This window comes from Cupressus sempervirens, chromosome 7 (genome assembly GCF_028749045.1).
Source record: "Cupressus sempervirens isolate cs-2001-9-10 chromosome 7, ASM2874904v1, whole genome shotgun sequence".
NCBI classification, from domain to species: domain Eukaryota; kingdom Viridiplantae; phylum Streptophyta; class Pinopsida; order Cupressales; family Cupressaceae; genus Cupressus; species Cupressus sempervirens.
This window is the reverse complement of record NC_143124.1, coordinates 39,639,833-39,928,190: the sequence shown is the minus strand read 5'-3', so window position 1 is coordinate 39,928,190 and position 288,358 is coordinate 39,639,833. Positions and strand designations below refer to the sequence as shown.

Here is a 288,358-nt window from a genome sequence, read left to right as displayed (position 1 = left end):
CAAGTGAATAGTATACACATAACTATGGACACTAAGGAGAACCCATTTGCTGGGTATGGAGCAAATATTATTGGCAATATCAAAAATATCACTAATTATTCCAGTTCTAATGATGAGGAAGAAGAGGAAAAGAAGAAGAGAGAACAAGAGGTAAAGAAGATAAAAGAAGAAGAGGAAAAGAGGAAGAAAGTAGAAGAAGAAAGGAAGAAGAAAGAAGAAGATGTGAAGAGAGAGGCTGAAGAAAATAAGAGAGTAGAGGAATAGAAGGTAAAGGATATTGTACTTTCAATAGTATCATTAGTTGGAACATTTGCAACAAAAACTATTCCATCTAATGATGAAGATCAAAAAGAATTAATGGGCACATTGAGCAAGTTATTTGACAAGGAAAAAATTGTTAATTCTATGGAGAAGAGTCTTGTTGAAGTCTTGGAGTGCATATAGAAGATAGTTTTCTCAATTATATAAAATCTAGGCTTGCAAGCCAAGGCAAACAAGTTGGTGAAGACCTCTGATGGGGAGTTCATAACTTTGACTGAAGTAGCAGCAATGCAAGAATAGACAAATCATGAAACAACCCTATTTATCACAATGTGCACCAATGTAAACAATGATTTGAAGGCACTTGATGGAAACATTAAGGAATTCATAAAATGTATTGCTAAAGGTAAGAATTTGTAAGGATAGAGTGCAATTTCTTACACTTAACTATCATATTTTTATGCAAAGATCAAAGGCCATTTGTGTGAGGTTCAGACACTCACTACAAGATCGCAAAAACCTAAGATAAGAATTGAAGATTTTGGGAATGACATTGAGAAGATCAACACTACTATTAGAAGCACTGAATGTGAAAGGGAGAAGGTAATAAGAATATTCTCCATCATTGAAGAATATCTAGTACCTAAAGTTGTAATTTTGCAGAGGCAATTGGAGAAATGCTTTTCAGCAAAGAATTCTTATGACAAATTTGCCTATATTGACCTGAGTGTAGTTGAAGTGGCATCTTATGTACTTTGCACACTCATCAGTATATTAGATACAATCAAAGGAAATTGGAAGAAAAACTTTGATAGACTAAAGATTTATTTTGCAGGTTGCATATCAAGAATGATGAGTTGAGCTTTAGTAGGCAACAACTTTTTGTGATATAGTTTTGGCACCTTTGCCATTGATGTTAAAGGGGGAGTATTATGTAAATGAATTTTTTTATAGATGTAAATGTATATGTAAGGGGGAGCTTATGAATGTATCCATGTATAGGAGTGATAAGGAATGTAATGATCCATCAAAACATGAACAAAATTGTTATGAGTTGTAGGCAATTTTTGTGTAGTTACTATTATTTTGTTTTTTTTATGTATGACATCATTTTGGGACTGAGCCATTTTTCCCAAAATATTACCATAAATGAAAAATGGGGAGATTTTTGGAAATATGGTCAGTTATATGCCTTTGATGATTTTTATTTATGGCAACATACATTCAGCATTTCATTTATGCATTTAGTGATAGGAAATTGTCTAAGTATTAAACAGTTTGAAGCAGCACAGAGTATAGATATCAAGAGTATGGATGATATGCAGAGAGTTAGATTATGCATAGTTGAGTGAAGTTTTGTAAAATTTTCATGATGATGTCTACAATGTGCATATGTGTATGGATAGTATGACACTAGTTATACTAAGATTAACAGTGCAGACATTCAATAGTGCAAAATAGAGCATGTCAGTTAATAGAGTTGTAAAGCTTTAGGAATTATTTTGGTTACAAAATAATTACTAAGTTATGTTGAGAAAACTATGTGGATATTATTCCATAAGTTATTTTATATTATGTCAAGCATGTGAAGACATGAAGACCGATAATGCAGAGTTTTATGAGTGTACAAGGTATATTTAAAGATCTTATATTGTGCAGATAATGTGGAAGTTACATGATTAGATGTGACATGCGAACTATTGTGAGAACTATCCATGAGTCTTATCTGATGTGAAATCTGATGTAAGATCAGAGCAAGTGTGAGTTATAGTAGTAAAGAAAGTATTGTATGTATACCTATCTTGTGAATGATTTGAATTGTATAATTGCATGTTAGGGCAATGTGCTCTTCTCACATGTACATTGTAATTGTTCTACCAACTCCTAATAGGGTTTTAGAAAATCCTAACAAGGTTGAGGCTTCTAAAAAATCCTATTCCTCTAACAAGGACTCGAGACACTATATGTACTTCATAGACTCTTAACAGGGTCAATATCCTTAACATGATCCTATAGTTTAGTGAATAATATAGTGGGTATCATCCCCACCAGGGTTTTTCCTTGGTTAGGGTTTCCCTAGTTCACATATAATGGTGTTATGAGTTCTCTATGCGTGTGGTTATGTAAATACTATTCAACATTGTTGGTTTACTTTCATATGTAAGGTATAAAGTAATTAACAATATTTAGTTGTTGGCAAAATACTAACAGGTAGCGCCCCTTGTAGGGTCCTGGTGTATTATATTGAGAAGGTGTTATATTTTTTCTCTATGGAGAATGCCAAATATGTTAGCACACCTTTTCCTATTCATTTAAAATATACCAAGGAGATCTGTCCAAACACACCAATAGAGGAGGTTAAGCTATCCAAGGTATCTTATGTTTTTATTGTAGGGAGCTTAATCTGTGTTATGGTATGTACTAGGTTAGATATTGCACATCCACTGGAAATTGTTAGCAAGTATATGAGTCATCCTAGAATTGAGTATTACTATGCAGTTAAATAGATTCTCATATATTTGAGAGGAATAACTAGAAAGTGTTTCCATTTTTGGGGCTCTACTACTTATTTACAAGGCTATGTTGACTAAAATTTGGCAGGGGATCTTGATACCAGGTGGAGTACTATAGGTTATGTATTTTTTATTGGTGGGTCATAAGTGAGTTAGGTTTATTGGTTGCAGAAGGTAAATGATTTATCCACTATAGAGGCAGAGTATGTTATTGCTACAGAGGCAACCCAAGAGATGATATGCCTTCACTTCTTCATGAAATAATTGGGACATCCATAGAGGCATATTTATTTTTTTATAGATAGCTAGAGTGCCATTCATATTGCAAATAATTCTTCTCTGCATTCAAAGATTGAAAACATACAATTATAGTACCATTTCAATCTATTGGTTTTTGGATGAGGGACAGTCAAAGTTGTAGAAGATACAGACAAATGATAATCCAATAGATATGTTTACCAAGATTGTGACAAGGGAGAATTTGAACTCCTCTTTAGCTTTAGTTAGCTATGTTGACTCAAATTTGGTAGGGTCTCTTGATACTAGGTGGAGTACTATAGGTTATGTATTCATTATCGATGGGTCAATGCTGAGTTGGATTTATCAGTTGTAGAAGGTAAATGTTGTTTCAAATGATAGCTCCTTATTTTTCCTATGAAGAGTCTATGTTACTTATGAGTAAGATATAAGTTTGAAGTTATTGTAATAGAATGCATTATTGAACAACACATAATTTCTCTCAGCTTTGGGTGAGTTACACATTTGGATGTTATGGTTTTATAATCTCAAATAGATTTTAGTATCTTTTCAATGATGGAAACTAGGGGTACAATATAGAGGAGCCATTTTAGCTAGAGTAATAAACATAGACAATTCTTATTTTCCCTTTTGTGCTAGGGTATTGATTAAACAAAGACAAATGGGATTGCTGAATTTGATCACTATAAATGTCATGGACCTTCAAAGATTGACGATGCGACACTTACTATTCTTGCATAATTATGCAAGATGAGCTCACATAAAAGAATATTAGACTATGCCTTCCCCAACTCATGCTTATGTAAATGCTTAAAATACAGATTTGGGTATACATATTGAATGATGTCTTACGTTATCAACATAGACCAATATACGGGTGGGGCAATCTCACCAATATGCGTAATTTATAAGTAGCTAGTATACAAAGAAATCAAGTGGTTAGGATCCAGTGTCTAAAGACATAGATTGCCACCAAGTATTGAATGTGCCAAATCCTCTTAATAGTCCTTATTACAAAGAGAGATCCTTGCTCATAAATACAAAATGAACATTAGTTCAGTATATAGCCAAGTAGACTAGTGTTCAAGACAATTGAGCGACAGAGTCATCACCTCTTGCACTTTGTTTCTCATTCGTTGCTCTGAACTTCCTTGCTCGAATTTAAATGCCTTTTCATCCTACCAAATGGATGCCCTATGCCTTCCTTTTATAGTGGTTTTCCCTAGGTGAATCCAAGCTAGCCATTATGGAAATAGTTTTATCCCTATTTTAGTTCCCAATGTAAGTCCACATGTTACATTAATGCTAGGCCCTAAATGGTCTCCAAGTTCAACCTCCGAGAACTATCTCCAAGGGAAAATGAGCTCGCCTACAAAGGTTTATAAAATTGCACTTAGACCCAAGTTGCACTTGTCACATCATTTATCCTCAACAGTATCACAATTACACACCATGCCCAATATGAGGTCCTAAATTACCTCAGCTAGATAACATGTTACCAAGTTGGCTGGCCCAACATGGTTAACTGAGCCTCCAAGTCAGTACATAACACAGACCCCTTACATCCTCTCCCACTAAACTAGTAGCAACGTCCCCTACACCCCTATGTCTTGCAATGTACCGAGATGTCCAAAACATGAAGGTTTGGTTCTTCTAGTTGAAGTCCCTTCGCCGAGGGAATCCAACATCTCCATCCAAACTGATCTTGGACATCACTTCATCCAATATTAATAATGATTATTCCATTTGAACTGCTCATTCTCCAAGTGTTTTTCGCTAAAGGTAGATTGAAATCCTAGATTTATACCACCTAATTGCATCGATTTAAGATTCTCAAATCTCTTTTGTACCTCTCTCAATTTGAGCTACCAGTTTCCTTTTCACTGGATACCATATTTCCTGAACTATTTAAAGTACAACTATCCCAGATAGTCACAATTTGATCCTTGTGCCAATTTTCATAGAGTTCAATAAAATTTAGATTAGAGTCACCCAAATTGATCTTAAAGTCTATCGCATCTAATTCATTTTGTGCTAGATCACACTGAAGTATGTCGATACTTAGTGGTGTATGATTTAGAACCATGCTAGGAGACATTTCCTTTGTCTCATCCATCACTACATCTTCAACAATGTTCATCTCTTACAAGGGTGTAGTATTTTGGCTTGCATAACTGGGTACATCCTCTAACATTTCCCTTGTCACATTTTCTAGGATCACTGCCATAGAGAGTCGATCTCTATATCTAACATACTAATAATCCACTCCATGGATAGCTCCTACTAGACAAATTGGTATATCTTTCTAGTCCTCCCATGCCCAGTTGTTCAATGAAAGTGAGCACTGACTAAAAATTTCTAAAGTCTCTAATGTTTCTCTAGAGTAGACTATCTCCAAGCTATCTCTAACATAAAATAAGTCACCAAAGTGAATCATTTCATCACTATCCCAAGTGCCCATAATTTTTGTCCATGTGTAACTATTTGCATAACTCTAGAAATTCTGAAGTAATGTTGATGTCTTCAAAACTAATCTAGGTGGTGTCATCCTCTCGATGTCAGAAGGTAATCAGAATTGTCTATGGATCTAGGAGAACACCTCTCTAGGATGCGCCATGAGCTAAATTTATCATCATAGATTCAATAGGTGTCTCCACTATATTAATTCCACCATTCCTATCTTTACATCCCAAAAGACTTATGAACTTCAACCTCATTTCTGGTTCACACTGCAACTAAATTGGTTTGAAGGCCTCCTCCTCCATCATAATACTATCATCATCTGAGTTGGTATCATCCTGAGACAACTCATCCAATCATGCGAACTTGTCACCCAATAACTTTGATCTAATTGGAATCCTCTGTCTTGACTAAGTGGAAACCATGTGCTTTCTTCCTGCAATGATCTCAATATCATTTAGGCATAACATCTCATATTCCTCCACCAAGTCTAACCAACCATGCATGAACTAAAAAGAATGTAGCTCAACCAGCTTTGAGAGTTTGTCTCCCCATAGATCCAAAATTGTTTGGCCATCCCAACACCATCGATCAAATGCCTTAGTACAATTTCTCAAAAGTATCAAGGCTCTATCACATTTCTCAATCTGCACATCTATGTCATTTCCTAGTATCATCAAGTTACTTAAAAAAATTGTAGCATGCCACTCCCAACAATCTAAAATGGCATTGTCTAAGTAGATGTTAGTTGAATCGAATAGATGGTGTTTGATTATGAAATCGATATACAAACAGACTGAACCTCCTTTCTTTCATGTAAAAGTGATGCAAGTAGTGTGGATATCAAACTCATATTTGCCAAATTGTTCTCCATCAAAACTACTCACACTTGATTAGGTAGCATCACTTCTCAAATCTTCCCATGGACTATTTATTCAGATTTATTTTGCTAACTTTGTAGTTTCACCAAGATTCATATCGTTCCTCTCCTCAAATGATCTACCAAGTCTCAACATTAATGAAATTGCTTCCTCAATCAAATTTTCCTTCAAGGTATCAAATGCAATCTATTGTCAGTCACCCCATTTCCAACCTCTATCCTTCTTTAGTAAATTAGGTAATGGGCCCATGATCCTAGAGTAGCCTTCCATGAACTTTTGATAGTCATTGGCCAAACCGAGAAACTACCTCATCTCGTGAACATTGTGCAAGGGCTCCCAAAATCAAATAATTATTAACTTCTTTGAATCTAGATTAATCTCCCCACATCCCACAATGTGTCTCAAAAATGGTACCTCCTCTTCTACAAACATGCATTTCTCCTTCTTCACATAGAGATCATGCATCTTAAGAAACTTAAACACCTCCCATAGATGGTCCTTGTGCTCAATCATGTCTTTGTTGTAGCTAAGGATGTCATCCAAGTAAATGACCACACACTTATCAAACAAAGGCCTAAAAAAATCATCCATCAATGTGTTAAATGCCATAGGGGGGTTGGTTAGAAAGAAGGGCATCACCAGTAACTCATAACTCCCATACCTAGTTGTTATGGTTGTCTTCTTCTCGCCACCAAGCCTGATCTTGATATGATAATAACTTTGCCTCAAGTCCAACGTGCTAAACACCCTTGCATCCACCAAGTGGTTGAAACTATTCATTATCAAGGGGAGTGGATACTTATTCTTTATCATTAGCTTGTTCAATGCTTTTTAGTATAAAAACTAAAAACTTGGTATTAGAGGAATGGATAAAAACTCCATCTTGTCTTCATTCTTCCTTCCTCATACCTCTTTGGATGTAATTAGAGGTTTTATGAAGTTTTATGCAAGGTTTGAATAAATATGAGCCCATTTGTGTAGGCACTTCATCTTATTTGGTGACCTTATAAACCAAGGATGTAAGTAGCCTATAGGGTATATATGTTTTAGGTGTTTAGGAGGGTTTCATATGGCCTAAATAGCCATGATGCTCAATAATATCAAGTTTAGAATGTGTTTTGAAGTCTTCATATGAAAAATTGCTCATATCGGCAGTTTTGAAAAAAAAAGTTGCTGACAACTTTTGCAAGAAAATTGTGCAACTTTTGCAAATTAGTTACATTCGACCTCTAACTGCCTTGGAGGTCGGTTTCTAGGTGTCATTAGGCTATAAATATATTGATCCTCTTCCCAAAAGAACAGAGGAACTTCATTGTACGGATTTCTCATTGGATGAATAAAGAACTCCCTATTTTTCTGTTCAACTCGCTATTTTCAGAGGTTGCACGTGTGGTATGGACGTGAGACTAGAATTTTAATGGTGGATTTGCAGATTTTTATGTCCCACTGACTCATTGCATTTTATTTGGAGTTATTTGAAGGAGTTTGGACAAAGTTAGAGCAAGTTGAGTGAAACCAGTCCCAAACCCTCCATAAAATCAGGGTTTTGTGCAAATGAGCCATTAGAGTGCACCTAATTGGCCTCAGGGGTACAAAACCCAATAATCTGAGAGAAGACATGTACCATTTGTTGATTCTAGAAGTAGGAGTAGTTTCCATGGTGGGAGTCCAAGTTTCAATGATGCCCTAGTTCAAGTTAGGCATAGAATTTGAACTCGGAATTCAGATTTGAAAGTAGAATTGTGAAGTTCGGTGGATTGGAGTGCAACCAACGGTTGAATTGGAAGTCTTAGACCTTCCCTAACACCATCCAAGTCATTATCTTTTTCTGTGTACCCATTTCCTTGCACTTGCTTAACAAACCAAGCCTAATTAAGCCTATTAGGACTGCGTGTTTTGCATAGGTTGGGATATGCTGGAGTGGAGTGAAATTTTAAGATTTGGAGGTCTTTAAGGGGAGTCAAAAGGGTATCTGAAACTCTAATTTATTTGCCAAGTCATTTGGGGAAATCCAAAGATATTGCTGAAACTCAGGTTTTGCTGACCTACTAGGATTTACTAGGTAGGTATTGGCTGGGTGTATTACAAAAGTGTGGGAATCTGAAAAGTTGTTGATTCAGAGTACATTGGGATAGGTGAAGGTGTGTTGACCATCAAAGAAGTGGTTGAGAGGCCTAAAGCATAGATCCTTGTTTTGGCCTAGTTGAGGGATGCCATTTCTAAAGACAAATTGGGAGCAGACTTTGCTTACCTGTTCCTTGCATTGAGAAGGTTGTCAAACCTTGTGAGAAGGTTATTTGCCAAGAGTGTAAGGTCCTTTAAGGATCTCCTAAGGCTAGAAGCAAGTTTGGCTTGTTTGAAGGGTCTAAGTGCAATCTAGACCAAGAGTACACTTCCGGTGTGTAACTCTGCATCAAGGTGGTATCAGAGCAGGTTAAGACCTGTTTTCATCATGTCTGAAGGAGAAGATGGACTAGAGAGGGCTCTCCCTCTGAGGGTCACAAATGCAGAACTAGCCAAGATAGTACAAGAACAAATGGCTGAAAGTAGGGCCTTTAGAGAAGAGAACAGAGCAGTCAAGAGAGAGTTGGAGAGACTCAAGGGCAAGTTGAAGAGAGGAGAAAACTATGAATCAGAAAATGAAGAGGTGGAGCAAGATGACAATGCAGCAGCAGTACCACCTGATCAAAGGCCTCTCTTACAAGCACTAGAAAGGATGGGAGTCAAGGGTGGAGAGATCCCTACATTTCAAGGAAAACTCAATCCTGATGAATGCATTGATTGGCTTGAAGCCATGGACAATCACTTTGAATGTGACCACATTCCACCAAGCCAAAAAGTAAAGATTGCCAAGACTAAGTTGAAGGGTGTAGCACTAAGCTGGTGGAATTTTATTCAGAATGAGAGGGCTGAGGATGGCAAGGAGCCCATAACTACTTGGAAAAGAATGAGAGCAGAGATCAAGAGGCAGTTTGTGCCCGAGGATTATGAAATCCTTGTGAACCAAAGGTTGCATAACCTTAAACAAAGGGATCTTGATGTGAGCACATACACACAAGAGTTCCATAACTTGACATTCAGAGCCAAGGTCAATGAGACAAATAAACAAAAACTAGCCAGATATGTAAGTGGCTTGAAGTATTCTATTCAAGATGAATTGACATTGGTGAATTTGGAGTCTGTACACCAGTGTTTTAATCTTGCATTGAAGATTGAAGAGAAGCATAAGAGGAGAGGTGATTCAAACACCAACAAAAGAGGAGGTAGCAATAATTTCAGAGGAAGAGGGGGCAGATTTCAAGGCAGAGGCTCTGGTTTCAGAGATGAAAATCAGAATCAGAATATTGATACCAGTCAAAGAGGATCTTTTAGAGGCAGAGGCAATAATGGCAATAGAGGAAGGAATGGCAACAGGAGTAGAGGAGGCCAGGTCTTCACTGGCAGGTGTTTTATTTGCAATCAGATAGGGCATCAACCCTTTAGATGTCCCCAAAAAGGAGGAGACAGTAGCAGACCCGGAGATAGGAGAATTAATCTATTGCAAGAAGAAGAAAAGGATGGGCAAAGCATCTCATCCTATCACACCACAACCTCCAGACTTGCTAATCCTAAAACTGGAGAGTGCCTAATGATGCAAAGGACACTTTTGAAGGTGCCACAACCTGCAGAACCACCTACGAGAAAAACATTGTTCAGGACACATTGCATGGTGAAAGGAAAGGTATGTAAGTTAATTGTGGATTCAGGATCAACTGACAATATAGCATCTAAAGAAATGGTGGATAAATTAAAGTTGCCTAGGATACCACACCCATACCCTTATAAAGCTTCTTGGTTAACAAAAGACAAACAAACATTGGTAAATGAACAAGTTTGGGTGGAGTTCACATTAGGAGAGTATTCTGATAAAGTTTTGTGTGATGTCACTGAGATGGATGCATGTCACCTCTTATTAGGAAGGCCATGGCAGTTTGATGTAAAATCAAGGCATGATGGAGAAACCAACATTTATACAATAACTAAGGGAGGTGTTAAGTATACAATGAGGCCATTGCCTGATGATAGCAAATCAGACCATATAGTTAGTAGTGTGGCTTTAGTAGGGGAGAAGGAATTCCTCAAAACTATAAAATAAAAGGACACACCCTGCTTTGCAATAGTGGTAAGACCAAAACAAGAATCAAGGAACCTAGTCAAGCCTAGAGAAGATTTGAAAAAAGATGATGTAGGACCCAAGGAGGTTAGGGATTTGCTAAACAAGTATCATGGGATTGTGGCAGGGAGTGTACCATCTACTTTACCACCAGAGAGAGAGGTGAGTCATTGTATAGACCTCATACCAGGGGCCACTTTACCAAATAAGGCTGCATACAAGTTGACTCCAGAACAGAATGAGGAGATAGCAAAACAAATAGAAGAGTTGTTGTCTAAGGGTCTGATTAGGAAGAGTGTGAGTCCATGTGCAGTACCTACAGTACTTGCACCAAAAAAGGAAGGAACATGGAGGCTATGTACGGACTCAAGGGCTATAAACAAGATAACCATCCGGTATAGGTTTCCCATGCCAAGAATGGAAGATTTGTTGGATTGTTTAGGAGGGGCTAAAATTTACTCCAAGGTAGACTTAAAAAGTGGATACCATCAGATAAGGATCAGAAAAGGGGATGAGTGGAAAACAGCATTTAAAACAACTGAGGGTCTTTATGAGTGGCTTGTGATGCCATTTGGGCTATCAAATGCCCCAAGTACCTTCATGAGATTGATGAATGAGATACTTAAGCCTTTCCTTAACAAGTTTGTTGTGGTATACCTAGATGACATACTAGTGTTTAGCAAGGATGAAGAGGAACACTTCAAACATCTAGATTTGGTCCTAAAAAGATTGCATGAGGAAGATCTCAAGATCAATTTGGAAAAGTGTATATTTGTGAAGGATGAACTGATATTTCTTGGTTTCGTTATTTCTAAGGACTCTTTGAAAATGGATCCATCCAAAGTAGAAGCTATAATAAATTGGCCATCTCCTACCACTGCTAGTGAGGTTAAAAGTTTCCATGGTTTATGTAATTTTTATAGAAAATTCATAAGGAATTTTAGTGGGATATCTGCTCCAATGGTGGATACCATTAAGGGGGGCAAGAAATGTCATTTTGTATGGACTAATGCTGCAGAAGAATCTTTCCAAATGCTGAAGCAGAAGATAGCACAAGAACCAGTCCTAAAGTTCCCTGATTTCAACAAAGTGTTTGTCATAGAATGTGATGCAAGCACTAAAGCTATTGGTGGTGTATTGAGTCAAGAGGGCAGACCAATAGCCTTCTTTAGTGAGAAGTTAAATGAAGCAAAGCAAAAATATTCAGTATATGATCTAGAGTTGTATGCTATGGTCCAATCCTTAAAAAGATGGAGGCATTATTTACTTTCCAAGGAGTTTATTGTTTTTACTGATAATCAGGCTTTGAGCTTTCTTAACAGGCAGGAAAAATTGAATCAAAGGCACATGAAGTGGATGGAGTTCATCCAAGCATATACTTTCTCAATCAAGCACAAGAAAGGGATCACAAACAAAGTTGCTGATGCCCTAAGTAGAAGAAACCTCCTAGTTCAATCAATTGAACTTGAAACCGTTGGCATAGAAGGTATGAAGGATCTATACAGCCAAGATGAGGATTTCAAAGAGATTTATAAAGTTTGCCAAAGCATGGAAGGCAGGTATCACACAGAGCTCTCTGATTTTTTAATTCAAGATGGTTTATTGTTTAAGGGGGGACAATTATGTGTTCCTAGGGGATCATATAGAGAGAATATAATAAAAGAAAAACATAGTGGGGGCATGTCTGGTCATTTTGGATTAGACAAAACACTTGAGCAAGTTAGGAGGTTCTACCATTGGCCAAAAATGCAGACCGATGTAAGAAAGTTTGTGGAATCTTGTATAATTTGTCAAAAGGCTAAAGGGCACTCATCAAATGCAGGGCTTTATACTCCTCTACCTATCCCTGACAGACCATGGGATTCAATAAGCATGGATTTTGTATTGGGATTACCAAAAACTAAGGCAGGAAATGATAGTGTGTTTGTGGTTGTTGACAGATTTTCCAAAATGTCTCACTTTATCCCTTGCAAAACTACACATGATGCTTCAAACATTGCAGGTCTATTCTTCAAAGAAGTGGTAAGACTCCATGGTTTACCAAGGTCTATTGTTTTAGACAGAGACTCCAAGTTCCTAGGACATTTTTGGAGGACTCTTTGGAAAAGACTTGGAACAAACCTTAATTTTTCTTCTGCCTATCACCCTTAATCAGATGGGCAAACTGAGGTAACAAATAGGTCACTAGGGAACCTACTAAGATGCTTGGCACAACAATATGGTGGATCATGGGATAACATATTACCACAAGCTGAATATGCATACAATGATTCCGTAAACAGAAGTACTGGTTTGACACCATTCCAAATTGTTTATGGTGAACACCCAAGGGGAGTACTAGAGTTAAGGGATGTCAGTCAGATGGAGAGGAGAAGTGCCCAAGCTCAAGACTTTGCACAAGTGATGAAGGAGGTACAACACCAAGTGAAAGACAGACTGTCTAAATCTGCAGACAAGTACATAGAACATGCCAACAAGAAAAGAAGGGATTTGCAGTTCAAAGTTGGAGACCTTGTCATGGTCCATTTGAAGAAGGAGAGGATGCCAAAGGGACAACATACCAAGTTGATGGCAAAGAAAATTGGTCCATTTAAGATCCTACAAAAATGTGGGAACAATGCATACAAAATTGAATTGCCACCGGATGTTGGATTGTCACCAATCTTTAATATCTCTGATTTGTTTGCTTTCAAAGAACCTACTAATATTGTGGATGCAGGTACAGGTCTGGAAGAGCAGGTTACTGATGTTGCATTGCCAAAGACACATAAACTCCAAATTGAGTGCATATTGGACAAGAGAGTTTCTATGGAGACACGAAGAGGCACATACTATACCTACTTGGTCAAATGGGCTGGGTTACCTGAGGAGGATGCAACATGGATGACTCAAGCAGAGATAGAGAAAGCAGGCTATCAATTTAACACCATTCCCAACTCAAGGGACTTGAGTTCTTTTGGAGAGGGGTAGTATGGTGCAGAGCACAAAGCTTGGTATTAGAGGAATGGATAAAAACTCCATCTTGTCTTCATTCTTCCTTCCTCATACCTCTTTGGATGTAATTAGAGGTTTTATGCAGTTTTATGCAAGGTTTGAATAAATATGAGCCCATTTGTGTAGGCACTTCATCTTATTTGGTGACCCTATAAACCAAGGATGTAAGTAGCCTATAGGGTATATATGTTTTAGGTGTTTAGGAGGGTTTCATATGGCCTAAATAGCCATGATGCTCAATAATATCAAGTTTAGAATGTGTTTTGAAGTCTTCATATGAAAAATTGCTCATATCGGCAGTTTTGAAAAAAAAAGTTGCTGACAACTTTTGCAAGAAAACTATGCAACTTTTGCAAATTAGTTACATTCGACCTCTAACTGCCTTGGAGGTCAGTTTTTAGGTGTCATTAGGCTATAAATATATTGATCCTCTTCCCAAAAGAACAGAGGAACTTCATTGTACGGATTTCTCATTGGATGAATAAAGAACTCCCTATTTTTCTGTTCAACTCGCTGTTTTCAGAGGTTGCACGTGTGGTACGGACGTGAGACTAGAAGTTTAATGGTGGATTTGCAGAGTTTTATGTCCCACTGACTCATTGCATTTTATTTGGAGTGATTTGAAGGAGTTTGGACAAAGTTAGAGCAAGTTGAGTGAAACCAGTCCCAAACCCTCCATAAAATCAGGGTTTTGTGCAAATGAGCCATTAGAGTGCACCTAATTGGCCTCAGGGGTACAAAACCCAATAATCTGAGAGAAGACATGTACCATTTTTTGATTCTAGAAGTAGGAGTAGTTTCCATGGTGGGAGTCCAAGTTTCAATGATGCCCTAGTTCAAGTTAGGCATAGAATTTGAACTCGGAATTCAGATTTGAAAGTAGAATTGTGAAGTTCGGTGGATTGGAGTGCAACCAACGGTTGAATTGGAAGTCTTAGACCTTCCCTAACACCATCCAAGTCAGTATCTTTTTCTGTGTACCCATTTCCTTGCACTTGCTTAACAAACCAAGCCTAATTAGGCCTATTAGGACTGCGTGTTTTGCATAGGTTGGGATATGCTGGAGTGGAGTGAAATTTTAAGATTTGGAGGTCTTTAAGGGGAGTCAAAAGGGTATCTGAAACTCTAATTTATTTGCCAAGTCATTTGGGGAAATCCAAAGATATTGCTGAAACTCAGGTTTTGCTGACCTACTAGGATTTACTAGGTAGGTATTGGCTGGGTGTATTACAAAAGTGTGGGAATCTGAAAAGTTGTTGATTCAGAGTACATTGGGATAGGTGAAGGTGTGTTGACCATCAAAGAAGTGGTTGAGAGGCCTAAAGCATAGATCCTTGTTTTGGCCTAGTTGAGGGATGCCATTTCTAAAGACAAATTGGGAGCAGATTTTGCTTACCTGTTCCTTGCATTGAGAAGGTTGTCAAACCTTGTGAGAAGGTTATTTTCCAAGAGTGTAAGGTGCTTTAAGGATCTCCTAAGGCTAGAAGCAAGTTTGGCTTGTTTGAAGGGTCTAAGTGCAATCTAGACCAAGAGTACACTTCCGGTGTGTAACTCTGCATCAGTTCTCCACCACAACTTAGCACTTCTTGTCAAATGTGTCATCACCTCTTTGAGTTGAGATCCATTTCTTAAGTTTTTTTATCTTACTAGAAACTCCTCCACATCCTAAAAGAAGTTATCTAGGATGGTGTCATCTGAATCCCCATCATATTCATTGATCTTGGAAGACTTATTAACATGTCCTTCTCCTTGTATCAACAAATGATAGATCTATTGACTATCTCTCAAAGAATGAACTTCTTCCCTCAAGGAATTAATCTTCTCATTTAGACTAGCCATTTCAACATTCATCTTTTCTTCTAATCTTGTAATTGAAAGCCTCTAATGCATCTAGCCTTGCATCATGGGACAACAACCAATCCCGGTGCTTGAGGGTCTTACTCCTCGCATCTAGATGTAGGGTCTAGATCTGGTCAAAATCAGCTTGACTATTAGCACCAACCATGTTTCCACCTAATTACTAGATCTATGTCAAACAATCTTGTGTCCGAGTTCTACCACGATATGCCTATCTATCTTCAGACCAATTCTTCAAGATCAAACTTGCTCTTCTCCTCATGCTCAAATCAAACTGCTTAGACTCTATCCAAGATAAGACTTTCTCTAATAACACCTATCATGGACCTTGGGAGAATGACTATATGACATTGACCATTCTTGGAGAATTATGCAAGCCAAGCTTACATAAAAGAATATCAAACTACGCATTCCCTAACTCACACTTATGCAGATGTTTAAAATATAGATCTGGGTACTCCCAAATTAAATCATGTGAATCCAAACATACATGTAGAATGATGTCATACATTATCAATATAGACTAATATATGGGTGAGGCGATCTCCCTAATATGCTCAATTTATAAGTAATTAGTATACAAAGAAATCAAGCAGTTAGGATCCAATGTCTAAAGACACAAATCACCACCAAGTATTGAATGTGACAAATCCTCTTGACATTCCTTATTAAAAAAAGAGCTCCTTGCTCATAAAGACAAAAAGATCATCAATTCAATATACAACCAAGCAAACTAGTGTTCAAGACAACTCGACCACATCATCAACTCTTGTTGTTTGTTGCTCCTCCGCTACTCTACTACTCTGATTCTCCAAACTTCCTTGCTCAAATATGAATGCCTTTTCATCCTACTAAATGGATGCATCATGCCTTCCTTTTATAGTGGTTTTCCTTGGGTGAATCCAAGTTAGCCTTTATGGAAATAGGTCCGGCCCTATTTCAATGCCCAATGTTAGTCCACATGTTACATTAATGCTAGTCCTTAAATGGTCTCCAAGGTCAGCCTCCAAGAACTATCTCCAAGGGAAAATGAGCTTAACCACCAGGGTTTACAAAACCCCACTTGGACCTAAGTTGCACTTGTCACATCATTTAGTCTTAGTGGTATCACAATTAAGCACCATGCCTAATGTGAGGTCCCCAATTGCCTCGGCTAGATAACATGTTACCAAGTCAGCTGGCCCAACATAGTGAACTGAGTCTCTAACTCGGCCCATAATGCGAACCCTTTACAATAATTGTGACCACACATTATTCCTTTTTAGAAAAAGATAATCATTCAGTAAATAAAAGTAAATAAAATTTGAATTCTACCATTTCTATTTGATCAACTTCATAAGAATTCCAATTGAACAACATTCAAATATTTTCTACCTTTTGAACATGAAATTCTTAATTGGCAATACATATAAATGCCTAGTGCCATGCAAGAGTTTTTTAAATTCCTATGCAATATACAAGAACAATTTTAGTGAAGACGCTGGAAGTGTAAGTATTCAACAAGATTGTAAGGCAGGTATATTCATTTATTATGCTCTCTTTTTCTTTAATTTCTTTTGCATCTTGCATCAAAATGAATTGTTTGGTTGCATCAATTATGTACATGCTGACTAAGCAAAAAATTACTTTATTACCAAAATAAAAATATATTGAGGATTGCTCCTTTATCTCAAAACTAAAGACTATTAAAAATGGCAATTTATTAATTCTGAATTGTTCACTTCGAAGTATGCGATTGAAGATAGTATAAGTTTTGGTTGTTTTATCGATAGCATTATCGGCTTTGCCAATAAGTAACATTTGTGGATAAATTCTGATTTTAGGTATCAAGCATTGTAGGATTAGAATGTAAGGTCTTTTTGAAGTTATTATTTGATATCTTGGCTTGATACCTTTATGATTCCTTTGACTACATCAACTAGACAAAATAGCATTAGAACAATAGTTTGTGAGAATATGGCAATGAGAAAATAAGGTTAAAAATTTGTACATATAAACATGTTCATTACTTGGTACAATGACTATTCATAAATAGATCGCATTGTACATAACAAATATGTCAATAGGATGTTGCAGATTGCCCTCTATGTTGGTATGTGTAATTTCCCCTCAAATGAAATGTAAAGGCATAATAGAGGATTCTGGAAATTGTTGGATTCACGAATAGAGTTAGGCAAAATTAATATTTAATTCTATAAAATTCTAGAAGTCATTTGCGTAGATAGCTCTAGAAAAGTCTATTTTTTCTATGTCAGCGAATTTAGATGTTTTTGGAAACAATCAAAGACCTCTATAAAAGAGGCACAATGCAATGGTTTATCGATCAGGAAATGAAATGAGTTTATAATTTCTATAAGTGCCTATACTATGTATTTTGTGTTTAATTATTATTGTGGATCCAATCCATCCACCCCATCACTCTAATCCTGTATGGCACAAAGTGACAAAAGTCGACCAAATAGAAACATGAGTAAGAATAATTAGGGAATGCATTAACCAGCATCTTTTGTTTTTTTATTCATATTTGTAAACAAAAATTACAGGATCTAATAGACCCATAATCTTAACAGTCTTAATCTTTTCATTTAGTAACCCCAGTCTCTCTTTCTCTAAGCTTTTGCGTAGACTTCTATCCCCTTAAAATTTCTCAACTAGAAGATTCTTCGCTTAATTTCCTCCTACCTGATTGGAAATCGACACTTGACTAACTAGAGAGTTATCTCCTTATTTATGTCCTATGCGAATTAAAATTAACACCTGATTTAACTCCTACATGACTCCCTTAACTAACAACTAAAACTCATCAAAACATGAATCAGCAATTACTAAGGATGAAAAATTGAACAATTGGACAAGTGGGCATTTAACCATCAATTACGTTCAAAATGACTGAACAGTCATTCACAAATAATCACACCTCAACTTAGATAGCTGTTAAACTGAATGCTCCACATCATTCACCCCTTTCTAAAATTTTGTACCTCTTGGTTCAAAGCTTGTTTACATGAAAGTAAGCTTCAATAAATAATTGGGAAAAAAAAATCACAAATCCACAGATTGGGGAACTAAGACTTTTATGTCTTCAAGAACACAACATTTAACATGATCTTGCAAATGCTAACTTAGAAGAAAATTGTCCAGTGGAATTATATTGGACATCATTCATTTTCTTTTAGAAATGAAAAAAGAGTATCTTAGGACCAAGTTTTTTTTTATCTTACATATCAAAATATTGCCCACACTAGACACTGATAAATTCTTTCAGTTAATTCAAGTGCGGGATGTCATGGTTCAGGACTCCCCTAACTTTTCAAGTTTGAGACAATTAGAAGTAACATTTTTAAGGTTCAGGACTCCCCTAAATTTTTAGGTTTGAGACAATTCAAAGTAATGTGTTTTCAATGTAAGAATTCATTCCTCATCTGAGATCAATGATCTAAACTTTTTTATTTTTCAGTTAACCTATTGCCCTTAATGTTGTAATTGGTGACCAAACTCTCTACTATTGTGGTATCAGTTAATTCAAAGACTCCTCTATAGAGGCAATCCTAATAAGCTTGAGTTCATAATTTTGGCCCCATTTCTGGTCCATTACTTATCTTGGGTATTCTGATTCAAAGACTAGACTCTTTCTTTCCCTAGAGTTTGAGGGGTCTGAGTGGCAATCAATTGCTGATTCAGAATAGAATAGATTAAAATCATTGTTAAAGATCAAATAACCCTATTTAGATTTGAAAGTTTCTCCTTTGTCATGGGAGGAATCACCCTAGCCTTAAGTAAGACTAGGATAGAGAAGATGATGTTTCAAAGCGATAGAAGTGAACCATTACTTATCTTAATAAGAATTTATTGGCACCTCCTTCTCTACTTAGTCATCCTTCAACTTTATAATGCTATCTTGCATGCAACTATTGATTCATCTGCAAAGTTTCTGATTTGTCTTGTATTATAGATTAGTTGCTAAATATAGAGAGCTACAACTACTTATGATAACCTTGAGTAACAACAAAAAGAAAAATACAAGAAACTCAACTAATTTAGTCACCCACTGTAAAACCCCTCACTACTTCTGATACCAAAATCGCATTACAAATAATCATTTATATTGTATAGACAAAACACTTGGATGAAGTTAATGTTTACTAGTGACCTTCTTAGAAAAGAAATAATCTGATCAAATTGCTTTTTGATGAACAAATGAATAATTCTCTGCAAAATAAATGATTGATACAATCATTCCAAGTAGGAAATTATCTCTCAAAGTTTGAAACTACTGTGCTTGTCACTTTGCAAAAAATGCATGATGAATATAAGGTTGAATCAAATTCTTAAATATATTCATAAATGTTACAACAGGTAACTCCTCTTCAACATATTCCAACCTTTTTGTCTCTTTCCCCAACTTTGTTTCATTCTTCACATACTTGTAACTTTTGCAATTCAATTTTTTAGTCACATCAATATTTTAAATTTCTAAAGGAAATAAAGTCAATTCACCACATGTTTCACATAATCTTATGATTCAATTTATTTGACTAGTTGGATCTTCTATTTTGTCACATAGAATGGATGATATAAACTCACTTCTCCTACTAGGAGGAGCAACATGAAAATCATATGTGTCTTCTACAAACTTTCAAAATACCTGATAGTGGAGATCAACCTCAATATGATGATGACAACATGTTTCAAACACTTTTCTTGACCTTACAAAGTATGGCTTCAATTTTTCAAACAACATTTGCCCAATTTTTACATTAGGATGTTCACTACAAAACAACACATATAACTCATGTTGTGTTTTGTCCAACCAATGCTTTGTATGATGTTCATATTGACTAGATGCAATCCTATGCCTAATAACATCTCTACTATTTGATGAAGGATGAATGTTATCAATCCAAAACGATATGACTAAATTTTTTAATCCCTCATCAATCCTATCAGAACGAGGTGCTCTACACATGATTGCCCAATTGCCTTCCATAGTACTATCATCTAAAATTAATCTTCTCTTAAACATATTATCTCATTGTTTTCCTACTAAAACCCATTTCAGATGAAATTGAAGATATTTGTCTATTTTGGGTCATATTCTTATTTACAACAGACATCAACATCACTTTTCTTGCCATGGACTTATCTTTAGTTCGAGACTATTTTCCTATGTTTCTCAAACCTTATTTAACATTTTCAATCACATAAATTTGCATGTTAGAAAATCATCTCTTCTTTGATGTTGTGTCTACACCTAACAATTTCAATGCCTCTTGCAACTTTTTTTGTGTAAGAAAAAATGAAAGCAACTGAGCTTGTTCAAGTGTTTCAATATTATCAAATTTAGTCATTATTTCTTTGATCTTCTTATTCATTGACCTTTTCCTAGACAAACTTAAGGGTCCAATAGTAGCTACAAGTGTTCTCAATTTATCCACATCCATTTTAAGTAAATGATCTAATTTTTTATGAAATTTTTCATTCTTTACAGATTGGGCAATATTTATAAATTAAACCAGTTCCTGCTCTTGATCCTAACCCTTCTTTGACTTCTATTACTAGAATTTATATAGGGAGTCATCTTGAGCCTTCTCCAACATTCATTGTTTCAGATTCTACATGGAAAGATTATGACCCTTCTCTGACTTTTTTTATTTGAACCTTTGTAGCGAGTGATCTTGAGCCTTCTTTAACATTCATTGTTTGAGATTTCATAGAAAATGTTCCTAACCCTTCTCTCATCTGCACTTCTACTTCTGTTGAGCCTCCTTGAACATTTCCTTCACCTTGTTGATTGTCTACAACAAATTTATAAATAAATCAAATAAGATAAAAAATAAGATTGATACATAATTAAATTTAAGACCATAAAAATAAATTATATATATATCTTTGTGTGTGTGTGTTTGTGTGTGTGTGTGTGTGTGTGTGTGTGTGTGTGTGTGTGTGTGTGTGTGTGTGTGTGTGTGTGTGTGTGTGTGTGTGTGTGTGTGTGTGTGTGTGTGTAATTATAGACCTTGTTTAATTCGATGATAATGTGCCACAGTCTTCTGAAGATTTCTTTCTTCTGCTTCATTAGATCTCTTCCTTGCATGTTTCTTTTTCCTTCCTTTCTTGTTTCCCATCAAAAAATTATAAAAATAAAAGAAATTTCCTTGACTTAATAAATTCATAGTAACTTTATAAAAAAATTGGAGTAACTTTAAAACATTCGGCTTCACTATCAATTTTTTGTCCTCATTTTAGGTGATGTCATGCTTTTTTCTTTTTTTGTCATCATTGTAGGTGATGCCATGGTTTTTTTTCCTTTTTTTTATGTTCGTGCGAACACAAATTCTTTTACATGTTCACGCAAACATGTCAAATCACAATTCTGATCACCAGATTATTTTTGCTTGTATGTTCGCGTGAACATGTGTTCATGTGAACATGTGTAATATGTTCGTGTGAACATAGTGTTCACACGAACATTCCAATTTACAAATCTTTAGTGTTGTTTTTTGAAAAAAAAATGAAATTAGCTATTTTGACCCCCAAAATTGAGATTGAATGATCTCCTACTATAAAATAAAAAATAGCAATTTGTGCTACTCGGAGAAAAGTTTCCAATGACTATAATTGTAATACATATTATATTCATTAAGACTTTCAAATATGAGTTTAACTCATTATAGGTTCATTAATAGTTGAACATCAACTAACTTCAACACTTTAGGAAAAATTTTAAATTAGGTTGAATTCTTTTTGAAAAATATCTAGGAAATAGGTTGCTAAGATAGCTTTCTATTAAAAAAAAAAATAGATATATGATAAATTGAGTTCAAGTTATCTGTGTCAAAACAAACATATGTCTGAATTATAATTGATGTCACTTCAAAACTTCATAAACTATACAATATTCAACCAAATTGAATCAAACCAAATGCATCCTCTAGATATTGATTTTACAAATCCAACGCCAAAAGAATTACCTCATTATCATTTCTATAAAATATTATATGTGTGTCAAATGGACTGTCACTCTTTAAAAATATTGATTTTTCATATGTACCACTTTTTGGAGAAGAAAAAATTGATTGAAATAATTTGTTTCTTTAAATTAAAAAATATGGTTACAAAATAGGAATAGAGTACTAAAAATCACTAGTTTACGTCATCTTGAAATTATTCATAGTTTTAGAGATATAGTTACTCGAATGTGATGTTTGTTTCAAAAATATTGATTTCAGTGTCAAAATTGGTCATAAAGTGGAACCCGTTATTATGGGATCACCCAGACATAGATCTTAGTTGTACAGACAATGTTTTCATTGTTTGGTGATGCACATTCATGGACATGTTCTATACAGTGTCTTGATGTTAAGGTTCAATGTGCAACAAGAAACTCAAAGATGTATGAAAGTTATACCTGATTTACAAAGAGCAGTATAGAGACAGAATACCTGAGAAGCAGTTTCTAATGTTTTTATTATATCTTCTAATAGTGATATAATCTAATGATGCATGGTCAACCATTGACATATGATGGTCTAATGATGATGTCAGCAGATGCACAAGCCCTAGTGTCACACGTGTGAGAAGTTGTATAGACTGTGAGCCAACAGCGCTATTGTAATTATGAATTAATTAATTATCTTGTTGAAATTAATTGGGAAAGCCTCAAGTCCAACTCAAGAAATTATTTTGAGATAACGTTATAAAGGAAAGATGCTTTCCTTGTTCGTAAGAAGTATTGAATGTGTTGAACAAGTGTCAAGTGTGAAAAGGAGTAGAGTGTTTAGTGAAAGCAAGTAAATAATCCAAGGGATCATTGGATGCAAGATTTGTAATCTGGTTACAATATCAAAAGGAACAAAATTTCTATTGATAGGATAGAGAAAGAGAAAGGAAAAACACTATTTATTTCTATTATTCTACAAGGAATAATACAAAGATCATTTTGACAGTGGGTTCATTGGTCTTGCCCCTGAAGCTATTTGGAAAGTGGGTCCATTTATCTTCTACAACTCCTAATAGGGTTGGAATTTCCTAACAGGGATTCAAAGTTTCCTAACATGGACTGATATGTACTGAATCTTGTTATAGACTCCTAACAAGGGCCATCCTCTAACAAGGAATATTTATATAAGCACATCATCTATCTTTTTCCCTCTGATCAAGGGTTTTACCTCTGATCATTTATATTTATATTTATATGGTAGCATCCTCACTGGGGTTTTCCCTCTAATCAAGGATTTCTCTAGTTAACATATCAGGTGTTATTGTGTTTGAGTACCTTTTTGTGGTTTCTAATTATATTTCTCATATGGTTAAAGTTTAATAAGGTTGGTAATTGTGATATTAGTAGGATAACGGATTCACCCCCCCACCCCTTCCCTCTTAATTATATTGGTGGACTATATATTCTTAAAAAAGAATCCTATATGATGATATTATTTCCCCTTGTGTCTTATGTGTGAGCTTATAATGATATTAATTTGGAATAGTTATATATTAAAAAGTTTTAAAAGATGTTTTGGTATTTCTTCATAGATTTAGAATTTACTTGAAGAGATATTGGCAAAATTATGAAATGGCATATGTTTGGATAAATCAATAATGATTACATTTCATAATATTCACAGAGGGCACATATGAATCATAATGAGTTATGCATTGTGAATCTTTATGATACATTTCTATGTACAAAATGGAATACAAAAAAAGTTATGCTTTTGAAAACTCTGTCATGTTTTATTGATTATAGAATGTGAGTGTATCATGTAGCATATACTCCATTACTATCCTCCTAGTTTTACTTGTTTAGGATTCCGCATTGTTGGGTTGGGTATCTTTCATGTAAAGAAAGATTTTGGGGAAGCTTAAAGACTTTTTGGTAGAGTGATAAAGGACTCCTAGAATATTCTCTCCCTTGTGTTCTTAGACAAGTTCTAGAGCTCATTTCAACTTGGTTGTTATGTTTAGACAATCTCAGTACTTTGGTATTTGGTATCTAGTATCTTGTATATTTATTTCCTCTAAATTTAATCATAATTAATTAATGTTGACTAGTCAATATTCAAATTACCTTGACTATCTTTGACCTTCTATGTTTTATGAAAATTGTTGCTGTGGCATTGTTTTTATAGGGGTAGTCTTTACAAAATCTTAAAGTTAGATCTCTGTTGGTCAAAAGAATAATCTTAACAACTAAGTGTCAATACACTTAACCATTTTTCACTATACATGCCGACCACATAATAGGTGTTGACACAGAATTTTAGTAGGTGCCGAATCATAGTTAGTGTCGAGTGATCCAGAATTGTTCATGTGCAGAGTAACATAATTATTCATGTGCCAAGTGATCCAGAATTATTCATGTGTTGAGTAATAGAATTGTTCAAGTGCTGAGCAATCTAGAAATAGTATGTGTCAAGCATCAGTAATACTTCTAGTGTCGAGTAACTTAGGATCAGCATAAGAATTTGTACTTGCACAAACTATAATGTAAACCATTTTTGGAGGCGACTTAGAGAAACTTTCAAAGGAGAAAAAGATAAGGACGAATCATTCACATTCTCTATGCAATTTGCATTCAGCTAATAAGGAAAATGGAGAAGGAATGCAACCAATAAAGATAATCCAAGTATTTGAGCAATAATTTGAGATTCAATATGGATCGTAGATCCATACCTAACCCTAATTCTTTGTATTATTTAAAAGGAGATCGAGAACCCATTACATGCATGGAGTAAGAGCAATGTATGGAAGATATAGCAAAATCTAAGTGTGAAGGAAGAAAGACTTAGAGGAATAGTGCAACAATTACAAATCAAGTTGATCAGAACAAAGCAAGGGATACGAACAGATATCAGATCTCAGAGGATCAAGATCAGAGAGAATAGATCAAGTGCCTAAATTCAAAAATCAAGGGTTGTAAGCTATCAGGTTTATTATACCTAATACTCTCTAGCAATTGTATTAGAAAGAAAATCCTATGTTGATAGGTTAGCTTAACAGCTATGTTGTAGATCCTTTGAATAGGTGACTAAATCCTTTAACAGGGTGACACTTGATGAAAAGTGTTTGTAAATCCTCTAACTAGGTCACTATTGACATAGTGTAAAGCCTTTAACAGGGCTGGCCTTTCACATGGAAAACCATCAAAAGTTGTTAAACATTATTGTTGGAGTGATTTTGTGGTTGTCATTCCTACCCTAGTTTTACCTTCTTATTCCTGGAGGGTTTCTAGGTTACCAAAGTCCAGTGTTATGTGTTGTTTGATGCATGTGTTTACTTTATGTTTATTTCATATATTTACATGCATGCAATTTACTTTTAGTTAAAAATTTTAATATTAAAAGTGTAATACTTATGATTAACCCCCACCCACCTCTCAAAAGCATTCTTCCCATTTGAGCAATCCAAAAATTGGTATCAGAGCCATAGGTTCTCACAAGGAGAAGCCTAACAACTTGGAGGAAAAGGTCAAAAGATGGAAGTCTTCAAACTTGGGAAAATTATTGACAATCGGGTGATTGATGTGCAACTAACTCTACACAAAGTAGAGGAAGCCAGGGAGGAACTAAGAAAATCCTTGAAAAGAAGGAAGGAGATAGCCATAGCTGAAAATGATATAAACTACAAGGAGATTAACACCACAAAATTGTTTGCCAATGGAGACACTAAAGAGTTTGATGCAACAATAGACGAACTGATGGAAATGAATAGATCCCAAGCAGAAGAAATCAGAACTTTGAAGATTGAACAAGAATCACAAGCCATAATACTTTGTGAAGTGACTGAACAAAAGAAAAGAGCCATTGAAGAAAAAGCCATGATAGAAGATGACAAGAGAAATCTTATCAAAAGATTGGAGGAAAAGACAATTGAATTTGAAAAAATCTCAAACATGCAATTGGACACCTTAAGCCAGATGATGAATGCTCATCATGAGTTAAACATGAAGGACATTGAGATCTCCACCTTGAAGATGTAGAATGAAAAATTGCAGAATGAATTGAAAAGAGAAAAGGAAATTTTAGAAAGCTTTAACAAACCTAACGAAGCCATCAAGTACTCTAAGCAGTTACTAAAATCCCCAAGGTCCAACAATGACACTCAAGGATTAGGATATACTAGTAATGAAAAAGGAGAATCATCCAAGACTATAGAAGAAAGGGGTAACAAAGGTAGGAATATCAAACCTACCTATCATTTCTGTGGTAACAAAGGACATAATTCTAATGTATGTAGGAGCAATAATGCCCATCAGCATGATAAGCCTAAAAGTGCAAGCTATTGTCATAAGTGCAAGAAGCAAGGACATCAAGCATATGAATGCAGAACTAGGACTATCAAGACACCAAGATTTGAAGATCACTGCTACAATTGCAAGAAGTATGGACATAGAGCCTTTGAATGCAGATCAAAACCCATGTGGATATCAAATCAACTAGCAAAATCAAAAGGACATGGAAATCATTACTATTGGGGCTACAATACAAAGTATAGCTATCATTATTGTTAGGAATATGGACATATCCCTAAAAAAATTATTACGACACACTTCAGAGGGAATTACAGCAGGTGGCTAAGTCAAACCACTTGTTTTAGTTGCTTGAAGACCGGTCCTATCAGTCATCAACAAGGTCCAAGGCACCAAGTTCTAAGTTTAACAAAGGGAAGGCATATGTAGGAGTTGAAAACATTAGAGGAGAGATGAATAAGACATGGAAAAAGAAAGATGAGTGTAGCACATAAAGTGAATGGATCACTTCACCCAATGGGTCAAGTGATCACACCTCATCAAACTAAGTATGAATAGGTGTATGGAATTGATACACAAAGTTATATCATACATAAATCCCAAGAAAAAGAAGTACTACAAAGAGGAAATTAGCATAAGTAAAGATGCCAAGTCAAAATTTGAGGTTCCTAAAAAAACTATCCAGTCATCTTCAGATGCCAAGTAAAGCTCCAATGCATGTTGAGTTGCTAATAGCGACCAAGTTGATGGTTGATGCCAAGTTGAGAAATGTCAATGGAAGCTAAGTAAAGTGAAAATTCTAGTGGAAGCCAAGTCATGTTGAAACCTTCAAGTGCCGAGTTTACAACTGTATATGCACTAAGCATTTAATGCTATGTTTTGAAAGGTATAAGGTCAATTTTTTATCATTTCTCGCCATTCAAACATAGAGAAAAGATGAGAAGAGTGCAGTAGAGATCAAAGAACTATATTCAAGCCATTTGCATGGATTTCAACAGTGATTTAGCATAGAAATTATTGATCAAAGGTATTTATCAAGTGCCGAGCTATGTAGAATTTGAAAGCTTTTTTAAATTTTAAAACCCTAGTTTGGCAAATAGTGGCATCTGGGTGAAGAACCACTAAAGGGAAGGAAAGTGATGAAGTACAACTAGTCAGTAATGAAGTCAAACAACTAGAGTTTAAGCCCATTCCTAAAGTCACTTATAAGAATGATCCCGCTGGTGCTCTATCTATAATATCTAACAAAGTTGTTATGGTTCAAGATGTTCGAAGGTGCTACAACTGTAAAGTTGGAACCATAAGAGATTTGGACATTTTCAATGCATTTGACAAACTATGTGATAATGGAAAACTGAAAGATGAATTCTCCATAGTTGAGAGAAAGGGACTGACCAAAACCCTAGTTTTTCCCAATGTTTTTAAAACAAAATGGATACACATAGTATTGAGCAGAATCCATGATGGAGCATTTTGGCTAGAGGAAAGACCAGTAAAATTTACAAAGAAAACTATTCATAGGGTTATTGGTATTCCAACCCTAGATCAGCCAAAGACCTTGAGAAGTGACAAAAAGGAAGTCATAGAGAATAATACAGGTGAAAAATGGAATAATAGGGGAATGACAATAGACACCATCACAGAACCCCTACTAGATTTTTCTATGAGAATCATTTCACACAAATTCTACCAGTCAAGTAGATTAAACAGTATACCATGTATAGCAATAGATGTTTCTTACAAATTGGTCAAGAAGGATCATATATATGACCTTGTAGAGCTCATGTTTCAGAAAATTAATGAGAATCTAGGAGCCATAAGGAAAACTAAGGGAGCTCAATGAAAATTTTCTTCAGTATTGGTTTGTATGTTTTTCTATATTATGAAAGAATTCCCTTCTATAGGCAAGGTGAAATGGGATCAAGATAAATCCATTATTGAGCAAATAAATGATTACATCGAGCAGATGGATGAGAATTTTGATGCCCAAATGACTAGTTATTTTGAGTACTTCAAGAAGTCCATGAAACAGAGAATGAGGATTCCAGTTTCACTAATTGATCAGTATGAAAAAGACATTTGTTTTCTTGTAGACATAGACTACACCTATATTTAGGTAGTCATACCTAGGGTAAGATGGCTTAGGCTACTAGGTTATGAACTTGATGTTGATCAAGCCTCAGCAACAATAATAGCTCTTCTTGCAGAAGAGATTGACAAGAATGCAAAACATTTTTGGAACCTATGACATTTTTAAATCAAGAGTGGTGACAAATCTCAAGACAGCCACAGTAGTGAAAAAGGAGGACAAACTGATCAGAAAGATCAAGAAAAGATTTGGAGTTGAGGGAGCAAACACATCAAATGAAGAAGAAGAAGAAGTTGAAGAAGATGAGCCTCTACAGCTAACTCAAGGTCTAGGTGAAGATGTAGAAGAAAGTGGTGAGGAAGAGGAAGCTGAGGGAGCACAAATTAGAACCAAAGTTACCAAGAGGAAGGCTAAAGCTCCACCTACTCCTCAACGCAAGGCAAAGAAAGTGGTAGATCCTGCACCAAAGAAACTCACTACCAGAGCCACTACAAAAGCTACAACACAAAAGGCCAAAGAAGAGGCAGAAGAGAAGAAGAGAGATACCAAGAAGACTACTGTAGAGCCAAGAAAGAGAAGGAAATATGTAGCACAACCTGAATTAGACAAAGAGAAGACCGAGTCAGAAGATAATAGTTAGTTTAAAGTGGTAAGTCATGCACCTTAGTCTGCCATAGATAAATTATGTATAAAAATTAGAAGTGATGACTTGAAAGATTTAAAGAATTTAAATTTTACCAAGCTCACAAAGGAAGAGAAAAATAGAAAAATAGGAATCTGTGTATACTATGATGGCTGAATATAAACACAAACCTCTAGAGCTAGATGGCTCAATGCCCAAAGAATTGTATAAAATAATAGAAGACAAATGGCATTTTTGTTTGCAAATGGAAAAGGAAATAAGGGAATCTACTATAGTTATATTGTTTCCCGATTTAACCAAGGATCAAATAACTAATGCAGTCAAGAGGCACAATAGTAGATTCACTCCTAAATATAGAGAATTTTGCATTTTGCAAAATAAAATAGAAGATGTAGTCAAAAAATCCACAAGATTGTCGAAGATTATTTACAAGAAAATTGATGATGTATTTAATGAAGAATACAAGTGTTGGATACAATTATTTAATTATGTATTGTCTTTGGTGTTACACAAATGTCATCTTAGTTATCAGACATAGTCTACCAAGCTCATATGGTAAGAAAAGTAGTTTATAGAGTCTACATAGCATTCCTGAATGTTACACTATAAAGTTAGTTCTTACCGAGCTAACTCGAGCGTCAAAGGATTCTGAGATGAAAGTTAGTGTTAACCAAGCTCCCAAGGTTAACAAAGGAATTTTAGTCTCTACCGAGCTCACTCGATCATTAAAGGGAAATGTGGCAAAAAGGTAGTTTCTATTGAGCTTACAACGTTAGCAAAGGAACATCAGTTCTTACTGAGTTCACTCGATCTCCAAAGGATTTTGTAGAGTCTACAGTGTTTACTGAGCTTCACTTGGTTAACCCTGAAAATCATTTCTGGAGCAGTGGTTACTGAGTTGGGTCGTCCAGTGAAGGATTTTAATGTTTAAGGAATAAATTCTAATTGTTTCATGTAATGAATGTAGCCAACTAATGTAATAATTATTGGTAATTGTAACCTCTAATTGAGCCGACTTGAAAATTTGTAAGGTATAAATAAAAGAGTCAAGTTGTGAACCAAAAAGTACATGAGAGAGTACATGGATGGGGATGTAATGAGTGAACCTGCAAATGTATTAATTGTGAAGAAGGTGTGAGCAAATTTTGTGAAAGGATCAGATATCCTTGAGGAGCTGCAAAGCTGTATTCTATCAGAGAGGATCTAGTAAAGCAGAACAGAAATCTATATCAGTAAAGATGAGTTGCATCTCATTTAGATCACTTCATTATTTCTTTCAAACTATTGTAGCAGTGATTTCAAAATATCTTAACAGAGTTGGTTTAATAGCCATTTTGTAAATCCTCTAACAAGGTGACAATTCAGTTGGATTGGTCTAAAGTCCTCTGACAAGGCCACTCATAGCTGGGTGATTAGATCCTCTAATAGGGTCACACCTAATAGTGCTTTGTAACCTTTAACAGGGTTGGCTCCTAATAGGGCTCACTTCATAAGAGTGAAAAATAGTAACTAGTTACATTGGTGGTTTTTCCAAATTTGGTTTCCAAGTTAAATCTGGTGTCTCTTGTGTTCATGTTATTTCTTTTATGCATACATAATAATCATTATAAATGCTTAATAAGTTACCATCACATTTACAAAGTTTTAGCATTTATTTGTATGGTTACCAAGTAATAGTAGTAACTAAATTTTTTAAGACATCCAAGGGGTCTGTGGTAATGTTTTTGTGGTAACTAATTCACCCCTCCCCTCTTAGTTACTTCATCTACATTTCCAACAATTGGTATCAGAGATTTTGGTGCTTATAGGAAAGATTTCAAGGATCTAAGCTAAAGGTCAAGATATCTTACAAGAGGGAAATTCCAAGGCTTAACAAAAATAACTTTTCAGCATGGCAAGGTCTCTTGAGACTCCATTTGGCTTCCATTTGAGATGTAGGACTGACACATCTTGATATAGAATATGTGACACATTTTGGTACACTATCTGGTGGTGATATTGCTGAGAAAAAGACTCATAACACCATGATGATAGATATTGCATCTGCTCTAAGCTATGAAGAATTTGATGATGTCGAGGATTGCAAACTACCTTTGAAATGTGGAACAAGCTGAAAGATATCTATGGAGGTGATGAGAATGTGAGGAGAGCCAAAGCAGAAAGTTTAAGAGGACAATTTGATCAAATGAGAATGAGAGAAGATGAAAACATTGCCAAGTATGTTGAAAGAGTCAAATAAAATGCTAGTGCAATTGAAGCTTTTGGAGGAGATATCAGTGAAGAAATGGTCATAAGTAAAGTTCTCAGAACATTGCTACCCATTTATGTAATTAGATTTATTACAATTCAAGAAAGAAGATGCAAAGCAAATCACAAGATAAATTTAGAGGCCATAGTTGGAAGATTGACTACATTCGAACTAGATAACTTTGACAACTATGTTCCAGCTTCCAAGAACATTGAATCAGCATTTGAAGCCAAGCTTTCACTCAAAGAGAAAGGTAAAAAAATGAAAAAATCTCAGTCAAAAAGTGAAGATGAATCACAAAAAAGTGTTGACAGTGATCTTGAGGTGATTGAAACTCTACTAGCAAGGAAATATTCTAGAGGTAGAGGGAAATATAAAGGTAAAGTTCCTTTAATCTATTTTTCATGTGAAGAAGTTGGTCATATTGCTACTAGATACCCAAACAAGTAGAACAAAGATGAGAAGAAAGATCACAAATGGAATGGCAAGAAAGATTTCAAATTATTCAAGAAAAAAGGTAAGAAAACATGTTTTATGGCTAAAGATTCTAAGGATTCTGACAATAGTGAAGATGAAATTGTTTATATTGCTATGAAAGATGATTTTGATAATGATGAGGAAAATAAGATGGCACTTATTTCTCATGTAAAAAAAAATGATACATGGATTATAGATAGTGGTTTCTCTCATTATATGACTGGTGATAAAATTAAATTTGAACAGTTTGAAGACTATGATGGTGGTAGTGTGAGGTTTGGAAATAATGAACCTCGTTACATAAAAGGAAGAGGAAGAATATCTCTAACCAAAGAACTTGTATGTGATAATGCCTATTAGGTTGAAGGTCTAAAACACAATTTTCTGAGTGTGGCTCAGCTACTCAATATTGGATTCAAGGTGGAATTCATGTATGGAAAAGCGAGACTATTGAATAACCAAGGAAAGCTAATTGGATCAGGCATACAAATGAAAGGTAACTTGTTCTATCTTGAACTTGGTGAATGTTCATGTTTTATTGCTCAATTTCATGAAAGTTGGTTATGGCATAGAAGGTTGTGTCATGTGAATTTTGATAATTTGGTAAAGATAAGAAAATTCAAGAAAGTAAGAGACATTCACAATATAAAGAAACCTAAGGTTGGTCTATGCAAGAATTGTTAGATTGGAAAGATGGGAAAGACTAGTTTCAAAACCAAAAACTATGAGTCTGAAGATATATTAGAAATTGTGCATACTGATTTGTGTGGATACATTGGAATTGAAAGTTACGCTAGAGAAAAATATTCATTCTTTTTGTTGATGATTACTCAAGAATGATGACTGTCATGTATCTAAGGAACAAATTAGAAGCATTTGAAAAGTTCAAATGGTATTTGGCTAGAGTAGAAAAGGAAACAAGTAAAAGATTTAAATGCTTGAGGTTAGACAGAGGTGGTGAATTCATCTCCCATGAATATAGTAAATTTTGCATCGAAAGAGGAATCAAAAGATAGGTATCAGCCCTTGGAACTCTCGAGAAAAATGGAATAGCTGAAAGAAGGAACAAATCTATCATGGATTTTACAAGAACTTTAATGATTGAAAAGAACATTTCTATCAAATACTGGAAGGAAGCTATCAACAATGCAGGTCATACCTTGAACCAAGTACAGCTAAAGAAGGACTCATTCAAAAACCCCTATGAGTTATGGTATGGCTATAAACCCAATGTGCATTACCAAAAAGTATTTGGAAGTAAATGTTACATTTTTAAAGAATCTAGAAAAGGAAAATTTGATGTGAGTGGTGATGAAGATATATTCTTTGGATATTCTTGCAAGAGTAAGGCATATAGATGTTTGAACTTGTCTACTCACAAAGTCATAGAAAGTGCACAAGTGAAAGTTGATGAGTTTGTAGAAAGGACTGAAGAAGAAACAAAAGGGAACCAGAGGATTATAGAAGGTTTGTTTTTATTGAACCTGATACATTACCAGTTACATCTGTAAATCATGAATATTCTACTATTGAGTCCTCAGTGACTGAGTTATTGGAAGTTCAAACTAAGCTACTAGAACTCGAGTTACATTCTGATGCTACCGAGCAAGTGTCTACCTCCTCTGAAGGACCCGAGCTAATGTGAACCAGATCAGCCAGAACCTAAAGTTGAAATGCAAGAGGATAACAATGCAATTCATTCAAAAGGCAAGGAGCCTGTATTAGCCAAGTATTTCAGGAGACATCATTTAGCAGATCAGATCATTGGAGACAAATCTGAAGGAACCATGACAAGAAGTAAGTTAAAAGGTACTTGTTTAATTGCTAATTTTGAACCTAGAAATGTCAAAGATGCATTGGGAAATGATAGTTGGATTGAGGCTATGAATGAAGAAATAGAGAAGATAGAGAAAAAAAAGACATGGACTCTTGTACCCAGGCCTAAAAATAAAAATGTAATTGGAACTAAGTGGGCATCTAGAAATAAGTTGAATGAAGATGGTAATGTATCAAAAACAAAGCTAGAATAGTATGCAAAGGATATGCTCAAGAAGAAAGAATAGACTATGGAGAGACCTTTTCTCCTATTGCAAGATTGGAAGGAGTCAAAACCTTACTTGCATATGCTGCTCACAAAGGGTTAAAAATTTATCAAATGGATGTCAAGTCAGCATTCCTCAATGGTATACTAGATGAAAAGGTTTATATTGAACAACTTGAAAGTTTTGTTGATACAGAGAAGAAGGACATGGTTTGCAAATTACACAAAGCATTGTATGGTCTAAAACAAGCCCCTAGAGCATGGTATGAAAGATTGCATAAGTATCTTATTCAGATTGGTTTTCAAAGAACTAATGATAACAGTAGCTTGTATATCAAGAAAGGATGAGATAATAAAATTGTCTTGGCAGAAATATTTGTAGGTGATACTATTTTCACAAGAAATGATGATCTTTGCAAAGAATTTTCAGAGAAAATGAACAAGGAATTTGAAATGTCTATGTTTGGTGAGATCAAATTCTTTGTTGGTCTTCAGATTCAGTAGAATAAAAATGGTATCTACATTACTCAATCAGAATACATGAAAGAGATACTGAAAAAGTTTGGTATGGAAGATTGTAAACCAGTTGGGACTCCCATGTGTACTGGATTGAAGCTCACCAAGGAAGATGAATCAAAGGAAGTAGATCAAACATTGTATAGATCTATGATTGGAAAGATGTAGTATGTAGTTCATACTAGGCCAGATATTGCCCTTGCAGTTGGTATTGTAGAAAGATTTTCAGCTAAACCAAGAGAAAATCACATAGTGGAAATCAAAAGAATCAAGAGATATTTGAAAGGAATAGAAGATTATGGATTATGGTATAAATTTGGAGGTAATCTGGATTTGAATGTGTTTACTGATGCTGATTGGGCAAGAAACCTTGATGACAGGAAAAGTACAAGTGGAGGAGCAATCTTTCTTGGAAAAGGGTTGGTTTCTTAGACAAGTAAAAAGCAAAATTGTACATCCCAATCAACAGCAGAACCAGACTATGTTGTTGCAGCAGTAAATTGTTCTAATATTGTTTGGTTTAAATAGTTTTTGGAAGGCATGAAGGTGGAAATCAAAGAACATGTTGTTATGTTTTGTGACACTACAAGTGCAATCAACATATCTAAGAACCCAGTGATGCATTCCAAGACAAGGCACATTACAATAAAATATCATTTTGTTAGAGAATTGGTGCAAGATAAGGAGATTAGATTGGAATATGTCCATACAAATGAACAAATTGCTGACATATTCACAAAGCCACTACCTAAGGATGCATTCTTGTATCTAAGAGGTAAATTAGGGGTCACTCCCCTATCTGAAGTTCACTAAAATAAAGTTTTAGTGATGCATCAACATATACCAAGTTGAAGATCTATCAGTTGATGTAGCAAAGTATTTAAGTCATTGCATATTCATTTTTAGTTTTTTTGTCTTTGGCATGTGTTGACAAACAGGGAGAGTTTTACTGTGTCATAATTCTAAAATTTGAATGCATATGAGGAAGTGTTTGTTATGTAATCTCCTTCTATGTAATTCCTTCATAGAAGGAGATTACTGAAAGAGGGAGAGCTTACTATCTAAGAGAGAGAGAATTGTTCTGTTAGACTTGTTTTCAAATTTCATTATGCTATGACATGTTGTGTTGCCATCAATGCCAAAGAGAGAGATTGTTAGATATAATTTTTTAATTGTGTATTGTCTTTGATGTTACACAAATGTCATATCAGTTATTAAAGAGAGTCTACCAAGCTTAGATGGTAAGAAAAGTAGTTTACAAAGTCTACCAAGCATTCCAGAATATTACACTATAAAGTTAGTTCTTATCGAGCTAACTCGAGCATCAAAGGATTCTGAGATGAAAGTTTGTGTTAACTAAGCTTCCAAGGTTAACAAAGGAATTTTAGTCTCTACCGAGCTCACTCGATCATCAAAGGGAAATGTGGCAGAAAGGTAGTTTCTACCGAGCTCATAAGGTTAGCAAAGGAAGATCAATTCTTACCGAGTTCACTCAGTCTCCAAATGATTTTGCAAAGTCTACAGTGCTTATCGAGCTTCACTTGGTTAACACTAAAAATCATTTATGGAGCAGTGGTTACCTAGCTAGTTCATCCAGCGAAGGATTTTAATATTTAAGGAATAAAGTCTAATTGTTTGATGTAATGAATGTAGCCGACTGATGTTATAATTATTTGTAATTGTAACATGTAATAGCCGACTGATGTTATAATTATTTGTAATTGTAACATGTAATTGAGCTGACTTGACAATTTTTAAGGTATAAATAAAACGGTCAAGTCGTGAACCAAAAAGTACATGAGAGAGTACATGAATGAGAATGTAATGAGTGAACTTGCAAATGTATTAATTTTGAAGAAGGTGTGAGCAAATTTTGTGAAAGGATCAGATATCCTTAAGGAGCTACAATATTGTATTTGATCAGAGAGGATCTAATGAAGTAGAACAGAGATCTATTTCAGCAAAGATAAGTTGCATCTCATTCAAATCACTTTATTGTTCCTTTCTAACCATTGTAGCAATGATTCCAAAATCTCTTAACAAAGTTGGTTTAACAGCCATTTTGTAAATCCTCTAACAAGGTGACAGTTTAGTTGAATTGTTCTAAAGTCCTCTGACAAGGCCACTCCTAGAAGGGTGATTAAATCCTCTAACATGGTCACACCTAATAGTGTGTTTTGTAACCTTTAACAAGGTTGGCTCCTAGCAGGGCTCACTTCAGAAGAGTGAAAAATAGTAACTAGTTATATTGGTAGTTTTGCCAAATTGGGTTTCCACATTAAATATGGTGTCTCTTGTGTTCATGTTATTTCTTTTATGCATACATGTTAATCATTATAAATGCTTAATAATTTAATATCACATCTACCAAGTTTCAACATTTATTTGTATGGTTGCCAAGTAACAAAAATAATTATATTTTTTAAAGATATCTAAGGGATCTGTGGTAATGTTTTTGTGGTAACGGATTCACCCCTCCCCTCTCAGTTACTTCATCTACATTTCCAACAACAAGGCAGAAGCAAGTGCCAAGGAAAAGGAAATGAAATAAATAAGGAATAAGGAGGAAGAAAAGAAAGAAGAGGAGAAGAAGGTTGTAGAGAAAAAGAAAAATGAAGAGGTGAATAAAGAGGAGAAAGAGGAAGATAAGAATACGGATGAGTACCAAGAAGAAAGTGTGCAAGAAACACAACTATCACCTCCTATCTCTCCTCATGCCACCATCACACCTGTAGAGATTATAAAAAATAAAGGATGTTGTTGACACTTCTTGTCCAAACATCAATCCATTAACTGTAAGGAACTAGCAAAAATCCTTGATCAATCAACACTAGCAGCTAGATTATGTTTAAATCCAATACTAGTCAGTGTTGATGAATTGCAAAATGCAGTAGCTAAAATAGAAGAAGTCAAGGTGCAAACACAAGAACCACCTTTGACCATACAAACTACTAAAATTCTATTCCTCCCTCCATCACCTCCACCAAGCATGATCGCTGATTCACTTCAAATGCTAAGTGCAGCAGCAAGGGAAGACAAAGAGGAACAAGAACAGCGAGTGAGAACATCCCCAACTATTGATAATGAAAGGGAGAAACAAGCTAAAGAGAAGGAAGAAAAAAGAGATAAGGAGGAGTTTTCAATACAAACTTTGGTTAAATTACCAAAATTAGGTACTCCCACTTAGACTCTTCAGAAGCCGACCACTGACAGGCTAGCATTACAAATTAGGACACTAGGCTCGAGCTCAACAAAAGTAGTTAGGAAACTTCATTATGGGATTCCTAAAATTGATGAAGAAATAAAGATACCCTATTATGAATCTAGTAATCTCACTGAGGAGAAGATAAATGAAATTTAGAGTGCATCGGATAGAAGATGGAGACATGAAGCACATAGAAAAGAATACAAAATAGGCAAACATTGAACGAAATAAAAGACATATTCATGGATGCTTTTAGTCTACAGCCTCCAAATGAATCAAGACCAATAATAGAAAAACTATCTAATATAGTTGATCAGATGACAAGTGAAGACCATGATACATATGCAAATTTAATTGAATTGTCAGAAAGGAAGTTCCAAGGAAAAGTAAATGAGAAAATATCTGGTGATATAGCACTATCACAAGTTGAGTTGGCTAAGAAAGTAGAGAAAGTAAAAATTGTACATATTTACATATTCTCCCTATTCAACAAGTTGTGTTATTTTTCTTACTTCACACAGGACATCAGCCAAAAAATAATGAGTTTGTAGAGAAATTTAAAGATTTCCAACATGCAACTCCCTACCAATCCAACTCAGAGTGAGAAGCATTTTACCCAATCACTTCACATACAAAGAGAATTAGTTTTAATAATAGCAGAGGAAGAAACCATAAAAGCTAAGTTGATGCAAATTCAATCCTCTATAACTCCTCATTTGGAGGTACTTCATAAGGAGTAGATGTATGCAGAGACAGCCCCCAAGAAAGAATCTAATCTTTCTACCTTAGATGGACTTGTACAGCTAGCAGCAAAGGTTGCCAACCAGTATAAGTCCTTGTATTCTTTAAAACGAGATCGAGAACCCATTACATGTATGGAGTAAGAGTAGTGTATGGAAGATATAGCAAAATCTAAGTGTGAAGGAAGAAAGACTTAGAGGAACAGTGCATCAATTACAAATCAAGTTGATCAATACAAAGCAAACGATACAAATAGATATCAGATCTCAGAGGATCAAGATTAGAGAGAACAGATCAAGTGCCTGAATCTAGAAATCAAGGATTGTAAGCTATCAGGTTTTTATACCTAATACTCTCTAGCAATTGTATTAGAAAGAAAATCCTATGTTGATAGGTTAGCTTAACAGCTATGTTGTAGATCATTTGAATAGGTGACTAAATCCTTTAACAACATGACAATTGATGAAAAGTGTTTGTAAATCTTCTAACTAGGTCACTATTGACATAGTGTAAAGCCTTTAATAGGGTAGGCCTTTCATAAGAAAAACCATCAAAAGTGGTTAAACATTAGGTATCATTCCCACCCCATTTTTACCTTCTTATTCCTGAAGGGTTTCTGGGTTACCAAAGTCCAGTGTTATGTGTTGTTGATGCATTTGTTTACTTTATGTTTATTTCATATATTTAGATGCATGTAATTTACTTTCAGTTAAAATTTTTAATAGTAAAAGTGTAATACTTTTGATTCACCACCCCCCCCCCCCTTCTCAGAAGCATTCTTCCCATTTGAGCATTCCAATAGATCTCATGTTTAAATTTTAATATTTAAGGTCCAGAAGAACAACAATGTCATTCAAATCTTTAAATTTACATGTATTAGAAATTGAAATATTTACACTTAGCTAATGAAATCTTCATAGTGGCTTTTGGATTATGTAAATTTACACATCCATAGCACAATGATGCCATTCAACCCCAAGTTGTCACCATGGCAGATGATACTTTTTAAGAGTTGGGTGGATGAGCCAACATGGAAAAAGGTTATTTTAATCATCCATTTATCTAATTCTCTGGTATGAGGTTCTAGATTTATAAAATATTTGATAGAGAGGTAAGTGTTGGATTGGGGTTAAACCCATTTGGCTTTATGTAGGACAAATATGATTTAGTGTTAAGATGCCCCAATGAATAAAGCTCTTGAATCTATTTTTTAGTAGTTGAATATCTAATACCCTTGAGTTATTCTTCTTAAGAATTAGAATTATTTTCATTTATCATACTTGTGGATGTTGTAGAAGTTTTCTTATCTCCATGATTATTAAGATAATGTTTCCAGATAATCCCTAGATCAAAGAACCCTAAGATGAAATCTTCAGATTGTATCGTCAAAGAACCTTAAGATCATGTTCTCAAATAAGACTCTGGATCATTTTAGGTCTAATGAATGAATTTTAGAGAGTTTGCAATAATGAGGGAACTCTATTTTCAAGGGTATCTTTCCTTGAGTTTAACTGACATGCCCTCCTCTAGTTGAATGTTGGAGTTGGGCATTATGGTACTCTAAATTTGATAGTGAGAATCTTTAATATTATCATAAGTCATAGAGCACATGTTTAAGAGTGATGACATCAAGAATGGGAGACCATCATCCAACACAAACCCACATGAGTAATGATGGAAAATAATAAATCCCATCATTCATTTTCAGAATAAAATAGTGACAAACATTAAAACTAGGACATTTCCAAATACAAAAGACAAACATCAATTTGAAGGCCCCATGCTCTGCACTAACCCAATGTCTCTTACAAGAAATAGGATATGAATGCATAAAAACAATGTTCAACAACAAAGACCAAATGCTTTTAAAAAGAGAATATGCCAAAAACAAATACAGAAATCAGAAAAATATGAAGCCTTATAATTAAATTAGTAGTGATGGATGTATCATGTAAAGATACACAGACAAATATATTCTAAATTCCCTACAAGGAAAAATAATGAAGAACCATTGAATATTTATAGCCATCAAATTGGGATTATTTAAACTTATTATCATAGGTTCCATTATGCATTTACAATGAAGTCCAAGATAGGAGCCAAAGAATGAGTTCTCTGTAAAAGAATTAGTAATATTTTTTTTCCTCAAGGTATAAAATAGAAGTTGCATGCTTTTGTGCATGAAAATATGTGTTGATAGAAAATATAAAATATTTATTAGTAGTTGCATGCTTTTGTATAGTTAAGTGTGTCAAGAAGGAGTAGTATTGGTATGGGTGATCTCCCAGAAAGTCTTAGTGCTCCACCTATGAGAGAATCACCTAGATCCAATGTGTGCTTGGTGTTCCATTTATTTTCATGAGAGATGGATTCATGTTGAATCACTACTAGTGAAATATGGGTCAATGAATTTGACTCAAAAAATACACATATAAATCTTGATAGTAATATCATGATTTTATTTATTGTGAAAATTATCTCCTAATTATAAATTGATGAGCTTAAGGGGATTTCTAATGATTGGTTCAAAAAATACAACACTTGGTTAAGGTTTTTCAAATGATGTTGAAAGTAGAGTGGGTTTAACCATGGAGGAAACTGTGTATTCAAGTGTGCTCAAGATGGAGTAGTACTGAGATGGGTGACCTTCCGGGAAGTCTCAATGCTTCATGTTTGTGAGCATCACCTAGATCCAATGAGTGCTAAGTGTTCCATTTATTCTCATGAGAGATGGATTCATGTTGAATCACTACTCATGAAATATGGGTCAATGAGTTCGATTCATAAACTACATAGTTACATCTTGATAGCAATATCACTTTTTCATTTTTGTTTATTTAAAAGGCACATAGATTTAAATTGTAGTTGATTTTTCCTTTATTATCATCTTTAAATTTCCATAAACAATTTATATGTTAGATAAGTGGACAAGGTAATTTGTGGTATTTTAAACTCGATCATTATAGATACAAGTGAAATATTGAATTGTTTCCTTGTCTATATCCATTTTTTGTCTGACCACCTTAATAAAAATTAAAATCAAAATCTTAATTAGAATTAAATGATAATTTTTTTAATATAATTATAGATATAAAGATTAGACTCATGCCCGAATGTGATGCATATTTTTTATTATTTTTATTCAAAATAAATAATTAAATATGAATTTTCTACTATAACTCTTTCAAAATTAAAAAACACTCATGTTTGACCACCTTAACTAATTGAAAAATTTACAAATTAATTTATTTATTTTTTCTTATACTAGGTGAAGCATAGAATGTGATGAATCTTTTAGATTTCAAAAATGTTATACCATTGGAAAATTATAGATATTTTTCAATTAGTATGTCAATCAATAGTTTACTGACATCTTCATTAAAAATTAGCTAATAAATACTTATTGAACTCACAATTTGACAACAATTATATTGATGGAATCTTGAGAGCCTTATCAAAAAAATATTTTCATTTCATTAAATTTCAGTGAAAACATATTTTCAAATGGTTACTCGAAGTCTGGATGTCATTGAAACATGTCTCAAACACATCTTTTGAGTTGGCTAAAGATGTTTGGTAAATGCCAAGCCTAATCAGTTACTTGATCCTAGATTGGTTACTCGATTTCAAAGCGGGTACCCAAAATTTGGCGACAATTTTTTTTTCAAAAATTTATCGCCCAGATTTTAGAGGGAAATCAATTTGGCAAGTGTGGGAAATCAACAACTATTGTATATTATTATATATCAACTTATATTAGTATATATTAGTATATAATAGTATATTATTATTATTATTAAATATAATATAGTAAAATATAGGATTATTATTATTATTATTAAATAATGTATAGTAATATATATAATAATTTTTTATTATTATTATAGTAATGGGGTTGTAGGCTAGGGTAATCAATGCAATGGGTCCAATAGGGTTGTGGGTTAGCCCACGACCCCATTCAACCCATTGCATCAATTACTCTATGTTCCTAGGACCCCTAGGGACACATGACGTGATGCAATGGATCCAATTGGGTTGTGGGCTAGTCCATGATCCCATTTGACCCATTGCATCGATTGCCCTATGTCCCTAGGGGTCCTAGGACCCCTAGGACCTGTTTCATTTGTTTGAATGGGTCCAAAGGTGTCATAAGATAACTGTTGAAGTTGATGAAAGGTCAAGCCCATAGCTTCCAAGAATCACCTACATGCAAACACCTGTTATAGAAAGAGAGAAGAAAACGCTACAGAGGCAAGAATTGTCAAATCCATAGATGAGACATTCTTGATGAGTGAAAAAGAAATATTGCTATTATCAAAAGTGAATGAATAAATTACAAAGAGATCAATCCTTATAAAAGGAGATCAAAACCCAAAAAGGGTTACCTAAAGGAGAATGCTATTTAATAATTATTAAATAGAGAAAGAAAAAAATGCATAAAGTGAAATCTTAAGAAGGGAGAAAAGGTAATTTAATAAATGAAATGAAATTAACCTTTTTCTCTAACACCCCCCCTTAAGATGAGTAACAATACAGTTACAAACAATGCAGAAAGAGAAAGGAAACTACAATGCAATGTTGAAAGAAAACTTGGGTCCCGACAACAAGACCTGATGAGGTACCCAATCACAACAAAATCTCTATGAAACAGAGAAATAAAGAAAACCTAGTGGGAAAAACTCTACTCCAAAAAGAGATAGTAGAAAACCTAGTGAAGGATTGTGGAAGCCTCCAACTAGAGGAATGTTCCAAAAAATAGGACCAAAGAGTGATCATGAAGAAAACCACTGAAGCATGAAGAAATCACAAAATCTATCAAAAGAAAATTGCTGATTTGTGGAACCTCCTCTGAAAAGAAGAGTGTCTATATGGTAAATGATCCATCTCACCAAAATGCATAGGTATCCAACCACTACAATTGCCTAGTACATAGGATCAAATACTAAATACATAGCTCAATCCAATGAACCAAGGAAGCATTAGAAACAACAGAAGAACCCCCCCTTAATGTAGACAAGGGTGAGGTGACAGGAAGCTGAGAAAGTGGGCAAAAAATCTCCTACAAAACATAAAGAATCTGGCACATCAAGAGTGAGGAAGAGGTATAGACACCTATAAAGGCACATTTCACCAACACATCATGGGGCTAATGTTGTGTAAGGGACACTCACTTGATGAAAAGGATCCTGAAAAGTAAGGAGTGACACTTTATCTTAGTGTGTTTGCAAAAAAATGCTTACAAATGATATCAAAAAAGATCAAAAGAGACATCAGACTGATACAAGAGATAGTACAACCCATAAAAAATCATCTAAAATAATAAAATTGATCCTTGAACCTCAAACAACCAAGATATCCATCAAAATACAGAAAAGCAATAAAACTAAATGGGATGTGCCTAGAGTAGAATTTAGAAAATAAAATGTCTCAAAAAAATGTCTCTTGGAATGCAAAATAGAACTTCTAACTTTGAAAGTCAAAAAAATCAACCAAATAGAATCAAAAATCCAAATAAATTGCACCATCATGAAGAGCTCAGAATTAGCTTTCCGACACTTCTTTTGGATCAAAAAAAGGAGTCCGGATGAGCAAGTTATGGCCAAAAAACCACATGTAGGTCAAAAAAACTTGGGAAAACAAAAAGAATAAAGGTTGTAATGCATCAGGATCCGTGCCAAAACATCTCAGAAAGTATAGTCAAACAGTACAAAAATTGTCTCAAGAAATGTGCTAAAAATCATGTTTTTTTTAAAAAAATTGACTTGCGTGCCCCAAAATCACAATTTTTGTGCAAAAAAATCTCATTTTTTGTTCCAAAAATTACAAAATTGCCACCTCGAGAAATGTGTCCAAAATCTTGATTTTCAAAAAATCTTGATTTGTGTTCCCCAAAATCTTGATTTTTGTGCAAAAAAATTGATTTGTGTGTCAAAAATCACAAAATTGCCTCCTCGAGAAATATGCCCAATCTAGGAGAAAAATTTGTAGCCTCAAATTCTAATTGTGTCCAAATTGGACAAATTTTATTTGAAAATAGGGGTTTCTGGGTGCTCTGAGCTCAACGGTGATGTCTGTTTGGGTTCAAAGTGCACTGAAAAATGGTGACCCCCTAGATTCAATACAAAAAAAAAATTGAAAAATGAAACCCTCTGAACAAAAAGCATAGATCTAAAAGCCAAGACAAAGTTCTCATAAACAGAATAGGGGCATGAAGATCTGGAGCTCTGATACCATGTTGAAGTTGATGAAACATCAACCCCATAGCTCCTGAGAATCACCTGCATGTAAATACCTGTAATAGAAAGAGAGAAGAAAAATCTATGGTGGCAAGAATTGCCAGATCCATAGATGAGACATTCTTGATGAGCAAAAAAGAAATATTGCTATTATCAAAAGTGAATGAATAAATTACAAAGAGATCAATCCTTATAAAAGGAGAAGAAAAAAATGCGTAAAGAGAAATCTTAAGAAGGGAGAAAAGGTAATTTAATAAATGAAATGAAAATAACCTTTTTCTCTAACAATAATCTATGACCCCTTTTGACGCATTTCATGACAACATATGTCCTTAGGGGTCGTAGGACCCCTAGGGACCTATTTCATTTATTCGAATGGGTCAAAAGCAGTAATAGGATAACCTATGACCCCTTTCAATGCATTTCATGACAACATATGTCCTTAGGGGTCCTAGGACCCCTAAGAACCTATTTTATTTGTTTGAATGGGTCGAAAGGCGTGATAAGATAACCTATGACCCCTTTCAACGCATTTCATGACAACATATGTCCTTAGGGGTCTTAAGACTCCTAAGGACCTATTTCATTTGTTTGAATGGGTTGAAAGGGGTCATAAGATAGGATATGTTGTCATGAAATGCATTGAAAGGGGTCATAGGTTATCTTATGACCCCTTTCAACCCATTTGAACAAATGACAACATATGTCTCTAGGGGTCTAGGGGTACCCATTTCAACCCATTTGAACAAATGACAACATATGTCTCTAGGGGTCTAGGGGTACCCCTTTCAACCCATTTGAACAAATGATATCATATTCTTTTTAATGCATGTGTACCCATTTCGATGCATTTCATGACAACATATGTCTCTAGGGGTCTAGGACCCTTGGGGACCTATTTCATTTGTTTGAATGGGTTGAAATGGGTCATAAGATAACCTATGACCACTTTCGACGCATTTCATGACAACATATGTTCTTAGAGGTCCTAAGACCCCTAGGGACCTATTTCATTTGTTTGAATGGGTCGAAAGGGGTCATAGGATAAACTATGACCCCTTTTGACACATTTCATGACAACATATGTCCTTAGGGGTCCTAGGATCCTAGGAACCTATTTTATTTGTTTGAATGGGTCGAAAGGGGTGATAAGATAACCTATGACCCCTTTCAACGCATTTCATGACAACATATGTCCTTAGGGGTCCTATGACTCCTAAGGACCTATTTCATTTTTTTGAATGGGTCGAAAGGCATTATAGGATAAGATACGCTATCATGAAATTCATTGAAAGACATCATATGTTATCCTATGACCCCTTTCAACCCATTTGAACAAATGAAACAGGTCCCTAGGGGTCCTAGGACCCCTAGGGACATAGGGTAATCGATGCAATGGGTCAAATTGGGTTGTGGGCTAGCCCACAACCCAATTGGACCCATTACATCATGACATGTGTCCCTAGGGGTCCTAGCGACATAGAGTAATTGAGGTAATGGGCCCAATGGGGCATGGGTTAGCGCACGACCCTGTTGGGACTCAAAATTGAAGCCCTAATTTTTAGTACCATTGAAAAAATCAACCCCTATAAGCACTTTTTAATGCATGTGTACCCAGCTATCTTTTTGAAGCATAAGAGGAGTTTAATGTTTCTAACACCTTTCATCCACTATGTCCATATTTCCCATGAAGCTAAATTTCCATTCTGAGTCATTTCGTGAAGTTCCATTTTGAGCAATGTCTGATTCTGCATTTTTGCCCAAATGTCAAACAGTGCCAGGAGGCCTTATTTGTAATTGAATATCTTGCATCTATTAATGTTTCATGACTCACCACTTTGGGAGTAATTAGTATCCATACCAAAGAACCTTCATATTTTGAGTCATTTCAATATGTTTTGACTAGCTTTTGAATCCCTCAAAGTCAGTCATTTATTATTGTCATGCTGATGCAAATTGTTCAAAATTCTAGGAGGCCCTGTCTGACTTGTTATAACTTCAACCCAATTGACTGAAATGAGAAAATTTATTTTGTATTGTATTCTAGAGGTCAGAGACTTTCTATGTTTCAATTTTGAGCTTATGACAAATCTGGTTTATTAGTTTTCAAATGTGATTCCAAATGCAATTTGTGAAGTTTTACTGGTGTCAAGAAGTGTAGATTGGTTAGTACCCCTATTCAAGATGTCATAACTTTAAATCTTTAATAGGTGAGATCGAATGGATGACACCATTGTGTTCTACTCTAAAAATTCTTTAAGTGTGCCAATTTACAAATCTTGAAGAATATATATGCACACTTTCCTTGGTCCATTCCGTTTGCAAAAATCACTTTTCTACTAGTGTTTCCAATCCTACAAATTTGATTAGCCCACTTTGACCATTCACCAAATGCATCTAGTTATTCATCATGAGCCCTAATCATGTATTTATATGATCCTCATGATAATGAACAAATGCCCCAATTTTCATTCCCCCAAGTATCTGTTTACTTAGTTTTTGAAGGCAAAACAGAATGCAATTTATTATTTTCTAACATGTTTGCTTGTAGGAAGTTCTGAGAGGGCAACTTTGACAGTCAATATCTTTTGACTGAGGATTCATCATGAGATGAGATTCAACATGGTAAAATTATGTGGAACAGAGAAATAATATGTTTGATTTTAGAGCCTGGTCAAGTTTTTTTGTCAATTTCTAAAGCTGGTCAAAGGACCTCCTGGCACAAAGTTGACAAGTTGAAGAAAAGAGGTGAATTGAGTTTTAAAAGTTGAATCTGTACACTCAAAAGTGTCCCACTCTAAACCATTCTATCCAAACAATTCCATGAGTTTGGAATGCTTGGATGCCGGCTTAGAGCTCCCTATCCACGGAGTGCAAGAGAGTGTATTTCAAGTTCAAGGGCTCTTAGATGAGCCTTAGAGATACTCTTCTTGCTAGTAAACCATGCAATGGGAGGTTCCAAAGACAAGATGCAAGAATGCAAATGTCCCAAGGAGTTCCTCAAGAATGCAATGCAAATGAAAATTAAACTAGGATGATAATGCAAAATGCAGCTATGCTAAAACATGTATGAGAGTGTTACAATCCAAATGTTAAGCTATGTGAGATAGATTATTGCAAAATAGAAGCTAAACTAACATGCAACATGAATCTAAGTTAAAATGCCATAGTATGAGAGAATGTAGACAAGAAAGAGAAGTTCTCCACAAAGCTCCAAAGAAACCTGTTAGAAAACCTACAGCATAACAATATTCAAAATATGGATTGAGGGGGAAAGCTCTCTCCCTTTTAAAGTCGTATGGATGGTAGAGATCAAGATAAAGATGGTGGATGATCAACGATGGAATTCAAAAAGAGGAGTGATCCATGTGCACACACAAGTCAACCAATAGAATATAAGTTGACTTGTCATATAAGACAAAAGTCACAAAGCCTTTTCTTTTAATTGCAAAATAGAAAAAGGACTTTATGTGTGCACTTTAAGTGGGTTAGAAGAATGGAGTCTTTTATTTAATTAAAAGGGGACATGTTCTTTTAATCAAATAATGAACTTAGGATAGCATAGTCAAACTATAGGTTATAATCAAATAAATTGATTATTAGCAATTTGGTCTAGATAAATGATTAAATTAATTTAGCCAAAATGTTGAGAAGGGGGCTAATAGTCTAGATGACCATTTTTAGGTGATTACATTTGCCCCTCTTTGACTAATGTGTGATCGATTTGGGAACACATTATGTCAAAGAAAATCGAAGCCAAGTAGGCGATGATAGATATAGATGTCTACTTTCGAAGAGTGAAATGCAGAAATAGATTGCAAGTCCTGAATGCACAGCCTGATAGCAGTAGTACTGAACACTAGGAAGAGATGATGTCAGAATTCAAGAAGAATACTAACACTTAGAAAAGCAGATAGAGTGAGAGCAAGTGAAAAGATCAAACAAATGCTCCTAAGCAGTGATAGAGTATTTCTGCCCCCTCGGGATCGAAATTGAAATGAGGTAAGGGGATGCAAAAACTGGCTAGAAATGAGAAAATTAGAATATAGCAATGTCCAAGATGACAGATAGATGATTAGAACCCAAGAATGACTATATTAAAAAATTGATAAAATGCCCCAGTTTGACTAGAGTTGACCTTGAAGGATATAGCATAAAAATAAGGTTGAAATGAGTAGAAAGGTGATTTTAGACATGAAATAGTGAATTTAAGTAGATATCAAGTATGGAAATGATGAAGACATGGAGAAATGAAGATGCCCCAGTGATGATTCAGAGATTAAACCTCAAAAGGTCAGCTAACTGCTCAGAAGAAAGTAGAATTTTAAAAGACAATTTTGACCATCAAGATGAACTCGAATTTGGATTTTGATCCTGAAAATGAATCTAGGACGTCAAAATTATTTAAGAGGTCAAAACTTTATATAATGTGATGACAAGATAGAAAAGAGATGAAGTGAAAGATTAAGAAGGTGAAAAGACATGAACAAGAAGAAAGTAAAGAAATATATGAAAGGAGTTAGCCGATATGTCCACAAAAAGATGAAGAAAGAGAGCTCACCCCATATGCAAGAATGCAAGATTAAGCTAGAAAATGAACCTAAAATGCAAGCTAATATGCAAAGTGGTTTACCAGCAAGAAGCGCATAACATTTAGACTCTTAATTTTATCATTGAGCATTTATTAGGGACATCATGAGATCATACAACCATCACTAGTATAACTATGAAGATATGAATATGATCGATATTAGATAGGTATGTGGAAATCTAATCTAAGCATCAAAGACATGTAAGTGAAGATAACTACATGATTAGATTCCCTAAGTTTAATTTAGCAAGATTACACTTTTATCAAGGCATAAGCGCCAGGATAAACCCTGAGTGCAGTCTTGCAAAATAGTCAAGGATGATACATTTGTAAGTCAACGTGTTGAATAGGACCAGCATAAATGCTTACAACACTATAGAAAAACAAAAGTATACCCACAAGTAGAAATCAAGAAAATATGTCCCATGCCCCCAGTCTTCTAGTCAATGACATCCTTGAAAGACTATTAGGGATGGAACACATGGCAAAGAAATAATCATAGACAGCACACAAAGTAGATAAAGATCAGCATAGCTTAGTCATTTAAGTGTTTAAAGTGTGTGTGTGTAATTCACTTGGCCATTTCTTCAAGACTTGATTCTGAAGTGAGAAATATTGCGACATCAGAGACCATAGGTAAACTATCTGAAAAGTGTTGAAAAACACTTGATGTCAAGGTGGGGGAAGTGTTAAGAAACACTATTTTGTGAGTTGTCAAAGAAACCCTAATGCACAAGACTACCTCAATAGGCTAAGCAGTTGTGCCCCCAAGACGAGGACAAGAAACAATTCCAAGCTAGGAAATGTGTAGCAAAATAGGTGATTGAGACTGATAGACATAGGTGCGAGGGTTTCAAGTAGCGCCTGTTTCCAGGTTTTCACCACTTGACAGATTTTTTTCAGGACTTTTTTTCAATTTTTTTTATTTTTTTTATTTTTTTTTATGATACACCAAAGTGCCTATTGCTAGGTTTTCACTAAGATGATCATTTTTTCAGGACATTTTTTCATTTTTAGGATTTTTTCAGCATCATATATGATTTTTTGAATTTTTTAGAATGTTTAGAGATCACTAGTTCTCAAGCAAGATCACATCATTTTCTCCCAATGTCTAGCAAGGTATAGGACACGATGGAGAAACAAGCCGATAGATAAGAAAAGATGTATAAGAAAGGAATGTGAAGCAAGTGAAAGTGATCCTCAAGGACTGACTCCTCAAGAGTACCCAAGCTAGGGAAAGAGGTGAAATAGTCATATGAAGCATGTTTTGGATAAGCAATGGAAGTAATGAGCAAGATAGCATGTAGGATAAGCGGTGAAGCCAACAAGTGATATAGCATATAAGATAAGCAATGGAAGCCAATGAGAGAGATAGCATGAAAGCGTGCAATCCAAGAGAGTAGCCATGTCAAGAGACCTATGAGAACCATGTTTCATTTATTATGATCAAGACCAAGGGGTCAACTAGATAGGATAGCAATGGGATAGAGCAATAAAAATAAAGCTCAAGATGGAGGCTATGAGTGAATGGGAGAGCACAATAGAAAATCTGTTGGATAAGATAGCCAATATGCAAAGATAGCTCAACATTGTCAAGATCAAAGAGAGAAGAGGGGATAGATGGATGATGGAAGAATTACGCATGATGCCTGTTTGCCAGGTTTTCATCATGGTACTTATCCAAGGTGCCACAAGAAGTAGTTTTTACCATAGGATAAATTTATTTCTCTTTAATTTTGCTACCAAGGTGCCACAAGATGTGGTTTTCACTAAGGCACATTTTCATTTTTATTTTTATTTTTTTTATTTATTTTTTTTGAATTTTTTTTATTTATTTTTTTTTTTTTTGAATTTTTAGAAAGAGCTGAAGCTGTTTGAATGTAGATAATGCTCCAGTAGAAAAGATAAGTCATGATAAGCCAAGACCATAGAAAGGTATGCTCAAAGATGTTGATAGGGTGATGAAAGAGAAATGGTAGTAGGAAGAGTATATTGAGGATAAGAGTTCATGTATAGAAAGGAGGTGTAAGATTTAGAGGATTTCATGTGGGTAGCTAAAATATTGGACAAGATCAACATTGACACACACCTTGAAGGGTATTGGAACAATGGAGGAATCACGGATGAAATAGCTTGAGATTTAGATGTATGAGGTGGTAGAAAAAAATTGGAAAAAAGTGGAGTGGAAGGCTTTGGAATATTTTTAGGAAGATTTTTGGAAGAAGATGGAATAGAAGCCTTTGGAAGCTTGAATGTCAACTTTGAAGTATTTTCAATATTCAAGTCTTTTAAAAGAGACTTGGGAATCCACATAGCTTTAGATTTTCCTCGTTCTTTGGGTGCTTGAGAGTGAATTTGTATAATGATGGATTTAGGAACCCATATTTTCTTTGGTTTAGCTCTTTGAGTAGTGGACCTTTGTGGTCTCTTTTGTGCATTCTCCTTCTTAGAATTCACATGTCGATTAGATGGGATATAGTGATATTTCTTTTTCAATGGATTCTTATGTTTATTCTCACTTCCAAAGGAATTGGGATTTGTGGATGAATAAGGATGATATGACTGGTTTAGATGTATAGATGGGTGAAAAGTCATCAAGGATGAGTGTCTTTGTTGATCTTGAGGTATTATAGCAGAGCTACGAGTGGAAAATGTAGGATATGATGGAACATAAGGTCCCAATATAGATGGAAGGTTTGAAGGCTTTAGCTTTGATGGATAAGGACCAAGGATAGACTCAGGAGATGCAAATGGATAGTGAAAAGGAACATCAACATCTTTAGAGTGAGCAACATGGTCAAAGCCATCAATAGGCTTATGAGTAGCTTTGACAGGAGCAACAATTTTAATAGGAGCACTTGAAGCTTGAGTAAAATTTTGAAGTGGATATGGAGAAGTAGAACATGAGGGGATGCTTTGATCTTTACAATTAGCCTTGGATAGCATATGAAGAGAACTTTTCTCATTATTTTCAGTAAGCTCAAGGGAGATAATGGAAGTGTTATCTTCATCATACTTAGGAGGTGGACAAGTTATAGGATATGGAGGGGAAAAATCTTGAAAGAGATGAAAGGGTGCTTGATCTTGATCTATCTTGACATTTATAGCTTTTTCTTTTTGAGAGTCCTCTTGACATGGAGCCACCTTTAAGGACAAGGGAGAATGAAGAGTGAATGGAGTAGTGCTTGGATTAGGTATAGTAGTGCATAAAGGTTGAGGATGTTTAGGATTAGTAGCACGTAAAAGGTTTGCAGCCAAGTGAAGGTTATCTTGAGTTTCTTTTAAAGATGGCCCTTGAGGATACACGTAGTCAATGTGGAAAGCATTAGATTCTTTATTTGATGGAGGCATGTTGGAAAGCTTTGAAGTGTTGGGAGATGCACGAGTGTTGGAAGAAGTGGAAGATGTAATGGAGCCACTACTAGACATAGGTTCATCAATGTAATCTTGCTCAAGAGAAGTATCCTCATCGCATGAATCATTAGAGGTTCCAATATCAACAATCTCATCATCAATGAGATCTTTTATTTTATGTTTCAGCTCTATACAATTAGAAGTAGCATGGTCATTAGATTGATGATAGGCACAATAGGTATCCAAGAATGGATTTCCATAGGTGCTAGACTTAGGCAACATGATAAGCTTGGTTCCAAGAAGTGTTCTCAAAATGTCATCATAAGAATTCCCCAAGGGAGTAAAATTTCTCTCAAAAGTATGTCTAGAGTCCTTTGGTTGCTTCCCAAGTGAACAGCATGCGTTCATGTCTTCATCATTATCTTCGTCAAAGATAGGTCCATCATGAAATTTTGGCATAGGCTCAAGTGCTTGTTCTCTACAAAGGTCTTTAGATCTAGAAGATGAAGACATTTGATGTCTTGAAGTAGAGCATGTAGACCTAGAAGAAGAGTATGACCTCAAAGAAGGTGACTCACATGCATGTAAAGACCTTAAGGAAGATTCATGTAATGATGCAATCTTCTCCTCTAACCTTTTCTCAAGTTTAGACTTCATTTCTATCATGCGCTTAGAGAGATGAAGGTAAGAAAGATCATTTGTCTCTTCTAGTTCTTTGTATTGTGCATATAAATCTTGAAACTCTTTAGTGACATGGATGATATCATGATCATCTAGATTTGGTTGAGGTTTGGTAGCACAAGGTTTAGATCCCATAGTTTTAGATGCAAAGCCAAGCATAAAAGAGCCTAGAAGATAACTTGATGTTGAAACTATAGAAGGTAGAGTGTTCACTTGCCAAGATAGTAGAGAGAGATTAAAGTGACTTGTCAAACAATATGTCCAAGAAACTTATGACATGAATGACTCAAGTCAATAGCAAGGCAAGATGCCCAAATAGCCAAATAGATAGAGCAAGCAGGGTGACAAGTGAACAACTTTCCCAACCCAAGAGTGTAGTCAAGAAATCAAGGTAACCATTTTAGTAAAAGGATAACTAGCAAGCATGCATAGACCATGAAGATAGAAAGACCAAGAGAACTAAGACCAAAGAGTCACTTTAAGCATGTTCAAGAACTAGAGACATAGCAAATCAAAGTCAAATGATGAGACTCCCCTTAGCAAGCAACACAAGAAAAATATTTGCATTTGATGTTTTGACTTGGTTGACAAAGTTTGACAATAGTTGATAGCATAGCAAGTTTGATGTTCAAAAGCAATTTCTTTCCAAGCAAGATAGTGACACATAGAGTAGTCTTCAAACAATCAAGCAAGGGACAAAGCAACCTTGCATGATACAAACATATGTGACGTCTTAAAATAAATCCCTAGAACTATCATCATGTGTATGTTCAAAAAAATTTCACAGGTCTAGCACATTCGAGAACACATCAAGCAATATCTACCTAAAGGACATGGTTCATTACTCAACAACTTGGCCCACGCTTGATGCTCCTTTGCCTCACACCAAGTGGTTTCCCACAAGAGATATTGGCTTTGTCATGGAAATTCCATAAGCATAACCAAGAGAACACAGATGGTGAGTGTAAAATCTTGGGGTGATCTGGGTAATCCACTAGGATCGATCCTTGCACCAAGAAGTTGAGCAGCTAAAAAGGGTAGTTACTAACTTAAGGTGTTTAGATAGGGCATCCATTCATAGTGTTCCTTTTGCTCCCAATTACGGGACACCTCACCTTGCGATGAGTAACCGATCTCGCGATCACAAGAGTACCTTAAGCATTCTTGCCTAGTGATCTCCCTATGGTCAAAATCCCATAAGCAATCACACTAGGCAAAGACAAACACTACGTCTATCAAAGTTTTGTGTCCTTGGTAGCCTTGAGTTTATAGTGGGTTGGAAGAGCCAGGTAATCAGCTTGTCCCCACTAGGGTCGTTCCTCTCAGGTTGTCCGAGAGCAGGCCCTCTAAAGGATTCTAACCACACAAAGTGGATCAACTTTTGGAAGTCAAGATTTCTGGTTCAGCACAAGGGTGAAGAGCATACTCTCCTATTCCAATCATTTTCTCCCAAACACGCCAAGAAGATTTAGTTACCCCTTGCTTTTGAACCAAATGGCAAGTCAAGATTTCTAATTCACCACAAGGGTGAAGAGCATACTCTCCTATTACCAAAAGACTCCAATCACAAGTTTTATGTGCCTATGAAAAATGAACAATTAGTCAACGCCACACATGAAAACAAAAAAGAAATTTTTTTTGGGTTTTTATGCTTTGGGCAGCCCTACAAACAATGTTAGTAGCCCTTGCGCATTTGAAGCTTTGACATGCGTTCTTTTTATGCAATGTTTCAATTTTTTTCTTTCACAAGGATGGAAACCTGTAATCACAACTTGTTAGCACCAAAAGTTAGTATGAAATAACATAAAAATCTGCAATAAAAAGTGGTGAGTTTCTTCAAAAATCCAATTTATCTTCCAACCAAGTGCATGCAAAGAAAGTGCAAGTTAATCACAAATGCTCTCATTTTTACTCTTTGATTTTGACCTAGTCAACAAGATTGGACTTTTTTACTATGGTTTTGTATCCAAAAATGAAAATGAAAAGAAGATACCCCTATTAAAAATTAGAGAGCTTTCCAAAAATGCAAGAAATTTTAAAAAATCTCTTCATTTGGGCTCTAGAGATCAATTTTGTCAAAACAGACCAAATTTATCAAATTGAGTTTTTAATCTTTAATACGATTTCAAAATTCAAAACACAAAGAAATAACCCCTATTAGAATTGAAAAATCTTTTTGAAAATGTAAGTGTTTAAAAAAAATTCGCTGATTTGCGATCAAAAATGGCTTTTTATGAAAAAAAAAAAAAACTCATAACTCCTGAAAATCACGTCAAAATGCCCTGCAAATCGGATTGAGACATTTTGAGCATATACCCAACTTGCAAAAAAACTTTCAAAACCAAAATCCAAGCGGTTTAAAAGATATGATCAAATCTTTAAACCAACTAAGTTTTTGGCCTTCAAACCAATCTACTTATGGGTTGGCCTTAAAACCAAAGTGATAATTCTACAAAAGCATTTGATTAGATCCAATATGCTGCTGTAAAAAATCAGAGATGAAAAATAAAAGCAAATGGAGCTAAAAACTTGATTCAAGCCCCACGGTGGGCGCCAAAAATGCACACTCAAAAGTGTCCCACTCTAAACCATTCTATCCAAATGATTCCATGAGTTTGGAATGCTTGGATGCTGGCTTAGAGCTCCCTATCCACGGAGTGCAAGAGAGTGTATTTCAAGTTCAAGGGCTCTCAGATGAGCCTTAGAGATACTCTTCTTGCTAGTAAACCATGCAATGGGAGGTTCCAAAGACAAGATGCAAGAATGCAAATGTCCCAAGGAGTTCCTCAAGAATGCAATGCAAATGAAAATTAAACTAGGATGATAATGCAAAATGCAGCTATGCTAAAACATGTATGAGAGTGTTATAATCCAAATATTATGCTATGTGAGATAGATTATTGCAAAATAGAAGCTAAACTAACATGCAACATGAATCTAAGTTAAAATGCCATAGTATGAGAGAATGTAGACAAGAAAGAGAAGTTCTCCACAAAGCTCCAAAGAAACCTGTTAGAAAACCTGCAGCATAACAATATTCAAAATATGGATTGAGGGGGAAAGCTCTCTCCCTTTTAAAGTCGTATGGACGGTAGAGATCAAGATAAAGATGGTGGATGATCAACAGTGGAATTCAAAAAGAGGAGTGATCCATGTGCACACACAAGTCAACCAACAGAATATAAGTTGACTTGTCATATAAGACAAAAGTCACAAAGCCTTTTCTTTTAATTGCAAAATAGAAAAAAGACTTTATGTGTGCACTTTAAGTGGGCTAGAAGAATGGGGTCTTTTATTTAATTAAAAGGGGACATGTTCTTTTAATCAAATAATGAACTTAGGATAGCATAGTCAAACTATAGGTTATAATCAAATAAATTGATTATTAGCAATTTGGTCTAGATAAATGATTAAATTAATTTAGCCAAAATGTTGAGTTTGGGGCTAATTGTCTAGATGAACATTTTTAGGTGATTACAGAATCAACAATGATCGAATGGTTTTTAGTCAATGTTAGGTGTTCACCAGATCAATTTGGGATGTCAGGTGTTTGAATTTGAATTTTTTTTAAACCAGGCCCACTTTGGGGCTTGGCTAAATTCATCAAATGAACAAGTCACCAGGGATCAAAAATGTTCAACATAGGTGATTAGGATAATTTGAACAATTATAATGCTCCAGAATGGACATCTCGTCATTGGGAGATCAAAGGAGACTATAATTGTTTTAGTCAAATAAGGTTTCAGTATATGTGTACATTGTCTTTCGAGATCAAATGGATGTGTGGGGGGATATGCATGGTGGACAATATTAATGGAGAGATAAATTAAATCTTTGTAGCACCATTTGACTTAGAAGGTCATTATGTCAAGCATGCATATTCATAGGCATACATTGAGGAGCAATTCATTCATAATAACTCACATCTTCAATGCAAAGGCCCTCGTTTAGTTTTAGACATGGACCCTTAAGAGATTTGAAATGCATGCAACCTTTTTTTTTATAGTGCCAACTGCTTGGTACATATGATGAGCTTGGCAAACACAAATTAAAAACCATCTTCCACTTTCTTTTATGGACCATCACCAAAAATTCAGAACCAAATGCCCACATTTGTCCATGCACAAAGGAAAACAAGGTGTGAGATAAAGGTGTGAACTATTGCAGCCCATGATAGACGTGAAGGTGATTTCATACAAAAGAGGAGAGACCTAGTGGTGCTACACCTATTCACAATGCATTAGATATACTATCATTATTTCCAAAGAATGAAATCAATATGACTCTGATTACTCCCATTGAAGATAAAGTATGAGTGGATGAACCCCCAAATAGTCCTTTGAGATATATTTTTCCTCTCAAAAATATGTGCAAAGTACTACCAATGATTGATGGGTCATCCTTGGAGAATGTTGAGAAGGTAATGACAACTATGTTGTGATGTCTAGCCTAATCAGACTTAGAGGTTTATTTGGCATGTTTTTCTCCCCATATTATTTCTACAAGGTCAAGGGGCGGCACCCTTATGTAGTCCTAGAGAAGCACGTCAGCTACATTTTTTCTATTATTCTAGCCCTAATTTTGTAAGTAGAAAAATCTTGTATAAAAAGGCCTAGGGTTAGGGATTTTTCATTATGTGTGATGCAAAAATTGGTTCTTGTGGAGGTATTGAGCTATAAGGGATTATAGATTGTAATCAAGTTGTAATCACTAGATAATAATAATATTGTGCTTGTTGTTGGTGGACATAGCCTAGGGATTGGGTGAACCATGTTAAATCTTGGTGTCTTGTGCTCTCTTTTATGTGATCTACTATTTTCTAGTATTGGTTATATTTGCATGTGACTGTTATTTTTATCTGAGGTTAATCCTAGCAAGTGGTATTAGAGCTAGACGGTTGTCATTTTTTTTTTTTGGCCAGACCATCGTCATTTTTTTTAGTGATCCTCTGTAGAAAGGTCTCATGATTAAGTGGGAGCAATGGTTGACGAGGGTAAGCTAAAGGTGGAGAAGTTTAATGGGCAGAACTTTTAGTTATGGAAGATGCAAATGGAGGACTATCTTTGTTAGAAGGATTTATGGAAGTTGTTGGAAGGAAAATCTAAGAGACAAGGAACTATGTTAGATGAGGACCGAGAGATTTTAGATAGAAAGGAAATTGGAAGCATTTGATTATGCTTGGCACCATCAGTGACATTTAACATTACAAAAGCAAAGATGATAGAAGAGTTGATGAAAACCCTAGAAAAACTGTATGAGAAGCCCTCTGCTTCAAACAAGGTATTTCTTATGATGCATTTATTTAATATGAAAATGATATAAGGTAGATCTATTGCAAATAATTTAAATGAGTTTAATACTATTACTAGTTAGTTATCTTTTGTGGGTATTAATTTTGATGAAAAAATTAGGACTCTCTTGATTTTGTGTTCTTTGCTTGAAAGCTGGAATGGCTTGGTAATGGCTATGAGTAATTCTATTTTTGGATCTAGTACCCTAAAATATGATGATGTGATTGGTGTTATTTTGAGTGAGAAAACTTGTAGGAAAACTTCAGCTGAATCTACATCAAGAAGTGCTTTGAACACACAAAGCAGAGGCATAACAACTAAAAGAGGAAATAATTCTGGAAATCATGGGAAATCAAGAGGAAAGTCAAAGGGGAAGAGGTCTCAATCTAGAGGACCGAGAGATTGTTGGAACTGTGGTAAAACAAGACATAAGAAGAAATATTGTTGGACTCGAAAGAATAGTGAGGACTTAAACTAGAAGGGAACAAGGAGGCAAATTTGGTAAGTAACAAATCTGAAGAGGATTTTTTGCTTCTGTCTTTAGAAAGTGTTGATGCTTCATGGGTTTTAGATTCTGGTACTTCATTTTATGCTACACCTCATAGAGGTTATTTCATTAATTATGTCCAAGGGGATTTTCAACTTGTTTATTTGGGGGATAATGAACCCTGTTAGATTGTTAATAAAGGAAATCTTAAGATTAAGTTGCAGAATAGGAATCATTGGCTATTACATGAGGTAAGACATGTTCCAAGGCTAAGTAGGAATTTAATTTCAGTAGGGCAACTTGGTGATGAGGGTTATGCAGTTACTTTTAATGATAAAAATTGGAAGGTTTCAAAATGTTCCCTTGTAGTAGCAAAAGGTGTGAAAGTAGGCATCTTATATATTTGTATAGGTTATATTGTTCATTTTACTTTGATTGTGTCAAAGAAAAATGAATGTTCAAGAATAGTTGTTGTACTTGAGTAGGGAGAACAAATAGATGTTGTAGATTTTGATACAACATTGTGGCACAATAGACTTGGACACATGAGAGAAAGGTATGAAAGCAATTCATTCAAAGAAAGTTTTACTAGGTCAAAAATGTGTTAAAATGGATTTCTATGAAAGTTGTGTGTATGGAAAACAAAAGAGAGTGAGTTTTATGAAGACTGGGAAGGAAAATAAAAAGAAAAAATTGGAGCTTGTGCATACTGATGTATGAGGACTAGCTTAGGTATCTTCCCTTGGTGGCTCTCATTATTATGTTACATTTATTGATGATGTAACTAGGAAAATATGGGTTTATTTCCTTAGACAGAAATTTGATATATTTCAAACTTTTAAGAAATGGAAATGCTTGATTGAAAATGAGACTAGAAAGAAATTAAAATATCTCAGATCTGATAATGGTGGTGAGTATTGCAATCATGAATTTGAAGATTATTTCTCTGCTAATGGTATTCATAGACAAAAAATTCTTCCAAGGACTCCACAAGAAAATAGAGTGGCTAAGTGCATGAACAGTACTATAATGGAGCATGCAAGAAGCATGAGGTTGCATGTTGGGTCTCCCTTAAACATGTGGGAAGAGGCTGTTAATAATGTTGTATATTTTATTAATAGAGGTCCCTCTACTCCTTTGGGTTGTCGTATTCTAGAGGAAGCATGATCTATTAATAAGGTGAGTTATTCTTTTCTCAAAACCTTTGGTTGTGAAGAGTTCTCTCATATAGATTCTAAAAATAGAACTAAGCTGGAAGCTAAGTCAAAGAAATGTGTATTTTTTGGATATGGCATTAATGAATTTGGTTATAAGCTTTGTGATTTTGAAAAAGGTAAAATTATAAGAAGTAGGGATGTCATATTCAATGAGAAAGTGTTGTACAAAGATATGTTGTAGCAACATGAGAACAAAGAAAATGATTATGTAGTGTGAAATGATGATCCAAAAGTTAATGCTCTAGCAATTCCTCATGGTGTGCAACAATTGAAACAAAAAATACCACACACGCCAGGGAATGTTAGATGGTCAACAAGGATGAGTAGACCTCCAGAAAGATTTTCTCCTTCTTTGTATTCCATTTTATTTACTGATACTGGTGAACCTAAATGTTATGATGAAGCTGTGTAGGTGGATACTAAGATTCAGTGGGAGTTTTTAATGAAAGAAGAAATGGACTCTTTGCTGAAAAATAAGACATGGGATTTATGCAAGTTATCTATAGGTAAAGGGGTTTTACAGAAGAAGTGGGTTTATAGGTTAAAAAAAGAGGATGGAGGTAAGAAAAGATTTAAAGCCAGATTAGTGGTAAAAGGATTTGCACAAAAAAATGGCATTGATTTTGATAAGATATTTTCTCCTATTGTTAATTGACTTCTATTCACACTATTTTAAGTATTGTGACTACTGAAGATTTTCATTTGGAGCAGCTTGATGTTAAAAAAACCTTCCTTCATGGTGATTTGGATAAAGAGATATATATGGCGTAGCCACAAGGATTTGAGGTCAAAGGTAAGGAGAACTTAGTGTTCATATTGAAGAAAAGTTTATATGGCTTGAAGCAAGCACCTCGGCAATGGTATCTAAAATTTTACAGGTTTATGCATGAGCATGGATATACTAAGTGTCATTCAAATCATTGTATTTATTTTAAGATGTTGGATAATGACAACTACATTATTTTATGTTTATATATTGATGATATGTTTGTATTTGGGTCTAACATGGATCACACTAAGGAGTTAAAGGAACAGTTAGCGCATTCATTTTCTATGAAGGATTTGGGGTCAGCAAAGAAAATCCTTGGTATGAAGATTTGAAAAGATAGGAATAACAAAAAATTGACATTATCTTAGGCTAATTATCTTGAGAAGGTGTTGCAACATTTCTCTATGGAGAATGGTAAAGCTGTCAGCACACCTTTTCTTGGTCATTTGAAGTTGGCTAAGGAGATGTGTCCCAAGTCACAAGAAGAGGAGGATAAGATGTCCAAGGTTCCTTATGCTTTAGCTATAAGAAGTTTGATGTATGCTATGGTATGTTCTAGGTCAGATATTGCACATGTAATGGGATTTGTTAGCAGGTATATGAGTCATCTAGGAACTAAGCATTGAAATGTAGTTAAATGGATTCTTAGATATTTGAGAGGAACATACAATAAGTGTTTACACTTTGAGGGCTCTATTAATTATTTACAAGGGTATGCTAACTCAGATTTGGCAGGGGATATTGATACCAGGAAGAGTACTACAAGTTATGTATTTACTATTGGTGGGGTAGCTGTGAGCTAGGTTTCTAGGTTACAAAAGGTTAATGCTTTATCCACTACAAAGGTAGAGTATGTTTTTGCTACAAAGGCCACCAAGGAGATGATATGGCTTTAGTTCTTCTTGGAATAATTGGGACACCCTCAGAAGGCTAATTATTTGTTTATAGATAGTCAGAGTATCATTCATCTTGCAAAGAATTCAGCTCTGCATTCAAACACAAAACACATACAGTTGCGGTACCATTTCATTCAGTTAGTTTTGGATGATGGATAGTTAAAGCTAGAGAAGATACATACAAATAACAATCCAGAAAACATGTTTACAAAGGTAGTGACAAGGGAGAATCTAAATTCCTCTTTATCTTTGGTTGGTCTTCTTGACTAAACAAAATAAAAGAACATTAGAGTCCAAGGTGTTTTGATATATTCAAGTGGGAGCTACTAGTTTAGTAGTGTTATGATTAGTCTCCAAGTGGGAGGTTATTGTTGTGGAGTCTAATTAGTCTCCAAGTGGGAGATTGTTGTGATGTGGAGCCTAATAAGACTCAGAGGTTTATTCGACATGTTTTTCTCCCCATATTATTTCTACAAGGGTTTGGGGGCAGTGCCCCCAAGATGGGGTTAAGGGGCAGCATTCTTGTGGGGTCCTAGGATAGCGCCCCAAGTGTGCTTCCAATCACAGTACAGGGTGGGGTTGAGGGGCAATGCCCCTGCAATAGTTTTCAGGGTTAGTGTCCTCGAAGCCAAAAATAACCTTATATTGTAAAAAGTGTCAGCTACTTTTCTTCTATTATTCTAGCCCTAATTTTGTAAGTGACAAAAGCTTGTATAAAAAGGCCTAGGGTTAGGGATTTTTCATTATGTGTGATGCAAAAATTGGTTCTTGCGGTAGTATTGAATTGTAAGGGATTATAGATTGTAATCAAGTTTTAATCATTGGATAATAATAATATTGGACTTGTTGTTGGTGGACGTAGCCCAAGGATTGGGTGAACCACATCAAATTTTGGTATATTGTGTTCTCTTTTATGCAATCTACTATTTTCTGGTATTGGTTATATTTGCATGTAACTGTTATTATTGTCTGTGGTTAATCCTAACAAGCTATTATGAAACTAATAGTTCATGAGGAAAGAGATGCCATAAAGAAGATTCCAAGGGCAAAGGAAGCCTCCATTGTATTTCAAACATAAGCCAATGGTGTCTTTACCTATTTCCAAAATGGGGGTGTACATTTTTTGACTTAAAAAATAGGAGGCCATTTAGATCTGATTTCCAATGAAATGATGAACTAAATGAACATAAATGTCAGTAAAAATGTAGTTATGGCTGATTTTTGTCACCTCCAAGTTAGTTAAATCAAGGTATCATCAACATTTTATGATGCATTTTAGATATTTTAGTAGCAGAAGGGTTTTCATCATTGAGGAAGAGATATTTTGGGTTTGTTACAAAATAATGATCAAAACCAAATCAAATCTCATGGGTAGAAAGATGAGAGAGGTTTTTACAACAATAGGGAATGAGGATTGAAATGGACACATGTCACTTAGAGATCATATCTAGGATTATATTCTTCTACTATATCTTTCTCTTTCTCATCTATTGAAGGGTTCTAGTTTTGGAGAAAATTTCTCACTGTTGTGATACCATGTTGGTTCTAGTTTTTCTATGAGACCACATTGTTAGACCTAGAGATGTGATTCCACCATTTTTCTTCAGCAATTTCTGTTGTAATGAACAACACAAAATAAGCATACAAATAGTTCTAATCTATTAGGCAATTTTACATTTCATTTTCATGCATCTTATTGTATTTGTTTCAAAGAAATGAATAAAAATGCAGCAGTAAGTTAGTCTTCATTCTGATATCTTGTCTCTGATTCATGTTGTTTATGATCTTTTGTGTTTTGGAAACAAAGGGTATGAAACTTAGTTGCAATCTGTTGGTTGTATATGTTGATTTATTTTTCTTATGACTCAAGAAGTTGTGTAAATGCTTGATTCATCATCATAGGATTGTAGATCTCATGAAGGGATAGGTCGAGTATGAGATTCAGAAGGATGTAGATGTTTGATTCACAAGGTGAATAGATAGATTAGCAAGTCTTGATATATGAGATATGTCAATGACTTTCAGAGATGTGTGTTAGGGGTTTGTAAGATTGCCCTATAGATAAGGCACTGATGAGCTACAGGATTAGAGTGTTAAGTTGTTCATATTATGTTTTTTTGAAATCAACATCATTAATCAAATAATTTTCCCTTTAAATGTTGAAGAACTGAAAAGGATGCCCTCACGTAGCTTAACAATTTCTTTGGCCATGTTATTAGCTATTCCATGTCTGAGATCTTTGCATAAGTGTTAGAAGATTAATGGTTTTATCTTCTTTTTCAAGATTCAAGAATATGTCTTAACACTTGTACCATGTGAAGAATCTATAGGTCCATCCACCTAGGTTTTGCAGAGCCTGAAGTAGAAGAAGGGTCTAGCCTTATAGTTGGCTTGGTGCTTGAAAGGGTATGTTGAAGATGGGAATTAGCTACCCCTAGATGTATCTTTTTCTCATCAAGGTAATTTGAAATCAAGATGTTTCAAAACACCAACACACCCCATTTAACCCATTGCATTGATTACCCTAGCCTATGACCCCATTACTATAATTATAATAATAATAATACATTTCTATATTATATAATACTAATATATGACTATATATTAAATTATAATAATAATATATTACTAGATTATATTATTATTATAATAATCATATATATTACTATATAATATTTAATAATAATACCTTACTATATTAGATAATAATAATATTATTATTACTAGATTATTTAATAATAATCCTATATACTACTATATTATATTTAATAATAATAATAATCATATTTTACTATATTATATTTATTTTTAATAATAATATATTAATATATACTAATATATAATAATATAGTATAGTTGTTGATTTCCCACACTTTCCAAATTGACTTCCCTCCAAAATTTGGGGGATTCTTTCGGGTCCTCGATAATCAGATACTCGATATGGGATCGGGTACCCGAATTGTTTTACTAGTAGACTTTGCCCAAAATATTCTTTGTCATTGCAAATGCGACAATCACATTTTTTGGGGTCATTTTCATGGGTTTGGAGAAAAAATATTATTTGGGGCCCATACAATTGAAAAGGTTGCTACAAGATTTGATTAGGTGCATGGTATTGTTGTCTAAATGGGGAGTTGTAGTCATCAAAAGGCTAAACGCAAAAGAAATGTATCAAATGAAGACATTGCAACATATAGGGAAAGGGACAAGGTAAATCACTGATGGAAGAGATAATATATGTTAAATGTGAATCAAGTCGACAATGTATTGATTGAAGGTGAAATCATAGAGTCAAAAAATAAATATGGTTAGTTGGGGAATGAAAATGTACCAATTGATAATGATAATGTTGGGATTGAAAATTTGGAGATTGAAAATTTACCAGTTCATAATGTAAATGCCATGATTGACCATGTTGAAAATAAAAATACATAGGAACGTTACATATCTCCTAATTATATTCGACATGAAGATCCTAAAAATCCAAAATGGATAATTGAAATTGATGAAACAATTATTACCAATTTGGAAGGGAAAAAATCAGAAAGAACCATTCGGTTATGGGCTTCAGGACTATATAAGATATTTTTGGGCAACAAGACAATGGTGGAGCAATGTCAACTTTTTATGCACTTATTAAAGATGCAAAAAATGAGACATATGCTTTCCGAATTGAAGATTTGTGTCAATAAGAAAATTGAAAGAAATGTCATTTTTGTGAAGAATCTTTTGAGTGTTCTCAATAGCATTGGAAAAAATAGTAGGGAGAAGGTTAAGAGAGTTGTTCAAAGGGTTATTACAACTTCTTTGGTAAGTCATCATTTGAGAAAGGGTAGATATATGAGACAAAATTTTATTGACTTGAACCTAAATCATACTACTTTGAGAAGAACACTTACTAGATGAGAGAGAATTGATGATCCTCTTCAAAATCAAACATGGGCTTTTCGTGGGAGACTTCCACATTTTGATAAGAAACTATCCAATGATGTGAAGCAAGAAATTAGATAGTTTTGGCACTCTAGCTCAACACCCAATGCTAAAGACATGTTGAAGTTAAAAATTGGTAGCAGTGCCCACACGCCATATCCTAAACATTATTTGGAGGTAAGTCAAACTATGTTGTTCAAAGAATTTAGAGAGTTATCCAAGATTGCATATATCACAAAGGGATTTTGAATCCTTGAAGCCATTTTATTGTGTGCCATTTAAAATTTGGAATACATGTTGTTGCAAATATTGTGTGGAGTTCTCTATCCACAATGAGCTATTACGCTCGATCTGTTCTAATTTAGATAGTAAAGAAATGTTGGATTATTGTGGTGTTAGTGGGCTTCCAAAATCATCAAGAGACTTGATAGATCAATTTTTATGTCCTAGAGTTGATGGTTGTTTCTTTTATAGAAATTCTTGCTTAAATGAGAAGTGTTCAGAATGTGGTGGCTTATCCAAGTTTGACACATGTTTCCATGAGGGGTGGAAACAAGATCTTGGGAGGAAAATAGTAAAAGAAATGGTATATGAAATGGTGAAATACACATTGATGAGTGGAGGTGAGGGCTCTAGATTTGAATTGGCTACAAAAGAAATTAGTGTGGTTAGTTTTATTTCAGATTTTAAGATAAATTGTATGCAAGGCACAGTCACAAGTCTCAGTGGTTGGATCAACAATTTAGAATGTGTAAGGAGACTTTTCCCATTCACACTATTATATCAAATGTTGTCTTTACAGAGAACTACACATTGTAGCCACAAAATGAGACACAATCTCAATATTGCAACTCCATTTAGATTATTATTTTTGTCCACATAACATATAGACATGTCCCTAATAGTGCAAAAGATAATCGAAATATTATTAGAGAGTACCATTTTTACATGAGTGATGATAGATCTCACTCTCACGAGTTTTTGCAATATTGTTTCAACAATTATTTTGATTTCTTATAAGGGCATGACATTACTATGGATAGACATATCATTTGGTTAGATAATTGCATAGTTCAATTCAAGAATGCTCACATTTTTTGTTGGTTGTGTAGGATGCACTTAGAGAGGGGTGCCTCATATTTGGATTTCTTTTGAGTCTAGCCATAAGAAAGGGGAACATGATGGAGTAGGGGCATGTGTGAAGAGAGCTCCAGTTAAAGAGAAATTGAATATTTTAGGAGCAGAGCTTCTTGATGCTCATAGCATTGTTAGTTGGTGTTGTTTAACATTATCACAGGGGGGACTCTTGATTAAATAGTACATAGGTTCTTTTGGTTGGTTGAGGAAGGGTCCATAGGTGATAAATTAGATTGTGCTACTATTAGAGACTCATAAAAATGCATTCATTCTAGAGCTCTGATTCTATACATGGACCATTTGGACATGACAACTAGCTTTCTTTTGTCCTAATTATTTTCAGTGTTAGTAGGATCACTGTGATTCGAGTGAGTGGGTGGACACATGGTCTCCACATTATCTTACTCCATTGTCTATCATACCCCCTATCATAAATGATGACATAGAAAGTTCACTTGAGCATAACCATCTATCAGATCTTCTTCAGCCAAGACATGGTCTTTGCAATGGTTACACCATAGGGGAATGATGAGAAATCGGACGATTGATTAGCACGTTGTGTAAGAGGTAAAAAATTTCTTGCACAACCAATAAAAGATGATGATGGATTCACATATCCTACTGGTTTAGTTTTTATTGCTGGAACATGGCTGTGGACATGTATGCTTAGAAGGAAAGGAATTCTTGCATTCAAAGACTATCAAAAGCACAAAACAATTCTCATATATTCACATCTTACTATAGCAACATATGTGAAGTTGTTGAAGCATCAAGGAAGACCAAAAGTAAAATAACTTTTTACTATTACTAATGTTGATCATGAAGCCCTATTAGAGACCCTAAAATAAAGAGAGGACCCTACAAGAACACTCAACTTGATATATTTAATGCTTTTATTCTTTTGTTCATAATTATTTAGTCAAATAATGATTATCTTGTTTAATATGATTATTTACTAATATTTTTTATGATATTGGAATGTAGGTAGATCATTAAGAGTAGCCATGCATGAAGATAAAAACTAAATTAGGAGCAGAATGAAGGAAAATATATTCCATTTTTGACACTACGATTTTTGACAATACGATTTTTGACACTATGATTTTTGGTATTTGTGTATTGATGTAATTATGATAAAACACTTAGATATTGTAAATGTAAACTTTTTGATTTAATGTAAGAAAAAAATATGTTTCCACTTAATGTAATTTATGTGGAGGGAACTAAAAATGATGATTTTAATTAATACTAATACCAAACTTGCACTGTGCCCAATGCAAAAAACTAGAGGGAGATAAAAAATCATGTTTTTACTTAATATTAACCCTAGTGACACCCTTATTCTAGCTATAGAGAGCCTCCAACATTCATGGCCACCCCATACTAAAGAGTCTCCAAGGTGCTCTAAGTGTGTTTGGAGGTTAATTTTTTGACATTCATAACTTGGAGCTTGTGGGAGCTATCAGTGAAATGTAAAATGATAAAGGACATTCAAGTTGAGGCCTATAATAACCTATCTCATTTCAAAGAGATCACATTCCATTTGGATTTGGCATTGCAATCTCACTCGATGCCAAAACTTATAGTGTGCCTATGTTCATTGGTGCATCACTAGGCAACATTGAAACTGTTGATCTTGGCATTGAATTTTCAACACTGTTAGCTCTGAATGGGTGGTTGAACCCTAGTAACACCCCTTTTCCAGCCAAGGAGAGCCTCCAACATTCATGGCCAGCCCATATCGAAGAGTCTCCAAGGTGTTCTAAGTGCCTTTAGGAGATGATCTTTTGAGGGTTGTAACTTGAAGCTTGTAAGGGCTATTGGTGAAATTTCAAATGCCATAGGATGGTCATACTGAGGCCTATAATAACCTATCTCATTTTAGAGAGACCGCATTCTATTTGGATTTGGCACAGTGATCTCGCTTGATGCCAAAACTAGCAATGTGCCTCAGTTCATAGGTGCATCATAGTCTAACTTTAAAACCAATGATCTTGCCATCAAGGGTGAAAGAAAAAACATATGTCACCCTTTTGTAAAGGAAAAAAGCTAACAAAAGTATAATTGTTCACCTTCAATGACATAAATTGGTATTATTCTTTTGAATTTGAAAATGAAGTAAACTAATGAAATGTGTAGAAATTGATAAAGTTTATGATTATAATTTTTAATAATTATTTGGAATAAGAATTGACATATTTTCCAAATTTTTAAAGATAATTTTTAGCTATTGAAAAATGCTAAAAAGTGGGGTTCTAGTTCCCACCACAAAACTATAGGGAAATAAATGTATTTCCTTTTGATCTTAGACTATGTTATAGATAACATATATAGATAGAACAATCAAAAATAAAAATCAACTTTAGACCTATATTTTCTCTTTTATAATGATTCAAATCTCAACACACCTAAATCGATAGTTTTCATCTCCCATGATATTTTTCAAAACAAATCTATTCTAATCAAGAAAAAAATTATACACTCTAGAAGAGGACTCTCTCCTCTAGAATGTCATATAATTTTTAGATTTTTTTGATATGGTTTAATTTTTATTTTTTCTCAAAACTAACATATTTCTTAGTGTTAAAATACATATGCAATCAAAACAATGTTACTTGGCCATAACTAAGTTCTAGCACTCGATCATCACTAAATTTATTCGATCGTTGTAAACTTTGGTGCCAACTATCACTTGGTCAATACTGATGCTCAATCACCACTGAATTTTCTTGTCACTTACTATGACTCAGTTGACACTAGCATCATTCAAAAATCCTTGGTCTTTCACTCTATTTCTCAGTCAGGCTTATGATATATCTTGATTTATACTATAAATACTTGAACATCAACATGATATAAACAATCACTTTGGTTTGTCAAAGTCTAACTAATCAAATGTCTATTGTAACTTCCTTTTCATAAGTCAACCTTTCTTCTAGGTTCTTTTGTTATGAGAAATATCTCAAATCATCTTCATCAATCAAAATATATATGACATTTAGATCACATAGAGACATGTCTCATCAGTAGATTTGACATCAATGACAAAACAACAATTGTTCTAAATGTAGTTTCCAACATCACCATGCAAGGATGAAATACACAAAGATTTTGTAAGTACTAACCCATTAAGAAAATCTAACACCTTGACCTTATTATTGCTGTCAAGAGGAATAGGAGAATATTTAGTTGTAATAACCATCCCATAATGGTCTTTGATAACAATTCCAAAACTAGATTTTCCAAGATTTCCTTGAGAAGCTCCATCAAAATTGAGCTTATATTGATCTACATAAGGAGGAATCCATATAGTTTTCACTCTAACCAATGAGACCCTAGATGGACATAAAGGGGTAGGAATTGAAGGGAAAAAAAGTCTCATCTAATGTTGAATAATAAAATTATCCTATGGTGTGAAAACATGATGTCCTTTAAAATTGATTATTATTATTATGTGGTAACTTGAACCCAAAACCTCTCAAATGATAGACACCCAATTTACTATTGTGTTGTAGACTCTTACCATGAATAAATAATATTTATTAACTTAATTATATTTAATTATGATATTGTAAAAATACACAAGTAAAAACAAACCATTTTTGTATATAAAAAATGGCTCTCACTATCACGTGAAATGCAGAAAAGGCATAATGTGAAATAACAATCCAAATAAAGTTTGTAAAAATTAGGAAAAGGATAATACAAGCCCTGTCTATTCTTCATTATTTGAAAGGGAGAAATTACTCAAACAAAATATATGCAATCAAAACTCAAAATAATTTTGATGACCTAGAAAATATTAGCCCAATCACTCATCTGAAAAAGAAGGAGAATTAAAATAGAAATAACTAGATCAAATAAACTTTCGACAATCATAGAACACAAGAAAAAAATCTAAGAAAGGACCAAATATGCCCTAACAATAAGCATATTTCTAAATTACAGAAGTATAATATCATAAACTATGATTATGCATCTAAAATTCATAAGACAAGGACTAATGATCTCTAATCATCCTGGAACAATAAAGGAATAAAGCCTCCTCATAATTCCTTAAGATAAAAAAAAAAATTGAAAGTAACAATTCCTATCATCCAAAAGAAGGATTGTGGAGAAAAGACAATAAAAAATTGATCCAAAAGTGAAAAATGAAAGGAGCTTACAACACTGATAGAAACCTCAGAATTGGGGCAAGGAAGAGCTAGTAGCCATTCAAAAAATTAATCAATTTATCCTAGGAGATTGCATTCTAGTAATAAGTGAGTTCTATACAGAGGAAAATTGGCATAGGTGTTGCAATTTAGGTCTCTATGCTCTTTTGGAGGGACCATCAACAAACTCTACAAATTTACCAGAACAAATTTAAAAGGTGATGGATTCATAGGTAAGTATCACATCTTTATTTGCAAATGTATTATATTTGGAATGTGAAAGAAAAAAAATGTGGAATGCTATCTTAGAAAAATCCTTGATTTTTATTGAAGGATATCCCATACAAAAATTTTAATGGACACTAGAATTTAACTTGAAAACATATTTAGATAATCTAAATCTGACTTGGATATCCTTCCCTAATTACCCAATAGATTTCATTCACAATATGATCTTGAAAACAGGTCAGTGATTTTCTAGGAGAAACTTTATGGTTTGAAGGAGGCTTTACAACCACTAATAATGTTAAATTGTTGATAAAACTTAAATCAGAATTTCATTCTCTCAAACCCATAAAAATATACATGAATCACACACAATATGATCTATTTCCTAAGATATATAAAGGAGATATACATGGTATCAGAATAATTAACAAGGATTTGAACTAGATAGATGGAGAAGAGCCTTATTATATTACCTAAAACTTTCAATCTTAATACTTTTTATCATCAATCTAATATATATATATATATATATAGAAAAGACTAAGCATGTATGGGAAAAGGAAAAAGGAAAAAATGAAATAAAGAACAGTGACATTGAGGAAGGGGAGATTATAGAAGAAGAAGAGAATAAGGCCTCCCAAATTCCTTAAAAAGAATTCATATCCAAGGAGGAAGGTCCTAAATGTAGAACATTGGAGGTATCAGATGGAAAATCATCACCAAAATCAAAGAATAAAATATATAATAATCAAAAAATGCTTCCAAAAGAGGAAAGAAAATCAAGCAATAGTATTAAAAATCTACAAGATGGAGCTAACTTCATTAAAAAGAGTTGACTTAATATGTCAGCCCTTAGTGACATGATGGAAGATATTATCCATTAACCAAGAAGTGTGTATACAAATCCAACTATGGCACAAATACCAACCAATTGCTAATAGCTCATATGCAAAAACCTTACCAAAAGTAAATATGTTATCCAAGGAACACAAGGATTAGAACCCAAGAAATATTTGGGATAAAATAAAAATATTATCAAGTCAACAAATTGAGAAATATCATTATACTTTAAAATGTGAAATACTAAACAAACAAAGATGCCAATCAAAAATATCAAAATATCTAGTAAGAATTCAATATCTAGGTAAGTCAGATGAATAATTCCCTATGACATCTAATTCATGATGAGGAAGACTATCAATAGAGGATGGTATTAGAACATAGCTATGGACTTAGAAAAATACTTTCATGAACTTTTTAAAAAATCATTTAACAGTAAGGAAATTGAACAAGAAATATCAAATTGCAACAAAAGTACCAAAAAAATTTTAACATAAGGGAAACTTGGTATAATAGCTAATATCAAAGGCCTAGGTATTCCAAGTGTGGTTGCAACATAAAATTTAAAAAGAGGGAGGAAACCACTAGCTGAACTAAGGATATGTTGGTTTAGGGAAAATTAAAAGAAAAAATATTATTGTTTCCACATAACCCATAATAAATTTGAAATGAATAAGCACTTAAAATCTAGATGTAGGAGAATAAACAACATGCCCATGAAAATGTGACACAAGATATACCCTGGGAAACCCTCATTGAGGGAAATGAAACCCAACCTCCAAAAGCATCTATCACCATGTAATTTTCAACAAAACACTATTGCAATACAACCATGGAAATCTTCAAAGCCATAGCCACAAATAAGAAATCCATGTGAATGAGCATGATTCCACAAATCCCATGACATGCTTCTAACCTTCACAAATGCTCCATTGGCTAATCCATTTATTGCTTGTCTTTTTTCAATCTTATCTCTACAACTACATTTGTGGTTTCTTTTATAGTAGCAAGCTCCCACAAAACCAACAAGTGGTATTACATAAACCATGTACTGCCAAACCTCCATTGACCCACATTTAATATTGGAAATTTAATTATTTTCCCCACTACTAAATAATTTCATTTAAAAAATCACAATGTGTCAATACAACTCATCAAGAATATTCAATGGGAATATCTACATGTTGCACTGCCATCTAGGTATTTCTAGATAATAAAATAATATATAAATATATAAAAAATATTATGCAATCTATACAACACACAAAATCTCAACAATCTCTCACTTATTGTATACATCATAAAAGGTCAATCCATAGTCATATAAATAATAAGGGAATAATCTCTCCAAGCACATCCATAATCATTGATCAAAGTACACCATGTGGTCCATCCTAGTACCCACAACAAAAGTAAAGTAAATTATTCATCATCTCAAACATGAGTAATCCCACCTTTTATTGTTTCATTGCCACAAAACATACATAGAAGCCATCCAAAGAGAAAGCCACCCAATCTATCACATAAGAATCATAAAATCTTATACCAACAGAAATACCAAGCACAAACATCTAACCCAAAGGTAATCACATATATCTATAGCTGTCAACATCCATAGATGAAATTGTAGACACAACAAGTGCTAACCCATACAACTATCCATACATCCAAAGGTATACCAAAGAAGGTATAATTTAGTGGCTAATATTCACAAATTCGCTAATAATTTAAGATTTGATATAATCTAAATCACCATAGTTTTATAAAATTCAGTTCTAGAATATTTAAAATCACTCAATAATTTATTTTATTGAAAATTTTAAATTCAAATATTCACCACAATATTTGTTACATGAATAGATATGAGTCACCTAAATATAATATATTATTGGAGAAATTGAATTGAACTGACCAATAATTATCATAATTATTAGTTACTTTAGGGATATAACACCAATATTTAGTTTTCACTATTGATTTAAAGTATATGTAATGATCCTCATAATATTCCATAAGGTAAAAAAATGTTCAATTTTGATTTGTAATATTCCATGGCGATTAATGAACTTCCTATTATTATTGAGATTCGTCAATATTTTATACAAAAAAAATTATGATTCGAAAATAATCGCCAATGCCTATCATATTTAGAATTAAAAAATGAGAGATTCGCCAATATTTTTTTATTTTTTTTCAAAATAATGAAAGATTTTCCAATATTTTATATCTTTTTTACCTTGATACCAAATGAATCTCACATCATCAACATATCTAAGCTGTAATCTACAATCACAAGCTTTAAGTGCAATTCCTACCACATACACACCAAGAAGCTACCACTATAAAAGATAATGTCAAATCTGTAACCAATTCACTCATAATATTTCATAGTAGTGAATCCATGTAGTATCAAGGATATCCACAACACATAAATCAATAACTTACAAGAAAAACTCTCATAACAAGTCTCAAACACTCTCCCAAGTTCTCTAGAACCAAAAAAGGAAGCAGATAAAGGAATAGCCATGTCATCTCTCACATGGCATACATGAGAAAAAACTAGTGATCACATTCTCTAACCAATCTCAAATCTACTGTAATTGAAAGCAAACATCTAGGAAGATAACCAAGACCAAAGAGAAACCATGCAAATCATAACTTGTATCGTGTCATTCGACACACACTTCTAGATTTAAATTGTGCCAAGTCAGATCTTCTCCATAAATCCTCAACCAAGAAGCTATAATAACACCCAAAATAATACCATATAATTAATCATGGATGTAATCCTCTCACAAGAAGATCAAACTCATAAACCATTGCTAACCAAATAAATAAACATTCCTAATCCAAGGAATATGCCCAATATAAAACCATCTCCCAAACTCAATCAATATAAAAACAACATATATACAAGGAGATAACTAATGATAAATCATCTCTCAAATAAACTATCTAGAACTAACTCATGTATGATAGCCTTCTCTAATGTAAAGATCTAAAATCTTCTATAAGTCATTTTGGCAAGTATAAGTAGTGAGTCTTGGGTTAGGTTTAGCATCATCATTAGGGGAGAAGAATTTTATAAGTTAGCAAGTTGGATTCTGGATATTTGATCGCTAATCTAGCATGGTGAATACATTTTGATATATTTATGATCATTGTATTGGCTATAACCCGAAAGGCCTTACAATTGGGAATGTTTGTTGATAATTTGATGAATCAATAAAGATATTGTTGGGCATCCCTCTCTCCTTGGTGTTGTTCTCTATGTTTTCTTCCATTGTGTTTACCCCACATGGTGGTTTGATAGTTAGGTGTGCACTTGGCCCTAATTTTCATCCCTCCCTATGTCACTCTCTCCTTGCAATATTACTCAAAACTCCTCTTTTATAATTTCACAACCACAAGCTAGTCTGTTGCAAATAGAATCGTCAAAAACCAAATAAACATAATATGCCTTAGTCAGCTTAAAAAAATCATTATATTTGCATAGGAGAAAGAACCAAGACCCTAAATAGGTCCTAACACATCCCAAGATTAATCCACATCATGATTACATGCAATACAAATTAAAGGCACTAGTCAACCAATTAAATCTCCCAACAACACCCAGTTGGTGAAACAAACCACCAAAAAATAACACCCTAAGCATTCAAAGTATACATCAAACCAGCTATGAGGGTAATTACACCAAGTTGTGGTGCCAAAAGGGGGGTATAGGTGGACACCTTTTTTCTGAAATCAACAATTTCTAAACTTTGACAAGAATTTGAAGATAGTTACGCTCAAAATTTTAAGATATGACAAAAACAAAAGTAGTAGGCCTTTGATTATAGTTTCTAAACTACTAATTGTTTTTCAAAATGGTTTAGTTTTAGGTCCTCAAAAAAGGGTGCCATAGAAAGTGGTACCGTTTATTCAAAAAAATATAACATAGTACAAAGTGTGGTCCCCCTAAAATTTTAACTTTTTTTTAAAATTTGTTAATTTTGGTCAAAAGTTACCTAATACTATGTAGTTTATCCCAGATTTTTTGGGTAATTTTATAATGTATATTTTTTTTTAATGAATTTTTTAATTGGACACATCCTGATAGGCCAACGCTAGGGCAAATAATAACAAAATAATTAACAACTTTATGATGAAGTTTGGCTGGCCTATTCATGTCAATCTGAGAGCATAAGCTTACGAAAGGCATCTGAGCAATATGCTATCAAGGGATGATAGTTGTGAGATGAGGGTTTATGAATGCAGGTAAAACACACAAAAATGAACCTATGGAAAACTAAAATAAGACAATAAAAATATTAGAAACGAAAAATGTATTTCTATTAGCAATAACCATATAATTATTTATATTCACAAAAACTATGATAAAACATTAGTAATTCAAATTATAAGGAAACAATAATCATATTATACCAATGCAAATCTTATTACAAATTGCTATAGGAACATCAAGCATATTATATCAATGCAAATCTTATTACAAACTGCTACAGGAACAACAAGCATATTATATCAATGCAAATAAGATTACCAACTAATATAGAAACAACAATCAAATTAGTTACTAATTCAAACTAAGCTTTATGTTAATGAAATACAAACATACCACACTGATATAAAAACCAAAAAATACACCAGATGTTCCAAGAAGTGGGCCCCCTCCTCAGTCCATCAGGTGGTGAGATAGAAAACATTTCTTCCTTAAGAAATTTTGATCATGCTAGGTCTATATCATTGTTCAGAATGTTTTTCATATTACATATTCTCTGCTTGAGCTAATATATATAGCTTCAAGATCATAACAAATGCCATTTAATATTGCATTAAAATAGCATGGTTTAGTTCTAACTAATGACTAATAAACCCACGTAATTATAGACCATACATCATAAGATGGATTTTTTTTTCTATTATAATAGTATTTAAATGTGAGGAAAATATTAGCTCATAGGTTTCTCCTTTGGTGGATAAAAGAAGTTTGTTATTGAGGAGATGGTAACTTACGCCTATGCCATAATATACAACATTTTGTAGTAATAATATTGTCTTCAGCCAAAAAGATTTAGAATAATAGGGATTAATATTCAACCTGGTTTGTTTTTCTATTCACTCATACACTATCCTCCTTGATATCTTCTTGTTGTATAGAATTTTTTAGCACAAATCTGCAGTGGAGAGAACCATAGTTTTTTTAGTTAATAAATATGCAACACGGGTTTCTTAACATCTTCACTTAAATATCTTTGTTGTCATCTCCATGTATTCATACAAAAAATGTGTCTATTTCATAGTTGATAGAGCTTTGTAGTGATGAAAGAGCTATAGAAAGATGCATAGAAAGTGACAGGAAGAACCATAACACATTATTAGCATGTTAGATAAAGATAGATCAACTTATAATTCACATACTTTATCTAATAACTAAATTAAATATTACTTACATATATTAGATCATATGCAACATAGAAAGAGAAATGGAATATTAAAATAGATATTGAAATGAACTTGAAGGCTTATATGAAGGGTAAAATATGGCATAATCTAGGACATAAATTGCTCTCATGACATCCCACAAATGTGAAATAAATGTGTGCTCCCCCTAGAAACGATTGAAAACTAATCTAAAATCTAAAATTCTTTTTTTCAAAGTGTGTAGAATGGAGTCTAGTTTATAAAAAACTAAGTTGTTGTGAAATTAGATGAATGAGCTAAAATCTATAGCCCAATTAGTACAAGTTGGTTTTTGATAGAAAATGGGCATACATTCAAAAAAAATTATAGTTGAAAGGCTTGAAATAGTTCAAATAAAAAATTAATTATATGGTTATATAGCTAAGACAGAGACCTACAATGCCATGTAACCTAATTTTATCGATGCTCAACCATGATGAAACTTGAAGGAGAGTACACAAGAAAAATTAATCATTTTTTATATGTTTTCAACAAAACACATCTCAGACTAGTTTAGAGGCTCCAAACCTTTGGGTTGGATCCCCAAGGAAAAACCAAGCCTTAGGCTTGGTACAATCCAAAGCTTTAAATAGCTCATGCGCACTATAGCATGTATGTGCTATAGCACCCACATGCTATTTAAAGCTTTTTAAAATTTAGGCCTTAATAGCGTTTATGCACTCTTGAATTCTAAATTTCAATAAAGAAGGAAGGAGAGAGGCAGAGAGGGTAGAGAATGAGAGAGATTAGAAGATGGGGAGAGAGTAGGAGGTGGAATAGGGAGAGAGAGGAGAGAGAGAGAGAGAGAGAGAGAGAGAGAGTAGGGGATTGGAGAAGGTGGGATAGGGAGAGAGGGATAGAGAGAGAGAGAGAGAGAGAGAGAGAGAGAGAGAGAGAGAGAGAGAGAGAGAGAGAGAGAGAGAGAGAGAGAGAGGGATGGGAGAGTGTGTGTGTGTGTGTGTGTGTGTGTGTGTGTGTGTGTGTGTGTGAGAGAGAGAGAGAGAGAGAGATGGTTGTGTGTGAGAGAGAGATAGTAGGGGATGGGAGAGAAAGAGAGAGTAGGGGATGGGAGAGAAGAGAGAGAGAGTAGGGAGAGAGGGAGAGAGAGAGATGGGAGTGTGTGTGTGAGAGAGAGTAGGAGATGAGAGAGAGAGAGAGAGTCTATGTGTGTGAGAGAGAGAGAGAGTATGGGGTAGTAGAGAGAGAGAGTAGGGGATGGGAGAGAGAGATTGTGTGAGAGAGTAGGGGGTCGTAGAGAGAGAGTAGGGAATGGGGGAGAGAGTGAGAGTAGGGGATGGGAGAGAGAGAGAGAGAGGGAGAGAGTGAGAGAGAGAGAGAGTAGGGGTGGGATGGAGAGAGAGATAGAGAGCAGGGGATGGAAGAGAGAGAGTAAGATAGAGAGTAGGGGATGTGAGAGAGAGAGTAGGCAGTGGGAGAGGGAGAGGGAGAGGGAGAGCAAGAGAGAGGGGATGGGAGAGAGAGAGTAGGGGGTGGGAGAGAGAGAGAGTAAGGGGTGGGAGAGAGAGACACTAGGGGATGGGAGAGAGAGTAGGGGGTGGGAGATTAAGAGAGAGTAGGGGTGGGATTGGGAGTGGGAGAGAGAGAGAGAGAGTGAGAGAGAGAGAGAGAGAGAGAGAGAGAGAGAGAGTAGGTGGTGGGAGAGGGAGAGAGAGAGGGAGATAGAGAGAGAGGGGGGGATGGGAGTGTGTGTGTGTGTGTGAGAGAGAGAGAAAGAAAGAGAGGGAGTGGCTTGAGAGAGAGAGAAAGAGAGTAGGGGATGGGACAAAGAGTGAGACAGAGAGTAGGTGGTGAGAGAGAGAGATATTGGGATGAGACTATGTGTAAGAGAGAAAGAGTAGGGGATGGGTGAGGAGAGAGAGAGAGAGAGAGAAGGGGATGGGAGAGAGAGTAGGGGGTGGGAGAATGAGAGAGATAGAGTAGGGGATGGGAGAGAGAGAGAGAGAGAGAGTAGGTGGTGGGAGAGGGAGTGGGAGTGGCGGAGAGAGAGAGGTGGGATGGGAGTGTGTGTTAGAGGGAGAGAGTAGAGGATGGGAGAGGAGAGAGGGGGGGGGATGGGAGTGTGTGTGTGAGAGAGAGAGAGAGTAGGTAGTGGGAGAGGCTGTGGAGAGGGAGAGAGGGAGAGAGAGAGAGAGGTGGGATGGGAGTGTGTGTAAGAGAGAGTGTAGGGGATGGGAGAGGAGAGAGAGAGTAGGGGATGGGAGAAAGAGTGAGAGAGAGTGTAGGGGGTTGGAGAAAGAGAGAGAGAGAGAGAGAGAGCATGAGAGAGAGTAGGTGGTGGGATAGGGAGTGGGAGAGGGAGAGTGAGTGAGAGAGAGAGGGGGGGGAATGGGAGTTTGTGTGTGTGTGTGTGTGTGAGAGAGAGAGAGAGAGAGAGAGTAGGTGGTGGGAGAGGGAGTGGGAGATGGAGATAGAGAGAGGAGGGGGATAGGAGTGTGTGTGAGAGAGATAATAGGGGATGGGAGAAGAGAGAGAAAGAAAGAGAGGGAGTAGCCTGAGAGAGAGAGAGTAGGTGGTGAGCGAGAGACATGGTATAGGAGTGTGTGTAAGAGAGAAAGCGTATGAGATGGGGGAGGAGAGAGTAGGGGATGGGAGAGAGATTGAAAGAGAGAGAGAGTATGGGGTGGGAGAATGAGAGAGAGATAGAGCAAGGGATGGGAGAGATAGAGTGAGAGAGAGAGTAGGTGGTGGGAGAGGGAGAGAGAGAGGGAGAGGGGGGATGGGAGTATGTTTGTGTGTGTGTAAGAGAGAGAGAGAGTAGGGGATGGGAGAGAGAGAGAGAGAGAGAGAGAGAGAGAGGAGAGAGAGAGAGAGGGAGAGAGAGAGTAGGAGATGGGAGAGACAGAGTGAGAGAGATAGAGAGTAGGCAGTGGGAGAGGGAGTGGGAGAGGGAGATAGATAGAGAGAGAGAGAGAGATAAAGTATTACATGATAGAGGAGAGGGAGGGAGAGAGAGAGGGAGAGAGAGAGAGGGAGAGAGAGAGAGAGAGAGGTGAGAGAGAGAGGGAAGGAGAGAAAGAGGGAGGGACACATGGTAGGGGATGTGAGAAGGTGGGATTGGGATAGAGAGAGAGAGAGAGAGAGAGGTGAGAGAGAGAGGAATGGTAGTTTAAAGCATACATGGAATAGGATGTATATATATATAAAGAGAGAGGGAGAGAGGGAGGGAGAGGGAGGGAGAGGGAGAGGGAGAGAGCAAGTAGCAGATAGGAGAGAGAGAGAGATTGATATGGAGTAGAGGATGGGGGTGCAAAGAGTACATGTGATAGGATTCATAAAAAGAGCGAAAGGGATATAGATTAAGGGCTGGGAGAGAGAGAGGGGGGGGGGATGAGGGAAATAGTATGAGATAGGATGCAGAGAGAGAGAGAGGATGAAGTAGGGAGAGAGGGAAGAAAAAATGGAGAGAGAGGGAGGGAGAAATGAAGAGAGGGGAATGGAGAGGGAGGGAGGGAGGGAGGGAGCAAAGCAGAGGCAAAGAGGAGAGCAAGGGAGGGAGGGAGAGAGAGAGGAATGGGGGTTCAAAGAGTATGTGGGATAGGGTGTATATAAAGAGATAGAGAGGGGGGGCATAGATTAGTGGATAATAGAGGGAGGGAGAGAGGGAGGGAGGGTGGGAGAGAGAGAGAGGGGGGGAGGGGAGAGGGAGGAGGGAAAGAGTACAAGATAGGATGTAGAGAGAGAGAGAGGATGGGTTAGGGACAGAGGGAGGGATAAATTGAGAGAGAGGGTGGAGGGAGAGAAAGAGAATAAGGGTTTCTATTGTTGTATGTGATTTCTAAAAGTGCGTACGTGTTATAGCACAAATGCACTATTGAGAATTGCATTTCTCTATAGCACATATGCCCTTTAGTGTGCACATGCTATTGAGAAATCCATTTTTCCATAGTGCATATGCACTATAGCGGGCATGCACTATGGCCTAGGCTCAACAAGCCTATTCCCAACCCATAGTGCATGCGCGCTATAGCATGTACATGCTATAGTGCATGTGCGCTATTGGAAATTTTGAAGAAAAAAAAAGTGTCATCTTTTTGGCACCACAACTTGTTGCATTCACCTATGAGTTTTATGGAGAAGATAATCAATCAAGCACCATGAGCATACCAAAGTTCCTTTAGTCAATATGTCCTTAGGTGAAACTGCAACCAAGAACTTGTTAGAATATATAGTCCACCAATATAACTGAGAGGGGGGAGAGGTTGAATCAGTTATCCAACTAATATCACAATTATCAACCTTATTAAATCTTAACAATATGATTAATATAATCAAAAGCCACAACATGATACTCATGCACAATAACACTAGATATGTTAACCAAGGAAACCCTTGATTAGAGGAAAAACTATGGTGGGGATGATACCCACAAGATGATGTACTAATATAAATATTCCTTGTTAGAGGATGGACCCTGTTAGGAGTCTATGAAAACATTTAGTACATATCATTCCCTATTAGGAGACTTTGAATCCTTGTTAGGAGATCCCAACCCTGTTAGGAGTTGTGCCAACCATGTTAGGAGTTGTAGAATGTAGATGGACCCACTGTCCAAATAGCTTCAAGGGAAAGATCAATGAGCCCACTGTCCAAATGATCTATGTATTATTCCTTACAGAGTAGTAGAGTTGATTTGTATTGGTCCTTCATCTTTCTTTTTCCTATCAACCAATCTTTTTCTCCTTCTAATCTTGATACCAGATCAAAAACTTCACATCCAATAATCCCTTGGATCGCTTACACACATATACCAAATACTATTCTCTTGTTCACACTTACTTTAATACTTCACACTTCACAATCTCATTAAAACACTTACAAACAAGGAAAAATATTTCCTTTATTCCCTATCTTCAAAATAATTCCTTCAGTCAACCTTGGGGCTTTCCCAATTAATTATAATAAGATAATTAATAATTTCATTATTACAATAACACTTTTGGCTCACAATCTATACAACTTATCACACATGTGATACTAGGGCTTGTGCACTTACTGACATCACCATTAGACTATCTTCTCACTATCTAAGTGTGCATCTCAAGATTATATCTCTATTAGAAGAAATAATACAATCATTAGAAATAGTGTAATAGTTACTCTATCTTTGTACTACTCTCTATAAATCACTTACAACTTCTGCATGGCTTCAAATAATATTATGCGCACTGAACCTTATCATCAAGACATAGTGAGGAACACCTCCTTTACCACACATCACTGTAACATGAAATCTATGTCCATACAACCTTGATCTCTATCTGCTACTTAGCCATTCTTCACAAGCTTACTGCTATGTTGATATCAATGATAAAAATAGTCATGAATGCAACATATCAATATTTCCACATGCTTAACAATGCTTAAGATACTCCCCCAAAGGAATACCATCAATGTTCATGCTAATAAAACTACCCCAGTATTGATTGAGAATGGCCTCCTTTCAACCAAATTCACCAACTCCAAGGTCAAAAGCCACACTAACATACATAATTTCCAACTAACCTAAGATGCTCCTACATTAGACACTTGAGGTGCCAAAAAATGTTCTCAATAGCTAGAAGAACATCTTTCAAAATTCAACACATAAAACCCAAAATGGTTATTCACATACATGTCCTCCAAGTCATCAACTTTTACACTCTCTCCTCTATTACTCTTTTGCAAATCCTTTATCACAGCATACAAATTTTTAATATGCTTCTTCATATCCTTCCTCAATGTACCATAGGTATATTTTCCACACTGATCTCTAACCCCTTGAGAATCCTTCATCTCAATTTATCTACCAAAATTCAAGTTCCTCCTATCGATTTCTTCATTCTACAAAGGAATTGGGGAAAATTCATGCCATCCTTCTCAAAATTAAATACATTATTGACACAATCACATAATTCCCTCCAATTATACTGCCAAGGTCAACCAAATAATATTTGACAACTAGTAATGTCCATAATATTACACAACACTTGATCCACATACTATCCAATCTAAAAATCAACAAGGCATTGCTCCCTCACTTCGAAAGCATGTTCATCTTGCAACCAAAAAATCCTATAAGGACAAGATGTCTCACTCTCTTCAAACCATTATTCTAAAACATCTCCTCAAAAACTAGGTTATCTTTACCGCCATTGTCCATAATCACACTACAACATTACTTGCATCAAAATCTGAAATAAATACTCCTTTGACAAAGTTCAAATGCATTTTTACCAAACAATACTCGTCAAACTAGAAAAAAATCTCCCACCTTAGTTCATCAACCTAGTCCTCATTCTCATTCACCACATTAGCTCTCCTATCACCAACCTTCTTATCAACATTGGGACATTCAAATTACCTATTTAATTCTTCACCTAATCTATATCATGTTCCTTTAAATCCACCTTTTCCTACTCTTTTCCTTGGTTCAACAGGTTTTGGTTCATCCTCAGTAATTGGTTTATCCTTCACCAAGTGTATCCTTCACCAAGTGATCCATCTTTTCCTTCCCCCAACGATTACCTTGATGTCTTCTCTTCAACTTATCATCTACCTTTAGAGCATACTGATAAACATCTTCAACCAAATTAATCTTAAGCATACCAATCTCATCCTGAATATTGAATCTCAAGCCATTAATATACCTAGTTGCATTTTCCTTAGAAATTTCTCTATGTCTAAGCCGAATAGTTAACATGTAAACTCCTCGGTATAATCCTTCATAGAGATTGTTAGAAATAGGGAATACTTAGAGGACAGGGTGAATTAGTATTCTACAAACTTTAGCCCAAAACTTGATATTATTAATTGCCTTATAATAAACTTGCATATGAAAGAAAACTAATTACATTGAACATTAAACATAACCATGCAATAAGAGAAATCATAATACCATATTTTTTTAACTAGGGAAACCTTGGCCAAGAAAAATCCCCTATGAGTATAATACCCACAAAATAATCCAATAATAAAAAGTATCTTGTTAAACATATTGACCCTATTAGGAGTATATTACATGCATATAGTGTCTTAGACATTTTTAGAGGACTTAGGCCTTGTTAGAAGCCTCAACCCTATTAGGAGTTGTTATATAAAAATAAATAATGTATGAAAGAAGAGCCCATTGCCCTAGCATGCAATATATAATGTAATTACTTGATACAAAAAGATAGATACAAAAACCTCTTTGCTTGTTGATATCTTCAATATCTTATATAACACTTATTGCTCTTCACAAAAATCATAATTCTGTGATCATACATCCAAATTCACATTACATAAATTTTTTATAGTGTTCCTTAGAAGTTGATGGGGACACAAGCCAACAACAGAATAGACACAATAGAAAGGGGAATTATATTAACTGAGAAAATATGCCAATACAGACAGTGCAGAGAAAATAAACTTCAAAACATGCCCTGCGGGCTTACAATAGCATAAATCTGGAGAATATTTCTCCTTTTAGCACCTCCTCTCAGGCTCCAATCCGAACTGCCTTTTACAATGCCAGAAATCTCCTTAAATAGACCCCGGAGGGTTAAGGACTAGGAGTACATTCTAGAAAGTGCTAGTAGGCATCCACCGACAAAATAGAAGGTTCCGGAAGCTACGTTAGAAGTCGGTGCAATTCTAGAAGAATCCAGAAACGGTAGCCGAACTTCCGAGAGGCATAACTTTTGAACCGTAACTCCGATTGACGAACCGTTTACATTTTTGGAAAGCTCTCGAAGCGCTCTATAGCCCTATGGACAAGATTCACTCGTCCCCCATTTTTTGACCCTTTTTGAGGTCATTTAATGCCCCAAACCTGACTTTGAAGCATTCTTAGGGGGTCTCCAAAACCTGAAAAACTACAATAACTTTCAAACCGTGGGGCCTTTTGACCTAATTCTTTTTCTGGAATGCTCTAAATCTTGATTACATTCATCTGGCCAAGTCACACCTTCTAGGTCACCAAAATGATGGTCAAATTGCATGCTCCTATTATTTTGGGATTTTCAAATGCACTGATAGTTGAACTATGAGAGTTCGAACCTTTATTTGAGCCAAATGGGTATCCAAAAATGTAAAGACATAAAATAGAAACTAAGTCTAAGTACATTTTTTTGGGTGACACAGGATTACCCTTATACCTCTGGATGCTCCTGCATCAGACACCCAGGGTAGATTGAAAAGTGACCCTGTCACTTTATGGATGGTAGAGGAAATCCCAAATGGGAAACCTCAACTGCTGAAATCCAAGTTGAGTCTTCGATCGGTCGTCCTTTCCATTTGACCAAATACTCTTCATACTGCCTGTTTCTGGTACTCCTACCCACACGATGATCTAGAATGTCTTCTATCTCCTCCTTTTTAAAAGCAGGAATTGGGCATGGCTCTAAAACCAGCTCCTCATCTGCACCATCATCATGATACTCTGTTAAATCTGCAATGTTGAAAATGGGAGAAATGTGAATACCATCTGGCAGCTCCACCTCATATGCATTTCCTGAGTTATGTTTCTTCAAAATTTTGCAGGGGCCAAATTTCTTCATTTTCAGCTTGTTGTAGGTACCAACTGGAAATCTTTCTTTTTGTAAGTGCACCATGACAAGATCCCCTACTTGGAATTCCTTATGTCTTCTCCTTTGATCAGCCCTAGCTTTATACTCTTGATTCATCTTGATAATGTGTGCTTGAACCTCCTCATGTAGACGCTTGATTTGTTCAGCAAATTCTTCAGCTTCAGCACTTGTTCTCTCCCCTTGTTATATCTTCCTCAATTCTGGTGCAGTCCTTGGGCTATTTCCATATACAATTTGAAATGGTGATTTTCCAGTACTCCTATTTACAGAGTTATTATAAGCAAACTCTGCCTGTGGTAGAATCAAATCCCATCCCTTGGGCTTATCTCCAACTAAACATCTCAGCAAATTGCCCAAACTTCTATTTACCACTTCTGTTTGGCCATCAGTCTGTGGGTGAACCGTGGAACTAAATTTCAAGTCTGTTCTCAACTTTTTCCACAATGTCCTCCAGAAATACCCCACAAACTTAGTGTCTCGGTCAGAAACTATACTCCTTGGAAGACCATGTAGTCTTACCACCTCTTTGAAAAACAAGTCTGCAATATGGACAACATCATGAGTTTTGTGGCATGGAATGAAATGTGCCATTTTGGAGAACCTATCAACCACTACGAATACTGAGTCATTACCCCTTTGTGTCCTTGGCAATCCAAGAACAAAATCCATACTTATGTCCTCCCATGGCCTTGATGGAACAGGCAATGGCTGATATAGGCCAGTATTTTGACTAAACCCCTTGGCAACTTGACAAACCTGGCAACTCTATACAAACTTCTTCACATCCTGTGTAATTTGAGGCCAAAAATAATGTTCTCTAAGAATGGCAATGGTCTTATCCTGACCAAAATGTCCTGCCATCCCTCCACTGTGTTTCTCCTTAATCAGATTTTCCCTCATGGAACTCCTTGGAATGCACAATTGACTACCTTTGAACAACATGCCATCCTGAATCAAATAGTCTAACCACTTGGTTCTATCTACAGCCATAGGTTCTTTACAAGCTTTCCATGCTTCAGCAAAAGCAGGATCCTCGGGGTACAAATTCTTGAGTTCATCAAACCCAACTACTTCAACCTGCATTGTTGTAAGCAACAACTGTCTCCTACTTAATGCATCTGCAACCCTGTTAGATTTTCCACTTCTATGCTTCAACAAAAATGTATAACTCTGCAAGAATTCTACCCACTTCATATGCCTCTGATTCAATTTACCTTGGCTATTTAGGTACTGTAATGCCTGATGATCAGTATACAAAACAAATTCCTTTGGAAATAAATAATGCCTCCATTTCTTTAAGGCCTGAACTATTGCATAGAACTCTTGATCATAAACAGAATACTTCTTCTTTGCATCATTCAATTTTTCACTAAAATATGCAATAGGCTTACCTTCTTGGCTTAATACAGCCCCAATAGCGCTACCACTAGCATCACAATCCACCTGGAATACTTTTCTAAAATCTGGAAGTGCCAACATAGGCTGTTCAGTCACCTTCTTCTTCAGCAATTCAAAACTTCTCGCAGCTGCTGCAGTCCATTTGAACTCTTTTCTATCCCCTCTTATTGTATCAGTTAGAGGTGCACATATGCCACTGAAATTCTTAATAAACTTCCTGTAAAAACTAACCAGACCATGAAATGATCTTACCTCAGTAGCAGACCTCGGAGTAGGCCATTCCAAGATGGCTTTTACCTTCTCTGGATCCATTTTGAGACCTTCAGGTGATATAACAAATCCCAAATAGACTAACTCCCTTTTTGCAAAGACACACTTCTTTAGATTAATTAACAGTTTCTCTTCCCTTAGCCTTTCAAGGACACTACGAATATGCAGTAAATGTTCTTCCAAAGTCTTGCTGAAAATTAAAATATCATCCAAATAGACAATAACAAATTTTCCCAAGAACTTCTTAAGTACCTCATTCATGAGCCGCATGAAGGTGCTTGGGGCATTCGTCAATCCAAAGGGCATGACTAACCACTCATAAAGACCCTCCTTGGTCTTGAAGGCTGTTTTCCACTCATCTTCTTCTTGAATCCATATCTGATGATAGCCACTCTTCAAATCTATCTTTGTGAAGTACTTAGCTCCACTCAAGCAGTCCATAAGATCATCCATCCTTGGCAAAGGAAATCCGTACTTGATGGTTATCCTATTTATAGCTCGAGAATTTGTACACATCCTCCACTCTCCATCCTTTTTTGGTGTGAGTACTACAGGCACTGCACATGGACTCAAGCTCTCTCGAATCAAGCCCTTCCTCAACAGCTCCTGAACCTATCTATTTAGCTCCTCTGTTTCAGTAGGAGTCATCCTGTGAGCAGCCTTGTTAGGCAAACTAGCTCCTGGAATCAGATCTATCTGATGACTGATTTTCCTTATTGGTGGCAATCCATCTGGAATGTTATTAGAGATAATATCTCCAAATTCCCCTAGTAAATCTGAAACTTCAAATGGTATGTCACTACTACCTTCTTTATCTTTCCTAGGAATCAAAGCATAGCACATACGCTGATGTTTCGTGCCATCTAAAAACTTCCTTCCATCAACAAGACAAATCCTAGCACTGCTACATACCTTTTCACCTTCCTTTTTCATGGGCTTCAATTTGTGGCGAACTCCATCCTTTGTCAGAGAGTATGTGTTTGCATGCCCATCATGTATTGCATGTCTATCAAACTGCCATGGTCTACCCAACAATAGATGGCAAACATCCATCGAAATAACATCACAGAGAACTTCATCATGGTAACTCCCAATTTTGAATTTTACTAAACATTGTTCACTTACCAGGACCTTATGATCATCTTTTACCCAAGAAATCCGATAAGGCTGGGGATGTTTCTCCCTCTTGAGCTTCAGCTTAGAGACCATCTCTTCGGATACCAAGTTATCAGTGCTACCACCATCAATGATCACATCACAACATTTATCCTCACACTTGCATCTGGTACGGAACAAACTCCTCCATTGTCCTGGTTCATTTTCACCACTTAGTAGGACTCTTTCATTTACCAAGGTCTCTCCTCTTTTTGCATCCTCTGAATGTGATGATTGTGCATCCTCATCCACATGAGCAACCCTAGCTTGGCCCTCAACTCTCCTATCTATCCTTCCTTGTCTTTGAGGGCATTCAAAGGCACGATGACCTTCTTCATTGCAATGGAAATAGGTACCACAGAAGCCTCCTCTTCCTTGCCCACGTCCTCTACCTCTTCCTCTTTGATTTCCAAAATCTTGATCACGGGAGCGGTTGAAACCCTCATTCCTCTGGTTCCTGCTAGTACCCTCATCTTCATTTTTCTTTTGAGTTTCATTGCGGCCTCCAGATGATCTATTGCTTCCCCTTCCTCCTTGACTGCGCCCTCTTTGTCTTCCTTCAAACCTTTTACTCAGCTTCTCTTCAACTCGTAGGGCAAACTGGTATGCTGCTTCAACGCTGGTCATTCTTACCAGACTTAGTTCCTCCTGGATGCTAGGTCGTAACCCACTGATATAATGAGCAACCTTCTCCTTATTTGCTTCTGCATGCCCTGCTCTAATCAGGAGTCTGTAAAACTCCTCTGTATATTCCTGGACTGACCTTCCTGCTTGCTTTAACCCATGCATCTTTTTAAACAGATCAAGCTCGTAGTCCACAGGAATGAACTGCTTCTTCAATTTGTCCACCATGCGATCCCATCTTGTGATCTTCTCCTTTCCTCTTCTAAGTCTTTCCAATTGAATCTCTTGCCACCATATTTTGGCATGGCCTTTTAGTTTGGCCTTTGCAAACTTAACCCTATCTGGGTCCCTTATATCCTCATACTCAAAGTATTCGTCCAGTTCATTGATCCAATCGATCAACTCATCTGGTTTCAAATTTCCCAAAAATATACCCACTTCAATTGTAGGTCTTTTCCCAAACCTAGAAATGGCACTAAAAAGCCTTTCCTCTACAGGATTCAAAACTTCCCCGTCAACTTCCATTACTTCCTCTTCATTGTCATCCTCACTATTGTCATCTGCGGCAATATTTGCTCCTCTACGAAGCTCCTCTTGCAATGCTTGTACCTGTCTCTGGAGGGCTCTAACCTCCTCAGGATCAATAGCTCTGGCCCTTCCACCACACTCTCTTCGTGGAGGCATCTTCTAACTCGAACCCACAACCAAACAGTCCTGGTGCAAACTGCCTCACAGTCGGCGCTCTGTCTACACACTCAGGAAAATCGGCTCTGATACCACTTGATGGGGACACAAGCCAACAAAAGAATAGACACAATAGAAAGGGGAATTATATTAACTGAGAAAATATGCCAATACAGATAGTGCAGAGAAAATAAACTTCAAAACATGCCCTGCGGGCTTACAATAGCATAAATCTGGAGAATATTTCTCCTTTTAGCACCTCCTCTCAGGCTCCAATCCGAACTGCCTTTTACAATGCCAGAAATCTCTTTAAATAGACCCCGGAGGGTTAAGGACTAGGAGTACATTCTAGAAAGTGCTAGTAGGCATCCACCGAAAAAATAGAAGGTTCCAGAAGCTGCGTTAGAAGTCGGTGCAATTCTAGAAGAATCCAGAAACGGTAGCCGAACTTCCGAGAGGCATAACTTTTGAACCGTAACTTCAATTGACGAACTGTTTACATTTTTGGAAAGCTCTCGAAGCGCTCTATAGCCCTATGGACAAGCTTTTCTCATCCCCCATTTTTCGACCCTTTTCGAGGTCATTTAATGCCCCAAACCTGACTTTGAAGCATTCTTAGGGGGTCTCCAAAACCCAAAAAACTGCAATAACTTTCAAACCGTGGGGCCTTTTGACCTGATTCTTTTTCTGGAATGCTCTAAATCTTGATTACATTCATCTGGCCAAGTCACACCTTCTAGGTCACCAAAATGATGGTCAAATTGCATGCTCCTATTTTTTCGGGATTTTCAAATGCACTGATAGTTGAACTATGAGAGTTGGAACCTTTATTTGAGCCAAATGGGTATCCAAAAATGTAAAGACATAAAATAGAAACTAAGTCTAAGTACATTTTTTTGGGTGACACAGGATTGCCCTTATACCTCTGGATGCTCCTGCATCAGAAGTACACTTAACTTTGCATTTACAATCTTTGCTTTATACCTTTGTAATTCCCAAAATAATGTCCAATCGACCTTCAAGATTTCACACGCTTGACAAAATATATTATTAACTCTTGACCTCTTAGGGTTAACATATAAGATGTCTTCCCTAATTAATTAAGTAATTATTTTGTAAACAAAATAATTCCTTTCTCCGTAACTACCCATTTTTTGTTATTCTCTATTCCTATTTGTATACTGTTGCAACTGATAAAATTGTTATATCTTCTTTTGTACTGATCGTGCTAACTCATGCACTTGAATATGTCATCCTAACATCCTATCCTATCCATATCTAACTATGCACATGCCAATAATGCCTCTATCTACTGTGCATATCAAAATTATATCTTCTATGCTAGATAAACTAACTGATATTTAAACAATTTTCTAAGTATGAATGCTATTACTTGTGGATCATTGTACTTAACCATCTTTCCTTATATCTCTTAATTATATTTTATAACCCCCACCCTTTGTTTATAGTTTTATTTGATATATTACTCCCCTATCTTATATCACACATATATACCTATATACAATTTTCCTTATATCTCCCCCTTTGACATCAATGAAAAAGGTGTCAAAAACATATATACAATTTAAAGTTTGGATCTATACCTATGCATTAGGTGGATAGCCATGCCATACAATCATGAAAACTTGTCTTTAGACTCTTGAAGTTGTTGTCCCTTGAATCTCTAATTCCCTCTGATATACTATGAAGAGCACAAAGTCCATAGGATGCAATTTCAAATGCATTCAAGTCTAAATAGACAAACTTCTCAAAGATGTATTTTCCTTAAGACATTCGTCAACTTCACTTTCTAGAGTTTTTATTTTTAGAGGTAGATTTTCTCTGAGAATTGAAAATATTTTGTTAATTATCTCTTTATTCATTTCAATAAGACTTATCTCATCATAAGCCTTTCCCATCTTTGTCTTAATTTATTCAATTTTATAATTGGGTCTTTAATTTTCTAATTGAGTTGTTGAAGTTTATTTACTAGTACTTCAAGTTCTTCATGCTTCTTCTTCAACTCTTCATCTTTATCTCTAGTGAGATTAAATGTTAATACACATTTTTCATATAATAGTTTTCCTTCCTATTCACATATTCTCAGCTCCCTTATATTGTAGGAATAATTGATTAATTGTGTATTGTCTTTGATGTTAAATAAAATGTCATATCATTACCAGTCAGTGCATGTCGATCTCACTTAGGCATTGAAGACAATTTTCTATGTCTACCAAGTGATCCAGAGTTTTCCTATTTCAGAAGGCAGTCTCTACTGAGTTCACCCAGGTGCCAAAGAAAAATCTACAAAATATGAGTGTTAATGGAGCTCACTCAGTTAATAAAGGAAATGTTGGATGGAACCAGTGCTAACCAAGATCACACATTAAAAAAGGAACTTAGAAAGTATGCAGATTTAACCAAGTTCACTTGGTTAACATAGGAAAATTATTTCTAAGTTAGTGTCTACCACGAAGGATCGGCTAACGAAGGATTTTCTTCTTTTTGCATATTGAGTTCAATTGATTTATCTGGTGGTTCTAGCCGACTAAGAAGTTGAATATTAATTATTCTAAGTTGTATTTGAGCCTACTTGACAAAATGAAAGATATAAATAAAATAACAAGTTGAGGGTTAGAAAGTGTGAAGGATATGTGAATGCATGGAAGATTTTTGAAGATCTAATGATGCTGGGAGGAAGAAAATCAAAAGGATAAGAAGAATATCCTTGAGAAGTTGAAAAGATATATTCAATCAAGAAGGATCAAGTACAAGACAGAATTGAGATTTGTAATTAGTAATTTAATTGCATCAAAAATTAGGTCATGTCATTGTTACTCTCTAACCATTGTAGCAGTGATCTAAATCTCTTAACAGAATTGGCTTAACAACTATTTGTAAATCCTCTAACAAGGTGGCAATTCTATTGAATTGTCTAAAGACCTCTAACAATGCCACTCCTAATAGGGTGATTGAATCCTCTAACAGGGTCACACCTAATAGTGTGTTTTGTAACCTTTAATAGGGTTGGCTCCTAAAAGGGCTCCCTTCAAAAGAGTGAAAATCAGTAACTAGTTGCAATTGGTGGTTTTTCCCAGATTGGGTTTCCACATTAAATCTTGGTGTCAAATGTGTTCATGGTATTTCTTTTATGTGTTTTCAACTAAGATAAAGTAATAAGTAATCACAGATAACATCTTAATACTTTCATGATAAGTGTCTACTAAGCATTTTTAGTATTTATCGAGTTACAACATTTCTTTGTTTGCCAAGCATCAACAGAATTTAGCTTTCACAAAAAAAATTAATTCTGATGTCTAAGGGATCTGGGATTTATTTTTGTAGTAACTAATTCACCCCTCCCCTCTCAATTACTCCTTATATTTCCAACCATTGGTATTAGAGCTTTTGGTGCTCGCAAAGAAGATTTCAAGGACCTAAGCTAAAGATCAGGATGTCTTATAGAAGAGAGATTCCCAAGTTGAACAGAGACAATTTTGCAGCATGGCAAGGACTTATGAGATTACATTTGGTGACTATCAATGATTCAGGTTGTAAGTATCTTGATGCTGAATGCAAGACTCCCACTGGAAAATTATTAGTTGAAGACATTTCTAAAAAGAAGAATCATAACATCATGATGATTGATATTGCATTTGCTCTTAGTTATGCTGAATTTGATGAAAAATAGCTCATGTAATGTGGACCAAACTAAAACACATCTATGGAGGAGATGACAATGTAAGAAGAGCCAAAGTAAAAAGTCTCAAAGGTCAATTTGATAAGATGAAACTGAGACAAGATGAAAACATTGCAAAATATGTGGAAAGAATCAAAGCAAGTGTGAGCACAATCAAAGCAGCTGGAGGAGACATTGATGTTCCTATTTATAAAATTAGAGTATCTTCTATTCAAGAAATGAGATGTGATCCAAATAGCAATATAACTTTGGAGATTGACAGCTTTTGAGTTGGATAACTATGACAAATATGTTCCTAGTTCCAAAGGTATTGAGTCAACATTTGAAGCCAAACTCTCAATCAACAAAAAGAGTAAAAAATTAAAGGCCAATCAATTAGGAAGTGAAGATGAAATAGAAGAAAGTTTTGATGGTGATCTTGAAGTTTTTGAAGCCCTACTTGCAAAGAAATACTCCAAAGGCAGAGGAAAGTACAAAGGCAAGATTCCTCTAATCTATTTTTCTTGTGAAGAAATTGGTCACATTGCTTCTAGGTGCCCAAATAGAGAAAACAAGGATGAGAAGAAAATAAACAAGTACAAAGCAAGAAGGAATTCAAGAACTAAAAGGACCATAAGAAAAAAGGTAAGAAATATTGTTTTATGGCTAAAGATTCTAACACAGTGATTGTTATAAAAGATGAATCTGATGATGAAAGAGATGAGATGGCACTTATCTCTCATGTTAGAAAAAAGGATACTTGGATTATTGAGAGTGGATTCTCACATCATATGACTAGAGATAAAACAAAATTTGAGAACTTGAAATACTATGACGGTGGTAGTGTAAGATTTGGAAATAATGAACCTTGTTGCATAAAAGTAAAAGGATGTATCTCTTTGACCAATGAACTTATCTGTAATGCTTATTGAGTTGAAGGACTAAAGCATAATCTACTAAGTGTGGCACATTTGAATAACATTGGATTCAAGGTAGAATTTATGAATGGAAAGGCCAAATTGCTAGACAAACAAGGAAATCTAGTTGGATCTAGTAAACAAACAAAAGGTAATCTATTTTATCTTGACCTTAGTGAAATTTCATGTTTTATTGCTCAAGTAGAAGAAAGTTGGTTATGGCACAAAATATTATGTCATATAAACTTTGCTAATTTGGTTAAGATAAGAAAACAGAAAAGGGTAAGAGGTATTCCTAGCTTAAAGAAACCTAGTATGGGTCTACGTAAAAATTGCCAAATTGGTAAGATGGGAAAGATTAATTTCAAAAGAAAAAACTATCATTCAGAAGAAGTCTTAGAACTTGTGCATATAGACTTATGTGGACCTATTGGAATAGAGAGTTATAGTGGAGAAATTTTTTTCATTCTCTATGTTGATGATTATTCTAGAATGATGATTGTAATGTATCTAAAACAAAAATCATAAGCTTTTCAAAAATTCAAATGGTATTTCACAAGAGTAGAAAAAGAAATTGGAAAAAAGTTAAAATGTTTGAGATTAGACAATGAATTCATCTCCAATGAATTCAATGAATTCTACATTGAAAAAAGAATTAAAAGACAAGTATCAACCCTTGGTACACTAGAGCAGAATGGTATAGCTGAAAGAAGGAACAGATCCATCAAGGATTGTGCAAGAACTTTAATGATAGAAAAGAATATTGCAATCAAATATTGGAAGGAAGCTATCAGGACTGCAGTTCATACCTTAAATAGGGTACAGCTGAAGAAAGACTCAAATCATACTCCTTATGAACTATGGTATGGCTACAAACCTAATGTAAGTTACTTTAAAGTATTTGGTAGCAAATGTTATATCTTGAAAGAATCTAGAAAAGACAAATTTGATGTCAAAGGTGATGAAGACATATTTAAAGGATTCTCCTGTAGAAGTAAAGCATACAAATGTTTGAATTTTTCTACTCATAAAATCATAGAAAGTGCACATGTTAGAATTGATGAGTTTGTAGAAAAGTGTGAAGAAGAAGGCAAAAAAGGGCTTGGGGATTACAAAAGATTTGTCGACTATGAACCTGATACCCTATCAAATCTATCTAAAAGAAAAGAGGCTTCACCTCTTGAGTCCCCAAAATCCCCAATAGCTATCGAGTTTTAGATAGTGCAACCTAATTTAGAATATGAAGGACCCGAGTCACAATCAGAGGCTATGGAGTTACAAAAAAATGAGTTTGATGGGCCTAAGTCATAGGCAATGGGACTCAAGCTTGATACTAAAGTTCATGATGAAATCAGTGAAACTCATTCCAAATCCAAAGAAGCTATGTTAGCAAGATATGTCAGAAGGCATCATGCACCTAATCAGATCATTGGAGACAAATCAGATGGAATAATGACAAGAAGGAAATTAAAAGGTACATGTTTACTTGCTGAATTTGAACCTAGAAATGTTAAAGATGCTTTGGAAAATGAAAGTTGGATTGAATAAATTAATGAAGAAATAGAACAAATAGAGAAGAAAAAAACTTGGACTCTTGTTCCTAGACCCAAGGATAAAAATGTAATTGGCACAAAGTGGGTATTCAGAAACAAGCTCAATGAAGATGGAAAAGTTTCCATAACAAAGAAAGGTTGGTATGTAAAGGCTATTCTCAAGAAGAAATTATTGATTATGGTGAAACTTTTGCTCCTATTGCAAGATTGGAAGGTGTTGGAACTTTACTAGCATATGTATCTCATAGAGGATTTAAAGTTTATCAAATAGATGTAAAATTTGCATTCCTAAATGGAATCCTTGATGAGGAAGTCTACATTGAACAGCGAGAAGGTTTTGTAGATCCTAGATAAAAAGATATGGTCTACAAATTACATAAGGCATTATATGTTCTCAAGAAAGCTCGTAGGGCTTGGTATGAAAGATTTCATAACTACTTGATACAAATTGGTTTTCAAAGAACAAATGATAACAGTAGTTTGTATATCAAAGAAGGACCAGATGAGAAGATTGTGTTGGCTGAAATATTTGTTGATTATACTTTAGTAATAGGAAATGATGAATTGTGCAAGGAATTTTTAGAAGAAATAAGTAAAGACTTTGACATGTCTATGTTTGGAGAAATAAAATTCTTTTTGGATTGCAGATTCAACAGAAGAAAGATGGTATCTATATTGTAACTCAATCTAGATATATCAAGGAGAGATTAAAGAAATTTGGAATGGAGGATTCAAGACCAGTTGGAACCCCTATGTCTACTAGACATAAGCTTTCCAAAAATGATGATTCCAAAGAAGTAGATCAAACCACATATAGATCAATGATTGGAAAATTGTAGTATGTAGTACATACAAGGCCTGATATTGCATTAGCAGTTGGTGTGTGGCAAGATTCTCAGAAAATCTCTTGATGGGAGTCAAAAGAATCATGAGATATCTGAAAGATACCGAAGAATATGGTCTTTGGTACAAAATAGGAGGCATTTTGGACTTAAAAGTATTTATAGATGTTGATTGGGAAGGAAGTATTGATGATAGGAAAAATACTAGTGGTGGAGGATTCTTTCTTGGTAAAAGACTAGTGTCTTGGACAAGCAAGAAACATAATTGTATCTCTCAATCCCCAACAGAGGAAAAATATGTGGCAGCAATAGTTAATTTTTCTAACATTGTTTGGTTCGAACAACTAGTGGCAGGTATGAAGATAGAAATCAAGGACCCAATAGTTATATACTGTGGTAACACTAGTACAAGATCAATATATCAAAGACTCTAGTGATACATACCAAAACAAAGCATATTGCCATAAAATATCATTTCTTGAGAGAATTGGTGCAAGATAAAGAAGTTAGATTGGAATATGTAAATACTAAAGAAGAAATTGTAGAAATATTCACCAAGCCATTACCTTAGGATGCATTTTTGTATCTAAAAGGTAAGCTAGGGGTCATTCCCCTATCTAAGGCTCAATAAATAAATTTTAGCGATGCATCAACCAGAGCATGTTGAAGATCATTCAATTGGTGCAATATTAAAAAGGGTATATTGCAAATGAATCAGTACTCAAGAGGTACATTGATATTCACTAATTATTGTCTTTGGCATGAGATGTCAAAGAGGGAGAAGTTTTCCTATCATATCTCATAGAAATTTTTGTTTAGAAATTTGTGGTCATATCTCATAGAGAAAATTGTCAAAGAGGAAGAATGAACTTGGCAGAAGTTCTAGCAGATAGAAACTTTCTAATCGAGGGAGAAACTGAAACCAAAAAGAGTTCACACTAATAGAGGGAGTTCTCATGGATGAGAATTAGAATGAAACTAAGGATATGCTCCTTACTTTATTCTTGTTCAAAAATTTTATTATGTTATGACATACATTATGTTGTTATCAATGGCAAATAGGGAGATTGTTGGAACAATTGATTAATTATGTATTGTCTTTGATGTTACATAAAATTTCTTATCATTACTAGTTAGTGCATGTCAAGTTCACTTGGGCATTGAAGATAGTTTTCTATGTCTACCAAGCGATCTAGAGTTTGCTTAGTTCAAAAGGTAGTATCTACCGAGTTCACTCAGGTACCAAAGGAAAGTCTGTGGAAGGTGATTGTTAACCGAGCTCACTCAATTAATAAAGGAAATGTTGGATGGAACTAGTGCTAACTGAGCTCACTCAATTACCAAAGAAACTTAGTAAGTATGTAGTGTTAACTGAGTTCTCTTGGTTAACACAGGAAAATCATTTATGAGTTAGTGTCTACCGAGTAGGGTCAGCCAACAAAGGATTTTCTTGTTTTGGCATATTGAGTTCAATTGACTTATCTGGTGGTTCTAGCCAACTAAGAAGTTGAATATTAATTATTCTAAGTTGTATTTGAGCTAACTTGACAAAATGAAAGATATAAATAAAAAGGTCAAGTTGAGGGTTGGAAAGTATGAATTATATGTGAATGCATGGAAGATTTTTGAAGATCTAATGATGTTGAGAGGAAGCAAATCAAAAGGATAAGAAGAGTATCCTTGAGAAGCTAAAAATATATATTCAATCAAGAAGGATCAAGTACAAGCTAGAATTGAGACCTATAATCAAAAATTTAGTTGCATCAGAAATTCAGTCATGTCATTTTTAATCTCTAACCATTGTAGTAGTGATCTAAAACTCTTAACAAAGTTGGCTTAACAACTATTTGTAAATCCTCTAACAAGGTGGCAGTTCTATTGAATTGTCTAAAGACCTTGAACAAGGCCACTCCTAAAAAGGTGATTAAATTGTTTCATAGGGTCACACCTAACAGTGTGTTTTGTATCCTTTAATAGGGTTGGCTCCTAATAGGGCTCACTTGAGAAGAGTGAAAATCAGTAACTAGTTACAATTGGTTGTTTTTCCCAAATTGGGTTTCCATGTTAAATCTTGGTGTCAAATGTGTTCATGTTATTTATTTTATGTGTTTTCAACTAAGATAAAGTAATAAGTGATCACAAATAACATCTTAAGACTTTCATGTTAAGTGTATGTCGAGCATTTTTAGTATTTACTAAGTTACATCATTTCTTTGTTTGTCAAGCATAAAAAAAAATTAGCTTTCATAGAATTATTTTGTTCTAACATCTAAGGGATTTGGGATTTATTTTTGTAGTAACTGATTCACCCCTTCCCTCTCAATTACTCCTCTTATATTTCCAATAGATACATGCATCAAGAACTCCCAAATCATTTCTGATATTCTAATAGAGAATGTTAAACATTTGTGCATCATATTTGGCTTGCACTTGAATAGTTGTAATATCAGATATGTTGGTGAATTCTGCATCAAAATATTGTACTACAACTTTTTCTTTCTCCTAGGGATCTGACTCAATAATCTTTATAGTCAAGGTTTTCTGCAGTCTCTCTGTTACCTCCATCAAAGAGCATTGTAGACTCTTAACCTTTCTATTTCTTGGTGATCTTGTTGAGTGATGAGATCATATCAGTCTAGTCATCATCATATAATTATGTCAATGTTGCTAAGGTAAGGAGTGTCCCAGAAGAGCTAGGTACACTAGCCTTTTTCTCATCTTCCTCCTCTTTCTTCTCCTCCTATTTTTTTCTTTTATTCTCGTCTTCTTCCTTTTCCTTCTTCTCTTCTTCCTATTTCTTTCTTTCCTCCTCAATTTTATTATGTTCTTCCACCTTCTTCTTTCTCTCTTCCTCTTCTTTCTCAAGTTTCCTTTTCTTTTATTATTCTTCCTTTTATTTTCTTATTCTTCTTTCTTCTTCTTTTGTTCCTCTTCTTTTTTCCTCTTTTATTCCTCTTCTTTTATCTTTCCTTCTTCCTCTTTCTTTTTGTCTTCTAATTTTCTTGATCTTTTCTTTTCTTCCTCTTATTTTCTATTTTCTTCTCCTTCTAGCTTCTTCTTTTCATAATCCTCTTCTTCTAAGCTAGTATAGTTGGTCAGATTGCCAACATTAGTGTCATAATCCTTCCATGGATCTTCTACTATATCAATTGTGATATTTGTGTTGTTAGTCTACATTGCGTTAGTGCCAATGATGATCTAAGTTTCTACTACTACTTCCTGTTTAGATCTGCCATCATCTGTATTATAGATTTTACTATTTCTTCATTGACTTCTTGATAATTACCTCCCATAAGAAGTATACTTCTAGTCTTGTTCTTAAGATAGGATTCAAAACTCTCTAGTAAACTTGCTAGGTGTTCCTTACTATGTAGGTGTTCCTTACTATCAATCTTACATAATTTTCTAAGCTAGTTTTCTTGAATAACTTTATCTTCATGTGCTACCCTCTTTCTTGTATTTATTAACCTCTCATAGACATCTTTAGGACATCCTTAATGTCTTCAAATATTTTATTAGACAATATCAACTATTTAATAATTGCATTCTCAAGTTCCAATCTATCAATTCCAGTGTAGAGATGGTAAAACGTGTTTAATTGCACAAAATTACCTTCATCAATGATTGCATTATTTAACTTCTCAATAGGCTTTTGTGCCTTTCTTACTATGCTTTCTACTTCAGGTTGCTTCTCTACTAGCTTTTTAGGCTATATTTTTCCTCTCATCTTTTTCTTGGGTATGTTGGGCATTATCTACTTGTGTCTCTTCCCAGGTCCTGTAGCCATAGCTTTCATTCTTTTGTTCCTAGGGGAATCAGGAGATTCATGTTTTACTTTAGCCAATCTAAATGATTTTCTTTTCACCTCAACTACCTCCACTTCTTCTTCTGATGGCTTAGATAGTGGAATAGCAAGTGTAATAGGTTGTTGATCCTGTGAAACTACTACATTAGGTACTATAGATGTAGCTAAAAAAGGAACTATAATGGTAACACCTTTAGATGGCCCTGCTAATGCCAAGGTGGCACATACATCATCCCTTGTTTACAAATCTGCTTCAACCCTATTATGGTTTGCTTCACAACACTTATTTCTTCTTCAGTCATGCCTTCTTCTAGCATTGACTTATTTAACACCAAATCAACTTTCTTTTGAATTGATTTCTATAATGATCCCTATGTTGGAAATATAAGAGGAGTAACTGAGAGGGGAGGGGTGAATCAGTTACCACTAAAATAAATTCCAGATCCCTTAGATGTAAGTAAAAAAGTAAGCTAAAAACTAAATAATGTTGAAGCTCGGTAAACATTAACAAACAAATATTTGGATATTATATGTGATTACTGTTACTTTAACTTAGTTGCAAACACATAAAAGTAAATAGCATGAACACATTTGACATGAATATTTAACGTGGAAACCCAATTTGGGAAAACCACCAATTGTAACTAGTTACTATTTTCACTCTTCTAAAGTGAGCTTTGTTAGGATCCAACCTTGTTAAAGGTTAAAAAACACACTATTAGGTGTGACCCTATTAGAGGTTTTAATCACCCTATTAAAGGTTACAAAACACACTATTAGGTGTGACCTTGTTAGAGGATTTAATCACCCTGTTAGGAGTGGCCTTGTTAGAGGTCTTGAGAGAGTTCAATAGAATTGCCACCTTGTTAGAGGATTTACAAATATCTATTAAGCTAACTCTGTTAGGAGATTTAGATCACTACTACAATGTTTAGAAAGTACCAATGAGATGACCTAATTTGAACGCAACTAATTTTCTGATTATACATCTATGTTCAGGCTTATACTTGATCATTCTTGATTGAATATGACTTTGTTGCTCCACAAGGATATTCTTCTTATCCATCAAATTCACTTCCTGTTCTCATGTCTTAGTTCTTCAATTATATCATCTTGAAATTACACTTTGAAATCACAACTTGACCTTATACTTATATCATCCACTTTTTCAAGTTATCATAAATACAACTTAGAATAATGAACATTCATCACCTTAGTCCACTAGAATACAAGTTTACAAAATTATAAAGTTATCCAAATTGTAGAAACTCGAGTTCTAAAGACTCACTCTGTGAGGTTTTGATACTTAGCATCCACTTTCAATACTCGGCATCATCATACACTCCGTAGATGTAGAGGCTCAATCCATACTAATCACTTTCAAGTAGTCTTGAACTTGATTTGCACCGGTGACTCAACGAATACTTTGAAACTTGATTCTCACTACATAGCTCGATCAACACTATCACTACGAGCTCAGATAATACTAGAGATCCTTTGGTAACTAAGTGAGCTCGGTTAGCATTGGTTCCATCCAACTTTATTTCATTAACCGAATGATCTCAATTAACACTCATCATCAATAGACTTTCCTTTAATGCTAGAGTGAACTGGGTAAATACTGCCTTCTGAACTTGGAAAACACAAGAATGCTCAGTAGACACAGAAAATTGTCTTCACTATCTAAGTGAGCTCAGCAAGCACTGACTAAAACTAATATGAAATTTTTGTAACATCAAAGACAACACACAATTAATCAATTGTATCCAACAATCTCCCTCTTTGGCATTGATAGAAACACAACATGTCATAGCACAATGAAATTTTTGAACAATAATAAAGTAAGGAACATATCCTTAGTTTCATTTTGATTTTCATCCATGAGAACTCCCTCTGTCAGAAAACTACTATAAACTTCTCCCTCTTACTATAAAATTCTCCCTCTTAGAGAAATTTTATTTTGAGATATGATAGTAAACTTCTTCCTCTTTGACAACACGTGCCAAAGACAACAATCTGTTATTATCAATGTACCTCAAGTACTGATTCATTTGCAATATGCCCTTACCAATTTTGCATCAACTGATTGATCTTCAATATGCACTTGTTGATGCATCACTAAAATTCATTTAGTGAGCTTTAGATAGGGGAATGACCCCTAGCTTACCTCTCAAATACAGGAATGCATCCATAGATAATGGCTTGGTGAATATGTCTGCAATTTTTTCTTTTGTATTAACATATTCCAATCTAACTTCTTTATCCCGCACCAATTCTCTTAAGAAGTGATATTTTATAGCAATGTGCTTTTTTTTGAAATGCATCACTAGGTTCTTTGATATATTTATTGCACTAGTGTTATCACAGTATATAACAACTAGATCATTGATTTCTATTTTCATACCTGCCAACAATTATTTGCACCAAAAAATGTTTGAACAATTAACTATTGTAGCCACATATTCTACCTCTATTGTGAATTGAGATGTACAATTTTTCTTCTTTCTTGTCCAAGACACTAGTCTTTTACCAAGAAAGAAAGCTCCACCACTATTTCTCTTTCTATCATCAATACTACTTGCCCAATTAGCATCACTAAACACCTTCAAGTCCAAATTGCCACCAAGTTTGTACCATAAGCCATAGTCTTCAGTACCTTTCAAATATCTCACAATTCTCTTGATTTCCATCATGTGATTTTCTTTGGGATTTTCTGAGAATCTTGCCACCATACCAACTGCTAATGCAATATCAGGCCTTGTATGCACTACATACTACAATTTTTCAATCATTGATCTATATGTGGTCTAATCTACTACCTTGGAATCATCATTTTTGGAAAGGTTATGTCCAGTAGACATAAGAGTTCCAATAAGTTTTGAGTCTTCCATTCCAAATTTGATGTAGGAGCATCTTGCAAAAAAAACAAATTGGAAAAAAAAAATCTGGAGGAGAGAGAAAGTGACAAAAATTAGAGGAGAAATAATAAATAAATAAAAAGGGAAAAAGGAGAAAAAGAAAAAATGAGAAATTTCTATTTTTGAGGTACATAGGTGGCATAAAATAAAAAAATGAGAAATTAGTTGTCGTTCTATTAATCAAGGTGTCTAGGTGGCATCTTAGAAGCTTGTGGAAAGTTTCTTAAATCTTGCATTTAATATTTGTTGTGATCCATAAAGGAAATGTAATTTTCTAATTGGGCCACATGGTGGTGCTTAGTTGTTATTCTAGAAGGTTATGGAAGTTTTAGAAGGTTGTGGAGGAATTCTAGAAGGTTGTGGATAAGTCATGCATGGGGTGGTAAGTGCCTATTTAAGCAAGGCATATGAGCATTTCTAATCAAGCTTGAGGAGTAGAAGCTCAAAGAGTAGAAGCTCAAGGAGAAGCTTGAGAAGTGAAAGCTTGAGGAGTAGAAGCTCAAGAAGGAGAAGCTTAGGAAGTAGAGGTTGTGGAAGGTGAAGCTTGGAAAGCTTGGAAGGCTTCAAGGTGTTAAAGAGGAGGAAGTGAAGAGTGAGTTTTCCTGAGTCTGTGGATAGAGCGCCGGATTTTGATGGACTTGTGAGTGTGTAGACAAAGCGCCAAAAGTGAGGTAGTTTACACTTGGATTTTGGATAAAGTTGGAGAAGAGCTAGTGACTACGATTTAGAAACAAGGAGATTGCTTGGTGGCTTGTGAGCACAAAGTTGAGATCTCGGAGGTTTCTGCTAGAGTGTGGATTTGGATCTGGACTAGAGTGTTGCATTCTTGGTTATGAGTTGGTAAGGGTGGTGTGGCCCTTCATCAGTGGTATCAGAGATGTATCTTCATCAGTGGTATCAGAGTAGGTTTTCCTAAGTGTACAAGTAGATTGCTGAAGTGTGAGGCAGTTTGTACCAGGACCTTGGTTGGGTGAAGTTTATCAGAGCAGGAGTTCCTGAGTGTACAAGTAGATCACCAAAGTGTGAGGTAGTTCATACCAAGACCTTGGTTGGGTGAAGTTTATCAGAGAAGGCGTTCCTCAGTGTACAAGCAGATCGTCAAAGTGTGAGGCAGTTTGTACCAGGACCTTGGTTGGGTGAAGTTTATTAGAGTGGGAGTTCCTGAGTGTGTAAAGAGATCGCCGAAGCTAAGGTAGTTTGCACCAGGACCTTGGGAGGACATGCAGATTGATTAATGGATGGGAAGATGGAAGTTTGATCTTGTTGATGCATGATTGTGGCGAGCTTGTTGATTGAAAATCCATTGTCCTAGACTTGTGATGTGGTTCCTAATTGTTCATGCGAGGTGGCAAGTTGTGATCTGACTTGCAAATAATTTGAGGTTGTCACAAGGAGCGTGGGAAGGATTTGTTGCAGAGGGTTTATGAAGATCTTGGGAGATGGCTCCAAGAGGATTGGACCCTAAGATGATTGCAAAAATCCATGATATAGCGGAGAGGAATTTTTCTAAGATGATTTCTCGGTTGGATGCTAGATTGGCTGATCAAGCTAAGAAGGTCAAGGTGGAAGAGGATGGTTTTGCTGATCAGTTTTTGGAGCCTGATGCAGAACCTGCAGAGTAACTAGAGGTTGTTGTTGAAGATATTCCTAATGTTTTTGATGTTGGTATAGAAGTTGGTTTTCATGATCAATTGGTTGAGTTTGACATGGAGATTATGGAGCACTTGGTTGTGGATGATCTAGTTGTTGTTGGTGGTGACTTGTATCTTGCAGAGCATCTTGTTGTGAGCAATGAGGTTGCTAGTGTTGAGAGTTTGGCATGTGTTGATGGAGATCTACATGTGGCTGCTGATGTAGAGTTTGTTATTGCTAGTATGGACACACTATTTGTTGATGTGAATGGAAGTTTGCTAATGCAACATTATGTTCAGTTTGTTCTTGGGAGTGAGCATACTAATTGGATGGTTGAGATTCTGGTGTTTGATAGAGTAATGCAGATGTGGAAGATTTGCATGGTGGTTTTCTTGTCCCCATTGAGGTGGAAACCTTTGGTGAAGATGAAGATGGTGGTAGATCTTTCTTTTGTGGAGTCAAAGTGTGGGACACACTTTTCTATCTACCAGGGGAGTCTGATGCAAGAGCATCTTGCAAAAAAAAATTGGAAAAATAAAATAAAATTGGAGGAGAGAGAAAGTGACAAAAATTAGAGGAGAAATAATAAATAAATAAAAAAGGGAAAAAGGAGAAAAATAAAAAAGGAGAAATTTCTATTTTCGAGGTGCATAGGTGGCATAAAATAAAAAAATGAGAAATTAGTTGTCATTCCATTAATCAAGGTGTGTAGGTGGCATCTTAGAAGATTGTGGAAAGTTTCTTAAATCTTGCATTTAATATTTGTTGTGATATATAAAGGAAATGTAATTTTCTAATTGGGCCACATGGTGGTGCTTAGTTGTAATTCTAGAAGGTTATGGAAGTTGTAGAAGGTTGTGGAGGAATTCTAGAAGGTTGTGGATAAGTCATGCATGGGGTGGTAAGTGCCTATTTAAGCAAGGCATATGAGCATTTCTAATCAAGCTCGAGGAGTAGAAGCTCGAGGAGTAGAAGCTCAAGGAGAAGCTTGAGAAGTGAAAGCTTGAGGAGTAGAAGCTCAAGAAGGAGAAGCTCAGGAAGTAGAAGTTGTGGAAGGTGAAGCTTGGAAAGCTTGGAAGGCTTCAAGGTGTTAAAGAGAAGGAGGAAGTGAAGAATGAGTTTTCCTGAGTCTGTGGACAGAGTGTTGAATGTAAGGAAATTTACAGTAGGATTGTGATGGACTTGTGAGTGTGTAGACAGAGCGTCGAAAGTGAGGCAGTTTACACTTGGATTTTGGATAAAGTTGGAGAAGAGCTAGTGACTGCAATTTAGAAACAAGGAGATTGCTTGGTGTCTTGTGAGCACAAAGTTGAGATCTCGGAGGTTTCTGCTAGAGTGTGGATTTGGATCCAAACTAGAGTGTTGCATTCTTGGTTATGAGTTGGTAAGGGTGGTGTGGCCCTTCGTCAGTGGTATCAGAGCATCCCTCTATCAAAATTTCTTCAGTATCTCCTTGATGTATTTTGATTGAGTGATGTAGATACCATTTTTGTTCTATTGTATTTTTAATCCAACAAATAATTTTATCTCACCAAACAAAAACATTTCAAATTCTTTACTCATTTCTTCTAAAAATGTCTTGCATAAGTCATCTTGTCCTATGAATAAGGTATCATCAACAGATATTTATGTCAATATAATCTTTTTGTCTGGTCCTTCTTTGATATATAGGCTGCTGTTATCATTTGTTCTTTAAAAACCAATTTGTACCAAATAATTATGTAGTCTTTCATACCAAGCTCTAGGAGCTTACTTGAGACCATATAATATTTTGTGTAATTTGCAAACCATGTCTCTTTTTCTAGGATCTACAAAACTTTTGGTTGTTCAATGTAGACTTCCTCATCAAGAATTCTATTCAAGAATGCAGATTTAACATCCATTTGATACAATTTAAATCCTTTTTGTGTTGCATATGAAAGTAAAGTTCTAACACCTTCCAATCTTGCAATAGGAGAAAAAGTCTCACCATAATCAATACCTTCTTCTTGGGAATAGCCTTTACATACCAACCTTGCTTTATTTCTGGAAACTTCTTCATCTTTATTCAACTTATATCTAAATACCCATTTTGTGCAAATTACATTTTTATCCTTGGGTCTAGGAACAAGAGTCCAAGTTTTATTCTTCTCAATCTACTATATTTCTTCGTTAATTGCCTTAACCCAGATTTCATTATCCAATGCATCTTTAACATTTCTAGGTTCAAATTTAGAAATTAAATATGTACCTTTCAATTTACTTCTTGTCATTGTTCCATCAGATTTGTCTCCAATGATTTGATCAAGTGCATGATGTCTTCTAACATATCTTGATAACATAGGCACTTTGGATAAAAAATGAGTTCCATTGATTTCATCATCAACTTCAGTGTCAAGCTTGGGTCCCACTATCTATGACTCGGGTCCATCAGACTCAGTTTGAATTAGCTCAGTAGCCTCTCACTATGACTTGGGTCCTTTAGACTATGCCTCAAGTTGCATAGTATGAAACTTGATAACTATTGGAGATTTTGGGGACTCAGGAGGTGAAGCCTTATTTCCTTCTGATGTGGTTGGAAAAGTATTAGGTTCATAGTAAAAAAAACTTCTATAATCCTCTAGCTCTGTGCAGCTTTCTTCTTCACTCCTTTCTACAAACTCATCAATTTTCACATGTGCACTTTCTATGATTTTACAAGTAGATAGTTTCAAACATCTATATGCTTTGCTTCTATTGGAGTATCCTAGAAATATGTCTTCATCACCTTTTACATAAAATTTTCCTTTTCTAAATTCTTTCAAGATATAACATTTGCTACCAAATTCTTTCAAGTAACTTACATTAGGTTTGTCACCATACCATAGCTGATAAGGTGTTTGGTTTGAGTCTTTCTTCAACTATACTATGTTCAAGGTATGAAGTGTAGTTCTGATAGCTTCTTTCTCATATTTGAGAGAAACATTCTTTTCAATCATCAGGGTTCTTGCACAATCCATAATAGATTTATTTCTTCTTTTAGATATACCATTTCACTATGGTGTACCAGGATCTGATACTTGTCTTTTAATTCCACTTTTAATGAAAAATTTATTGAATTTATTGGAGATGAATTCACCACCTCTATCTGATCTTAAACATTTTAAACTTTTTCCAGTTTCTTTTTCTACTCTTATCAGATACAACTTGAACTTTTGAAAAGATTTAAATTTTTCTTTCAAGTACATTACAATCATCATTCTAGAATAATCATCAACAAAAAGAATGAAAAATGTTTCTCCACTATAACTCTCTATTCCAAAAGGACCACATAAGTCATTATGAACAATCTCTAAGACTTCTTCAGACTGATATTTTTTTCTTTTGAAACTAGTCTTTCCCATCTTACCAATTTGGCAATTCTTACATAGACCTATGTCAAGTTTCTTCAAACTAGGAAGACCTCTTACTCTCTTATGTTTGCTAATCTTAACTAGATTATCAAAGTTTACATGACATAGTCTTTTGTGCCATAACCAACTTTCTTCTACTTGAGCAACAAAACATCAACTTTTACTGAGATCAAGATAAAATAGATTACCTTTTATTTTCTTGCCAGATCCAACCAGATTTCCTTTTCCATCCAGTAGTTTGGCCTTGCCTCTTACAAATTCTACCTTGAATCCAATGTTGTTCAACTATGCCACACTCAATAGATTATTCTTTAATCCTTCAACTAAATAAGTATTGTCACATACAAGTTTATTGGTCAGTGAGATATGCCCTTTACCTTTTATGCAACAAGGTTCATTGTTTCCAAATATTACACTACCTCCATCATAAGGTTACATATTTTCAAATTTTGTTTTATCTCTAGTCATATGATGTGAGCAGCCACTTTCAATAATCCATGTATCATTTTTGCTAACATGAGAGATAAGTGCCATTTTATCTCCATCATCATCAGATTCATCTTTCACAATGATATATACCATTTCATCTTCACTATTATCATAATTAGCCATGAAACAAGATTTATTACCTTTTTCCTTGTGGTTCTTGTGATTCTTGAAATTCTTCTTGCCTTTGTACTTATGACTTTAGTTTTCATCTTTGTTTTCTCTGTTTGGACACCTAGTAGCAATGTGACCAAATTCTTCACAAGAAAAATAGATCAGAGGAACTTTACCTTTGTACTTTCCTCTACCTTTTAATTATTTCCTTGCAAGTAGGGATTCAACAACTTCAAGATCACTCTCTAAACTTTCTTCTGATGTTCCATCTTCTTCACTTCCTAATTGACTAGATAACTTTTTTCCCTTTTTCTTGAGTGAAAGTTTAGCTTCAAATGTAGACTCAATATTCTTTGAAGTAGGAACATAGCTATCAAAATTATCTAACTCAAAATTTGTCAATCATCCAACTAGAGCATCCAAAGACGTTTTACAATTTGGATCACATCTCATCTCTTGAATAGCAGATACTCTAATTGCATAAATAGGAAGAAGAGTTCTAAGCACTTTACTTACAACAGTTTCCTCCTTGATGTCTCCTCTAGATGCTTTGATTGCACTTACACTAGCCTTGATTCTTTCCACATATTTTGCAATATCTTCATCTGATCAAATTGTCCTCTAAGGCTTTCTACTTTGGCTCTTTTTACATGAGCAGTTTTGTGATCCTTTACCTAATCAAATTTAGCATAACTGAGAGTAGGTGCAATATCAATCATCATGATGTTATGATTCTTCTTTTTAGAAATATCTTCAATAGAAAAAGTTGCAGTGGGAGTCTTGTATTCAATATCAAGATATTTGCAACCTGAATCACTAATACTACCCAGATGTAGTCTCATTAGTCCTTGCCATGCTACAAAATTGTCTCTATTTAGCTTGGGAATCTCTCTTCTATAAGACATCCTGATCTTCAGCTTAGGTCCTTGAAACCTTCTCTGCAAGTGCCAAGGCTCTGATACCAATTGTTGGAAATATAAGAGAAGTAACTGAGAGGGGAGGGGTGAATCAGTTACCACTAAAATAAATCCTAGATCCCTTAGATGTCAATACAAAAGAAAGCTAAAAATTTAATACTGTTGAAGCTTGGTAAACATTTACAAACAAATCTTTGGATATTATTTATGATTACTATTACTTTAACTTATTTTCAAATACATAAAAGTAAATAGCGTGAACACATTTGACAACAAGATTTAATGTGGAAACCCAATTTGGGAAAACCACCAATTGCAACTAGTTATTGTTTTCACTCTTCTGAAGTGAGCTCTGTTAGGAGCCAACCCTATTAAAGGTTACAAAATACACTGTTAGGTGTGACCCTATTAGAGGATTTAATCACCATGTTAGGAGTGGCCTTGTCAAAGGTCTTGAGACAATTCGATAGAACTTCCACCTTGTTAGAGGATTTACAAATAGTTGTTAAGCTAACTCTATTAAGAGATTTAGATCATTGTTACAATGGTTAGAAAATAACAATGAGATGACATGATTTGAATGCAACTGATTTTCTCATTACATATCTCTATTCAGGCTTGTACTTGATCCTTCTTGATCAAATAAGACTTTGCTACTCCACAAGGATATTCTACTTATCCTTCAAATTTGCTTCCTCCTCTCATGTCTTAGTTCTTCAATTATATCATCATGAAATTACACTTCAAAATCACAACTTGACCTTATACTTATATCATCCACTTTGTCAAGTTGGCTCAAATACAACTTCGAATAATCAGCATTCATCACCTTAGTCCACTAGAATGCAAGTTTAAAAAATTACAAAGTTGGCCAAAGTGTAGAAACTCAGGTTCTAAAGACTTACTTGGTGAGGTTCAAATACTCGGCATCCACTATCAATACTTAGCATCATCATGCACTTGGAAGACATAGAGGCTCAGTCATACTAATCACATTCAAGTAGTCTTGAACTCGGTTTGCACTGGTGACTCGACGAATACTATGAAACATGTTTCTCACTACATAGCTCAGTCAACACTATCACTGTGAGCTTGAATAATACTAGAGATCCTTTGGTAACTAAGTGAGCTCAGTTAGCACTGGTTCCATCCAACTTTCCTTCATTAACCGAGTGAGCTCAATTAACACTCATCATGAGCAAAGTTTCCTTCAACTCCCGAGTGAACTCAATAGATACTACCTTTTGAACTCGACAAGAATAGGAACACTCGGTAGACAGAAAATTGTCTTCACTGCTTGAGTGAGCTCAGCAAGCACTGATGGAAACTGATATGACATTTTTGTAACATCAAAGACAACAAATAATTAATCGATTTGATCCAATAGCCTAACTTTTTTATTTTATTAATTCATAATAGGTCCCAAGCTTGTTAAACTCTTTATCCTTATCAAATTTAAGGATTATTTATGCATGTCCCTTAATTTCTTCTTTTGTAACCTCATAGCCAAGTGGCTCAACTACATCAATATATGTCAAATCAGTATCAAAAATTAAAAAAATATCATTGCTGAACTTCTCTACCATAGATGGTGGTACTCTATATCATCCCTTCATTTCATACTAAAAGGTCTTCATGATAAGGTTTGCATTATCATTGAACTTATCAATAGGATGCTTATTATGCATATCTAATATCTTCTCCATGGTACACCTACAAATGCTAAGTAATTCAACTACTCACATAAAAGGAAATCTTTTGATCGAATGGAAAAATATATGTGTTATCAAGGATTGGAATCTGAACTGGCTATTCTTAACCTTCTTGATCCTTTCAAGGTTCTCAACCAACTATGCACTTATAATTTCACTCAAATTAAATTTTTCATTCTCAATGCAAACTATGTAGGCTACTTGTATGAATCCAACTTGTTGACCCTATGTCAAGATATATTGTCAATTAGTGCCAAAACACTTAGTGGTTATTTAGGAAGGTTAGCTAATACTACAACTATGCTTTCTTTGACACGTCATGTTTCAGTGTAGCCTGAACAGATTGAGAAGATCGTGTGTAAACCCAGTATCTAGTATGAACTGATTAAATGGTGTTAACTAAGCATGAGCATATGGAACAAGAATCACAGTGTTAATCGAGAAAGAAGTATCACCTAAGTGAATAATTTTACCTGAGCATCAACATCAACCAACTTGGAGATATAATTTGATTATTAAAAAGGTACCTTCTCATTTGAAACCAACTTGGAATGAAAATATTGATTGGATGGCTATATAAGAAAGATGTAACATTTTGTCAAATGATGGAAGAGTGGAACAAAAATAAGATGGAATGAAATGGGAAAAAAGAAAGTGTGAATAATAGTAGATTGATTTTCAATTAAGTTTTGTGGCTACCAAGTAGTATAAAAGGGAAGAGTAGAGACACATCTATTATAGTCAAGTGACTACAAACTTCAATAGAGAAGATCTATATCAGAAAATAAAGTTGCAAGCATGGGATCATCTTGTTGATTGCATCCTACCCGGTGCATCAGGTAAATCCTCTAACAATGTGGACCTTATAGTCCTTTGTAAAATCTCCTAACAAAGTACATACTTAATTGTTTTATAAAATCCTTTCACAAGGTGGACCTAGTAGTCCTTTTACTCCTAATAGATTAGATCACCAAAAGTGATTAATTGTAAGCTATAACAGGCCAACTTTATTACTACAGTAATGAAGCATTGTGGGTGTCATCCCCACCCCAGTTTTACCTTCACCTTGGAGGGTTTTTGGGTTACCAAATATTGTGTCAAAGTGTTATGGTGTTGATTTCTTTATTGCTTTATGTTTCATGCATGACACTAGATTAGACAATCTAATAAAGAAAGACAAAAAGCAATCAAAGTGAAAAGTTTTAAGTGGTTCCTAATTCAACCCCCTCTCAAACACCTATCTATAATTACATTTCCAACAATTGGTATTAGAGAAAGGTTCTCCTATTAGAGGCTTAGTATCTTGAGAGTAAAGATATAAGGGAATGGAAGTGTATAAGTTAGAAAAAACCAATGAGAATGAAAAACTAGATCTACATATGGCTATGGAGCAAGTCAAGAAGCTCAAAGAGCAACTCACTCACTCTCTAAAAAGAAGAAAAGAGTTAGCAGTGCAGATGAATGAAAATCTCTACATAGAAGAAAGAATGGAAGACTTCTACAAAGAAAGAAGTGTAGAAGAAGTAGGTGTAGCCATAGAAGATCTACTAAGGAGGAATACCATTCTACAAGAAGAAGTAAGAAAACTGAAAAGAGAACAGGAAAGTCACTCATTTAGGCTAGGTAGAAGCAAGAAGTTGGGTATCAAATCTGTGGAAGTCCATAGATTGAGATCATGCTCTTTAAGAAATGGTTACCCATTTTTTTTAAATCAGGTACCCATTTTTTTATTTTCAAAAAGAGGGTACTCGTTTTTTAAAACATAAAAAATTTGTATTTTTTAGAAACGGGTACCCATTTTTTTCAGAAATGGGTACCTATTTTTTACTTTTAAAAAATGGGTACCCATTTCTAAAAATTTGAAAAAAAAATTGTCGGGGATTTTATGGGCTGATTTGACTTTTTCAAAATGGGTACCCGTTTCTTACAACATGTGGTGGGATTTTTTCTTCCTACCTTAGATTTTGGTTTGGGATAGGCTTGGTGAGACCAAGCTTATGCCTTGACCTATCAAGATTTGGATAAGGCATTGAACTAACAAATTCATGTCTTGCCATAATTTTTAGAGGGTCTTCCTAATCAAATTTTTTTATGAAAAAAAAAACCAATTAGAGCTCTCACCATCTTGATTTCAGCAATATAAATTTTATAGTGCTATGATTTTATTTACTATTTTTGCATTATTTTTTAATGAAAGGTGGTACCTAAATGTAAAATAGTGAAGTTACTAAAGTTGTAATAATTTTTTTATTTTATAATTTTTCTTAAATTAATTTATTTCATCAATCTACATACAATTATTTTGAGGTTAAAAAAATGAGTTTTTGAAAAAAATGAAAATTTGATCAAATTATGATGTTTGTACATGAGACATTTTAAACATTACCTTTATAGCCAATTAATAATTAATAAAAAAAAAATTATTCAATATAAAATTAAGGAAAAATATTGTCATCAATCTTAGGTGTATTAGGTAACTCCCTTTAAAAGGATTTACAAAAATTCATTTATTTGTGTCAAATTATGGTGTCCATACACGCGCATGGTATGCTCCTAAAATAGGAATTTTGAAAAAGTGGTTTTTAAAGATCCATACCAAAAACAAAATCTATCATATGGGTACAAAAAAAAAATTACATATTCAAAAAGTAGATTCCGAACACTAAAATTTTTATTTTTGAAGTTTTTTATATTTAATCTCTAAATGCCTCAAACTTTGACATCAATTGACTAGAAACTTCAAAAATAGGAAAAATACTTCCACTTTTTGTCCAAAAGTGAGACCCAACTTCTTACACTTACCCAACTATGTGAAGTCATGGAACAAAAGAACAAAGTAGAAAATGCCAAAGAAATGATAGAAGAAGAAAAACAATTTCTTGCAACAAGATTATAAGAAAATACTAATGAAATTCAACAACTATCACAACATTAGGCATATATGGCAAATCGGCTAAATTATGAAACCATCAATCTAAGAGTAGAGAATGAAAGACTCGAGAATGATCTAAGAGCTCAAAAGTAACTCAATGAAAGAATGTTGAGGTTACAAGAAAGCATGAATCAATTGTATAAACAAACTTAGAAAAGGCACAAAGACACTATTGGCTTAGGGTTTACTCCACCTTCAGTAACTGAACAAGGAGAATCGTCAAAATAAGAAGCACAAAAGAACAATAAGCCTACATGTAACAATTATGGAAAAATAGGACATACATCAAACATTTGATAGAGTAATACTATGAACCCCAAGTTCAATGGATATTGTTATAATTTTAATAAGTATGGACACAAGGTGAATGAATGTAGAACTAGACCAAAGTTTGAAGGAAACTACCACACATGTCAGAAGTATGGTCGCAAATCTTTTGAGTGCAGATCCAAATAGTGCAAACCAAATAATTAGTACAATACAACTAGACAAGGAGAAATTATTGGTTGGGACTACAATGCGTGGGGAAGATGCTATCTATGTGGAGAGTATGACCACATTGGAGAAAATTGTGTAAGAACTCACTTCAGAAAAAGACATACTAATATGAGATGTTATGCATGCAAAAAGATTGGTCATTTGGGAAGAAGTTGTATGAACCGAGCTATAGTAAATTCTAGTGAAGAATAAAGGGAAAACAAAGGTTGATGAGATCAAAACTTAGATGTATCAAATATGGGTAAGGAAATAAGAGGAAGACATAAGGAAAGGTGATGAAGTTATTGTCACCTAAACCAATTAGTTGGGTGAAGCAACCACATCCAACTAATCATACAAGTAGATGGTTGGAATTGTAAATCTAAAGAAGATACTACATCAGTTCCAGATATAGAGATCAATTTGAGTAGAGTAATTTCAAGCACCTAGATAATTAAGAGCAAAAATTTTTGTTTTGCTAAGGGAATTGGAAGGAAAATAGTTTGGCAAGGTGATATGTCATTGAAATTCTTCATTAACAAAGCAAAATGACATCCACCTCTAGTGTGAAGGAGAAGAAGGGTTCTAAAATATTAGTAAAGAATTTGGTTTGTGAAGCACCCAAATTCAAGTTATATGATGTGGTAGTTGAGGAGAAAGGCCCCATGAGGGCTCACTCAAACATTCCTCCAAAGGTATTGTTAATTCATGACATTAGGTCATTTTTGTAAGGAAACTTGCAAAAAAGAATATAATTGTTTCCACATAACCCATAATAAATTTGAAATATGAATTTGCAATTTAAATCCACGTGCAAGAGAATAGACAACATACCCACAAAAATGTGACACAAGATATACCCTGCGAAACCCTCATTGAGGGAAAAACCTTGCCTCCAAAAGCATCCATCACCATGTATTATTCAGCAAAAACACAATTGCAATATAGCCATAGAAGCTGTCAATGCCATATCCACAACCAAGCAATCCATGTGAACAAGCATGAATCCACACATCCCATGCCATGCTTCCAACCTTCACAAATGCTCCTTTGGCTAGCCTATCAAGCCTTGTCTCACTCGACTCTACTCTTTTTTGCCTTCTATTGTGTCACACCAACAACTACCCTTGTGGATTCTTATATAGTAGCAAGTCTCACAAAACCACCAAGTGGTATTACATAAACCATGTGCTACCTAACCCATTGACCCCACATTTAATATAACAATTTTAATTCTTTTCCCCACTATTAAATAATCACATCAAATATTATCACAATAGTATAATACAACTCATCAAGTATATCCCATGGGAATATTTCCACGTTGCACATCCATCTACATGAAACATTACATAACGAAATAAAATAATACAATATAACAATATTATACAATGTGTGTAATGCCCATTATCTCAACAATCTCTCACTTATTGTATACATTGCATAGGATCAATTTCTAGCCACATAAATGAACAAGGGAACAATCACTCCTAACATATCCACCATCATGGATCAAAGTACATAAGTGCTTCATCCTAGTACCACAACAAAATCAAAGTATTTAGCATCTCAAACATGATCTCACCTCCTATTATGTCACTATCACAAGACATACGGGTATGTGCAAGATCATGGTGTGCCAAAAAGTGGCAATCTAAAAAATATGTAGTTCTGAAATGCCTGAAAGAATTTCAAAATCTATTCCAACATTTTTCCCACCCATCCTGATACTAAATAAAAATAATTAATACCTTTATAAGTCCTACTATATCTTTTGATACCAACCTGATATGTTCAACTTTAAAACATCCCGAAAATGTGTTTTTGGCATGTTCTTATGTGTTTTTTACTTCAAGCATGTTGCTAATGACTTTTTTTTCACCAAAATTTGATGTAATGAAAATAGTTTCTTAATAATTTTCTTAGCTTTTCATAAATGTAAGGTTTGTCAAATTATGAGTTCAGTAAGTAATTATTACTTATTTTCTAATGTAGTTAGCTACAAAGTGTTGATTGACATACTGGTTGAAAAATAGCTATAACTTTCAAACCGTATAAGATTTGTGAAATCGAAAAGATGTGTCACATTCTATGCTTCGACTAGTATAAGAAAAGCTTAATTTTTTTTTTTTTTGAACTAGTTAAGGTGGTTAGACACAGGAATTTTTAATTTCTAAAAATAGTATAGTAGAAAATTCATAATTAATTATTTATTTGGAATAAAAATTCCCAAAAATATGCATCACATCTGGGCATGAGTCTAATTTTTATATCTATAATTATATTAAAAAATATTATCATTTGATTTTGATTAAGGTGGTCAGGCATACACCTACTTTTTATTTTTGCCCTAAAATTTTTGTAGTACTGCATTAAAATCCAAACTTTTGACCAATCAAATAATTTTTTCTCTAGCTAAGACCTTGTAGTTTAGAAACTAGATTCAATTTCCTACAAATTATTTTACAACAAATTTTTGATATAAAGTCTAGAACCACTTTAAAATTATGTGTCAAGTTGACATAACCCTAATTTGCTAGTTTTTCACTGTCACTTAAAGCCATAGTTTGGTACACCATGATCCTGCACATACCCATACATAAAAGCCATCCAAAGAGAAAGCCACCCAACCTGTCACATTAGAAGGTCATAAAATGTTATACCAACTAAAATTTCAAGTACAAACACCCGATCCAAAGGTGATCACATGTATCTATAGTTGTCAAAATATCCATAGCTGAAATAACACTCGCAGCAAGTGCCAAACCCATCCAACTATCCATACCTCCAAAGGTATACAAAGTGAATCTCACATAATTAACATATCCAATTTGTAACCTGAAATCACAATCCTCAAGATCAATACCTAGCACATATATACCAAGAAGCTCCCACTGCAAAAGATAATGTCAAATAAATAACCAATCCACTCACAACATCTCATAGAAGTGAATCCATCGAGTCTCAAAGATATCCACAACACATAAACCAATAACTTGCAAGAACAACCCTCATAAAAAAAAATTCAATAGTCTCTCAAGCTCTCCACAACCAACAGAGGAAAGTGATAAAGGAATAACCATGTCATCTCTCACATGACATACATAAGCACAAACTAGTGATCAAATCTCTAACCAATCTCAAATCCAATGTAGGCAAAACTAAACATCTAGGAAGATAACCAAGACCAAAGAGAAACTATGCAAATCATAACCTGTATCATGTCCTTCTACACATACCTCTAGATGTAAACTATGCAAGTAAGATCTCCTCCATAAAACCCCAACAAGAAGCCACAACAACTCCCAAACCATAACATATAACTAATCATGTATGTAAGCCCCTCACAAGAAGATCAAACTCATAAATCATTCCTTATCCAAGGAATATGCCCAATATAAAATCATCTCCCAAAATCAACTAGCATAACAACATATGAAAATGGAGATAAGAAATGTTAAACCATCTCTCAAATGAACCCTCCAGAACTAACTCATGTACCATAGCTCAAGATCCATCTCCATGAAAGACAAGCATAAACATAATGCACCTAAGAGAAACAATGGGCTATACCTCTCAAGTAGAAAATCGCCAAGTAGACCAAGAGTGGGGAATGAGAATGCTTATCAAGATATCCAAATCTCCAATAAAGACTCATCTAAGAACAATCTCCTCTCAAGTCCATATCAAGTGAATTCCTCTCGAACGTCCTATTGAAACCATCAACTGTCCCAACAAATACTTCTCTAATCCAAGAGAAATTAGCATCACCACCATCTCTAAGTATCCATGAGCACCTATAAATAATCAATCCATGCCAACTCCAAATGCAATATAGCAATATCATGAACTATCCAGCTTATGATCAATGTACTCAATACCAAGAAACTAAACCAAGATCAATGTCAAAGTTCCAATCATGGCCTCAGGAACATAAATATGACAACATAATTCAACCATCTCAACCAAAAAGATAACATGCTCCATATGAACATACTATAACATGTCAAAACTCTAAATGTGTATCAAGAGTATATCATGATATAAAATATGAAACCATCCTCACACCCAAGGATAACATGTCAAATGAAAGAATAAACCACACCTTTACCAAGAACCCCATTAGTCCTCAAGATGCAACCATCTCCACACACCATGAAGATAACCATCTCGACATACCATGAAGAACCATCTCCACACACCATGAAGATAACAAATCAAACTAGGAAATAATCCTACACTATCATCCCATCACTGTCACAAGCTCCCACTAAACTATGTATCCAAGCTATCCATGACATCATGAGGGAGAAAAAGTCATCCTCTAACCATAAGAATAAACCAAAGCATCAAACTATCAAAGAACTCAAAGTACACATCATGGGCTCCTTAAAAGAAATCAAATAACCATGATCCTTAACCAAGAAGATATACCACCATAGCCAAATTAGAAATCCAAACCAATGAACATCAAGGATATACCTGTATATCCAATCATGTCATGCCAAACTCCATGGCACCATGATCACATCCATGAACCGAGTAACTAACTCTCAAAGTGTCCAACCTGTCAGCATAAAATAGTCAACCACAATCCTCCATTATGATTGTGCCTGGTAACAACATCTCATCCCTTCTACATGAATAAAAATCATCAAATCATGTGACTTAGGGCATAGACAACCCAAATCCAAGCCACCAATCTTAATATCCAACAATAATGAAAGATCAATGGGCAAAGACAACTCATATCCAAGCCATAAATGCAACCTATAAGTATAGACCACTTACAACACTACACAACTTGTAGACCCAACAAGTCATCATACATATCTAAACCAAACATTGATAACCATATCATCATGAGACCAATTTAAAAATGGAAATGAGTATACAATGACATTAAATCTTAAATCTCCAAACAGACAATGTCATAAACTCACAATGCTACCATAGTCAATATGTGCCATAAATTGTTTAGATCAATATATTAATTACTAAATAAATCATGTCAAACCTGTACCAAATCTAAATCAATGTGTAGAGCTCTCCAAGAGCTTTATGTTGACTGCTCGAAGTCCAAAATTTGACTCTATATGCCCAAGTTCTGTCCTAATTTGTGCTCAAAATAAAAAACATCTAACTTTCAAAATCTTAAAACCTAACAAAATATCAAAGTCATAGAACCAAACCTACACCAAGTTGTAGTGCTCTGAATTAGCTTTCCAACACCTATAAGAAGTTTTAAATTTGATTTTCTGATAGAAAGTTATGGTCATTTTACTAAAATGGACTTTTGACCATTTTCATTGCGATTTTTTTTGTGACAAAAATTTTGACGGGATTAAATTTGACGGCCATCACAAGCTGAAACTAAAAAAATCTTTCATTTCCTTTGAACATGGCCGAACTAGGGCATATTATATATCAAAACTTATGGAAACATCGACCTGGATCTAATAGTGAGGTTTGCTTTTACGTAGGAGGTCATTTTTGCAAACTGCCCCTAAAATCCTCATTTAAATGAAATATCCAAAAAACCCTTTTGTCCAACAATTTCACATACCCAATATCTACCAATATCTCATCATAATAAAAAACTCAAAAACCTCAAATCTACAATAGATAACTCATATATCTTTCCATTTCTTTTATCCTCTCATGCATTCCCATGGATTCAATCTAGGGTTACAGTAATAAAACCATAGCTCTGATACTACTTGTAAGACTACCTACAATAAAGAATATAACCATTTTCACATAACCCATAATAGATGTGAAATATGAATTTTCAATTTAAATCCACATGCAAGAGAATAGACAACATAACCACAAAAATGTGACACAAGATATGTTAAAAATAGATCAAAGAAGCTAATCAAAGAGGGAGATTGTTGAGAGAGATTGTTGAAGAAGACTATGTGTTTCAATCATTGTTTTGTCATTGATGTCAAACTTTCTATTTGTTGGTAAGACAACTATTTATAATATTTAAGTACTATCACTTATTTGATTAATGAAGAGGATTTGATCAATAAGAGGTGACAATAGCACCTAGAGGATAGGTTGAGTTATGATTATGTAATGAAGTACAAGAATTAGTTAAGATAGTGATAACATGATGTATTGATAATATACTTAAGGTTAAAAATGTTGGCTACACTAAGAAACGTTAGAAGACTAAGTTAAACAAAGTATGTCTGCTAAGCTTGACTGAGTGGATAGTAGGTGTCGAGAAAAGTTAGTGCAAGCCGAGAAAAAAGTCAATTGTAGACAAGTAAAAGCAAATTCTAGTGGATATCGAGCAAGATAGTTGATGTTGAGTAAAGTTTAGTTGATGCTGAGCACCAGTAAACTTTAGTTGATGCCCAATGATTTTATAGAGGATGTTGAGTAACATAGTGTGTGTCGAGCATCGGAAGGTTGATAATCCTAAGTTGTTGCATTATTTTAAAGATCATAGATTCGATGAATCTAAGCCGACAAGTTTGTTTTCTTGGATTGTTTGAACCGGGTGGAAGATAAAGTTGATGAGCTAGTGGCATAGAATTCAAGATAAATCATTTCGAGGTGAATTCAAAGTGGATTCTAGGAGAAGCTTCTAGAAGAGATATGGAATATGGGGTAGATACATTGTATCTTACCTAATCCATCGAAACCCTAAATTGGATGATGGAGAATAAGTGACAAAAGATCTTAATTTCCTATTTATAGGAATGGTTGGTCATGAAGCAAGGTTATCATGTGCGAGAACCTAAGGAAGACAAGGAGTCAAAGGGTTATGTTTCATCAAGTGACCTAAGAGAAGAGTCTGCAATGGCATGTTAAGAAAGAAGGCTTAAGGAGATGAATGCTTGAAGGATGAACGAGCTATCAAAGCTACAAAGTATAAAGGCCAAGCAAAATTGAGGACTAAATAGAGATCTATAATTTGCAATTAAAGTTGTAAGTTGTATCAGATCAAATCTCTATTGTTACTCTCTAACAATTGTATCAATCTAGGGTAAATCCTTTGGATTAAGGTTGACCTAATAGTCATTTGTAAACCCTTTAACTGGGTGGCATTCCAAGTGAATGGCCTAAAGTCCTCTAACAAGACTTGCTCCTAACAAGGTGATTGAAATCCTTTAACAAGGTCACATTTAACAATGTCTATTGTGACCTTCAACAGGGTTGGCCTTTTGCAGGGCATCACTTCAGAAGAGTGAAAAGAGTAGCATGTTACTGATAGTTTTTTCCAAATTGGATTTCCATGTAAATCATTGTTTCATGTGTGTTGATGGTTCTGTTATGTTTCATGTTTACATTTTCATCAATTGATTTGACAGTAGCCTACAAGTTTTAAGTGATTTCATAATCTTATGGATGCATACATAACTATAAATGTTTTATGGGTTCACTAAGTTGTGAAAAGTTTTATTTATACATCTAGACCTTGGATAAGTAATTCACCCCCCTCTTAGTTATTCTAAAGAATTCTAACAATTGGTATCAAATCCATCTGCTTAAGAGGACTAGTTTTAAGGTACTAGAAGCACAAAGATCATGATGTCAAAAAGAGATGTACCCAAGCTTAATAGAGATAACTTTCTTGCATGGAAAATTTTGATGAACCTACACCTTGGAGGGTTTGGAGATCATGCACAATCTACCATTTTAGTAGAACATGTTGATCCGACTGGAGCCCTAACTATTGAAGATATGAAGAAGAAGAAAGAACACAATGAGGTGATGTTGAAGATTTCCTCTACCCTAAGCTATGCTGAATTTGATGATATCAAAGGCTATGACACTGCAAAAAAAATGCGGGATACCCTATACACTATCTATGGAAGAGACAAAAGTGTTCAAAGAGTCAAATCTGAGAGTCTTAGAGATAAATTTGATGATATGAGAATGGAAAAAGGTGAGAATATTTTTCAATATGTTGCTAGGATAAAAGATGTTGTTAGTGCAATAAAAGGAGCAACTAGTTAGATTGATGATGATATCGTGCTAAGAAAAGTCTTGAGAACACTACTACCTATTTATGCTATTAGAGTTTCTATAATTCAAGAACTGAGATGTATTCTAGAAAATAACTAACCCTTGAAGGTATGGTAGGTAGACTCGCTACTTTTGAGCTATCTAACTTTGACAATTACAAACCTGAGAGTCTTGAATCTACTTTCAAAGCTAAGTTGTTATTGAAAGATTCTGATGAGGTGAAGTAGAAAAAGAAGAGAAAGATAAAATATGTATCTAGTGATAGTGATACAAATGAGGAAGATGTTGAACAACTAGAAGCACTACTGGCAAGAAGATTCCATAGAGGTAAAGGCAAGTTCAAAGGTAAGTTACCTATCATTTATTTGAATTGCAATAAGGTTGGTCATATTACTACAAGATGTACATAGAAGAACAAATACAAAGGGGGTGACAAGTACAAAAAAAAAAAAAAAAGATGACAGCAAATATTATAAAGATAAAGACAAGAAGTCATGCTACATTACTGAAGAGGAAACAAAGGATGAATCTGATGAACATGATGATAAAGTGGTGTATGTTGCAATGAAGGATGAATCTAATGAAGATGAGGCAATTGTAATTGTGACTTGTGTGAACAAAAATGATAAATGGATCATTAATAGTGGATGCTCACATCATATGACCTAAGAAAAAAGTAAGTTCATTACCTTAAATTTTTATGAAGGAAATAATGTATGATTTGGTAATGATGCACCATGTTTGATAAAAGGAAAAGGTTCTATCAAGCTCACATATAAGATTCTATGTGACAATGCTTACTATGTTGAAGGACTTAACTACAATCTATTGAGTGTGTCATGATTGAATAATTTAGAATGTAAGGTTGAGTTTGAAAACAAGATTGCTAAGATATATGATACTGATGGAAAATTGATTGGGAAGGGTGATCAAACTTGAAGTTATCTATTCTATCTTGATATAGAGGATGCTACTTGTCTTGTTGTAAGATTTCATGATGTGTGGCTATGGCACAAGATGTTATGTCATGTTAACTTTGATAACTTGGTTAGTATCAATAACATGAAGAAAGTTAGAGGTTTTCCTAAGTTGAAGAAACTTAACAATACAATGTGCAAACAATGTCAGTTAGGCAAAATGACAAATTCAAGTTTTAAGAGTAAAACTTATACTTCTAAAGAAATACTAGAGATTGGACCAATTGATGTGCAAAGCTACAAAGGAGATAAGTACATTATGTTATTTATTAATGATTATTCTAGAATGATGGCAGTCATGTTTCTAAAACAAAAATCTGATGTTTTTCAAATGTTTAAGTGATACTTAGCAAGAGTTGAGAAGGAAACATGTAAGAGCCTAAAATGTTTGAGATTAGATAGAGGAGAATTCACATCAAATGAATTTGAGATATTATTTAATGACAGAAGAATCAAAAGATAGACATCTACCCCTATAACCCCTCCGCAAAATGGGATTATTGAAAGGAGAAATAGGTCTATAATGGACTATGGTAGAACACTTATGATGGAGAAGAATGTTTCTTTGAAATACTAGAGAAAATCTATAAGTACAACTATCTATACTTTGAATCATGTGCAAGTCAAGAAAAGGTTATCATTCAGCACCTTTTGAACTATGGTATGGACACTCACCCAATGTAAAATATTTTAAGGTATTTGGAAGCAAATATTAAATTCTTAAAGATTTCAAGAATGGTAAACTTGATGCAAAATGTGAAGAAGGTCTATTCCTTGGATATTCCACAAGAAGTAAATCTTATAAGTGTTTGAATACTAACACTAACAAAGTTGTGGAATGTGTAAATGTGAAATTTGATGAATATATAGAAGTACATGAGGTTGAACCTATGAAAGAAATAGAAAAATAAAAATTATTTGTATACTTTTATGAAGGTATGCCTATTGAAGAAGATGCTACAAATCAAGCTACAAACCAATAGCAAGTTTTAGTGATTGCCAAGTCACATTCTATGAATGTTGAGTTGCATTTAGGAACTTAGATACATTTAGATGTCGAGTTATAAAATGAAGTAGGTACACATTTTGATTCTAAAGTTAGTATACGTGAAACAGATTCTAAGATACCTGACAGAGATGCACACAATGATTCTGAAGCTAAAAGACAAAATGAAGAAATAAGAGCTAAGCCAAGATTGTCTAAATATTTTAAAAGGCATCATCCTGTTGCTCAAATCATTAGAGATAAAGATGCTAGGCCAATGACAAGAAATAGATTGAGAAGTGATACATGCTTGGTAAGCATGAAGGAACCCAAATTAGTAAGAGATGCATTAGAAGGTCTGGACTGGAGTAAATCCATGGAAGAAGAAATTGAACAAATTGGGAAGAATAAAACATGGAGTCTAGTTCCTAGACTAGAAGACAAAAATGTGATTGGCACCAAGTGGGTATTCAGAAACAAGCTAGATGAAAATGGTGAAGTCACAAGGAACAAAGCAAGATTAGTTTGCAAGGGATATGAATAAGAAGAAGGAATTGAATATGGAGAGACATTTGCCCCTATTGCAAGATTGGAAGGAGTAAGAACTCTACTTTCTTATTCTAGTTATAAAGGTTTCAAAGTGTATTAGATGGATGTTAAATCTGCATTTCTGAATGACATATTAGAGGAAGAGGTTTACATAGAAAAATTAGAAGGATTTGTTGATGTTAATAATAGGAACATGGTATGTAGACTACACAAAGCTTTATATGGTTTAAAGCAAGCATCAAGAGCATGGTATGAGAGACTTCATAATTATCTTGTGAAGATTGGATTTGAAAGGACTGATGATCTATACATGAAGAAAGAGAAAGGAAAATGTATTTTGTTACTTGAAATGTTTATTGATGATATCATATTTAGAGGTCAAGATGCTTTATGTAAGGATTTTGCAAATCAGATAAAGAAATTATTTGAGATGTCTATGTTTGGAGAGATCAATTTTTTTGTGGGTTTGCAAGTATATTAGATGAAGTATGGTATATACATCACTTAGTCAAATTTTATCAAGGAAATATTGAAAACTTTTGGATTGGAGGATTCCAAACTAGTAACTACACTTATGGTGATAGGACACAAGTTGTCAAAGAATAATGATTCAGCTGAGGTCAATCAAACATTATACAGGTCTATAATTGGAAATTTGTAATATGTTGTACATAGAAAAACTGATATTACATTATCTATAGGGATAGTTGTAAGGTTCTCTGCCAATCTCAGGGAGAATCATTTAATGGTTATGAAGAGAATAATGAGATATCTGAAAGGAATAGAAGAGTTTGGTCTATACTACAAGAAGAATGAAAATTTTGAATTGATAGCCTACACAAATTTTGATTGGTCTAGAAATATTGATGATAGAAAGAGCACTAGTGGAGGAGCATTTTTCTTAGGCAAAAGGTTGGTTACATGGAATAGCAAGAAATAAAACTGCACCTCACAATCTACTAATGAAGCTTAATATGTTGTTTTTGTTGTAAATTGTACAAGCATTGTATGGATCAAACAGTTACCCAAAGGAATGAAGGAAGAAATCATAGAACTAGTGACACTTTATTGTGATAACACAAGTGTTATCAATATATCAAAAAATCCAGTGATGCACACAAAGACTAAGTACATTGCAATCAAGTATCATTACTTGAGAGAATTAGTTCAAGATAAAGAGGTGAAGATGGAATATGGAATATGTCAACACAAAGGAGAAAATTGTTCATATCGTCACAAAAGCATTACCTAAGGATGCTCATGAGTATCTAAGAGGTAAACTTGGGGTGATACCCCTATCAAAGGCTATCTAAGTAACAATAGGAGTGCCTTGCATCAAACAAGTTGATTGTTATATGTTACATATTGGTGTAGAGGATCTTACTTTAGGAGTTGTTTAAACTAAAGAGCTAAAACTTCAAATCAGTCACAAGCAAGGTGACAAAGGAAGAAATTGAAGAAACTAAAAGTGCTTATATCTGCATGAGAAGATGACATGTCTTTGGCATTGTCATCAAAGAGGAAGATATTCTACTTATCAAGCCAGTATGTATAGTTATAGAGGGACAAAGTATAACAGAGGGAGATATCAAGAGATTGTGATCTTAGAGGGAGATAATTGTTGATATTGCTGATCAGAGGAGAACACAACTATGATGAGGGAGATAGAGAAGAATATAAGTGAGAGGGAGAAATTCTAATCTACCTAGTAAGAGGTAGTTATAAGAAAGAGTTTTTTTTTGTAACCTAATCAGAAGATCGAAGTTGCTGATACAGGGAGAAATTTTGATGCAAGTTTTCTTTTTGGTATTGTCTTACTATTTTAACCTAGTCAGTTTGATTGAACACAATGTTCATCATTTGATTGACTTAGTTGATCAGTTTGGTTTTCCATAAATGCCAAAGAGGGAGATTGTTAAAAATAGATTGAAAAAGCTAATCAAAGAGGGAGATTGTTGAGAGAGATTGTTGAAGAAGACTATGTGTTTCAATCATTTTCTTTTCATTGATTTCAAACTTGCTATTTGTTGGTAAGACAACTGCTTATATGATTTAAGTACTATTACTTATTTGATTAATGAAGAGGATTTGAGTAATAAGAGGTAACAATAGCACCTAGAGGGAAGGTTGAGTTATGATTATTTAATGAAGTACAAGAATTAGTTAAGATAGTGATAACATGATGTATTGATAATATACTTAAGGTTAGAGATGTTGGCTACACTAAGAAAGATTAGAAGAACAAGTCAAACAAAGTGTTTCTGCTAAGCTTGAATGAGTGGATAGTAAGTGTCGAGAAAAGTTAGTGCAAGTCAAGCATGAAGTCAGTTAGAGTTGAGCAAAAGCAAATTCTAGTGGATACTGAGCAAGACAGTTGATGCCAAGTAAATTTTAGTTGATGTTGAGCACTAGTAAACTTTAGTTGATGTCAAGTGATTTTATAGAGGATGTCGAGTAACACAGTATGTGTCAAGCATTAGAAGGTTGATAATGCTGAGCTACTACATTATTTTAAAGATCATGGATTCAATGAATCTGAGCTGACAAGTTTTTTTTCTTGGATTGTGTGAACCAAGTAGAAGATAAGGTTGATGAGCTAGTGGCACAGAATTTAAGGTAAACCATTTTGAGGTGAATTCAAAGTGCATTTTGGAGAAGCTTCTAGAAGAGATGTGGAATATGGAGTAGATACATTGTATCCTACCTAATCCATCTAAACCCTAAATTGGATGATGGAGAATGAGCGACAAAAGATCTTAATTTTCTATTTATAGGAATGGCTAGTCATCAAGCAAGGTTGTCATGTGCAAGAACCTAAGGAAGACAAGGAGTTAAAGGGTTATGTTTCATCAAGTAACCTAAGAGAAGAGTCTACAATGGCATGTTAAGCAAGAAGGCTTAAGGAGATGAATGCTTGAAGGGTGAACAAGCTATTAGAGCTGCAAAGTATGAAGGCCAAGCAAAATTGAGGACTGAATAGAGATCTTTAATCTACAAATGAAGTTGTAAGTTGTATCAGATCAAAGCTTTACTATTACTCTCTAACAATTGTATCAGTCTATGTTAAATCCTTTGGATTAAGGTTGACCTAAGAGTCATTTATAAATCCTTTAACTAGGTGGCATTTCAACTGAATGGCCTAAAGTCCTCTAACAAGGCTCACTCCTAATAGGGTGATTGAAATCCTTTAATGGGGTCACATTTAACAGTGTGTATTGTAACCTTTAACAATGTTGGCCTTTCATAGAGCATCACTTCAGAAGAGTAAAAAGAGAAGGTTCTAGGTGATATTGTGACCTACTTGAATCCACTCAATTGAAGATAAATCTATTTTTTCATGAGGAGGCATTTGTTGGTTCCAAACAAGTCAGATAAGATGACCAATCTATTTTCTATTTCAAAATTAACCACAACAAAATTTGTGCACCTAGTACAAATTTGTGTCCCTAAAAATCAACAAATTTGTGCTGGTGCACCTTTTTTTTTTGCAAAATAGCTCTTCATCATCCAAAACTCTAATTTTTGGTACCTAGATTTCCCAGTTGGGACCCACACTTGACCTAAAAAGATGTAGACCCCATACTAGGGATCCAAAAAGCCAAAAAATAAAGTAGGGGGTCCCCATTAATAGCTAAAATGGGGCATGCATTGTGGAACCACAACAATTAGCTCTAACAAAAGGAAGAAATGATAAAGGAATTTCTCCATCAGCAAACATTCCCCTGATATGTGTCAAACACCAAATGAATCCTAAACATTCCAAGCGTATTTTGAGTCGCTTTTGCAGTCAGAACTTAAGAATCTTGAATCTCCAACTTTAGTGTGTGTTCAGTGTATTTGTTTCCTTCATCTTCTCATAATGCAATCTATCAAAATTTTTTGGCAACTTGGAAACAATATTCCACCCCATCTGGCTCATTCGTCAGGAATCTTCACAAAAGTTGTTTATCAATCCTTTGTCTGACCAGATGAGAGAATCAATTTCGAGGGATCTTGGTGCAATGCCACTTTTATTTGAAGTCCTAGGTAATCGCTTATATATTTGTTCCATGTAGCTCATAATGTTATCATTTGATTCTTCAATGAAGCAATGCTTTGGTACTGCATTACCTTTCTCAGGCTTTGCAAAATCCTTCATTCTTAACACCTTTCTTTTTCCTTTTTATTTTCTTTTTGTATCTTGACCACATTTAGAATGTATGGCTAAGACATTGGTGTTGTTTCTTAGATTCAATCTTTTGTGAACATCCCTTGCATTCCTCTTTTAATAACTTTTTAGAAACTCTCATGCCAAACAATGATCTTAGCAATTCCTTCGAGAAGATCCTTCCATTTGAACCAGTGGAGTTTGGACTATCCCTTTCTACCTTCAACCTTGGTTCAAAAACACCTAAGATAATCGATATTTAAATTTGCAAAGTGTTGAGAACATATCAATCTACAACTCTGAATTCAAGATTTAAAGTCCCCTATTACTGCAAGTAACATCCATTCCTCGGTTGGTGTCAAAAACAAAATCATTAAAATGTTTTGACAAAGAAGTACCTCTTCCCAAAAGTCAAAACCATAAGGAGTGGTTTATGAAATACGTCAAGAATGAGTCTTGATTGCACCTAACCTCTGAATTGACATGACTTAAAAAAAGAAAAAGAAGCAAAGAGAAACATAAATACAAACAAAAGGACTTGACTTAAAGAAAACAAATACCTAACTAGAAAAACTTTAAAAGACAAAGAAAAACAAAAACAAAAAATTATATACAAAGAATCTTGAATAATAAGAATGTAGGGTAGTTGTTAGTAGATTTCTCATTATGTGTAATAATAATGAACCACCTCAAGTAGTCCTTAAAAATGCTAACTTGTCTTTGTACTCAGAAAATTAAAATTTGGACAATCTTGGTTCAAATTTTGAAATCACACAAAATCAGAAGTTTTCATAACTCTCCATGATGATATTCAAATTGAAAATCATATTCAAATTGAAAGGGATAATGGGAAAATATCACCTGATCTAGTGAGTCCCCCATTGTAGGGGTATACTCACACATTGTAATCTCTCCTTCTGGTGGTCTTATCTCATCATACACAACTCCACGTGCACATTGACACACTTTAGGTTTTGCTTAAGGCTCCTTCAGACTAGAAAACTCAATCACCAGCCTTCCTTTCAAATTACAAGATTCATTGATATCATCAACCAAGATGTTTTCTGCCTCATATCCCAAAGAAGCCTGTTCAAAATCATTATTTCCCTCCATTGCGATCTCCCACACTAACAAGAAATCGAGATAGCTTTCTTCTTAATGGAACCCAAAGGGATGGATTCAACATGACTCAGTCATTGCATGGTTTGATATATGTGTAGAATATGCACAAATAGACATTTCCTCAATCAAGGCTATGTGCAGGATCATGGTGTACCAAAATATGGCCTTAAGTGGTAGTGAAAAACTAGCAAATTAGAGTTATGTAAACTTGACACATAATTTTAAAGTGGTTCCAAACTTTATAACAAAAAATTGTAAGAAAATAATCTGTAGCAAATTGAATCTAGTTTCTAAACTACAAGGCCTTATCTAGAGAAAAAATTATTTGATTGGTCAAAAGTTTGGATTTTAATGCAATACTACAAAAATTTTAGGGCAACAATAAAAAGTAGGTGTATGTCAGACCACCTTAATCAAAATCAAATCATAATTTATTTTTATATAATTATAGATATAAAAAGTAGACTCATGCTCTGATGTGACACATATTTTTGGGAATTTTTATTCCAAATAAATAATTAATTATGAATTTTCTACTATACTATTTTCATAACTAAAAAACTCCCTTGTCTGACCACCCTAACTAGTTCAAAAAAATCAAAATTAAATTTGTCTTTTTCTTTTTAATACTAGTTGAAGAATAGAATGTGACACATCTTTAGGATTTCACAAATCTTATACGGTTTGAAAGTTATAGTTATTTTTCAACTAGTATGTCAATTAGCATTTTGTAGCTAACTCCATTCGAAAATAAGTAATAAGTACTTACTGAACTCGTAATTTGACAAACCTTACATTTATGAAAAGCTAAGAACATTCTTAAGAAACCCTTTTCTTTACATCAAATTTTGGTGAAAAAAAAGTCGTTAGCTACATGCTTGAAGTAAAAAAACACATAAGAACATGCGAAAAACACATTTTCAAGATGTTTTAAAGTTGACCATATAAGGTTGGTATCGAAAGATATAGTAGGAATTAAAAAGGCATTAATTGTTTTCATTTAGTATTAGGATGGGTGGGGAAAAAGTTGGAATAGATTTTCAAATTCTTTGAGGCATTTCAGAACTATATATTTTTCAGATCGCCACTTTTTGGCACACCATGATCCTGCACATACCCTCAAGCTTGAGACCAAATTGAGCACTCTATCCATCTCTTCTAATGAAAAATATTGTTTTGATGGAGGTATCTTATCATTATCCAATGGGGAATCAATATCAAAGTAGGAAGAATTGGTATCTTCATCTTGACGACTTTCTAATTCAAAAATCTCACCAAACTCAGGATCTTCTACATTTCCATCACTTTTTGCAACTTCATGGAGTTTTGGAACTTCAAAATTTTCTATGTCCTCCAAATTTATTGGCATATCCATGCTCATTGAAACATCAATACTTGGAATAATTTCTTCATTGAATGGGAACACAAACTCCTCTTGATCATCTTCATCATTTTGTCTTCGTGCAGATTTATCATATGTTTCAAACATCATTGCACTAAACTGTAAAGGTTGTTCCTCCATGATTTGGGGAGGCTGATCTATAACATCATTGTGCCCATATCCATTTTCACTTGGTCTCATACCTGCAATACCATTATTCTCATTGTTGATGTTATCATAAAGGCCAAAATTTTTGCTCTGATTTTGAGAATAATTGTTCTGGGTAGAAAGATGTCTTGGGTGATTGTCTTTGTTTCTTGAGGAATTCAACTTTATTCTCACAAGTTCACTGGATAAAAGAGATATCGTCTCCTTCATGTCCTTAAACTCTCTAACCATATTACTTTATGCTTTAGCAGATGCAGATGCCTTTTGGGACTCATACCCTGAATATGTAATTGTTGACATTGGAGCAATAGTAACCTGATTTGTGAATGTAATAGCCTCTTTGAAGACCTTTTCAATGGTATCAATGTATCTGAATGGGAGCCTTCTTAGAAAAATAGAAGTTAGTGAATCCATTTTTCCAAAATAGATCTAGATGACAACCTCTTGTGGTATAATGTAAGGAAACTCCATTCTTTGATACATCCTATAGAAGTGATGATTAAACTATGAAATAGTCTCGTGAGGATCCCTCTTAATTGAGATGAACTGATGTTGTAGGATAGCTGGATCAATATAGATATTGAATTATTCCAAAAACTTGATCTTAAAAGAGTTCCAATCCCTTATTGATGCTGGTGGAAAATTGAGGTACCAATTGAACACCATTTCCCCCAAAGTGTAAGGAAAAAGGTGGCACACAATGTCCATATGCTGAATTTCATTTCGATTAAAAATTTCTTCAAAAATTTTAAGATGATTTAACTATGGGCAAAAATTTTTGAATTTTTTGGCAAGTCTTGTACAGGACCAGTTAGATTCAAAGGTGAACATTGGACATTGAAGAAAGACATGGTACATAATGATGGGAATGTGTAAAGTAGAATGCAGAGTGAACGATGATGATGGAATGTGTAATGTGAATGGGTGGAGTTCTTGGTATCACTTTACCACTATGATACTTGTGAAAGTGACTAAGTTCTAGGACCTTGTGTTTATTCAAGAAAAGTGCACCTCCGAAGAAGAAAACTTTCTCAAAATAGTACACCAATGCAGCTCTTGAAAACTCTTGGACTTAGAATTTTTTATTTTATTGTTTTCAAAATTGTAAAATTTTCAAACAACAACTTGAGTTTTTTGAGCCGAATGTTTTTGAGGCCCTCCTTCTAGTGCCACTTCTATTGAGTTGTCATTTTGCATGATGCTTAATGGCAGAAATCCTTTCAAACTGCTCTCTTGAAAAGTCAATTTTTGGAAATCAACTCCAAGGTTCCAAGTGATCTTGCAACCTTCTAGAATTAGCTCAGTTGAAGATAAATGTATTTGTTCATGAGGAGGTCTTTTCTAGCTCTAAAAAATTTGGCTAAGATGACCAATCTGGTTGCTGTTTCAAAATTAACCACAAAAGAGAATTTTTTTTTGGTATTTTCTATATTTTGAATTAATGAAATCTAACAATTCAACTATATGAATTCCTAAATTAACCAAGGGGTTAGCAAAGAAAATAACAAAGATAGGGTAACAAGAAGTTTTAGAAAATAACATGAAAGAGAAATTCCTAACAGACATAAGTTACAGAAACAACATGTCTATGAGTTAAGCCTTCGAAAAAATTAGTAGGTAACCAATGAAAGTAGGAGAAGTGCTTCCTTAATTCCACTGATGCAATCATCTATGAGGAATTCAATATCCATTTGATATTTCACTTTTCATCATATCGCAAGGACATGAAAAGTGCACTCATGCGAGACAAAAAGCTATGAAAGAACAATGGTGATCTCTTCTCGAACAAGATACGTCAACAAAAATTTTAGACCCATAGCAAACACTAGAATTAAAAGATTGCACAACCAGAAACAAAGCAATAAACTTTTGGCTCAATCACACTTCATGAACATACATTCACAAAAAATATGACACACTTAGGCAAGAATCACTACACTCCAAATGTGAGCACCAAAAGCATATATTATTGTAAAATAACAGCAGCCCCAATTACATATTACAATGGATTATTTATAAGAAATCGTCTCCTCAATTTTTGTTGAGAGTGAGAGATATCTTCATGCAATAATATGTTGTTAAATTAATAAAACAAACTAATTATATACAAACTAACAATATAATTGGTTCTTAGTTGGAATCCATCCATTTTATATTCATTAATTGGATGCATGAGCCTTTGCATGTCATGAACAAAGAACTTATGAGAGGAAAAGAATAAGAAATCCTTCAATCGAAGGAGTGTTTGGAAGTGTCAAAAATAGAAGTTGATCCTTCATTGCGTGTCTGTCAGAGTTAAACTACTGCCAGAATATGTTTTTGATGCATGGAAAGCTCTATTTTTGGAACTAGTAGTTAACTATTGGCACACCTCTGGAAAAGTGCACCAGCTCATCTGTGCACCTATGCACCTGCATAACTACACACCTACATACCTGCACACTTACGTACCTGCGCACCTAAAAAGGAGTATATTTTCTCAAAAAATCACACTTGCACAGCCGCGCATGTCTAAAGAAGCACATTTTCTCAAAATTGCACACCTACGCACTTGTGCAACTACACACCTCATGAAATTTGTGCAAGGTGCTCAAGTCACCAAAAAACCAAAGTTCTCAGTTTTGAAAATGGTTTCTGGGTTTTGCTCAAATGGGGTTTTAGATCACTTTTGTGTACTCACTTTGATCCTTTTGATGATTTATACCCTCTTTATAGTCAAAAACTTTCATAGACCTAAACTCTTTATGCTTCTAAAATCTCAAGGCATGTGTGTGGAATCTTGTCATTAATAGTTGCATAAGATGAAGAACTTTTTTTGGTTCATGTATCTGACCTCTGTATCTTTGATCTTTAGTGTAAATAGCTTGATTCTTTCTTCTCTCTGACTGCCTGATCCTTTTGGGTCAGATACCAAGTGATCCAAATTGTCCAAAATGATCAAATGTTTGGAAATTTTCATATTTTTTCACAAGTTTTCTCTAGATCCTTTTCATTGGCTTTTTTGGAGGTCTTCTGCTCATAATTTGAAGTTGAAACTTTCGTTGGTTCCTAAAACTAGTAAGCCAAAGGCTCACTGTTTTAGGGATTGAAATTAGATTTTTAGTTCTTCTTTCCAATGTTGTAAACGGTTTTGAATTCCAAGCTGTAGGTCAAAAGTTATGACCCCAACAAGTTAAGGATGCTTTTTCATCTGCACAAAAATGATGTTCATTATTACAAAGTTAAAGAAAACTTAATTAATTCATGCCCTAATAATAGTATTAACAAGACCCAAAACCCTAATAGTCTAAAAACATTAGAAATCCTCATTTTTAAATCTAGAATGCAAAAATATGGTGCATCTAGCGCACTTGATAGGTGCACTTGGTGCGCATTTACCATAGCATAGTTTAAATATTGTGGTGCACAGTAGTGCACCTTATGCGGTGCACTGATGTACACCACACATTTAACTTATGTACCTAAATTTTGCAATTTATGTGTTTTAACTTCGTTTGTGTTTTGTACAGGGGGAAAGTGGAGGAGGCACACCTAGGAAGGTGCAGGGGTGCGCTCTAGAGTTTTGGAAAAGGTGAATTAGAAGATAAGTTTGGAAGAGAAGGGGAGTGTGAGGTTAAATGGACCCAAGTACCTTTGGGTGATGCGTAGCTATGCAGCTATGTAGGTATGCTGTTGCACATCTATGCATCATCAAAGTTGAAAATGTCTTTCTCTTTGTGATTCGGTGAACTAGCGCACTTGATGACGTGTGCTAGTGCACCTTGTTTTTTGAAAAATAGGTTTTCATCATCCAAAACTCTGATTTTTGGTACCTATATTTTTAGTTGGGACACGCACTAGACATAAAAAGATGTAGACCCCAGACTAAGGATCCAAAAAGCCAAAAAATAAAGTAGGGGGTCCTCATTTCTAGCCGAAATGGGTCGTGCATTGTGGAACCACAACAAATAGCCCTGACAAAAGGAAGAAATTACAAAGGCATTTATTCATCAGAAAACATTCCCCTAATATGTGTCAAACACCAAATGAATCTTGAACATTCCAAGCATATTTCGAGTTGCTTTTATAGTTAGAACCTTAGAATCTTGAATCTCCAAGTTTAGTGTGTGTTTAGTGTATTTTTTTCCTTCGACTTCTTAGAATGCAATGTATCAAAAGTTTTTGACAACTTGGAAACAATCTTCCACCACATCCGGCTCATTCATCAGGAATCTTCACAAAAGTTGTTTATCAATCCTTTGTTTGACCAGATGAGAGAATTAGTTCTGAGGGCTTTTGGTGGGTTATAACTTTTATTTGAAGTCCTAGGTAATCACTTGAATATTTCTCCATGTAGCTCATAATGTTATCATTTGATTCTTTGATGAAGCAATGCTTTGGTACTGGGTTACCTTTCTCAGACTTTGCAGAATCCTTCATTCTTAACACCTTTCTTTTTCTTTTTTATTTTCTTTCTTTATCTTGACCACGTTTAGATTGTGTGGCCAAGACATTGGTGTCATTTCTCAGATTCAATCTTTTGTGAACATCCCTTACATTCCTCTTTTAAGAACTTTTTAGAAACTCTCACACCAAACAACTATCTTAGCAATTCCTTTGAGAAGATCCTTATGTTTGAACTAGTGGGGTTTGGACTATCCCTTGCTGCCTTCAACCTTGGTTCAAAAACACCTAAGATAATTGATCTTTAAATTTGCAAAGTGTTGAGAACTTGTTGATCTGCAACACTGAATTCAAGACTAAAAGTCCCCTATTACTGCAAGTAACATTCGTTCCTCAATTGCTGTCAAAAAAAAAATCATTAAAATGTTTTGACAAAGAAATACCTCTTCCTAAAAGTCAAAACCACAAGGAGTGGTTTATGAAATACGTCAAGAATGAGTCTTGATTGCACCTAACCCTCGAACTGAATAACCTCAAAAAAGAAAACGAAGCAAAGAGAAAAAAACAAACAAATAAAAGGACTCAACTTAAAGAAAACAAACACCTAACTAGAAAGACTAAGAAAGACTAAGAAAAACAAAAATAAAAACTTATACAGAGAATCTTGAATAATAAGAATGTGGGGTAGTTGTTAGTAGATTTCTCATTATGTGCAATAGTAATGAACCACCCCAAATATTCCTAAAAAATGATGACTTGTCTTTGTACTCAGAAAAATAAAATTTGGAGGATCTTGGTTCAAATTTTAGGCACAAATCACACAAAATCAGAAGTTGTGGTAACTCTCCATGACCATGATTAATCCACAAATGAGTTCTCTTACCTTTAGCATCATATTCAAATTGAAAATCATCAAATTGAGAGGGATAATGGGAAAATATCACTTGATCTAGCGAGTCCCCCACCATAGGGGTATACTCACACATTGTAATCTCTCCTTCTAGTGGTCTTATCTCATGGTACACAACTCCACGTGCACATGGAAACCTTCGGACTAGAAAACTCAATCACCAGCCTTCCTTTCAAATTACAAGATTCATTACTATCATCAACCAAGATGTTTTCTGCCTCATATCCCAAAGAAGCCTATTCAAAATCATTCTTTCCCTCCATTGCGATCACCCATGCTAAAAAGAAATCAAGATAGCTTCCTTCTGAATGGAACCCAAATGGATGGATTCTACCATTGGAAATAATCAAGACTAGCTAGGTTACTGAGAGGGGAGGGGTGAATTAGTAACTTCAAAACTTTAAATCAGTTTAGCATTATAATCATTCACCATTCATTCATCTAATCTAATGTATGCAATGAAAGATAAACATTCATAACATATGAACACAATGTTTGGTGACCCAGAAACCTTCCAATTAGAAAGTAAAATTGGGGATGGGGATGATGCCCACAAAACTTCAATACTACAACATAAAGTTGGCCTATTAAGGCTTACAATGATCACTTCTGGTGATCTGCCCTGTTAGGAGCAAATAGGACTACTAGGTCCACCTTGTTAGAGGATTTACAAACATACAATGAATTATGCACTTTGTTAGGAGATTTATACAAAGACTATTAAGTCTACCCTATTAAAGGATTTACAAAACCAATTCACCTATTAGGATGAAGTAGTGGATCTACTTACAACTGATTGCTGATAAGATCCTTTATATACTGATCACCTTATGTGATAGATATGACTTTTCTGCTCCTATGTTGACCTTGCTACATTTCTTTACTCTACTATTGATTTGCATTCACTCTTCTCAAAATATTACATATTCATCTCTTCATACATTAATATATCCATCCATCTCAAACATACATGTTGCAAATGATATAATACATTACATATATATCATTCCAATATTTACAATTGCAAGGTTGGCCAAAAATAAGTGAACAAAATATTACTAAGTCAGCAAAATAGTAGAAAACTTAGGTTCCTCAAGCTAACTTGGTGACCTTCTGATACTTGGTATCCACTACATTACTTGGCATCATAATGCACTCGGTAGAAGTAGAGGCTCGGTCCATACTAGCCACACAGTGTAGCTTGGAACTCGATAACCATTGGAGACTCGGTAGATATAATGTCACTCGGTAGAAACTAAATCCTTTGTTTACCTTGTTTTCACTCAATAAACACTAAACATTCATCACTTGGTAGACACTAGCTTCAATCACATGAGCTGATGACTCGATAGATACTACAAAGCTCGGTAGACACTATTAGTCTTCACATTGCCTGTATTCACTTGGTAGCCACTGTTCTACTTGGTAACCACTACTTTACTACACATTCACTCGGTAGCTTCAGGAATGCTTGGTTTGAACTACATAACTTCTGAGCTTACAAGGTAACCATTGAATGCTTGGTATACACTGTGGACTGAGTGATGAGCTCGGTAGACATTCATAATCGAATAAGTGTTGTCACTAATGGAAATAATATCTTAATGCCAACATCTACATGACTTAGTTATTGCATGGTTTGATATATGTGTAGAATACCCACAAATAAACATTTCCTTAGTCAAGCTTGAGACCAAATTGAGCACTCTATCCATCTCTTCTAATGAAAAATCTTATTTTGAGGGAGTTATCTTATCATTATCCAATTTGGGAATCAATATCACAGTAGGAAGAATTGGTATCTTCATCTTGACAACTTTCTGATTAAAAAATCTCACCAACCTCGGGATCTTCTACATTTCCATCATTTTTTGCAACTTTATGGAGTTTTGGAACTTCAAAATTTTCTACATCCTCTAAATTTCTTGGCATATCCACACTTGTTACAACATCAATACTTAGAAGAATTTCTTCCTTGAATGGGAACACAAACTCCTCTTGATCATCTTCATCATTTTGTCTTCCTATAGATTTATCATATGATTCAAACATCATTGCACTAAATTGTAAAGGTTGTTCCTCCATGATTTGGGGAGGCTAATCTATAACATCATTGTGCCCATATCCATTTTCACTTGGTCTCATACCTAGAATACCATTATTCTCATTGTTGATGTTATCGTAAAGGCCAAAATTTCCACTTTGATTTTGAGAATAATTGTTCTGGGTAGAAAGTTGTCTTGGATGATTGCCTTGGTTTCTTGAGGAATTCTTCTTTATTCTCATAAGTTCACTAGATAAAAGAGACATCATCTCCTTCATGGTATAAAACTCTCTAACCATATTACTTTCTACTTCAATAGATGCAACTGCCTTTTAGGACTCATACGCTGAATATGTAATTGTTGACACTGGAGTAGCAGTAACCTCATTTGTGAATGTAACAGCCTCTTTAAAGACCTTTTCAATGGTATCAATGTCTCTAGGCGGGAGCCTTCTTAGAAAAATAGAAGTTAATGAATCCATTTTTGCAAAATAGGTCTGGATGACAGCCTCTTGTGCTATAATGTAAGGAAACTCCATTCTTTGATACATCCTATAGAAGTGATGATTAAACTATGAAATAGTCTCTTGAGGATCCCTCTTAATTGAGATGAACCAATGATGTAGGATAGTTGGATCAATATAGATCTTGAATTGATCTAGAAACTTGATCTCAAAAGAGCTCCAATCCCTTATTGATGCTGGCAAAAAATTGAGGTACCAATTCAATTCCATTTCCTCCAAAGTGTAAGGAAAAAGGTAGCACACAACATCCATATGCTGAATTTGGTTTCGATTACGGATTTCTTTCAAAATTTTAAGATGATCTTCTACTATTCGTGATTCTCCATAGATGAACCATGGGCAATACTTTTCAAAAATTTTGGCAAGTCATGTAATGGAAAAGTTAGATTCAAAGGTGAGCTTTGGATATTGAAGAAAGACATGGTGCATAATGATGGGAATGTGTGAAGTAGAATGTAGAGCGAACGATGATGATGGAATGTGTAATGTTAATGGGTGGAGTTCTTGGTATCCCTTTACCATTGTGATATTTTTTTAAGTGACTAAGTTCTAGGAACTTGTGTTTATTTAGGAAAAGTGCACCTCTGAAGAAGAATACTTTCTTAAAATAGCACACCAACGCACCAGTGCATCAGAGCATTAGTGCACCAGCACACCAACACACATCTTGAAAGTTTATAGACTTAGAATTTTATTTTATTTTTTCAAAATTGTAGATTTTTCAAACAGCAACTTGCATTTTTCAATACAACTGGTTTTGAGGCCCTCCTTCTAGCACCACTTATGTTGACTTGTCATTTTGCACGATGCTTAACGACATGAATCCTGTTGAACTCCTCTCTTGAAAAGTCAATTTTAGCAAATCAACTCCAAGGTTTTGGGAGATCTTGAGACCTACTAGAATATGCTCAGTTGAAGATAAATATATTTATTCATGAGGAGGCCTTTGCTAGTTCCAAACAATTCAGATAAGATGACTAATTTGCTTGTTGTTCCAAAATTAACCACAAAAGAGATATGTTTTTTAGTATTTTCTTTTTTTTGAATGAATGCAATCGAACAATGCAACTATATGAATTCCGAAATTAACCAGGGGGTTAGCAAAAAATAACAAAGATAGGGTAACAAGAAGTTTAAGAAAATAACATGAAAGAGAAATTCCTAATGGACATAAGCTATGGAAACATCGTGTCTATGAGTTATGTCTTCGAATAAATTCGTAGGTAACCACTTAAAGTAGGAGTAGCACTTCCTTAATTCCATTGATGCAATCATCTATGAGGAATTCAATAACCATATGATATTTCACTTTTCATCAGATCCCAAGGCCACAAAAAGTGTGCTCATGTGAGGCAAAAAGCTATGAAGGAACAATGGTGATCTCTTCTCGAACAAGATACGTCAGCAAAATTTGTAGACCTGTACTAAACACCAAAATTAAAAGATCACACAACCAAAAACAAATAAATAAACCTTTGGCTCAATCACACTTAATGAACATACATTGACAAAAATCTGACACAATTAGGAAAGAATCACTACACTCCAAATGCGAGCACCAAAAGCATATATTATTGCAAAATAACGGCAGCCCCAATTACATATGATAGTGGATTATTTATAAGGATTCATATCATTAATTTGTGTTGAGAGTGAGAGATATATTCATGTAAAAATATCCTTTTAAATTAATAAAAAAAACTAATTATATACAAACTAATAATCTAACTGGTGCTTAGTAAGAATCCATCCATTTTATATTCATTAATTGGATGCATGAGCCTTTACGTGTCAAGAACAAAGAACTTATGAGAGGAAAAGAATAAGAAAACCTTCAGTAAAAGTAGGAGTTTCTAGAAGTGTCAAAAATAGAAGTTGATCCTTTATTGGGCGTCTATTGGAGTTAAACTGCTACCAAAATGTGTTTCTGATGCATGGAAATATCTATTTTTGGAACTAGTAGTTAACTATCAGTGCACCTCTGGAAAAGTGCACCAACTCATTTGTGTACCTACACACCTCAAAAAGAGCACATTTTCTCAAAACTGCACACCTACACACCTTTGAAGAAGCACATTTTCTCAAAACTACGCACCTGCGCACTTCATGAAATTTGTCCAAAGGTGCTCAAATCGCAAAAAAATCAAAGTTTTCAGTTTTGAAAACAGTTTCTGGGTTTTTCTCAAATGGGGTTTTAGATAACTTTTGTGTACTCACTTTGATCCTTTTGATGATTTATACCCTCTTTATAACCAAAAAATTTCATAGACCTAAACTCCTTCTACTTCTAAAATCCCAAGACATGTGTTTTGACTCTTGTCATTAATAGTTGCATAAGATGAAAAACCTATTTTGGTTCATGTATCTGACCTCCGTATCTTTGATCTTCAGTGTAAATTACTTGATTCTTTCTTCTCTCTGACTACTTGGTCCTTCTAAGTCAGAGACCAAGTGATCAAAATTTGTCCAAAGTGATCAAATGTTTGGAGCTTCTTCATATTTTTTCACAAGTTTTTTCTAGGTCCTTTTAACTGGCATTTTCGGAGGTGTTCTGCTCAAAATTTCAAGTTGAAACTTTCGTCAGTCCCTGAAATTGGGTAGCTAAATGCTCACTATTTTAGGGACTAAAATTAGATTTTCAGTTCTTCTTTCCAATAGTGTAAATAGTTTTGAGTTCCAAGCTCTAGGTCAAAAGTTATGACCCCAACAAGTTAAGGATGCCTTTTCATCTACACAAAAATGATACTCATTATTTCAAAGTTAAAGAAAACTTAATTAATTCAGACCCTAATGATGGTATTAACAAAAACCAAAACCCTAATAGTCTTAAAACATTAGAAAACCTCATGTTTTTAATCTAGAATGCACAAATATGGTGCACCTAGCACACTTGATAGGTGCGCTTGGTACACCTTTACCATAGCACAGTTTCAATGTTGTGGTGCGTAGCAGCACACCTTATGCGGTGTGTTGATGTGCACCACACATTTAACTTATGTGCAAGGGAGTGTTGAGTTTTAAGGTGCACATCAGTGCACCTAAATTTTGCAATTTATGTATTTTAACTTGGTTTATGTTTTGCGCAAGAGGGAAGCAGAGGAGGCACACCTACACGGGTACAGGGTTGTGCTCTAGAATTTTGGCAGAGGTGAATTAGAAGACAAGTGTGGAAGAGAAGGGGAGTGGGGGGTTAAATAGACCCAAGCACCTTTGGGTGATGCACAGGTGCACTACTGCGTATCTGTGCATCATCAAAGTTGAAAATGTCTTTCTCTTTGTGATTTGACACACTAGCACACCTAATGAGGTGCACTGGTGCACCTTGTTTTTTCCAAAATAGGTCTTCCTCATCTAAAACTCTAATTTTTGGTGTCTAGATTTTTCATTTGGGACCCGCAGTTGACCTAAAAAGATGCGGACCTCGGACTAGGGATCCAAAAAGCCAAAAAATAAAGCAGGGTGTCCCTATTTCTAGCTAAAATGGGGCATGTTTTGTGGAACCAAAACACTTAGAAGCACACTTAACTTTGCATTTACAATCTTTCTTTTATATCTTTGTAATTCTAAAAATATTGTCAAGTCAACCTTCAAGCTTTCACACACTTGACAAAATATATTATTAACTTTTTCCCTCTTAGGGTTAGCATCTAGGATGTCATTCCTAATTAATTAACTAATTTTTTTGTAAAAAAAATAATTCCTTAATCTGTAATTATCCATTTTTTGTTATGTTTTGTTCATGTTTGTATATTGCCACAACTGATAAAACTATCATGTCCACACCTAACTATGCACATGCCAATAATACCTCTATCAACTATACATATCAAAGTTGTATTTTTTCTGCTAGATAAATTAACCGATATTTAGAAAAAAAATTAAGTATGAATGCTATAACATCATCTTCAAGGTTTGCCTTCTTCATACTAAAGATATATTTCCATAAATGACAACATTCAATATATGCCTTAGCCAAAATTCCAATAGACATGTCCTTTCTCTTCATATTATACTACCTCTTAAATAACTCAAGTCCATAATCAATAAGAATTAACTTAGCAATCAACTTTGTCACCAAATACAGCCACCTAGTAATTTTCATTGCACCTTCCTCTTCTCTATCTCTCTATAATTCTTTCCACCATAAAGCAACATGTCCTTTTAACTTAGTTTGTGTCCACCTAACTCTAAGCATATCTCCAATTTCCTCTAACTCAAAGTTGTTTTTTAATTCACCAATCCAACTAATTAGGTCTTTAGGATTGAAAGTACCCGAGAAATTAGAAACATCCATCTTATGTTTTAGTTCCAACAGAGCTTCAGATCTATATAACTGACCAGTTATATCTTCCACAACTCTCTCCATCTTATCGAGTTCTATCTTCACCACTAGATCCAACTATTGAGACTCAAAATTGAATCCCTGATTTGGAATACCATTCTAAAAGTTGAGTCAAATTGAGCCCCTATAAGCACTTTTCATGCATGTGTACTTGGACGTCACTTTGAGGCCTATGAATTATTTCATGTTTCTAACACCTTTCATTGGGTATATGCACATGTTCCATAATGATAAATTGTCATTCTAAATCATTTCGTGAAGTTTCATTTTGAGCATTGTTCAAATCTGCATTTTTGTTGTGCCAAACAAAGACAAGAAGCCTAGTTTGCAATTGAATATCTTGCACCCAATAAAGTTTCATGATTCACCACTTTGGGAGTGTTTATTATTCATATCAAAGATCTTATGGTTTATATTTAAAGTCATTTTGATATGTTTTGACTAGGTTTTGAATACTTCAAAGTTGGTTGTTTACTGTTGTCATGTTGATGCATTTTTCTCAAAATTTTAGGAAGCCATATTTGACCAATTATAAATTTGACCTAGTTGACTAAAATGAGAAAAATATTTTTGCACTACATTCTAGGGACCAAATAAATGCTACATACCAGATTTGAGCCTATGACGAATCTGTTTGACTATTTTTCAAACATTATTCCAAATGCAATTTCTGATATTTTACTGGTGTCTAAAAGTGTAGATTGATCGGTAACCCAGTTTGGGAGGTCATAAATCTAAACCCATGATAGATAAGAAAAAATGGATTATACCACTATGTTCTACATTGAAAATTATTTAAGTGTGCTAACTTTCAAGTCTTGACAAATCCATCTGCACACGTTCCCAAGTCCATTCCATTTGATAAAATCATAGTTCTACTAGTGTTCCTAGTTCTGCAATTCTGACAATAAATTGGTGAGCAATTTTGTGTGCTTGCAAGTGTCCATTTGACATATTTTCAAAGCCAAAACTGAACACACTTAATTTTTTTCTAACATGTTTGTTTGCAGGAAGTTTCGAGTGAGAAACTTTGACGTTCAATATCTTTTCACCTTGTTGTTATCATGACACAAAATATGACAAGGTATAAGATTGTGGGCCAGATAATAGGTATGTCAAATCTCAAGGTATGGTTTTTATTTCAGTTAGTTTTTAAAGTAGGCTCAAAGGCATCCCTAGTAGGAAGTCACAGTTTGCAAGAAGGGGTCAAATGAGTTTTAAATGATGTAGCACTGATTGAATTTGAACCTAATTAGGGTCGGGTGATTTAGTGGACTAGTTTAAAGGATCAAGAATTTCAAAACAAAAATAAAATTTAGCCAGACCCACTTTAGGGCCCAACTGAATTCGTCGAGACTCGTAGAATTTGAAGCAATTGAAGATATTTTAAGGAAATGATTACAATGGTTCTCATCATTGTAAGTCATAAGCATGTCGTTGTCATCTTTTGAGATCAAATAGTTGTGGGAATATACACCCATTAAACATAAGGATGATGTCTATCCAAGTGAATCTTGGGGTCCCCTCCACCAATATTTTCTCTTAAGATACTCTTTTAAAATATATTCAATTTAGTCCTATGTTTTAAGACTCTCTTTCACATGATGAAGCCTAGTTTGAAGTGGCAGTTATGTGCTCTTCATAAAGTGAAACAAAGTTATAGTCAGGGTTAAAATTCTCTATAATTGGAATATTTTCCATGTCTATAAAATGAATTGATTGTTTTAGTTATCCTCTGGCATGTCATTAGTTCTTTGTAATATTAGTGGATTGCATGGGAATGTTATGTTGGTTTTTTAAAATACACAAGCATGAGCCATGATGCACATCTTAGTTGCTAAGGAGGAGCAAATATTTGTGGAACTCAAAGAATAAATGGTTGTGAAAAGCATAGATCAAATCAACATTATGATTGATTCTCTTATGAACGTGTTGTCCCAAGGTTTTCCTCATGAAATGAGGTATTACTAGTTCTCCAAATAGCTTCATATCGACATAAGCAATACCATTCAGGTTGTTACAAATACTGTGTTGAACTCCTATGTATGCAAGGAGCATTAAGAGATATATTGGTGTGATTTGGGGCCATTACCTAGAAGTACAAGGCATCCAAATTAGAAAAGCCTCTCATATCAGCTCACAAAATGTAATGAATGCAATGACCTCCATTAAATCACTAATATAGAGGTCATCCCTACAAGAGGAGACCCGCAACTAAAGAAGCTGAAACATGTGATCAAAGAATTGTAACTAAAGAAGTCATTTGAAGATGTGATTTCCTATGGTGGATGTTGCATTGATTTGACAGAATTGGCATGTGAATTGAATGTGTAAGCATATGAAGTGTTGTATTTTTGAGAAGAAAAGCTACACATAAGAGACACAAAGGTAGAGTAAACTATCCCAGCTCACTAGAAGGTGAATCTATACAGAGAACTGAAACTATGAAGTTTCAGGGGTCCCTTATTTATGCAAATGTAGACATTTTCTTCAATAGGCATCATGTCCTCTAGTAGTCTGAAGCTAATCTTAGTAGCATGGTTTAATCGTGCATCTCAAGGGGGAAGATAAAAATCATAGGAAAGAGAATGCATTTCTCCCTTGCATACAGAAATGAATCTATTGATTTAAACTTTCCCCACAAAAGATTATCCAATGCTTGGAGCACCTATGATTCTTATGTTGGAGATTATTCCTATGAAGCCAAAGTCTATAATGGATGTTGGACATTAGAGAGCAAGGGAATTAATCAACCTACCAGGCATTTTAGTTGAGAATGTGACATACTTTATCCCACATTCATCCCATAGGGGGTTTTTTAATAGTTTTTATTTTCAAAGGCATGCTAAGAAAGTGTCTTAAAGACACACCCTTTTGGGGAGAAGGAGGCTCACGTGGTAGGACTAGGAGCTAGCTCTGGTAGATAGAGATGTAATTTTGACAAATCTTGTGGGTGATGTGGACATGTACATGTACAATAGTGACCAACCAAGATTCTCCATATGGCATGCTTCGGAGGAAAGTGTATGGTCGAAAAGAGGAAAATTCAAAGTTATGAGGATATGCTCTCTCATTAGATTTGGAGTTTGATAATTCAAAGTTACGAAGCTATGGCAAGCGCATGGTCAGCAGACCCAAAAATGAGGAGTTGCAATATTATGAGATTTGTGAGATTGGGAGGAAAAAATTAAAATATTCCAAAGTTATGCTCAAGGTGTGTGGGTCCCACTCAGGTTAGTTGGCAAATGAAAATGTGTCACATGGTGCCCAGGTGGCAAGTGGTCCCGCACAGAGTTGGAGGAATAAGGTAAAATATAAAATTCTAAGATATTTAAATCAAATATTTCCCAAGCTAAGCACTCACCTTGACAGGTTGAAAATTTTAAATAAACTTGGGATATATTGTATAGTTTAGACTATATGAAATTTTAAATTTTTCAAAATTAAAATGCTCTATTCATGGCCAAGGGCCAGAATTTCCAAATGCACACCAAGGGTGTTATTGTTTTCCAAAATATAGAGGGTAATATACCATTGAAAAGGGGGGAAGATAAAGTTTTCAAATCTATAGTCAAAATAAGTGCAGGCCATTAGTGGTGAAAGATATGGGAAGATTTATGAAAATAGGGCCATTCTCAGCAGAACGAGTGTTTTCATGATGGAGCTTCAGATTTAGTTAAAAGGAAAATAGAGAAGTTTGTTGGCTCCAAATTTGGGAGAAATGTTATTTTTCCTTTAAAACCATTTGAAATTGAGTTTTACAAGTAGTTTTCTGTCTTCTCGCAAATCGATTATGTTTTCCATCATTTTGAAGATATTTTGATTACATTGTAGAGGCAAAATGATGAGATCTAATTTTTAGTTGAGGGAAGAGAGAAGAGAGAAGTTCTACAACAAGAGGTGGAAGTTTTTCAAGTGGAAAAATGGCAGCATCATAGTAGATATAGGATTACTTTCATTCTATTTATTCTCTTTTCTTCTCATTCTCTAGAGTTGATGGTTGGTTTTTGTTCTAGTCTATTGAACAGAGCTCTAGCTATGATCCCACAATTTATCCTCAGTATATTTCTCTTGTATGAATAGTAGTGATGAAGTTATAGAGATAGTTCTAGTTTATTCAGTTGTTTCATGACATATCTTCATGCATCTTTTATGTATTTGTTTCAAACAAATAAATAAAAAGCATCAATGAGTTAGCTTTAGTCTAATTCTTGTCTCCTATTTATGTTGTTTGTAACCTTTTGTGGTTTGTGAACAAAGAGCCACAAATCCAGTTGCAACCTTTTTTAGGTTGTATGTTTTGGTATATTTTGCTTGTGATTCAAGGAGTCATGTAAATGCTTGATTTATCATCATAGGGTTACAGATTTTGATGAAGGGATTGGTCTAGTAGGAGATTTAGTCTTGATACAAATTTTTTATTTATAAAATTATAGGATAGATCCAGAGTCCTGATATATGAGATATATCACTAATATCCAAGGGTGTATGTTTGTGGTTTGTGGAATTGCCCAATAGAGAAGGCATTGATCAGCTATAGGATCTATATGTTTTGTTGCTCATATCTTGGTTATGCTAAAATCAACATATTAATCCAAGTATTTTCCCTTTTATGTTGAAGAGCTCAAAAGGTTAACCCTCACTTAGCTTATCAAGTTCATAGGTCATGTTATTGGTTATTTCATGTCTGTGTTATTTGCATAAGCATAGAAGATTCAAGAGTTTTATCTACTTTATATAGATTGAGATTTATGGTTTTAGCAACTGGTCACATAATGGAATCTATAGCTTCACCCACCTAGGTCTTGCAGAGCCTGAAGAAGAAGGAGCACAACCTTATAGTTGGTCCCGATGTCTATATAGGTATGTTGAATATGGGAATTAGCTACCCCTAGATTTATTCAAAGTTGTTAATTCAAGAGCCAATAAAATGGTGACTCTATTAGGGATCAGATTGCAATAAGCCTTATTAAAAGGACAAGAATCTTTGGTATAATCTGTGCATTTTCTATCATGTATTATAGCCAAACCTTGAGAATCTAGAAAAAGATTCAATATAGGAGGAAGAATTTGCTACAATAGCAAGGTTGTGAAGTGTTTTCTATTTCTTTGCTAAAGATTCATGTCTTTCATTGGTTACCTTATTCAAGACAACAATACTTTGAAAGTTGAATGTAAATTGCATTGTTACTAGTCAATTCATCATTAATCAAATCATCTAGGTAACATTTTGAAGTGATGTTGTAAAATTCAGAGTCAAGAATAATCAAATGTGTTTGTTCTCTTTTCCAAGTTTGTGAATCTCCAAAAGTGGTTTGATGGTCTACAAGTGCCTACTGTAATACCCCAAAATTGGCTCATTGCCATAACAACCAATTCTGGTCTATTTCTAATCAACCCTAAAGTCTTATTTCACTAGGAAATTCTTGTTTTGATCCTCACTACTTGACTTAATTGTCAAAAGTAGAAAACCCTAATCTGCATTAATCATGTTATTTATTTAATTCCTAAAGTATTGACTCAAATTAGCTATATTAAACCTATTGATTAGATTTAATTTAAAGTTCTTACACTTTAATTAAATTAAATTATCTCCTTAGGCTAATGTGCTAAGGAATTAAATTTAATTAATTTAATAATGCTCTCATTTTAGGGTATGTGCAGGATCATGGTGTGCCAAAAAGTGGCGATCTGAAAAATATGTAGTTCTAAAATGCTTTGAAGAATTTCAAAATCTATTCCAACTATTTTCCCACCCATCCTGATACTAAATGAAAATAATTAATACCTTTATAATTCCTACTATATCTTTCGATACCAACCTTATATGGTCAACTTTAAAACATCTCAAAAATGTGTTTTTCGCATGTTCTTATGTGTTTTTTACTTCAAGCATGTTGCTGATGACTTTTTTTTCACCAAAATTTGATGTAATGAAAAGGGTTTCTTAAGAATGTTCTTAGCTTTTCATAAATGTAAGTTTTGTTAAATTAAGAGTTTAGTAAGTAATTATTACTTATTTTCTAATGCAGTTAGCTACAAAGTGTTGATTGACATATTTGTTGAAAACTAGCTATAACTTTCAAACCATATAAGATTTGCGAAATCCAAAAGATGTGTCGCATTCTATGCTTTGACTAGTATAAGAAAAAAAAAAACTTAATTTTGATTTTTTTTGAACTAGTTAAGGTGGTCAAACACAAGAGTTTTTTAGTTCTGAAAATAGTATAGTAGAAAATTCATAATTAATTATTTACTTGGAATAAAAAATTTCAAAAATATGTGTCACATCCCGGCATGAGTCTACATTTTATATCTATAATTATATAATATTATCATTTGATTTTGATTAAGGTGGTCAAGCATACACCTACTTTTTTCTTCACCCTGAAATTTTTGTAGTACTGCATTAAAATCAAAACTTTTGACCAATCAAATAATTTTTCTCCAGATAAGGCCTTATAGTTTAAAAATTAGATTCAATTTCTGACAGATTATTTTATTACAACTTTTTGATATAAATTCTAGAACCACTTTAAAATTATGTGTCAAGTTGACATAACCCTAATTTGCTAGTTTTTCACTTCCACTTAAGGTCATAGTTTGGTACACTATGATCCTACACATACCCTTTAGTTATTGAATATAATTATTCAATTAATTGAAATATGCATTTATGAGGTCATATCTCATTTTTATTAAATTAAATAACCTTCCAATTTCATCTCTTCAGTTCAGGAATGGAAATTCCAAGCTATCTATCTCTCAAATTGGAATTGGCTTAATCCACTTGTTCTCACACTTGGGTGAATTTTAGTTAACTTTTCATTATGCTTAGGATCTGAGTTAGTTAACCTCACCTACATAGGGGATTTTCCATCTTGGTTGGATCTCAGCTTCAATCCTGACCATTGATCTGAGTTGATCTCAACTGTTAATTGATTTTAGGAATTCTATTTAATGAGCTCTCAATTCCTCATTAAAAAGGTTGGGAATTGAATGATGTTGAATTGTTGTCAAACTAAACACTCATTTGCTTTATAGCCTTCATATTGCTTAAAGTACTTTAGATCATCATTTAGATTAATAATGCATCCATTTAGTTTAATTTCCCTTATTTCTTATTAGAATAAATCGCATAGCATCTAGATTAACTTCATAATCATCATATTTCCATAAAAATCCGTCATTCTAGAGAGCTTCGATTTCTTGCTTCTTGGTTTGAGAGCATATAGGCATAATTCTTCTAGTTAGAAGGCAACAGGTTGTGCTGTCAGATAACTTGGATAAATGACTCCATGTTTATTCCAGGATGATTCTACAGGTAAGGACCATGTTGAAGTGTATGTGAGGATCAGAGGCCCACATTTCACATATACATTTCTGGTGCCCACCATGTGGTAGAGAAAAATAATTTTTTTGGCCTCATTCACTTTATTTTCTTATATTTTAATGATTATGTCGTACCTGCATGTGCAAATTTCTAGATTTTCACAGGAAAAATCTCACTTTCGCATGAAGATTTGAGGGTTTCACCTATTTCTCTGCACTTTCTCACACGAAAAAGTGCCTCGTTGCACGGTTTCTCACAGAGCACCACATTTTCTCGCCCGGGTCAATTTAAGAGTTCACATGGATCTGTGTAAAAGCTCATGTTGAGTCCTATAACAGCATAGATAAAATGAAGATTTTTCATAATGTTGTTTATCATTTCGTTTCACTAATGTGTTTTCTCTGAAGCATCTTTATTTCAACTTTCTAATTTTTCTGTAGCATAATAGTGGTCTGTAGGACAATTGACAAGGATTCGTTTTATACAAACTTTCCAAACATGAACTGAATGTGTGTTTGTAGGATGTTTTCAAAGATACAATTATCAAAGATCAATTTTAAAACCCACATAAAACATTGTGTGTTTTTCTTGCTTTCAAAATATAGCCTAATTAGGGCTTGTGAACTTCGTAGGGTGCAAGACAGGGGAATAGGGAAGTATGCTCTTTACCACTTGGAGGTCATGACCAAGGGTAAATCAAAAACCTAGAAGCCTCTGAAAGCTAGCATCTGAGGGAGGCAAGCAACTTAGTGGTTCTCTAGTGCAAATCCTCTTCTATGAAGGAATGATGGTTTCCTTTTTGGGAATCAGAATATTGAGAAAGGATAAGTCTAGATTGATTAAGCTAAGTTAGTGATTAATGTGGTTTGTGTGTTTGGGTGAGGTAATAAGGTAGAGAAGTATGCTCTTTCCCCTTGAGGGAAATCAAAAACTTAGACCCTTAGATCCGAACCACCAGTCTGAGTCAACCCTTAGAGGGCCTGTCAGAGTGATCCAACCTCTGAGAATGACCCAAGTGAACACACTCCTTTTGCCAAAGATTCCAACTCACTATAATAAAGAAGCTTTGTAGAGAAAAAGACTCCAAAGCTATATTAATTTCCTCTCCTTCATTCTCGATATCGCATATCAAGGGGAGGCTCTATAAACTACACTGGTTGGTGTCGATCCCAATCTTGCTAAGCAAGTGTGCACAATTACAGATGCTAGTGTGGGTTGCTGGTCTCAACTCTTCTTGTGGAGCCACCAGGGATTAATACAAATGGAAGCCAAGTAAAAAACCTTTACTTAGTGGCCACCTAGTTCACCATTGAAAGGGAGCATAATCTTTGTGCAAGGAGGGGGTAGAATCTCTCCTGTAGAACTCACCATATGCATGCTACTTGGTGTTGGAAGGTCGTATGCACAGTTGACCACTGCCACAAGGGTTTTCATTTAGTGTATATGTTATTGAGCCCTTTGAGTACACCAAAAACATAGGTGTCCTATAGGGGCTGACATGGTTGTCTGAGGTTCACACATGCGCATAAGTTGTGGGACAAAGGTTTTTCCTTCTCTACCATTTTTGGTTTCAAGGATAAAGCATGTTTGTTATCAAGTCTTAAACATGTCCAAACCTATCTAAACAAACCAAAGGTCAAGGCTCCCTTGTCCCTCCAAGTTTCTTTGTCCTCAATTTGATTGTATTCGACTATTGCTTGCATCCTGTGTCTCTTTGAAAACACATGTCTTGTTCAAAACCAAATGCTATTTAACAACTTGAAAGTTAACCTTGCTATCTATCTAAAATTTTCCAAACAAACCAACAATCCATCCAGAATAGTTTGAAATCTTCAAAGTCTCTTCAAAATCTAGTTATAGGTGTCCATTTGGTCTCTATTTTTGTGTACAATTTTGCAAATATTCATGCAAGTACCTTTTTATTCATTATTTCTTCACGCGGCCCTGACCAGGTTCTCGTGCAAGTCTGTATGAATCTCCATACAAGATCTTGCAAATTGTCTTGTTTTCTGAATTCTATTTCACTGGTCAAATCCTAGCACTTCTTTGCATGGCCCAGTGAATATCTTCACGTGAGCTTGAATTGTTGTTCTAAGTCTTTGCCTAGTTTTGTGTGTTTTCTCGTGTGGCTCCTAGAGAATCTTCATGTAGAATCTTGAGTTAAAACTTATAATCTAGTCTATTATAGCTATCTGTGCTCTTAGTCTAGTCTATTTCCTACAATAGTTTACCTCTTTTATTTTTGCAAATAGTCTAAAACAACGACATCCTGCTTAGCTAATGACTTGTGATCCACATTTCAACTAGTCTTGTCTCCCAATTATCTTGTTCTTTTCCTTTAGCGCTTTTTGTACTCCATGTCATGATAGTCATAATCTTTGGTTGTTCTAGCCCTTACTTAGAATACTCGTACCTTAGTATACTACACTCTTATCCTATTTTCTTGAGACTACGTTCTAGTGTGATCCTTGTCTGGGTTTTCGCTTCTTGTCCTTATCTATGACTATGGCAACAAGAAGTGGAAACGTGTTTTATCCCATTTGACTTTGACAAGGTAGAGCTAGGTGTCATAATTGCGGTAGAGGTCACATTCTAGTTTTTACATGGTCTATGTCTAGTTCGTCCAGTGAGGAGTCTTCATGATCTCCTTCACCTATCAAATCACCTCGTGTCTAGAGAACATTCTCTATCAACTTACAACAAACCAGGAACCCCTTGTATCAAGAGGATCCTAAAGCTAGCAAATATCCTACATTCCCAAACAAAATAGCTGAATTCTTATTTAGAGGACCTTTCCAAATCGAAACATACTAAAACCATTCACATTCCTACAATGGCTAATCATGAACCCAAACATGGTGAACATACTAGAGACCAAGAACAACCTAGGACTGACAAACAAAAAGATCCCTTCACTTATGAGACTGACAAAGAGCTAGAAAACTTCCCTGAACACATCAAAAAATGTCATAAGTACAAAAACTTCCAAACGGTCATGGAGATCCTACTTAATGAAGAGAAAGATAAATACTTTCTCAAACTTGCCCAGGAGGGAGATAAGCTACCTCATCACTTCAATGTTGCGACTATCATCACACCTGAAGAGGAAACTAAAAATTCCAAACTCCAAAAAAACTGAAAATCATGCAAGACCAACTAGCTTAGATGATTTATGATAAAGAAAAACCTATGAAAACATACACCTTAGACACTCTTTGTCCATTCCCATGTGACAAGAGTATAGACCTGCCTCCTTTTTCGAGAGGAGTAGAGCTACCTAAATATGAAAAATACTTTGAAACTACCAAACCCCAAGATCATTTGTGGGAATTTTGTGCCTTTTTTATGGAATTTATGCATAATCAAACATATCTCATGTGTCTATTCCCAAGGAATCTAGGTGGTCAGGCTATGGAGTGGTTTTCACACTTGTCTCCTGGTATCAAGATGTTTGATGGAATTTCCAAATTGTTTGTTCAATAGTACTCTTACAATATTCAACACCCAGTTAACATTTGGGATTTGTGTAATCTTAAACAGAGAGTCGGCAAATCTTTCCTCACATTCCTTCAGAGATGTAGACAACTCTATACTAAATACTCATGCAAGAATCCTAAAGCAGAAAAGCTTGACATCTTCACTAATAATCTCCTACCTTATTTTGGGTATAGAGTCCAACTTCAAGGTCCACACATGTTTGAAGATATGGTCACACAAGCTATCCACATAGAAGAATTCATGGTCAAAAAGGGTGAGCTCACCCTTCAAAAAGACACAAAGTAAGGATCCACCTCTAACAAGGACAAATCTAAGTACGTGAACAAAAAGTGAGAGATTGTACATGATGGAGTTGTTGACAACATCACTCCCAAACCTGTTAAGGCAGGATTCAATGTCATAGACAACCTTAAAGCGTCCAAGACTACTGAGAAGTCTCCTCCTAATAACAAAACATTTAGAAACAAACCGAGAAGCTCATCCTAGGTCTCATGTCCAAAATGAGAATACACACCTCTGGGTGAGCCCTTAGATGTGGTTTACAAGACCTTATTTCAAAGCAAACTCATATCTCCATTGGATAACTATCATCCTTATGATCCACAATCGTGACCATCATGGTGGAGTGAAACTGCATTCTACGAATACCACCAAAACAAAGGACACAAAACTAGCAATTTTATTAACCTACGTCACAAAGTCCAAGACTTAATTGATGATGTTGACATTGTCATGGACGAACATAACAAGAACTTAGATTACAAGGTTTTCAAGGAGCCATTCCCACCTTATGAAAAAGGAGAGAGCTCAAAACCAAAACCTAGCAACAAGGTCAACTATACATACTCTAATGATGACAATGTGATCAACATGGTTGAACCTGTGGATTTTGAGTACTGTGACATGATTACCATCAAGGGAAAACAAGATAACACTAAACCTAAGACACCATTTTTCTTAAGGGGGCCTACTTCCAACACATCTGACTGTGAACCATCACAACCTTGTGCTAATGTTGTTACACGCACTCATGCTAAGTTGGTTCTCAAAGGCCCTGTACCTTCTACTCCCAAACTTGAACAACACAAAGATAAACCCCTTGCTGGTCCATTTGGAAAAGGTGTGAAATTTGCGATGAATTCTATGGCTACTAGCTACAATATTCTTGATCAGTTACATTGAACTAATTCTCAAATCACTATCTTCAAGATGCTCAAAATCTCACCTGCTCATAGGTAGATTCTCGATAAAGCCCTCATTGAGGAAAATGTCCCTCAAGATCTTGATCTTGAGCAATTTCAATCTATGGTAGGTCATCTGACCTCATCTTACTATATGTCCTTCTCTAAGGAGGATGACAATTCACTGAGTCACCTGCATAATCAACCTCTACACATGGAGGTTATGATACATCAGACATGTGTCCGTCGGGTACTCATCAATAATGGAGCTAGGTTGAACATTATCTATATTTCTCTTCTTAGACAATTAGACTATTCTGAGGAGTCTATTGATCCTCATCACAAGATCACTACCAAAGCATATGATAAAGTTGAGCAAAAGTCTCTAGGTCTTGTGGTGTTACCTCTCCACATTGGACCTGTAGAAAGAGATGTCACTTGTCAGGTCCTTGGCATTCCCTTGTCTTACAATATTCTACTAGGAAGGCAATGGATACATGAGATGCATGCGGTTTCATCTACATATCATCAATGTGTAAAATTCCCATTTCATGGCTCTGAAGTCACTATCCCTGCAAGCACTAGTTATACCTACAATATGCTGAAATCTATTTAGAACTTTATACCCACTAATAGAGAATCTATTGATTATCATGATAACAAGCTAAAGCAAGTTGACTAGCACTCAAGCTGAAAGAAACTAGCATGGGTGAATATCACATAGAACCAGTGTTGTCATTGACATCTATTCCTAAGTCTCCCCATCATTATGGGAAACCATCTATAGCGAAGAGGCTATTTTTGTTGACACCTCGAATGTAGTATAATGGTACTTTTGTCAAGGCTACAATCCCCCTAGAGGATGAAAGTGAAAATAGAGCCATTGCTACATGGCTCTACAAAGAGGAAACACTAGTTGATCTTACAGAATAGGCTCGTGAGATTACTCCTGACAAGTACGGTCTCGATCTTAGACTCATGAAATGCTTTGGCTATAAGGGAATTGGTCCCATTAGATGTAATAACAATGGTCTAATTGATTCTATCAAAGTAATAGCTCAAAGGAATAGAGACACATCTGGTCTAGGCTTCAAGAAGATTCCCTTCCATCTAGGGATTAATAAATTCATACTAGAACTTGAGAGTTCATCTAAACATGAGTCGTGACCTGAGTCTAATGATCATGAAGATAATGCTAATGATGAGGATCCTTATCCTTATCCAATCCTTGATGATCTGGCCAAATTCTTTGTAGAACTTGATGACTTTGTACCATGTGTCAGCACCATGGATGGTGATAGTGATTCTTCTGACAATACTATTGGTTCACATCATACTTAGCTAGAACAAGAAGAGTCTACTCATGCTTTACGCATTGAATACCATTGCAAATATCTAGATGATGGAGGGTTTGTTCCCATCACTGTCAGGGAATTCTATATTTTGTCTCTATGTAGTATAGATTCTCAAGAATATGAATTTGAATCTCTCTGAAGAAACTATAGAAAAAGACATCAACCAAGTTCATGTCTATGGAAACCTCCTCAAAGTAGTTGAATCATCTAGGGTCAGGTCGGGCAAGTCTTATCTAACTAGGTCCTCGAGTCTTTGATTGATGACATTAGTACTTAGAGGTATTCGAACACACTTATGGATGAAGCCACTCTAGGTCTCAAATTTCTTGTCCAAGCATTTAATGATTATACCGTGAACATAATCAAACCCACCACTTCTCTTTCACTAACCTATCTTGAGCTCATAGACTAAAATTCTAATGCATCTAGTGAAGTCCTCACATTCCAAAATGACTATGCTCTTTCCTACTACTTAAACGCTATCAAACCTATAACGTCTTCCACTAGGGAACAAAGTGTCAACATGACTAAAGCTGACATCAAATATCTTAGTCATACAATCAAAAAGAAAAAAAGAAGGCCCAATGGTGAAAACCACATTGTGGCAGTATCGGAACATAAAAAAGTAAAAACAAAAGAGGTATCCAAGAGTGAAAACCTCTCTAAGGCACCTGCGAATGATATATTTGATGCACTTCCTAGTCACTTTTAGGAAAGATCATTAATATTGATAGAACCTACATAGGAAATCAACTTGGGAAAAAAGGAACAACCTTAGATGATACATCTCGCATAGTCACTGTCTCCTGAAGAAATAGAGGAATTCATTACTTTCTTTCAAAAGAAAAAGATAAACTTTGTGTGGACATACTTAGACATGCCAGGACTGGATCCTAATCTCATTATGCATCACTTGTCCATCACACTAGGCATTAAACTAGTTAAACAGAAACTTAGAAAAATGCATCCTTGTGTTGCATTACTCTGAAAAATCTATTAAAGTTTGTATAGAATTCTAAGATCTAAACTTAGCATGTCCTAAGGATGATTTTCAACTCCCTAACATTGATGTGATAGTGGACATGATGGCAGGATATGAGATGTACTCACTCATGGATGGATTTTCTCGCTATAATTAGATCAAAATTGCACCAAAAGATCAAGAAAAGACTGTTTTCACCTGTGCATGGGGAACTTTCTATTGGAATGTGATGCCATTTAGCTTGAAAAATGCTGGTGCTACATATTAGAGGGTAGTCACTACAATTTTCCATGACATGATGCATAAGACCATGGAGGAGTGTTTGGATGATACCTTGGTCAGGAGTGCAAAAAGTAACACTCACCTTCAAGATTTGGGACCTATCTTAGATCGCATGGAGAAATTCAGTCTAAGACTCAATCCCAAGAAATGCACATTTGGCATAACATCAAGGAAATTACTAGGATACATTGTGTCTACAAAAGGAATTGAGGTTGATCTAGAGAAAGTTTGAGCAATCATGGATATGCCTCTGCCCCATAATATCAATTAGATGAGAGGCTTATAGGGACAACTTCAATCTATTCATAGATTCATCTCACAGCTAGCTTATAGATCACAACTTTTACGAAGACTTTACATAAAGGTGTGAAATATAACTGGAGTTGGTATTGCAATCAAAGCTTAACACAGATAAAACAATACTTGGCTTATCCACCGATCTCAATGCCTCCTATCTATGGGAAGCCTCTAATTTTGTACATCTCAGCAATGGAGATGTCTTTGGGTATCTTACTAGCTTAAGAAGACAATGATAAAAAGGAAAAGGCTATTTACTATCTGAGTTACATGATGATCTCCTATGAAAAGAATTATAGTATCATTGAGAAAGCCTGCTTGGCAGTCATCTTTGCTACCCAAAAGTTGAGACACTACATGCTTTCTCACACTACATGATTGGTCGCTAAAATTGATCCACTGAAGTACTTACTTAGAAAGGAAACTCTAATAGGGAGGTTGGCTAAGTGGGTCATGATACTAGATGAATTTGACATCCAGTATGTTGAATGAAAGGATATCAAGGGACAAGCAATTGCTGATCAGCTAGCAAATGCACCACTGCAGAGTCTTCTCCCACTGGACATTGATTTCCCTAATGAATCAATTCTAACACTCACACACAAAACTTAGGTAATGTTCTTTCATGGTTCCTTCACACAATAGGGATCTAGTGCTAGGTTACTTTTCATAACACCGTAGAGATATTTACTACCTAAGGCATACAAGATTATGTTCCCTTGTACCAACAACATCACAAAATATGAGGCTCTGATTAATGGCATGAAGATTGTAGCTGAATGGAGAGTAGATCAATTGAACATCTTTGGGGATTCTCAGCTCATAATCAACCAGGTCAATGATGTCTATCAAACAAAGGATGATAAATTGATCCCCTACAAATGCATGGTTGATGACATGAAGAAATACTTTGCTCATATCACTTTCCAGCAAATTCCTCAAGCAGACAACAAAGCGGCTCATGCCATGGCTACTATGGCTTCCTTGCTACAAATGCAAGAAAATGATCTTTGACACGAGTTCTAGGTGGAACCGTTACTCTACCCTGCCTATGATACCCTTGAATCTTGGATGATCTATTCTTTTGTAGGAAAAGATTCATCCTGCTACCACCATATATACTCCTATCTATGTAACCAAACCATTCCAGATGGTCTAACCCAAAATAAAAAACATCACCTTATTCGTAAAGCTTCACAGTATGTCATTATTGTTGACAAATTTTTTAGGAGAGGTCTCAATGGAACACTCCTTATGTGTCTAGAGTCTGACAAGTCCAAACGCACTTTAATCGATGTCCACGAGGGTATTTGTAGATCCCACTCAAACAGCTTGACACTAGCTCGTAAGCTAATTAGAGCTGGTTACTATTGGCTGAATATGGGTAAGAGGCAATCAAATATGCTAAGTCCTACAAAAAAATTTAGCTCCATGGGAATCTGATTCATGCTCTAGCTAGGGAGCTAATTCCATCAATCACACTTTGGCCATTACAACAATGGGCCTTTCATCTCGTGGGTCAAATTTACCCAACTTCTTCTAATGGACATAAGTTCATTATAATAGCTATAGACTACTTCACTAAGTGGGTAGAGGTAGTACCTTTATCAATAGAAAATGCAAAAACTAAAGCTCTATTTATCACAAATTACATCAAATGTAAGTATGGTGTACCTTGCTCCATTATTACTGACAATGGGGGATAGTTTAAAAATAGGGATCTTAAGGAGTTGTGAAAAAAGTTTAGAATCACGCAACATTGGTCTTCTATCTATTACCCCCAATGTAATGGTCAAGAAGAGGCATCCAACAAGGTGATACTCAAGATCTTGCATCACACAGTTAGCAAATCTAGGAGGGACTGGCACCTCCAGATTATAAATACAGCTTTATGGGCATATAGAACAAGTATTAGAACTCCTATAGGTACAATGCCCTTTTCTTTGGTCTATGGAGTAGATGTTGTGCTTCCAATTAAGGTTGAGATTCCTACTCTGAGAATCTCCATGAAATGACTTATCACTAATGATGACTACAGAATATCTTAGCTCCAAGAGCTAGTGTTGATAGATGAATGTTGGCAAGTGTCATGCGATCATCTTCGAGCTTATCAGCATCATATTTCTAGAAGTTACAATAAGAAAATTAGGCCACATGACTTCCAACTGGGTGATCTTGTTCTAAGAGAAAACCCTAAGAATCAGCAACTATGGGTAAAAAAGGCAAGTTCAAACCAAATTGGCTTGGTCCTTACATAGTCACTGCAGTGTTTGGATCTATTGCTTACCAGCTTTCTATGGCTAAGGGAGATGTGCTCAAGGAGTCCATCAACACTCTCCACCTAAAGTGGTTATATAGCTGATTTTTTTTTGAAAGCTCTCTATATATATCTAAGTTTCTTGAAAAAAAATCTAAAAATTGCAAAAAGTCCTGAAGAAAAAAGAAGAGAAAAATACAAAAAATTGAAAAACAAAAAAGTGTCATTGATGAAAACTTGACAAACAAGCATCATGGTAGCAAAAAAAAGAATTTTTGCCAAGAAGGTGAAAACCTAGTAAACAAGTGCCTCTTGTTCCCAATGCTATATCTTGCAGCGCATCTCCTGGCTTCTTGTATAGTTGCTTTCCTACTTTCATTTCCTACTTTTTGTCATGTATCCATGGATTGATTTTGTCATAGCTTAGGGGCACCACCCTACAATGTCATAGAATCTCTTTCAGGATATTCGCCATTCATCCTTACTACATCTGCCTACTGTCTCTAGTATCACTCTTCGAGATTCTCCTCATAGAATCTCTTTTATGATAGTCACCAATGGTTTTCACCGTGTCTACCTACTATCGCTTGTGTCCCTCTTTTCGAGATTCCTCTCATGGAAGATCTCTCTCACATCAATCACTAGTCATCCTGACTACGTTTGTCTATTGTCACTTAGTCCTTCTCAGGTTCTTCTTACTAAAGATTCATCTTTGACTTCAATCACCAGTCATTCTGACTGTGTCTTTCTATTATCGTCACCCTACTGAAGAGACTTCTTTCAAACATGTTCTAAACATTGACACTCAATATCAATCCCATAACATAGAATCTTGTACTCAAAATAATGAAATTTTTTGGATATATTGAGCTTTTCTTTTTGTTTTTTTTCTCTATCATGTCACCTCGAGAAACTTGATGATGTCATTCTTGACTAGAGAAGCAAGGAGTAGGGGCATGATCTTTTCTTTGTTTTCTATTTGTGGTTTAGTTCCAAATAATTTGAAACATCCATATACAGGGGTGTCCACTATAAGAGCCTCCATCTCATATTAGATGGCCATGTGTACCTTAACTCCTTTTATATGTATAAATTAGTGAGGTTGGTTCTTCGCCTTGCTTGTTGGAGTGAACTCTTCATGCTATAGTAAATATTGATACTCATCTTGCTAAATGAATGTATGGGTCACTGCGAGTATATCTAGCACACTTTTGTCTTAGGTTACGAATGCAAGGGTTGTTGCAGATAGAATATTTAATGATTGCTTAGCATAAGAGGGATCTCACAAGTGTCTAGTGTGTCTCCAGATTCACCCAACTTCTTCTAATGGACATAAGTTCATTATTATAGCTATAGACTACTTCACTAAGTTGGTAGAGGCAATACCTTTCTCAATAGAAAATGGAAAAACTATAGCTTTGCTTATCACAAATTACATCATATATAGGTATGGTATACCTTCCTCCATCATTATTGACAATGGGGGACAATTTAAAAATAGGGATATTAAGGAGTTGTGCAAAAAATTCAGAATCACACAACATTGGTCTTCTATATATTACCCCCAAGGTAATGGTCAAGCAAAGGCATCCAACAATATGATTAATCTAGCTTTATGGGCATATAGAACAAGTATTAGAACTCCTACAGGTACAATGCCCTTTTCTTTGGTCTATAGAGTAGAAGTTGTGCTTCCAATTGAGGTTGAGATTCTTACTCTGAGAATCTCCATGAAAGGCCTCATCAATGATGATGACTACAGAATATCTTAGCTCAAAGAGCTAGTGTTGTTAGATGAATGTCGGCAAGTGTCATGTGATCATCTTCGAGCTTATCAGTAGCATATGTCTAGAAGTTACAATAAGAAAGTTAAGCCACATGACTTCCAACTAGGTGATCTTGTTCTAAGAGAAAACCCTAAGAATCGACAACTATAGGTACAAAAAGGGAAGTTCGAACCAAACTAGCTTGGTCCGTACATTGTCGCTATAGTTTTTTGATTTGTTGCCTATTAGCTTTCTATGACCAAGGGAGAGGTGCTCAACGAGCCCATCAACACTCTCCATCTAAAGTGGTTCTATAGCTGATTTGATTTTAGAAGCTCTCTGTATATATCTAAGTGTCCTGGAAAAAAATCTAAAAAATTGCAAAAAGTCTTCTAAAAATTTTTGTTTAAAAAAAAGAGAGAGAAAAATACAAAAAAATTGAAAAACAAAAAAGTGTCATTGATGAAAACCTGGCAAAAAAGCATCATGGTAGGAAAAAAAAAAGAATTTTTACCAAGAAGGTGAAAACCTGGTAAACAGGTGCCTCTTCTTCCAATGTTATATCTTGCAGTACATCTCTTGGCTTCCTATATAGTTGCTTTCTTACTTTCATTTCCTACTTTCCCTCATGTATCCATGGATTGACTTTGTCACAACTTGGGGCCAACACCCTACAGTGTCATAAAATCTCTTTTGCGATAGTCACCAGTCATCTTGACTACATCTTCCTACTATCTCTAGTGTCACTCTTTGAGATTCTCCTCATAGAATCTCTTTCATGACAGTCGCCAATGGTTTCCACTATGTCTACCTACTATCACTCATTTCCCTCTTCAAGATTCCTCTCATGGAACATCTATCTCATGTCGGTCACTAGTCATCCTGACTATGTCTATCTACTGTCACTTAGTCCTTCTCAGGTTCTTCTTACTGAAGATTCCTCTTTGAATTCAATCACCAAGCATTTTGACTATGTCTGTCTACTATTGTCACCCTACTGAAGAGAATTCTTTCAAACATGTTCTGAACATTGACACTCAATATCAATCCTATAACACAAAATCTTGTACTCAAAATGAGGAAATTGTTTGGATATATTAAGCTTTTCTTTTCTTTTCTTTGCTTTATCATGTCACCTCAATCAACTCGATGATGTCATTCTTGACTAGAGAAGCAAGGACTGGGGGCATGATCTTTTCTTTGTCTTCTATTTGTGGTTTAGTTCCAAATAATCTAAAACATCCATATAGGGGGTGTCCACTATAAGAGCCTCCATCTCGTATTGGATGGTCGTGTGTACCTCGACTCCTTTTATATTGATAAATTAGTGAGGTTGGTTCTTCTCCTTTCTTGTTGCAGTGAACTCTTCATGCTATAGTAAATACTGATACTCATCCTACTAAGTGAATGTATGGGTGACTGTGAGTATATCTAGCACACTTTTCTCTTAGGTTATGAATGCAAGGGTTGTTGCAGATAGAATATTTAATGATTACTTAGAATAAGAGGGATCTCCCATGTCTTTGGCATGTCTACACACAAGAAACATTCTGGTCATCCTAGTGTTTGTGCTTTGATGCTTATGTTAACTTGCTACATTAAAAGGGACAAATGTTCTTATCATTCTAGCTTCTTGTGCCTTGAATGCTCACATTTAATCCTGAAAAAACTAGAATAGATCTCCTATTCATATTCCTATGATTGCAATGTCGGTGGGGATTGTATGAAATCTAGGATTCGCTACATGCTCAATGATGATACTTCTTGAAGCTTGGTAACCAGACCTAGGGTTTGCATCAAGCCTAGGGTTTGCATGTAGCATAGGCTTGCATGGAAATGGTGCATGTTTCGATGACTAATTCACTTACATCCTTTGTGATGAGGGATTGTTGGCTTTTGGAAATTATCATGCTCCCTCAGGGTTGCACAAGTGTTCAGTTCTTTAGTTTTTCCTCTTGCACCTCAAGGAATACTTGTGATTGTCAACAAAAACATGGAACACTACATGAGATTTCAGTCCATTCACATTTGCATTTCATACATAATTTCATCATCTATCTCATCTATACAACATTTACAAATTAAATTAAATATGCATTCATGCATCGCATCAATGTTTGCATCTCATAATCATAGCATAAATATCTCATGCACATCAAGTTAAAAGACAAACAATGACACATGCACAGGATACTCAACTCAAAATATCATATATATATATAGATCAGTATCAAAAGAATATGTCAATACAAAAAATGAGCGCTAATCAAGCACTATCGATCAAAAATGATACAAAATGGTGTTGGCACACCAATTGATACATAGCCAGATCAAAAAATCTAGGAAAATTAGTCTAACTCTCCCCTGCATCATCACCTCCTGGCAGAGGAGGAAGAGGAAGTGGAGGCATATCTAGCCTAGTAGATAGTTATGCACCTCCTAACTCCTGAGTGTACTGTAAGTATCAAGGCACCTGTTGAGCCTCATCTGGCACAACTGTGGAGTAGCCTACAAAATAATAGGTTGATCAGGCTTCCTATAATTGGACCTCATCCTGCAGCTACTCTTCTCTCCCTAGAGCTATCTCTAACTACTCTCGCAGCCCAAGGATCTCACGATCCTACTCAATTATCTAGGTATCCCGCACAGCTATCTAGATTTGCAACTCTCCTAATAGTCAAGAGGCTTGTTGTATCGGCTCTCTAGCTCTCCTAAAGGCATCCTAAGACCTGGCACTAGGTTGATGCTACATCTCCTCATCTAACTGCTCGGCTTGCTGCTCTTCTAGCTATTGCTCCTCAGTGCAGGGTCTCTGCCGCCGACTTTGATCTGTCTCACTACCACCTACACCTAGATCTAACCCCATCTATCGAGGGGGGATCTGCACCTATTGGACCCAGTGTCTCAATTGCTATGGTCCCTATTGTGGTCCCTATGGTGGATGTTGTGATGCATGTTGTACTAGTCCCTGTGGTCTAGGAGCTACCATCCCTAATGGATTTATAAAATGTAGAAAGGGATGGTTGGAAAAGTATGCCTGATAGATTAGCGTCATATCAGCATCTACTACTACTAGCAAATAGTCCCACTATGCTGCAACTAAGTTGCGCACATTGATTATGGACCTCCCAAGATCTAACCTCTGTGACCATCTGTACTCTAGATCTCTCACCAAGCATGCATAGGACCATTACTCCTCTGATAGATCCTATGGTTGCCCATACTGATGCCACATGTGTGTGATAGGGAATCTCTCAATGATCTGTGTGGAGTGGCCTATCAGTGGCCATGATGCAAACATATGACTTAGCTCCTAACGTACATCATCCCAATCCTTAGTCTCTCTCTAGGGCCACCATATGACAGATACTAGGTCATTGAGATGTGCCCTCCACTACTCAGTCTTCCCTAGAGCTGTCTAGGTAAGTTGGCCCCTGTATCTATCAATATATGAATCTATGGGTTGTTGCTCATGCTCAAAAATGGGCCTTGTAACTGGTAGGTGCTCCCATGCCTAGATCTGTAGCACATATATACTAGTGGCCATACTCTTCCACTCATGGTATATGATCTTGTGCATCTCGTGGAACATGTGCGCGAGCATGCACTGACCCCACCTAAATCTCTTTCGATGTCCAGCACATCTAGAGCATCTGACCCCAACTGCAATCCAATCCATGTTGCCCTCTGTCCAGCACCAAGAAATAGCTGATAAAGATCACCAAAACTAAAGCTAATCTATGTGTGGGGCCATAAGTGTGGACAAGCTCATCCCATGTGATGGCCTGACACATGATCAAATCCTAACGAAAGATGTCCCGTAGTGCCTCTGTACCTTCTCTCAGTACTGTATCGTATACTACCCTCAGCCCATGGAAGAATATGTGCAGGATCCTATATATATCCTCAGGAGTCACAGTCATCTCTCCCAGGGGCAGGTGGAAGGTGTTCATTTCCAAATGGAAACCCTCCACCAATGCAGTCAATAAGTTGTGATTCACTAGCACTGCTAGGATCTGGCATAAATGAGATAGCCCAAGTCTACCTATGTGAGCCATGTCAGCATCATCGAGACTCTGCAACAGAGCTCTGTATGGTAGGTAGTGGGACCTCAATCCAACATCATCAAAGATAACTTGCACACATGACCAATGACAATAGGAAAATGATCAGTTCTCGCTTGAAAAGTAAGATGAAACAACAAAAATTGAACTTAAACATTACAAAGGACACCATTTTTTCACATAAGCACACATTTCCTTGCACGAGATTTCACATCTTTGTGTGAAGAATGAGGTCTTCACATGAGAAGTGACAAAGCACTGCACAAAATGTGCCCAATATTATGCGCATCTCACATGAGAGGTGGGCATCTCCCAAGCAAGAAACCTCACTAGGGCACTCAAAGAAACATCGGACTGGTGGATCCTTGCACAAGGAAAGATCAAACCGACATGAAGAATGAGATCCTCGCATGAGGATTAGGAGAGAAAAACTTAAAACACCCTAAAAATTTGTAATAAATGCCTTGAAATGCATGAAAGACTAAATATAGGGCAAGATTATCAACTACTCACCAGAGGTCCATAGTCTGTTGGTTGGCAATGTCATCAAGAGCGCTCGAATTGATGCATACGCACAAGGACTGCCATTTTTGCCTCAGAGCTCTATTGCTTCTCATGCAAAGACCTTGTTAAGAGACAAATAATGACACATGCATCGGATACTCAACTCAAAATCTTGTATATATATATATATATATATCAGTATCAAAATAATATGTTAGTACAAAAAATGAGTGCTACTCAAGCAATGCCGATCAAAAATGATACAAAATGGTGCTGGCACACTAATCGATACATAGCCAGATCAAAAACTCAAGGTAAATCAGTCTAACTCTCCCCTACACCCTCACCTCCTAGAGGAGGAGGAGGAGGAGGCGGACGAATATCTGGCCTAGTAGGTGGTTGCGTACCTCCTGACTCTCGAGTGTACCATTCAAGTATCAAGACACCTATTGAGCCTCATTTGGCACAACTATGGAGTAGGATTAAAAATAATATGTCACTTGGGCTTCCTGTAATCAGACCTCATCCTACAGTTGCTCTGCTCTCCCTAGAGTTATCTCTAACTTCTCTCATAGCCTAAGGATATCATGATCCCACTCAGCTATCCGAGTATCCCACACAACTATCTGGATCTACAAATATCCTAACTACCATGAGGCCTATCATATTCACTCTCTGGCTCTCCTTGAGGCATCCTAAGACCCAGTAGTAGGCTGATCCTTCATCTCCTCATCTAACTACTCGGCCTGTTGCTCGGCTGGTTGTTGCTCCCCAATGCAGGGTCTCTACCATTGACTCTGATCTGTCCCACTACCACCTACACTTGGATCTAACCCCATCTATTGAAGGGGGATCTGCACCTATCGGACCTGATGTCTCAACTTTTTTGGTCCCTGTTATGGTCCCTGTGGTGGCTGTTATGATGGCTGCTATAGTGTTCCTTGTGGTCCAAGAGCTGTCATCCCTAATGGATCTGTAAAATGTGGAAATGGATAGCTACTAAAGTACGCCTGATAGGCTGGCATCATCCTAACATCTACTATTGTTAGTAGATTGTCCCACTATGGTACAACTAAGTTGCACACATCGATCACGAACCTCCCAGGATCTAACCTCTATGACCATCCTCACTCCAGATCTCTCACCAAGCATGTGTAGGAGCAGTACTCCTATGATAGATCTTGTGGCCACTCGTACTGATGCAACATGCATGTGATAGGGAACCTCTCAGTGATCTATGTGGAGCAGCCTATCAATGGCCATGACGTAAACATATGACTCAGCTCCTGAGGTGCATCATCCCAATCCTTAGTCTCTCTCCACATTCGCCATACGATGGATACCTAGTCATCGAGATGTTCACTCCACTACTCAGTCTTCCCTAGAGCTATCTAGGTAAGTTGGCCCTAGTATTTGTAGATATACAGCTTTGTGGGCTATCGCTCATCCTCAAAAATGGGCCTCATAACTAGTAGGTGCTCTCATGCCTAGATCTATAGCACATATACATCAATGGCCATACTCTTTCACTCGTGTTATACGATCTCATGCATCTCATGGAACATGTGCACAAGCATGCACTGACCCCACCCAAATCTCTTTGGACCATTTAACATCCTCTGGAAAATCTAACCCCATCTACACTCAAGTCCATGCTGCCCTCTATCAGGCACCAAGAAATAGCTAATAAAGATTGTCAAAATTGAAGGTAATCTCTGTGTGGGGCCATAAGTGTGAACAAGCTTGTCCCATGTGATGGCCCGGCCCATGATCAAATCCTGATGAAAGATGCCCCATAGTGCCTCTGTACTTTCTCTCGATATTGTATCGTATACTACCCTTGACTCATGGAAGGGTATGCGCAGGATCCTGTATATATCCTTGGGAGTCACAATCATCTCTCCTTGGGGTAGGTGGAAGGTGTTTTTTTTCTAATGGAAATGCTCCACCACTGTAGTTAATAAGCTTTGATTCACTAGCACTTCTGGGATTCAATATAAATGAGATAGCCTGATTCTACCCATATGAGCCATGTTGGCATCATTGAGACTCCACAACAGAGCTTTTTATGGCAGCTCGTGGGACCTGAATCCAATATCATCGAAGATAACCTGCACACATGACCAATGACAACAAGCAAATGATCAGTTCTCACTCAAAAAGTAAGACAAAAAAACAAAAAATTGAACTTAAACATTGCAAAGGACACCAATTTTTCATGCAAGCACACATTTCCTTGCACGAGATTTCACATCATTGTGCAAAGAATGAGGTCTTCATGTGAGAAGCAACAAAGCACTGAGAAAAATGTCCCCAATATTCTGCGCATCTCGTGCAAGAGTTGGGTATCTCTCGAGTGAGAAACCTCACCAGGGCGCATTAAGAAACACCAAACTGGTGGATCCTCATGCGAGGAAAGATTACACCCATGCGAAGAACGAGATCCTCGTGCGAGGACCGATAGAGCAAAACTTAAAACACCCTAAAACATTGTAATAAATGCCTCAAAATGAATGAAAGACAAAATATGAAGCAAGATTATTGACTACTCACCATTAGTCCATAGTCTGTTGGCTAGCTATGTCATTGGGAGTGCTCAAATCAATGCATATGCACGAGGACCACCATTTTCACCTCAGAGCTCTCTTCTCCACTAAAGACAAAAGCACAAATGATTTGAAAATAACCCTTTGGGACCTTATATCAATTCTGACCTAATTTTTCAAAGTGCTTTGATTTCTGCAAACCCCCCCCTCCCCGGCTAAGTTGACTACTCTATATACATTTTTGGGATCGAATTCAAAACCTGACACACTCAAGCAGCTCAAAATCTCATTTTAAAATTTTGAGACCGACGCGATCCAATGCTTGTGCAATCCAATTTTCTGATACTTTGTGAATCTTGGAATCTTTTCAACTCAAAATTTCTTCAAATTTCATCACAAATTCTTTAAAAAGTCAACTAGGGTCAAATTTGGTCAATTTTTGGTCAAACTTGGTCTTTTGGACCTCAAAATCATGTTGAATGGACTCCAAATTTTCTTCTAATCTCTTCTATATTCTTCTCAATCTTGGATTTCTTCTATATTTATCAGCATACTCACTACATCATATTTCTAGTGTGTCACCTTTCGATCTCGCTCCCAAGGGGCCAGGATGATTACATCATTGAACTTGAATCTCAAATCAATATGAATCTTCATCACTCAGGGCATCTTGTTCCCATCTTACATCCTCATCATGAGGGAAATCTCATCATTTGGGGCATCATGTTCCCCCCTATCTACCATCTTTGTCATCTATCTCATCTCTTCATCAGTTGATCACATCTCATAATAGTCTTTATCAGAGTTTGATGGATAGGTATTAGGATAGTCTAAACCATGACCCCTAAGGATCAAGCCTTGTTCTAGGGATAACTCGATGACTCATGATTGGATCTTTTTATTTGTCAATTTTGCTATCTAGGTGTTCTATCTTGATCCCTTAAGGTTCAGCTCCATTCTGGAGATAATCTTTAAAAGCTCATCAATTTAGGTATCTAGGTGTTCTATCTAGATCCCTTAATGTTAAGCTCCACTCTAGAGATAATCTTTAAAAGCCTTTCAATCTAGGTATCTAGATGTTCTATTTGGATCCCTTAAGGTTAAGCTTTGCTTTGGAGATAATCTTTAAAAGCTTGTTAATCTAGGTATCTAGGTGTTCTATATGGATCCCTCAGGGTTAAGCTTTGTGCTACAGATAATCTTTAAAACCTTATCAATTGGTCTTTGTACCATCAAATTCGGAACCAATCTTATCTCTTGATCTATGCATCATGCTTTCTGATTTTCTTTGAATTAAATATGTTGCTTGCACATTCATTCAAAGAGGGGCAAAATGTAATACCCCAAAATTGGTTCATTGCCATAACAACCAATTCTGGTCTATTCCTAATCAACCCTAAAGTCCTATTTCACTAGGGAATTTTCATTATGATCCTCACTACTTGACTTAATTGTCAAATGCAGAAAACCCTAATCTGCATTAATCATGGTATTTATTTAATTCCTACATTATTGACTCGAATTAGCTATATTAAACCTATTGATTAGATTTAATTTAAAGTTCTTACACTTTAATTAAATTAAATTATCTCCTAAGGCTAATGTGCTAAGGAATTAAATTTATTTAATTTAATAATGCTCTCATTTTAGTTATTGAATGTAATTATTAAATTAATTTAAATATGCATTTATGAGGTCATATCTCATTTTTATTAAATTAAATAACCTTCCAATTTCATCTCTTCAATTCAGGAATGAGAATTCCAAGTGATCTATCTCTCAAATTGGAATTGGCTTAATCCACTTATTCTCACACTTGGGTGAATTTCAGTTAACTTTTCATTACACTCAGGATTTGAGTCAGTTAACATCACCTACATAGGGAATTTTCCATCTTGACTGAATCTCGGCTTCAATCCTAACCATCAATCTGAGTTGATCTCAACCGTTGATTGATTTCGGGAATTCTATTTAAGGAGATCTTAATTCCTCATTAAAAAGATTGTGATTTGAATGATGTCAAATTGTTGTCGAACTAAACGCTCATTTTCTTTCTAGCCTTCATATTGTTTAAAGTACTTTAGATCATCATTTAGATTAATAATGCATCCATTTAGTTTAATTTCCTTTATTTCTTATTAGAATAAATTGCATAGCATCTAGATTAACTTCATAATCATCATATTTGCATAAAAATCCTTCATTCTAGATAGGTTTGGTTGCCTGCTTCTCAGTTTGAGAGCATATAGGCATAATCCTTCTAGTTAGAAGGCAACATGTTGCACTATTAGACCTCTTGGATAAATGACTCCATGTTTATTCCAGGATAATTCCGCAAGTAAGGACCATGTTGAAGAGTATGTGAGGGGATCAAAGGCCAGCATTTCACATATACACCTACAAGTTGAAGGCCTAGTTTAGATTTGTCAATTGACAAATTAGGTTTCAAATCTTTCTCACAAGTGTGAGTGGCAACTCTAAAATCTTTGTAACAGTTCCTAGTTGATTTTATATTTAATATTTTAAGGGTTTTTTGGCTTGTGTGGGTAGATCTAAAGCTTTTGATAATAGTTCTTGGAAAAGAAAGTTATAAATTTTTTATTTAGAGAGTTTTAAGTGTTGTATGCATTTATTATTTTTATGGAATTTGAATGTTAAAAATAAAATCAAAGTAGTGATTTCTTTTTCCTCTTCAAGGAGGTGGTGGCTCTATATAGTTTTATGAATCGTGTAAAGAAGCTTATGTTTACACCCATGCTAAATCAACAGATCACATTGCAAAATCAACACTTGAAGGTGTATCATCTTAAAATGGAAGCACTTCCATGTTAAGAGAAGTTATCCCTCCAAGTAAATGGTTTGGGGTCATGTCAAGTTCCTTGAATAGGTCTTTGCATGGATCTTGTTGTTTCCCCCTTGTTTTTCTTTTCTCCCCCTATTTCCAGCCTCTTTCTGACAAGTTTCTCTGAGAAATTGAAGACTTTGACCAACTAGGTCAATGAAAACCTAAAAGGTCAAGGTCTACCTCAACCTTGGCCTAGGTCAAGGATGACCTCAACCTTGACCTAGGATAGAGTCGACCTCGACCTTGACCCTAGGTCTAAATTTCAAGTTCTAGAGGTTTTAGGATGTTGGGTTTTAGAAAGTTTCATTTTCCCACTTTCGGGTCGACTGTTACAAGTTTTAGAATGGTACACTCTTAAATTGCATTTATTATAGGTCCATTTCTAGGGGTTAAGATTAATTGAGATTTAATTCTCCAATGTCAGCCTCTCTAGAAGTTTGTGCCCTAGATGACTATATAAGGAAGCCTTCTTCTCTCATTTTGACATCTACTAAATGAAGTTTACATCCACAATCTATGAGAAAAGTTATTATCTACTTTTCAAGAGGATACATTATATTGGATGATTAATTATCAAGCATTTAAGCATCCAATTCATCAAGCAGATCCATTGTTAGACATTGAAGGATTCAATCTCTATGGAGCCCTTTTGTTGAAGATTTCTCCATCAACTTTCATTCATGCCTCTTCCTATGCTAAGATCTATTCAAGATTATTTTTGAAGACCTAATGTAATTTATTTGAGACATCCTACACAATTCTACATTGATTTGGAGCATCCATACTTGTGGATTCAACGATTGGAATCCCAGAAGGATTTCAACATAAGCAAGGTGAATAGTTTCGTTTATGTTGTTTACTCATATTGCAATTTCAATTACATTTCAAAGTTGATTCCAAACTAGGGTTTGACCAAGGAAAACCACCCCATCTAAACAAATAAACTATTTTGTTGTAGGTACAGGTGTGGAATAATGAATATCAATGCAAATTTGGATACCCTTTTTGGCGAACTTCTAAGATCTACGAACAAAAATTATGTCAGAGTAGTACAGGTCAAGGTCAAATTTTTGGGGTTAGGGATGACCTTAAGTGAGGTGTACAATTGTGCCCCGAGGTAAGATTGTGCCCCGCTATCTAGGTCAACTTCAACCTACTTTCAAAAAGATAAAAATTTTATGGGTTTTCTCTATCTCGACATTTCCAATCCAGAGAAGGTTGCAAAATATCCTAAAACTCTATACAAACACCATAAATCATCATTTTCTAGATTTTCCCTACCTCAAGGTTATTATTTCACCTCTCCAAATTTTCTTTCTATTCATTTTGGTGAACCTAACATGAACTCGAGAATTCATGTCCTTCTCGACCTAATCATCTTTTTCGCTCATATCAATCCTATAAGCATCATAAGATTCTTGAGTTAAGCTTACCTCCTATGTATTGTAATTATGGTTTTTTCCTACACCTTCCATACCTCCTTTATCTATGGCTTCTACATTTTTTACTTAAGCTCCTCCTATTGCTTGTTTGTCTGCTGATAATCCTATTACTCCTCCTATAGAACTTATGAAGGATCCAATAATTGCTCCTCCTAGTTGTCAACATATTTCAAACAAGACAAAATGTAATCAATCTACTAATGAACCTCATAAGAAGCATCATGCTCAAGCTAAAGATCGTAATTCTATTTTTCAAAAATCTTTACCTTGTGTGGAAATAACTATACATGATGTGTTAGAAGAAGTTGTTGCTAATAATGATGTTACAATGCATGATTCTGATCATTCCATTTGTATCTTAGATCCTATTTTGATTAATTTATAGTCCTAAGAAAATACTCTTGATTATACTAATGACGTTAATGATGGATATGAAACTACTGACATTGACATTGATTTACCTGATATGCTTTCATCACAACTGACACTTACACCTAGTCTCGAACATTGTGATTCTCAAGAAGATCCTTGTTTGGAACTGACTATCATTAATACTATGATGGATATAGTCCCTCTTACAAGTTACCCACCTTCCCTAAATGATATAGAATAACATGGGGAGAGTAGGTGGCATGTTTTATTGGCGTGTCCTTTATGGTAGCTCTTTTGTGTGTTTTTCTGTTGTATTGTTCTTCTCTCATGATGTGTTTTCTAACCATTGTCAGATTTTTTTTATGCTTGTTTCTTTGTTGGTGCAAGGTGATAAAAGAATCGAACCTATCATACTATTCCTCTATATATATCTTTATTCTTCCATTTTTTTTTATGTTATGTTGTACTTGTGTTATTGTTCGTGCATGTTTCCTTGTGTAATCTGCTTGGATCCGCGACTTGGTAGTGCTAATTCTTTTTGGTCTCTAGGTGATGGTCTGAAAAGATTCTTCTGCATATTTCTTATGTGATCTTTCCTCCTTTGTGATTTTAGTTCTACTTTCTTTGGGAATGATGCCAATTCATTTGCAATAATATCATATATATATATATATATATATATATATATATATATATATATATATATATATATATAATCTTATGATCACACTGACCCCATAGTAGGTAGATCCCTTCTGTGTTTTCTATATGTTTATCTAGTATTTCCCTTTATTTGTCTTCATCTGGGGGCATCTCGTAGTGGAAACATAATTAGTGGAGTTGTTTATGTTTTCATTAAAGCCATTGCTCCTGTTAAAGTGTTAGCAAAGACTTTACCCTGGGGGCATACACTCTACTCACCTATTGCACACATGCACTTTTTGATATACATATATTGTTTTTCAAAATACCTTTTCTCCCTTTTGGATTAGTGACTAATTCTTAAAGCATGACTTTATATTTTAGGATCTCTTTATTCCTTAAGGTTGAAGGTGTCCTTAAGACTAGATCTCTCATTTTTATTTTTATTTGTTTTACTCTTATGGAATAGAATATTCTTGCGGGTGAATCCTTGATGGGTTGACTAGTGAGTAGCCACATTCACTAGGTAGATCAATTCCATCTTTCTAGTTGTGTTGTTTCCTTGTGTGGTTCACAATGGGACATAAGTTCTCATTGGGAGAGATAATCGCACTCTTTCTCTCTTTCTCTTTTTTCTAGAGATGTCTCTCTTATTTTGATCATGGAGTTGACGAAGACTCGAGTCCTTAGGGGCTTGAGGATCTCTTTGTCCCTTTTAGTTTAATAAGATTATATTTTCATTATGATCTACTTTACCAAGAGTTTGCATTGAGTCCATACTCTTGCTAAAGTGGGGGCTTAATGTATCATCTTAAAATGGAAGAAATTCCATGTGAAGAGCTTTTAGCCCTCCAAGGAAGTGGTTTGGGGTCATGAAAAGCACCTTGAATAGGTCTTTGCATGGATATGGTTGTTTCTCCTTCTTTTCCTTTTCTCCCCCTATTTCCAACCTCTTTCTGATAACTTTCTCTAAGAAATTGAAGACTTTGACTTTCTAGGTCAATGATGACCTGAAGGGTCAAGGTTGACCTTGACCTTAACCTACGTCAAGGACAACCTCAACCCTGACCTAGGGTAGAGTCAACCTCAACTTTGACCCTAAGTACAAATTTCAAGTTCTGGAGGTTTCAAGATGTTGGGTTTTAGAAATTTTTATTTTCCTACTTCTAGGTCAGCTATTTTGGGTTTCAAAATGGTACGCTCTTAAATTGCATTAAATCTAGGTCTATTTCTAGGGTTTAAGGTTAATTGGGATATAATTCTCCAATGTTAGACTCTCTAGAAGTTTGTGCCCTAGATCACTATATAAGGAAGCCTTCCTTTCTTATTTTGGTGTCTACTATCTATGAAGTTTATATCCATGATCTATGAGCAAAGTTATTATCTACTTTTCAAGAGGATACATTATATTGGATTATCCATTATCAAAAATTCAAGTATTCAATCATTCAAGCATTCAAGCATACAATTCATCAAGAAGATCCATTGTTAGCCATTAAAGGATTCAATCTCTATGGAGCCCTCTTGTTGAAGATTTCTCCATCCACTTTCATTCACGCATCTTCCTATGCTAAGAACTATTCAAGATTGGTATTAAAGATCTAATGTCATTGATTTGAGACATCCTACATAATTCTACATTCATCTGGAGCATCCATACTTGTGGATTCAAGGATTTGAATCCTCCACAAGGATTTCAACATATGCAAGGTGAATAGTTCCACTTGCTTTGTTTATTGATATTGAAATTTCAATTACATTTCAAGGTTGATTCCAAACTGAGGTTTGACCAAGGAAATACCACCCACCCCCCCACCCACCAACCCCCCCGGCCCATCCAAACAAAAAAAACCATTTTTCTTGCAGGTATAGGTGTGGAATAGTGAATATCAATACAGATTTGGATACCCTTTTTGGTGAACTTCTGAGATCTGTGAACATAATTTTTGTCAAAGCAATTCAGGTCAAGGTTGACTTTTTGGGGTCATGGATGACCTTTAGTGAGGGGTAAAATTGTGCCCTGGGGTAAGATTGTGCCCTACTATCTAGGTCAAGGTCAACCTGCTTTCAGAAAGATAAAAATTTTCTAGGTTTTCTCCATCTCGGCATTTCCAGTCCAGAGCAGGTTGCAGAATCTCCCAAAATTCTACATAGACATCATAAATCATCATTTTCCATATTTTCCCTACATTAAGGTTAGTATTTCTCCTCTCGACATTTTCTTTCTATTCAGAACATATTTTTCTTTTCATGAGTTTTGCTTTCATGAAAGTCAAGTTTTAGAAATGGTTGCCTCTATTCAGTGTCTTTAGCACTAGGGAAATAGGTAGATAGAAGATTTTATTTTAAAATGGATTTAGATTTCAGATCTAAAGTTAGTTTACCAAGTCATGAAAGTGTGCTTGAAGATATTGTATAAATAAAAAAGGAACTCCGCAATCAGATTGTCAATTTTATAAGAAATACAGTAGGAAATATTCAAGGTCTAAGAGATGATCAAGTTTATATGAAGTTCAAATTATCACTCACAGAGCTGCATTTTTCTTTAAGAGCTAAGGAATCTTTTTTACCCATTTTTTTCCTAGAAGTCTTTGTGCCTGATTTAGTTGATTAGACAACACATTTTAGATTACAATAGATTTTTCAAATCAAATAATACATCAAGAAGATGGAAAATGATTTGTATAAAATAGAGCTTATGTTGAATCTTCTAATGATGAATGTGAATGTGTTGAAAGTCAGAATGAATGTCATGAACCCATAGATGCTAATAATGTGTCTTGTGATTATGAAGAGACGAATTCTAGATCTAGTGAATCAGATGATTGCAGTCAGCAAGAGAAAGATGGATACATGATTGAAAATGAATCAAGTGGCAGTATGTGTGAGAGTGAAGAAAACTCTAGCACCAGTAGTGATAATGCTTCTTGTGATGAGAATGATTCTAGAGATGTACCTAGTGGTGAGGTATTTTGCAAGGAAGAGGGAACATGTTGTGATAAGGACTCTATTTTTTCATATTGTTCTAATGATGTTACTATTGTTATAAGTTTTTTAGATTAGTAGAATTATGATCAAAGCCAAGAAGAATGGACTTGTGATGAAGTCTTGCTAAATGCTGATGAAATTTTAGAATTATTGGCTCATGATCTTGAAAGGTATGCAAACATTTCTCAAGATGATTTGGTTTTCCCTTGTTATGTTTCTTCTCAAGATGAAGTCCTTTCCCCAAAGTTTGATGCTGAAAGTGATATGAAATCAGAATACTATGTGTCAAGTCTTGGAGGTGTATATGACAATAGTTCAAATGTTAGTACACGTGACAACTTATCTAATGTGGAGAATACTATTTGGGAGTAATTTGGTATTGTTTCAGATTCTTTTCATGCTAATGATACTGAAATTGGTTTTGATTATTCCTATGATGAAAAGGAAAGGGTTGGGAGTTGTGATTCTATGCTTGAGTTTTCCTTATGTGTTGATGAATCCTGTGATGATAATTTTGATGAGTTCAAAGTTCACTCTAACAAGTTGTTTGATGAAGACTATGATTATGATCAACATATTATATGTGAGTACTTTCATGATAGTTTTTTAAAATTGGTAACTAATCCATTGTTTGAGTGTGAAGAAGTTTCAACAGGTAAAAAATTTGATTAGATGAGTATCAGGATTACAAATGATGAGAAATTAGATTTTATGTATTCTCCACACCCAGTTACACAAGGTGAGTTGCAAACTCTTGACACATGCAACTTTTTTAATAATGTAGAATATGAAACCTTTGTGCTTCTTGTTGATAGCATGCATCAATCACGTGTGGATAAATATTTTTTAGTTGGATTCTAGTTTCTATGAGCATGTTGATCCACCCTTTCATAGTGAGCATGATGTTGAAGTCAATTCCGATTGGTATATGAACTATGAGACTCAAGAGAGTAATTTTGTTTTGCCAAGTGAGATAATGGAGATTGTTGATTTTGTTGGTGAAATTAATGAGAATGATGTTTTTATCTTGCCTCATGAAGGAAGAAATGAAAATTGGGTATTTGATAGAGGTAAGAAGCTTTTTTGAAGTTCGTTGGCCTAGGGCCATAGTTTGTATAGCTTAGGAGTAGTTTTTCTTGATTTCAATTAAGTCATTCGGGAGAAAGCTTTTGAGTGGTCTGCTTCTTCCAGAGATCTGAATCCTTTCCATGCCCACAAGGGACATGCATCCCCAAACAAATCCACTATTGGGAGTCAAAATTGAAGCCCTGATTTTTAGTACCATTCTAAAATTTGAGTCAAATTGAGCCCCTATAAGCACTTTTCATGCATGTGTACCTGGCCGTCACTTTGAGGCCTATGAAGTATTTCATGTTTCTAACATCTTTCATTTAGTATATGCATGCATCCCATAATGATAAATTTCCATTCTAAATAATCCCGCAAAGATTCATTTTGAGCATTGTTCAAATCTACATTTTTACTTAAGTGTCAAACAAAGACAGGAAGCCTAGTTTGCAATTGAATATCTTGCACCCGATAAATTTTTATGACTCACCACTTTGGGAGAGTTTATTATGCATATCAGAGAACCTATGTTTTAGATTTTGGGTTGTCTTGATATGTTTTGACTAGGTTTTGAATCCCTCAAAGTTGGTTGTTTACTATTGTCATGTTGATGATTATTTCTCAAAATTCTGGGAAGCCCTATTTGACCAGTTATAACTTTGACCCAATTGACTAAAATGAGAAAAATCTTTTTGAAATAAATTCTAAGGATTAGAGACATGCTATGTACAAAATTTGAGCCTATGAAGAATCTGGTTGACTAGTTTTCAAATGAGATTCCAAATGCATTTTTTGATGTTTTACTGGTGTCTAAAAGTGCAGATTGATTGGTAGCCCAGTTTGGGATGTCATAACTTTGAATCTATGAAAGATGAGATCAAATATATTATACCATTGTGTTCTACTCTGAAAATTCTTTTAAGTGTGCCAATTTTCAAGTCTTGACAAATCTGTCTACACACTTTCCCAGGTCCATTCTATTTGAGAAAATCACAATTCTGCTAGTGTTCCCAGTTCTGCAATTCTGAGAAACCAACTTTGTGCATTTTCTAAATTTTCCCAATTATTATTCATGACCCCAAATCATAGACATATACTCTCCATGTGATAATAAAATGGTGCCCCAGTTTTTGTTCCTCCAAGTGTCCATTTGACCTATTTTCAAAGCCAAAACCGAACACACTTTATTGTTTTCAGACATGTTTGTTTGTCGGCAGTTTCGAGTGAGCAACTTTGACGATCAATATATTTTCACCCATGTTTCATCATGATATGAAATCTGACAAGGTATAAGATTGTGGGCCAAAGAATAGGTATGTCAAATCTTAGGGTCTAAATGTTTGTTTTAGTTAGTTTTTAAAGCCAGCTGAGAGGCCTCCCTGGTAGGAAGTCATAGTTTGCAAGAAGGGGTAAAATGAGTTTTAAATGATACAGAAATGATTGAAATTGAATCTAATTAGGTTCAAGTAATTTAGTGAACCATTTTGAAGGATCAAGAGTTTCAAAATGAAAAAAATTAGCCGGACCCACTTTGGGGCCCGAATGAATTCATCGAGACTGGTCAAACTCGATGCAATTGTAGATATTTTAAGGAAAGGATTACAATGGTTATAGTCATTACAAGTATAAGCATGCATTTGTTATCTTTTGAGATCAAATAGTTGTGTGAATATGCACCCAGTAAACATAAGGATGACGTCTATCCAAGTGAGTCTTGGGGTCCCCTCCACCAATATATTCTCTTAAGATACTCTTTTAAAAGATATCAGATTTAGTCATGTGTTTTAAGATTCTCTTCCACATGATGGAGCCTAGTTTGAAGTGGAAGTCATGCTCTCTTCATAAAGTGAAACAAATTTATAGGTAGGGTTAAAAGTCTCCACAATTGGAATCTTTTCCATGTCTATAAAATGAATTGACTTTTTTAACTATCCTCCAGAATGTCGTTAGTTCTATGTAAGATTGGTGGATTGTATGGGAATGTTATGTTGGTTTCTTAAAATACACAAGCATGAGCCATAATGCATGTCTCAGTTGCTGAGGAAGAGCAAATATTGGTGCAACTGAGAGAATGAATGGTAATGAAAAGCATGGATCAAATCAACATTACAAATGATTCTCTTATGATGTGTTGTCCCAAGGGTTTCCTCATAAAATGAGGTATTACTAGTTATCCAAATAGCTTCACATCAACATGAGAAATCAAATTCAGGTTGTTACAAATAGTGTGTTGAACTCCTATGTACGCAAGGAGCATTAAGAGATATATTGGTGCGATTTGGGGGCATTACCTGGAAGTACAATGCCTCCAAATCAGAAAAGCCTCTCATATCAGCTCACAAAATGTTATGAATGTAATAACTTCCATTAAATCACTAATACATAGGTCATCCTTGCAAGAGGAGACCGGAAATTGAAGAAGGTAGAACATGTGATCAAAGAATTGTAATTGAAGAAGCCATTTGAAGATTTCATTTGAAATGGTGGATGTTGCATTGATTTGACAAAATTGGCTTGTGAATTGAATGTGCAAGCATATGAAGTGTTGTATTTGTGAGAAGAAAAGACACACATAAGAGACACAAAGGTAGAGAAAACTATCCCAGCTCACTTGAAGGTGAATCTGTGTAGAGAAATAAAACTATGAAGTTTTAGGGACCCCTTATTTGTGAAAATGTAGGAATTGTCCTCAATAGGCATCATGTCCTCAAGTAGTTTGAAGTTAATCTTAGTAGCATGGTTTAATCATGCAACTCAAGGGGGAAGATACAAGTCGTAGGAAAGAGAATGCATTGCTCCCTTGCATATGTAAATGAATCTATTGATTTGAACTTTCCCCACAAAAGATTCCCCAAGGCTTGGAGTGCCTATGCATCTTATGTTGGAGATCATTCCTATGAAGCCAAAGTTTGTAATGGTTGTTGGATGTTGGAGATTAGGGGAAATTAATCAACCTACAAGGCATTTTAGTTGAGAATGTGAAACACTTGATCCCACATTCATCCCATGGGGGGGGGGGGGGGGGGGGGGGGGTTTAATAATTTTTATTTCAAAAGGCATAGTAAGAAAATGTCTTAAAGACATGCCCTTTTTGGGAGAAGGAGGCTCACATGGTGGGATCCAGAGCCAGCTCGACTAGATAGAGATGTAATTTTGACCAATCTCGTGGGTGATGTGGAGATGTATGTGTACCCTAGCAACCAACCAAGACACTCCATGTGGCATGTTCTAGAGGCAAGAGTATGGTTAGTAAGAGGAAAATTTAGAGTTACGAGGATACACTTGCTCATAAGATCGGGAGTTTCATAATTTGGAGTTACGAAGCTATGGAAAACGTATGGTCGGGAAACCCAAAAATGAAAAAATGAGAAGTTGTGAAGTTACAAAACTTGTGAGATTGTGAGGCAAAAATTCCAATGTTCTAAAGTTACACAGAAGATGTGGGAGTCCCACTCACGTGAGTTGGCAAATGAAAATGCACCACATGGCACCCAAGTGGTAGGTGGTCCCACGCGGAGTTGGAGGAATAAGGTAAAGTATAAAATTCTAAGATATTAAAATCAAATATTTCCTACGCTGTGTCCTCACCTTGAGAGGTTGAAAATTTTAAATAAACTTGGGATATATTGTATAGTTTAGACTATATGAAATTATAAATTTTTCAACATTAAAATGCTTTATTTATGGCCAACGACCAGAATTTTCAAACACACACCAAGGGCCTTATTTTTTGCCAAAATATAACATGTAATATACCATTGGAAAGGGGAGAAGATGAAGTTTTCAAATTTGTAGTCAGAATATGTGTAGGTCATCAGTGGTGAAGATATGGGCAAATTTGTGAAAATAAGGGCATTCTCAACAGAACATGTGTTTTTCATGATGGAGCTTCAGATTCAGTTAAACGAAAAATAGAGAAGTTTGTTGGCTCTAGATTTGGGAGAAATATTCTAAGGAATGTTATTTTTTGTTTAAAACTATTTGGCATGTGTTTTGGCATGATTTTTACTGGCAGTTTTGTGTCTTCTTGCAAATTAGTTGTGTTTTGCATCATTTTGAAGATATTTTGATCACATTGTAGAGGAAAAATGATGAGATTTGATTTTCAGTTGAGGGAAGAGAGAAGAGAGAAGTTCTACAATAGCAAGTGGAAGTTTTTCAAGTGGACAAATGGCAACATCATAGCATATCTAGGATAACTTTCATTCTATTTATTCTCTTTTCTTCTCATTCTCTAAGGTTGATGGTTGATTTTTTTCCAAACTATTGAGCAGAGCTCTAGCTATTATCCCACCATTTATCCTTAGTATATTTCTCTTGTTTGAACAACAATGATGAAGTTATAGAGATAATTCTAGTCTATTCAGTTTTTTCATGAGTTATCTTCATGCATCTTTTATATGTTTGTTTTAAAGAAATAAACAAAAAGTAGCAATGAGTTTATCTTCGTTTTGATTCTTGTCTCCTGTTTATGTTGTTTGTAATCTTCTGTGGTTTGTGAACAAAGAGCACAAATCCAGTTGCAACCTATTTTAGGTTGTATGTTTTGGTGTATTTTGCTTGTGATTCAAGGAGTCATGTAAATGCTTGATTTATCATCACAGGGTTACAAATTTCATGAAGGGATTGGTCGAGTATGAGATTTAGCCTTGTTGCAGATGTTCGATTCACAAAGTGAGAGGATAGATCCAAAGTCTTGATATATGAGATGTATCACTAATATCTGAGAGTGTATGTTTGTGGTTTCTGGAATTTCTCTATAGATAAGGCATTGATCAACTATAGGATCTATATGTTTTGTTGCTCATATCTTTGTTATGTTGAAATCAAAATATTAATCAAAGTCTTTTCCCTTTTATGTTGAAGAGCTCAAAAGGTTAGCCCTCACTTGTCTTATAAAGTTCATACGTCATGTTATTGGCTATTTCATGTCTTTTTTATTTGCATAAGCATAGAAGATTCAGGGGTTTTATCTACTTTATATAGATTGAGATTTATGGTTTTAGCAACTAGTCACATAATAGAATCTATAGGTTCACCTACCTAGGTCTTGTAGAGTGAAAAGAAGAAGAAGTCATATACCCTTATAGTTGGCCCCAGTGTATGAATAGGTATGTTGAATATGGGAATTAGGTACCCTTGGATGTATTTATTCCTATCATTGGGTTATTCAAAAGTTGTTAATTTAGGAGCCAATACCAACAACCTCAAAGTCTTTAGCAACTTCCTCATAACCATCTTCCATACCTACATTCCTTGGTACACTATCTATAGCTCTCATGATCTTAGCGACCATATTATTCTTCATCAATTCCATCTTAGATCTAAAATCTGATCTAACCTTCTCTAAAATCTTAGTTTCCACTGCATCACAAAGATCTGCAATCACCCTACCATCCAATCTTCTTGGAGGTATATTTTAAGATCTTTGACAACCCTCTACAAAAAATCCTACCTGAGCACCTTGTGACAAACCCAAGTTGTTTGCAAGTTAGACCATAACCTTCCACCTCACACAAACAACAAGAAAGGGTTTAAACAAGTCCACGATCATGATTTTGTAATAACAACCATATAAAATCTTTTCAATCACCAACCCAATCAAACTTTTCTTTGATAACACCTAACACAGTAAAAGGTCGAGTGAACCCCTAATGGAGGTGACAAAGCTCCCATCAAATAACCCCACAATGAAAACACAACACACCACACAAGATCTAATAGAAAACCCAACTCTTTTATTTATCAAGAACTGATTACATGCAATGTGTCAAGCTATAAGGCCTTCCTAGTTATAGCCAAATACATAAGAAATTATAGTAATAGTTCTACAAAATCTCACAAAATCCAAACTCTAGTTAGGCCATATTTGTAACAACACTGCAATCTGGTAGAAACTCCTAAGAAGGTCTAAACTTGTGCTCACAAGACACAAAGAAATCTATTTATTTCCTAAGCCCACTCTCAACTACTAGGTCTGCTAAATTTTGCTCCTCTTAGTTATTCCTCTTTGTCTAACTCCCAACTTGCTTCCCTCTCTCCCTACAACACTACCTAAAATCCTTCTTTTATACTTGCATAGCCACAAGTTGGCATGTTACAAACAAAATCATCTAGAGCCAAATAAACACAATATTCCTCAGTGGACTTATAACAATAGTTAATAGCTGAGTTTCTTTAGTCACCAATTTCCCCAAGTGAAATTGCAATTGAGAACTACCCAGTAGTGAATGAGAATCACCTCCTTTCAACTGAGTTCACCAACTCCAAGGTCAAAAGTCACACCAAAATACAAGATTGACAACTACACTAGGATTCTCCTGCATCAAATTTACATAATATACTTCTATTCTCTTTTCTGTATAAAAATTGGCATAGATGGACAAAAAATAAAATATTAATTTCTTTAACATTTTATTTCCATCAAGAAGAAACTTTTGCAATTTAAACTACCACACATTTATTTATGCATTATACTCAACAATTTGGTTGTTGGTGGGTTGGGAGATGTAGTTGGAACTTGTCTATAACCTCTAAAATTCCTATTACATACAAAAGTGATTAATGCCTCAAGAAAATTGAATTTCTTTTTAACATTTTCCAAGCTGTGCTTACTCAATTACAAGACAAGGTAATAATTTTATCTACTTTGACATGTTTCATCCTTGAAAAAGGTGGAATTTAAAACATAAACAGTTTGGAAAGAAAGTGAATTTTTAGATAATATTGTAAATATTAAAATTTTACCTAGCGTGCCAATTAACATAATAAATAATATTTCCAATTTTTTTTTTTAAGAAAATGATCTTCAATTAAATTCTAAAATATATTCATTCTCAAAATTTTAAATTATTTTCTTTTATATCTAATCTTTTTCAATAGCATACTTATGTGCCAATTTTATTTTATTTTTGTTAATTTTATCAGATTTCCACAATTCATTTTGAAATGCATGATTTGTTTCTAGATTCAATCATGTATGTTATTTTTAGCATTAACATTTCAGATCACAGTTTGTGATCTTACTTGATTTTTTTGTTGTCATAATTTTGATTTAAATACAAATATCTGTTATGTTGATTCACCAAAAATGAATATAATAGGTTAAATATTATATAATCTTCAAGGATGTCGCTAATTAAGATGAGTTAATAATTCAACATGTCACCTAAATTACATAGTTACCCTTTAGTCGTAAAACCAAGTAACATAAAGTGGTCAACTTAATCCATACCTTCAATATTCCCTTCATCCATTCACCAAATCTTGATATTTGGGTTTCTTCATTTTCAAATCCTGTAAGTCCATTCTCAACTCACAGGTAAACACAATAATTAGTAGACTATAGTAGCATAAATAATATTACATGTTTTCAATTTCAAATATTAAATAGATAAATTATTTGATATACAACTCATAGGAAAATACTTTTCTCAACATAAAATTTATCTACCTTTTATTCAATATTTACTCCTGACATATTCATTGATTTCATTATGCAAGAGTTTCTTAAGTTAAATTAATATAAACCAATCCATATTATAACTATTATAATATCTCTCTCCATTAATTGTTTGAAACATTTTGAATTAATCTAATTATATGCATCTTTAAAAGACTTTAAAAGTAACATCTTCATATTCAACATAACATCAATTAGCTAAAAGTATCAGTTGTCTTCATAGCTACTTGATGAGTTACTATTCATTAAAATTATGCTTTTTAATATATAAATTGTGACAACTAGCAAGACTTTTACTTATTACACTAATCTCAATTTTCCACTGGAAGCATAGAATGAATATTTGCAAGGTTCATCAACACTAAAATTTAAATCAACATATTTTCTTCTTTTCTCTTTGATCATTATAAGCTAATATTAAACATCAAGTAAGCCACACAGCATTTTTGTTTATTTAATTTTTTTTTTAGCATAAAAAATTCTTAGAGAAATTATAATTAAACTACTATACTAGAGTTATATTAAGAAAATCAACATCTACCCCATCATTATACGACATCTAATTAAAAGAAACTAGAAGCATATTTATTAATGAAAGAAGTAATGGTCAATTCATTTATTATGCCTAACTAATTCTAAGATGATTTTCCATATATGTGTTACTCCCATAAGCATTCAAGTGATTTCATTAGTGCAAAAATTATGGCTAGTGAATATTGAAGAGAACTGTCAGTGAATATAAGATAGAGAGGTTGATGAGCACTTATACTGAGAAGAGACTAGTACACTGAGTAGTAAACTTAAACAAGAAAAGTCTAAGTTAGTAAGTGTACAATAACTACTGAGCATAGAGATTACCAAGCTATGTTATTACTGAAGAAGAACATCTTAACCAAAAAGTATATGGAGTTTACCGAGCTACACATGATGGACACAAGAATTTGAGATCTCGCTGAAATCAATGTATTGTTATTCTACCAAGTGGGAAAATATCTTTTCAAGATTGAGCAGAAGATTCAAAAAGATTTATTGAGAAGAGGATTTGATTATTCATGATCCCAAGACAAAATGCATTTAAATAAAATAAAAGAATGATGACTGAGATGATAAGGTTGAATTGAGATCATAGATTTTGATTAGAAGTGAACTCCACAAGTTTCTAAAACCCTAACTAGGTCATGCATCAAAGAGGCAAAAGATTTCTAAATAATGACCTATAAATAACTAATAAAAGGATTAAGTTGTTGGTTAGTTATACTATTGATGCGTTGAGAGGCTAATGGAATGAAAGGTGAAGAATCTATTGTAGAGCAGAGTCATCAAGCAACATTAAAGGAAGGAATTGGTTATATCAATCACTGGAGGTGATATATTGTTGACCATAAAGGGGATCCAAATTAGCAAAGTAAGTTGCATTGCAATCATGTCACTACTATTGCTTGTTACCATTATAGCAAGAAAATCTCTTAATCAAGTGGACTTGACATTTCTTTATTGTAAATCTCCTAACATGGTGGACACTTCAAGAGTGTTGCAAAATCCTTGTAAAAGGTAGACTCTAGCAAGTCTATTTGTATTACTCCTATTTGAGTAATTCACCACAAGTGACCTCATTGTATGCCCTAATAGACAAACCTTTATGCTATAGTAGTGAATGATTTGTGGGTGTCATCCTCATTGTAGTTTTCCCTATAAACAAAGGTTTTTGCATGACCAAATCATTGTGTCATATGTGTTGATTTGATAATGTCTTAATGTGCTTGTGATGAATTAGGTTAGATATGTTTACTTTTAGCTTAGTTTATGTGATTATGGACAAGCATACAAACATTGATAAGTTACATGAACGACACCGTATTGTTAAAGGTTAAAAGTTTTAGAAGGTACTAATTCACCCCCTAGCACCTTGCCTTTCCCTAAATTCCAACATGTCAATGTTAGAAATATGTAAACATATTAAATGCTAAAAACATAATCACTATTATTTTAAAATCTAATTTTAAATTAATTTCTATCATAAGTCTTTCCAATAGATATAGCTCTAACATAATGAACAAGTTTATTAAAGCTCATAAAATCATTACAAGAATAGCTCATCAATGAGACAAAGAGTGCTGAAATATATAAAGGAAAGATTGGATTATGTATCTCCTAAAATATAACCTTAGCCCAAGATATAATCATACCTAAATTTCATCTATAGGTGGGATCTCACATCCTCCCACTTTATGAGTGTACTTTCTCCTAAAAGTTAGTAAAGGGTTAAATACCTACTCTTGAGCATATGTAGATGTGGCTATCCTCCATCCAAACTGTACAGTTGACCAATTTTCAAAAGATCGAAAACATCATGGATTTTTCTAAAAATTTCAGCATTTGATCTTCATGATTTGCATAGTTTGTAGTCGAAAACAACAAAAAAGTTGGAAAAAAAAATCAGTAGTTTTCGTGAATCTGGAAAAAAAAAGTTTTATTTTATTTTATCTTTAGTACATTTTGGATGGAGATTAGCCTGTCCCTATCTACAAGGTGAACGTATCAAACTTCCTACTTAGAATGTAGTATATAACTCACAATGTTAGCATGTAGCTTGTAGTTATAAAATAAGTATACATAAGACAATTTTTCCACAATCTAGAGAGACTCAACATTATTCTTAGATTTTTACATGTACGATATATGGGACTAGATCCAAAAATAGCGACCTCCTCTTCTCTTTAAGGAACAAATTCAAACAAAAATATTGAAAACGACAAGAAAGATAGCGATTGAAAAATATTTTTATAGATAGAAACAACTGAATATGAATAGAAAAGTTATATCTATAGTCAGAAAGCATGCAAATTGAATCCCAGTAAGAACAACATCCAAGCACGTTGGCATGCATTACTGAAGAAAAGCAACCTACGCAGCCCACATCACCATCCAACGAGGTAATCAATTTGCAGTTGAGAACTTGATTGTCGATCAAGTTGCATCCAGAAAATGACAGTGCCCGAGCTCCAAATCAACTTTGATCAAATCCCCAGCTTGAGCCTCGACGTAAGTCCAAATTGTGCAAAGGCATCTGACTTTGCATCTTCAGCGAGCTGGTAACAATCTCAAGTTACAAGCAGTGCGAGAGCAATTGGCAATCAGACATTAAGTTCTACTCAATTCCAGTGATTATGCTCAACATAATTTCAGCGCCACACCCAATATTAACGAGTATAAGAACCAATTGCTAATCCAGAGTAGGAAACAACTAATACAATGATAAATTCTCAATTATATTTCAAAAGCGTTCCATGCAAAAAGTAGGAATATTTGAAAAAAGCAGGAAGATTTGGCCTACAATAAATAGGAATATTTTGAAAATTAGACGTCTCTAACCAATATAGAGTACATAATTCCCAAGCAGCAAACTACGTAAAAACAATATAGATCGATGGTGAAAGGAGAAATATATATAATTAGAGGGACGAAGGCATGAGGAAAATCAGAATTCCATCGGACCTTGAGCAAAAATTATGCAGATTTTTCTTCAACTCGGTTGGGAATTATCTTCTCTATTTGGCAGCAAACTTGAAAACTATTATAATAACATTTGGAAAAATGCATTGTGGTCCTACTTTAGAAAATGAGGGGAATTCTCATCCAAATGCGCAACATTTTCAAAGATAGAGTGAACACTTCTAGAGAACAAAATATGCTCTCCCTTTTTACAAATTCATGCTTGAGATACATGTGCAAGAGGATGCGAATGATGGATGGACTATGTTTTGATCATGTAGGTCAAGAAAGAGACAAGACTAATCTATAGCAGATCATAAGCATAATGTCCCCATGAAATATAAGTATCAATAGAGGAAACAACGGTCTTCAAACCCCTTTGGCCCTATTTGGGAGAAAACAAAAGATATAAGCAAGAACAGTTCCACAATGCTGTGACAATCTAAAAATAGGGAGGATGCCCTAACTCAGGGACCTATGGATATTCTCAAACATCAAAAGGAAGTATCACAACATGACTAGAAGGCAATTCATTTATCAAGTCATCTGGTGGGATACATCAAGAGGAGATGTCAAAACCAAGGTTTTTTTTCTCGCTAGACAAATCTGGGGATGGAGGGATGTCATGTGGTGAATTGGCTAAAACAAAGCAAAAATCTGATTTTCCGCAAGAAGACAAAATCACACAGCTGTCAGCAATCTTATCTTTCCTTCTAGGAGGATAGTCGTCACTATGGCCCCGTTTGGTTGGGGAAGATGAATTTTTCTCATAACCAGGTTATCTGATAACCAAGTTTTCGAAAACCTGGTTATGTATTTTAGGAAGATAGTTGGACTGTTTGGTTGACACGGAAGATGAATTTTCAAATCCATATTCTGCGTTTGGTTGCCAATTTAGAAATTGGAATTGGAACAGAATATGACTAGGAATATCTTTTTGTTGCGTTTGGTTGTTCATTTTCTAATTGGAATTGGAATTTGATGTAAATTTTTATAATCTTATTTAATTAGTGAAACACAAGGATTAGAATGAGTAAAGTATTAATATTTATGATTTAATTTATTTATAATTAGACTACATTATTATTATTTTTTATTCTTGAATATTCACAATTTTATTTTGTTAGTCAATAATAAATAAAATGATTATTATTTTTTATTTTAATTCTATTTATTAGCAAAGAAAAGTAAAAAATAATCATACATGCAATCATTTGTACGAAGTTATTTTTTGTCCCATTGTTGGAAATTGTGATCATATATATTATATATTTTTGGAAAATTGTGTAAGACAAATTCATCGTCGAATTGAATTTATTGTCAAGTTCATCTGAACTTCATAATTGTCGAACTCGAATTGAAACTTGAACCTTGTGACTTAGCCGCTAAATATGTGTGTTGGTGTCCTCTCTCTATCCCTCCCTGTGTTTGTGTTCATCCACGTGATTTGGCAGAAGGATTGGACACAATAAATGTTGTTTATGCAGATGAATTATTGCCTACACTATATGAGATTTCTCGCATCTCTTAAGACTAGTTGCCGACACAGAGAGGGACTGTGAGGCGTGTTGTGGCTCTTGGTCGGTATCTTCAAAATCCATTGGCCATGGTTGCAACATTATATAGTCTTGGCAAAGAAATATTATCATTGAAGCTTCATTCACTGGAACATTTCCTTACTCCAGATGAAAAGTATGAAGCTGTTGAGCAGGTAATAGTTACAACAACCAACTGTAGAGGCTATGAAGCGACTTGTCTTTATAAATGCTATTGGTTTTTTTAAGGGTTAGAGGGAATGGACAAGTAGCATACGAAAGCCATGTTATGGATCCATTGGATGATACTAGAATTCATCCAAAGTCATATGAATTTGCCAAGAAAATGGCTAAGGACATTTATTGTGAAGAAGCTGGACATGATATAGATGATATGGATGAGGAAACACAAGAAATGGTTGTTGAGCATGTCAAAAAAATCCTGATCTATTAAATGCCCTTGATATTGATGAATATGCTAGAAGTGTGGAGCAATGGACATCCAATAAAAAGCAGGAAACCCTTGCTGACATAAAGAGTGAATTGTTACATGGATTTCAGAATTTGAGATCTCCATATAAAGAGCCATCCCAGGATGAGGAATTTTGTCTGCTAACTGGAGAAAATGAAGAGACCCTGTTAATGGGAAAAATTGTCCCCGCAAAGTCCAAAATCATCGTATAATTTGTGATCTGGAATCAAGCTTGACATGAATAATATTGAAAGAGGAGCTTTCTGATGATCTAGATATAGATCCTTTAGAAAAAATTGCAGAAGGCAGCATCCTTACCTGTTGGGTGAAAACTATGACAAAAGTGAAGTACCTAGTTGAGTTAACTTGCAAAGAGAGTTCACTAAAGAATGATAACTATCAGGGTGCATAGGATAAGGATAAGGAGGTTAAGGATCCATATTTTGCGAAAGAGGATTCCATTTCACGAAGTGAACAAGAGAATGAAACCATTAAGTTCCTAACAGATAAAGAGCCAGGGGAGAGTATTATCCGTCCAAGCTTGAAAGGGCCTACTCACTTGATTCTAACACTGAACATTTTCAATGGAGTTTATGCACACAAGGATATTGTGGAGGGAGGAAAAGACCAAAAGGATTTTGCTAGCTATCTTTGACTTGGAAAATACTTTCAATTGGGGAGGAGACATTTGAAGATCTTGATGAGGTCATAGACAGATATATATTCAAGAGAGGATAAGATATTTCAGTATTTCGTTCTACTATTTGGTGAGTCATAAAACACACATCAACAGACACCTTTCTACAGATACAGGAACACACAAGCTCCTCTCTCTCTCTCTCACTCTCTCCCTCTGTCCCTCCGTCCCCCCTTCTTATCCCACACTCTCTGCCCCTCTATGTATCTCTCCCTTTTAATAAATTTATTAAGTTAGTTAATTATTCAACAAAATATGCAATTAAATTTTACGTGAAATATTATATAGGAAAAAATATACCATTTTACATTCACATACATTAAACATTTGATGATAACTTTAACAAGAAAAATGATGCTTTGTTAATAATTGCTCTTAAAAAATGTGGAATTTTGGCAACATAGATTTTACATGCAATTTTAAAAAAAAGATCATGAAAATCATTAATCATAAAAATCATATTTTAACATCATGAAATTCTAATAATGAATTTCACATAATTACTACAATATGAAAACTTGCTAACTTGATAGAACAATATCCATGATTTGATGGTGGTGTGAAAACACACCGTTAAACATGAAAACACTGAGAAATCCATGATGTATGCCTTTATGCCCCACATTCGACGACACACCGTTACATACGAAAACACTAAGAAATCCACGATGTATGCCCTTATGCCCCACATTCAACGGCAACCCTCTCATGCTGCTCAATCTTCCCATTACTGTTTGTATTGTTAGATGGTCAATCCTGCATATATGAACTAAACATGCTTGAAAAATTAAAACCTGATTATTTTTTTAATGGAATACACCAAGGAGTGGCATCAGAAATATTGATCGTTTACAAACACAGTAAACAATCATCAAATAGCTCATTTTTTATCAGCATGTGTGGTCTTGCAATATTAGCAAATCAAGAGCAATAAAAAAAGACAAGAGAAAGACACTTTATCAATACCGTTGACAATCTTGTCAAGAAGCACGTACATAGGAAACCAAATTGTGGAAAAAAAAATAAGAAATTTATAAAATATCCAAGCAAATTAGGAATATATATATATATAACATGGGACATAATCATGACTGTACAATCATCTACCAAAAATCCTCAATACTTTTGATAATCTTGTCAACGAGAACATACATAGGAAATCAAATAGGGACAAAAAGACAAAAAAATAAAAACATATGCAAGCAAATTAGGACTATAGATATAACATAGGACAGAATCATGAACTATACAATCATCTAGCAAATCACATTTCTATATGCTTTAAAGTTCTACAATTGAGCATTCATCATTTGCCACTCCTTGTGTATTCCACGTATGTATGGTTCAAATATAACTCTAATTAACAATGCAATGAACAACTATACCAAACGTTTATGAGATCATAAACTACGTGTTGTGAGAGATCAATGCAATACCATTAAACAAAGCCAACTAACCCTCTGAAATTATTTCACATGCCAATCGTGTGAATGCCAATGAAATGAACAACTAAACTATGTACTAACCAATGCCAATCATGTCAATGAAATGAATGACTAAACTATGCATATATCAAGTATGTATACATATGTACATACATGCGTGAACATACATATGCATAGACATAAATACATATGCACATACATACATACATACACATGTACATACATATGTACATACATACGCACGTACATACATACATACGCACATACATACACACATACATACATACATGCTTAGCAAAATAGAAAAAATGTGCTCAGTAATGATTTCCAATATAGTGTTGTGACAGATCAATGCAATACCATTACACAAAGCCAATTAACCATCTGGAATGACTTCACATGCCAATCGTGCGAATGCCAATGAAATGAACAACTATCCTGCGTATTGACCAATGCCAATCATGTCAATAAAATGGATGACTAAACTATGCATAGATCAAGTTTGTATACATACGTACATACATGTGTGTACATACATATGCACATACATACATACATACGTACATACATGTGTGTACATACATATGCACATACATACATGCATACGTACATACATGTGTGTACATACATACATACGCATATACATACATACATGCTTAGCAAAATAGTAAAAATGTGTTCAGTAATGAGTTCAAGTATAGTGTTGTGAGAGATCAATGCAATGCATAGATCAAGTATGTATACATGCATACGTACATGTGTGTACATACATATGCACATAATACATACATACGTACATACATACATACATGTGTGTACATACATACTGTTTGTTTCAAATCTGTTTAGCAAAATAGTCAATATGTGCTCACTAATGAATTCCAATATAGTGTTGTGACAGATCAATACCACTGAAATGGACAACTAAACTTTGTAACAGTTTCTTGCCAGTAATGAGTTCTAGTATAGTGTTGTGAGAGATGAATGCAATACCATATAAATAGAGCCAATTCATAAGCTATGTATAGATCAATAGCAATCATGGCTTTTATCTAGACATAATCAATATGTGCTCAATATGTGCTCAATAATGAAATTTACAAGTATATCACTAGCTTTTATCTATACATAGCTGACCTATACATAGTTTATCATGGTTCTATTTCTATCTGCTATCTGCTTAGCATAGTCAATAGATGTGGTAACTATTTGTTTCAAATCTATTTAGCAAAATAGTCAATATGTGCTCACTAATAAATTCTAGTATGGTGCTATGAGAGATCAATACCAGTGAAATGAACAACTAAACTTTGTAACAGTGTCTGGTTGTTTGTGTCAAATCTGTTCAGCAAAATAGTCAATATGTACTCAATAATGAATTCCAGTATGTGCTCATGTCATTACTTGTATATATCATAATGCCAATCATAATAGCAAAACATGGCAATCATGCTTTTATCTATACATAGTTGACCTATACATAGTTTATCATGGTTCAAATCTGTTTAGCAAAACAGTCCAATATATGCTGTAACAGTTTGTTTAGAATCTGTTTAACAAAATAGTAAATATATGCTCACTAATGACTTCCAGTATAGTGCTGTGAGAGATCAATGCAATACCATTAATCAAAGTGAATCATGCCAATGAAATGAACAACTAAACTATGGATATATCAAGTATGTATAGATCCATGTAAAATCATTCAACATACTTATGATGTCATAAACTATGTACAGATCAATGCAATACCATTAAACGCAGTCAACTCATAAACTATGTATGGATACATGGAAGATCAATGGCAATCATGGCTTTTATCTATACATAGTTGACATATACATAGTTTATCATGGCTCAAATCTGTTTAGCAAAACAATCCAATACATGTTGTAACAGTTTGTTTAGAATCTATTTAACAAAATAGTAAATATATGCTCACTAATGACTCCCAGTATAGTATTGTGAGAGATCAATGCAATACCATTAATCAAAGTGAATCATGCCAATGAAATGAACAACTAAACTATGGATATATCAAGTATGTATAGATCCATGCAAAATCACTCAACATACTTATGACGTCATAAACTATGTACAAATCAATGCAATACCATTAAACGCAGCCAACTCATAAACTATGTATGGATACATGGAAGATCAATGACAATCATGGCTTTTATCTATACATAGTTGACATATACATAATTTATCATGGTTCAAATCTGTTTAGCAAAATAGTCCAATACATGCTGTAACAGTTTGTTTAGAATTTGTTTAACAAAATAGTAAATATATGCTCACTAATGAGTTCCAGTATAGTGTTGTGAGAGATCAATGCAATACCATTAATCAAAGTGAATCATGTCAATGAAATGAACAACTAAACTATGGATATATCAAGTATGTATAGATCCATGCAAAATCATTCAACATACTTATGACGTCATAAACTATGTACAAATCAATGCAATACCATTAAACGCAGCCAACTCATAAACTATGTATGGATACATGGAAGATCAATGACAATCATGGCTTTTATCTATACATAGTTGACATATACATAATTTATCATGGTTCAAATCTATTTAGCAAAACAGTCCAATACATGCTGTAACAGTTTGTTCAGAATTTGTTTAACAAAATAGTAAATATATGCTCACTAATGAGTTCCAGTATAGTGTTGTGAGAGATCAATGCAATGCCATTAATCAAAGTGAATCATGCCAATGAAATGAACAACTAAACTATGGATATATCAAGTATGTATAGATCCATGCAAAATCATTCAACATACTTATGACGTTATAAACTATGTACAAATCAATGCAATACCATTAAACACAACCAACACATAAACTATGTATGGATACATGGAAGATCAATGACAATCATGGCTTTTATCTATACATAATTTATCATGGTTCAAATCTGTTTAGCAAAACAGTCCAATACATGCTGTAACAATTTGTTTAGAATCTGTTTAACAAAATAGTAAATATATGCTCACTAATGACTTCCAGTATAGTGCTGTGAGAGATCACTAATTAAATAGTCAAAATGTGCTCAATAATGAGTTCCAATATAGTGATGTGAGATTAATATAGTTTCAGTTTAGTGCTATTAGAGATTAATGCAAAACCATTGAATAGAGTAATCATGCAGCATAAGTCATTGCAATCCAGTTAGTAGCTGAAATAGCTAAATGGTACCAAATGTCATTGCAATCCACTCCACTCTCTCCACCTCATCCATCATCAAGAAACCTTTGGCTCTTTCACGTTAAAGCACGAAGGTATCATGTGCTTTCACGAAAATTGCTCGACTCAGTTCAGGGACAGCTTTGAGAGCAGTATATGCAGCAGTCAAAATATTATCATCTTCAGATTTATTCACTTTTACAATCTGAGGCTTAATGAGGCCATCTTTCAGTTCCTTCATAATTTCGCATATCACATCCAATGATGCAGCCAAAGATGTCTTCTTCCTCTTTCCCCTCCTTGATGATGATGGTGGAGGAGTCCCTCTAGCACTTGCACTCTACTGATTGGAATGATATAACTCTTCATCAATATCTGGTTGGCTGTCAAGAGGTATACCATAATTGGTATCATCCTCATCAAGCACATTAAATGCATCGTTCATAGGGTGCCCTTCTTCAGTATCAAGGGGTGTTGTAGATGCGAACCCTTCAGCAATGTCATTACCGACAATTACAGCCAACTCATTGAAATATTGGAAAGGTGACCTCTTATACATTTTTGCATTTTTGAATTCTCTCCTCTACATATAAGCATTAATAGATGGATTAGGTTGTAAGTTTTTCATTATTAAAATAAGAAGGGAAAATTTCTTCAATGAAAAGAGTACAAAGATCATCCTACCTTCAAAAGGTCATCCCACACTGAATCCTCAGCATCCACAGTTTGAGTTTCTTCATTCCAAGTTAACCCACTTGTATTTTTCAAGTCCTTCATTACTTTATATCCTACTTTCCATGTTTTTAGCTTATTCTTAAAATGATCTCGTGACAAATTCGAGTTCATCGTTGCATTGAATGTCCTCTCTATCGCAGTCCACGCCTCTTTTTTAAACCCACCTTCACCTTTCCGTCCGAGATGGACTTGTTCAAGGAGCAAGTCTAAAAACTTGCGTTCCATCAATTTTGTCCACATTTTCTTCTTTCAAGAAGAAGATTTGTTGCTCACAGCGAGGGATCCATCTATATCACTCAAAGTAATGGGAGAACACATCTGGTTCACATGATCAGATCCGTCCATGCTCATCATGAGCTCGGTATATGCCATTGTGTACTCCTTCCTGTATTTCATTTAAATTTGAAGTAGAAAATCTTTAACTATCAATTTGTAATACGTCATAATGGAACAAGGCTAACATATTGAATAGGTAAACGTATTACGATTTAAAGTAATCATACGACTAAAATTGAAAGTTATTGCTCTTTAAATTTAAATGGAATGCAGCAAGCAGTAACATCAGAAAAATAGGATTTTCAACGAATTCGTTGTTCTCTTCTTACTAGTGGGCTTATGATCTTCATCATTTGGTACTCCTTGCTGTATTTCATTTAAAATTGAAGATGATAAACTTTAAATATCATTTTTTAATACATCCTAATGCAATGAGGCTAACATTTAATAAACTTGAAAGAATTTAACTGAAGATGATACACATTTTAAGCAATAATTGATGATAACACATCAACATCAAAAAAACTACCAGAAAGACAAAATGGTGATATCAATGGCAAGTAAATAGTCATGAGTCCCATTATGAAGCATGTTATTGTACTTTCTCAATGCAAAGATGTATAATAATTGTGCTTTCTTGCATTTAAATCAATGTAATCTATATTTCAAGTTGAATTGTGTATTGCAGATATGATCAACAATTTTTGTACATAATGTAGGTGTGAAATTGAAAGTTAATGTTCTTTTTATTTAATTAGAATGTAGCAAAGACTGATATCAGAATAATGAAATCAAACACCATCATTGTATATGCATACATCAATTTAATCATATAAAGCACATTGCCTTCTAATAAATCATTTATTCTCGAGATCTATAATCTTCCCACATCCTATTTGCTATATCTTCTCGAAATTGGGCCCACTCATTTCTATCCTCCTGAGACAACCCATATGTCTCAAGTAGTGGCACCTCTATCCCATCACGATCATCTTCCTCTTCAATAGCTTCTTCTGATGGAAGGCCATCCTCTATCGTAATGAAATTGTGAAGTATGCAACATGCTAAAACAATATAGGATTGTGTCATGATATCATAAGACGTTGCATGTCTTAAGATTGGAAAACGTTGCTTCAGAATACCAAATGTACGTTCTACTGCATTTCTAAGAGAGGAGTGTCGATGGTTGAACAACTCATGTGCAGAGTTTATCGGGTTTTCTCTTGACCACTCTTTCAGGTGGTAGCGTGTACACCGATAAGGAGCGAGAAATCCAGGTGCATTTGGATATCCAGCATCTACGAGATAATATTTTCCTATATAAAGAAAGTATATTGTCAATACTTGAACCATTTAGCATAACTTTGAGTATATTAAAATGTGATTTGGCTTACCAGGGGGAACTACAAGTGGATCTGATCTGGATAGAGCTGAGGCTAGAACACGGCTATCTGCAGCAGAGCCTTCCCAACCAGCAAGGCAATACTGAAACTTACAATCAAAGGAGCAGACACCCATAACATTTTGCGATAGGTTCCCTTTTCTATCACGATATTTACCCTGTATGTCGACATCAACTCGCACTGGAATATGGGTACCGTCGATGGCTCCAATGCAATCCTGTGGGATATGATACACTGATCAAATGTATGCTCAAGTAATAATAAGATAAGGACAACATTCTAGACAATAAACTTGTAATAATGTGTGATTTACCTTGAAGAATGGTTCAAAACGATCCTTCCCACTAATTTCAGGAGGAGTGCCTGGACTAGGTGGTATGAAGTAATCTCTGTGAAGGGCTAAGATAGCCATCAAAAACTTGTGGAAGTACCGACTGATTGTCTCTCCTGAGTGCCCAAAGTTATGGGCAATCTTGCGGTTCCTTAGATTGTGCCCAAGGGTGTGGAGGAACATCACTAGTTGTTCCTCTAACTTCAAGTGGATCGTATCTCTCAAGCTTCCTTTCAGCCTCAAAATACGAGCTAGAGAAAAGAAGGCTGCCCTACTCATCCGAATCTAATCATGACAATCCACCTCATTCGAATGAATAATGTCTCTACAAAAAGAATTTCTTTTCTTATTCGTTTATCCATTTGACTACCTTCTCGGGCTACCAGTACTTTGGCTATGCCAACAAAAGCAAAAAGAATTGTGAGAATGCGAGTGTATGTGGTCTTCCTAACTATGCTTCCTTGGACCTCTATACTCTCCATAGGATCCATCAGTGACCTGAAAGGTGGACAATTTAAACACTATCAGTTATGAAATATCAACTATCACCTATCCAGATACAACATGATTATTTGCTAGCCTCATTGCATTAAGAAGTCAATTATTTATTCAAATACAGCAAGGAGTACCAACTACCGAGGATCATAAGCCCATAAAGAACAAATTACAATGTGTCATTATACTCCATGTAATCTATCTATACCAATGAAACCATAATATTGATTCCATTTGTCTATATGTATACACACATGTATGTATATATGTATGTGCACACACATGTATGTATGCATGTATGTACGTACACACACGCACATGTATGTATGCATGTACGTACGTACACACACATGTATGTATGTGTGTATGTACATACACACACATGAATGTATGTATGTATGTATGCATGTATGTACGTACACACACACACATGTATGCATGCATGTACGTAGACACACACATGTATGTATGCATGCATGTACGTACACACACAAGTATGTATGTGTGTACGTACATACACACACATGTATGTATGCATGTACACACATGTATAAATGTACAGACACATGTATGTATGTACACATACACATGTACAAACTATAACTTGAATTTGGGCTTTTATGAATGTGTTTTAATAAATCGTCGGGTCCGCTGAAACTGAGGCTCGTCTTTTAGAAGATGAAAAGTAGCATAGTTGGCAATCGGAATAGAGTTTCTTTCTGCATTGATCTATACATAGTTTGAAATCATGGCTTTTATCTATACATAGTTTATGACCTCATAAGTATGTTGAATGATTTTGCATGGATCAATACATACTTGATATATCCATAGTTTAGTTGTTCATTTCATTGGCATGATTCACTTTGATTAATGGTATTGCATTGATCTCTCACATCACTATACTGGAACTCATTGGACTATTTTGCTAAACAGATTTGAACCATGATAAACTATGTATAGCTCAACTATGTATAGATAAAAGCATGATTGCCATGTTTTGCTATTATGATTGGCACTATAATATACACAGGTAATCACATGATCACATACTGGAATTCATTATTGAGCACATATTGATTATGTATAGATAAAATCCATGATTGCCATTGATCTATACATAGTTTATGATTTGGCTCTATTTAATGGTATTGCATTCATCTCTCATAGCAGTACACTAGAACTCATTACTGGCAAGAAACTGTTACAAAGTTTAGTTGTTCATTTCACTGGTATTGATCTCTCACAACACTATACTGAAAGTCATTAGTGAGCATATATTGACTATTTTGTCAAACAGATTCTAAACAAACTGTTACAGCATATATTGGACTGTTTTGCTAAACAGATTTGAACCATGATAAACTACGTATAGGTCAACTATGTATAGATAAAAGCCATGATTGCCATGTTTTGCTTGATTGGCACTATGATATATACAGGTAATCACATGAGCACACACTGGAATTCATTATTAAGCACATATTGAGCACATATTGATTATGTATAGATAAAAGCCATGATTGACATTGATCTATACATAGTTGATTCATACATAGTTTATGACTTGACTCTATTTAATGGTATTGCATTCATCTCTCACAGCAGTATACTAGAACTCATTATTGGCAAAAAACAGTTAGAAAGTTTAGTTATTCATTTCACTGGTATTGATCTCTCACATCACTATACCAGAATTTATTAGTGAGCACAAGTTTATGACTTGGCTCTATTTAATGGTATTTCATTCATCTCTCACAACAACATACTAGAACTCATTACTGGCAAGAAATTGTTACAAAGTTTGGTTGTTCATTTCACTGGTATTGATCTCTCACAGCACTATAGTGGAATTTATTAGTGAGCACATATTGACTATTTTGCTAAACAGATTTAAAACAAACAGCCAGAAACTGTTACAAAGTTTAATTTTTAATTTCACTGGTATTGATCTCTCACAGCACTATACTCGAATTTATTAGTGAGCACATATTGACTATTTTAAAAACAGATTTGAAACAAACAGTTACCACATATATTGACTATTTTAAAAACAGATTTGAAACAAACAGTTACGTTTGAATGAACCAAAAAAACTTAAAAAAATCCAGTATGCAAAGGTGGGTGTGAGAGGAGAACCGTTTACCGCCGCCGCTGTTCAAAGTGGAGAAGAGAAATCGCAGAAAATGTCACGGCCACACGCCACGGCCACAGGAAACCACGGCCACAGAAAACCCACAAACCAGAAACCCTCGCAAACCACGGCCACAGAAAACCCACAAGCCCAACAAACGCAGCAAACCAAAAACCTTCGCCTTCGCACAACAGAGCACGAAAACAATACAACCGTCATCTTCCAAAAAACCCAATTTGTTCTTCCAAAAACCTAAGGCGTATTCGGTGGACCCGACGATTTATTCAAACGCATTCATAAAAACCCAAAACCTGGTTTTCATTTCAACTTCCACCTATTTCTTGGAAGAAATTTCTTCCAATTTTTGAGCAAAATTGGCAGACGAAACCCGAAACCGGGTTATGCGTTTGATGAACCAAACGCCACCGTTTTCTTCCATAACCCGGTTTTGGCGCTGAAAACCCTATTCCGTGCCCGGTATTCCCGTAACCAAACGGGGCCTATAGGACAAAGTTGGGTTTTTTGAAGAAGCCAGTGGTTCCTACTAGAAGATCTACTCCATTTCATTCTACCCAAGATAAGACCGCACAACTGACAACAATCTGATCTTTTTTCTGATTTATCTAGGAGATGAAACTTCCTAGGTTGGCATCTAGCATTATCATCCAAGCCAGGTGGCCTCAACTTCATGGGTTCATCATAGCCTTCCCGTTCTATAATTGCTTGACCTCAAGTTATTTAAGGTTAGGATGTTCGAAGATTTCAATTCCTTCCCAGTTTGTATCTTCTGGTGATAGTCCTGTCCATTTGATTAAGTATTGTGGAGTTACTTCATTAGTAATTTCCTTGCCCTTAATTCCTGAGCAGATACAAGTTCAAGAACCAAGTTCACCCTCGTAATCTAGCAGAGAGAGTTCCATGGATGGGTTGATCTATAGTCAAAGGGCCTTCTTTAGGCATGGAAGATAGAAAGTATCGTGAATCCTGTTGTTCGGTGGTATTTCCAACTCATAAGCATCTTGTTCTACCTTTTTAATCACCTGACAATGACCATAAAAGTGTGGTTTAAGATTTTCATGTCTTCTTCTATTGGTACTTGATAGACGATTGTCTAAAAGGTTGTAACCTCAAAAATACCAAATCAATGGCCAGATCCCAAATTAATTTAGGACCTCAGTTAGTTTTTGCTTGTACATCTCCTTTAAACTTCCGCAGCTCCACTCTGATAAAAACATCTCCGTGCATCAAATTGTGAAACAACTCATTATGACCCCAATGAAGTACTATACCAAACATACCAATGGCAGGATCCCAAATCATCACATTACCATATCCATCAAATATGAGAGGATAGAAATATCTTGAAGAGATATTAGCATACAACTCTCCTACTCCAAATAGTCTTCCATGGTTGTGAAAAATTATCATCCTAAGTGCATGATCAGTCATGGGAAACCACCATATGCAACTGTTATGAATAAGAAAAGCATCTATTTAACTGAGGACCTTGCTCCAAATGAAGCAAATGGTACCTCTAATAACTAGGGATGATGGGATGTCATCAATGTGCCAACCATCTAAAGGGAGAAAACGAGACAAACCTTTCCAATTCCTTCTCTTAGCTGTTGTCTTCAAATGATATTCTGAAATCTTTGTGATCACTAGCACAAAGCAACTATCGAACAGAAATATGTGGGTCACAATCCAATGGATTAATGTTGAAATGCTTCTCCACATGTGTAACTGTAAACCATTATGCCATGTACCAAGACTCAGCTGAAATGCCTGAAACATATCCACTCCAAGTAAATGCCACTCGATATGAATAACGTTGATCTTACAAATTTGATACCTTGAGAATTGAACAGCTATACTTAATAATGCAAAGTCTGGAAGCAACATAGGACAACCTTCAAACCTCACAGTGCATGCTAACAGTTGACATTGAATCTGAAAATTAGTTCTTACGATGTTATCTACTCTGCTTATGCCAATACATCTATGTCACTGCATAATTTGACAATCTGCAGGATAAATTTTGAGAGGCTCAAATAGTGGGCTTGTGCAATCTTTTGTGCCCATACTTTCGCTTGATTTTGTGCAAGTTCTTCCTTGACTGAATAACGATTATTTTTAACATTCTTAGCTTTCTCCCAAATGTACTTTGTACTTCAGCTTGCTTCCCCATAATAAACTAAGTTGCTAAACGTGAAGACATTAGTAATAAGTGCTCATCCCCATCATTGGTTGGGTGTTGACTGTCAACTAAAATACAATACATTGACTTGCAATACATTTTTTTTTGTGTTTTTTAAAGTTTTGATTGACATTAAACTGTATTAACATTTGTTGTAAGATCTTATTTGAAAATTTTATGTGAGATTGTTGTAGTTAATTGCTTTTAAGTTCAATTGTTCTATTTGGTAGTGATTTGAGAGTTGTTTCTTTAGTATTAATGAGCTGCATGTGTATTTGAAAAAAGGTGTTGTATGGAGTATCCCACTGCTGTGGAGCTTTGTGTTCTGTGGAGCTTTGTGTTAGTAACATAAAGCTATGCCACGCCTCCATCCTTCTTTCCTTGTTACTAGCACTTGTATAACTTGCCCTTCTTTATTTGAAGTTACTGGACCTAAAGTGAATGTAATGATAGTAAAATATAATTCAGAGTTTATAGTCTTTTGTTAATTTGTTGTATTTGATGGGTGGAACTGAATTTAGCTTAATTTTAACAATTAAAAATTGAAATCTGAGAATTGATTTGTATTATGGAGTTCATGATAACTTTTAAATAGAGGTTTATAGGTACACAACAGAACTTATTTTATCAACTTTGACATTGTACAACATTTTATATACACAATGTACATGATATCTCCAAGTATATTTGCATTCATTCATGTTTAGATTTCCATTTTATTGAACCCATTGCACCCTCCTTTCTGTGCAAGCACTAGCTTATTTTCTGTAATAGTTTACTTTGTACCGAAATCAAAGACCTTACAGGAAGGCGTAAATTGCAAACAGGGCCGTTTATCATTTGCATTCCCCTTTTGAACCAGTTTCCTATTTTTATTGACAGTATCACACCAGTTTTGGAGAAGGGATATATCATATGAGGCTCTATATTCTGGATGCATGTCATAGATAGGATTCTCTTTTGTTCCTGTCTTGCAATCAAAATATCATAGCTGTTAGTACAAGCCAGCCAGCTGTATATTTTGCATCTTGGAACATTTCCAGTTCATTCTTCTCTAATTTGTAAACATCAGGTGTGCGGACCACAACATAGATTCCTAGCTGTATATCATCATTACCCTGCAAATGCTTCATTTTTGTGAAATTCATTGTAACATGTTTGTATCCAAATCTATCTATCTTCAAAATCGTTTTTTGGTTTGTTACAGATCAGAGAATCAGAGCACTATTTTTTTTGATAAAGGTCATGGGAAGTACTCAGATTCATGCAGAGAGAAAATCATCCATGAAGCTGGTCGCCAAATGATTACGGATGCTTAATGTTGGTACTAGATGTTTGATTTGTTTTCTTGGGAATCCTGTTTCTCCGATAGGCATGATCGTTTGAGTGAAGAAAAGGTAGAAGAACAAGCAGAAAAAATAAAGCATTTGCTGCTGCATATTACCATGCTAGTATTTATCCAAATGCTCAATGTAGCTCTATTGCAAAGTTTTATGTGAAGGAAACAAGCAAAGAAGTTTGGGATGCCCTTAAGTGAGGACTCTGCCAAGACAAAAATACTCACATCATAGACGCCTTCCCTAAAATAGTTGAAATGAAAGAAACTGTTTTTGATATATCCACAGGGTAACGACTATTTCTTGACATAGGTTTAGCCAGGAAGCTCTGCAGGCCATTAGCAGAAAAGGGGAATTCTTACACCAAGATACTCTTTGGTAACAAAAGTTTTGGAGAGGATGCAGCCGTTGTTGCAAGTAGAGCCTTGAGAGGTGTTCAGAAAACTTTAAAAGATGTGGAGCTAAAAGATTTTTGCTTTGAAAGATCTAATTCTGAGGCACTTAATGTGAGAAATATCAATTAAAAATTTAATACTCACAATCCTAACTCAAAAAATTTTGCTCGGCACTTAAATATTTGCTCAGCACATGAAGGTGCCGAGTGCCAGTTTTGGTCGGCACTTGATGGTGCCGAGTGACAGGCAACAAGTGCCGAGTGAGCTCGGCACACAAAGAAAAATGTAGTAGATGCCGAGTTAGCTCGGCACTCAAAAAAGACAATGGATGCCGAGTAAGGTCGGCCCCAACTAATAAGATTTATAATCTTAGAAAAAATTTAATGTGAATGCTTTCACGATTAAAATCAGAGAGTCGAGCTTTAACCTTTCAACCAAGTTTCTCAAATACAATGAATAGAAGAGGAAGAACAATAGATTCAAGTATGCCTACTTTCTTTTCTATTCAACTGAGATTTAAACTATTACAAAATCTGAGAGCATTCGGCTTCAACCAGAAAAACCCTAAAATAACCCTAAATTGATAATACTTCAAACTTCAATAAACTTTTAAACCTGCAACTCTAATGGCTGCATACAAAGGTGCCTGGAGCAATCACTGCTTCAACAAGACAAATCCAAACAACAACAAACTTATAGAGTAAACAAGGGAAACACGTGCAACTGCAGGCACAAACTTCTTTCCTTCTTCCTTCTCTGCTCAGCTCTGCAACTTCTCTCTGATCTGCTTGATCTGCAAACTCTACTAAAAAATGATCTAACTGAATGAATGAATGAATAAACATTCCATTTTTCCCTCTTTTTTTAAGAATTTGAAAACCTCAACCACCGCATTTATGTTTCTATCTGTTCTGTTGGTCGTCAGGTGGTAGGTGGGCGTTTGGCTCCAGGGAGAAACGACCATCTGCATTTAATATTCCAACACTTAAGGTTATGTCAGTGTTTTCACGTGCTTTCAGAAAGTGCATGCTAAGATCCTTGAGTCTTGAATTAGTTGTACTGGCAGAGCAGGGCCTCAGAATTTTTGGGTCACTCTTGAAGTCTCAGGAAATGCTAGAAGAATTAAAATTCAGCTATACTGACATTTCTGGAGAATCTGCTAGAACTATTTGTGATTTTCTTCCATCTGTTAAAATGAAGTATTTGCATTTCTCTTACAATAATTCAAAAAACATTGCAGCAGTGACACTTTCAGTGCTTGTTGAGAAGTGCATTGCTTTGGAGGATTTTGAATTCTCTGGAAGTTGGATAGGTTACGAAGTTATTGAAGCTTTAGTGAGATCTTTGAGCAAAGGCAACATGTTGAAAAGACTCAATTTAAGGAATAACTCGTTTGGGACAATCGGTGCGATTGCTCTCAGCCGTCAAGTCATCCCTAGCCATCTAGATCTTACAGAAGTTTGCTTTGACCATATACATCTCAGTGATGAGGGGACCATTATCATTGCCAACAGTCTCAAGGATGCAGCTCCATCTCTAAGAGTTCTTATGCTTAGAGGAAATTGTATCTCTCCAAAAGTAGCTCCAGCTTTAGCGGATTGCCTTGTTGTAAAGAACTTGCTGACAATGTTTTATGCACGAGACAATATGCTTGCGGATGATGGGTCAGTTATAATATGCAGAGCCATTTTGGAAGGTCACGAGAATCTTGAAGAACTTGATTTGAGTGAAAATGATATGACTGATATCGGGATTCTTGTTGCTGTAAAAGCAGTTGCAAACAAGCCCAATTTTAGGCGCCTTTTTGTTTCTCAGAATTATACTACCAGAGAAGGAGATGAGACTGTCAAAGACGTGCTCAGAAAACATAGGAAGGATGATTTTGTACTTACTTGCAGAGATGAGTCGACACGAACTTTGGGGCAGTCGTCCCCAGAGATGGCACATGCTCACCAGTGACAGAGACAGTGACAGTGACAGTGAATCAGAGGAAAACTAAGAGAACAGAAAGCGAGGCATGGTGTTAGTGACTCAGAGGAGAATCTGAAAAACTGGAAAGTAGACATGGACAGTGATAGTGAATCTGAGTGACAGCATTATAGGGCAGTTATATTCAACTATTATGGTTTCTTTTTGTTTAAGTTCTTTGACAGCTTCTAACTCCAACAAAATGAATTGTTCAGTTGCACCACTTAAGTAATCTGACTTATTAAAATGATTACTTAATCATTGAGATAAAAATATATTGAGGATTGTTTCTTTATCACTATTATAAATGGCTTTTTAATATCAGTGTTATCCGGGGGCATGTGCTCCGTAGTTTTTCAGCCGTCTGTCCTAGAAATGTCCTGGGGTTTGTGAACATCTAGGGTACTTTGAGTTTGACTTCTACGATAAATTTGACTTTGACTTTAATAGTCATATTTTAAGGTTCTATTTTTTGATGAATAGTTCTTTTCTATTAATAAAATATACTAAGAATACAATTCTTAAAAAAGAGGCCAAGGGATACAAGATCACCTCGCGAAAGAGTTCACATTGCCGAAGCCGGACTTAAAAACACGACCTCAGCCAAAAACAACAACTATTCATTAAAAAAAATAGAATAAACAACCGCAGATTGCCAAGGCAGTGCCAGTCGAGGGAGGAGGATCATCTTTATTAGAAAATCTCCATGTATCAATGAGATTGTGGGGGTTGCCAAGGCAATGCCAACCGAGGGAGGAGGATCATCTTTATCAAGAAATCTCCACGTATCAATGGGATTGTGGGCCGGACTGGGAACAGTTCAGCGACCATCAGTAGCAGCATGATCAAGGGTAGCCTCCACATTCTTAAGCTCTGGCTGCAGAGGACAAATCGCCAAAGCCAGGCGAGGAAATTTTCCAGATTGTGCCTGCCGAGGCCCACAAGGAGGAGCCGGGGACTAGCCAGAACCACCGCGGGTTAGGAAAGTAGAGCGGCACCTCTATCCGCCATCACCACCACTGGCAGAGCAGTGGCAGGAAGCTTGGGAGCGTGGCGTGTGTGAGTGGTGGCCTAAGGACTAGCGTCGAGAATAGCAGCCATGAGGCGTAGAGGCATCAGCCGAGGCATCTAGAGGAACTCTAGCAATGGTGCAAGGAGCATTGCCCCAGTGATTTAACAATTCCTGTAAGTGAGCAACTTCTAGGGCAACTTTATTAGCTTGCACCTGAATCTACATAATCACATTATTACAAATGCATGCCTTAGTGTACATAGCAATGTTAACATCCAAAAAACTGTGAGTGAACAGAACAACATTCCTATCTTTCCAGAGAGAAAACAAAAATTCCATCCTAAAGGTATGCCAAATCTGAGTGAATTTTTGAGAAATTTTGGGGGAATCACCCAACAGGATCATGTGCCATGAAAATGGTTTTGGCCTAAAAGGCTTGAAAAAATCATGAATCCAGTGCCAATAATTGTGAGCACACTTACAAAACCAGAAAATATGCAAAATGGACTTAGGTTGACCACAGAAGGGGCATCTAGGATCAGGAACCCCAATGCACTGGAGCGGAGGCCCCAGGGGAAGACCTTGGAAGGCAAGGCACCAAGCAAAGTGGGCAATCTTGGGTTCTGTAATAGTACTCCAAATGGTGTCAAAACATTTTCTCCATTAAGAAAGCAAAGATTGCAAATGCCACTGATGGTTAAGCATGTCAACCATCAGAAGATGGGGCGAGAGCCATCTATACCCCATATTGGGCTTATAATTGGCAAACGAAGTGGCAGGATACCACTTCCAATCATGCCACCAAGGCCGAACAGACTGAATCCTCACCTTATGAACTAGGTGCATAGGGATGGAAGACAGTCGAAGGTCAAAAGTCTATTGATCCATGCTAACAAGGCGGTACTGAACTTGCATATCTTCCCATGACCTGAAACTCATGGTGACTCTTGAAAAGAGATCCTTAGGAGTTCGGATGCCACACTTGAAAAAATGTAGAGCACTAGCACCTTGAATCTTGGCGAGAGGAATACCCTGAATTGCAAATAGAGGAGACCACCATATGTTCTATTGATTCAAGGAGAGCCCATTGCGAAGCTCATCTCCAACCCAACGAAGCCATGGCTTAAGAGCTTTCCAAGCTTTCCAGATACTCTTAATAACAAATCAATCTCAAATGGCCACTAGTTCACGCATGATGAGAAGGATTTGAAAACCAACCCCTTCCATGCAGGCTTGTTACCAGGGAAGCTGAAAAATATGCAGTGCCTTACCAGAATCTTCTAGGCTTTGTCCCCAGAAATAGCTCGAATAATCCATTTTGCATAGAGAGCAAGGCCTTGTTTCCAAGTGGAAAGTAGGGCAAGACCACTAGACTCCCTTGGGAGACAACAAAAATTCCAAGCAACTCTATGAAAACCATGATGGTCAGAACCAGAAGCCCAAAGAAAATCTCTGAGCAAATGATCTAGCTTGAGATAGGAAGCTTTGGAGGGCACCCAACAGGAAGAATAGTACACATGAGTGGCGGCCAAAATCTTAGAACAAATATGGAATTTACCAGCAAGAGAAAGCGACTTGGTGATCCAATAGTCGAGCTTTTTGCTAATCTTGGCAAGCACAGCATTCCAAAGCTCCACAAGAGAGGCCTGGAGGGTAAAGGGAATGCCAAGAAAGCGAAAGATTTCCCCGTGAGTAACCCATTTCCACTGGAACTGGCTAAAGATTCAAGCAAGAAAATGCCACGAACCAGCCCTGAAGACATAGAATGAGCTAGCAAATAGCCAAAACCTTCAGCGGCAAGGACATAAAGTCCTCGAGCTAGAGGGCAACCTCGCCTGATTGAACGAAAAAGTTCAAAAGCCTCAGATTGTGAATTATTGATGGTAATGCAAGCATTAGCATCACCAAAGAGCATCTCCACGGATTGAAGAAAATTGGGACCAAAACCCAAAGCCTAAAGCATAGCCAAGATGAAGGGCCATTCAATGCGATCATAGGCTTTAGCAAAATCTCTCTTTAAAAAGATAGCCTGCTACTTGGACTTGCAAGCCCATTCCATATCTTCCCAAACAACAATAATGTTGTCAAGAATATATCTAGACTTGATGAAGCCAGTTTCCTCAGGCCGCACAATTCAAGGCAGCATGTGCCTGATTTTGATAGAGAACGCCTTGGCAATGATCTTATAAGACACATTTAGAAGGGTAATGGGCCTCCAATTGCATATGTCCTCAGGATCACTAGCTTTAGGTATGAATTTGATATTCCCTTTATTTATTATCGCTCCTAAGCTTTTAGTATGATATGCTTCGAGATAGACTTTGTGAAGGTCAGGACCTATTTGTTCCCAGAGGTGTTTGTAAAATTCACAGGGAAAGCCACCACACCTAGGGGACTTGTCATCCACCATGGAGTAAACTGCCTCTTTAAGGTCTCTAAGGGAAAGAAGTTGCTCACAGAAAACACGTTGCTCAACCACAAGGCAATTTGGAGTAATAGAGATACACTTTCTGAAAGCTTCCTCCTGAGCAACCGAATTTCCCTACGAAACAAAGACATTCTCATAATGATGAACGAATGCTCACAAGATGTCAGGGAGACTGGATAGAACAGTCATTCCTTGTTTGATATTTTTAATCCCAACATTGGTATGACGGGACTAGAGAGCCTAAAAGAACTCCTTTGAGGCTTTATCGCCAACCTCCAACCAATGGAGACAGGCCTTGATTTGAGCTCCACGGGCAGCATAGTTTTCAGCAATTTTCTTGTCATGGCAAAGCTTGGCAAGGTGAATTTGCAAATCCACATCAAAGGAGTTGAAGGTGAGAGCCTTAGAGGCTTTTTTGAGGGAGATGGTGTTGGCTTCATAAGAGCATTTCCTAAAAATTTCCAGCTCGTGCCCATAGATGCATAGAAACTTAGCAGTTCTGGTAATGGTATCATTCCACCATTGAATCCATCCCAGCTGGGATGGCGGACGTGGCTCCATATTCAAGACATGTTGGATGTGTGAGATGGTGGAAGCATGCAGCAGCATAGACATGTTGAGGAAGAACTAAGACTTGGTCACCTTGGGGACAACTTTTGCCAAGAAATGACAAAATAGATGGGATAGTGGTTGGATAACATCACATCTATCAGGGAAATGATAGCATGAACCTGGCTGAGGTGGTGTAGTTACTCTCCTATCACCTCGCCTTCATTATGCTATTATTTCGCACGGTTCTGACCCCGAATTATTTAGCTTTTGCTTTCCATTCACAATCATTTTTTGAGTCATTAAGATTCTATTATTATCCATGTTTTCATATAAATATTTTAATATTTTGTATATATCAAAATTTTCCCTTTTGTTATATAGCCATCCCTAAAACTGACAAAACATATTGTCGTTGAAACTTGTGGAGCACTATATTTTATTAATATTGGATGCTTCACTTTGAAGTATAAATAAAAGATAGTATAAATTTGGCTTGGTTTTTATAGAGCATTTATGGCTTTGCTAATAACTAACATTCAGGTATAAGTTCTAATTTTACATATAAGCACTGTTGTTTTAATATTAAGGTCTTTTGAAGTTATAGTTGACATTTTCGTTTGGTATCTTTATTGATAAAATAGCATCAGAGCAGTAGTTTGTATATATAAACATGTTGATCACTTGGAACACTATAAGAGTACTTAACAAAAGACTATTCAAAAATAGATCACTGTTGTAAATAACACATAAGTCAATAGGAAGTTGTTGGGTATTAGAAAATCTAGAGCACAATGAGGCCATTCAAACCCAGGTTGTCATCATGGTAGATGATACTCTTGAATCTTTGATTAGTTGGGTGGATGGGCCATATTGGCTTAAGGGTTTGTTAACCATTCATTTCTGTAATTCTAATTGATGAGACTGTAGATTTGTAAAATCTATTAGAGAGAGTTAAGTGCTTCTTTGGGGTTGAACCTTTTTTACTTTATGTAGGAAGATATGATTTAGGGTTAGCATGACTAGATTAGTAGAGCTCTTGAATCTGCTTTTTAGCAGTTCAATGTCTACACCCTTGAATAATTCTGCTTAAGAACCTGAAAATCTCATGTTTTATAGTACTTATTGATGTTGTGGAAGTACCCTTATCTGTATGTTTATAAAGATAACCATGGAGACTATATTATCAAAGAACCTTAATATCATGTTTTTAGATAAGATCCTGGGATCATTTTAGGTATAGTGAATGGATCTTAGAGAAGTTTGAGAATAATGAGGAGTAAAGTGTAATCTTTGCTTGCGTAGATGTTCCTCTCCATATTAGTGTTGGAGTTGGACACTTCTGGAAAGTTGGTATCAACCTCTAACTGCAGTGGACTTGTGTCATCTATGTTAGATTATGGTGACTGGTCAGGAAAGTTCTGTACATACTTCATAATTAGTGGGGTTCGGGGCATCGCCCTAAAAAAAAAAAAATTGGGCCCTATTTTATCGAGATTCGTAGATCCTCCATTCGTAGATTCGGGCCGACATGTTATAACCTAAAGCGGTTTAATACTTCTATAAAAGGGCTTAGGGTTAGGGATTGTTATCACAGTGTGATGCAAAATTGTTTCTTGCGGTGGCATTGAGCTGTAAGGGATTACAAATTGTAATCAGGTTGTAACCACTGGATTGTAATAAGATTCGACTTGATGTTTGGTGGACATAGCCCAAGGATTGGGTGAACCATGTTAAATTTTGGTGCCTTGTGTTCATTTCTGTGTGATCTATTATTTTTTCTGTTATTGGTTATATTTGCATGTAGTTTTTATTTATGTCCATGGCTTTATCCTGACAATCTAGTAGCTTGACATCAGCAAATTTTGTAGACATTCTACATGCAGCATTTAGTAGGCTTTTTTAGCAATTGAAGATTAAGCACCATGTAGCTTCTGGAGTTTCCAAAATCGTCTTGGTACAATTATAAAAATATAAAGAGGATTGTTCTCTAAATGACACTTCTATGTAGCTTGCTAGTTTATGTGTTTATTAGTCCTTGCCTTAATAGGTGAAGAGAGATGTTTTTAACTTCCTATTCCAATTAATCATTGCATTGAAAATTGTGTCATTATCTCTAGACCTATAGACTAATAGTCTATAATAATTTTTCACAAGATGACTTGTATGCTGATTTTTGCAATTCTTTTATTGGTAGCTGGCATTTTCACAGTGATTTAATATATTTTCATTTGCAAATTTAAAAATAAAAAATTTTCGCCAAATCAGATTCAAGCATGGCAACTTCCTTAATTGATTTCTAATGTTTTTAAGGCAGTTGATGAGTCTCCAAAATAAGTTGGGTGTCTTTCTGTGGATCACTATTGGGCAGGTATTAGACACATGTCAATGTCTACAAAAAGGTAGATAGAAGTGACCACTAGATATTGGCCATTACAAATAGATGGCTTTAATGTTCTTATCATTAAAAATTTGAAAATAACTTAAGTTGTGTTTTAGATGCACAACATTGTTATCGCATATGACAATTTGTGCAGTTATGTAGAGTGTCATGGTTTCTAAGTTTTATGCTAAGATTCTTCCTTCATTGGAATGCTTCAATTTTTTTTCTTAACATGAAAAGGTTTTTGGAATTTAAGTGGCTCACATCGACTACCTAAAAGCCAAGGGATTTGTATTGTCATTTGATACAAGGAAGGAAATTTTTGGTTGTCTATTGCATCCTACAACTAATGCAAATGTTGTTAGGGAGGCCCACGATTTAGTTGCATATACCAAACAAAGGGTTGTAATTGTCATGCCCCTGGAGAAGAAAATCTGGGGATTCAATGAGAATATTGTTTATGTTGATAAGTAGGGGAAATTTTCCCACCACATCTTTAAAATTGTGATATTGTTCTCAGGATTCAACTGTGTAGTATTTTGAGTCAAAACTCATTGACCAGTGTTTCATGAGATGTTTCACACAAACATATCTCATGAGACCACAAGTTAATGAATTTGAATCAAAATACTATACAGTTGAATCCTTATTATAATATCACAATTGTTTATGTTGTGGACAAATTTACAACATCCTAGTTGACAAGGATATTCTTATGCAGGTAACTGACTTTCTGCATAGCCTTTCAAGGTGATTGTGATGAAAAATACCATTTAATTCATGCTTTAGTGTATTGCATTCAAATTTTCCCATAAATTATTTACTTAAAAATGCAAAAAAGAGAATAAATTTCATGCTATTCCAAATTCTAGAATTGGTGTAGTTGATTGTACTTAAATCTAACATTAATAAGTTCATATTTGATTTCAACAATAACCATAGTGATTTGGGGATGCGTCCCCCACCTTTTATCCCACATCCCAGAGACTTGGATGCACCGAAGACTTGGGGATTCTGTCCCCTCGTCCTCGGTGGCACCACTTGATTACACCACCTCCACAAAGGATGGGGACATCCTGATGTTGACTATTTGTTGATTCAATCATTTACCCCTTATCTTGGGTGACTAGAACACATACCCGTCGACTCATAGGTAAAGTAGTGTCCCTTTGCTCAATTCCTTTCTTGGCAATGCTTCCCTCCTTTGACATGCTCCTGTAAGAAGAAATTCTCCACAATAATATCACATTCCTTAAATAATCATAATTAATATAACAAATTATTAATCATAAAAAATCATAATGGCTAACTACCATTTCACTTCTCATGAATGAGTAACCATCTTTCCAATATTTCTAAATTGCAATATATTAATATCATAACGAATAACTAACATGCCATCTTCACATGAAATCCTAATGATTAAACATCTTATCATTTCATAGGATCATAACTAATTTTAACAGTCAACCTACTTCACATGAAAGCTCAACATCTATATAAGCAATTTAAAATTTGGTGAAAATTAGTATGTAACAATTACACCAATTGCATTCCAACTTTTTAAATACTAAGCATGTTGCATAGAGATGCTAGGAATAAGAAATTTTCCATGATGCTAGACCGACTTAGAACTTTCAGAATATTAAAGAGGACACCTAAACCTTAGCATTCTCTAAGGAATTTACAATTTTAGTCTATGGAATAAAATGCTAGAATTTGATTTAGTTCAAACACCAAGTGCTTGAGGGTTTTAACCAGTGAAAAGAAAAATTGCAATATCTTACTCAAAACTTCACAAAAATTGATCAAATCAAGTGCAAGGAAAAGCAAGACTTAGGGCTATCAAAGAATCTTCATTGTTCCACTATCCCAATGTGTATAATTAGAGAAAATATGAGACATGAATAAAAGTCACATAATCTTTATTATGGCGAAATCAAAATTACACCCCCCTTACTTTGCCTAACTCCTTGAAGCTTATACAAACAAACTACAACTGCTCCAACAATTTTCAAACATGTCTTGAACCTTTTGATCATTGGTTCATAAGGTTGCTCTTACCCACTCAAAAGTGCAATCGTGTCATGACAACTTTTTGAAAACATTTGCAACTTTTAGCATTTTCGGCATATGACTCGACTATGAAGCCAAATTAATTACATTTTGCTTGGGTATGCCTAAAAGGACTAAAAATGATGTTGGACACTTGATCTTACTCATTTGACCATGTTGACCATATTTGACCCCTTGTCTGTAAATGGTTTTAAATAGGATTCTAGGATCAATTTCCCTTGAAGATCAACTCTTATCAGTTACATTATTTGATCATTTGGTCCATTGGAGCTTATTACATTCACCCTACTCTACTTACTTGTCGAAGTCTTCATGGCCATCGTTTGACTAATAGGTGCTCCTTGACTACACAACTACTATTTCTAGTCCTTTCTTGTTGTACTTCAATATTATCACCATCTATGTTAACAATATATAAATAGTGTGTTGTATGAGATAGAGAATTTGAAGGGAAATATACTAGGGCCACGTGTGTTTCTTTACACAATGCTTTAGTGAGTGTGCATTTGTCCTTTTCATCCTAGTTGTGATTGGTTGACATAATTAATTATGTCTAAAGATAGTCAACCTAGTCTTACTTTCAATATTGTAATCTTTCATTCACCTCTTTATGAGCTCCATAACGAATGGTGTGGAGAACATTTTGGTATGAGAGCCCAGTATTGATATTACCCATATTACTTCAATCTTGTGCCTCCACCACTCAATGAAAGATGAATTATGTGAGATTCTCTACACCCCAAGTTCATCCTAATCTATTAGAAGTTAAACCAACATCTTGACCACAACATTTATGACTCATAGTGACCTATTAGCATTTAGTTCAATCATTTTTCCTTCAGGCCTCTTAATGGAAGGACACATAATGATATTATATCAAACTCGTCATGCAACATCTCTAATCTCCTGTACACACCATAATTTAGGTCCTTCCAAATAATTTAACTATTCGAAAATGTGTTGAAACCAAAAGTACCTAGCTCCACTCTTTGAACTTCAATATAAACTCCCTTTCTTTAGGAAATAACAAATGTAGAAGCTCTCATCTTATGTATACATAATGTGGTTTTGAAAAATGATAGGTTCTTTTGCATATTCTTCTCTAAATTCACTTTCCTCCTTGATCTTCATACTTCAATTGCAGTTAATTGTGACCCATATACCATACTAGGCACCATTTCTGACTCATGGTGTCCAAATCTATTTGAAATCCTTGTTAATGAATTTCTTAACATAGAGTGTCATTTTAATTAATAGTTTCCTAATGCCTTTAGTTGAAAATTTGCATTGCTTTTTAAAGAGATGCATTTTGCTTGTACCCTAAAATCCTTGCATTCAATGAAGAAACCTCTCTTGAGGCATTTTGTCAAAAATGACTTAGATGCATTGTCCATAGGCTTTGGGCATTGAAAACAATCATTACTTGTTAGAAAAATAGATTTTAAATAAGGCATTCAATTTAACACTTGATATATGTTATTTGTATTTTCCAATCTCTTTGATGCTTTCTATAAAAAACATCAAATTCAAATTGTAATTAGATCCCTCTTTGATAAATACACATTTATCATTACTAACCATTGATTTTAGTTCAAGCACAAATTTTATTGGAAAATGTGGTAAAATCAATTTATATGCTAACTGCATGTATTTGTGTGAAGTTTCTAAAGCCTTTTTAGTTATATTTCCTGCATGTACATTTATCTCTTCTTATGAGACAAGAAATTCCTTTGAAGCATTTTGTTAAACAATTCATGTCAATCATCTTTTTAGTGGTGAATCTTCACCAATTGGCATTTTTGTCTCAATGGGCAATCATGATTTGGCTAATAAAAAGTGCACATGGGGTCATCACGTCACTGAAATATTACATAAATTAAGCTCATATCTCGAGCAAATCAGTCATTAGTTTACATGTGATTGGTCCAAAATCCTAGTCCAATTGCCTATCAAATCTAAATTTAGGACTTGTTAATTTCTAAATTTTTGCCCCTCATCCAGTAAGATTTTTGTTGAAGGGTAAAAGCACAAACCTATCTCACCTTTTATAAAGAAAAAGTGATATCAGAATTTAAACTCTTCAACTTTAACGACATAAAAATGGCATTTGTGTTTAGAATTTGAAGATGATGTAAACTAATGAAATGTGTAAAATTGTATGAAGTTTATTTCTATAATTTTTTTTAAAAAAATTGAGTGAAAATTTTATTTATTTTTAAATTTTTTAAGTGTATTTTTTAATTTTTTAAAAATACTAAAACTATAGAGTTTTTTTTCCCGTCAAACAAATATATGCAAATGTTCATATTTTGGTTTGATTTGGAATATGTTAGAATTGACATGTATAACTAGTGCACCAAAAAAGAAAAATTGAAATTTGGCTAATATTTTTGAAATTATAACTGGTCAAAGTCAAAGTTATCAAAAATTGATAATTTTTTTCTCCTGTCAAACTTTTTCCATCAAATCTACATATTTTTAAAAACAAATTACATATTCTTGAAGAAGACTCTCTCCTCTAGTGTAGCATTAAATAATAATAAATTTTTAACATGATTTACTATTTTTTTTAAAATTTTGAGTAGACATCTTCCTGAATCTTAAGATACCTACTTGTAATATTTTCAAATTATAATATATTATTCAAAATCAAAATTTAAAAAAAATTATGATCTTAATCGTGACTCTGAGACCTACAGAAGTATATTTTTAGTTTTTTTAAAAACTACAATTTAGTAGGTCAAATTGGCCTTCAAAGTGAGATGTTTACAAAAGTTTTGATTTTTGCTTGTTTGGTTGCCATGGAGGATGCCACATAGACTATTTCGGCCAGAATGATTTTGGTCATAACAGTTTTGGCCGAAATCGTTTTAACTAAAACCCCTGTTGGCCAATTAAACAACCAGCAATTAATGTCACTATTTGATATAAAATAAAGTTGTTTTTTCTTCTTTTTAAAAAATTAAATATATAGAACAACAAAAATTGGAAAAGGATTTTTGAAAGACAATTAATTTTGAAGCAATTTTCAGCAACTATTCTGCAGATTTAATCAATATTGCAAAGAATCGAAAATTTTGAGGGTGCTTTTTTTCTCGTCTACTGATTTTTATTTTTATGTATTCTATATTGAACCATTAGGTGATATTTAGTGAAATCTAAATTTATTTATTCTTGTTTCTATAGATTGAAGTATTCAATGAAGTATTCAATGGGTAGTAAAAGGAAAAGATCAAGGAAATATGATAGAATAAGAGATGACAAAATGAAAGGCCATACAAAACATAATCAAAACCAACCTACTGAAATTCCTGAATAGGATGAGATACATGAAGAAAATGAAAATAATAAGGAGGAAGAAATTGGCAGTTCTACTAATAGAGACAAATTAGAAAGCATAAAAAATTTGATGGATTTGGATGAAGAACTACTTTTTAATCAAATTTCATCTAAAGATATGATAAATGATAACACTATCAGAAAGCATTGTGAGAACATGTGGGATGAATATTTCAAGGATAAAAGTATATTTGAACATGCACAATTATTTGTCAAGTTATTTAGGAGAAAAGACATGAGACCTGTTTTGGAGTTGTTTGGTGTTGATAACAGGAAAAGCCATGCACATAATATTAATAAAATAATAGTTGAAACTTTTCAAAATGCTTATAACAAAATTGACAACACAACTCAAGGAGATGATTTGAGTAATGCATGTAGAGCGTTGATGACTACTATATCTAGTAGAAAATTAACACATAGAAAATAGGTGCGTGCAATTTATGATATACTACATATATTTAGAAGAAATGTTTAGAGATACATCAAGAGGAGAAATATGCTAGATGATAACATTGAGAATAACTCGATGAATATTTGTAGAGTTCTTCGAAAAGATATGATTTCTGAAGATGTAAAAAAGACAAGTTATTGAATTTTGGACCACACATTCTCGTGTTTCTTCCAACAAGCATGATATTATACAAATTAAATATCAAGAAATAGGGGCCAAAACTGAACATCCAAAACATTTCATAGATATAACTCAAAGTGAATTATTTCAAACATTCAAACAAGAATTTTCAAATGTCAAAATATGTCAAAGAATGTTTGAGAGTTTACGTCCTTCCTTTGTACACATAAATAAGATGCATGAAACTTGTTGTTGTAGAAATCATGTTGAATTTGGTCTACACTTGCAATCACTTAAAAAAATTATGGTAGTACTTAATCCTAATTTGGTCATTCCTAGCAGTATAACACAATTTGTGAGGTCCATATTATGTGATAAATTAGAAGATTCAGATGAATTCAAAGTGCAATGCATCAAAAATTAGTTTGAAGATTGTGGAGATTTACGTAAATTTTTTGAAATTATGCAAGTTGAGAATATTAATGAATCCACACTAGTTTCATGGATGAGATATGAATATGAGAGATACCAAAATAAGAGAGGAGATGAATCGAGAAAAATTGTATTGAAGGAGAGTGAATTGCATTATGATGAGTTCATGACCAAGTTTCGTCCATTGATATATCCACATATCCAACATTGTCATGGTGCATGATAGCAAGCTAAATAGTTTCGTGATTCCAAAAATTGTTTTCCACCAGGTTGTATAGTTTCAGTTGTAGATTTTTCTGAGAATTATACATTTGCACCTCATACAAAGCTTCAAGGCCAATATTATCATTCTAAACAAGTTGCAATATTTGTGCAAGTGACCTATAGACATGCGCAATTTGAGGTGGATTAGATAGAAAGATTGGATGAAAATGAATGCATCATCATCAAAGAGGTTCATTTCTATATTAGTGATGATAGAGTTCATGATAGGAGTTATGTGGCTCATTTTTTGCAATGTTCTCTGAAGATCTCAAAAATCGTGGAATGAATGTTTCAGAGCACTGGATTTGGTCTGATGGATGTGTAGGTTAGTATATACGAAGTAACACATTTATTTAACTTTATTTTAACTTATATTTATTTGGACATGTCTATTTCTATTTGATATATGTACATGGATAATTGTAGATACTTAGCATGTTTCATGTTCATAGGACAATTCAAATCTGCGAAAGCATTTAATTGGTTAGCAATGCAACATGCTAGAACCAATGTTAGGTTTTTATAAAATTTCTTTGAAAGTAGACATGGAAAAGGGGAGCATGATGGAGTAGGAGCATGTATAAAATGTGTGCTTTGACAAGGAGAACTTGCAGGTAAATATATGCACATTTTTTAAATGTCCATGTTTACTACTCTAGTAGCATATATTTTAAATTTTATATATACATGCATATTGTATGTACATATAGGGAATAGGATAGAGAGTGCAAATAAAATTGTTGAATGGTGCAAAGTTCATTTTGCTACTTGAGATATTAAATACAATAAGTGATACTTTTGGGAGGTGAAAGGTGAACTAAGTTATATTTATTTTTAATATATTTTTCAAATCAAGTTGAGTTTTTAATTAAATATTTATTTTGAAATATGACAATTATTTTTTGTATTTGTAATAGATATAGATCGATCTAATCCTTACAATTGTCAAACGATTCCTGGTATTAGAAGTTTACATCAAGTGATGACTACAAAAAACCATAAACCTCCAATAATTAGAGTAAGAGAGAAAAAATATTTTTGTGATGACTGCATTAAGGACAATCTAGTGAGTGCATGTGAAAATATTGTGAATGGATATGTTTCACATTGGGATTTGAAGGAAATAGTTAGAAAGCCTTCTTTTGAAGATGCTAACATTGACATTGAAATTCATGATCCTATATATTCAGCGGATTATGAGTGCATTTATGATTTAGTTATGGCAGGTTTGTGTGCATATATATATATATATATATATATATATATATATATATATATATATATATATATATATATATATATATATATATATATATTCATTTTAAAATTAATTTATATTTATCTATATTTTTATATACATGTAGGAGATTTTTTGCAGTTCAAGCCTTACCAGATAATGCGAAAAATGTAGACTATTATCTTTTAAGATGCATAAAAGCAAAACACAAGTTTCTAGAAGGAACTATAGATGCTGATCAACAGTCATATCCAATTGGATCAGTTGTTATTGAAGGAACATATTATCAACAAATAAAGGTAATTGATAGTGGTATTGAATTTATTGAATACAAGCCTAGACGAAAGGTTTTACATTACAATAACCATATTATAGCAACCAAATTACAATTTGAAGCAATACAAAGAAGAGGACGTCATGGAAATCAAAAGTGCAAATTGCCTATGAAGAACATGAAAAACTTTTAGAGATAATAAAAACTAGAAAGGATCCTAACAATGCATTGTTTGTGGAGCTCTAGTTTTCCTATGTACTTATTGTGGAGCTCTAGTTGAGCTATGCCTATATAGCTCTTATACTTTCATATTTAATATTGACAGGATATTTGTTTTATAATTTTTTGTACATTGGATCATTTATCTTGGATATGCAAAATTAGACATGTTTTGTTATTTTTATTTAAATTCGACATGGATATCTCATTTAAGACCACCTCTTAGGACCTCCCCTTAAGACAATCTCTTAGGGCCTCCCCTTAAGACCACCTATTAGAACATCCCCTTAGTACCACCTTTTACCTTACCTCTCCTTAAGACAACCCCTTTAGTATTTGTATGTATTTATATGTACATTGTTTATGTTTTCTTACATATGATTGTTAATGTTGTTATGTATATACATACATATAATCTTTATATGTTCTTATATGATACATTCTTTATGTTTGTATATAATCATTAAGTTCTTGCATGTATTAACTTTTACTAATTAAATATTGTAACATGCATTCTTTAGGTCATACTCTTTATATGTTCTTACATGTATATGTTATATGAACTATGTTACATATTACATACATTATATTTTATTAATTAAATGTTGTTAATTATAGTTAATTAAGAATATATGTCATTAAATATAGTTAATTATATTATAAATAGTTTATTATAGTTAGATTAAATATAGTTAATTAAGACATGTCATTAAATATAGTTAATTATACTTAGATTAAATATATAGAACTTAATTATACTTATATTAAGACATGTCATTAAAAGTATAGTTAATTAAACTTAAATTAAGGCATTAAAAATAGTAACATGTATGTATAAACATGAATATTGAAAACATATACATATGTATATTAACTTTTATTAATTGTAGCTCATGCATTCTTTATAGGTGACCATAGTCTTTATATGTTCTTATGTACATGTATATGTTATATTCTTATGTACACGGACCATTAAAATTATATAGTTAATTACACTTAGATTAAGGCATTAAGATGAATAACTATACATATACATGTAAACTTGAATATTGAAAACATGAATACAAGGCATTAAGATGAATAACATTATATAGAAACATGTTCATAACACATACATAAGTTACATAAAAGATTAAGACATTAAAAGATCAATAACATACATGTACATATATCTAGAAAATATAATGTACCCATATCAAATGTATAAAAATAGATCATGTATCAAATGTCTGGAAATAGCATATATAAAACATCAAAATCTCCATATAAACATGTATCTGAAAATAATATATAAAACATCATTTAGTGTCCATGATATAAATATGTATCTGAAATTAACATATAAAACATCAGAGTATCCATATAAACATGTATCTAAAAATAACATATAAAACATCAAAGTGTCCATATAAAATGTATGTATCTAGAAATAATATATAAAACATCAAAGTGTCCATATAAACATGTATCTGGACATAACATGTGTGTAATAAAATAAAAGGCCACATATGATAATCAGCTACATCTCCCCCCCCCCCGCCCCCCCTCGATCTTGGGCCTTGTGCCCAAAAGGGTCTATCAGCTACATCTAAACCCTATGTCAAATGATAACTTGGACCATTTAATTATGTGTATAGATAAATTATATCAAGATCTACATGTATATAAATCAAATATATATATATTGTAACATACCTAGGGCTCACAATGTGTAGGATCTATCGGTGTCTATAGATCAACAAAACGTAACATACTATCACTCAAACCCTATAACACATACACAAACACATACATATACATAAATTTAAACATATAGACATATTATTTACCATAATAAAAATAAATTTAAACATATAGAGATATTTACCATAGCATTATGTAATGCTCTGTCGATTTGATTGATATCTGAATCATGCAATGAAAAAATAATATCAGCGTCCAATTCAATAGTGTGGCCCTGATCTGAAAGCATGGAGGTAAATAGACCAGGCTATCTAGTACTGACATCTTGAGTAGCGGGGGGTGTTGTAGGGTCCTGAGTACCTGGGGCTGGTGCTATAGCCTGGGCTTGTGTAGTAGCAGGAGTAGTAGAAGGTGTAGGAATGTCCTCCTACCTCTATGAATCCTCTGGGACTATTGTACGTGACAAAATATGACTAATCTGAGAGCTCATGTCACGAAGTGGAATCCCTGAGAGTGTAGATAATGCTTGATATGCATCTAAAAGATTAGATGTTAAATATGATGCCAAACGATGCAATGCATCCATCTCTAAGACTGCAGAAATGTCTACTGGAGAAGGTATAGCTGCAACTCCATAATCATCATCAACAGGTGTGCTACATGATGCAGTTGTGGGTTCGGTACCTTGAGACTGTAGCATATATCTACCACACCAATCAAAAGAAATCTCATGTAACTTTGTGGTGACAGTGGTGATGCTCGAAAAAATTTGTGTCCTAATTGTGTCATCAGGAACACTCTCGCCTACAATAGCCATCTGTGGACCTCTCGACATAACCAAAAGGTTTGGACCCACCACTACCCATTTGTTAACGGGCGCTGGAGTGTCCATGGGTCTAAATCTGTTAGAATGTCTCTCCTGACCCTACCCAACATGCCCTAGATAATTTGTATAGTCAACATCATAGTGAATGAAATTCTCCAAACAATTATTTGCAGAAATATAGAGGGAATTCATCCTTCTATGGCCATCTATGATAAGTGGTCAACCAACTAGGATACATCAATGGTGTGACAAGTGGATCAATACACTTTGTTGTACAGTAGCTTTTGACTCTGTGATGATCTGTATAAGATAGAAACATGGATTTCACCATGCTGGTGGAAACTTCAGTGTCAATTTGTTTGTACTTCACAGTGCCAGTGACACTGTGAAATAAAGAAGAATAAAATGTCTCAATGCTCATATCATCAAAAAGGTTGTATGATTCAATGGTCTGAATCATACAAAATAACTCCTCTTGCATCGTTGTGACCTTCTCCCTATTAGGGAGGGTGGTAGAAGAGGAAAGTGAGGTATCCAAAACCTGTATAGCACAAGATAATCTTGCAACTGTATCTCTAAATAATTGCTATCTATCCTCAATGGAGGAGGTCGATCTACGTGTTGTACCAAACTTAGCACTCTGACCCCCACCACAGACACTAGCATCCCTTGAGGATGCAGGAGCAAGATCCCCAGAACTAGATGCCATAATGTATATATGAATATAAATACGAGGATATGAATGTGAAGCTACAAGAGTGATAAATATCTAGAGATATGCACATGCATATATATACAAATATAAACATACAAGTGTATTTAAATTAAAATAATTAAAAGTTAAATTTAATTTGAAACGCACGTACATATAAATACACAACATTAAATGTATGGTTCTATTCAATCATGTAACATGTATGTATTTTAAAACAAATTATCTTGGAGACCATATCTAATGTACATTGTAGCATGCTCATGCAAATGTGAAAAATAAATATTTCTACATGTACATGTGTATATGCGATTAAAAAAAAAAAAAAAACTTGATTAAATGATAACTAAGTGTACACATGTATATGCAATAAAAAAATATAATTCTTGACTAAATTCTAGATTTTGATGTAAATGCTTTGATGATTATGGGGAGTGTAGATGAGAGTTATGACATAGGGATAGAAAAAATTGTTACTAGATAAGTAAATGAGTTTAGTTAGCAAATGTTAGTTTACAATTTAGAACTCATGACTTAATTTAGTAGTTTGAATTAGAGTTAAGAATGTTAATAAAGTAAATGGGATATAGTTTTATTAAGGTTGATAGTAAGGTCGGTCTATTATGTGCTAGTAAACATATGAATACCTATTAGAACCTACAATAGACATAATGACCTAGTAGGAGTCCCTAGGTCCCCTTAACATATATATGGATAAAAATACCTAGAAATGTATCATAAGAGGTTTCTATGTGTCATTTGGTAATGTAAGAATCATCATTACCTATTAAGACCTATTATATCCTAATAATACATATTAAAACTTATTAGAACTTATAAAAAATAGTATGACCTATTACGACTCCTATGTCCCCTTAAGACACACATGTATAGATAATGTACCAAAAAATGTATCATAAGTGATCTTAATGTGTTGTTTGGTAATGTAAGACTCATTATTACCTAACAATACCTATTATGTGCTAGTAAACATATGAATACCTATTAGAACCTATAACAGACATAATGACCTAGTAGGAGTCCCTAGGTCCCCTTAACATATATATGGATAAAAATACCTAGAAATGTATCATAAGAGGTTGTTATGTGTCATTTGGTAATGTAAGAATCATCATTGCCTAATAAGACCTATTATATCCTAATAATACATGTTAAGACTTATTAGAACCTATAAAAAATAGTATGACCTATTATGACTCCTATGTCCCCTTAAGACACACATGTATGGATAACGTACCGAAAAACGTATCATAAGTGATCTTAATGTGTTGTTTGGTAATGTAAGACTCATTATTACCTAAAAATACCTATTGTGTTCTAGTAAACATATGAATACCTATTAGAATCTATAATAGACATAATGACCTAGTAGGAGTCCCTAGGTCCCCTTAACATCTATATGGATAAAAATACTTAGAAATGTATCATAAGAGGTCGTTATGTGTCATTTGGTAATGTGAGAATCATCATTACCTAATAAGACCTATTATATCCTAATAATACATATTAAGACTTATTAGAACCTATAAAAATTAGTATGACCTATTACGACTCCTATGTCCCCTTAAAGCATACATGTATGGATAACGTGCCAAAAAATGTATCATAAGTGATCTTAATGCATTGTTTGGTAATGTAAGACTCATTATTACCTAACAATACCTATTATGTGCAAGTAAACATATGAATACCTATTAGAACCTATAATAGACATAATGACCTAGTAGGAGTCCCTAGGTCCCCTTAACATATATATGGATAAAAATACCTAGAAATGTATCATAAGAGGTCGTTATGTGTCATTTGGTAATGTAAGAATCATTATTACCTAATAAGACCTATTATATCCTAATAATACATATTAAGACTTATTAGAACCTATAAAAAAGAAATGACCTATTATGACTCCTATGCCCCCTTAAGACACACATCTATGGATAATGTACCTAAAACGTATCATAAGTGATCTTAATGTGTTGTTTGGTAATGTAAGACTTATTATTACCTAACAATAACTAGTTGTTAAAATGAACATCGTGAATATCTAAGTGTGGTTCATTCGGTTAGTAAAGTGCTTATGTTATGGTTAGAATGTGGTATAGGTTATGATTGTAGTTAATATAGGGTTATGTTAGAATGTGTATTTAATGTCAAAATTAATTTCACCATAAGAGATTATTGTTTCACCTAGATCTATCAAGTTATGTTAGAAACTAAACAATGTGCCCTAAAGTTTTGCTACATTTTTTATTAATGTTTTTCTACATTTTTACCTATGTTTTTATACATTTTTTAACTAATTTTTTTGATATTTTTACCTAATGTTTTTCTATATTTTTACCTAATGTTTTTCTATATTTTTACCTAATTTTTTCTACACTTTTAATTAATGTTTTTCTATGTTTTTATCTCATGTTTAACTACATTTTTGCTAACAAATTAATTTAAATACCATTCTAAAACAATCTAAAATAATTTAAAACAATTTAATTAATTAAAATAATTAAAATCTATTTAAAAATAAACAATTCTACATATATCACTCACAAAATAGGTAAAAAAAAACTATTTTAAGTATGATTAACATTTACTAATCAAAAAACACGTTAAATTTTTTTTTAAAGGGGGAAAAACCCACTAACCTGTTACAACCGAAACACCTGAACTGCTCTCCAGGAACCTAGGAACCGCAATAGTGAAAATGATAGCCAAAAGAGGTTTTTTGTAGTTTTATTATGTCACAAGGGTTTCAGCTAGAACCATTCTGGCTGAAATAGTTCCATCTGAAACTATGTGTGCAACGTCTGCACAAGAAACTGCCACGTATGTTCAATCAAAAAAATTCTAGCTGAAACAGTTACGGTCGAAATACCTTATGGCACCAAAAAGGGTGACACAGGTTTGTGCTTCCACCCTAAAGAACATTATTTCATCCTTACCATTATGATTTTTTTTTTCATGGGGTCAAGCGTCGCCTACCATTTTATGGGCACACGTCTCCAACGAGCCCCATTTAGCCACCTATTTCATATTTTGGAAGCCCATTGATGCACTACACTAAATCTTTACATGACCTCTTGAGATTCCCACCAAATACCTCATCATAGTTTGGTATAAATAACCTCATATGATACTATTATTTTTCATAAGGAAGAAAAGGTGTGCGGAATTTCTTTCTACACTAATCTTTGAGAGGATGATTATGCAAATTCCACTAAATATTGCAGAGATCTCAAGAAAAGTATAATAACATAATAAAAATAATAATGAACACATAACACAATAATTACCATGGGGAAACCCTTCTAGGAAAAAAACCCACCCTCCAAAACCTGCACAATGTATTATAAAACCAAAATGATTACAATACACTTGCAATGCAAGTTCTTACAGGAGTGCATCACCACAACTCAAACTTAAAGAGACTTCTTCTAGCACCAGCCTTGTAGATTGAACTCAAATTACTCAAACACCTCCCCAAGCCCTACTTTTATAGTGATTTTACAACCTAGAAACGTCTTGAGATTTTACAAAACCATAGGCAAAACAGTTATGCCACATGTTACCCATTTTTAGGTTTAGGTTTACATTTCCAATTTAGAAAAACAACTAGAATAAAGTGGTAATCCCATCACAAATTTTTTCTCTTAGCTTAGACCCCCATAAAAGTCACAAAATGAGTCATCAATGCCTTAAAAATGACCTAATATTATCCTACTATGGATAAGACTCATTTTTGACAACTCATTAACCAATTTTCAATGTATGAACAAGTGAAAACTTCCACAAACAAATTCTAGAATTTTCTAGAAGAGATTGCAAGGTTGAGACACATGTTCTCAACATTCTCCCACTTGTCGAACACCTTGCGAGAGTCTAGGGATCCAAAATATCATGGACTTAATTGCTAGGGCCCGAGAGGCCCATAGAATCTGAACACCATCTGAATTTCTTTGTGCTCACGAGCTTAGTTAATGCATTAGCAACATTTACCAAATTCTCCACCTTTTCTAGCTTCACCTTGTCGTCCTCAACCATATCTCTCACAAAATGATATTGTACATCAATGTGCTTGGTTCTGGCATGAAAAGTCGAGTTCTTCGCTAAGCAGATTGCACTCTGGCTGTCACTATAAATTTTCATTGCACCCTGTTTGAACTCTATATCTAAACACAATCTCTTTAGCTAGATGGCTTCCTTGTAGGCATGAGTAGCTGCCATATACTCTACCTCAGTAGTGGACAAAGCGATCACAGCCTGTCACTTTCTCATCCAATTGATTGCACCACCAAATAATGTAAACACATATGCACTGGTGGATCTTCTTCTATCAACATCACCAGCCCAGTCTAAATCCACATAGCCTCGAATATCCAAGGAATGCTAGTTTCTTGTTTCATGAAAACATATTGCGTACTCTGAGGTGCCCCGTAAATATCTGAAAACTCTTTTCACTACATCCCAATGTGCTCTTCCTAGATTAGACATATAATAGGAAATTACTCCCACTACTTTTGCAATGTTTGGTCTTGTACAGACCATAGCATACATCAAACTTCCAATAGCACTCTAATATGGTACTCATGTCATTTCTTCCATCTCCAATGGGGATGTAGGGCACTATGAGCTAGAAAGCTTTGTTCCCATAGTAACAAGAACACTCAATGGTCTTGAATCCTACATATTAAACCTTTTCAAAATAGTGTCAACATACATACTTTGGCCTAACCAAAGCTTTCTATTTTCTCTATCTCTTATAATCTCCATTCCCAAAATGTACCTTACTGCACCAAGATCTTTCATTTCAAACTTTGCTGAGAGCTCAGATTTTAATTTTGCAATCAAACCTTTTCCTTTGCCAATAAACAACATGTCATCGACATACAAGGCAATAACCAGGAAACCATCACCATCAGATTTGAAATATACACAGTAATCAGATTTAGATCACACAAATCCCAAACTCAACACATATGTATCAAACTTCTAGTACCACATCTTAGGACTCTATTTTAAACCATACAAGGATTTCTTCAATTTACAAACCAAATGACTTTTACCTTTTACCACATAGTGCTCTAGCTGTGACATGTAAATTTCCTCCTCCAAATCTCCATGAAGGAAATCAGTTTTCACATCCATTTGCTTGATCTCTAGATCATAAGCTAATACAATAGAAAGCAAAAATCTAATGGATGTCATTTTGGCTACTGGAGAAAAAATCTCACCATAATCTATTCCCTCAACCTAAGAGTAACCTTTTGCAACCAAATGTGCTTTATACTTCTCAATGCTTCCATCTAAACCCACCTTCCTTTTGTACACCCATTTACAACCAACAAGCTTTCGTCCTTCAAGCAATGGTACAAGGTCCCATGTTTGATTCCTCTGAAGAGCTACCATTTTTTCATCCATGGCTATTTTCTAGGGCTCTAAGTCATTCATACCAAGAGCCTCTGTACAGATCGCAGTTCATCAATTTTAGCATTCAATGCAAATATGCATCTCCAATCATCAAGAGAATACCCATACCTTTCAGGTGGTTTCCTTTGTCTAGTAGATCTTTGAACAAGATCTAGTTCAAGTTTAGGAGGTTCAAGTTCATGATTAAGTTCTCCCTCTTCCTCTGATGATTTAAAACTCATAGAGATTCTTCTACATCTCGTCTTTCTAATGTGGGACTCAATTCAACTTTCTCAGGTGTAGTAGGAAGTTGAATCACATCTTTCTTTTCTTCTATCCATTCTGGCTGCACAATAATAGAAGAAGGCTTAGTTTCTCTAAAAATAACACTTCTAGAATAAAATACCTTTTGTGCAACAGGATCCCAAAGCTTGTATCCTTTCATGCCATAACTATATCCAATGGAGATACATTTGACAGCTTTGTTGTCCAATTTTGTTCACTTCTCCTTTGGCACATGAGCATATGCCTCACAACCGAACACTCTTAGATGTCTAAGTAAAGGCTTGTGGCCTGACCACACTTCCATTGGCATCTTATCAACAAGAGCTGATGTAGGAGACCTGTTTATTAGGTAGCAGGTAGTGGCTATAGCTTCAGCCTAGAACTTTTCTTCTCTCTTTTAATACCACAATCTTTACAAAATGTGTCAAAATCATTGGAGCAAAATTCACCACCATTATCAGTTCTCAAACATATTATTTTCTTTCCAGTCTGCAACTCAACCATTCCTTTAAATTCTTTGAAATGACTTAAAACTTCAGCTTTACTCCTAAGGAAATAAACCCATGTTCTTCTACTGAAATCATCAATGAAAGAAACATAATAAACTGATCTGCCAATAGAAGGAACATCAACTAGACCAAATACATCCAAATGGATTAGATCCAAAATATATGAAGACTTATGAGAACTTGAGTAAAACTAAATGCGGTTTTGTTTACCATAGACACAATGCTCACAAAAATCAAATTCAAGATTGCAGTCATTTATCCCATTAACAAGGTTCTTATTTTTCAAGGTATGTAGACCCTTCTAACCTATGTGGCCAAGTCTCCGGTACCATAATATGGTCTTCTCTGCAAGTAACTTTGATTTGTTTGAAAAGGCACCCTTGGGTACCCAAAAACCATGACCATCTTTTGAAAGAGAAATCTTCTCCTTCTCCAACTGAGTAGTCTTTTTCATAGTCTTATTAGAAGTACTATTGCACTCAACTATGCGTGCATCAAGCTAGTACAATGTACCCAATCTGCTTCCTCTTGCTATTACCATAGCACCTCTCACCATTTTTACACTTGCTTCAAAAACTTGTACATGCACACTTGCATCTATTAGCTTACTAACATATAAAAAATTCCTTGCTAGTCCAGGGATATGCAAGACACCATCAAATCTTCTAATTCTATGATCAGAAAATTTCACATGAATACTTCCACGACCAACAATATCAAGTACTAAGTTATTACCCAAATACACCTTGCCACCATTAAAATTTTCATACTTACTAAACTAGTTTCTATTAGGAGTCATGTTGAAAGATGCACCTAAGTCTATTAACCATGCATTTTCACCTACATGAGTGGCCAAGGCTGCAATGAAAGCATCTCCATCTTCCTTCTCGAACTTAGAATCAAAATCTTACTTCTTCTTTTTCTTCTTCTCCTCTTTGCATTCCTTTTGAAAGTGTCCAGGTTTACCACACTTCTATAAGATTTCCTTGGACTTACTAGGAGAGCTTGATCTCCCCTTATTTTTGGACTTAGAATGGCCATGCTGCTTTTCATACTTGCCTCTTTCTCTTGGTCTTCCACGAACACTCAAAGCATCTTTGGCATTTAGAGAGGCCTTCTTTCTCATCTCCTCAAAAAGTAGAGAACCAACAACATCCTCCATCTTTAAGACAATTGAAGTGCTCCCTATAGCCATCACAAGACTATCCTAGGAGTCTGGCAATGAACATAGTAAGATTTGGCACCTTTCTTCTTCATCCATTGGCACCCCTACTGAGGTCAACTGAGTCACCAACATATTAAACCTTTCTAGATGCTCAGAAATTTGTCCACCTTCTTCTATTCTCAAGGAATACAACTTCTTCCTCAAGAAAATCTTGTTCACAAGTGATTTTTCTTGATAGATCTCACTTAGCTTTTTCCAAAGCTTCTTCATAGTAGGTTCTTCATGGACATTAATCAGAATCGAGTCTACAAGACACAATATGCTAAGACCTTTAGGTTTTCTATCTATCACATCATATTTTGTGGCTAAAGTCAGATCTATGGGCCTAAACTTGTTCTCATCAACCGCATCCCATAGATCCTGATCAATCAATAGATCTTACATCTTCAGCTTCAACATCTCAAAGTTTGTGCCAAAAAAATTTTCAACATCAATTCTCCTTGACATGCTTGCCATCTTTTCAATCCTACAACATAGAAATGAAAAACTTTGCAAAAGCTCCCACTCAAACCTTGATTAGCTCATAAAAACCTTGTACCTAACAAATACAACCAAAACTAGCTAGACTTTGATACCACTTGTAAGAAAGCAAAGGTGTACGAAATCACTTCCTACACTAATCTTTGAGAGGATGATTATGCAAATTCCACTAACTATTGCAGAGATCTCAAGAAAAGTATAATAACATAATAAAAATAGTAATGAACACATAACATAGTAATTAACGTGGGGAAACCCTTTCGGGAGAAAAACCCCACCCTCCAAAACTTGCACAATGTATTATCAAACCAAGACGATTACAATACACTTGCAATGCAAGTTCTTACAGGAGCGCATTACCACAACTCAAGCTTGGAGAGACTTCTTCTAGCACCAACCTTGCAGATTGAACTCAAATTACTCAAACACCTCCCCAAGCCTTACTTTTATAGTGATTTTACAACCTAGAAACCTCTTGAGGTTTTACAAAACTATGGGCAAAACAACTATGCCACATGTTGCCCATTTTTAGGTTTAGGTTTACATTTCCAATATGGAAAAACAACCAGTATAAAGTGGTAATCTCGTCAATAATTTTGTCTCTTAGCTTAGACCCTCGTAAAAGTCACAAAATGAGTCATCAATGCCCTAAAACTGACCTAATATTATCCTACTATGGATAAGACTTATTTTTGACAACTCATTAACCAATTTTCAATGTATGAACAAGTGAAAACTTCCACAAACAAATTCTGGAATTTTTGAGAAGAGATTGCAAGGTTGAGACACATGTTCTCAACAATTTTCTCGATTCAATATTAGGTATAGGTAAGTGATTTATAATTTATTTTGTTTGTGATTATTTTTATTCATTTTATGTCTCAAGTAATTTTTTTATAATTTCTTTTATCTAGCTAAGGGTGGTCATGCAAATCTTGCCAATCATCAAAATTTTACTCCAAAGAATTTCAGGCAGCTCCCAATCTTTTTGAGTATTTGGCCCCAAAATACATCTTTTGTCATTGATCTCCAATCAAACAATAGTCGATAAAAATGATGTTTTAATAATACCAAAGCGACAATGAACAAGTTGGTGACATTACTACTAATGGACACTAGTCACTACACTTGGCAACCATAAAGATTGCTAGTCATTGCACTTGGAAAATTCACCTTCAAATTAAACAATTTTTTCATTTACTGCCTACAATTAGCCATGTTGACTTGGTCCCTCTACCCGTCAATTTGTGCCAAATTTCATCTTAGGGAGCCCAAAAAAATTCAAGTGTGCTAAAATTTGAGTTTGAAAGAGCTCGTAATTTAGTGCCTTTCTAGTAATATTGTGATCTTAATGCTTCTGGCCTGTCACCAGCTCCACCTGACACTTCAAATTTCTAAAATCTGACACCTATTCCAAATTATGGTTGGCAAATGAAAGGTGCCAAAATACAAGATTTCAATGACAACATTAACCTTTAAAACTTTAAATATATTAAGAAATGATGTTCAAAACACATATTTTTATTCAAAATCTTAACTTCCCATACCAAAAAAATATTAAGAAAAATATTCCAAAAAATCATTATAAATTCCAAACCTTAACCTCTCATTAAGCATGAGACTCATAATATATATTTTAAAGTTGATCATTAACCTCTTTACCCAATTTGATAAACCTCAATAAGAGTTAGTATGCTTCTTGATCGAATACATGCTTTCATCACTGAAGGAATTGAAGGACTTGAAGTCGCCACACTGTTGCATATTTGCATTGTATATTTTCAACATGCTAAAATGCACAAGCTCACGAGACCTCCTCTTATCTACTTGATCAAATGATGAAGGATTCTATATGTGATCAGGTTTGAATGACTTGTTATCAGTGAATGATAATGAAGGTTCACGCATCTACAAGCCTAGAGCTATTTCTGCAAGATTGGCACTATTAAGAAGGATAAATTTGGTTTAAAACCACCATCTTAGCTATGACCTCCATCAAAATTTTCTTGTAACATGATGAATCATTGGTTGGGCTACATATTTTTTTGATAATGCTCCAGAAAATAGCAATTACCTTAACCGTAGAGTGAAATGTTCAGAGCAATCAGTGGGGAGTTGAAAGTCTGCATTATGACCATTCGCATATGAAGTTGAAGCTTGTTGTTTGGCGAGTTTGAAGTTTTTAGGAGCATAAGGGATAACCCAATCTTCACTTCCAGCCCATGGTGACATCACATGGCATTTGAGAATCATCAACCCGTGCTTGTAACTAATTCTATGTCCAAAGCATTTGGAGGTTGTGTTGGACTTATTACATTAATTAGATTAGGAATGTTGGACTTATTACATTAATTAGGTTAGTTTCTAATAAGCGAGAATAATTGTTGAATTAATGTAATAAGGGGAAATGTTAGGTTTATTACATTAATTAGGTTAGTTTTTTGTATTTAGATTAGATTAATAAAATTAGTTCAATATATAGTTGTTGGGAAGTTATTCTCGTAAGTATCCTTAAGTAGTTGTTGTAAGGGAAAATAAAACTATATAGAGATGCTCAGAAATCAATGTAAATTATTTAATATTATTCATATCATTTCAATATCATTGTAGTATATTATTCAATATTATTGCTATTATTCTAGTATCATTTCAATGTCATTTTCATTATTAATTCTTTATGTTTCCAAATGTATCCTGAAAATCTGAATCAATAGTTTCTCTATCATTTCATATTTTCAGTTTCACATTCTTTGGGCCTGTTATAGTGGTATCAGAGTGGGTTAATCAATGGGGAGAAGAGTTCCTTTGATGGATTTTGCATGATCAGAGTCTAAAACAATAGGAGGTTGGAGGCAATGGAGGTTGGAGGATTTTTATCATCTCAAGCTAGCTTCTTGCTTGAAGATGATTACTGCATGAGAAGCCACTATTTGTGTCCCTGTAAAGTTGGGGCTTGGCCAATTCCTCCCTAAAGATAAGAGGGGAATTGATAGATTTTTGTCCCTAAATAAAAGAGGGGGCTTGGCTACGTGATTGTCCTTCTATTGAGGGGGGTGGGTGGGTGGGGGGCAGGATTTCAAGAATGGCGTTTGAGACACTCGGAGGAGATGTCAACTTTCAAAGGAAAGACATACAAACATATTAGTGGTGATTGTTTCTATGACACTTGAGGAGGCGTTAGACACACTCGGAGGAGATGTGGACTTTCGGAGGAAAGGCATCTCATGTGTAACACCAAAGGAGGCATCAGGTACACTCCATGGAGATGTGAAATTGTGGAGGAACTATATCTCGTTGTGTAAAAGAGGTAGAAACAACATTTTTATGAGGCCAACTTTAGGATTTGCAATCTGAAGTTGGGATATGCGGGCAACTTCAGGATTAAGATTTGTAATCTGAAGTTGTAGACTATTTTCAACGATTGGTGAAGGAGCTCAACTTTAGGATTAAGATTTGCAATCTAAAGTTGCAGACTACTTTCAAAGATTGGTGAAAGAGCTCAACTTCAAGATTAGGATTTGCAATCTAAAGTTGCAAACTTCTTTCAAAGTTTGGTGAAGGAGCTTCATCAAAGTTTATAATATTGGTGAAGGCTTTTCAATTTTATTGGATTAATGTAATAAGGGGGGGAATGTTGGACTTATTACATTAATTAGGTTAGGAATGTTGGACTTATTACATTGATTAGGCTAGTTTCTAATAAGTGAGAATGATTGTTGAATTAATGTAATTAGGGGGAATGTTAGGTTTATTACATTAATTAGGTTAGTTTTTTGTATTTAGATTAGATTATAAAATCAGTTCAATAAATAGTTGTTGGGAAGTTATTCCTATAAGTATCCTTAAGTAGTTGTTGTAAGGGAAAATAAAACTATATAGAGATGCTTAGACATCAATGTAAATTATTCAATATTATTCATATCATTTCAATATCATTCCAGTGTATTATTCAATATTATTCATATTATTCTAGTATCATTTCAAAGTCATTTTCATTATCAATTCTTTATGTTCCCAAATGTATATTGAAAATCTAAATCAATAGTTTCTCTTTCATTTCATATTTTACAGTTTCACATTCTTTGGGCCTATTACACGTTGTTGTTAAGAATTGACACAACAAGAATGACAATGCACGTGACTTGTTTGATAGAATGTTCCAAAAGCTCTCAACCCACCGCATAATTGTCTCCAATTATTTAGAGATGCTACATGAGAAAAGGATGTTTTAATGCCAACACAATAAGGGAAATATTACGCATCATTTGTTTTACATAAGGCCAATTTGCAGGTGGTAAAATGTAGAGACCTTGGTACCGAAATTTTAAAAAATTCCCATATCCGCTATGCAAAACCACCACCTCCACGTGATTACGAAATGGTGAATCTTAACTGGAAAAAAGAGGGCATGAGTGTTGTTTAGAGCTCCAGCTATATAGATGCAAAAAAAATGGCATGGGCATGGGTAGAATGATATATATCATTCTTGCATGATGTGCTGCAATAAGATGAGGTCGCACATGACATGATGGGCTGACGAATAGAGGTAATTGAAAAGCTTAATGGTAGACATTACGAGGCTACATAGGATGGCAAGGATTGGACCATAGACTATACGGTTAAGAGGATTCGGATGGATGGGAAATGTATCGGCAAGAAAATTTAAAAACCATTGATACAAAGTTGTTTAATTTCATACTTTCGCTAGGATGTCATAGGAAAACACACAGTGAGTTGTGAGACACGCTAAAACCAGACGTGTACTTTCTACGATTTCGTTGCAGATTATCAGGAAAAAAATGATGTTGAAAGAGATTAGTTATTTGGCATCATGCATGATATTAATTGTGGTGCTGACTTTGTTTCAAGCCATCTTTGTTCAGGTTGGATTTGTAGAGACAACAACAACAACTTTTGGTGGACAATAAATGCTTGGCAATAGGGGACATGTAACTAGGTAATATACATTTACATGCACTCAATAATGATTTTAAGTTTTCCATAATGTAAAAAATGTAAATTAAGATGATAATTTTAAAATTTAAATGGTTGTCAAGCTATATTTCTAGGGTTTGAAACTCTAAATCTTCTTAAAATCAAAATTTTTGTTATACATAAGGTTTGATCCAACATTTCTTTGTGAATGAATGTTTCTAAAAAGTGTATACTCTTGTGTCATGTTTGCATGTTTCCCATGTACCAAGTCATTGTTTTGTTTCACAACAAATGACTTTGTTTCTACTCTATTTTTGTGAGCTTTTTTTCATAGCTATATGTATGCTAAAAAATTTACACATCCAACATTCCTCTTTGAATGAATGCTTCATGAAAATTGTATTATTTTATGGCATTGTTTTTTCATGTCCTTCATGTACCATGTCATATATTTGAAAGAACAGATAACTCCTCCTTTGAGAGAAGGGCTTTATGAGTTGTCGAACTTTATTTCTAGGGTTTCAAACTCTAAATTTTTTTAGGACCAAGGTATTGGTTTTTAAAACGTTTGTAGCTCCAGCATTCCTCTGTTAATGAATGCTTTATAATCAATGCATAAATTTGTGTTAGTTTTTATCCACATACCATATCATTTTTTGTGTTAGGATAGCTGGATCTTTTTTATAGTAGGGGTTTTACTAGCTAATGCAAATGGTATTAAACTCTAAAGTTTCTTAAAGCCAAGGTGTGTGTTTTATCCAGGGTTTAAAGCTCTAAAATTTTGTTGTCAACAAATGTTTCTAAATAGTGCACTATGGTTTGGTGTCATATTTGCCTTCACACTTCTATTTTGGTTTTTTTCACTAATAGTTGTCTTTTTTTTCTTTTTTCTTTTTAAATTCTTTTTTTATATCACATTGTGTTGCAGAGTGCAATGTCTATTTATCTATGGTAGTGTCATTTTGTGTTATCTAATAATTGGCTTGAGGATTCTTTATGGTGTTGATATGAGTTCTCATTTTCTTTTGGTGATTTTTCTCTGTTGTTGTTAGAATTCTTTAGAATAGCTGAGAGGGGGGGGAGGGGGGTGGGGGGGTGGAGGGGTGAATCAGTTATCCAAGGTCTAAATGCCCTAATAATACTTCTTCTCAAATTATAGTGAATCCATAAACTTTTCATCCATCCAAGCTTAAATCAATCATCTTAGCAAATTATAGTAAATCAATATGCAGGGATAAAACATGCAAGATCAACACATGACACAGTGATTTACATAGAAATCCAATTTGAAAAAACCACCAGTAACATGCTACTTGATTCTCACTCTTCTAAAGTGATGCCCTATTTAAAGCTTGCCCTGTTAAAGGCTTACAACACACTGTTAAATGTGACCTTGTTAGAGGATTTTACCATACTATTAGGAATGGGCCTGGTCAAAGGACTTTAGAACATTCACTTGGAATGTCACCTTGTTAAAGGATTTATAACATAGCTATTAAACCAACTTAAGTCCATAAGATTTAAACTATCTGTTTCAATTGCTAGAGAGTTACAATAATGGTTTGTTGATCTGATATAACTTACAACATATCTTGCAGATTTCATATCACATTTCAATTCAGTCCTTTTGCTTGGCTTTAATCACTTCAGCTCTGACAGCTTTTCATCTCAAGCTTTGTCTCCTTAAGTCTTCTTATTCATCATACCAATGCAACCATATCTATGGTCATCTATTGAAGCAGAGTAACTGTGCTCTCTTACTCCTTAGCACCTCCTTCAGCACTTTATGCTTTCATGCTTGACCTCCTCTCTTTTGGTTTGTGACCTTATTACTCCTTAAATGGAAATTTGGATTGCCTTTTTTGCTCGATTCTCCCTCTCCAACTTTAGGGTTTCAAATGGATTAGGTAGGATACATCGTATCTACCCCATATCTTGCTCTTATCTAGAAACTTTGTCTAGAGTCCAATTGTATTCTCCAAAAATGTTCTACATGGTGTTTTTTGCCACCAGCTCATCACTTTTATCTTCTATTTGATTTACAAATTTCAAGATAACAACCTTCTCGACTTAGATATGACGAATCTTCGATTTTTGAAATAATGCAACAACTCGGCACTATTGGTTTACTGATGCTCGGCATCTCTGTGTTACTCGGCACTTGTATTTGCTCAACACCTGAATCTTGCTCGGCACTTGATTCTTGCTCGGCACTTGATTCTGGCTCGGCATCTATATCTTGCTCAGCACTTGATTCTTGCTCGGCATCTATATCTTGCTCGACACTTGGTTCTTGCTTGACATCTTCTCTAATAGACTTAGTTAGGCTTTACAACTAACTTAGCTAAAACCTTACATCTTTGATATGTTTCAATGTGCCCATTCTCTATGTCTTAGAGTATATCATTAATACACTTTTTCATCAATGGCTTAGTTGATCCTTGTACTTCATTACAATATCATAACTTCAACCTTTCTCTAGGTGTACTAGTTACATCTTATTGATTGCCTCCTCCTTGTCAATCAACCAATTGATAGTATTTGAATTACTAAAGCAATCGTCATTTCTGCAAGTAGCAAGTTTGATATCAATGACAAAACAATGATTGAGAACATTATTTACCAATTCCATTACTTTTTGTGTATGATCTCTTCAATCATTTCCAAAAATCTCCCTTATGATCTTTTCAATCATTTCCAACAATCTCCCTCTTTGGCATTGATGGCAAACCAAACTGATCAATTGATCAACTTAGTTACCACCAAGATTGTATATGTTGTCTGCTACTTTCTTGACTGCTGCATCCTTACTACTGATCTCATATATCTCCCTCTTTCATATATATCTCCCTCTTACTTTATATTGATCAATTTTTTGCATATTTCTCCCTCTTTGACATAAATTCCAAAGAGTGAGCATCTCTAACTTGCAAAATATAAGATTTGGCTTTGATGTCTTCTCCCTCTGTCACCATGCTTGTGACTGATTTGGAGTTTCTGCTCTTGCTGTCATCCTCTGCATCATTCTTCAGATATTTCAATGATTTATTCCTATTGATGCAGGGCAGCTATCTTGTTGCTTTAAACTGCTTGGGTTAGGGGCATTACCCCCAACTTGCCTCTAAGATATTCATAAGCATCCTTGGGCAATGGTTTGGTGAAGATATTTGCAGTTTGTTCCTTTGTGTGAATGTACTCCAACTTCACTTGTTTGTCTTCTACCAATTCTATGACATAGTGATACTTGATTGCAATATGCTTGGTTTTTGCATGCATTACTGAATTTTTGGATATGTTTATAGCACTTGTGTTATCACAATAAATTATCACAGGTTTAGTTACCTCTTCTTTCATTCCTTTAAATAGATGTGTGAGCCACACAATGTTTGTGCAATTGACTATTGCTGCCACATATTCTGATTCTGCAATGGACTGGGATATGCATGTTTGTTTCTTGCTAGTCCAAGTAACTAACCTTTTACCTAAAAATAATGCACTTCCACTTGTGTTTTTTCTTTCATCAATGTTGGCTCCCCAATATGCATCTGTATATGCATTGAGCTCAAACTTCTCATTCTTTTTGTAATATAGACCAAAGTTATTAGTTCCTTTGAGATACCTCATTATTCTTTTTACTGCTATGAGATGATTTTCTTTGGGATTAGCAGAGAATCTAGCCAGTATTCCAACTGCTAATGCTATGTCTAGTCTACTATGTACAACATATTGTAGTTTTCCAATCATGGATCTATACATTGTTTGATTGACTTCAGCTGATACATCATTTTTGGATAGCTTATTTCTTGTTGCCATTGGTGTGCTAACTGGTTTGGACTCCTCCAACCCAAACATTTTAAGTATCTCTTTGATGTACTTTAATTGTGTCACAAATATACCATGTTTTAGTTGATGCACTTGCAATCCAACAAAAAATTTGATCTCTCCAAACATAGACATCTCAAACTCATGTTTCATTTTGTCAGCAAAGCCTTTGCACAACACTTCCTTTCCTCCAAAAACTATGTCATCCATAAAGATTTCAAATACAATAATATCCTTACTTTCTTCTGATTTGATGTACATGTTGCTATTATCATCAGTTCTTTCAAATCCTATTTGCACTAGCTATTTGTGAAGTCTCTCATACCATGCTCTGAGTGCTTGTTTCAGACCATAGAGTGTTTTATGTAATCTACAAACCATATCCCTGTTGTTCTCATCAACAAATTTCTCTAGTTGTTCAATATAGACTTCTTCTTCTAATATGCCATTTAAAAAAGCAAACTTTACATCCATCTAATAGACTTTAAAACTTTTATATGCAGCATATGCAAGTAAAGTTCTTACTCCTTCCATTCTAGCAACAGGGGCAAATGTTTCCCCATAGTCTAATCCTTCTTCTTGAGCATAACCCTTGCATACTAGTCTAGCTTTGTTTTTCGTAATCTCGCCATTCTCATCTAACTTGTTTCTGAATACCCACTTGGTGCCAATCACATTCTTGTCAATTGGTCTGGGAACCAAACTCCAAGTTTTGTTCTTCTTTATTTGATCAATCTCTTCTTCCATAGCTTTATACCAGTCATCATCTTGTAATGCACCATATACTGTCTTAGGTTCAAGTTTGCTGATCAGACATGATTCATGTCTTAGTCTGTTCCTTATTATTGGTCTTGCATCTTTGTCACCAATTATCTGTTCAACAGGGTGATGTCTTTTTACATATTTGGATAATCTTGGTTTTGTCCTTGTTTCCATGTTTGATCTTTCAAATTCAATCACTATGCACTTCATTGTCAGGTTGTTCTTCATCTCTTTCATGTGTACTAACTTTAGGATCAGATTGTGCATTTCTTTCATTCTACAACTCAACTTCTCAATGTAACTCGGCATTCACTGGTTGTGACTCGACTAAAACTGAAATTTGTTGTTGAGTTTCAATTTGATTGATAGCATCCTCGTCAACAGGCATTCCTTCATAGGAATACACAAAGGTTTTGTATTCATCCATTTTTTTGGTTCTTCAATTTGGACTTCTGTATGTTCATCAAAGTTTACATTTGCCCTTTCCACAATTTTGTTAGTGTTAGTATTGAAACACTTGTATGCCTTACTTCTAGTGGAGTAACCAAGGAATATGCCTTCATCACTTTTTGCATCAAATTTTCCATTTCTAACATCTTTAAGGATAAATCATTTGCAACCAAATACTTTGAAATGTTTTACATTGGGTGAGTGACCATACCATAATTCATAAGGTGTTGTATTTGTACCTTTCTTGACTTTTACACGATTCAGTGTATGAACAGCTACACTTACAGCTTCTCTCTAGTATTTTAGAGCAACAGTCTTTTCCATCATTAATGTTCTGGCACAATCAATCACAGATCTATTTCTTCTCTCAGCAATTCCATTCTGTGGGGGAGTTCTAGGAGCTGACATTTGTCTTTTGATTCCTTTGTCATTACAAAATATCTCGAATTCATTTGATGTGAATTCACCACCTCTGTCTGATCTCAGGCATTTCAAACTCTTTCTTGTTTCCTTTTCAACTCTAGCCACATACCACTTAAACATTTGAAAAGCATCAGATTTTTGTTTTAAGAACATAACAGTCATCATCTTGGAATAGTCATCAACAAATAATATTATATATTTATCTCCTTTGTAGTTTTGTACTTCCATTGGACCACATAAGTCAGTATGAACTAACTCAAGTACTTCTTTAGATGTATAGTTTTTACTTTTGAAACTTGACTTTGTCATCTTTCCTAGCTGACATTGTTTGTACATGATATTATCAGGTTTCTTCAATTTTGGTAAACCTCTAACTTTCTTCATTTTACTGATATTGACCAGATTGTCAAAGTTGACATGACATAGCCTTCTATGCCATTACCATTTATCATCAAATTTTGTAACAAAACAAGAGACATCATCCATATCAAGGTAAAACAAATTACTTCTTGTTTGATCTCCTTTTCCTATCAATTTACCATTAGTACCATAGATTTTTGTAGTTTTGTTTCCAAATTCTACTTTGCATCCTACATTGCCTAACTGTGAGACACTCAGCAAATTGTAGTTTAATCCTTCAACAGAGTATGCATTATCACATGAAATTTGTTCTGTGAGCTTAATGGAGCCTTTTCCTTTTATTTGACATGGAGCATCATTATGAAATTTAACACTATTTCCATCATACTAAGTAAGGTTAACAAACTTACTTTTATCTCCTGTCATGTGATGTGAGCATCCACTGTCTATGATCCATTTGTCATTTTTGTTCATACATGTTACCAGTGTTGTAGGTTTTTTTTCATCAGACTAGTCCTTCATGGCTACATAAACAACTTCATCATCATTATCATCAGAATTCTCTTCAGCAATATAACACTTCTTGCCTTTGTCTTTGTAATCTCTATTATCATCTTCTCTTTTTTATTTGTATTTGTTGCCTTCCTTGTAATCATTTTTATGTGTACACTTTGCAGCAATATGTCCTACTTCATTGTAATTGAAACAAATGATAGGCATCTTACCTTTGAATTTTTCTTTGCCTCTATGAAATGTTCTAGCTAGCAATGCTTCCATTTGTTCCACATCTTCCTCATCAGTGCTACTGTCACTGGATACATATTTCATTTTTCTTCCTTTCTTTGATTTCACCTGTTTAGCATCTTTCAGTGATAGCTTGGCCTTGAAAGTAGATTCAACATTCTTAGGTCTGTAGTTGTCAAAGTTAGATAACTCAAATGCAGTGAGTCTACCCACTATTCCTCCAAAACTTAGATTATTTCCTGGTACAAATCTTAGTTCTTGTATTGCTGATACTCTAATAGCATAGATAGGGAGCAAGGTTCTTAAGAACTTACTATTAACAATATCTTCATCCAATTGACCACTCAAACATCTTATTGCACTTACCACTTCCTTTATTCTAGTGCCATACTTAGCAGCATTCTCGCTTACCTCCATTTTCATATCATCAAACTTTCCTCTAAGGATTTCTCTTTTTGCTCTTTGGACATTCTAATCTCCTCCATAAATGTCTGATAGGGCCTTCCACATCTTGAATGCAGTGTCACATCTTTTGATATCATCGAATTAAGCATAGTTGAGTGTAGAAGCAATCTCGAACGTTGTCTGATTGTGTTCTTGTTTGTTTTTCAAATCTTATATAGTAAGAGTACCAGTTGGATCAACATGTTCAATAATAATTGAATTTTGGGCATAATCTCCTATGGATCCAAGATGTAGCTTCATCAAACTTTGTCATGCAACAAAGTTGTCTTTGTTGAGCTTGGGGACTTCTCTCTTAGGCATTTTGATCTTTTCTAGCTTCTAGTCCTTTTAAACTGAGTCAACAGTTTGGCTCTAATACGAATGGTTACAATTCTTTAGAATAGCTGGGGGGGGTGGGTGTGAATTAGTTATCCAAGGTCCAAATGCCCTAATAGTACTTCTTCTCAAATTATAGTGAGTCCATAAACTTTTCATCCATCCAAGCTTAAATCAATCATGTTAGCAAATTACAATAAATCAATATGCAGGGATAAAACGTGCAAGATCAACACATGACACAGTGATTTATGTGGAAATCCAATTTGGGAAAAACCACCAGTAACATGCTACTTGATTCTCACTCTTTAAAGTGATGCCCTATTAAAAGCCTGCCCTGTTAAAGGCTTACAACACACTATTAAATGTGACCTTCTTAGAGGATTTTACCATACTGTTAGGAATGGGCCTGGTCAAAGAACTTTAGAACATTCATTTGGAATGTCACCCTGTTAAAGGATTTATAACATGGCTATTAAACCAACCTAGGTCCATAGGATTTAAACTATTTGTTATAATTGCTAGAGAGTAACAATAATGGCTTGTTGATCTGATACAACTTACAACATATCTTGCAGATTTCATATCACATTTCAGTTCTGTCCTTTTGCTTGGCTTTAATCACTTCAGCTCTGACAGCTTGCCATCTCAAGCTTCGTCTCCTTAAGTCTTCTTACTCATCATACCAATGCAACCATATTTGTGGTCATCTATTGAAGCAGAGTAATTGTGCTCTCTTACTCCTTAGCACCTCCTTCAGTACTTTATGCTTTCATGCTTGACCTCCTCTCTTTTGCTCCGTGACCTTATTACTCCTTAAATGGAAATCTAGATTGCCTTTTTTGCTCGATTCTCCCTCTCCAACTTTAGGGTTTCAAATGGATTAGGTAGGATACAATGTATCTACTCCATATCTTGCTCTTATCTAGAAACTTCGTCTAGAGTCTAGTTGTATTCTCCAAAAATGTTCTATGCCACCAGCTCATCACTTTTATCTTCTATTTGATTTACAGATTTCAAGATAACAACCTTGTCAGCTCAAATTTGACGAATCTTCAATTTTTAGAACAATGCAGCAACTCGGCACTATTGGTTTATTGATGCTCGACATCTCTGTGTTACTCGGCACTTGTATTTGCTCGGCACCTAAATCTTGCTCAGCACTTGATTCTTGCTCGACATCTTCTCTAATAGACTTAGGCTTTACAAATAACTTAACTAAAACCTTACATCTTTGATATGTTTCAATGTGCCTATTCTCTGTGTCTTAGAGTATATCATCAATACACTTTTTCATCAATGGCTTAGTTGATCCTTGTACTTCATTACAACATCATAACTTCAACCTTTCTCTAGGTGTACTAGTTACATCTTATTGATTGCCTCCTCCTTGTCAATCAACCAATTGATAGTATTTAAATCACTAAAGCAATCATCATTCCTACAAGTAGCAAGTTTGACATCAATGACAAAACAATGATTGAGAACATTCTTTACCAGTTCCATTACTTTTTATGTATGATCTCTTCAATCATTTCCAACAATCTCCCTCGTGATCTTTTCAATCATTTCCAATAGTTGGACCTACCAATGGGTATGAATGATGCTACCTGTTATATATTTTTTGATGAGTATGGTTTATATCAATATATCAACAATTAGCTTATATTATGTTTTTTTTTTGTTATTGTGTTATAAATTTAATTTTGTGCAGCTCTATTTTTACTATCTTTACAAGATTTATTTTATTTCAAATTTAAATCTATGTTGAGAAGTCTACATATCAAACAATTCTTTGTGAACAAATGTTTAATAAAAGGCTCTCTTTTTTTGATGTCATGTTTGCCTATTGCTCATGTACAGTGTCATTTTTTTGTCAAAATAGATAGCTCCCCATGACACATTACCAAATCAAAATATTTATTATTGAATGAATTATTTTTCTTTATAATGATGAAAAAAGTGCATCCCAATGCATTTTTATATTATTTTTTTATGGTTTTTTGTGTCCCTTCTATCTTTTGGACACATTCATTTGGCTTTTCCTACCACTACTTCCATGGCATCAAAGGAAAATGTGATGCAATTTCCTTTTTCTTTCCATGAAAGAAAGTTCTAGTTGTGTAAATCCTTAGAGTGGAATGGACATTCTCTTATGCACAATCATAGCATCATGGCCAATCAACAGGCCAAAAACACAAGTGTTGTTGTAGCATAACATTGTGTTCAATTCTACCAACTCTTGAAAATAAACTATATCATAACTTTTAGCTCACACATTCAAAGTAGTATGTGATCTTAAATTTTTTTTCCAAAGATCTTAGCAGATATTTTAAACACAAAAAAATGAGTTGTGTAAATCATTAGACTAGAGTGGACGTTCTCTTATGAATAGATCTAGCATCATGGAAAATTGACAAATATCGTTGCTCACATGTATCACTATTCTTAGTAGTATTGTGAATTAGTAGTTATGGTGGTATTAAATAGTTGACTATGTATGTCAATTGACACTACAACACCACACATAGACCTTTTTAACTCACAAATTCAAAGCGTTGAGTCTAAGCAATCAACCCGGTCATGTTATTGTTCTCTACAACACTTGTATCCTACTAGCTCATAAATAGTTTTGAAGGCATGGCTGGTAGTATGTGTTCTTCCACCTTGACCTATTGTAGAATGAATTCATCCTTTGTTGGTAGTATCTCATGCACATGAACCTACAAGGGAGGAGGATTTATATGTCTAAACTATCAAATTTGTGTCTAGGAGGCTTGTGCACTTCATATGCTTGCACCTGAGCAAACTTAAGCATCATCTCTTGATTTTCTATAGCAATCATTGTTGTAAGGTCCTCTAAACATTTCTTATGCAATGCCTCCCACTATGGGGAGTAGAAGAGATCTTAATGGTATTCCTCTTGCTGCTCCTAAAGATAAGCTTGTTAATCTTGGGCTTGGATGTATTAGAGGGGGATATATTGAACATACGAACAACCTAATATGAATTGGTAGTGTGGAGAAAAATAAGCCTCCTACTTTTGTGGGCAATCATGTTGGGACTATAACTGAGGTATAAGATGTTCATGACATGGGAGAAAGTAATAGGCTTTACAAGCAATCAAATCATGTCACTACCAAATAACTGTAGGAATGGGATAACTAGAAATATTAAGCCACCTGTAGACACCTACAAAGTTGACCCATTGAATGTCATCATTTTGCAAGGACCTCTAGAATTTTTTTGTAAAAACAGAAAAAAAACTTAGGTCATTGATCATTAAAGAGATACATAGGATAAAACTTGGGAAAATGTGGCAGATTAATACGTAAAGTGTATGGTTAACCTTCATCCACTAGGATAGATTCCAAGCCATTGAAATTTTCTCATATTAGTTATCTATGGTGGGATGAATGGTGCAAAAAGTATCTAATAGTTACCAAAACTTCCATATTTATGTTGATAACCTTATAGTTAAGTGTTATCATGAAGTGTCATGTATTTCATTATGGCTATTAGTAAGAGGACAAGGTCCATACTTTTCTTGAATCTACACACAAACATTTATCAATTTATGATATGTTCATCTTAGTGGCTAGGTTCATCAAGTATCAAAAGAAGGGAAAACTTGGCATTTCAATGAACTTCTACTAACAAATTTTGCATGCTTCATTGAAATGCAAATACATGATATCAACAACCAAAAGTGTCATGTTTTATTGATATCTTTGATTGTCCCACCTTCATGTTATCCCTTATTTCTATTATCTAGCTACCAAATAACTATCTAAATGGTGTCACTTCCAAATAACTACAGGGATGGGATAACCAAAAGTATTAACCCACTTGTAGACACCTAAAAAGTTGAAGCATTGATTATCTTCATTTTGTAAGGACCCTTAGAAATTGCCATTTTTATACAAGTTTCTCCTCAAAATGTCTCTATTGTTTCTTAGTCTCCTCTTCTTGGATATATCATTGATATGCCATCTCCTCCAATTGTTAGTCTATCCTTGCTACCTCTAAATATAATCATCCTATCCCACAGTAGCAATTGCTCACTTTATTCTTGAAACCTTGTGTCTATTCACCTGCTCATTTCATAAAACTTCAAGCCAATCTACCTTTGGAATTCCAACATCATATCTTGAAGCCTTTTATAAGGGGATGTTGGGATTGGTGGATTAGATGAAGGAGGATGGTAAAGGTTTTGAGCATATTGATTATAATATTCTTAATGCATGGATTGGTATTGATAATATGAAGGCTAGGGAATAGCATTTTCATGATACTGGGGGAAATAGTAGTCATTTCTATGGAATGGGTCCATGATTCAAACTTAATAAAGCTATAAATCCATAGAGAACATTGGAAAACACAAAAGATTAAGAATGATATTTACATACCAACAACTAGTCTTCTTGAAACTAGTAGATATTTGCACTTAGAATCACCATGGTGTTTGATGGAGTGCTTCCAAAGGATGATTTTAGTGAGAAAATTTCCAAATTGACAATGAGTAAAGATTTGAATGGCTAATAGAAAACTTGTGTAGCTGAATTTATGTCCTACCTGTTGAGCCAAAAAAATTTGACATGAAAGTCTACATGTGATCTGAATGTAAGAAGTGGGTTGCAAATACAATATCTGGTGAATCAAAATACCTACGATACCAATGTTCAAGTTTTGGAAAATCTTGCAAAAAACTCAAAAGAGTTGTATGCAAACCAAAATTCATCTTATACATTGAAATTGAAATTGAAAGAATATATACAATGATGGAATATCAACAATCACCATAGCCATGAATTTGAAATGTTTAAGTGGTTATAATAAAAACAACAAAATAAACTAAAACTATTCAAAACTAGGTATTTAATTAGCCCAACTTGTCAGAGTCATAAATTTTAAGCTAGAGCTTAGATTTTGAGACCACTTACCTCATTGGAAGGAAGAACTAAAAATCTAATTTGAGTCCCTAAATAGCGAGCCTAGGTTTTCCCAACTTCAGGGACTGATGAAAGTTTCGGCTTGAAATTTTGAGTAGAAGATCTCTACAAAGGCCAAATAAAAAGACATAGAAAAACTTTTTTTAAATATGATTTTTTTTTTTTAAAACAATTCATCTTCTATATAATTTGGATAAGCACCACTTCAAAGCATGTTATCCCAATCAACCTTGCATAACATGGAAACAATCCCCAACTGTGGGACAACCTTCATGTAAAGAATGATGTTCTATTTTATTGTTTTCACTCTTTGGGCATTATGAAATGCAAAAACCTTTATGCTCTTCCCCATGGTTTTCTTTATTTGATCGATATGTGTTGAAAGCCCTTAATTTTGCTACAATTTCTAAAGTTTTATGTCTTGTATCTCTTTAATGATCTACAACCCTAGTTTCTTTTTCATTTTTACAAAAGCTTTCTAGGGGTCCTTGTGAAATAGTGACAATTAATGGTTCAACTTCATAGATGTGTGAAATATCCTTCTCTGTGGATCTATCTACTTATTAGATAATGCAAATTCAATTTCCATGATTCCCTTTTTACTAGAAAATGAGATCATAAATATCATTGTATACATTTGTAAAACCTTCTATTTTGACCAAATTCATTAAGAATTTTTTCTCTTTCTATTTCTCTTGGCCTTTAGTTCTCCTAGTACACATGGTTCTTCTTTTCTCATGTTTGGTATTTCCATTGATTTTTACCCCTTTCAAATGATTAAGTTAATGGTAGATAGGCCACTTAAAGCATTGTGAATGGAATCATGAGTAGAACGATGAACTCTAATTTATTGATGTTCTTGATGATTTCCAAAGTATCCTTATAGTTAAACAACCTTTATATAAAACTAGTCTTAGATGAGGTTCACAACCAATAATCAACATGAGCACTACATAGAATTCCTATATTCCTCAAATCACACAAATTGTTCTATACATCACTATTGGAAACTACAATTGTTATAAAGAGGTGCCCCATGAATTCCAATTCTTGGAAGGTTGTATAAGAAATATTTATGATGAAGAGGAAAAAAAATAAAATAAGATAAAGTGGTTGGCATTTAAATAAGGGTTGGATGAAATAAAGAAATTAGAACCAAATTAGGATCCCCTTAAGTCTGTGACAGAGGAGTATCAGATTTAAGGGATGTTGCTGGTGAAGAGAAGAGAAGTGCTATAGGAGAAGAATTTTTTGATTTTATGGAGTCTTTGCATAAGGAAGTGAAGCTGAATTTGGAACAAAGTAATCAAAAGTACAAGGAGAATGTTGATAAGTCTAGAAGACATCATATTTTTGAAGTTGATGATGAGGTGACGGTTCATTTGAAGAAAGGAAGATCTTTAGTTAGAACATACAATAAGTTGAAGATGAAGGAGTTTGGACCTTGTAAGATCTTGAAGAAGTTTGATAGTGGAAATGCTTATGAAGTTGAGTTACCTGATGACATGGATATATCTCCTATATTTAATGTTGTTGATCCGTATAAGTATCATGAGCCGAATGATGAAGTTGTTGTACCTAATGATTATCCTAGAAGAAAATTGAAGAGGTTGAACAAATATTTGATCAAAGAGCTAGTAAAAGCATAAGAGGAAAAGACTACTATTAATATTTGGTGAAGTAGAAGAACATACTAGTTGAAGATGCTACATGGATTTCTTAGTCTAAGTTGGATTCAACTCAGGTTGTGACATCTCAATGATTCAGGAGAATAATTTATTTCTACCCTACTTTTTTGATGTAGGAGCATCCTAGGTTGATATGTCATCCTGCTCATTTGTGTTCATTCTACTAGTTGTTGCCAAGTTAAAGTCATTTCCAAGTTGCAGTAATTGCCAAGTGCCAGTAATTTTATAGTATAAGCTGAGTTCAGGTTATCCCACATCATGTTAACACTTAGGTTTGCATGTTATCCCATCTCACTTTGTAGTGTGTGTTGATTTCCACAGTGTGTGCTGAGTTATCTAGTGTGTGTCCAGTGATCCTTCATGTGCCAAGTTTTCCTATTGATGCCGAGCGTCAACATTTTGGACGAGTTTTTTGAGTTTTTGGTGTGAGCCAACTTGCAGGATTTATTTTGATTGTGACATTTATGATAAGATATTGTCTTGGGATGCGTCTAGACCATTTTTGCATCAAACTTTCTATTATGTAATGATCTAGAATGTCCTGTAAGCTATTTTGGTAAGTATAAATAGGGTGTTTAGGATTAGAGTTAGGGCATGTCTTTAGAGAGTTTAGAGTAGAACTAGAAGGTTTGAAAAGTTTGTTGCATATGTGTCTAGAAAGTGTGAATGTGAAGCTAGATCTTAGACCTTGAATGTATTCTATATCTGGTCATAACCCAGAAGACCTTATAGCTCTCTCTCTCTCTCTCTCTCTCTCTCTCTCTCTCTCTCTCTCTCTGGTGATGTTCTCTTTTGTGTGTTTACTTCTGTTGTATTAACTCTGCAAGGTTGGTTTGGATTGATGGGTGTACCTTTGGCCCTAGTTCTTTCCTCCCCCCTTCCTTTCTTCATAAAAGAGTTGATGTATTTTCCATCAAAATATGACTGAAAGGTACTATGATAAATTAGAGGGTTGTAGATATAGGAGGTGTGGAAGTAGCTATACATAACTTAGAGTTGATTGATTATTGATTTGATAGGGTTTACATATATAAAATGTTATAAGTTGCCCACCTAAGAGCCTAGGAAGTGGCTAACTCATATGACTATACTTTAAATGACGTCAGACCACCTGAAAAGTTGTTCTCTTTAAACCCTTATTCACTTTTTGCTTTGCAAAAGAAATATAGGTGTACCTATGACCTTTCTTCAAAAAATTTATAGATGGCTAGTACTTATAAAGGTCATCTACAACTGCACATGAACTAAAAGATACTTGGTAGAATCTAATCATGTAGTTAAAATCACTAAAAAGTTGAGTACGAGACTATTTAACCAATTTCCTCAATTCTAGAAAGTTAAACAATGGAGGTCATTTAAAAAAGGAGATGTTAATGTGAAACTTAAAAAGACTAGTAACATAGAAACCAAAATCAACCAATAGAAAGAATGATAGATATACTACTGCACTTTGGAAAGCCTTCCCAGTACTAAGAACCAAAATTACTCTCCAATATTGGGGTGTCATCTTTTTAGCAAGACATACTTGCTCCTCTTTATAAAATGTTCCTTGATGCTTTAAAGTAAACATGATTTGGGGAAAAATGCTGATTTTTTGCAATGCTATATGGCTTATGAGACATCCCACTTGATGGTGTTGGGTCTAAGCAATCAGCCTGGGCCATGTTGTTGTTCTCTTCAAAACTTGTATCCTATTGTGGTGCATGAGAAACTAGAAAAATGGACATAAAGAATACATATCTCATTAATGTTTGTTCTGAAATTTCAAATTAATGTTTGTCAATATATTTTATGTCTATTCGAGTCAACATGTAAGGCTAAGTTAAGACTTAGAATCAATTTTTAATAGATTGTCAAGGTTCTCTAGTATGGTCAAATTATGTAAATAAACCCATGCAAGGGTAAAATTTCATATATAGTATATTTTGATATATTAGTAGGGCTTTTATAAAGTTAAAAGGTCATTTTAGAGAAAATGCAAAAGTTTTCAAATATGTAATAAAATATTGTCACAAACATTTGACTATATGAAAAGTTGATGTAAAGAGGAAGGTCAAGAGTCATAGGAGGTGATGGAGCCTTACTTTACTCTCCATTTTATCATAAAGAATGAACAGACATAATGAGTTGGTGTTGTTGACGCATTGAGAGAGTGGAGAGATGGGTTAGGTTATAATTTCAAAGTCTGGAAGTAGCAATTGCAAGAAACTCTTAATAAATGCAATGAGTATTTTTTAAAGTTTAAATTACCTCCTATGTGTTGGTTGCAAGAGGAAATGATTAAAACTCAAAAAATCGCTGAATGGATTTATAAATAAATAGAGATCTGATACCTTCACAATAATGGTTATTAGGAGAAGAGATTAAATAGATTTAAGCATACCTCACTAAAAAAAATCTTTGAGTATGATGCTATTAGAATGGAGGTTTGAGGATGACAAAAATGATAAGTTTGAATATGTATACAACTAACTATAGCTAGAGAAAAGCATATAGAGAAATAGTATTAATAAGGATATTAGAAAAGGGATAGAGTATTGAACATGGAAAGAAGTATCTTGATATGAGACTTGACTCACTTTAGATTGCAATGAGAAGATTTATCATATAAGATTATTGAAATGACAAGATAGTGGAGTCTAAGATATACATTCAAACTGTAGATCCAATTGGTAATAAACAAATTATATGCACTAACTAGGATTTGTAATGACCAACATATCATATTTGGTCAAAAGAAAATGAAAAACATTGATTATGATGGGATATTAAGAGGCACATGGGAGGACTCATAGTTTTAAACATCAATGGCTTCAAGGATATATAAATTAGTAGAAAGTATGTGAGCAATGACCATCTATAGGATTGGCACAAAAGTTTCAGCTATAGCGTTATATTATAGCCATAGTTACTTGGAACAATAGCATAAAAGAATGGATAGAAGCAAAGAGAGAAAAAATGAGTATCCCGTATTCAATCAATACAATAAATAGCAACAAGGAATCATGATATCATCCTTTTGTGTTAGAGCACCTCAGCCTAAAATAAAACTTTGGAATTTTGAGATATATATGTCATCAATTACTTGCATATGCTAGGAAATGCTCATGCTAAAGATCTTGGTTTTCCATTTCTAAGTTATCTCTCACGATGATTTGCAACAACTAATTGGGAAAAGTGAATGGAAAGATATAACAAGGAAACCATAGACTCCCAATCAAAGAAGTAGGAGGAATAATGATATAAGAGTCATTTTAGACTAGAGATTAGAATTGAATAGTGACAAATATATGCCTGATGAAAGATAGTTTGAGGATTTGAAGAGGCACAATAAAATAAGAAGCAATTTAACCCTAGAAAACCAACAGACAACTATAGGAAAATAGGGCATGAATGATGATGGCACTAATTTATATCCAATTAAAAATTGCTTCTCCATCTATGACAAATAATAAATGTATTCTCTTTAGTGATAATGCAAGGAAGTATTTTATGGCCAGTGAATGATCATAGATGCAGTGACAATAACAAATGGTGTTCTTCAAATAGCATGAAGATATGCTAGACTTTGTCTTTGTTGAAGAACTCCATGTTACATGTGATTTTTGTCTTCCACAATAATTGAGATCTCTGTGACAAGGTTCTCGAGAATTGCCAAAGCGGTGGGTTTGTATCTTAGTTAATCATTAGTGTCTAATGATTGTTATTTGTTGTTGTAGTATAAAGAAACTAAGGAGGAATCCATGTCCAAATTCAGGCACACATATTTTTGGGACTCAAAAGTGCAATTCCATTTTGAGTACCATTTCAAACTTTTGAGTCAAAATTTAGACCTATAAGAGCATTTAATGCAGGTGTGCCTAACTATCCTTTTTGAGGCCTATTAAATATTTCATGTTTTCTATACCTGTCATTAAACATATGCTTGCATCCCATGATGATAAGTCTCTTCTAGCCATTTTGTACCTCATTCAACCCATTATCAATAACTAATCTAAGAGACCTTCAATGGATTATTTTCTTTGTTGTGGGTTAACATGCGATTTGGTCGGGGTTAACATTTTGTGTTAACCATTTTTTCTATTTCATGGATTGACTTTTCTTTCTTCCACAAAATCGCATGCTACCTCCTCCACCATGCATTTGGGAATGTACCAACCAACATATTCATGTCATGTGGAGGCTCCTTCTCATGTTGGGCTGCTATTAATTGGACGGTGCTCATATTTTTGCATCATTGCTTGGGTCTTTGGTGAATATACGATGGCCATTGGATTTGGGTGCTTATTGGAAGAATTTTAAAGTGCATCTCAACTGTCCATTTGACATAAAGAGATATTGGACCTATGGTTGTGTTTTACTCTTCTATTGAAGGGTTTTCTTGTAGTATCTAACCTATCTATTTCAAAATTCAGATCTACATCAATGGCTCATCTTGTTGGGTGCAAATCATATTTATTCTACATGAGTCAACTCTACATTTTTTGTGGCAGGTTAACATTGTTTGTTATCCCATCTTGCATTTTTTAGCGAGGATCGTTTTATCCTGCATGAAGAACTGACAAGTGACACCTGGGGATTGGTGAGAAATAAGATAAAGTGATAACATCGAATGCTGAAATATCTCTAGCCTATGTGCATTCTGAAGATTTGAATTTTTTTGGATAAATTTGGGATATAATGTAAAGTTTAGACTTTATTAAAAAGTTAAATACTTTCAACATTTAAATGGTCTATACTTGGAGCTAGAATTTTCAAGTGCTCACTAGAGTGACAATTTTTATCAGAAATTCATAGTGTTGTATATTGTTGGAATCAGGAGGAGACAAGCTTTCCTGATCTGCAGTTAGAGAATGCATAGGTTTTTAGTGGTAAGAGCTACAGTAAAATTTGTAAAATGAGGATGTTCTTAGCAGAATGAGAAATTTTCATGATGAAGCATCAAATTTGGTTAGGGAGAAGCTGTTGGAGGATTTTGGCTTCATATTTGGAGGAAAATGTTTTTGAGAATTTTCTTTTGCCCCTAAAGTCATTTTGGCAAGTGTTTTTGCCTTTGTTTTAATATCAAATCTAACATCTTTTTTAGTTTCATTCTCCATTATTCTGAAGATATTTTCAAGCATTTTTCAGCAACAAGGAAATATCCTATTTTCAGTTACAAAAAGAAGGTAGAGAGAAGTTTAGCATCATCAAATGGAAGATTTTCAAGTGGACAAATGACAACATCTAATCTCATCCGAGATTTCTTCTAGTCTTTATATTCTCTTATGTTCTCTTTCTTTAGGGTTTCTAATTTCTTGGACACTTTTCACTACTATGATAGCATAGGGATGGTTCCAGTTAGGTTGAAATTACTATCATGACTCTAATACCATTTTCTTCAATGTTTCTCTCGTATGAACAATAATAGTTAAGCTAATATAGCTAGTTCCGATCTACTTAGTGGTTTTATGAATTGTTTTGCATGCATTGGGATGTATAGTTTCAAAGAAATAAATAAAATGAGCACAAATCTCCTTAGTTTCATTCTAATTATCATCTTCTATCTCTATAATCTATAATCTTATGTGGTTTAGAGACAAAGAACTGATACCCATTGACATCCACTCAAGGTTGTATGTCTGATATCTGTTGAAGTTGGAACATAGGGCCAAGTAAATGCTTGATTAATTTGATAGGGTTGTTGGTTATTTGAGAAGAATATTTCATGAGAATGAGGTCTTTATGAACATTGATGTCTGATTCACAAAGTTATAAGATAGATCTGATATCTTAATGTATGGAATATGTCACTAGTATCACAGATGTATGTGTGTGATTCGTGGAATTGTCCAATACATAAGGCACTGATTAGCTACAAGATCAACTTGTTCTTATGGTTCTATACTTGGGGTTTTTCTGAATTCAACATCATTAATCAAATATTTTTCCCATTAATGTTGAAGAGCTGAAAAGAATCTCCCTCACTTAGGTTAGCAACTTCTTAGGTCATGTCATTACCTATTTCATGTTTAGGATCTGTTGGTGTTTGAAAACTATTGGACAACAAAGGTTCAATACCAAGCTAATAATACTTATAGAATCTAAGGAATAGCTACTTCCTATCAAAAATTATATATGCACACCAGTTGGAACCAACTTCAACAAAGCCATAGTAAACTTTCTTCTCTTTAGGCTCTGCAGAACCAAGGTGGGTATACCTAAGGAATGATTCAATTTGATTGTTGTTGTATGAGAATTATCTTAGTTTCATTCTAATTCTCATCGACAATCCTCAAACATATACCTCGTTGTAACAATTTAAGCAAAATACATCCCATATAGTAGATTCAGCCATAAATCCTTCTATAGATTTGCAAGTATTCTTAGCAGTAGTAGCTAACTAAGGCCAGAACATTTCATGCAAACAAGTATTGACCATCTTTAAAGATCTTCATGAAAAGAAAGTAAAATTGATTGTAATTTTGCATTTGATGCTCATTTATGATCTATCTATCTTCCAACTAAATTAATTTGACCAGTGCCTAATCCATTAGGGTTCAGAATCTACTACAATTCCATGGATATAAATTTTTTCCTTACAACAAACATTATCAACAATTCTTACTGGAATTCATCATTTAAAACATCCTTCCTATTACTATAGCAACCTCATCAAATTTGTCAAAGCTTTTACTTAATTTATTGAATTAATAGTAGTGATGAAATGACATATAATCTAAATAGATTGCATTCAATTGTGTAAGATTTACTCAAAAAACATTAAGATAACTAAGTAATCAAAAGGAGACAAAATTCAGAAAGAACTGATATGGGAACAAGTCATAATTTGTATTCATTTTCCTTGAAAATTGTATACATTTGTAGTAAACTCAAAATGACCTTAGACAGAAACACAAAGATCATTCCATATTAATGTATTCTCAAAAACTTGTAGAGAAGATACATCTTAAAACTTGCTCAAATTACTAGACCGAAAACAAACTAAGTATATGACTAAAAGCATTAGAAATCGGACCATCACATTGCCTTCAAAACTCATTTATATAGGCATGAGTTGCAACAAGCAAAGGGAAAATTTGATTGATAGGTGTCCTTTACAAAAGATATTTACACACATCTATTAGAAAACACAAAATTGTAAATAATAGAAAGACTTGTAGATCCAACATCCTTTTGTGGGTCCCTTCTTGTTACATCTCTTTATGTTGTTGACTCTGATTCCTTTGCGTATGCACTTGCTATGCCCACCAATGATGAAGTCTATTTTGATGATTGCAAACTAACCTCAATTGGTGGGTTTCACCATCTTTATCCTATACTATGAGAGTCACTTTTACCTTTCCATATTCCTCATTTATATTAGCATCCTGGGGTTCTGGGATTATCGCTTAATATGAGGCATCTTAGCTTGGAGGCAAAGTATTTGTCAAATCTAACAAAACTAGCATTTTCTGCTTCCCTAGTCATATTTGCACTCCATAATTGAACTAGTAGTGCTTCCTCCTCTTGTTGTCTATTCAAAACCATTTCTCTATCAAAATATGTCACCCCCTTAAACAGAAACATGTGCATTAACAAAAAGTAATGGCCAAAAGCCTTTTCCACCTTGCCCTTAGTAATCCCAACTAGTCCACTATGAATCTCATCAACTAAGTAAGAAGCAAAATCAAAGATTATGTCTGCACCAAAAGAGGAGATTTGAGGAATCATATACATGAAACTAATAGGGATTAAATCTTCTTCACCCTCTCTAAAAAATCTAAACAGGGTCCGATATATCTCTATTGCCCTGGCATTGAAGTATGTTTTCTTGAAAGGTTCTTTAGAGGATAATGTTATTGTTGGCAAGGTTCCAATTTTGCTAGTATGGGCCTTCAGTGCATCTTGTCTAACTATATCCTTCCTAGATATATATTCTCTTTCTAAATCTTTCAAATTAATGGGATCATGATACTTAGTGAGACGCCTTAAACAAAAAACTTCTCTAATTTCCTCTGGGCTGATGGTAATTAGAATTTCACCATCTGTTCTTCTCACGACCCTAATTGCTTGATCATATCTTTTTTCCATGGTCTCAAGGAGATCATAATCCATAAAAACACTTGGGACCACTAGTTTTCCTTGGTCAAAATTCCATATATTGGCACGTGGGGCAAACAACTTCCTCTCTACAAACCATTTTTTGAACAAATTTAAACCAGTTTGTGAGGTGTTAGCATCTCAGACCCAATTACCTTTATCAAGAAATCCATCTTCTATCCTCAACCTAGGGTTTAATGAGGTCAACTTCTTAACTCATATTATCTCAATAGTAGACTCGGGAAGAAACTCGAGCAAATCATCATGTACATTCCTATCCAAATAATTTTCTTGACATGAAAATCCCTTCTTTGGAGGCATTTTTGACTATATCTTCCAGGACTAAAGCACTACAGAGGTTACAATATAATTACTCACTTGAAGTTCTTTCTCGTTCCTCTCTATAATTCTACAATTTCTCCTCGAACAAACTACTTCACACTCTTGCCAAAATCAACACTATTCTCAGTAATTACTTCTACTCATAAAAGGCTCAAAATCTCTATTCATGTAAGATGGAACAGAGAAAATATTCTATGTTATACTCTATTTTGTCTCACACATGAGGCTTTCATGTCTCATTAATACAAAAAGTGGCACCACCTTTTATGTTTAAATCTACACCATCAATCTTTTAAAAATCTTACAATCAAGGGATGCGAAAAAGATGACTAGCGTTCCACTTGACAAGTTGGCCAGTCAACCCAATTAGAACTAACCCCGTATATAATTCCTTCAATGTTGGCATTTCTGTCTGGACCCAATGGTGACTAAAGACACATGTCAATAGGTTGCTACCTCACTACACATAAGGAACAAGCATCTTTCTATAGTGAAGTAGCAACAGAGTGTTAGTCTAAAAATGGTTTTGACACTTGAGTGCCAACACACTTAACAACTTTCCACATTGAAGCCGAGTACACTGTGTATGCCGAGCCACAGCGTGTGCCAAGTCAGGAAATTCATCAGGTGCCGAGTGATCTTCAAGTGCCGAGTGAAGATCAGGTGCCGAGTGACTATAGGTGCCGAGCATTATTCAGGTGCCGAGTCTTAAACAATGTCAAGCAAGATAGGAGCATATACAAAAGTCGAGTTACAAAAGGTGCTGAGCATCAAGAAGTAGTAAGTGCTAAGTAACTCAGAATCAACATATGAGTTTGAAACTTCACAAACTCAAATGTAAACCATTTTCATAGCCGACATAAGACAAATCTCAGGAGATTTAAGTGATAAGATCAAATCATTTATATTTCCTATGCAATCTACATGCAGCCAATAAGAAAAATGGAGAAGGCATGCAACCAATAAGAGATGTGCAAGGAATAAGCAAAAATCAGAGATTAAATATGGATTGTAGATCCATACCTAACCCTAAGTCTTCGAGTGTCTTTATAAGGAAGATGAAATCACATTGAATAAGGAGAGAGCACCAAAAAAAAAGTGTATAAGGAAGACTAATATCAGAGAGAAGAGAATCAGATCACAGAGGATCAAGATCAGGGAGAGTAGATCAAGTGCCTGTATTCAGCAATCGAAGGATTGTAAGCCATCAGGTTTATTACACCTAATACTCTTTAGCCATTGTATTAGAAAGGAAATCCTATGATGATAGGTTAGCTTAGCAGCTATTTTATAGATCCTTTAACTAGGTGACTAAATCATTTGACGGCGTGACACTTCATGTAAAGTGTTTGTAAATCCTTTAATCAGGTCGCTATTGATACAGTGTAAAGCCTTTGACAGTGCAGACCATCAAAAGTGGTCAAACAATATTACTACAGTGATTTTGTGGGTATCATCCCCACCCCAGTTTTACCTTCTTATTTCTGGAGGGTTTTTGGGTTACCAAATCTTAAGTTTTATGTGGTGGTGCATATTGGTTTCTTATGATTGCTTAATGTTTATATGCATACATGTTCATTTAAAAAATATGTTATTAAGGATTTGAAACAGTTAAAAGGCTAGTACTTCTGATTCACCCCCCCTCCCCCACCTCTCAAAAGCATTCTTTCCAATAAGATATTCCAACACAGAGGTTGATTCGATCTTGATCTTGCGATAGATATGTTACTGTATTGCTTAAAAGAAATGTGGTGGGCCCTTTGTTGCTATGTCATAACACATATCCTTCAAGCAACTTCTGATGGTGAGATAATGATGGTCATTGATCTAAGATTGATCCAAGGGTAAAGAAACTGAATGAAGTACACTAAAGAGTGGTGGGTCTCATAGTCACTATGTTGCATGGAGTAAAAAGGCTTACATCTTGCCATAGCGATGATGCAACATTTGTCGATCTTGCCTAATTGAATAATCAGAATCTTTTACCTACCTTACAAATGGAAATGGGACTAGGTTATTGATGAGGTGTTGACAACTGCACAACTGGCATATAAAAACATATTTGGGTCCTAATTGTGTTGCCACTGTTGGCGCTAAAAATTGCATGGTCAATTTTGAGAACCATTGAAAAAATCAAGCCCTTAAACGCTTTTAAAATGCATATGTGCCTAGTTGTACCCGGTTGTCCATTCGAGACCCCTTAGGTATTTAATGCTTCTAGCACCTTTCATTTCAATGCGTCTAAGTGTTTCATGAAGATCAATTGTCATCCCGAGTCATTTGGCAAAGTTCTGTTTCAAGCATTTATCAAATTTGCAATTCTGCCCTAGTGTCAAACAACGACAGGAGGCTGTGTTTGCCAATGAATATCTTGCACCCAGATTTGCGTCATGACTTGCCACTTTGGGAGTGTCTAATGTCCATACCTGAGAACCTATCTTCCAAATTTTGAGTCGTTTCGAGTCCGTTTGACTAGGTTTTGAACCCCTCAAAGTTGGTCAATCGTTGTTTTCATGCTTTTGTACTTTGCACACATTTCCGAGAAGCCCTGTTTGACGTTCTATAACTTTGACCCAGTTCACTAAAATGCTAAATTTCCTTTTGCATTGCATAGTTGACGTCAGAGACTTCTTATGTTTCAATTTTTAAGTCTTGAAAAATCCGTTTGGTCAGTTTTCAAGCGTGATTCCAAACGCAATTTATAAGTTTTAACTGGTGTCAGTAATTGCAGATCGATTGTAACCCCTGTTCGGGACATCATATCTCCTGATCTGTGATAGGTGTGATCGAATGGTTGGTTTTCCTATGTTCTATACTGAAAGTACTTTAAGTGTGCCCAGTTTCAAATCATGACTAATCCATATGCACACTTTTCTGGGTCAATTCCGTTTTCAAAAATCGCTTGTCAGTCATTATTCCTAATTGCAAAATTTTGAGTAGCCCACTTTGACTATTTTCCATTTGCGTCTTGTGATTCATCATGAGCCCAAATCGCATATTCATACTGTCCTCGTGACAAAGTTTTAATGTCCCAGTTTTCATCTTCCCATGTACCCATTTGCCTAATTTTCCAAGCCAAATCCAAACCCAATTTATTGTTTTCTAATGTATTTATCCGCAGGTAATTCTGAGAAGGCAATTTTGATAGTCAATATCTTTTGACTGAGAATTCGTCATGAGACGAGATCTGATGGGGTGCAAGAATGTGGAGCCGAGATTCATTGTGCCAGTTTTCAGAGCTTGATCAGGTGATTTGGTCAGTTTTTTAAGGCCGGTCAATAGACCTCTTGGCATGAAATTCACAGAGCGCAGGAAAGGGATAAAATGAGTCTTAGAAGTTGTCTTCAGTGATCGAATTGGTTCTCAAATAGTCTGAGAGGGTCGGTGGAGTAGTTTGAGGATTCAGTCACTTAGAAATGAAATTTTTTTTTTAGTCGGACCCGTTTTGGGGCCCAACTAAGTTCATCTGATTGCATAGATATTGACTCGAAACCAGGGGGCCCCTCATTTGGAAAATCCAGTATTTACCCTATGTAGCTTATTATTATCTAGATGGTGCTACTCATTCCTTAATGAAGACGATTCTACCTCCTTGGTTTAGGCCTCTACTGACAATAATGATCAATGTTTGAATTGCTCTAGCAGCCCATAGAGTTCATTATTTTTATTACTTGGTGAAAAAGGTCAACATTGTGCATATAGAAATATTGATGATCCTGCAATGATTTCTTTCCAATAAGAACTATATTCATGCTTGTCATCTAAGGGGCGAGGAAGCCCATGAATTCAAAGGCAGAACCCGCATTAAAAAGCTCCCCCCATGCAATTTGAAAGTTCAAGCAAGCCACGTTTCAACATTACAGCAAAGAAGACTCTCCTCCAGCCAGTAGAAAACCCACGCATTCAAGCTCGCAGTCGGATTTTTCAGAGAAATTTTTTATGCAAATAAGAAAGCAATTGAAGATTGCAGAGGCACTCCAAAGCCGCAGCAGACCAGTCAGAGGTTGAAGATGCTCGCGTAGAAAGACGCCATCAGGGCAAGAAAAATGTTGCAGGAGACGGCTCAAGCAAGACTCAATCCATGCCAGAGGAGTTCTTAAGCCATTGAAAAATGGAACTCCCACGCTCGAGAAAAGGAAAGAGCAAGCCATAATAGCAAGAGAATGTCACTAATGAAATAAAGGAAGCCGCCATATTTCAAATCAAACAAGAAAGCCCGTGAACAGAAAGGGCAGGCCGGCATGAGCATTTAAAAAGAAAGACCGCAGCCAAACAAGGAGCCGTCCACGCCATAAAAGGCCAGAGCAGAGACCCTTCACAGGGGTTGTTCTGAAGATTTTTTGATGTCGTTCATGGCTTGGAGAAGTCATTACTTCCAGATCCGCGGTCGAATAGATGGGGGGTATTTGAACATGGTGAATTGATTGGAGGAGGCACTCAAGTTTCTTGCAGAGAGTTACAATGTTAAATCCCACATTTCTTGTGTGGTTAGCTTCTAAAGTGTTTAAATAACATAACACTCATAATGATGACTGTCTAATAAGACAGGTTTTTATGGAGCCACACGACTGCAGGTGGGTCCGACCTAAACATTGGAGGTTAAATTTTGAACATCCACGCAAGTCAAAGCCGATGACGTCAGCAAGGGATATGCATCAAAAAAGCAAAAAATCCGGCTAGTTGCTATGTCGCTAGCCGAAAAATCTAAGAAATTTCGGCTAGCGAAGTAGCGAGGTCGCCGAAAAATCTCCGAAATCCGACAAGAGTTAGAATGCAAAGTGGGTCCTGCCCGGAGACAACAGCGAATCGGATGGTGACAAGTGGCAGCAATAGAGTGACTGGGTAGTGATGTGGCGAGCGAATGTTAGGAGCACACCAGATTGCGCCACGTGGCACAACCGACAGTCCTCGTTACCTCGCTAAGGCAAACTTGCTCACCAATTAATATAGCGAAGTAGCGAGTGTGACGTGGCATCCATGTAGCGTGCTGATGTGGCAGTGAGCTAAACCAATCAGAAGCTGACACGTGTCAAGGGTGGTCAACATGGTTTGACCCAGATAGAAAGTGGTGGGGAATTTGTGAGCTTCCAAATTTTAATATTTTATTAATTTCCTCTCAAACTCACGTGAATAACATTTTAAATAAAGTCTGAACTTTAATATAGTTTGAACTATATGAAAGTTTAATTTTTTTGCATAAATAATGCAAAGCCATGAACAGAGGCCTGATTTTCAAATGGCCATATCTGGGGCAATTTTTAACCGAATTGGGCACTCCAACATATCGTCGGAATCGGGAGAAGATGAACTTTTCGATTCTGGAGTCAGTTTTTGCACAGGTATCAGTCAGTTTGAGCTACATGAGGTTTTCTATCAGGTACTTGAATTGCAACCATATTCAGACCAGGAAGTTCAGTTTTGTTTTTTGTCAAGGTAATGACCTGAATATCAGTAAAAAGATAGTTGAAGTGTAGTATGGGTTGAAATTTGAGCAGATTCATTCAGTAAAAAATAAAATTTCACCAGCATTTCAGTGGTCAATCAGATATTTTGGTGACTCAGCAAGTTTCATCATTTAGAAACAGACATTTGCAAATTAGTTGCAAAAAATGATGAAACAAAATCAGATCAAGATGGGAGAAGGAAGGAAGAAGTTTTCAGTTGCTAGAAGATTGATTTTCAAGTGGACACTTGTCAAGTAAAGATTAGATCCCGAATTTCTTTCTTGTCTATATCTTTCTTTCTCTGATACTTTGTAAGGGTTCCAGTTTTTTGTAACTGAGGGACCAATTCATGGTTCCAATCTTGAGTTCTCTCAGATCTGTGATACCATTTTTCTCAGTGATTCTTCCTGTTATAAACATCATATTGTATTCCTTTTGAGGCATTCGTATTACACAGTCATTCTATGTGTATCTTTTGAGTTTTCTTATGCAGATGTTGTATTCTTTTCAATGAAATTAATACAAAGAGCCTCATCTTTTAGTTTCATTATGATTCTTATCTCCTGCTGTTGTTATTTGCAATGTTCTGTGTTTAAGAACTAAGAGTTTGAACCCAGTTACATCCCCTTAAGGTTGTATATTAGAATAGATTTGCTGTTGGAACAAAGCTTCGAGTAAATACTTGTTTGTACTGATAGGATTGCAGGTTACACCAAGAAGATATCACCATAAGTACGAGAGTTTTAATGAATATTGATGTCTGTTTGCAAGACAAGCAGATAGACCATATACCTGAATATATGAGTATGTTTTAGGTATCCATCTATATGTGAAGATTCAGTCAGTGCCCAATGGATAAGGGACTGGTCAGCTTGAAGGATGCATGTTCTTTGCTGTTGCATATCTGATTATGCTGAGAAATCAAATCAAAATGAATATTATTTTCCCATTTTATGTTTTGAAGAACTATAAGTGTAGGTCATGGCTTATTTGTGGTTACTTTCCTTGGTTATGATTAGCTACTGTGATCAGGAGATTTACCAGCAAATTGAAGAAGAATATTGACCATATCTGCTATAGAGGGTAGTCTTGTAATGAAGTATCAAGATAAATTAGACAAATCCCTCAGGTATGCCCACCTTGGCTTTGCAGAGCCTAAAGTGAAGTGAGTCCCGATATGACTCTGTTAATTGGCCTAGAACTAAGATTTAGCCTTGCTGAATATAGGATTTAGCTCGTCCTTAGGCATGTTCCTAGTCTTTATTTCTTGGTATCAGGTTTAAATCTACCTAGTATGTTCTTTGCCAAAAAGAACACCAACAGCCACGTCGCTTAGGTCCAATTGTGCCTTGAAATTTCCTAACAGGGCATTATGTTGCTAATGGCAAGGAGCATAAATTTTTTGACAACATAGCAACTGCCAGTGACTGAGATTTTTTTGGTGCACAACTGTAACCCACCAGATGCTACATGTCCCAAATCCTTACATGACTCACGTCTGAAGGAGCATGTGTCTGGGACTAGCCTTGTGAACACATCACTACACAATGACTTCCCATCAAGTCGCTTTGTCACTGACAATAAAGATTACAAATTTCTCAACAGTGACAAGGTGACCTCCAGTATACTTGCTCTATCTTGGCATCAAAAAGTAAAAGCATGTCACATCATAATTACCCACTTCATGGTTCTGACACAAAAATAATATCATTGATTATTATGCCACTTGGAACTTTTAATGAGCACTAGGAAGTTTGGTGGCCATGACATGGGTTTTCCAATTGGTCATTATATCACTATTGGAAAGAAGCTTGATTTTCTTGATAGTGAAATAACGACTGTCGGTGCCTAAAATTTTTTTAGGATCCCGAGTTCCTCTTCCGTTTCAAGTAGCAAAAACAAAGTTCATGTGATTGAAACATCTGACACAACCCTTTCCAGTCACTGCCTCCATCTTTCTAGGCATTACTACCCATTTTTAAGTAGTCACTATGTCATGATAGATATTTCACTTGCATCTTTTCATAATGACAACGCAATAGCCACTAATCTTGCCATGATTGAGTGGTGCTCCTTAAAAGGGAAAAAATGGTTTAGGGCACTAAAGTTGAAGAACATAAAGAAAATATTCGAAGATTTAAAAAAGTTCGCACTTGAATTTAAATAAACAAAGGAGACCTAGGGTTTACTTAGGGTTTTCAAGGGTTTTTTTTCAAGCTTGCAAATCAAGAATTCAGAAACCCTAATTTTAACCATGAAATCAATTTTGATTTTTTGCACCTGTATTAAAGATAATTTTACCTTGCAAAAATATGACCAACAAGATCTTTGCATGAGTATTAGAAGATTAAGAGTTTTATTTTCTTTGTTAGATTCAAGTTTAAGTTTTAGCACTAGTACCATATAAGTGAATATGAGCTCTACCCACCTAGGTTTTGTAGAGCCTGAAGTAGAAGAAGGGTTCAGCCTTATAGTTGGCTCAATGTGTAAAAGAGTATGTTGAAGATGGAAAGTACCTATGCCTAGATGTATCTTGTTCTCATTAGGGTAATTTGAAACTGTGATGTCTTAAAACACCAACAAAATGGTGACTTTGCTTGGGAGATGATGAAAAATAAGCCTTGTTAAAAGGACAAGAATCTTTGGTGTGAATTGAATATTTCAGTCCTATTTTTTTAAATGGTTTTGCCCATCCAAGTCACCAACAAAATGGGGACTTTGATGGGGATTGTATTGAATCGGTATGGTAGAAAAACCTTGAGAATTTAAAAAAGGAAGATTCAATACAATAGAAGAAGTGCATAAATTTTTTGTAGCAGTAAGTTTTTTGATGTTCTTTCTAGTTTATCACTCCAAGTCATGTACCCCAGTGAAGTTTTATCCATTTGCAATAGTAGCTTTGAGGTTGAGTGTAAATTGCATTGTTAAGAGAATTCATCTTCAATCAATTAAGCCTGATTTCTTTTCGAAGTGCTATTGTAAAATTATAGTCAAGAATGAACAAAAGGTTTTGTTCTCTTATTCAAGGTTGTAAATCTACAAGAGTGGTTTGATGATTTACATTTCTCCTATAGCTAAAGGTTTGGTTTAGATTTTTCAAGTGGAAAATTATGTTTTGTTTCTCACATGTGTGAGTGGTGACTCTAAATCTCTATACCAGATGTTTCCTAGTTAATTTCATTGCAATATTTTGAAGGACTTTCAATTGTATGGGTAGATTTGAAGCTTTTGATAGTTTGTTGAAAAAGGAACTTTAAGTTCTTGATAAGTTTTAAAGTGTTGTTGTATTTGTTGTTATAAGAAATGGAAGTGTTAAAAGTAAATCACAACAATGATTTCTTTATTTTCTTGCAAAGAGGTGGTGGCTCTACAAAGTTTTATCAATGGTGTGAAGGATTTTTAGTATGCACCCATGTCAAATAAGTAGATCAAAGCCTTGCATCAGCACTTGAGGTATTTTGAATTTCATGTTTCTCTTTCATGAAGGTCAAATGGTAAAGATTGTTGCCTCTATTCAGTGATTTTCAACACTAGAAGAAAGAGGTAGAAATTTTATATTACGACGGAGTCAGATCTCAGATTAGAGATTAGTAAGTTTGGAGACTATGGTTAACAATGTTGCTATGTTGAAAAAATTGATCGACAATAAATTTTTTGGTATCATAAGAACTGAATTAGGAAGTACTCAAGGTCTAAATGTTGAATAATGTTATCTAAAGCTTAAATTAGTAATCAGCAAGATGCCTTTTCATCTTAGACCTAAGGAGTCTTCCCTGCCTATGTTTTCCTTGATGTTCTAGTGCCTGATTCAGTGATGCAATGCAAGGTAGGAGAATCCCCAAAGGTCCTAGGCCCCAACAATATAACAACGCAGTGGGAACACAACAAAAAGAAGAAAGAATGAAATGATTTGATACCAAATTACAATAATATATTCATAAAATATAACCAATTACATGCAATGTGTTGGGCTGTAAGACCTTCTTAGTTATGACCAAGTACAATAGAAATTACAATAACAGTTATGCAAGATCCCTCATGATCCAATCCAAACCCTAGCTAGTCTAGATCCACACTCTGGTAGAAAGCTCCAAGAAAAATCTCAACTTGTGCTCGCAAGCCCTCCAAGAAATCTCCTTGTTTTCCATGTCATATCTACTAGCCCTTCTCAAACTCGATGCAAGATCCAAGTGTGAACTACCTCACATTTGGCGCTCTGTCCAAACATTCACAACAACATCGCAATGCTATTGTAAACTGCCTCACATTTGGCACTTTGTATACAGACTTAGATAAACTCGCTCCTTTGCTTCCTCATCTTCTCTAAGATGGATGAATTGATCCCTAAAGAATGCATCACAACCCCTACTTATACCAATCTAAGCCACAAATCAGCCCAAAACACAAATTAAATACAAATACATAAATTAAATGCCACAAGTGAGCCCAAAACAATAATTAAATGCCCAAAATCAATATCTGAGTAAAATTTTGATATCTCCTAGATTTGATTGAATTAGAACTTGTGCTTCAAACAGTAGCTAGTACTCTAGGTTATCTTCAATTCCTAAAAAAATTATCCTCTAAATCATTGTGTAAAATTAGTTGCACAACCTAAAATAGGACTTAAATTTCTAAGGCTGAGCAACCAAAGACCATGCCAAGTTTCTAGACCATGCCAAGCAATCAAAGACCATGCCGAGCTCCAAGACCATGTCGAGCTCCATAGACCATGCTGAACTCCATAAACCATTCTAACCTCCAAGACCATGCCAAGCTCCACAAAACATGTTGAGCTCCCAAAGCATGCCAAGCACCATTCCTTCTTTGATCAAGTACTAGTCCAAGCACCCTCCAAAGAAAATATTGAGCCTCCTCCAATGAACTCCAAAGTAGTCACCAAGAAAACCCAAGATTCTCTTGCATCAGACTCCCTATGTAAATAGAAAAGTGTGCCCCACACTTTGATGCCCAAAGAAATATCAACAACCAACTTCATCTTCACCGAAGGCTTCCACTCCATCAAGGACAAGAAAACCAACATGAAATCATCCACATCTGCATCACTGTGTCAAATATTAGAATCTCCACCATCCAATCAACATGCTCACTCTCAAGAACAAACTAAAAATAATGTTTCAATAGCAAACTCTCATCCTCATCAGCAACTAGTGAATCCACACCAGCAACAAAAATCTCCACATTAGTAGAAATATGTAGATCTCCGTCAATGCATGCCAAACCCACAACACTAGTAGTCTCATTCCTCACAACAAGATTCTCTACACCACATAACTCATCACCAATAGCAACTAGATCACCCATGACCAAGTGCTCTGCAATTTCCATGTTAGACTCAACCAACTAATCATAAAAATCAATGTCCATACTAACATCAACAAGGTTAGGAATAGAAACAACCTCTAGCTTCTCTACAAGTTTTGTATCAGACTCCAAAAAAATGATCAAAAAAACTAATCTCTTCCACCTCAACCTTGTTATGTCATCTTCTTTCTCGAACAAGTCTTCTAACTAGCCAGACAACTCTCTTCAAGATTGGTAGACTCCAACTCCACAAACATCTATGAAATTATTTCCTTACCCTATCCTTAACTCGATCAACCAAACTAGTCTCAAATTGAGAAAATATCTTAGAAAACCTCCTCTCCATCACATCATGGAGATTCACAATCATCTCAAAGTGCAATCCTCTCAGAGCCATCTCCCAGGATCTTCGTAAATCCTCAATAACGAATCCTTCCCACACTCCTTGTGACAACCTCAAATTGTTTACAAGTCTGATCACAACCTGCCACCTCACATGAACAATTAGGAAACACATCAAAAGTCCAGGACTAAAGATTTGCAATACACAAAATCTCTATGATTGTGCCTTTACAAGATTAGCCTTCCATCTTCGCATCCATCAATCCATCTGCAAGCCCTTCCAAGGTCCTAGTGCAAAATACCTCAACTTCGACGATCTATCTACACACTTAGGAATAATTGTACTTTGATACCATCTGATGTAATGCAAGGAAGGAGTTCATGGGAGGAGGCTTAATAGTTTCTCCAGAGGGTTCTTGGATTGGTACTCGGTCAAAGAAGGAATGGTGCTCGACATGCTTTGGGAGCTTGGCATGTTCTATGGAGCTTGGCATGGTCTTGGACCTTGGTATGGTCTATGGATCTCAACATGGTCTATGGAGGTCAGCATGGTCTTGGAGCTCAACATAGTCTTTGGTTGCTCAGCATGGTCTGGGAACTTGACATGCTCTTTGGTTGGTCGACATGGTCTTTGAATGCTTGACCTTGCTTAGGAATTTGGTGCCTATTTCAGGCTGTACAACTAATTTTCTACAATGAGTTAGAGGATTAAAATTTTAGGGATTGGAGAGGGCCTAGAGTACTAACCATAGTTTGAAGCACAAGTTCTAAATCAATCAGAGCTAGGAGATATCACAATTTTACTCGTATATCAATGTTTGACATTTAATTGTTGTTGTATGCTGACTTGTGGCATTTAATTTATGTATTTGTATTTAATTTGTGTTTTGGGTTGGCTTGCGGCTTAGATTGGTATAAGTAGGGGTTGTGATGGAGTCTTTAGGGATCAATTCATCCATCTTGGAGAAGATAAGGAAGAAAAGAAGCAAGTTTTTTTGAGCCTATGGACAGAGCACCGAATGTGAGGCAGTTTATAGCAAGATTGTGACGTGGTTGTAAATGTGTAGACAGAGCGCTGAATGTGAGGTAGTTCACACTTGGATCTTGGGTCGAGTTTTAGAAGGGCTAGTAGCTATGACTTAGGAAACAAGGAGATTGCTTGGACAGCTTGTAAGCACAAGTTGAGATTTTCTTTGGAGGTCTCTACCAGAGTGTGGAACTAGACTAGCTAGGGTTTGGATTGGATCTTGAGGGATCTTACAGAACTATTCTTGTAATTGCTATTGTACTTGGCCATAACTAGGAAGGCCTTATAGTCTGGCACATTGCATGTAACAGTTATTTTATAAATAAAGAATTATGATTTGGTATCAGGTCTTGCATTCTTGTTTCTTGCTATTGTGTTTCTGCTGCGTGGTTATTTGTTGGGGGCTATGATATCTCCTCTAGGGATTCTTCCTACCCTACACTGCATCATTAAGTTAGTTGGCCAACACCTATAAGATTACAAGAGTTTTTGCAAGTTGAAAGATTCATTAAGGAGATAGAAAGTGATAATTATAGAGTTCATGTTATATCTTCTAATGATAATAATGGGTGTGTTGAAAGTCAAGGTAGTAATGAATGTGATGAATCCATAGAGAAAGATAATCTATCTACCAAGTGTAAAGAGAGGGATTGAAGTGTTACTAATTTAGATGATTGCAGTCAACAAGAGGAAGATGGATATGATAGTGAAAATGAGCCTTTTTACAATGAATATGAAGTTGAAGAATTATATAACAACAATGGAGGTAGTTCTTGCCATGATGAGAATGAATTTTGTAATGATTCCAATGTTTCAAATTGTTATACTAATATTTATGCTCCTATGAGTTTTTCATGTTATCCAGATAATAATCATAGCAAGGAGAAGATTTGTGAGGCAATCTTCTTCAACCCTAATGAGCTTTCAACTTTGTTGGCTCGTGATTTTGAAAAATATGTAAGTGTTTTTAAGGATGCTCATATTTTCCCTCATGATGTTTCTTCATTTAGTCAAGTCACTTCCCCAAGGTTTGATGTAGAAAGAGATACAAAATTAGAACAATCCTTGTCAAATTTTGGAGGTGTATATGATAACATGTCAAATGTCTTTGCACATGACAACTTCTTAGATGTGGGGAATGTTAGTTAAGGGAAATTTCATACTGTTTTAGATTCTTCTCATGTTGGTATTGTTGCAATATGTTTTTATGTTTCATGTGATAAGAAGGAAAATAATGAGTGTTGTAAATTTGATTACAAATTTGCTTTATATACTAATAAATCTTGTAGTGATAAGTTCAAGGTTCATTTTGATAGTTTGTTAGATGAAGGTAGTGATTGTGATCAACATATTTTAGATCAACACTTTTAGGATAAGTTTTCATACTTGGTGGCTAATATGTTGTTTGAGTGTGAAGAAACTTAAATGAATGATCAATCTGATTGGATGAGTAATAGGACAACAAATAATGAGGAATCAATTTTTTTATTTTCTTCACACCCGGTTAGACAAGGTGAGTTGCAAACTTTTGATACATGTAACCATTTGAACAAAGTAGAATATGAATCTTTCATGTTTCTAGTTGATAGGATGCAATAATCATATGTAGATGACATTTTTCAGATTGATTTTAGTTTACATGAGTAGGCCGATTCATTTTCTCATAGTGAGCATGATTTAGAAGTAGATGCTAATTTATATATGCACTATGATAATGAAAGAAGTTATTTTGTTTTTTCAAATGAGCTAACGGAAAATTTTGATTATGTTGGTAACACTAATGGAAGTGATGTTTTTAGCTTACCTCCTAAAAGTGGAGATGAAAATTGGATGTATGAAAAAGTTAAGAAGTTTTTATAAGTTTTAGTAGCTCGGGTCCATCATTTGTGAAATTTTGGAGTAGATTTCCTTACTTTCAATAAGTTGTTCGAGAGAATTTTTGTTGTCAGGTGTGTGGTCTACTTCTTCTAGTGATTCTTAATCCTTTCCATGCCCGCAAGGGACATGCATCCCTAGACAGAGCCATTGTTGAGACTCAAAAGAGCATTCTCATTTTTAGTACCATTTCAAACTTTTGAGTCAAAATTTAGCCCTATAAGAGCATTTAATGCATGTGTGCCCAACTATCCTTTTTGTGGCCTATGAAATATTGCATGTTTTCCACACCTTTGATTCAACATATGCTTGCATCCCATTATGATAAGTCTCTTCTAGGCATTTTACCCCATTCAGCCCATTATTGATAATCGATCTGAGAGACCTTCAATGGTTTATTTTCTTTATTGTGGATTAACATGTGATTTGGTTGGGGTTAACATTTCATGTTAACCATTTTCGCTATTTTAGTGAGTGACTTTTCTTTCTTCCATGAAATTGCATGATGCCTTGTCCACCATACATTTGGGAATGTACCAACCAACATATTCATGCTATGTGGAGGATCCTTCTCCTATTGGGCTGCTATTAATCCGATGGTTCTCATACTTTTCCATCATTTCTTAGAGCTTTAGTGAATATGCAATGGTGATTAGATTTGGGCTCTTATTGGGAGAATTTTAAAGTGCATCTCAGCTATCTATTTGACATAAAGAGATATTGGATCTAGGGTTGTGTTTTATTATTTTGTTGAGGAGTTTTCTTGTAGCATCTGGGTCATCTATTTTAGAATGAAGATCTACATTGATTACTCATCTTATTGGGGGAAAATCAAATTTATTTCATGCGGGTCAACTCTACATTTTTGCGGTAGGTTAACTTTGTGTGTTATCCCATCTTGTATTTTTCAGCAAGGATCTTTTTATCCCACATGAAGAGTTGACAAGTGGCACTTGGGGATTGGTGAGGAACAAGGTAAAGTGATAAAATCAAATGTTGAAATATCCCCAGCCTATGTGCATTTTGAAGATTTGAATTTTTTTGAATAAATTTGGGATATAATGTAAAGTTTAGACTTTATTAAAAAGCTAAATACTTTCAACATTTGAATGGTTTGTTTGTGGCTTCAAGCTAGAATTTTCAAATGCACATCAGAGGGGCAATTTTTATTAGAAATACATAGTGCAGTATACTGTGGGAATCAGGAGGAGATGATCTTTCTAGATGTACAATCAGAGAATGCATAGGTTTTTAGTGGAAAGAGCATTTAAAATGGGGATGTTCTCAGTAGAATGAGAAATTTTCATGATGAAGCATCAACTTTGGTTAGGGAGAAGATGTTGGAGTTTTTTGGCTCCACATTTGGAGGAAAATATTTTTGAGAATTTTCTTTTGCCTCTGAAGTCATTTTGGCAGGTGTTTTTGCCCTTGTTTAAATATCAAATCTAACATTTTTCTTAGTTGCATTCTCCATTTAACTGAATATGTTTTCAAGCATTCTTTAGCAACAAGGAAAATATCTATTTTTTAGGTATAGAAAGAAGGTAGAGAGAAGTTCTCCATTAGAAAATGGAAGCTTTTCAAGTGGACAAATGCTAGCATTTGATCTAATCTAAGATTTCTTCTAGTCTTTATATTCTCCCCTTCTCTTTCTTAGGGGTTCCAATTTCTTAGACATTTTTTCACTACTATGATACCACAAGGATGGTTCCAGTTAGGTTGAAATTTCTATCATGATTTTGATACCATTTTATTCAATATTTCTTTTGTATGAACATCAGTAGTTAAGCTAATATAGTTAGTTCTAATCTACTTAGTGGTTTTATGAATTATTTTGCATGCATCTAAATGTATAGTTTCAAAGAAATGAATACAATGAGCAAAAATCTCCTTAGTTTTCATTCTGGCTCTCATCTCCTATCTTTGTAATCTACAATCTTATGTGGTTTAGGGACAAAAAATTGATACCCATTGGCATCCCCTTAAGGTTGTATGTTTGCAAGTAAACATTTGATGTATTTGATAGGGTTGTTGGTTATTTGAGAAGGATACTTCATGAAAATGAGGTCTTTATGAACACCGATTTCTGATGTACAAAGTGATAAGATAGATCTAATATCTTGATATATGTAATATGTCAGTAGTATCATAGATGTATGTGTGTGTTTCATGGAATTTTTTAATAGATAAGGCACTAACCAAATACATGATCAACTTGTTCTTACTAGTGCATATTTGGGGTTTTGCTGAAATCAACATCATTAATCAAATATCTTCCCTCTAATGTTGAAGAGCTGAAAAGAATTTTCTTGACTTAGCTTAGCAATTTCTTAGCTCATGTCATTAGCTATTTCATGTCTGGGATCTTTGCATAAGTATTAGAAGATTAAGGTTTTTATCCACTTTGTTAGATTCAAGTGTATGTTTTAGCACTAGTATCATATAAGTGAATCTGAGGTCTACCTACTTAGGTTTTGCAGAGCCTAAAGTAGAAGAAGGGTCTAGCCTTATAGTTGGTCTGGTGTCTGAAAGGGTATGTTGAAAATGGAAAGTAACTGCCCCTAGATGTATCTTGTTCTCATTGGGGTAATTTGTAACTGTGATGTTTCAAAACATCAATACATACAACATCCAAATATATATGTCTTTAAAATTATTAGGAATATAGTTTCCGAGATTATCCAAAGGAAAATAGAAGCTTGTGCAGATATGGAGACAGAAATATATTTTTATTTTGAATGAACCTTTCAATATTGATCTTAATCACCAGTGAAGGATAAATTGACCCTCTTATAAATATGAGATGTAAAATACACAACATACAATTCATATTCATATTTAAAATTTTACATATTCTATGAACACTTTGATACATTATATTCTTTTGTTGGTAAGAAAATGAGCAATTGAACAAATCTCGTGGATTTGAATTATTGGGTAAATTTTATCTAATTTTGGATTCAAAATGCATTGGATGGATCATCTGTAAGAAGTGTCTCTATGTGCAATTTTATTTTTGGCACAATCTATAATCGTATTTATTTTATTTTATTTGCACGAACCTTTTGGGTTAAATTATTATATAGTTTCATCCTTTATAATTATTATTTCAATTTTATAAATAATTTATATGACAGATAAGTGGATAGGATCAATTATAGCATCTTAAAATTGGACATCATTGATATTGAGAAATATTTTATTGTTTCTAAATCTATGCTTGGTTTGTCTCTGAACCACAGGAGTTAAAATACATTCTAGATTGTTTTAAAATTGTGTTTATATATTTGATCTGTCACATCTTGATTACTAATTTGTTTATAATTTATGGGCATAAAATTTTATAAAGTTGTATGTTTTAAACTTATAATACTGACTATATTGCCCTTTGGCACTAGTCTTTATATTTTCCATAATTCACAATCCATATGCTCGCAATTATTTCATATCTTTCCTTTAAAGAGTTAATATATTCATTTATTACATTAATCTATACTTGTTCTTATTTTAAAACATTCATATAATCATTTAATTTTATTCTTAATTCAATCGCACATTTGAAGTTTTCAATAATTCTTGCCATTTTGGAAACTTTCAATACATTCACATTATAATCAATCTATTATAAGTGTCTTGGATCTAAGTATTTTGTCCAGGATTAGGTGCACCTACCTTGGCCTTGTAGAGCCACAAGCACAAGGGATTTAAATTACATTGATCAGTCCCATCAAGTTGGCCATTACCAGTTGAATATCCTAGCATTGAGTGAGCAAGGCAACTAGGATCCCAATCTATGGCTTTGGGAACCAACAGGAGCTATCCAGTAGTTAGAGGAATTGAAAAGACATTAAAATTTCACATAATGGTTGTGATATATAGATGGGAATGTCTAGAAATCAATTTGAGAAGAATAGAAATGAAAAGAGTTTTTGTTTTGCAAGTTTTATGTTAATTTTCTATGTAATTTTTCATAAACCTGACTATTGTTTCTATTGACCTATAAATTAATATGAAATTATATATAACTACAACTTATATTTTTGGAAATTTATTTGAGTTATCTTTCTTTTGGTTTTGTTTTGGTCCAATCTTATTGTGATTTGAAGAAAATATGAGCATTTTAGTACAGATTAGTATGAACCTGATTTTTATGTGAGTAGTTTTTGAGATGAGTAATAACTTTTATTTCAGTTATCATTTTGAGCTATAACTTTGGAAAAACATGTTTAACTGGTATGTATACTCTCTCATAAAAGGAATTAGTTTTATCTCTTCATTTGTGAAAGTTATGGTAATCTCTTCTCAAGTGGAAAATTATGTCCTAGTTTGTTGATTTGATTCAAAGCTTGAAAAAATGTGCAATATTGCCCTGGTAGGTTATGAAGCTATGATTATGTAATTTGTGACTCCTTTTATACATGCATCAAATTGGTATCATATCCCAAAAGGTTTGGGGAAAGGAACTTGTGTGGGGTTGGTGTATGTGTTTTGCAAGTTGAAGAGAGAACCCAGATGTCGAGAAACTAGGTAGTGGAAAAGAGAGGAAAACATAGGTGAGACAAGAAAAGATGGGGCAAGAAGATATAATTTTTCTTAGAGGGCTAGGATTTTTTAGGAAGTATGTGTAGGGTAAGGATTCACAAAAGGAGAAGAAAGAGAATGAAAATCAAAGGAAAGAAGAAGGAGAAAAGAAGAGGAAAAATGAAGAGAGAAGGAAGGGAAAAGAAGAAGAGATGAAGGAGATAAAGGAAGAACTAATGAATGTGAGGGTAAATTTAAAGAATATGGAAGAGAAAACTCAAGCCTTAAGATATAAGATTGCAGCTTAAGAGGAAGAGATAAATCATTCAAACTTATTGTCCAAATTGTGAAAGAAGATGAACAAACTTCTTTAGTCATCATGGAACTTACACAAGAAAATAATAGTGTTGATAATATGGTTGTGGTTGAAGACCAAAAGGATGGTACCATTCTTCATTAATATCATGACAATATTTCTATTAAAAAGGAAGAAATCAAGGTTGCAGATGAAAAAAGGGTACAGAGGATCAAATGTATGTTGGAAGTGAAGATAGATGTGAAGAGTTCCCAAGAAGACTTGAGAGAAAAGATGCAAGATTTATATTGACTTTGATACTAATCCCATTGATTTTATCCATGAACTTTTCATTATGTTATTTTCAATGTAGGTGATAGAGAAATCAGATTGTAAAGGGCATAAATATTTTCATGAGAAAATCATATTCTTAAGCAAGAGGATTAAGAAACCAAAAGTGAAGATGAAGATAAGCTTTCTTTTTTATCATTTTCCAAGGGACTTGGAAAGATTTGGAAGTCACAAGTATGGTGTAGGAGCACCTAGAAAAAAAAAACATAAAGAATACATCTCATTAATGTTTGTTCTAAAATTTCAAATTAATGTTTGTGAATATATTTTATGTCAATTTGAGTCAACGTGTAAGGCTAATTTAAGCCTTAGACTCAATTTGTAATGGATTGTCAAAGTTGTATAGTATGGTCAAATTATGTAAATAAACCCATGAAAGGGTAAAATGTCATAAATTTCATAGATAGTATATTTTCATATATTAGTAGGGTTTTTATTAAGTTAAAAGGTCATTTATGAGAAAATGCAAAAGTTTTCAAATATGTAACAAAATATTGTCACAAACATTTGACAATATAAAAAATTGATGTAAAGAGGAAGGTCAGGAGTCATAGGAGGTAACCAATAGTTAGAGGAATTGAAAAGACATTAAAATATCATGTAATGGTCATGATTTATAGATGGGAATGGTTGGAAATCAATTTGAGAAGAACAAAAACGAAAGGAGTTTTTGTTTTCCAAGTTTTATGTTAATTTTCTGTGTAATTTTTCAGAAACCCGACTATTGTTTCTATTGGTATAAATTAATATGAAATGATACAGACCCACAACTTATATTTTTGGAAAGGAATTTGAGTTATATTTTATTTAGTTTTTTATTGGTCTAATTTCATTGTGATTTGAATAAATTATGAGCGTTTTAGTGTAGATTGGTATGAACCTAATTTTTATGTGAGTAGTTTTGGGAGAAGACTAATAACTTTTATTCTAGTTCTCATTTTGAGCTATAAATTTGGAAACCCGTGTTCAACTAATATGTATACTCTCTCATAAAAGGAATTAGTTTTATCTCTTCATTTGTGAAAGTTATGATCATCTCTTCTCAAGTGGAAAATCTTGTCCTTGTTTGTTAATATGGTTAAAAGTTTGAAGAAATGTGCAATATTGCCCTGATAGGTTATGAAGATGTGATTATGTAATTTGTGACTCCTTGTACACTTGCATCATGTTGGCTTAGAAATATTTTTGAAGGCATGGTTGGTAGTATGTGTTCCTCTACTTCGACCTATTGCAACATAGATTCCTCCTCCATTTACATCTAAACTATCAAATTTGCATCTAGGAGGTTTGTGTGCTTCATATTCTTGAACATGAGAAATCTTAAGCATCATCTCTTGATTTACTATAGCAATCCTTGTTGTAAGGTTTTCTAAACATTTCTTGTGCAAAATGACTCCCATTGTGAGGAGTGAAAGAGATCTTCATGGTATTCATCTTGTTACTCCTAGAGATAAGCTTGTTAATCCTGGGCTTGGATGTATTGGAGTGGTGCAAATTGAACATAGTCAAAACCTAATGTGACATGGTAACTTAGAGAAAAATAAGCCTCCTAGTTTCTTGGGAATCATGTTGGGACTGTGACTAAGGTATAAAATGTTCATGACATGTGGCAAAGAAACAAGCTCTTCTCTGGAAACGTTTTGAGGGTGCAAGCAATAAAATCATGTTAAATTGGTCTAGTTTCTAATTAGTTGGGTTGATTACAAATTCTTATAGAACTATCATCATATTACATACAATAAAATGAAAAATCAGATATTCCCAGCTAGCAGGATCAAATATAGTTTTCCAAGGTCATAAAATTGCATATGTAGATGTATGTATGTGTACATATATATGTATGTATGAATATGTATGTATGTATGTATATAGAGAGATCTTTTGGATTGTGGAGATTGGTGGAGATCTAGGATTTTCTTTCCATGTCCTTGTGACTACTACATTTCATTATTGTACCTTTGTGATCTCTACATCTTGTTGTCATGCCCTTGCAACCTCTATATATGTATGTATGCACACACACACACACACATGTATATGCATATAATGTGTATATGTAAGTATGTGTATAAACAGAGAGATCTTGGCACAACAGGAAAAAAATACTCACTCATTAGGTAGCATTGCCATAGGTATTGTCACAAGATTTTAAACATAACTATATAAGGAATGAGTTAGGCCATATATAGTATAAACTACAATACAAAGGTTAGACCTAAGTATTATAGTATAGTAATTATAGAGAACCACCTGATTTGTCTGAGCGTGTGCATGATGGAGATGAGTTGTATTAGGTGAGTAAAGCTCACCAGTGGTTATAGGATTATAGCTACATCAAAAAAATTAGAAACAAAAACTACATATTCATTAGAGTGAGTAGTTCAAGGGTCTTGATCCTGTGGATAGAGGTATGTAGGCAATCTAGTAGGCAGAGTATGCCTCCAGTGTGCAGATGCCTTGGACATAGTTAAGCCTAAAATTGAACTATTTTAAGACATTATATGTAAACTCAGGAGGGTTATATTCTAAAACATTATATGTACCTAGTGTACCTAGCTTTTCAAAATAGAAGGCTAAACTTCGCATTTGAACATTAACTTGACTAGTCTATTTAGACCCATTGATTATTGTCACAATATTTTTAACATAACTATATAAAGAGTGAGTTAGAATATATATATATATATATATATATATATATATAGGTTAACCTTACATTAACTATAAACTAAAACACAAAGGTTGCACTAGGGTATTATACTATTATAATTATGGAAAACCACTTGATTTGCCTGAGTGGGTGTATGATTGAGAAGAGCTATACTGGGTGAGTAAATCTCACTACTATTTAAAGAAACACAACTACATCAAAACAATTAGAAACTAGAACTACATATTCATTAGAGTGAGTAGTTCAAGGGTCTTGATCCCGTGAATACGGGTATGTAGGCAACCTGGTACAAAGTATGCCTCTAGTGTGCAGATGCCTTAGACATAGTTAGATATCCTTGGAAATAGTTAGGTAGCACTTAACCATGTATGTATGTATGTATGGATGTAACTATTTTCTACTTAACAGTGCCATCCACATGTGGGGGCGAGGGTGGGGGTGCATTTGTGCTTGCACCTTCTGCAATACTTCATTTTACATTATTTGCACTCCCTAAATCAAAGGTATAACTTTATCACTTGTAACTATAATTTTCAAATTGTACAAACCACAATAGATTCTTATAATTCTATGGTTCTCTTTGTAAGTTTATGAAATTGAAGTTTAAAAATGAATTGTCTTTATGTACATCTTTTTCTTGAGTTTGATATTTGTCTTTTTCCCTACTCATAGTTGAAGAATAGTTTTTCAAAACACAGACTGACCAGTTGGAGGTATAGCCAAAACATTGTAAGAACAATTGTGCCAAAAGAGATTTAAAAAAATATGATTGGTGCATGATAATCATCTTTTTACACTCTTTTTCGCATAATTGTTCTTTCATTTTTATTTTATTTTGTGAGAAAAAAATTCCAAACTAATTAGGTAGGTGATCCAAAATAAAATCATAATTGGTTGAGGCATGTTTAAAATACCTTATTTCACATGTTATTGAATGTTATGTGTTCATGTGCTACTATTAATGAATGATAAAGAATGAACTAATATTAGATGTTAGCTTTGGACATTATGATATTATTTTATGGATGCTCATAATTGTTTTTTACTTCATGTGATAATGAACGAATGCTATATTTTATTAATGAATGAACTTGAGATCCATCTCTTCTTAGGTACTCTTTCTAGGCCATTAGACTAGTTCTTAAGCCCAAAATAGATAAATCATGATTTGAAATGAAAACTTGGGTGCTTGTCACGTCCCCTTTTCAAATAATTAAAAATAATAATCTTTTCTAAGGCAGACAAGCCCAAAAAGGTGAAGTTTCAGAAAAAGGGGATAATATTTGGAAGCTAATGGACTAATAAATGAAAATTATTATTAAAATATGTTTTATTAACCCCTCTTGGATGTGAGTTAGGTTTATGCCCTCTTTTAAGGAGTTTGGAGGCATTTTGGGCTCATTTTAGAACTTGATTTTTGCGCATTGTTTTGTTGTTCTTCAGAGGCTGCCAAACCTGTGGAGAAGGAGACCCAAGAACAGGAGTTTTCAGGTTTCCAGGAAGGCGAAGGATGGGAGTTTGAAGCCATTCCATGTGCATGCTCATGCAGAGTTTGCCTTTGTGCTAAACAATGCAGATTTGTGGATTTTCGGGTGTGTTTTTGTAAGAGTTTGGTGTTTCCAGTTGAGTATTTCATATCAGTTTGGGTTGCTGTTGTATTTCAAACTTTTAGATGTTAAAATAGAACTGAATATATGTATTTGGTCGTAATTATACTTCTGTGATAGATTATCAGTGCTTTTGTGGTGCTTTCGACTATTTTGTGTTGTTTTCGGGAGCTCGATGAGCATTGTTTTTGTCCTCCATTTGGGAGCTGTTGTATAAATGTTATACAAATCTAAAAATGTCATTTTGTAGGCTATTATGCTGCTGAAATTTCTTTAAAAATGTCCACTTTCAGATTTATTAATAATATGTGAAGCTATGAAGTTTTTGGCACTATTTTCGGCATACCCGATTTGGGGTTTATTGAGAAATTGGTGGATCTTTGAAATATTGGTTGTTTGATCTTAAAGATCTGATTAGAGGCCTGAAATATCATATAAAATCAGTAAAGGGACATTTCAGTGGTATCAGAGTTATGATCTTGCCAACATGAGGGTTTGTAGAAGTTTGCATGTCAGTTTAGACAACTACCCAAATCTTGCATGTCAAAATTTATGGTTGCATGCTACTTCTAATCATTTGCATGTTAGTTCTTGGTGAATTTGGTGGTTGCATGTTGCTTCTAATCAGCTGCATGTCAAGATCTATTGTTGCATGCTACTTCTAATCATTTGCATGTTAGTTCTTGGTGAATTTGGTGGTTGCATGTTGCTTCTAATCAGCTGCATGTCAAAATCTATGGTTGCATGCTACTTCTAATCAATTGCATGTTAGTTCTTGGTGTTTGAAGAAGTTATAACCTATTGGGGTTACACTCTACTTTATCCAGAATGGACAGGTATAGTACAGAGTCTCAGAGGACACGATCTTGGACAATTGATATCCAGAGTCAAAACAGTAAAAAGGATGGTTATTTAGACATTCGAGATAAACTTAGAAAAATAAGCCATGACATGTTTGAACAGTTGGTTGAGCACCACCGTATAATGAATGACATGTTGTCTGACCCAGCTAAGGTGGATAAGTTGACTAGATTTCTACTTGGCAGATTTTCTCACAGGGCAGATGACACAATTACCAAGAACTTGCATGAGAAGTTTGAGAAACTAGCTTATAGCCAGGCAGAGGTCTCAGATTCTACTCCACCACAGGAGGTAGTGAGAAAGGATATTACGTAGATTGATAGTAATGGTCAACTTGATACT

General features: G+C 34.8%; 1 protein-coding gene across 1 annotated transcript; it reads left to right on the top strand.

Annotated features, from left to right (window-relative positions):
- The first annotated feature begins 209,451 nt into the window (after nt 1-209,451).
- Nucleotides 209,452-210,417, top strand: LOC149545351 (uncharacterized). Its single transcript, XM_089793747.1, has one exon. The coding sequence runs from the start codon at nt 209,452-209,454 to the stop codon at nt 210,415-210,417; it is 966 nt and encodes a 321-aa protein (XP_089649873.1).
- The last annotated feature ends 77,941 nt before the right edge of the window (nt 210,418-288,358 follow it).

Coding starts and splice junctions, on each gene's coding strand:
- LOC149545351 (XM_089793747.1), top strand. CDS start 209,452: ATGTCAGTGTTTTCACGTGCTTTCAGAAAGTGCATGCTAAGATCCTTG.